Source organism: Pristiophorus japonicus, chromosome 20 (assembly GCF_044704955.1).
Source record: "Pristiophorus japonicus isolate sPriJap1 chromosome 20, sPriJap1.hap1, whole genome shotgun sequence".
In the NCBI taxonomy this organism is placed as follows: Eukaryota; Metazoa; Chordata; class Chondrichthyes; family Pristiophoridae; genus Pristiophorus; species Pristiophorus japonicus.
The window spans coordinates 76932687-77217687 of record NC_091996.1 but is presented as its reverse complement, the minus strand read 5'-3'; the positions used below and the strand labels follow the sequence as shown (position 1 = coordinate 77217687).

The 285001-nt window shown below is 48.0% G+C and overlaps 2 protein-coding genes, 4 long non-coding RNA genes and 1 other non-coding gene across 10 annotated transcripts in view; 6 read left to right on the top strand and 1 right to left on the bottom strand.

Annotated features, from left to right (window-relative positions):
- LOC139232972 (zinc finger protein 180-like) overlaps positions 1-7456 on the top strand; it is a 25865-nt gene extending 18409 nt beyond the window's left edge. The window contains exon 2 of the mRNA XM_070863472.1: positions 5809-7456. Within this exon, the coding sequence (XP_070719573.1) occupies positions 6165-7175 (1011 nt within the window). The 5' untranslated portion in view covers positions 5809-6164 and the 3' untranslated portion in view covers positions 7176-7456. The remainder of the gene's footprint in view (positions 1-5808) is intronic.
- The window catches only part of LOC139232625 (uncharacterized), a 973018-nt gene extending 943559 nt beyond the window's left edge, over positions 1-29459 (top strand). The window contains exon 3 of the long non-coding RNA XR_011588055.1: positions 29216-29459. This is a non-coding gene — a long non-coding RNA (uncharacterized lncRNA). The remainder of the gene's footprint in view (positions 1-29215) is intronic.
- Positions 893-974, top strand: trnas-aga (transfer RNA serine (anticodon AGA)). The gene has a single exon. It is a non-coding gene; the product is annotated as a tRNA-Ser (tRNA).
- A 928-nt stretch (positions 29460-30387) lies between the features above and the next one.
- On the top strand, positions 30388-58729 carry LOC139232971 (zinc finger protein ZFP2-like). Of its 2 annotated transcripts, none has more exons than XM_070863470.1 (2): positions 30388-30683; positions 57263-58729. In XM_070863470.1, the coding sequence occupies exon 2, from the start codon at positions 57598-57600 to the stop codon at positions 58633-58635; it is 1038 nt and encodes a 345-aa protein (XP_070719571.1). In that variant the 5' UTR covers positions 30388-30683; positions 57263-57597; the 3' UTR covers positions 58636-58729. The 2 variants fall into 2 exon arrangements, with proteins under 2 accessions (XP_070719571.1, XP_070719572.1); XM_070863471.1 differs by lacking the exon at positions 30388-30683 and adding an exon at positions 43012-43094.
- Positions 58730-85223: 26494 nt separating this feature from the next.
- Positions 85224-241708, top strand: LOC139232628 (uncharacterized). Of its 2 annotated transcripts, XR_011588059.1 has the most exons (5): positions 85224-85573; positions 100337-100527; positions 120242-120430; positions 159808-159998; positions 240938-241708. It is a non-coding gene; the product is annotated as an uncharacterized lncRNA (long non-coding RNA). The 2 variants fall into 2 exon arrangements; XR_011588060.1 differs by lacking the exons at positions 85224-85573; positions 100337-100527 and adding an exon at positions 115860-115947.
- LOC139232624 (uncharacterized) lies at positions 94020-116106 on the bottom strand. The gene is made up of 3 exons (XR_011588054.1): positions 116023-116106; positions 108736-108924; positions 94020-94519 (listed from the first exon to the last, which is right to left on the bottom strand). It is a non-coding gene; the product is annotated as an uncharacterized lncRNA (long non-coding RNA).
- A 7233-nt stretch (positions 241709-248941) lies between the features above and the next one.
- LOC139232623 (uncharacterized) lies at positions 248942-266703 on the top strand. 2 transcript variants are annotated; one of them, XR_011588052.1, is made up of 3 exons: positions 248942-249061; positions 253479-253667; positions 265872-266703. It is a non-coding gene; the product is annotated as an uncharacterized lncRNA (long non-coding RNA). The 2 variants fall into 2 exon arrangements; XR_011588053.1 differs by having other exon boundaries at positions 248945-249015.
- The last annotated feature ends 18298 nt before the right edge of the window (positions 266704-285001 follow it).

Here is a 285001-nt window from a genome sequence, read left to right as displayed (position 1 = left end):
CTCCTATTTCTTATGTTCCTTTGTTCTTATGTTCTATACTCTCTCATCAGACACTTCCAGGGCAGGGACAGCAAGGGTTAGATACAGCGTAAAGATCCCTGTGCACTGTCCCATCAAACAGGGCAGGTATAGCACGGGTAGATAGAGAAAATCTCCCTCTATACCTTCCCATCAATCACTCCCAGGGCAGGTGCAGCACAGTTTAGAAACAGAGCAATACTTGCTCTGCAATTACCATCAAAAACTCCCAGGGCAAGTACAGCATCATTTAGGTACAGAGTAAAGCTCCCTCTACACTGTCCCATCAGACATTCTAGGGCAGGTACAGAAAGGGTTATAATACAGAGTAAATCTCCCTCTACAATGTCCCATCAAACACTCCAGGGCAGTTACAGCACGGGATAGATACAGAGCAAAGCTCCCTCTACACTGTCGCATCAAACACTCCCAGGGCAGATACAACACAGGGTTAGATACAGAGCAAAGCTTCCTCTACACTGTCCCATCAAACACTCCCAGGCGGGTAAGCATGGGTTTGATGCAAAGAAAATATCCCTCTACACTGTCCCATCAAACACTCCCAGGGCAAGTACAGCATTGCATAGATACAGAATAAAACTCCATCTACACTGCACCGTCAAGCAATCCCAGGGCAGATGCAGCATGGCTTAGATGCAAAGAAAAGCTCCCTCCAACATTGTCCTTTCAAACGCTCCCGTGGCAGGTACAGCACAGGGTTAGTACAGAGTAATGCTCCCTCTACACTGTCCCATCAAACAGGGAAGGTACAGCACCGGTTAGATAGAGAAAAGCTCCCTTTATACCTTCCCATCAATTACTCCATGGGCAGGTGCAGCATAGTTTAGACGCAGAGTAAAACTTGCTCTGCACAGTAGTCGTGGCCGAGTGGTTAAGGCGATGGACTAGAAATCCATTGGTGGTTCCCAGCGCAGGTTTAAATCCTGCCGACTACGGTTCTGAGCATTTCTAATCAGAGTAGAGGGAGCAGGATAGTTAGAATAAATACGTGTCTTGAGCAGTGGTGCAAGAGGGAGGGATTCAAATTCCTGGGACATTGGAACCAGTTCTGGGGGAAGTGGGACCTGTACAAAAGGGAAGGTCTGCACTTAGGCAGGACTGGAACTGATGTCCTGGGGGTAACATTTGCTAATGCAGTTTGGGAGTGTTTAAACTAATATGGCAGGGGGATGGGAACCTATGCAGCAAGACAGGGAGAAGTAGTATGGAGTCAGAAACAGATGGTAGAAAGGTAAAAAGCAATAGTGGGAGGCCGAGTAAACAAAGGCAAGAAACAAATAGGGCCACACTACATCATAATTCTAAAAGGACAAAGGGTGTTAAAAAAAATAAGTCTGAAGGCTTTGTGTCTTAATGCAAGGAGGATCTGTAATAAGGTGGATGAATTAACAGTGCAAATAGATGTTAACAAATATGATGTGATTGGGATTACAGAGATGTGGCTCCAGGATGATCATTGCTGGGAACTCAACATCCAAGGGTATTCAACATTCAGGAAGGATAGAATAAAAGGAAATGAGGTGGGGTAGCATTGCTGGTTAAAGAGAAGATTAATGCAATAGTTAGGAAATACAATAGCTTGGATGATGTGGAATCTATACGGGTAGAGTTGCAGAACACCAAAGGACAAAAAACGTTAGTGGGAGTTGTGTACAGACCTCCAAACAGTAGTAGTGATGTTGGGGTGGGCATCAAACAAGAAATTAGGGGTGCATGCAATAAAGGTGCAGCAGTTATCATGGGTGCCTTTAATATGCATATAGATTGGGCGAACCAAACTGGAAGCAATACGGTGGAGGAGGATTTCCTGGAGTGCATAAGGGATGGTTTTCTCGACCAATATGTCGAGGAACCAACTAGGGGGAAGGCCATCTTAGACTGGGTGTTGTGTAATGAGAGAGGATTAATTAGCAACCTCGTTGTGCGAGGCCCCTTGGGGACCATAATATGGTGGAATTCTACATTAGGATGGAGAATGAAACAGTTAATTCAGAGACCATGGTCCAGAACTTAAAGAAGGGTAACTATGAAGGTATGAGGCGTGAATTGGCTAAGATAGATTGGCGAATGATACTTAAGGGATTGACAGTGGATGGGCAATGGCAGACATTTAGAGACTGCATGGATGAACTACAACACTTGTACATCCCTGTCTGGCGTAAAAATAAAAAAGGAAGGTGGCTCAACCGTGGCTATCAAGGGAAACCAGGGATAGTATTAAAGCCAAGGAAGTGGCATACAAATTGGCCAGAAATAGCAGCGAACCCGGGGACTGGGAGAAATTTAGAACTCAGCAGAGGAGGACAAAGGGTTTGATTAGGGCAGGGAAAATAGAGTACGAGAGGAAGCTTGCAGGGAACATTAAAACGAACTGCAAAAGCTTCTATCGATATGGAAAGAGAAAAAGGTTAGTAAAGACAAACGTAGGTCCCTTGCAGTCAGAATCAGGGGAAGTCATAACGGAGAACAAAGAAATGGCAGACCAATTGAACAAGTACTTTGGTTCGGTATTCACTAAGGAGGACACAAACAACCTTCCGGATATAAAAGGGGTCAGAGGGTCGAGTAAGAAGGAGGAACTGAGGGAAATGCTTATTAGTCGGGAAATTGTGTTGGGGAAATTGATGGGACTGAAGGCTGATAAATCCCCAGGGCCTGATGGACTGCATCTCAGAGTACTTAAGGAGGTGGCCTTGGAAATAGCAGATGCATTGACCGTCATTTTCCAACATTCCATAGACTCTGCATCAGTTCCTATGGAGTGGTAGGTAGCCAATGTAACCCCACTTTTTAAAAAAGGAGGGAGAGAGAAAACGGAATTGTAGACCGGTCAGCCTGACATCGGTAGTGGATAAAATGATGGAATCAATTATTAAGGATGTCATAGCAGCGCATTTGGACAGAGGTGACATGATAGGTCCAAGTCAGCATGGATTTGTAAAAGGGAAATCATGCTTGACAAATCTTCTGGAATTTTTTGAGGATGTTTCCAGTAGAATGGACAAGGGAGAACCAGTTGATGTGGTGTATTTGGACTTTCAGAAGGCTTTTGACAAGGTCCCACACAAGAGATTAATGTGCAAAGTTAAAGCACATGGGATTGGGGGTAGTGTGCTGACGTGGATTGAGAACTGGTTGTCAGACAGGAAGCAAAGAGCAGGAGTAAATGGGTACTTTTCAGAATGGCAGGCAGTGACTAGTGGGGTACCGCAATGTTCTGTGCTGGGGCCCCAGCTGTCTACATTGTACATTAATGATTTAGACGAGGGGATTAAATGTAGTATCTCAAAATTTGCGGATGACACTAAGTTGGGTGGCAGTGTGAGCTGCGAGGAGGATGCTATGAGGCTGCAGAGTGACTTGGATGGGTTAGGTGAGTGGGCAAATGCATGGCAGATGAAGTATAATGTGGATAAATGTGAGGTTATCCACTTTGGTGGTAAAAACAGAGAGACAGACTATTATCTGAATGGTGACAGATTAGGAAAAGGGGAGGTGCAAAGAGACCTATGTGTCATGGTACATCAGTCATTGAAGGTTGGCATGCAGGTACAGCAGGCGGTTAAGAAAGCAAATGGCATGTTGGCCTTCATAGCGAGGTGATTTGAGTACAGAGGCAGGGAGGTGTTACTACAGTTGTACAGGGCCTTGGTGAGGCCACACCTGGAGTATTGTGTACAGTTTTGGTCTCCTAACTTGAGGAAGGACATTCTTACTATTGAGGGAGTGCAGCGAAGGTTCACCAGACTGATTCCTGGGATGGCGGGACTGACATATTAAGAAAGACTGGATTAACTGGGCTTGTGTTCACTGGAGTTCAGAAGAATGAGAGGGGATCTCATAGAAACGTTTAAAATTCTGACGGGTTTGGACAGGTTGGATGCAGGAAGAATGTTCCCAATGTTGGGGAAGTCCAGAACCAGGGGTCACAGTCTAAGGATAAGGGGTAAGCCATTTAGGACCGAGATGAGGAGAAACTTCTTCACCCAGAGAGTGGTGAACCTGTGGAATTCTCTACCACAGAAAGTTGTTGAGGCCAATTCACTAAATATATTCAAAAAGGAGTTAGTTGTAGTCCTTACTACTAGGGCGATCAAGAGGTATGGCGAGAAAGCAGGAATGGGGTACTGACGTTGCATGTTCAGCCATGAACTCATTAAATGGCGGTGCAGGCTAGAAGGGCCGAATGGCCGACTCCTGCACCTATTTTCTATGTTTCTATTACCATCAAACACTCCCAGGACAAATACAGCATGGTTTAGGTCGAGTAAAGCTCCTAGATATGGCGTAAAGGTCCCTCTACCCTGGTCCGTGAAACAGTTCATGGGCAGGTACTACACGGATTACATACAGAGTAAAGCTCCCTCTGCTCTGTCCTATCAAACATTCCCAGGCAGATACAGCAAGAGTTAGATACAAAGTAAAGCTCCATGTACTGTCCATTAAACACTCCCAGGATGGGACAGCTCGGGTTAAATACAAAGCAATGATCCCTCTACATTGTCCTAGCAAGCATTCCCAGGGCAGGTACAGCACGCGTTAGATACCGAGGAAAGTTCCCTCTACACTGTCCCATCGAACACTCCCAGGGCAGGTACAGCAGGGGATAGAAACCGAGCAAAGTCCCCTCTGCACTGTCCCATCAAACACTCTCAGGGCAGGTACAGCACGGGTTAGATACAGAATAAAGCTCCATCCGCACTGTTCCTTCAGGAGATGTTGAGGAAGGGGAACCAGTGAGTGTAGAACTGAACCCAGCCAGAGTCAGCACCTTCAGGGGAGGGGAACCAGTGAGTGATTGTGATTGTGGTATGTTCCTTCCCCCCTTTAGCCCCTTGACTATCCAATGTTGGGATATTTTTAGTGTCCTCTACTGTAAAGACCGATACAAAATATTTGTTCAGAGTTTCTGCCATTTCCATGTTCCCCATCACTGATTCCCCAGTCTCGTCCTCTAAGGGACCAACATTTACTTTAGCCACTCTTTTCCTTTTTATATACCTGTAGAAACGCTTGCTATCCGTTTTTATATTTTGTGCTAGTTTACTTTCATAACCTATCTTCCTTAATAATTTTTTAGTCATTCTTTGGCTTTTAAAAGCTTCCCAATCTTCTATCATCCCACTAGTTTTGGCCACTTTGTATGCCCCTTTTTTTAAGAATATATTTTTCTTGAGAGTTGTGAATTATCTTCTTAAATGTACACCACTGTTCATCAACCGTCCTAAACTTTAATCTATTTTCCCAGTCCACTTTAGCCAGCTCTGCCCTCATAGCTTTGTAGTCTCCTTTATTTAAGCTTAGTACGCTGGTTTGAGATCCAACTTTCTCGCTCTCCATCTGAATTTGAAATTCAGCCATGCCAAGGGGATCCTTTTCTAGGAGATTGTTTATTAATCCTGTCTCATTACACAGCACCAGATCTAAGATAGCCTGCACTACAAAGGAGGAGAGGGCGAGGAATCCAGTGATTGTAGAATTAAACCCAGCTAGAGTCAGCACCATCAGGGGAGGAGAGGGAGAGGAACCAGTGAGTGTATTTCTGAACCCAGCCAGAGTTGGTGATGAAAACTGGGAGTGGAGGAGAAACGGTCTAGAGACGTGCGATGGGTTTGGATTTCAGCACAGCAGGAGGGACATTGTGGGGGACAGGGATTTACAGCTTTGGAAGAACAAGAGAGGAAAGAATGTTCCATGGAAACTAGATGTGTCTATTCTGAATTTCTGTCTTATACTGACAGTGATGAGTTTTGTTATCTCCTTTTACAGCATATTAGAAGGGGAGATTTTCAGACAGGAAACGCAAACCAAACATCGCAGCAAAATCTGATTCAATCGTTTCATCAAGACCTGAATATCATCATCCTTTGAAAGTGGAAGGAGAAATGTTTGTCTGTTCTGTCTGTGGGAAAAGATTTCAAATATCAGTGTGACTGGAAAGGCACTGAGACACACACACCCAAGTGAGTGTTCCAGTGCACTGCCTGTGGAAAGAGCTTTAACCAGTTACACAGCCTGAAAAAATATCGCACCATTCAAACGCGGAGAAACTGTAAACGTGTTGTGTGCGTGGGCGAGGCTTCAACTGATCGTCCAACCTGGAGAGACACAAGGACACCCGCACCATGGAGAAACCGTGGGAATGTGGTGACTGTGGGAAGGGATTCAGATCACCATCTGTGCTGGAAATTCACCGACGCAGTCACACTGGGGAGAGGCCATTCACCTGCCCCGTGTGTGGGAAGGGATTCACTCGGTCATCCAACCTTGTAGTTCACCAGCGAGTTCACACTGGGGAGAGGCCGTTCACTTGCTCAGAGTGTGGGAAGGGGTTCACTGGGTCATACAACCTGCTGATACACCAGCGGGTTCACACTAAGGAGAGGCCGTTCACCTGCTCTGTGTGTGGGAAGGGATTCACTCGGTCATACAACCTGCTGACACACCAGCGAGTTCACACTGGGGAGAGGCCGTTCACTTGCTCCGAGTGTGGTAAGCAATTCACTGGGTCATCCAACCTTGGAACTCACCAGCGAGTTCACACTGGGGAGAGACCGTTCACCTGCCCCATATGTGGAAAGGGATTCACTGGGTCATCCAACCTTGTAACTCACCAGCGAGTTCACGCTGGGGAGAGACCGTTCACCTGCTCGGAGTGTGGGAAGGGATTCACTCAGTTATCCACCCTGTTGACACACCAGCGAGTTCACACTGGGGAGAGGCCGTTCACCTGCTCTGAGTGTGGGAAGAGATTCACTCGGTCATACAACCTGCTGACACACCAGCGAGTTCACACTGGGGAGAGGCCGTTCACCTGCTCTGAGTGTGGGAAGGGATTCACTACGTCTTCCTACCTGCTGAAACACCAGCGAGTTCACACTGGGGAGAGGCCGTTCACCTGCTCTGAGTGTGGGAAGGGATTCACTACGTCTTCCTACCTGCTGACACACCAGCGAGTTCACACTGGGGAGAGGCCATTCACCTGCTCAGAGTGTGGGAAGCGATTCACTTGTTCATCCAACCTGCTGATACACCAGCGAGTTCACACTGGGGAGAGGCCGTTCACCTGCTCAGTGTGTGGGAAGGGATTGACTCAGTCATCCGACCTGCTGAGACATCAGCGAGTTCACAAGTGACTGCAAGGTTTGGAATCTGCTGTTAATCACATCCCGACTGAACTATGTTCATTCTGACAGTTGGGGTTTGTTTCTGCTGATGTTAATAACCCTATAACTGGGCTGGACTTCAATATTCTGGATATATTGCTGATGGTGTTCTCGGGGCTGCAGTGTCCATTTAAGAAACGCTGTGTGTTAACTTTCCCCTTAATTCAGTAACCCGCAACAGAAATTTGGTTTGCAATAAAATTATGAACTTTTACTTTAATCCTAAATTGATCTTTGGTACAAAATCTACAATAGTGTGTGAAAGTTTCCACTGAATAAAATCTCCAATTGGAAAGAGTTTGATGACAATTCTTACTGACTTGCACATTATACACAGTGGCCCCTCCATTATCCACCAGGAAGAAGGGGAATGGGAATTGGTGGGGAATCAGTGTCCCCAAATGTTGCCCCTCCCGTCTGGTGTAACAATCCCCTCAGCACGGGAATGGAGACAAGTCCAGACTAAAACTGTGCGCAGCACTCAGGTGTGGTCTTACCAACGCCCTGTACAGATGTAGCAGGACTTAACTACTTTTATAATCCATCCCCCTTGCAATAAAGGCCAAGTTTTTGCCTTCCTGATGACTTGCTGTACCTGCATGCTAACTTTTTGAGTTTCATGTACAAGAACCCCCTGATCCCTCTGTACTACAGCATTTTGTAATCGTCCCCATTTAAATAATAATTTGCGCTTTTATTTTTCCTACCAAAGGAGATAACCTGACATTTTACCACATTATGGTCCATTTGCCGGATTTTTGCGCATTCACTGAGCCTATCTATATATCCATTTGTAGATTCTTTGCATCCTCCTCACAATTTGCTTTCCCACCTATCTTTGTATCATCAGCAAATTTACACACGGTCCCTTCATCCAAGTCATTAATATAAATTGTAAATAGTTGAGGCCCCAGCACTTATCCCTGCGGCACCCCACTAGTTACAGTTTGCCAACCTGAAAATGACCCATTCATCCCGACTCCCTGATTTCTGTTAGTTAGCCAATCCTTTATCCATGCTGATATTACCCCCAACCCCGTGAGCTCTTAGCTTGTGCAGTAACCTTTTGTGTGGCACCTTATCAAATGCTTTCTGAAAATCGAAATATGCAACATCAACTGGTTCTCCTTTATCCATTCTGCTCGTTACATCCTCAAACAACTCGAGCAAATTTGTCAAACATGACTTCCCTTTCATAAAACCATGCTGACTCTGCTTGACTGCAATATGATTTTCTAAATGTCCTGCTACTACTTCCATAATGATGGACTCCAGTATTTTCCCCAAGGACAGATGGTAGGCTGACTGGTCTATAGTTTCCTGCGTTTTGTCTCCCTCCTTTCTTAAATAGGGGTGTTACATTTGTGGGTTTCCAGTATGCTGGGACTTTTCCAGAATTCATGGAATTTTGGTAGATTACAACCAATGCATCCACTATCTCTGCAGCCACTTCTTTTAAGACGCTGGGATGCATGTCATCAGGTCCAGGGGACTTGTCCACCTTTAGTCCCATTTGTTTGCTTAGTACTTTATCTCTTGTGATAGTGACTGTTTTAAGGCCCCACCCCCCTGCAATAGCTCCTTGATTATCAACTGTTGGGATGTTTTTAGTGTCCTCTGCTGTAAACACTGATACAAAATATTTGTTCAAAATCTCTGCCACTTCCGTGTTTCTCATTATTAATTCTCCAGTCTCATCCTCTAAGGGACCAATGTTTACTTTAGCTACTCGTTTCCTTTTTACATACCTGTAGAAGGTCTTACTGTCTGTTTTTATATTTCTTGCTAGTTTGCTCTCATATGCTACCTTCTCTGTCTTTATCATGTTTTCGTCGTCCTTTGCTGGTTTCTGAAAATTTCGCAATCCTACTGTCCTTCGCAACATTGTATGCCTTTTTATTCAATTTGATACCATCCTTTACTTCCTTAGTTAGCCAGGGATGGTTCATCCTTCTGTTAGCATCTTTATTTCTTTCTTGAATAAATGTTTGCCACTGCGTTTCTACAGTCTTACCCATGAACATATTTTCCCAGTGCACTTGGTGTCAGTGACAAGGGTTGGTTTATATCACATGGGAGGAGATTGGTGTCAGTGACTGGGATTGGTTCAACCTTCTTTGACCTGACCAAGACCTTTGATATTGTCAACCATAAGGGATTATGAAGTATACTCTTCAAATTCGGCTGTCCTCAAAAATTTGTCAGCATTCTCCGCTTGCTTCATGATAACATGCAAGCCGTGATCCTGACCAATGGATCCACCACAGACCCAGTTCATGTACGGACCGGGGAGAAGCAAGGCTGTGTCATTGCACCGATGCTCTTCTCGATCTTCCTTGCTGCAATGCTACATCTCACCGTCAGTAAGCTTCCCGCTGGAGTGGAGATAATCTATAGAACAAACGGAAAACTGTTCAACCTCCATCGCCTTCAGACCAGATCCAAGGTCGTGCCATCCTCTGTCCTCGAATTACAATATGCAGATGATGCTTGCGTCTGCGCTCACTCGGAGGACGAACTCCAAACCGTTCACCGTAGCGTCTGAGAGCATAGGCCTTACACTTCACATCTGTAAAACAAAGCTGCTCTATCAACCTGCCCTTGCTCCCCAGTTATCAAAATCCATGTTGAGGCCTTGGACAACGTGGACCATTTTTCATACCTCGGGAGCCTACCGTCAAAAAGGACAGACATCGATGACGTGGTGCAACAACGCCTTCAGTTCCCAGCGCAGCCTTTGGTCGCCTAAGGAATAGAGTGTGTGAAGACCAGAACATTAAAACCAGCACAAAGCTCATGGTCTACCAAGCAGTAGTGATACCTGCCCTCATACATGCTTCTCAGACATGGACTATGTACAGTAGGCACATCAAAGCACTGGAGAAGTACCATCAACTCTGCCTCTGCAAATCCATTGGTAGGGTAGGCGCACCAACGTTTGTTCTCACGCAGGCCAACATCCTCACCATTGAAGCATTGACCACACTCGATCAGCTGCAATGGACGGGCCACATCGTCCATATGCCCGATACGAGACTCCCCAAGCAAGCGATCTACTTAGAGCTTTGACATGGCAAACGAGCCCCAGGGGGGGCAGAGGAAACGCTTCAAGGCCACCTTCAAGGGCTCCTTGAAGAAGTTCAACATCCCCACCGACACCTGGGAATCCTTGGCACAAGATCGCTCAAAGTGGAAGAGAATAATCCGTGAGGGCGTCGAACACTTCGGGTCTCTTCAATTGGAGCAAGCAGAGACCAAGCGCATCCGGCGGAAGGAGCGCACGATAACCCAAGCACTTCAACAAACCGGCACTTCAACCAACGTACTTTCAACCAGCGTCTGTCCAACCTGCGACAGAGACTGTAGTTCCCGCATTGGACCTTATTTTTGAAGTGGAAACAAGTCATCCTTAATTCCAAGGGACTGCCTATGATGATGATGGTTGGTTTATATCAGACAGAGGGAGATTGGTGTCAGTGACTGTGGGGTGGGTTTATATCAGACAGGAGGGGATTGGTGTCAGTGACTGTGCAGGAGGTGTCTCCAGCTTCAACTACTCAAGTTCCATGTTTCGGAGCTTGAGTGGCGGCTGGAGTCAATATGGTGCATTCGCGAGGCTGAGTGCTACACGGATAGTACCTTTCAGGAGGTGGTCACCCCGCAGCTTAAAAGTGTGCAGGCAGAGGGGAAGTGGGTGACCACCAGACAAAGTAAGAACGCGAGGCAGGTAGTGCACGAGTCCTCCCGTGAGTCCATCTCGCTTTCAAACCGATATTCACTTCTGAGCATCGGTGAGGGTGATGGTGTCTCTGGGGAGTGCAGCCAGAGCCAATTCCAAGGCACCACGGGTGGCTCAGCTGCACAGGGAGGATGGACGTAGAATAAAAGAGCTCTAGTGATAGGGGATTCTATAGTTAGGGGAACTGAGAGGTGTTTCTGTGGCCGCAGACGTGACTCCAGAATGGTATGGTGCCTCCCTAGTGCCAGGGTCAAGGACGTCACAGAGCGTACGCAGAGAATTGTGGGGGGGTCGAGAGGGTAAACAGCTAGAAGTGATGGTCCATATCGGGACCAACGACATAGGTACAAAGAGGGATGAGGTCCTACAGGCAAAATTTAGGGAGATCGGAAGAAAATTAAAGGGTAGGACCTCAAAAGTAGTAATCTCCGGATTATTCCCGGTGCCACGTGCTAATGAGTACAAGAATAGAAGGATAGAGAGGATGAACGCGTGGCTGGAGAGTTGGTGAAGGAGGGAGGGCTTTAAATTTCTGAGGCATTGGGACCGCTTCTGGGGGGGATGGGACCTGTACAAACCGGACGGGTTGCACCTCAACAGCGCCGGGACCAATAACCTCGCAGGAAGTTTTGCTCGTGCTGTTGGGGAGAGTTTAAAATAGTTTGGCAGGGGGTTAGGAACCCGAGAACAAATTCAATAGGGAAGGAAGTAAAGCAGAAATTGGATAGCAATAATTTAGAAAGTGAATCTGTAAGAGTGGAAACAAGGGTTAGTAAGTAGTAATCAAGGAGGTCTTCCTGTGCTAAATGGTATATACTTTAATGCAAGGATTATAGCAAATAACGTGGATGAGCTAAGAGCAGAGGTATATACTTGGGAGTAGGACATTATAGCTATTACACAGACATGGCTGAAAGAGGGGCAGGTTTGGCAGATCAATATTCCTGGTTACAGGATTTTTAGACAAGACAGAGATGGGGGTAAAAAGGGTGTCACGGTATTGAAAGATAGAAAATAGGTGCAGGAGTAGGCCATTCGGCCCTTCGAGCCTGCACCACCATTCAATAAGATCATGGCTGATCATTCCCTCAGTACCCTTTCCTGCTTTCTCTCCATACCCCTTGATCCCTTTAGCCATAAGGGCCATACCTAACTCCCTCTTGAATACATCCAATGAACTGGCATCAACAACTCTCTGCAGCAGGGAATTCCACAGGTTAACAACTCTCTGAGTGAAGAAGTTTCTCCTCATCTCAGTCCTAAGACTGTGTCCCCTGGTTCTGGACTTCCCCAACATCGGGAACATTCTACCCGCATCTAACCTGTCCCGTCCAGTCAGAATCTTATATATTTCTATGAGATCCCCTCTCATTCTTCTAAACGGCAATGTATAAAGGCCCAATTGATCCAGTCTCTCCTCATATGACAGTCCAGCCATCCCGGGAATCAGTCTGGTGAACCTTCGCTGCACTCCCTCAATAACAAGAATGTCCCTCCTCAGATTAGGAGACCAAACTGAACACAATATTCCAGGTGAGGCCTCACCAAGGCCCTGTACAACTGCAGTAATACCTCCCTGCACCTATACTCAAATCCCCTAGCTATGAAGGCCAACATACCATTTGCCTTCTTCACTGCCTGCTGTTGCTGTATGCCAACTTTCAATGACTTATGAACCATGACACCCAGGTCTCGTTGCACCTCCCCTTTTCCTAATCTGCCGCCATTCAGATAATATTCTGCCTTCGTGTTTTTGCCACCAAAGTGGATAACCTCACAGTTATCCACATTATACTGCATCTGCCATGCATTTGCCCACTCACTTAACCTGTCCAAGTCACCCTGCAACCTCTTAGCATCCCCCTCACAGCTCACACCGCCACCCAGTTTAGTGTCATCTGCAAACTTGGAGATATTACACTCAATTCCTTTAATTGATGTATATTGTAAAGAGCTGGGATCCCAGCACTGAGCCCTGCGGCACTCCACTAGTCACTGCCTGTCATTCTGAAAAGGACCTGTTTATCCCGACTCTCTGCTTCCTGTCTGCCAACCAGTTCTCTATCCACGTCAGTATATTACACCCAATACCATGTGCTTTGATTTTGCACACCAATCTCTTGTGTGGGACCTTGTCAAAAGCCTTTTGAAAGTCCAAATACACCACATCCACTGGTTCTCCCTTGTCCACTCTACTCGTCACATCCTCAAAAAATTCCAGAAGATTTGTCAAGCATGATTTTCCTTTCATAAATCCATGCTGACATGGACCGATCCTGTCACTGCTTTCCAAATGCACCGCTATTTCATCCTTAATAATTGATTCCAACATGTTCCCCACTACTGATGTCAGGCTAACCGGTCTATAATTACCCGCTTTCTCTCTCCCTCGCTTTTTAAAAAGTGGTGTGACATTAGCTATCCTCCAGTCCATAGGAACTGATCCAGAGTCGATAAGACTGTTGGAAAATGATCACCAATGTATCCACTATTTCTCGGGCCACTTCCTTAAGTACTCTGGGATGCAGACTATCAGGCCCCAGGGATTTATCGGCCTTCAATCCCATCAATTTCCCTAACACAATTTCCCACCTAATAAGGATATCCTTCAGTTCCTCCTTCTCACTAGACCCTCAGTCACCTAGTACTTCCGGAAGGTTATTTGCGTCTTCCTTCGTGAAGACAGAGCCAAAGTATTTTTGTTCAATTGGTCTGCCATTTCTTTGTTCTCCATCATAAATTCACCTGAATCAGACTGCAAGGGACCTATGTTTGTCTTCACTAATCTTTTTCTCTTCACATATCTATAGAAGCTTTTGCAGTCAGTTTTTATGTTCCCGTCAAGCTTCCTCTCATACTCTATTTCCCCCCTCTTAATTAAACCCTTTGTGCTCCTCTGCTGAATTCAAAATTTCTCCCAGTCCTCAGGTTTCCTGCTTTTTCTGGCCAATTTGTATGCCTCTTCCTTGGATTTAACACTATCCTTAATTTCCCTTGTTAGCCACGGTTGAGCCACCTTCCCCGTTTTATTTTTTACTCCAGACAGGGATGTACGATTGTTGAAGTTCATCCAAATGATCTTTAAATGTTTGCCATTGCCAATCCACATCAATCCTTTAAGTATCATTTGCCAGTCTATTCTAGCCAAGTCACGCCTCAAACCATCGAAGTAATATGGAGTCAGAAACAGATGATAGAAAGGTAAAAAGCAATAGTGGAAGGCCAAGTAAACAAAGGCAAGAAACAAAAAGGCCCACACTACATCATAATTCTAAAAGGAAAAAGGGTGTTAAAAAAACAAGCCTGAAGGCTTTGTGTCTTAATGCAAGGAGGATCCGTAATAACGTGGATGAATTAACTGTGCAAATAGATGTTAACAGATATGATGTGATTGGGATTACAGAGACGTGGCTCCAGGATGATCATTGCTGGGAACTCAACATCCAAGGGTATTCAACATTCAGGAAGGATAGAATAAAAGGAAAAGGAGGTGGGGTAACATTGCTGGTTAAAGAGGAGATTAATGCAATAGTTAGGAAGGACATTAGCTTGGATGATGTGGAATCTATATGGGTAGAGCTACAGAACACCAAAGGGCAAAAAACATTAGTGGGAGTTGTGTACAGACCTCCAAACAGTAGTAGTGATGTTGGGGAGGGCATCAAACAGGAAATTAGGGGTGCATGCAATAAAGGTGCAGCAGTTATCATGGGTGACTTTAATATGCACATAGATTGGGCTAACCAAACTGGAAGCAGTACGGTGGAGCAGGATTTCATGGAGTGCATAAGGGATGGTTTTCTAGACCAATTTGTCAAGGAACCAACTAGGGGGGAGGCCATCTTAGACTGGATCAGTTCCGATGGAGTGGAGGGTAGCCAATGTAACCCCACTTTTTAAAAAAGGAGAGAGAACACAGGGAATTATAGACCGGTCAGCCTGACATCGGTAGTGGGTAAAATGATGGGATCAATTATTAAGGATGTCATAGCAGCGCATTTGGAAAGAGGTGACACGATAGGTCCAAGCCAGCATGGATTTGTGAAAGGGAAATCATGCTTGACAAATCTTCTGTAATTTTTTGAGGATGTTTCCAGTAGAGTGGACAAGGGAGAACCAGTTGATGTGGTGTATTTGGACTTTCAGAAGCTTTCGACAAGGTCCCACACAGGAGATTAATGTGCAAAATTAAAGCACATGGGATTGGGGGTAGTGTGCTGATGTGGATTGAGAACTGGTTGGCAGACAGGAAGCAAAGAGTAGGAGTAAATGGGTACTTTTCAGAATGGCAGGTAGTGACTAGTGGGGTACCGCAGGGTTCTGTGCTGGGGCCCCAGCTGTTTACATTGTACATTAATGATTTAGACGAGGGGATTAAATGTAGTATCTCCAAATTTGCAGATGACACTAAGTTGGGTGGCAGTGTGAGCTACGAGGAGGATGTTATGAGGCTACAGAGTGACTTGGATAGGTTAGGTGAATGGGCAAATTCATAACAGATGAAGTATAATGTGGATAAATGTGAGGTTATCCACTTTGGTGGTAAAAACAGAGAGACAGACTATTATCTGAATGGTGGCAGATTAGGAAAAGCGGAGGTGCAACGAGACCTGGGTGTCATGGTACATCAGTCACTGAAGTTTGGCATGCAGGTACAGCAGGCGGTTAAGAAAGCAAATGGCATGTTGGCCTTCATAGCGAGGGGATTTGAGTACAGGGGCAGGGAGGTGTTACTACAGTTGTACAGGGCCTTGGTGAGGCCACACCTGGATTATTGTGTACAGTTTTGGTCTCCTAACTCAAGGAAAGACATTCTTGCTATTGAGGGAGTTCAGCGAAGGTTTACCAGACTGATTCCCGGGATGGCGGGACTGACATATCAAAAAAGACTGGATCAAGTGGGCTTGTATTCACTGGAGTTCAGAGAATGAGAGGGGATCTCATAGAAACGTTTAAAATTCTGACGGTTTTAGAGAGGTTAGATGCAAGAAGAATGTTCCAATGTTGGGGAAGTCCAGAACCAGGGGACACAGTCTAAGGATAAGGGGTAAGCCATTTAGGACCGAGATGAGGAGAAACTTCTTCACTCAGAGTTGTTAACCTGTGGAATTCCCTACCGCAGAGTTGTTGATGCCAATTCGTTGGATATATTCAAGAGGGAGTTAGATGTACTCCTTATGACTAAAGGGACCAAGGGGTATGGAGAGAAAGCAGGAAAGGGGTACTGAGGTGAATGATCAGCCATGTGGTGGTGCAGGCTCGAAGGGCAGAATGGCCTACTCCTGCACCTATTTTCTATGTTTCTAAACAAGGGACCCAATCCTGAGCCCTGCAGAACCCCACTTGAAACATCCATCAATCATTACCCTTTCCTTCCTACCTCAAAGCCAATTTTGGATCCAACTTGCCACTTTGTCCTGCATTCCATGGGCTTTAACCTTCGTGACCAGTCTACCATGTGGGACCTTATCAAAAGCTTTGCTAAAGTCCATATGCACTACATTTTATGCACTACCCTCATCGATCCTCCTGGTTACCGCCTCAAAAAATTCAATCAGGCTAGTTCAAACACGATCTTCCCTATCCAACCTGTCTAACCTGTCCAGTCCCATCAGAATTTTATATGTTTCTATGAGATCCCCTCTCATCCTTCTAAACTCCAGTGAATAAAGGCCCAGTCTATCCTTATATGTCAGACCAGCCATCCCGGGAATTAGTCTGGTGAACCTTCAATAGTAAGAACGTCCTTCCTCAGATTAGGAGACCAAAACTGAACACAATATTCCAGGTGAGACCTCACCAAGGCCCTGTACAACTGCAGTAAGACCTTCCTGCTCCTATACTCAAAACCCCTAGCTATGAAGGCCAACATACCATTTGCCTTCTTCACCGCCTTTGGTACCTGTATGCCAACTTTCAATGACTGATGAACCATGACACCCAGGTCACGTTGCATCTCCCCTTTTCCTAATCTGCTGCCATTCAGATAATATTCTGCCTTCATATTTTTGCTCCCAAAGTAGATAACCTCACATTTATCCACATTATACTGCATCTGTCATGCATTTGCCCACTCACCTAACCTGTCCAAACCATCCTGCAGCCTCTTAGCATCCACCTCGCAGCTCACAACGCCACCCAGTTTAGTGCCACCTGCAGACTTGGAGATATTACAGTCAATTCCTTCATCTAAATCATTAATGTACGTAGTAAAGAGCTGGGGTCCCAGCACTGACCCCTGCGGCACCCCACTAGTCACTGCCTGCCATTCTGAAAAGGACCCGTTTATCCCGACTCTCTGCTTCCTGTCTGCCAACCAGTTCTCTATCCACGTCAGTACATTACCCCCAATACCATGTGCTTTAATTTTGTACACGAATCTCTTGTGTGGGACCTTGTCAAAAGTCTTTTGAAAGTCCAAATACACCACATCCACTGGTTCTCCCTTGTCCACTCTACTAGTTATATCCTCAAAAAATTCGAGAAGATTTGTCAAGCATGATTTCCCTTTCATAAATCCATGTTGACTTGGACTGATCCTGTCACTGCTTTCCAAATGCACTGTTATTTCATCTTTAATAATTGATTCCAACATTTTCCCCACTACTGATGTCAGGCGAACCGGTCTATAATTACCCATTTTCTCTATCCCTCCTTTTTTTAAAAGTGGTGTTACATTAGCTACCCTCCAGTCCATAGGAACTAATCCAGAGTCGATAAACTGTTGGAAAATGATCACCAATGCATCCATTATTTCTAGGGCCACTTCCTTAAGTACTCTGGGATGCAGACTATCAGACTCCGTGGATTTAACAGCCTTCAATCCCATCAATTTTCCTAACACAATTTGACGCCGAATAAGGATATCCTTCAGTTCCTCCTTCTCACTAGACTCTTGGTCCCCTTGTATTTCCGGAAGGTTATTTGAGTCTTCCTTCGTGAAGACAGAACCAAAATATTTGTTCAACTGGTCTGCCATTTCTTTGTTCCCCATTCTAAATTCACCTGAATCTGACTGCAAGTGACCTACGTTTGTCTTCACTAACCTTTTTCTCTTTACATATCTATAGAAGCTTTTGCAGTCCGTCTTAATGTTCCCTGCACACTTCCTCTCGTACTCTATTTTCCCTGCCCTAATCAAACCCTTTGTCCTCCTCTGCTGAGTTCTAAATTTCTCCCAGTCCCCAGGTTCGCTGCTATTTCTGGCCAATTTGTATGCCACTTCCTTGGCTTTAATACTATCCCTGATTTCCCTTGATAGCCACGGTTGAGTCACCTTCCCTTTTTTATTTTTACGCCAGACAGGGATGTACAATTGTTGAAGTTCATCCATGTGATCTTTAAATTTTGCCATTGCCTATCCACCGTCAACCCTCTAAGTATCATTTGCCAGTCTATTCTAGCCAATTCATGTCTCATACCATCGAAGTTACCTTTCCTTAAGTTCAGGACCCTAGTCTCTGAATTAACTGTGTCACTCTCCATCTTAATAAGGAATTCAACCATATTATGGTCACTCTTCCCCAAGAGGCCTCGCACAACAAGATTGCTAATTAGTCCTTTCTCATTACACATCACCCAGTCTAGGATGGCCAGCCCCCTAGTTGGTTCCTCAAAAGATTGGTCCAGAAAACCATCCCTAATACACTCAAGGAAATCCTCCTCCTGCCATATCTTTATTGCACACATCCCTGATTTCTTGTTTGATGCTGTCCCCAATCTCACTACCACTGTTTGGTGGTCTGTACACAACTCCCACTAGCAGTTCCACCCATACAGATTCCACATCATCCAAGCTAATGTCCTTCCTTACTATTGCGTTAATTTCCTCTTTAACCAGCAACACTACCCCGCCTCCTTTTCCTTTCTGTCTATCCTTGGATGTGAGTTCCCAGTCTCGGTCACCATGGAACCATGTCTCCGTGATGCCAATGATATCATAGTCATTAATTGCCTCCTGTGCAGTTAATTTGTCCACCTTATTATGAATACTCCTCGCATTGAGGCACAGAGCCTTCAGGCTTGTCTTTTTAACACATTTTGTCCTTTTAGAATTTTGCTGCAATGTGACCCTTCTTGATTTTTGCCTTGGGTTTCTCTGCCCTCCACTTTTCCTTTTCTTCTTTCTATCTTTTGATTCTACTTCCATCTGTCTCCCTGCATAGGTTCCCATCCCCCTGCCATATTAGTTTAACCCCTCCCCAACAGCACCAGCAAACACTCCCCCTCGGACATTGGTTCTGGTCCTGCCCAGGTGCAGACCGTCCAGTTTATACTGGTCCCACCTCCCCCAGAACCGGTTCCAATGTCCCAGGAATTTGAATCCCTCCCTTCTGCACCACTCCTCAAGCCACGTATTCATCTGAGCTATCCTGCGATTCCTACTCTGACTAGCACGTGGCACTCGTAGCAATCCTGAGATTACTACCTTTGAGGTCCTACTTTTTAATTTAACGTCGAGCTCCCTAAATTCAGTTTGTAGGACCTCATCCCATTTTTTACCTATATCGTTGGTACCGATATGCACCACGACAACTGGCTGTTCACCCTCCCTTTTCAAAATGTCCTGCACCCGCTCCAAGACATCCTTGACCCTTGCACCAGGGAGGCAACATACCATCCTGGAATCTCGATTGCAGCCACAGCAACGTCTATCTATTCCCCTTACAATTGAATCCCCTATCACTATAGCTCCCCACTCTTTTTCCTGCCCTCCTGTGCAGCAGAGCCACCCATGGTGCCATGAACTTGGCTGCTGCTGCTCTCCCCTGATGAGTCATCCCCCTCAACAGTACCCAAAGCGGTGTATCTGTTTTGCAGTAGAATGACCGCAGGGGACCCCTGCATTACCTTCCTTCCACTGCTCTTTCTGTTGGTCACCTATCCCCTATCTGGCTGTGTACCCTTTATCTGCGGTGTGGCCAACTCACTAAATGTGCTATTCACGTCATTCTCAGCATCGTGGATGCTCCAGATGAGAATGTGTGCAGAAGAATTATGAATGTGGCAGAGGGATGGAGATAGGGAATCATGGGAAAATAGCTAAAGAAGTGTCAAAATGCTGACAACTGCAGAATCAACAGGAAAAAAGGGGTTACTGAGAGTTGAAGTTAAACACGTGTCACGGTAAAGAAAAAGCAATCACGGATAGGAGAATGTAATGGTTTTTACTGATAAGAGGGAAATAGGTTTTACTGATAAGGAAGAAGAATTTAATGAAGCTATAAACAAGCTGACCTCGGGGCCAGCTCTAATTAGGAGACCTCCTCGCCTGCCATTGGACATACTCGAGGGGGAGTAAGAAAGGGAGTGGATAGATCAAGTGCTAATCAAATGTGTTATGTTTTGAAAATGTATAACTACTGTGCTTTTCGCGCTGTAAAGGGGCTTGTCCAGAGGAAGGTAAACAGGCTCTGACAAAGAGTGTTCCTTTGTCTTGACAAGTCCCGGCCGAAGAATCTTCAATAAAGGTTTTTTACAGAAAAGGCAGCAAGGTGTTCGTGTGTCAGCTTTGGAGGCAGTTCAGAGAAGGTTCACTCGGTTGATTCCGGAGATGAAGGGGTTGACTGATCAGGAAAGGTTGAGTATGTTGGGCCTCTACTCATTGGAATTCAGAAGAATTGAGTGGTGATCTTATCGAAACATGTAAAATTACGAGGGGGCTTGACAAGGTGAATGCAGAGAGGATGTTTCCACTGATAAGGGAGACTAGAACGAGGGCATAATCTTAGAATAAGGGGCTGCCCATTTAAAACCGAGATGATGATAAATTTCTTCTCTGGGGGTTGTAAATCTGTGGAATTTGCTGCCTCAGAGAGCTGCGGAAGCTGGGTCATTGAATATATTTAAGACAGAGATAGACAGTTACTTAACTAATAAGGGAATAAGGGGTTATGCGGAGTGGGCAGGGAAGTCCATGATCGGGTCAGCCATGATAGTATTAAATACAGGGCAGGCTCGAGGGGCTATATGGCCTACTCCTCCTCCTATTTCTTATGTTCTTATGTATTGGGTTTCGAACTGAACCCAGCCAGTGTCAGCATCTTGAGGGGAGGAGAACCAGAGAGTCTATATCAGGACCCAGCCCGAGTCAGCACCTACAAGGGAGGGAGGGAGGGGAACCAGTGATTTTAGGACTAAACCCAGACAGAGTCAGCACCATCAGGGGAGGAGGGGGAGGGGAACCAGTGAGTGTGGAACTGAACCCAGCCCGAGTCAGCACCTGCAGGGGAGGGAGGGAGGGGAACCAGTGAGTGTAGAACTGAACCCAGCCAGAGTCAGCACCTTCAGGGGAGGAGGGGGAGGGGAACCAGTGAGTGTAGAATTGAACCCAGCCAGAATTGGACCCAGCCAGAATTGGTGGTGAAAAGTGGGAGTGGAAGAGAAACAGTCTAGAAATGTGCGATGGGTTTGGATTTCAGCACAGCAGGAGGGACAATGTGTGGGACAGGGATTTACAGCTTTGGAAGAACAGAAGAAAAGCATGTTCCACGGAAACTAGATGTGTCTAACCTGAATTTCTGTCTTGTATTTACAGTGATGAGTTTTGTTATCTCCTTTTACAGCGTATTAGAAGGGGAGATTTTCAGACAGGAAACACAAACCAAACATCACGTCAGGATCTGACGGAGTCAATCGTTTCATCAGGACCTGAATATCATCGGCCTTTGAAAGTGGAAGGAGAAATGTTTGTCTGTTTTGTCTGTGGGAAAAGATTTCAAATATCTGTGTGACTGGAAAAGCACCGAGACACACATACCTGAGTGAGTGTTCCAGTGCACTGCCTGTGGAAAGAGCTATAACCAGTTACACAGCCTGAAAAAACATCGCACCATTCACAGCGAGGAGAAACTGTAAACGTGTTGTGTGTGTGGGCGAGGCTTCAACTGATCGTCCAACCTGGAGAGTCACAAGGATACCTGCACCCTGGAGAAACCGTGGTAATGTGGGGACTGTGGGAAAGTATTCAGATCACCGTCTGCGCTGGAAATTCATCGACGCAGTCACACTGGGGAGAGGCCGTTCACCTGCCCGGTGTGTGATAAGGGATTCACTGGGTCATCCCACCTTGTAACTCACCAGCGACTTCACACTGGGGAGAGACCGTTCATCTGCTCTAAGTGTGGGAGGGGGTTCATTCAGTCATCCAACCTGCTGAAACACCAGCGAGTTCACACTGGTGATAGGCCGTTCACCTGCTCTGTGTGTGGGAAGGGATTCACTCAGTTATCCACCCTACTGACACACCAGCGAGTTCACACTGGGAAGAGGCTGTTCACCTGCTCTGCGTATGGGAAGGGATTCACTCAGTCATCCAAGCTGCTGACACACCAGCAAGTTCACAAGTGGCTGCAGGGGTTGGAATCTGTTGTTATTGCTGCTGTTAATCACATCCCGACTGAACCATGTTCATTCTGATAGTTGGGGTTTGTTTCTGCTGATGTTAATAACCCTATAACTGGGCTGGACTTTAATATTCTGGATATATTACTGATTGTGTTCTCAGGGCTGCAGTGTTCATTTAACAAACGCTGTTTGTTATCTTTCCCCTTAATTCACCGACTCTCAACAGAAATTCAGTTTGAAATAAAATTATGAACTTTTACTTTAATCCTAAACTGATCTATGGTACAAAATCTACAACAGTGTCAAAGTTTCCACTGAATAAAATCTCCAAATCGAAAGAGCTTGCTGATAATTTTTACTGACTTGCACATTACACAGAGTGGCCCCTCCATTATCCACCAGAAAGAAGGGGAATGGGAATTGGTGGGGAATCCGTGTCCCCAAATGTTGCCCCTCCGTCTGGTGTAGCAATCCCCTCGGCATGGGAATGGAGACAAGTCCAGACCAAAACTGTGCGCAGTACTCCAAGTGTGGTCTTACTAACGCCCTGTACAGGTGTAGCAGGACTTACCTACTTTTATACTCCATCCCCCTTGCAATAAAGGCCAGCATTCCATTTGCCTTCCTGATTACTTGCTGTACCTGCATGCTAACTTTTTGAGTTTCATGTTCAAGGAGCTCCAGATCCCTCTGTACTACAGCATTTTATAATCGTCCCCTTTTAAATAATAATTTGCTTTTTTATTTTTCGTACCATTGTCGATAACCTGACATTTTCTCACATTATAGTCCATCTGCCAGATTTTTGCCCACTCACTGAGCCTATCCATATCCCTTTGGAGATTCTTTGTGTCCTCCTCACAACTTGCTTTCCCTATCTTTGTATCATCAGAAGATTTGTCTGTGTTACACTCAGTCCCTTCATCCAAGTCATTAATATAAATGGGGCATTGGAACCGGTTCTGGGGGAGGTGGGACCAGTACAAACCGGACGGTCTGCACCTGGGCAGGACTGGAACCGATGTCTTAGGGGGAGTGTTTGCTAGTGCTGTTGGGGAGGAGTTAAACTAATATGGCAGGGGGATGGGAACCAATGCAGGGAGACAGAGGGAAACAAAAAGGAGACAAAAGCAAAAGACAGAAAGGAGATGAGGAAAAGTGGAGGGCAGAGAAACCCAAGGCAAAGAACAAAAAGGGCCACTGTACAGCAAAATTCTAAAAGGACAAAGGGTGTTAAAAAAGCAAGCCTGAAGGCTTTGTGTCTTAATGCAAGGAGTATCCGCAATAAGGTGGATGAATTAACTCTGCAAATAGATGTTAACAAATATGATGTGATTGGGATTACGGAGACGTGGCTCCAGGATGATCAGGGCTGGGAACTCAACATCCAAGGGTATTCAACATTCAGGAAGGATAGAATAAAAGGAAAAGGAGGTGGGGTAGCATTGCTGGTTAAAGAGGAGATTAATGCAATAGTTAGGAAAGACATTAGCTTGGATGATGTGGAATCTATATGGGTAGAGCTGCAGAACACTAAAGGGCAAAAAACGTTAGTGGGAGTTGTGTACAGACCTCCAAACAGTAGTAGTGATGTTGGGGAGGGCATCAAACAGGAAATTAGGAGTGCATGCAATAAAGGTGCAGCAGTTATAATGGGTGACTTTAATATGCACATAGATTGGGCTAGCCAAACTGGAAGCAATACGGTGGAGGAGGATTTCCTGGAGTGCATAAGGGATGGTTTTCTCGACCAATATGTCGAGGAACCAACTAGGGGGGAGGCCATCTTAGACTGGGTGTTGTGTAATGAGAGAGGATTAATTAACAATCTCATTGTGCGAGGCCCCTTGGGGAAGAGTGACCATAATATGGTGGAATTCTACATTAGGATGGAGAATGAAACAGTTAATTCAGAGACCATGGTCCAGAACTTAAAGAAGGGTAACTTTGAAGGTATGAGGCGTGAACTGGCTAAGATAGATTGGCGAATGATACTTAAGGGGTTGACTGTGGATGGGCAATGGCAGACATTTAGAGACCGCATGGATGAATTACAACAATTGTACATTCCTGTCTGCCGTAAAAATAAAAAAGGGAAGGTGGCTCAACCGTGGCTATCTAGGGAAATCAGGGATAGTATTAAAGCCAAGGAAGTGGCATACAAATTGGCCAGAAATAGCAGCGAACCTGGGGACTGGGAGAAATTTAGAACTCAGCAGAGGAGGACAAAGGGTTTGATTAGGGCAGGGAAAATGGAGTACGAGAAGAAGCTTGCAGGGAACATTAAGGCGGATTGCAAAAGTTTCTATAGATATGTAAAGAGAAAAAGATTAGTAAAGACAAACGTAGGTCCCCTGCAGTCAGAATCAGGGGAAGTCATAACGGGGAACAAAGAAATGGCAGACCAATTGAACAATTACTTTGGTTCAGTATTCACTAAGGAGGACACAAACAACTTTGCGGATATAAAAAGGGTCAGAGGGTCTAGTAAGGAGGAGGAACTGAGGGAAATCTTTATTAGTCGGGAAATTGTGTTGGGGAAATTGATGGGATTGAAGGCCGATAAATCCCCAGGGCCTGATGGACTGCATCCCCGAGTACTTAAGGAGGTGGCCTTGGAAATAGCGGATGCATTGACAGTCATTTTCCAACATTCCATTGACTCTGGATCAGTTCCTATCGAGTGGAGGGTAGCCAATGTAACCCCACTTTTTAAAAAAGGAGGGAGAGAGAAAGCAGGGAATTATAGACCGGTCAGCCTGACATCGGTAGTGGGTAAAATGATGGAATCAATTATTAAGGATGTCATAGCAGCGCATTTGGAAAATGGTGACATGATAGGTCCAAGTCAGCATAGATTTGTGAAAGGGAGATCATGCTTGACAAATCTTCTGGAATTTTTTGAGGATGTTTCCAGTAAAGTGGACAAAGGAGAACCAGTTGATGTGGTATATTTGGACTTTCAGAATGCTTTCGACAAGGTCCCACACAAGAGATTAATGTGCAAAGTTAAAGCACATGGGATTGGGGGTAGTGTGCTGACGTGGATTGAGAACTGGTTGTCAGACAGGAAGCAAAGAGTAGGAGTAAATGGGTACTTTTCAGAATGGCAGGCAGTGATTAGTGGGGTACCGCAAGGTTCTGTGCTAGGGCCCCAGCTGTTTACATTGTACATTAATGATTTAGACGAGGGGATTAAATGCAGTATCTCCAAATTTGCGGATGACACTAAGTTGGGTGGCAGTGTGAGCTGCGAGGAGGATGCTATGAGGCTGCAGAGTGACTTGGATAGGTTAGGTGAGTGGGCAAATGCATGGCAGATGAAGTATAATGTGGATAAATGTGAGGTTATCCACTTTGGTGGTAAAAACAGAGAGACAGACTATTATCTGAATGGTGACAGATTAGGAAAAGGGGAGGTGCAACGAGACCTGGGTGTCATGGTACATCAGTCATTGAAGGTTGTCATGCAGGTACAGCAGGCGGTTAAGAAAGCAAATGGCATGTTGGCCTTCATAGCGAGGGGATTTGAGTACAGGGGCAGGGAGGTGTTGCTACAGTTGTACAGGGCCTTGGTGAGGCCACACCTGGATTATTGTGTACAGTTTTGGTCTCCTAACTTGAGGAAGGACATTCTTGCTATTGAGGGAGTGCAGCGAAGATTCACCAGACTGATTCCCGGGATGGTGGGACTGACCTATCAAGAGAGACTGGATCAACTGGGCTTGTATTCACTGGAGTTCAGAAGAGTGAGAGAGGACCTCATAGAAACGTTTAAAATTCTGACGGGTTTGGACAGGTTGGATGCAGGAAGAATGTTCCCAATGTTGGGGAAGTCCAGAACCAGGGGTCACAGTCTTAGGATAAGGGGTAAGCCATTTAGGACCGAGATGAGGAGAAACTTCTTCACCCAGAGAGTGGTGAACCTGTGGAATTCTCTACCACAGAAAGTAGTTGAGGCCAATTCACTAAATATATTCAAAAGGGAGTTAGATGAAGTCCTTACTACTCGGGGGATCAGGGGGTATGGCGTGAAAGCAGGAAGGGGGTACTGAAGTTTCATGTTCAGCCATGAACTCATTGAATGGCGGTGCAGGCTAGAAGGGCTGAATGGCCTGCTCCTGCACCTATTTTCTATGTTTCTATGTTTCTAAATGGTAAATAGTTGAGGCCCCAGCACTGATCCCTGCGGCAACCCACTTGTTGCAGTTTGCCAACCTGAAAATGACCCATTCTGTTAGTTTGCCAATCCTCTATCCATGCTGATATATTACCCCCAACCCGTGAGCTTTTAGCTTGTGCAATAATCTTTTGTGTGGCACCTCATCGAATGTTTTCTGGAAATCCAAATATACAACATCAACTGGTTCTCCTTTATCCACTCTGCTCATTAGATCCTCAAACAATTTCAGCAAATTTGTCAGACATGATTTCCCTTTCATAAAACCAAGCTGCCTGACTGCAATATGATTTTCCAAATGTCCTGCTACTACTTCCATAATGATGAACTCCAGTATTTTCCCAATGACATGGTAGGCTAACTGGTCTATAGTTTCCTGCTCTATGTCTCCCTCCCTACTTGAGTAAGGGTGCTACATTTGCAGTTTTCCAGTCCACTGGGACCTCTCCAGGATTCAGGGAATTTAGGTAGATTACAAGCAATACATCCACTATCTCCGCAGCCACTTCTTTTAATACCCAAGGATGCATGCCATCATGTTCAGGGGACTTGTCCACCTTTAGTCCCATTAGTTTGATTAGTACTTTATCTCCAGTGATAGTGACTGTTTTAAGTCATCCCCTTCCCCCACCTCCTCTGAAATAGCTCCTTGATTATCAACTATTGGGATATGTTTATTGTCCTCTACCGTGAAGACCGATACAAAATATTTGTTCAAAATCTCTGCCATTTCCGTGTTTCCCATTATTAAATCTCCAGTCTCATCCTCTGAGGGACCAATGTTTGCTTTAGCTACTCGTTTCCTTTTTTATGCCGGTAGAAGCTCTTACTGTCTGTTTTTATATTTCTTGCTAGTTTGCTCTCATATGCTATCTTCTCTGTCTTTATCATTTTTTAGTTGTCCTTTGCTGGTTTTTAAACATTTCCCAATCCTCTGACCTTCCACTGTCCTTTGCAACATTATATGCCTTTTTTCCAATTTGATACCATCCTTTACTTCCATGACGATACTTGTTGTACACATGGTTGACCAGACCACGAGAAGCGTGGTTGCTGCACAACGACAGGTTTCATCTGTTTAAACAGAAACAACTACACTGTGTTATTTCCTGAAATAATTCCCGCCGTCCGACCTGAATGAATCCAAGTCACTACCAAATGCTGCAATGTTTGCTCCACTCCACAGGGTTCCATCTGTTTAAAGCCACAACACAAAGGTCCTGTTTCCTCCTGGAGTTTGAGAGAAATCGGCTTTAACAATGGAGCAGAGTTGCAGCCAATGAGGGAGATCCGGGCTCAGCCCCGCCCACTGGGGGGCCGCAAGTCCCACCGCTCGCAAACTCTGATTGGTTGGAGGACCAACCGCCAGCCCCGTCCTCCAGCCCCGCCCCCGCTCTCCCTAATGATCGGGAGCTGCCATCAATCAGCCGGGCAGTGTGAGCTGAGCATGCACGGTGGGTGAGGCAGTGGGTGAGAGATGGGCAGAGGGAGGGAGCAGATTAATAAAGGACGCGCTTATTGTACGGCAAAAATGGCCGCCATGTTCCATCCTTTGCTATGATTGGTCCCCTTGGAGGATAAGCCACACCCTGAAGTTTCACTGGAATGTGTAACTGGAACCGCCCATCCCAAGATCTCACTGACTTTGCAAATTGTTACTCGATCCACTTTCACTTCCTGAAGCAACAGAGGACAGAGCTCCCTAGAAGACAGCAAGTGCCTTACCCCAGTCCCAGTGCTTCCTCCCCTAGCCAAAATGCCTTACTCCAGTCCCAGTGCTTCCTCCCCCAGCCAAAGTGCCTTACCCCAGTCCCAGTGCTTCCTCCCCCAGTCCTGTTTCTCGGCACCACCTGCATGGAATGATTCGGGCCGCGAGGTGTTGGGGCTTGACAGGGGGCGGGGCTTGTCGGTCATAAAAGTGCAGAACAAATAGTTCCATGAGTTAATAAACCCCGGGGGGACACGGCTTCACACAGCCCGAGTACGTGCCAGGCCCGAGAGACAACACCCCGCACCATCCGCTTCACACTCACCTGGGCTCAGCCCCAGGCCCCGAATCACAGCCCGCAGGCCCCGTGTTTGCCCCCGCCCCGGTTCCAGGCCCGGTCAGTGAGCGCCCGGGGGAGTGGGCTCAGCGGCCGCCATAAGAACATAAGAAATAGGAGGAAGAGTAGGCCATACAGACCCTCGAGCCTGCTCCGTCATTTAATACGATCATGGCTGATCCGATCATGGACTCAGGTCCACTTCCCTGCCCGCTCCCAGTAACCTCTTATTCCCTTGCTCAAAAATCTGTCTATCTCGGTCTTAAATTTATTCAAGAAGCCAATGCCTCTGAGGCAGCGAATTCCACAGATTTACAACACTCTGAGAGAAGAAATTCCTCCTCATCTTAGTTTTAAATGGACGGCCCTTTATTCTAAGATTATGCCCTCTAGTTCTGGACTTTAAAAAACAATGCTTGGAATGAATGATTTGGAATCATGTGTTACCTTCCACGACAGATTGCTCGATGGGGAAGAGAAAGAACCTCCTGCAAATACATTGCAGATATCTTTTGTATTGTTTAATCATAAAGACTGGACAGAGGTTTTTATGAAAATAATATTGACGAGCTAAATAGATAGGAGTTGCTGCTCAATTATTCGGGAAGGGAAATGTAATCCATATAACCTAAGTTTGAGCTGTGGAGGGAAGACCTCTCACAGAGCGCTGCTATTTTTCCTTTTGTTTTTTTTCTTGCAGAAGCAAGTGGAAGTGAGGACGCAGGATGAAATATCGCAGCCAGCAAGGTCCAGGTGAACGAGGGAAGGCCAGTGTGCCTAGAATGCTGGGGAAACATCACTGACCTACATTCTTCCCGGTTAAGCAACGCCTCGATTTCAAAATTTTCATTCATTGTTTTCAGATCCCTCCATGGCCTCGCCCCTCCCTATCTCTGTAATCTCCTCCAGCCCAACAACCCCTGAGATATCAGCTGTCCTCTAATTCTGCCTTCTTGAGCATCCCTGATGATAATCGCTCAAAATTCTGTTGCCTCGGCCTCAAGCTCTGAAACTTGCTCCCTGAACCTTTCCGCCTCTCATTCCTCCTTTAAGACGCTCCTTAAAACCTTTGTCTTTGACCAAGCTGTTTGTCACCTGTCCCAATAGCTGATTATGTGACTTGGTGTCAAGTTCTTGTCTTTTAATACTTTGTGAAATTCCTTGGGACGTTTTACACATTAAAGACGTTATATAAATAAATGTTTTTGTTGTTGGTGATTCCCTTGATTTGGTATTACATAGAATATACAGCACAGAAACAGGCCATTCGGCCCAACTGGTCCATGTTGGGGTTTAAACTCCACACGACCCTCCTCCCACCCTGTTACCATATCCTCCTATTCCTCTATAGTGAGGAATTCCACAGTCACTGGTTGCCTTCCAGTGCCCATCCAAAGGGCCAATGTGTGAGGGAATGCAGTGATTGTTGGCAGCCTAGTCAGCCGTGGGGGCATCACAGTCCAAAATACACCCCCTTTGCAGACTTGGCCTTTGCTGTTGGGGTGAGTGGACAGTGATCAGTTGCAGGAGCCCAGGACACTGAGGTTAACTGCAGTCTCCCCAACTGCAGCCCAGGCTGGGATCAGCTGACAACCCCCTCAGTGAGCAGCTGGAATGTGTAACCTCTCCTGGTCTGCACTGGGAAGCAAGGGAGGTCAAGGGTCAGCACAGTGTCATCAACCTTGACCCCCAGCCTCCCTCACTCAGGAGAACCAAGTTGCGTTGACGTCATGACGAGGGCACTTTTCATGGCGTCATCACGTTCCAGCGCGCGTCTCAATCGGACGCCCGCCCACTGTTCCCGCGATCTCGCTCCCCATTGGCCGGAATCTTCTGTCAATCAGGCCGTGGGCCCGGGTCACGTGTCCCTCGAGCGCGCGCCCAACGGTCGGAGGTGGAGCGAAGATTCCGGAGCGGGGAGGAGGAGGAAACGGCGGCGGGGCGCAGGGCAGCCCTGGAACTGGCGGGGAGGCTTTTTAAACACCTCAGGAGTAGGCCTCAGGCCCCGAACAAGAACCTGCGGTTCCGGCGTTTGCCCCGAACGGGGCCTCCGGGGGACAGCTACGGGGCTTTTCCCGGTGACAGGCCCGGGGGCAACGGCCGCCATCTTGGGGCAGGATCTGCTGAGGGGCGATGAGGTCACGGGGCTGCAGGACGCTGATTGGTTGGTGAGTCGGACAGGCTTTGTCCCTCTGTGGGCTGACAAACTGTCAATTGCTGCAATCACAACTTGTATTTATATAGCGCCTTTAACGGAGCAACACGTCACAAGGGTTTCACAGCAGCGTTACAGACACAACACATACATTTAACACCCAGACACAAAAGGAGCAATGAAGGCAGGTGACCAAAAGCTTGTTTAAAGAGGCGGATTTTAAGGAGCGTATTAGAGAGGAAAGAGAGGGAGAGTTTTAGGGAGGGAGTTCCCGAGCTTGGGGCCCAGGCAGCTGAGGGCACGGCCACCGCTGGTGGAGCGATTATAATCAGGGATGGTCGAGAGGGCAGAATTTGAGGAGCCATACGGCCCCTCTAGTCTGCTCCGCCATTTAATATGATCATGGCTGATCTGATCATGGACTCAGCTCCACTTCCCTGCCCGCTCCATTTAACCCTTTATTGCTCAAAAATCTGTCCATCTCTGCCTTAAATATATTCAATGACCCAACCTCCACAGCTCTCTGGGGCAGAGAATTCCACAGATTTACAACCCTCAGAGAAGAAATTTCTCCTCATCTGAGTTTTAAATGGGTGGCCCCTTATTCTAAGACTATGTCACCTAGTTTTACTTTCCCCATGAGTGGAAACATCTCTGTATCCACCTCATCAAGCCCCCTCATTATCTTATGTTTCAATAAGATCACCTCTCATTCTTCTGAACTCCAATGTGTTTAGGCCCAACCTACTCAACCTATCCTCATAAGTCAACCCCCTTATCTTCAGAATCAACCTGGTGAACCTTCTCTGAACAACCACCAATGCAAGTATTTCCTTCCTTAAATACGGAGACCAAAACTGTAGGCAGTACTCCAGGTGTGGCCTCGCCAATACCCCGTACAGTTGTAGCAGGACTTCTCTGCTTTTATACTCCCCCTTGCAATTAAGGCCAACATTCCATTTGCCTTCCTGATTACTTGCTGTACCTGCATACTTATTGTACAGCTGAAAAAGAGTGATTTTTAAACAAGGATGAGAATTTTGAAATCGAGGCGTTGTTTAACCAGGAGCCAGTGTAGGTCAGCGAGCACGGGGGTGATCGTGATTTGATGTGAGTTAGGACACGGATTGCCGAGTTTTGGATGACCTCAAGTTTACGTAGTGTAGAATGTGGGAGGCCAGCCAGGAGTGAGTTGGCGTAGTCAAGTCTAGAGGTTACAAAGGCATGGATGAGGGTTTCAGCAGTAGATGAGCTGAGGCAGGGGCGGAGGCAGGCAATGTTAGAGGTGCAAAAAGGCAGTTGCTGGTGGTGACTGCGGAATGAACCAGGGTATCGCGGAGGGAGCAGTCACTTCGGAATGCTGGGAGGGGAAGATGTGATTGGTGGTGGGATCATGCTGGAGGTGGTGGATATAGAAACATAGAAAATAGGTGCAAGAGTAGTCCATTCGGCCCTTCGAGCCTGCACTGCCATTCAATGAGTTCATAGCTGGACATGCAACTTCAGTACCCCATTCCTGCTTTCTCGCCATAACCCTTGATCCCCCTAGTCGTAAGGACTACATCTAACTCCTTTTAGAATATATTTAGTGAATTGGCCTCAACAACTTTCTGTGGTAGAGAATTCCACAGGTTCACAATTCTCTGGGTGAGGATGTTTCTCCTCATCTCGGTCCAAAATGGCTTACCCCTTATCCTTAGACTGTGACTCCTGATTCTATCCTTCCTGAATGTTGAATACCCTTGGATGTTGAGTTCCCAGCCTTGATCATCATGGAGCCACGTCTCTGTAATCCCAATCACATCATATCTGTTAACATCTATTTGCACAGTTAATTCATCCACCTTATTACGGATCCTCCTTGCATTAAGACACAAAGCCTTCAGGCTTGTTTTTTTAACACCCTTTGTCCTTTTAGAATTATGATGTAGTGTGGCCCTATTTGTTTCTTGCCTTTGTTTACTTGGCCTCCCACTATTGCTTTTTACCTTTCTACCATCTGTTTCTGACTCCATACTACTTCGCCCGGTCTTGCTGCATAGGTTCCCATCCCCCTGCCATATTAGTTTAAACACTCCCGAACTGCATTAGCAAATGTTACCCCCAGGACATCAGTTCCAGTCCTGCCCAAATGCAAACCGTCCCTTTTGTACAGGTCCCACTTCCCCCAGAACTGGTTCCAATGTCCCAGGAATTTGAATCCCTCCCTCTTGCACCACTGCTCAAGCCACGTATTTATTCTAACTATCCTGCTCCCTCTACTCTGATTAGCACGTGGCACTGGTAGCAATCCAGAGATTACTACATTTGAGGTCCTACCTTTTAATTTAATTCCTGGTTAACTGATGGTGCAGGATGATCCATTGAACGAGGAGGCAGGTGGGGTGAAAGGTGAGGACAAGGGGAACCCTATCGTCACTCTGAAAGGGAGGGGAAGGGGTGAGAGCAGAAGTGTGGGACATAGAATGGACACTGTCGAGGGCCATGTTAACCATGGCGGAGGGGAATCCTCGGATGAGGAAAAAGGAAGACATTTCAGAGGCACTAGTGGGGAAGGTGGCATCGTCAGAACAGATCTGACAGAGACGGAGAAACTGGGAGAATGGAATGGAATCCTTACAGGGTGCGGGATGGTCGGAAGTGTAGTCCCCGGTCACTGTGGGAGTCACTGGGCTTATAGTGAATGTTTGTCAATAGTCTATCCTCAGAAATGGAGACACAGAAGTTGAGGAAGGGAAGAGTCAGAGATGGACCATGTGAAGGTGAGGGAAGGGTGGACATTGGATCCAAAGTGAATGATATTTTCTAGTTTAGGGCGGAAGCAGGAGACGGCACCGAGGAAGAACCGGAGCCCCTCAGGCCATCCTGGTGGGGGTTGGAAGTGTAGAGGGTTTGGACATCCATAGTGAAAAGGAGATGGTCGGGGCCAGGAAACTGTTAAAGTGGCGGACGGCATCGGAAGAGTTGCAGATGTAGGTGGGAAGAGACTGGACAAGGGGAGAAAAAATAGCATCAAGATGGGAATAAATAAGTTTTGTGGGGCAAGAACAGGCTGAAATGCCTGTTTGTGGATCTTGGGAAGGAGGGAGAAGCGGGCTGTGCGGGGAGAGGGATCTATGAGATTGGTGGCTGTGGAGGGAAGATCTCCAGAGGAGATGAGGTCAATGATGTTCGGTGATGGGGTCATGGTCTAGGAGGAGGTAGGGTGACTTTAATATGCACATAGATTGGGTCAGCCAAACTGGAAGCAATACGGTGGAGGAGGATTTCCTGGAGTGCATAAGGGATGGTTTTCTAGACCAATATGTCGAGGAACCAACTAGGGGGGAGGCCATCTTAGACTGGGTGTTGTGTAATGAGAGAGGATTAATTAGCAATCTCATTGTGCGAGGCCCCTTGGGGAAGAGTGACCATAATATGGTGGAATTCTGCATTAGGATGGAGAATGAAACAGTTAATTCAGAGACCATGGTCCAGAACTTAAAGAAGGGTAACTTTGAAGGTATGAGGCATGAATTGGCTAAGATAGATTGGCTAATGATACTTAGGGGGTTGACTGTGGATGGGCAATGGCAGACATTTAGAGACCGCATGGATGAATTACAACAATTGTACATTCCTGTCTGGCGTAAAAATAAAAAAGGGAAGGTGGCTCAACCGTGGCTATCAAGAGAAATCAGGGATAGTATTAAAGCCAAGGAAATGGCATACAAATTGGCCAGAAATAGCAGCGAACCTGGGGACTGGGAGAAATTTAGAACTCAGCAGAGGAGGACAAAGGGTTTGATTAGGGCAGGGAAAATGGAGTACGAGAAGAAGCTTGCAGGGAACATTAAGGCGGATTGCAAAAGTTTCTATAGGTATGTAAAGAGAAAAAGGTTAGTAAAGACAAACGTAGGTCCCCTGCAGTCAGAATCAGGGGAAGTCATAACGGGGAACAAAGAAATGGCAGACCAATTGAACAAGTACTTTGGTTCAGTATTCACTAAGGAGGACACAAACAACCTTCCGGATATAAAAGTGGTCAGAGGGTCTAGTAAGGAGGAGGAACTGAGGGAAATCTTTATTAGTCGGGAAATTGTGTTGGGGAAATTGATGGGATTGAAGGCCGATAAATCCCCAGGGCCTGATGGACTGCATCCCAGAGTACTTAAGGAGGTGGCCTTGGAAATAGCGGATGCATTGACAGTCATTTTCCAACATTCCATTGACTCTGGATCAGTTCCTATCGAGTGGAGGGTAGCCAATGTAACCCCACTTTTTAAAAAAGGAGGGAGAGAGAAAGCAGGGAATTATAGACCGGTCAGCCTGACCTCAGTAGTGGGTAAAATGATGGAATCAATTATTAAGGATGTCATAGCAGCGCATTTGGAAAATGGTGACATGATAGGTCCAAGTCAGCATGGATTTGTGAAAGGGAGATCATGCTTGACAAATCTTCTGGAATTTTTTGAGGATGTTTCCAATAAAGTGGACAAAGGAGTACCAGTTGATGTGGTATATTTGGACTTTCAGAAGGCTTTCGACAAGGTCCCACACAGGAGATTAATGTGCAAAGTTAAAGCACATGGGATTGGGGGTAGTGTGCTGACGTGGATTGAGAACTGGTTGTCAGACAGGAAGCAAAGAGTAGGAGTAAATGGGTACTTTTCGGAATGGCAGGCAGTGACTAGTGGGGTACCGCAGGGTTCTGTGCTGGAGCCCCAGTTGTTTACATTGTACATTAATGATTTAGACGAGGGGATTAATTGTAGTATCTCCAAATTTGCGGATGACACTAAGTTGGGTGGCAGTGTGAGCTGCGAGGAGGATGCTATGAGGCTGCAGAGTGACTTGGATGGGTTAGGTGAGTGGGCAAATGCGTGGCAGATGAAGTATAATGTGGATAAATGTGAGGTTATCCACTTTGGTGGTAAAAACAGAGAGACAGACTATTATCTGAATGGTGACAGATTAGGAAAAGGGAAGGTGCAACGAGACCTGGGTGTCATGGTACATCAGTCATTGAAGGTTGTCATGCAGGTACAGCAGGCGGTTAAGAAAGCAAAAGGCATGTTGGCCTTCATAGCGAGGGGATTTGAGTACAGGGGCAGGGAGGTGTTGCTACAGTTGTACAGGGCCTTGGTGAGGCCACACCTGGAGTATTGTGTACAGTTTTGGTCTCCTAACTTGAGGAAGGACATTCTTGCTATTGAGGGAGTGCAGCGAAGATTCACCAGACTGATTCCCGGGATGGTGGGACTGACCTATCAAGAAAGACTGGATCAACTGGGCTTGTATTCACTGGAGTTCAGAAGAGTGAGAGGGGACCTCATAGAAACGTTTAAAATTCTGACGGGTTTGGACAGGTTGGATGCAGGAAGAATGTTCCCAATGTTGGGGAAGTCCAGAACCAGGGGTCACAGTCTAAGGATAAGGAGTAAGCCATTTAGGACCGAGATAAGGAGAAACTTCTTCACCCAGAGAGTGGTGAACCTGTGGAATTCTCTACCACAGAAAGTTGTTGAGGCCAATTCACTAAATATATTCAAAAGGGAGTTAGATGAAGTCCTTACTACTCGGGGGATCAAGGGGTATGGCGTGAAAGCAGGAAGGGGGTACTGAAGTTGAATGTTCAGCCATGAACTCATTGAATGGCGGTGCAGGCTAGAAGGGCTGAATGGCCTGCTCCTGCACCTATTTTCTATGTTTCTATGTATCAGAGAGTTGGCGATCAGCCTCTGCAAGGTAGAAGTAGGTCCGTCAAATAACAACAGCGTCACTCTTGTCAGCAGGTTTAATGACAATGTAGGGGTTGGAGCTGAGTGAGCGGAGTGCTGCAAGTTCAGAGGGAGAGAGGTTGGAGGGAGTGAGGGGAGCAGTGAGATGGCCAATGTCCCGTCGGCAGTTTGCAATGTAAATATAGAGAGGGCAAGAGGCCAGAGGGAGGGGTCCAGGTAGAGTGAGAATTCTGAAAACGGGAGAAAGGGTTAGCTGTGCAAGGGGATGACTCCTGGCCGAAGAAGTGGGCATCGCATCATCATCATCATAGGCAGTCCCTCGAAGCGAGGATGACTTGCTTCCACGCCAAAAAGGGATGAGTTCATAGGTGTTTCAATGAAGGACCTAATATTCCAGATCCTGAACTACATCTTGAAGGGTGGAAGATGCCTGTGATTGGATTTTTTAAAAAACGTGTGGGAGCCGTTGCACACCAGCCACCACACTGGCTTGACAGAGCTAGGTCTTGATCCAGTGGCAAGGGTTACCCAAGACTAATTGGAGACCTGATTTGCTGCACAGACCGAGCGCGCACACATATCGCAGTGTGGGCTGGCCCGTGCTGCCCCTGGGCCCTCAACCTCTTCTGGGCCTCAGATTCATGCCACTCCTGGCCCCCTCTCCTGGCCGAAGAAGTGGGCCTGGAGGCGAAGGCGGAGGAAAAAGAGCTCAGCATCGTGTCGAGCTCGAAATTAATTGAGGTGGGGGCATAAAGGGATGGAGCTCAGGCCTTTGCTGAGGACTGATCGTTCGTGCTCAGAGACGGGAAGGTCAGAGGAGATAGTGAAAACACGGCAGGGGGTGAGATTGGAAGAAGGGATGGGATCAGAGGGAAGTGAAGGGGAAGAAGGTTCCGAAGAGCCGTTGGTGTCCAAGAGTTGTAGAAGAAAGGTGGTTAGATAGACGTGGCAGGGCAGGTGGTTTGCCATTACTGCAGCATATGGGAGTTTGTGGGTGATCCTGAGCGCCCATGTCTGTTGTAAGTGTCTGCAGCTCGAGGAACTTCGGCTCAGAGTTGTTGAGCTCGAGTACGAGGTGCAGACATTGCGGGGCATCAGGGAGGCAGAGAGTTACCCAAATACTTTATTCCAGGAGGCTGTCACACCCCTTAGGTTAAGTAGTACTTTAGAGTTTGTCAATGGTCAGGGACGGGAGGCAGGTATGGGGACACAGGATGTAGTGATGGAGGAGCCTCAGCCCTTGACATTGTCCAACAGGTATGATGTACTTGCTGCCTGTATGCATGAGGAAAAGGACTGCAGGGAGGATGTGCAAACTAACCACAGCACAGTTGTGTTTCCTGCCCGGTGCCAGGGTTAAGGATATATCCTCATGGCTGGGGAAGAACTTGAAATGGGAGGAGGAGGATCCAGTTGTCCAAGTAGAACCAGGAATGAGGGTAACAAGAACATAAGAAAATAGGAGCAGGAGTAGGCCATTTGACCCCTCGAGCCTGCTCCGCTATTTAATAAGACTATGGCTGATCTGATCATGGACTCAGCTCCACTTCCCCGCCCGCTCCCCATAACCCTTTACTCCCTTATTGCTCAAAGATCTGTCTATCTCCGCCTTAAATATATTCAATGACCCAGCCGCCACAGCTCTCTGGGGCAGAGAATTCCACAGATTTACAACCTTCAGAGAAGAAATTCCTCCTCATCTCAGTTTTAAATGGCCGGCTCCTTATTCTGAGACTATACCCCAAAGTTTTAGTTTCCCCAATGAGTTCTGCTGACGGCTTTTGAGGAGCTAGGATCCAAATTAAGAAGCAGAACCTCAAAGGTAATAATCTCTGCATTGTTACCCGAGCCACAAGCAAAGTGATATATGTACAAACATATTAAAGGTTTAAATGTGTGCCTCAAAGAGTGGTGTGGGAGGAAGGGGTTTCAGTTCATGGGACACTAGCACCAGTACTAGGGAAAGAGCCAACTGTTCCATTGGGATGGGCTCCAGTGTCCTGGCCAACCGAATAACTAGGGCAGTAGACAGGGCTTTAAACTAATGAAGGGGCGGGGTGGGAGGTTTCAGGAAAGAGTAAATTTAAAAGCAGCAAGAGAAATGTCAAGTCTCTTGAGCAGAGCAGAGTTTTGGGTAAAAATAAGGCGAGTGGGTCAGGAAGGGACAGAGAAATTAACAAAGGTAATAAGGCTTCAGTGACTGAGGTGACATCAGGGAAGAATAGAAATAAGTTAAATCTAAAGGCACTATATCTGTGCGCAAAGTATTCGCAACTAAATGTTTTTTAAAAATTTGTTCATGGGATGTGGGCGGCGCTGGCAAGGCCGGCATTTATTGCCCATCCCTAATTGCCCTTGAGAAGGTGATGGTGAGCTGCCTTCTTGAACTTAGCTGAAATTAATAGGTTTGATCTAATAGCCATTAAGGAGACGTGGTTGGGAACTAAATATTCCAGAATATTTAACTTTTAGAAGAGATAGACAAACTGGAAAAGGAGGCAGTGTAGCCCTTATAATAAAGGATGGGATAAAGATAAGAGAGAAAAGATCTTAGCTCAGAAAGTCAAGAAATAGGATCAGTTTGTGTGGAGCTAAGAAACAGCAAGGGGCAGAAACATGGGTGGGAATTGTTTATAAGGCCCCCCAAACAGTAATTGTAAAGTAGGGCAGAGTATAAATCATTAATCTACATATAGACTGGGCAAACCAAAGCTGCAGTAATAGTGTGGAGGACGATTTCATGGCATGGGTACAAGATAGTTTTCCAGATCAGTATGTTGAGGAACCAACTGTGGAACAGGCTGCTTTAGATCTAGTATTGTGCAACGAGAAAAGGGTAATTAATAAACTTGTAGTAAAGGAACTTTTAAGGAAGAGTGACCATAATAATGGAGCCAAAAAGAGTAGTAAGCCTGAGGATTGGGAGGGTTTAGAATTCAGCAAAGGAGAAATAAGAAATTGATAAAGAAAGGGAAAATAGAATACGAGAATAAACTAGACATAAAAACAAACTGTAAAAGCTTTTATAGATATGTAAAAAAGAAAAGATTGGAGAAAGTAAATGTGGGTCCCTTACAGGCTGAGACAGGAGAAATTATAATGGGGAGTAAGGAAATGGCAGATAAATTAAACAACTAATTGTGCCTGTCTTCGCAGAAGACTCAAAAATCTCCCAGAAATAGTGAAATATCAGGGGTCTAGTGAGAATGAGGTACTGAAAGAAATTAGCATTAGTAAAAAAATAGTTCTCGAATAATGCATGGGGCTGAGAGCCGATAAGTCCCCTGGACCTGATGGCCTACATCCTGGGGTTTTGAAAGAGGTTGCTTTAGAAATAGTGGATACATTGGTTGTCATCTTCCAAAATTCCATAGATTCTAGAACAGTTCCCGTGCATTGGAGGATAGCTGATGTAACCCCAATATTTGCTTTTTGTGGTATACATCAATGATCTCGACTTGAATATAGGGGATATGATTAAGAATTTTGCAGATGATACCAAAATAGGCTGTGTATTTGATAATGAAGAAGAAAGCTGCAGACTGCAGGAAGATATCGATCAACTGGTCAGGTGGGCAGAACAGTGGCAAATGGAATTTAATCTGGAGAAGTGTGAAGTAATGCATTTGGGGAGGGCTAACAAGGAAAGGGATTACGCATTAAATGGTAGGACACTGGGAAGTGTAGAGGAACAAAGGGATGTGGGAGTGCATGTCCACAGATCCCTGAAGGTAGCAGGCCAGGTAGATAAGGTGGTTAAGAAGGCATACAGAATGCTTGCCTTTATTACCCAAGGCATAGAGTGTAAGAGCAGGGTGGTTATGTTTGAACTGTATAAAACACTGATTAGGCCACAGCTGGAGTACTGCGTGCAGTTATGGTCACCGCATTATAGGAAGGACGTGATTGCACTGGAGAGGGTACAGAGGAGATTTACGAGGATGTTGCTGGTTGTGCAGAATCTTAGCTATGAGAATAGATTGGATCGGCTGGGTTTGTTTTCCTTGGAACAGAAGAGGCTGAGGGGAGACCTCTTTGAGGTGTATAAAATTATGAGGGGCCTAGATATAGTGGATAGGAAGGACCAATCCCCTTAGCAGAGGGGTCAACAACCAAGGCGCATAAATTTAAGGAATTGGTAGAAGGTTTAGAGGGGATTTGAGGGGAAATTTCTTCATGCAGAGGGTTGTGGGGGTCTGGAACTCACTCCCTTAAAGGGTGGTAGAGGCAGAAACCCTCACCATATTTAAAAGTACTTGGATGTGCACTTGAAGTACCATCACCTGCAGGGTTACGGACCTAGAGTGGGAAAGTGGGATTAGGATGGCTTGCCTCTTGTTGGCTGTCACGGACATGATGGGCCGAAATGGCCTCCTTCTGTGCTGTAAACTTCTATGATTCTATTTCAGAAAAGAGGGAGAGAGAAAATGAGGAACTACAGGCCAGTTAGCCTGACATCAGTAGCAGGGGAAATGCTAGAATCTATTATTAAGGACGTGGTAACAGGGCATTTAGACAATAATAAGATTGGGCAGAGTCAACATGGATTTATGAAAGGGAAATCATGTTTGACAAATCTGTTAGTTTTTGAGGTTGTAACTAGCAGAATAGATAAGGGAGAACCAGTGGATTTCTGAAGACATCTGATAAGTGGCCACGCAAGAGGTTATTGAACAAAATTAGGGTTCATGGGATTGGGGGTAAAATACTAGCATGGATTGAGGATTGTTAACGGAGAGAAAACAGAGGGTTGGAATAAACGGGTCATTTTCGGGTTGGCAGGCTGTAACTAGTGAGGTACCCCATGGATTGGTGCTTGGGCCCCAGCTATTCACAATCAATATCAATGATTGGGATGAAGGGACCCAATGTAACACAGGTTGAACCTCTCCAGTCCGGCAACCTCGGAACCTGACCGGTGCCGGACCAGAGAATTTTCTGGACCACGGGAGATTACACAGACCCCAGACTTAAAAATCCCATTGTCAGCAAAGTTTCCGGACAGGTTTCTGCTCATTTCACTGGAATCCAGGTCAGAGTCCAGTTGACACGAGGTGCCATGCAGTTGTTGCCCAGAGCTCTCCGTTAGAAAAAGCAAAAACAAACCACAGAGGCATTACAGTTAAACAAGAATAAAGTGTACTGCTGACCTGGGGCCGGCTGCTCCTCCTCCTCCGCCCCCCCCCGCCCCCAAAACCCCAGGTTGGGCCGGCACCCTGTGTCCTATGTCCCGGGGGGGGGGGGGCACATTGTGTCCTGTGTCCTGAGAGTGGGGGGGCACACTGTGTCCTGTGTCCCGTGGGGGGGGTGTGCAGGGGGCGTGCTGTGTCCCGGGTGGGGGGGCGGGGCACACACTGTGTCCTGTGTCCCGGGAGAAGGGGCACACTGTGCCCTGTGTCCCAGAGGGGTTGGACGCTGTGTCCCGGGTTAGGCTGTTGCCCCCTTCCCGGTCGGATCAGCGTGGAGAGGGAGCCAGGAGTGCGACGGCCAACTGAGGCGCCGAAGCTGGGCCTGAAATGCTGCCCAAGACTCAGCCGCATTCCGCGCATGCGCTGTGCAGTAGCCCACTACGCAGCATTTCGGGCTCAGCTTCGGTCCTTCTCCAACCCGACCGGGGTTGGGAGGGGGAGAGAGGAGGAGCGGCCAGCCGCAGGATACAGTGCACTGACCCGACCTCGGAGCGAGCATCGGAGGTGATGGGGAGAGGAGGAGCAGCCAGCCATGGGATACAGCGCACTGACCCGACCTCGAAGGGAGTACCGGAGACGGTGGGGAGAGGAGCGGCCAGCCCCAGGACACAGCGCACTGACCCTGTCTCGGAGGGAGTACCGGAGACGGTGGGGAGAGGAGGAGCGGCCAGCCCCAGGACACAGCGCAGGTCGCGACCGCTTGCCGGGAATGATGCCGGACCAGGGAGCTGCCGGACTAGAGGTTCAACTTGAATATCCAAGTTTGCCGATGTCACAAAATTAGGTGGGAATATAAGTTGAGGAGGATGCAAAGAGACTTCAAGGGGCTATAGATAGTCTATAAGTGAGTGGGTAAGAACATAAAAAATGGAATATAATGTGAAGAAATGTGAAGTTACCCACTTTGGTAGGAAAAATAGAAAAGCAGAGTATTTTTTTTAAACGGTGAGAGATTGGGAAATGTTGGTGTTCAGAGGGACCTGGCTGTCTTTGTACACAAATCACTGAAAGTTAACAGGCAGGTACAGCAAATGGTATGTTGGCCTTTATTACAAGAGGATTTGAGGCTAAGAGTAAAGACGTCTTACTGCAGTTATATCGGGCCCTGGTGAGACCGCACCTGGAGTATTGTGTACAGTTTTGGTCTCCTTTCCTAAGGAAGGATATACTTGCCATAGTTGGAGTGCAATGAAGGTTCAGCAGACTGCTTCCTGGGATTGGGGGGCAGCGGGGGGTGGTTGCCCTGTGAGGAGAGATTGAGCAGACTGGGCCTATATTGTCTGGAATGTAGCAGAATGACAGGTGACCTCATTGAAACATATAAAATTCTTACAGGACTTGACAGGATGGATGTTTCTCCAGGCTGTGCAGTGTGGAACCAGGTGTCACAGTTTCAGAATAACGAGCCGGCCATTTGGGACTGCCATGAGGAGAAATGTCTTCACTCAGAGGGGGTGAATGTTTGGAATTCTCTACCCCAGAGAGGTGTGGAAGCTCAGTCTGAGTACATTCAAGGTAGAGATGGATAGATTTTTGTATATTCGAGGAATCAAGGGAGATGGGGATAGTGCAGGAAAGTGGAGTTGAGATTAAAGATTAGCCATGATCTCATTGAATGGCAGAGCAGGCTCGAGGGGCGATAAAGCCTACTCCTGCTGCTGTTTCTTATGTTCTTTATTTCTGTAAGACAGGAGGAGACTAACTGATGTCCTATTACCCACTGCTCCAATTTGGGCCTTTTCTCCTTTCTCACTCTAGATTATCTCAGTTTTTATACATTTGGTTACTCTCATGGACAAGTCCCAGCTCCCCATACCTTCCAGAGTGCCTCTCCTAGCGTTGGGATCCAGGGAAGATATTGGGAAAATACCAGTGAGAGAAACGATACTAAAGATAATTCAATGGGAGAAATAATTCGCTATTAGTTTGGTGTAATTTTATTTTTATGAATTTCCAGAAGGCATTAGATAAAGTCCCACATATGAGACTGTTATCGAACAGAATTGAGGGCAAATTATTGACCTGGTTAGGGAATTGGCTAAATGGCAGGAGGCAGAGAGTTGGGATAATGGGCACGTACAGCAAGGGAAAGATACAGAGCAAAGCTCCCTCTACACTGTTCCCTCAAATGTTCCCAGGGCAGGTACAGCATCAGATAGCTACAGAGCAAAGCTTCCTCTACTCTGTTCCCTCAAATGCTCCCAGGGCAGGTACAGCATGGGATAGATACAGAGCAAAGCTCTCTCTACACTCTCCCATCAGACACTTCCAGGGCAGGTGCAGCATGGGATAGATAGAGAATAAAGCTCTCTCTACATAGTTCTACTAAGAGTTCATAGAGTGCATAAGGGACGAGTTCCTTGAGCAGTATGTAACGGACCAGGGGGCAGGCTATCTTAGATCTGGTCCTGTGTAATGAGCCAGGATTAATAAATAATCTCCTAATAAAGGATCCCCTTGGAATGAGTGATTTTCGCACTCCGTGATCCCCATGGAATGAGTGATCCTGGTTGAATTTCAAATTCAGATGGAGGGTGAGAAAGTTGGATCTCAAACCAGTGTACTAAGCTGAAATAAATGGAGACTAAAAGGTATGAGGGCAGAGTTGGCTAATGTGGACTGGGAAAATAGATTAAATTGTAGGACAATTGATGTACATTTAAGGAGATATTTCACAACTCTCAAGAAAAATATATTCCAGTGAGGAGGAAAGGGTGTAAAAGAAAAGATAGCCATCCGTGGCTAACTAAAGAAATAAAGGACGGTATCCAATTAAAAACAAGGGCATGTAAAGTGGCCAAAACTAGTGGGAGGATAGAAGATTGGAAAGCTTTTAAAAGCCAGCAATGAATGACTAAAAAAATGATTAAGAAAGGGAAGATAGACTATGAAAGTAAACTAGCACGAAATATAAAAACAGATAGCAAAAGTTTCTATAGGTATATAAAAAGGAAAAGAGTGGCTAAAATAAATGTTGGTTCCTTAGAGGACAAGACCGGGGAATTAGTAATGGGGAACATGGAGATGGCAGAAATGCTGAACAAATATTTTGTATCAGTCTTTACAGTAGGGGACACTAAAAATTTCCCAACAGTGGATAGTCAAGGGAACTTAACACAATCACTAAGGAGGTGGTACTCAGTAAGATAATGGGACTAAAGGCGGATAAATCCCCTGGACCTGATGGCTTGCATCCTAGGGTCTTAAGAGAAGTAGCGGCAGGAATAGTGAATGCATTGGTTGTAATTTACGAAAATTCGCTGGATTCTGGGGAGGTCCCAGCAAATGTAACGCCCTTATTTTAAAAAAAGGAGCTAGACAAAAAGCAGGAAACTATAGACCAGTTAGCCTAACATCTGTGGTTGGGAAAATGTTGGAGTCCATTATTAAAGAAGCAGTAACAGGACATTTGGAGAAACATAATTCGGTCAGGCAGAGTCAGCATGGATTTATGAAGGGAAAGTCATGTTTGACAAATTTGCTGGAATTCTTTGAGGATAGAATCATAGAAAATAGGTGCAGGATTAGGCCATTCGGCCCTTCGAGCCTGCACCACCATTCAATAAGATCATGGCTGATCATTCCCTCAGTACCCCTTTCCTGCTTTCTCTCCATACCCCTTGATCCCTTTAGCCGTAAGGGCCATATCTAACTCCCTCTTGAATATATCCAATGAACTGGCATCAACAACTCTCTGCGGCAGGAAATTCCACAGGTTAACAACTCTCTGAGTGAAGAAGTTTCTCCTCATCTCAGTCCTAAATGCCTGCCCCTTATCCTAAGACTGTGTCCCCTGGTTCTGGACTTCCCCAACATCGGGAACATTCTTCCTGCATCTAACCTGTCCAGTCCCGTCAGAATCTTATATGTTTCTATGAGATCTCCTCTCATCCTTCTAAACTCCAGAGTATAAAGGCCCAGTTGATCCAGTCTCTCCTCATATGTCAGTCCAGGCATCCCTGGAATCAGTCTGGTGAACCTTCGCTGCACTCCCTCAATAGCAAAAGCGTCCTTCCTCAGATTAGGAGACCAAAACTGAACACAATATTCCAGGTGGGGCCTCACCAAGGCCCTGTACAACTGCAATAAGACCTCCCTGCTCCTATACTCAAATCCCCTTGCTATGAAGGCCAACATTTCATTTGCCGCCTTCACTGCCTGCTGTACCTGCATGCCAACTTTCAAGGACTGATGAACCATGACACCCAGGTCCCGCTGCACCTCCCCTTTTCCTAATCTGTCGCCATTCAGATAATATTCTGCCTTCGTGTTTTTGCCCCCAAAGTGGATAACCTCACATTTATCCACATTATACTGCATCTGCCATGTATTTGCCCATTCGCCTAACCTGTCGAAGTCACCCTGCAGTCTCTTAGCGTCCTCCTCACAGCTCACACCGCCACCCAGTTTAGTGTCATCTGCAAACTTGGGAGATATTACACTCAATTCCATCATCTAAATCATTAATATATATTGTAAAGAGCTGGGGTCCCAGCACTGAGCCCTGCAGCACCCCACTAGTCACTGCCTGCCATTCTGAAAAGGACCCGTTTATTATGACTCACTGCTTCCTGTCTGCCAACCAGTTCTCTATCCACGTCAGTACATTACCCCCAATACCACGTGCTTTGATTTTGAACACCAATCTCTTGTGTGGGTCCTTGTCAAAAGCCTTTGAAAGTCCAAATACACCACATCCACTGGTTCTCCCTTGTCCACTCTACTAATTACATCCTCAAAAAATTCCAGAAGATTTGTTAAGCATGATTTCCCTTTCATAAATCCATGCTAACTTGGACCAATCCTGTCACTGCTTTCCAAATGCACTGCTATTTCATCCTTAATGATTGATTCCAACATTTTCCCCACTACCGATGTCAGGCTAACCGGTCTATAATTACCCGCTTTCTCTATCCCTCCTTTTTTAAAAAGTGGTGTTACATTTGCAACCCTCCAGTCCATAGGAACTGATCCAGAGTTGATAGACTGCTGGAAAATTATCACCAATGTATCCACAATTTTTAAGGCTACTTCCTTAAGTACTCTGGGATGTAGACTCTCAGGCCCTGGGGATTTATTGGCCCTTCAATCCCGCCAATTTCCCTAACACAATTTCCCGCCTAATAAGGATATCCTTCAGTTCCTTCTGCTCACTTGACCTTCGGTCCCCTAGTACATCTGAAAGGTTATTTGTGTCTTCCTTTGTGAAGACAGAACCCAAGTATTTGTTGAACTGGTCTGCCATTTCTTTGTTCCCCATTATAAATTCACCCGAATCCGACTGCAAGGAACCTACATCTTCACTAATCTTTTTCTCTTCACTTATTTATAGAAGCTTTTGCAGTCATTTTTTATGTTTCCGGCAAGCTTCCTCTCATACTCTATTTTCCCCTTCTTAATTAAACCCTTTGTCATCCTCTGCTGAATCCTAAATTTCTCCCAGTCCTCCAGTTTGCTGCTTTTTCTGGCTAATTTGTATGCCTCTTCCTTGGATTTAACACTATCCTTAATTTCCCTTGTTAGCCACGGTTGAGCCACCTTCCCCGTTTTATTTTTACTCCAGACAGGGATGTACAATTGTTTAAGTTCGTCCATATGATCTTTAAAGGTTTGCCACTGCCTATCCACCGTCGACCCTTTAAGTATCATTTGCCAGTCTAATTTAGCCAATTCGCGCCTCATACCGTCAAAGTTACCTTTCCTTAAGTTCAGGACCTTAGTTTCTGAATTAACTTTGTCACTCTCCATCTTAATAAAGAATTCTACCATATTATGGTCGCTCTTCCCCAAGGGGCCTCGCACAACAAGATTGCTAGTAGTCCCTTCTCATTATACATCACCCAGTCTAGGATGGCCAGCTCTCTGGTTGGTTCTTCAACATATTGGTCTAGAGAACCATACCTAATACACTCCAGGAAATCCTCCTCCACCGCATTGCTACCAGTTAGGTAACAAACATGGTGGGTAAAGGGGAACCAGTGGATGTGGTGTATTTGGACTTCCAGAAAGCATTTGACAAGGTGCCACATAAAAGGTTACTGCACAAGATAAAAGTTCACGAGGTTGGGGGGTAACATATGTGTACGGTCGAAGGCGGCCTTATACATGGCCTTCATCGACCTTACAAGGGCCTTTGACACTGTCAACCGCGATGGTCTATGAAGCGTCCTCCTCCGTTTCGGATGTCCCCAAAAGTTTGTCAACATCCTCAGCCTGCTCCATGACGACATGCAGGCCGTGATCCTTACCAACGGATCCATTACACACCCAATCGACGTCTGGACCGGGGTCAAACAGGGCTGCGTCATCGCCCCAACTCTCTCCTCAATCTTCCTCGCTGCCATGCTCTACTTCACAGTCAACAAGCTCCCCGCTGGAGTGGAACTAAACTACAGAACCAGTGGGAAGCTCTTCAGGCCAGGTCCAAGACCACCCCAACCTCTGTCGTCGAGCTACAGTATGCTGAACCCCAGGACATACTCGTCTTATTTACTGAGGCGTACGAAAGCATGGGCCTTACGCTAAACATCCGTAAGACAAAGGTCCTCCACCAGCCGGTCCCCGCCCCACACCTCTGCCCCCCAGTCATCAACATCCACGGTGCAGCCCTGAATAACGTGGACCATTTCCCATACCTCGGGAGCCTCTTATCAACAAAAGTAGACATTGGCAACGAGATTCAACACCACCTCCAGTGCCAGCGCAGCCTTCGGCCGCCAGGGGAAAAGAGTGTTTGAAGACCAGGCCCTCAAATCTGCCACCAAGCTCATGGTCCACAGGGCTGTAGTAATACCCGCCCTCCTGTATGGCTCAGAGACATGGACCATATACAGTATGGAGAAATACCACCAACGATGCCTTCTCAAGATCCTACAAATCCCTTGGGAGGACAGACGCACCAACATTAGTGTCCTCGATGAGGCCAACATCCCCAGCATTGAAGCACTGACCACACTCGACCAGCTCCGCTGGGCAGGCCACATTGTCCGCATGCCAGGCACAAGACTCCCAAAGCAAGTACTCTACTTCGGAACTCCTTCATGGCAAACGATCCAAAGGTGGTCAGAGGAAACGTTACAAGGACACCCTCAAAGCCTCCCTGATAAAGTCCAACATCCCAACCGACACCTGGGAGTTCCTGGCCAAAGACTGCCCTAAGTGGAGGAAGTGCATCCGGGAGGGTGTTAAGCACCTTGAGTCTCATCGCCGAGTGCATGCAGAAAACAAGCGCAGGCAGCAGAAGGAACCTGCGGCAAACCTGTCCCACCCTCCCTTACCCTCAACGACTGTATGTCCCACCTGTGGCAGGGACTGTGGCTCTCATATTGGACTGTTCAGCCACCTAAGGACTCATTCTAAGAGTGGAAGCAAGTCTTCCTCGATTCCGAGGGACTGCCTATGATGATGATTAGCATGGATAGAGAATTGGCTAACTAACAGAAAACTGAGTGTCAGGATAAATGGTTCATTCTTGGTTTGCCAATCAGTAACTAATGGGATGCTGCAGGGATCAGTGCCGGGACCCCAACTATTTACAATCTGTTTTAATGACTTGGGAAAAGGGTCCAAGTGTAACATAGCCAAGTTTGCTGACAATACAAAGATGGGAGGAAAAGCAATGTGCGAGGAGGACACAAAAAACTTGCAAAAGATAAGCTAAGTGAGTGAGCAAAAATTTGGCAGATGGAGTATAATGTTGGAAAGTGTGAGGTCATGCACTTTGGCAGAAAAAAAATCAAAGAGCAAGTTATTATTTAAATTGAGAAAAATTGCAAAGTGCTGCAGTACAGCAGGACCTGGGGGTACTTGTACATAAAACACAAAAGGTTAGTTTGCAGGTACAGCGAGTGATCAGGAAGGCCAATGGAATCTTGGCCTTTATTGCAAAGGAGATGGAGTATAAAAGCAGGAAAGTCTTGCTACAGTTGAATAGGGTATTGGTACAGCCACACCTAGAATACTGCGTACAGTTTTGGTTTCCATATGTAAAAAAGGATATACCGTATATACTCGCGTATCCTGCGATCTCGCGTATCATGCGACCCCTAAATTTTCGTCCCCAAAACATGATTTTACCATATATCTCATGTATCATGCCAGTCACTTTTTTGAGATCGAATACAGACCTTAACATGAAACATCGAGTGGATTCTGCTCTCTCTCCGTGCTCTCTCTCTGTGCTCTCTCCCCGTGCTCTCTCCCCGTGCTCTCTCCCCGTGCTCTCTCCCCGTGCTCTCTCCCCGTGCTCTCTCCCCGTGCTCTCTCCCCGTGCTCTCTCCCCGTGCTCTCTCCCCGTGCTCTCTCCCCGTGCTCTCTCCCCGTGCTCGCTCTCCGTGCTCGCTCTCCGTGCTCGCTCTCCGTGCTCGCTCTCCGTGCTCTCTCTCCGTGCTCTCTCTCCGTGCTCTCTCTCCGTGCTCTCTCTCCGTGCTCTCTCTCCGTGCTCTCTCTCCGTGCTCTCTCTCCGTGCTCTCTCTCCGTGCTCTCTCTCCGTGCTCTCTCTCCGTGCTCTCTCTCCGTGCTCTCTCTCCGTGCTCTCTCTCCGTGCTCTCTCTCCGTGCTCTCTCTCCGTGCTCTCTCTCCGTGCTCTCTCTCCGTGCTCTCTCTCCGTGCTCTCTCTCCGTGCTCTCTCTCCGTGCTCTCTCTCCGTGCTCTCTCTCCGTGCTCTCTCTCCGTGCTCTCTCTCCGTGCTCTCTCTCCGTGCTCTCTCTCCGTGCTCTCTCTCCGTGCTCTCTCTCCGTGCTCTCTCTCCGTGCTCTCTCTCCGTGCTCTCTCTCCGTGCTCTCTCTCCGTGCTCTCTCTCCGTGCTCTCTCTCCGTGCTCTCTCTCCGTGCTCTCTCTCCGTGCTCTCTCTCCGTGCTCTCTCTCCGTGCTCTCTCTCCGTGCTCTCTCTCCGTGCTCTCTCTCCGTGCTCTCTCTCCGTGCTCTCTCTCCGTGCTCTCTCTCCGTGCTCTCTCTCCGTGCTCTCTCTCCGTGCTCTCTCTCCGTGCTCTCTCTCCGTGCTCTCTCTCCGTGCTCTCTCTCCGTGCTCTCTCTCCGTGCTCTCTCTCCGTGCTCTCTCTCCGTGCTCTCTCTCCGTGCTCTCTCTCCGTGCTCTCTCTCCGTGCTCTCTCTCCGTGCTCTCTCTCCGTGCTCTCTCTCCGTGCTCTCTCTCCGTGCTCTCTCTCCGTGCTCTCTCTCCGTGCTCTCTCTCCGTACTCTTCCCCCCCCCCGACCTCCGCGACTCTCTCTCCCCCCCCCGACCTCCGCGACTCTCTCCCCCCCCCCCCGACCTCCGCGACTCTCTCCCCCCCGACCTCCGCGACTCTCTCTCCCCCCCGACCTCCGCGACTCTCTCTCCCCCCCGACCTCCGCGACTCTCTCTCCCCCCCCGACCTCCGCGACTCTCTCTCCCCCCCCGACCTCCGCGACTCTCTCTCCCCCCCCGACCTCCGCGACTCTCTCTCCCCCCCCGACCTCCGCGACTCTCTCTCCCCCCCGACCTCCGCGACTCCCTCTCCCCCCCGACCTCCGCGACTCTCTCTCCCCCCTGACTCTCTCTCCCCCCCCCGACCTCCGCGACTCTCTCTCCCCCCCCGACCTCCGCGACTCTCTCTCCCCCCCCCGACCTCCGCGACTCTCTCTCCCCCCCCCGACCTCCGCGACTCTCTCTCCCCCCCCGACCTCCGCGACTCTCTCTTCCCCCCCCGACCTCCGCGACTCTCTCTCCCCCCTGACTCTCTCTCCCCCCCCCGACCTCCGCGACTCTCTCTCCCCCCCCGACCTCCGCGACTCTCTCTCCCCCCCCCGACCTCCGCGACTCTCTCTCCCCCCCCGACCTCCGCGACTCTCTCTCCCCCCCCCCCCCCGACCTCCGCGACTCTCTCTCCCCCTCCGACCTCCGCGACTCTCTCCCCCCCCCCCCGACCTCCGCGACTCTCTCTCCCCCCCCGACCTCCGCGACTCTCTCCCCCCCCGACCTCCGCGACTCTCTCTCCCCCCCCCGACCTCCGCGACTCTCTCTCCCCCCCCGACCTCCGCGACTCTCTCCCCCCCCGACCTCCGCGACTCTCTCTCCCCCCCCGACCTCCGCGACTCTCTCTCCCCCCCCGACCTCCGCGACTCTCTCCCCCCCCGACCTCCGCGACTCTCTCTCCCCCCCCGACCTCCGCGACTCTCTCTCCCCCCCCGACCTCCGCGACTCTCTCTCCCCCCCCGACCTCCGCGACTCTCTCTCCCCCTCCGACCTCCGCGACTCTCTTCGCCCCCCCCCCCGACCTCCGCGACTCTCTCTCCCCCCCCCCGACCTCCGCGACTCTCTCTCCCCCCCCGACCTCCGCGACTCTCTCTCCCCCCCCGACCTCCGCGACTCTCTCTCCCCCCCGACCTCCGCGACTCTCTCTCCCCCCCCGACCTCCGCGACTCTCTCTCCCCCCCCGACCTCCGCGACTCTCTCTCCCCCTCCGACCTCCGCGACTCTCTTCGCCCCCCCCCCCCGACCTCCGCGACTCTCTCTCCCCCCCCCCGACCTCCGCGACTCTCTCTCCCCCCCCGACCTCCGCGACTCTCTCTCCCCCCCCGACCTCCGCGACTCTCTCTCCCCCCCCCGACCTCCGCGACTCTCTCCCCCCCCCCCCCCCCCCCGACCTCCGCGACTCTCTCCCCCTCCCCCGACCTCCGCGACTCTCTCTCCCCCCCCGACCTCCGCGACTCTCTCTCCCCCCCCGACCTCCGCGACTCTCTCTCCCCCCCCGACCTCCGCGACTCTCTCTCCCCCCCCCCGACCTCCGCGACTCTCTCCCCCCCCGACCTCCGCGACTCTCTCTCCCCCCCCGACCTCCGCGACTCTCTCTCCCCCCCCGACCTCCGCGACTCTCTCTTCCCCCCCCCCCCGACCTCCGCGACTCTCTCTCCCCCCCCGACCTCCCCGACTCCCTCTCCCCCCCGACCTCCGCGACTCCCTCTCCCCCCCGACCTCCGTGACTCTCTCTCCCCCCCCGACCTCCGCGACTCTCTCCCCCCCGACCTCCGCGACTCTCTCCCCCCCGACCTCCGCGACTCTCTCCCCCCCGACCTCCGCGACTCTCTCTCCCCCCCCCGACCTCCGCGACTCTCTCCCCCCCCCGACCTCCGCGACTCTCTCCCCCCCCCCGACCTCCGCGACTCTCTCTCCCCCCCCGACCTCCGCGACTCTCTCCCCCCCGACCTCCGCGACTCTCTCCCCCTCCCCCGACCTCCGCGACTCTCTCCCCCCCCCCGAAATCCGCGACTCTCTCTCCCCCCCCCGACCTCCGCGACTCTCTCCCCCCCCCCCCGACCTCCGCGACTCTCTCTCCCCCCCCGACCTCCGCGACTCTCTCCCCCCCCCGACCTCCGCGACTCTCTCCCCCCCCCCGACCTCCGCGACTCTCTCTCCCCCCCCGACCTCCGCGACTCTCTCTCCCCCCCCCCCGACCTCCGCGACTCTCTCTCCCCCCCCCCGACCTCCGCGACTCTCTCTCTCCCCCCCCGACCTCCGCGACTCTCTCCCCCCCCCGACCTCCGCGACTCTCTCTCTCCCCCCTGACCTCCGCGACTCACTCTCCCCCCCCGACCTCCGCGACTCTCCCTCTCCCCCCCGACCTCCGCGACTCCCTCTCCCCCCCGACCTCCGCGACTCTCTCTCCCCCCCCGACCTCCGCGACTCTCTCTCCCCCCCCGACCTCCGCGACTCCCTCTCCCCCCCGACCTCCGCGACTCTCTCTTCCCCCCCCGACCTCCGCGACTCTCTCTCCCCCCTGACTCTCTCTCCCCCCCCGACCTCCGCGACTCTCTCCCCCCCCCGACCTCCGCGACTCTCTCTCCCCCCCCCGACCTCCGCGACTCTCTCTCCCCCCCCGACCTCCGCGACTCTCTCTCCCCCCCGACCTCCGCGACTCTCTCTCCCCCCCCCGACCTCCGCGACTCACTCTCCCCCCCCGACCTCCGCGACTCTCTCTCCCCCCCCGACCTCCGCGACTCTCTCTCCCCCCCCCCGACCTCCGCGACTCACTCTCCCCCGCGACCTCCACGACTCACTCTCCCCCCCCGACCTCCGCGACTCACTCTCCCCCCCCGACCTCCGCGACTCTCTCTCCCCCCCGACCTCCGCGACTCTCTCTCCCCCCCCGACCTCCGCGACTCTCTCTCTCCCCCCGACCTCCGCGACTCTCTCTCTCCCCCCCGACCTCCGCGACTCTCTCTCCCCCCCCGACCTCCGCGACTCTCTCTCCCCCCCCGACCTCCGCGACTCTCTCTCCCCCCCCCGACCTCCGCGACTCTCTCTCCCCCCCGACCTCCGCGACTCTCTCTCCCCCCCCGACCTCCGCGACTCTCTCTCCCCCCCCGACCTCCGCGACTCTCTCTCCCCCCCCGACCTCCGCGACTCTCTCTCCCCCCCCGACCTCCGCGACTCTCTCTCCCCCCCCGACTCTCTCTCCTCTCTCTCCCCCCCCGACCTCCGCGACTCTCTCCCCCCCCGACTCTCTCTCCTCTCTCTCCCCCCCCGACCTCCGCGACTCTCTCTCCCCCCCCGACCTCCGCGACTCACTCTCCCCCCCCGACCTCCGCGACTCTCTCTCCCCCCCGACCTCCGCGACTCTCTCTCCCCCCCCGACCTCCGCGACTCTCTCTCTCCCCCCGACCTCCGCGACTCTCTCTCTCCCCCCCGACCTCCGCGACTCTCTCTCCCCCCCCGACCTCCGCGACTCTCTCTCTCCCCCCCGACCTCCGCGACTCTCTCTCCCCCCGACCTCCGCGACTCTCTCCCCCCCGACCTCCGCGACTCTCTCTCCCCCCCCCGACCTCCGCGACTCTCTCTCCCCCCCCGACCTCCGCGACTCTCTCTCCCCCCCCGACCTCCGCGACTCTCTCTCCCCCCCCGACCTCCGCGACTCTCTCTCCCCCCCCGACCTCCGCGACTCTCTCTCCCCCCCGACTCTCTCTCCTCTCTCTCCCCCCCCGACCTCCGCGACTCTCTCCCCCCCCGACTCTCTCCCCCCCCGACCTCCGCGACTCTCTCTCCCCCTGAAGAGAAGAATTTCAGCAGGAGTCAAATGGATTTTGTTTTGCATTGGGAGGATGTAGTTAGTGGTGTGCTGCAGGAACTTGGCTTGTTTTCCACATAAACTAATGATTTGGTCATGAGTATCGAGGAACTAATATCAACCAGGGATATTCGATTTACAACCATCATGGAGAGTGAGAGGAGAAACCAAGAGAAATGTCTTTACATAGAGGATTGTTGGAGCATGCCGAGATTCAGCGTGGATACGGTCTGCTTAACAGCCTAACAGCCTAATCTTGGCCAGCACTTCACACCCGCAAATTTTGTATCTCGCGTATCATGCGACCCCCCAAATTTAGGTTACAATTTAGGTCTTCAAAAGTCGCATGATACGCGAGTATATACGGTACTTGCTTTGGAGGCAGTTCACAAAAGGTCCACGAAGTTGATTCCGGATATGAAGTGCTTGACTTATGAGGAAAGGTTGACTCATTGGAATTCAGAAGAATGAGAGGTGATCTTATCGAATGTATAAGATTATGAGGGGGCTTGACAAGGTGGATGCAGAGAGGATGTTTCCACTGATAGGGGCGACTACAACTAGGGGGCATAATCTTAGAATAAGGGGCCACCCATTTAAAACTGAGCTGAGGTGGAATTTCTTCTCTCAGAGGATTGTAAATCTGTGGAATTCGCTGCCTCAAAGAGCAGTGGAAGCTGAGTCATTGAATAAATTTAAGACAGAGGTAGACAGTTTATTAACCGATAAGGGAATAAAGGGTTATGGGGAGCGGGCAGGGAAGCGGACCCGAGTCCATGATCGGATCAGCCATGATCGTGTTGGGTGTCGGAGCAGGCTCGATGGGCTGTATGGCCTGCTCCTGCTCTTCTTTCTTATGTTCGTTTGTGCTTATGTTCTACATTTTCTCATCAGACACTCCCAGGGCAGGTACAGCACAAGTTAGGTGCAGAGTAAAGCTCCTTCTACACTGGCCCATCAAACACTCCCAGAGCAGGTACAGCATGGGTTAGATACAGAGCAAAGCTCCCTCTACACTATTCCATCAAACACTCCCAGGACAGGTACAGCATGGGTTAGGTGCAGAGTAAAGATCCCTGTGCACTGTCCTATCAAACAGGGCAGTACAGCACTGGTTAGAGAGAGAAAATCTCCCTCTATACCTTCCCATCAATCACTCCCAGGGCAGGTGCAATACAGTTCAGATACAGTTAAAAGCTTGCTCTGCAATTACCATCAAAAACTCAAAGGGCAAGTACAGCATCATTTAGATAGAGAGTAAAGCTCCTAGATACAGCATAAAGCTCCCTCTATCCTGGTCTGTCAAACATGCCCACGGCTGGTACAGCACGGGTTAGATACAAAGTAAAGTTCCCTCTACACTGTCCCATCAAACACTCACAGGGCAGGTACAGCACGTTAGGTACAGAGTAATGCTCCCTCTACACTGTCCCATCAAACAGGGAAGGTACAGCACGTGTTAGATAGAGAAAAGCTCCCTTTATACCTTCCCATCAATTACTCCATGGGCAGGTGCAGCACAGTTTAGATGCAAAGTAAAACTTGCTCTGCAATTACCATCAAACACTCCCAGGGCAAATACAGCATGGTTTAGGTACAGAGGAAAGCTCCTAGATATGACGTAAAGGTCCCTCTACCCTGGTCGGTCAACCGTTCCCAGTGCAGGTACAGTATGGGTTAGGAAAAGAGTAAAGCTCCCTCTACATTGTCCCATCAAACATTTCATGGGCAGGTACTACACGGATTACATACAGAGTAAAGCTCCCTCTGCTCTGTCCTATCAAACATTCCCAGGCAGATACAGCAAGAGTTAGATACAAAGTAAAGCTCCATCGACTGTCCTATTAAACACCCCCAGGATGGGACAGCTCGCAGTAAATACAAAGCAAAGATCCCTCTACATTGTCCGAGCAAACACTCCCAGGGCAGATACAGCATGAGTTAGATACAGAGTAAAGCTCCGTCTACATTATCCCATCAAACACTCCCAGGGCAGGTACAGCACAGGGTTAGATACCGAGCAAAGTTCCCTCTGCACTGTCCTATCAAACACTCCCAGGGCAGGTTCAGCACGGAGTTAGATACAGAGTAAAGCTCCCTCTACACTGTCCCATCAAACACTCCCAGGGCAGGTACAGCACGGGGTTAGATACAGAGTAAAGCTCCCTCTACACTGTCCCATCAAACACTCCCAGGGCAGGTACAGCACGGGTTAGATACAGAGTAAATCTCCCTCTACACTGTTCCATCAAACGCTCCCAGGGCAGGTACAGCACGGGGTTACATAGAGAGTTAAGCTCCATCCACACTGCTCCTTCAGAGGAGGAGAGGAAGGGGAACCAGTGAGTGTAGAACTGAACCCAGCCAGAGTCAGCACTTTGAGGGGAGGAGAGGGAGGGGAACCAGTGAGTGTAGAACTGAACCCAGTCAGAATTGGTGGTGAAAACTGGGAGTGGAGGAGAAACAGTCTAGAAATGTGTGATGGGTTTGGATTTCAGCACAGCAGGAGGGACAATGTTTGGGACAGGGATTTACAGCTTTGGAGAACAAGAGAAGAAAGAATGTTCCATGGAAACTCGATGTGTCTCACCTGAATTTCTGTCTTGTACTGACAGTGATGAGTTTTGTTATCTCCTTTTACAGCGTATTGGAAGGGGAGATTTTCAGACAGGAAACACAAACCAAACATCACGTCAAGATCTGACGGAGTCAATCGATTCATCAGGACCTGAATATTATCGGCCTTTGAAAGTGGAAGGGGAAATGTTTGTCTGTTCTGCCTGTGGGAATAGATTTCAAATATCAGTGTGACTGGAAAAGCACCGAGACACACACACCCGAGTGAGTGTTCCAGTGCACTGTCTGTGGAAAGAGCTTTAACTAGTTACACAGGCTGAAAAAATATCGCACCACTCACAGCGCGGAGAAACTGTAAATGTGTTGTGTGTGTGGGCGAGGCTTCAACTGATCGTCCAACCATGGAGAGTCACAAGGACACCCGCACCACGGAGAAACCATGGAAATGTGGTGACTGTGGGAAGGTATTCAGATCACCAGCTGTGCTGGAAATTCATCGACGCAGCCACACTGGGGAGAGGCCGTTCACCTGCCCAGTGTGTGAGAAGGGATTCACTACATCATCCAACCTTGTAGCTCACCGGCGAATTCACACTGGGGACAGGATATTCACCTGCCCCGTCTGTGGGAAGGGATTCACTGGGTCATCCCATCTTGTAGCTCACCGGCGAGTTCACACTGGGGAGAGGCCGTTCACATGCTCTGAGTGTGGGAAGGGATTCACTCGGTCATCCGACCTGCTGACACACCAGCGAGTTCACACTGGCGAGAGGCCGTTCACCTGCTCTGAGTGTGGGAAGGGATTCACTCAGTCAACCCACCTGCTGACACACCAGCGAGTTCACACTGGGGAGAGGCCGTTCACCTGTTCCGAGTGTGGGAAGGGATTCACTGAGTCATCCCACCTACTAACACACCATCGAGTTCACACTGGGGAGAGGCCGTTCACCTGCTCAGATTGTGGGAAGGGATTCACTAATTCAGCACACCTGCTGAAACACCAGCGAGTTCACACCGGGGAGAGACCGTTCACCTGCTCAGAGTGCGGGAAGCGATTCACTCAGTCGTGCAACCTGCAATCACACCAGCGAGTTCACACTGGGGAGAAGCCGTTCACCTGCTCAGAGTGTGGGAAGGGATTCACTCGGTCATCTGACCTGCTGACACACCAGCGAGTTCACACTGGGGAGAGGCTGTTCACCTGCTCAGAGTGTGGGAAGGGATTCACTACGTCATCCAATCTGCTGAAACACCAGCGAGTTCACACTGGGGAGAGGCCGTTCACCTGCTCTGAATGTGGGAAGGGATTCACTCAGTCATCCAGCCTGCTGATACACCAGCGAGGTCACACTGGGGAGAGGCCGTTCACCTGCTCTGAATGTGGGAAGGGATTCACTACGTCATCCAACCTGCTGAGACATCAGCGCGTTCACAAGTGACTGCAGGGGTTGGAATCTGCTGTTCTTGCTGCTGTTAATCACATCCCGACTGAACCATGTTCATTCTGACAGTTGGGGTTTGTTTCTGCTGACTTTAATATTCTGGATATATTGCTGATTGTGTTCCCGGGGCTGCAGTGTCCATTTAAGAAACGTTGTGTTATCTTTCCCCTTAATTCAGCGATTCTTAACAGAAATTTAATTTGCAATAAAATTACGAACTTTTACTTTAATCCTAAATTGATCTTTGGTACAAAATCTACAATAGTGTGTGAAAGTTTCCATTGAATAAAATCTGCAATTAGAAAGAATTTGCTGACAACTCTTACTGACTTGCACATTACACACAGTGGCCCCTCCATTATCCACCAGAAAGAAGGGGAATGGGAATTGGTGGGGAATCAGTGTCCCCAAATGTTGCCCCTCCCGTCTGGTGTAGCAATCCCCTCGGCATGGGAATGGCGACAAGTCCAGACCAAAACTGTACGCAGTACTCCAGGTGTGGTCTTACCAACACCCTGCACAGTTGTAGCAGGACTTCCCTACTTTTATACTCCATCCCCCTTGCAATAAAGACCAACATTCCATTTGCCTTCCTGATTACTTGCTGTACCTCCATGCTAACTTTTTGTGTTTCATGTACAAGGACTTCCTCTGTACTACAGCATTCTGTAATCGTCCCTATTTGCATTTGCCTTTTTCCTACAAAAGTAGATAACCTCACATTTTCTCACATTATAGTCCATCTGCCAGATTTCTGCCCACTCACTGAGCCTATATATATCCCTTTATAGATTCTTTGCATCCTCCTCACAACTTGCTTTCCCACCCATCTTTGTATCATCAGCAAATTTGGCTGTGTTGCATTCGGTCCCTTCATCCAAGTCATTAATATAAATTGTAAATAGTTGAGGCCCCAGCACTGATCCCTGCGGCACCCCACTAGTTACAGTTTGCCAACCGGAAAATGACTCATATATCCCAACTCTCTGTTTGTTTTCCGTTAGTTAGCCAATCCTCTATCCATGCTAATATATTATCTCCAACCCCGTGAGCTCTTGCCTTGTGCAGTAACCTTTTGTGGCACCTTATCGAATGCTTTCTGGAAATCCAAATATACAACATCAAGTGGTTCTCCTTTACGCACTCTGCTAGTTACGTCCTCAAACAACTCCAGCACATTTGTCAAACATGATTTCCCTTTCATAAAACCATGCTGACTTTGCTTGACTGCAATATGATTTTCTAAATGTCCTGCTACTACTTCCTTAATGATGGACTGCAGATGGTAGGCTAACTGGTTTATAGTTTCCTGCTCTCTGTCTTCCTCCTCTCTTAAATAGGAGTGTAACATTTGCGGTTTTCTAGTCCGCTGGGACCTCTTCAGAATTCAGGGAATTTTAGTAGATTACAACCAATGTATCCACTATCTCTGCAGCCACTTCTTTTAACACCCGAGGATGCATGTCATCAGGTCCAGGGAACTTGTCCACCTTTAGTCCCTTTAGTTTGCTTAGTACTTTATCTCTAGTGATAGTGACTGTTTTAAGACACCCCCATCCCCCCCTGGCAATAGCTCCTTGATTATCAACTATTGCGATGTTTTCCGTGTCCTCTACCGTGAAGACCGATTCAAAATCTCTGCCATTTCCGTATTTCCCATTGTTAATTCTTCAGTCTCATCCTCTAAAGAACCATTGTTTATTTTGGCTACTCGTTTCCTTCTTATATACCTGTAGAAGCTCTTACTGTCTGTTATATTTCTTGCTAGTTTGCTCTCAAGTGCTATCTTCTCTCTTTACCATTTTTTTAGTCGTCCTTTGCTGGTTTCAAACAATTTCCCAATCTTCTGGCCTTCCACTGTCCTTCGCAACATTGTATGCCTTTTTATTCAATTTGATACCATCCTTTATTTCCTTAGTTAGCCAGGGATGGTTCATCCTTCTCTTAGCATCTTTATTTCTCACTTGAATAAATCTTTGCTGAGAGTTATGAAATATCTCCTTAAATGTTTGCCACTGTGTTTCTACAGTCTTACCCTTTAACATATTTACCGAGTCCACTTAGCATCACTGACGAGTGTGGGTTTATATCTCTCAGGAGGTGATTGGTGACATGGAATCATAGCAGTTTACAACACGGAAGGCGGCCATTTGACCCATCATGTCTGTGCGGCCGAAAAAGAGCTATCCAGTCTAAACCTATTTTTCAGCTCTTGGTCCGTAGCATAGAAACATAGAAAATAGGTGCAGGAGTTGGCCATTCGGCCCTTTGAGCCTGCACCGCCATTCAATAAGATCATGGCTGATCATTCTTTCAGTACCCCTTTCCTGCTTTCTCTCTATACCCCTTGATCGCCTTAACCATAAGGGCCATATCTAACTCCCTCTTGAATATATCCAATGAACTGGCATCAACAACTCTCTGCGGCAGGGAATTCCACAGGTTAACAACTCTCTGAGTGAAGAAGTTTCTCCTTATCTCAGTCCTAAATGGCCTACCCCTTATCCTAAGACTATGTCCCCTGGTTCTGGACTTCCCCAACATCGAGAACATTCTTCCTGCATCTAACCTGTCCAGTCCCGTCAGGATCTTATATGTTTCGATGAGATCCCCTCTCATCCTTCCAAACGCCAGTGAATAAAGGCCCAGTTGATCCAGTCTCTCCACATATGACAGCCCAGCAATCCCTGGAATCTGTCTAGTGAACCTTCGCTGCACTCCCTCAATAGCAAGAATGTCCTTCCTCAGACTAGGAGACCAAAACTGAACACAATATTCCAGGTGAGGCCTCACGAAGGCCCTGTACAACTGCAGTAAGACCTCCCTGCTCCTATATTCAAATCCCCAAGCTATGAAGGCCAACATACCATTTGTCTTCTTTATCGCCTGCTGTACCTTCGTGCGCACTTTCAGTGACTGATGAACCATGACACCCAGGTCTCGTTGCACCTCCCTTTTTTCTAGTCTGCCGCCATTCAGATAATATTCTGTCTTCATATTTTTGCCCCCAAAATGGATAACCTCACATTTATTCACATTATACTGCATCTGCCATGTATTTGCCCACTCACCTAACCTGTCCAAGTCATCCCGCAGCCTCTTTGCGTCCTCCTCACAGCTCACACCGCCACCCAGTTTAGTGTCATACGCAAATTTGGAGATATTACACTCTATTCCTTCATCCAAATCGTTACTGTATATTGTAAAGAGCTGGGGTCCCACCACTGAGCTCTGCGGCACCCCACTAGTAACTGCCTGCCATTCTGAAAAGGACCCGTTTATCCCGACTCTCTACTTCCTGTCTGCCAACCAGTTCTCTATCCACGTCAGTACATTACCCTCAATATCATGCGCTTTGATTTTGTACACCAATCTCTTGTGCGGGACCTTGTCAAAAGCCTTTTGAAAGTCCAAATACATCACATCCACTGGTTCTCCCTTGTCCACTCTACTAGTTACATCCTCAAAAAATTCCAGAAGATTCGTCAAGCATGATTTCTCTTTCATAAATCCATGCTGATCCTGTCACTGCTTTCCAAATGGGCTGCTATTTCATCCTTAATGATTGATTCCAACATTTTCCCCACTACTGATGTCAGGCTAACCGGTCTATAATTACCCGCTTTCTCGCTCCCTCCTTTTTTAAAAAGTGGCGTTACATTAGTCCCCCTCCAGTCCATAGGAACTGATCCAGAGTCGATAGATTGTTGGAAAATGATCACCAATGCATCCACTATTTCTAGGGCCACTTCCTTAAGTACTCTGGGATGCAGACTATCAGGACCGGGGGATTTATCTGCCTTTAATCCCATCAATTTCCCTAACACAATTTCCCGCCTAATAAGGATGTCTTTCAGTTCCTCATTCTCACTAGACCCACTGTCCCCTAGTACATTTGGAAGGTTATTTGTATCTTCCTTTGTGAAGACAGAACCAAAGTATTGGTTCAATTGGTCTGCCATTTCTTTGTTCCCCATTATAAATTCACCTGAATCCGACTGCAAGGGACTATGTTTGTCTTTACTAATCTTTTTCTCTTCACATATTTATAGAAGCTTTTGCAGTCAGTTTTTAGTTCCCTGCAAGCTTCCCCTCGTACTCTATTTTCCCCTTCTTAATTAAACCCTTAGTCCTCCTCTATTGAATTCTAAATTTCTCCCAGTCCTCAGGTTTTTTGTTTTTTCTAGCCAATTTATATGCCTCTTCCTTGGTTTTAACACTATCCTTAATTTCCCTTGTTAGCCATGGTTGAGCCACCTTCCCAGTTTTATTTTTACTCCAGACAGGGATGTACAATTGCTAAAGTTCATCCATGTGATCTTTAAATGGTTGCCATTGCTTATCCACCATCAACACTTTAAGTATCCTCTGCCAGTCTATTCTAGCCAATTCACACCTCATACCGTCAAAGGTACCTTTCTTTAAGTTCAGGACCCTAGTTTCCAAATTAACTTTGTCACTCTCCATCTGAATAAGGAATTCTACCATATTATGGTCACTTTCCCCCAAAGGGCCTCGCACAACAAGATTGCTCATTAGTCCTTTCTCATTACACATCACCCAGTCTAGGATGGCCAGCTCCCTGGTTGGTTCCTCGACATATTGGTCGAGAAAACCATCCCTAATACACTCCGGGAAATCCTCCTCCATCGCATTGCTACCAGAGCGCTTGCTTTGGGAGGCTTGTGTCTGGCATGTGAACAATGTGGCCTGCCCAGCAGAGCTGATTAAGTCTGGTCAGTGCTTCAATGCTGGCCTGGTCAAGGACGCTAATGTTGGTGAGTCTGTCCTCCCAAGGGATTTGCAGGATCTTACGGAGACATCGTTGGTGGTAGTTCTCCAGTGACCTGAGGTGTCTACTGTATATGGTCCATGTCTCTGAGCCATACAGGAGGGCGGGTATTACTCCAGCCCTGTAGACCATGAGCTTGATGGCAGATTTGAGGGCCTGGTCTTCAAACACTCTTTTCCTCAGGCGGCCGAAGGCTGCACTGGAGGCGGTGTTGAATCTCATCGTCAATATCTGCTCTTGTTGATAAGAGGCTTCTGAGGTATGGGAAATGGTCCATGTTGTCCAGGGCCGCACCGTGGATCTAGATGACTGGGGGGCAGTGCTCTGCAGCGGGGATAAGCTGGTGGAGGACCTTTGTCTTACGGATGTTTAGCGTAAGGCTTATGCTTTCGTACGCCTCAGTGAATACGTTGACTATGATTTGGAATTCAGCTTCTGTATGTGCACAGACGCAGGCGTTGTCCACGTGCTGTAGCTTGATGACCGAGGTTGGGGTGGTCTTGGACCTGGCCTGGAGACGACGAAAGTTGAACAGGTTACTACTGGTTCTGTAGTTTAGTTCCATTCCAGCGGGGAGCTTGTTGAGTGTGAGGTGGAGCATGGCAGCGAGGAAGATGGAGAAGGTTGGGGCGATGACACAGCCCGGTTTGACCCCGGTCTGGACGTGGATTGGCTGTGTAATGAATCTGTTGGTAAGAATCACCCACCACCCCTGTGCTCACTGACCTACATTGGCTCCCGGTTAAGCAACGCCTCGATTTCAGAATTCTCCTCCTTGTTTACAAATTCCTCCACGGCCTCGCCCCTCCCTATCTCTGTGATCTCCTTCAGTCTCACAACCCTCCGCCCTCCCCCTGAGATAGCCTCTAATTCTGGCCTTGACCATTCCTGATTATAATCGCTCCACCAGTGGTGGCCGTGCCTTGAGCTGCCTGGGCCCCAAGCTCGGGAACTCCCTCCCTAAACCTCTCCCTCTCTTTCCTCCTTCAAGACGCTCCTTAAAAGCCGCCTCTTTGACCAACCTTTTGCTCCCCTGCCTTCATTGATCGTTGTGTGTCTCGGGGCCCAATGTATTTGTCCTGGAATAAGAGAAGGGATAACCAGCCGTGGATAACCAAGGAAATAAAGGAGAGTATCAAATTAAAAACTAATGCATATAAGGTGGCCAAGGTTAGTGGGAAACTAGAAGATTGGGAAAATTTTAAACGACAGCAAAGAATGACTAAGAAAGCAATAAAGAAGGGGAAGATAGATTACGAATGTAAACTTGCGCAAAACATAAAAACAGATAGTAAAAGCTTTTACCGATATACAAAATGGAAAAGAGTGACTAAAGTAAATGTTGGTCCCTTAGAAGATGAGAAGGGGGATTTAATAATGGGAAATGTGGAAATGGCTGAGACCTTAAACAATTATTTTGCTTCGGTCTTCACAGTGGAAGACACAAAAACCATGCCAAAAATTGCTGGTCACGGGAATGTGGGAAGGGAGAACCTTGAGACAATCACTATCACTAGGAGGGTAGTGCTGGACAGGCTAATGGGACTCAAGGTAGACAAGTTCCCTGGTCCTGATGAAATACATCCCAGGGTATTAAAAGAGATGGCGGAAGTTATAGCAGATGCATTCGTTATAATCTACCAAAATTCTCTGGACTCTGGGGAGGTGCCATCAGATTGGAAAGCAGCTAATGTAACGCCTCTGTTTAAAAAGGGGGGCAGACAAAAGGCAGGTAATTATCGGCCGGTTAGTTTAACATCTGTAGTGGGGAAAATACTTGAAGCTATCATTAAGGAAGAAATAGCAGGACATCTGGTTAGGAATAGTGCAATCAAGCAGACGCAACATGGATTCATGAAGTGGAAATCATGTGAAACTAATTTACTGAAATTCTTTGAGGATATAATGAGCATGGTGGATAGAGGTGTACCGATGGATGTGGTGTATTTAGATTTCCAAAAGGCATTCGATAAGGTGCCACACAAAAGGTTACTGCAGAAGATAAAGGTACGCAGAGTCAGAGGAAATGTATTAGCATGGATCGAGAATTGGCTGGCTAACAGAAAGCAGAGAGTCTGGATAAATGGGTCCTTTTCGGGTTGGAAATCGGTGGTTAGTGGTGTGCTACAGGGATCGGTGCTGGGACCACAACTGTTTACAATATACATAGATGACCTGGAAGAGGGGACAGAGTGTAGTGTAACAAAATTTGCAGATAACACAAAGATTAGTGGGAAAGCGGGTTGTGTAGAGGACATAGAGAGGCTGCAAAGAGATTTAGATAGGTTGAGCGAATGGGCTAAGGTTTGGCAGATGGAATACAATGTCGGAAAATGTGAGGTCATCCACCTTGGGGAAAAAAAACAGTAAAAGGGAATATTATTTGAATGGGGAAAAATTACAACATGCTGCAGTGCAGAGGGACCTGGGTCTTTTGAGTTTATCTGTGAAAACATAAAACATTAAACGGTGCCACCCGACCTGGGTGACACTCCAGACATTTACAAGGCCCTTTTTTTTTTCCCCCTTTTTTGTGTTTTTTTTTTGTGTTTTTTCTTTTTTTTTTTGTTTTTTTTTTGGGCACTAAAATCACAATTTTTCCCCAGTGCCCCCTATAAAAGGGAAGGGGACACTAAAAGCACCGGCAATTAAAACAAATTAACTTTAAAACGTAAAATCAAATTAAAATTTGGTTGCCGGGCGTGATGATGCACTCCAGTCCCTCCGGTGCCCACCTCTCGCGGAAGGCCGCGAGCGTACCGGTGGACACCGCGTGCTCCATCTCCAAGGACACCCTGGACCGGATGTAAGAGCGGAAGAGAGGCAGGCAGTCAGGTTGAACGACCCCCTCGACCGCCCGCTGCCTGGACCGGCTGATGGCACCCTTGGCCGTGCCCAGGAGCAGTCCTACGAGGAGGCCTTCGGACCTACCCGCTCCCCTCCGCACAGGGTGCCCAAAGATCAGGAGAGTGGGACTGAAGTGCAGCCAGAATTTCAGGAGCAGCCCCTTCAAATAGTGGAACAGGGGCTGCAACCTCGTGCATTCAATAAAAACATGGAACACGGACTCCTCCAGACCGCAGAAATTGCAGGCGGCCTGGGAGTCCGTGAACCGGCTTAAAAATTTATTGCACGGCACTGCTCCGTGCACCACCCTCCAGGCCAAGTCCCCGATGAATAGTGGGAGGACCCCTGCGTAGAGTGCCCTCCATCGGGGACCCCCGCCTCCTCCGGACGGCAAGATGGTACGCCATGGCGTGTCCGGACGGCCGGCGAGGATGGCAAAGTTGAGGGTGTGCAGGAGCAGCCCGTACAGGAAACCCCTCCGCGCGGAACTGAAAGGCACGGAGGGGATTTCCCCGAGGCGGCTCAAGTTGTGAGGCGCCGGCCCCCGAGGGAGGTTCCGGGGTTTGGCGCCGATGAGGAATTCCGTCCGGACGGGGGTCAGTTCGGACGGGATCTCCCCACGTGCTTGAGCCTCCTCGATACACCTAACGGAGTCAGGGCCCAGAGCTGTTTTTAGCGACTCGATGGCATCGGCCGCGCGGCGGACGTTGGCAGAATTTAGGCGCCGCGCCAGCGTGACTGGCGCCATCCAGCCCGCTCCTCCGCCATCGAGCAGGTCCCTGACCCTGGTCACCTCACCAGCCACAGCCCTCTCTTCCGACCGCCACATAAAACCTCGGCCGTGGAGGTACGGATTCCCGAGCAGCGGCTCCTGCAGGACGGCCGCCACTCCAGCCGGTGGAGAGCTGCGCTTGGTGGAGACTTTGTTCCAGACCCTGATGAGTTCCCTGTAAAAGACAGGCAGCTCCCGGAGGGCGGTCCTGGCACCCCCCAAGTTCACAAACAGGAGCTGCGTGTCATAATTGAGGTCGAGCTGCTGGCGGAAGAAATACCTCGCCAGAGCACACCACCTAGGAGGGGGCTCGACGTAAAGGTATCTCTGCAGGGTCTGAAGACGGAAAGTCGCGAGCTGGGCGCTGACGCACACCAACGACTGACCGCCCTCCTCAAGCGGGAGACTCAAGACCGCGACAGAGACCCAGTGCTTCCTGTTGTTCCAGAAGAAGTCCACCAGCTTCTTCTGTATCTTGGCGACAAACGCAGGGGGAGGGGTCAAAGTGACCAGCCGGTACCACAGCATTGCGGCCACCAGCTGGTTTATGACTAGCGCTCGACCCCTGTAGGACAGCTCCTTGTGCATGAATCCCAAAAAGTTAGTTTGCAGGTGCAGCAGGTAATCAGGAAGGCGAATGGAATGTTGGCCTTCATTGTGAGAGGGATGGAGTACAAAAGCAGGCAGATCCTGCTGCAACTGTACAGGGTATTGGTGAGGCCGCACCTGGAGTACTGCGTGCAGTTTTGGTCACCTTACTAAAGGAAGGATATACTAGCTTTGGAAGGGGTACAGAGACGATTCACTCGGCTGATTCCGGAGATGAGGGGGTTACCTTATGATGATAGATTGAGTAGACTGGGTCTTTACTCGTTGGGAGTTCAGAAGGATGAGGGGTGATCTTATAGAAACATTTAAAATAATGAAGGGGACAGACAGGATAGAGGCAGAGAGGTTGTTTCCACTGGTCGGGGAGACTAGAACTAGGGGGCACAGCCTCAAAGTACGGGGGAGCCAATTTAGTTGAGAAGGAATTTCTTCTCCCAGAGGATTGTGAATCTGTGGAATTCTCTGCCCAAGGAAGCAGTTGAGGCTAGCTCATTGAATATATTCAAATCACAGATAGATAGATTTTTATTAAAGTAATTAAGGGTTATGGGGAGCGGGCGGGTAAGTGGAGCTGAGTCCATGGCCAGATCAGCCGTGATCTTGTTGGGTGGCGGAGCAGGCTCGAGGGGCTAGATGGCCTACTCCTGTTCCTAATTCTTATGTTCTTATTAATGTTGGGGAAGTCCAGAACCAGGGGTCACAGTCCAAGGATAAGGGGTAAGCCATTTAGGACCGAGATGAGGAGAAACTTCTTCACCCAGAGAGTGGTGAACCTGTGGAATTCTCTACCACAGCAAGTTGTTGAGGCCAATTCACTAAATATATTGAAAAAGGAGTTAGATGTAGTCCTTACTACTAGGGGGATCAAGGGGTATGGCGAGAAAGCAGGAATGGGGTACTGAAGATGCATGTTCAGCCATGAACTCATTGAATGGTGGTGCAGGCTCGAAGGGCCGAATGGCCTACTCCTGCACCTATTTTCTTCGCTTAAAAGCCGCCTCTTTGAGCGACCTTTTGCTCCCCTGCCTTCATGGATTGTTGTGTGTCTCGGGGCCCAATGTATATGTCCTGGAACACTCTCACACCGCGCGCTGGGAAGCGCCTTCCAGCCTTTTGTGACGTTGTAGAAATACAAGTTGTTGTTGTTGCGGCTCAGCCAATCAGCAGCACAGGTCCTGCCCCTCGAGCTCCCCAATTGGTTGGAGGACCCGCCGCCGGCTCGCTCCTCCAGCCCCGCCCCGCTCGCTCCCCATTGGTCGAAAGCTCCCGTCAATCAGGCCGTGGGCCCGCGTCACGTGTCCCTCGAGCGCGCTCCGCCAATTAATATGATCATGGCTGGTCCGATCATGGACACAGGTCCACTTCACTGCCCGCTCCCCATAACCCCTTATTCCCTTATTGGTTAAGAATCTCTCTATCTCTGTCTTAAATTTATTCAATGACCCAGCTTCCACAGCTCTCTGAGGCAGCGAGTTCCACAGATTTACAACCCTCTGAGAGAAGAAATTCCTCCTAGGCTCAGTTTTAAATGAATGGCCCTTTATTCTAAGATCATGCCCCCTAGTTCTCATCTCCCCTATCAGTGGAAACATCCTCTCAGCATCCACCTTGTCAAACCCCTCATTATCTTATACGTTTCAATAAAATCACCTCTCATTCTTCTGAATTCCAATGAGTACAGGCCCAACCGACTCACCCTTTCCTCATAAGTCAGCCCACTCAAATCAACCTAGTGAACCTTCTCTTAACTGCCTCCAAAGCAAGTATATCCTTTCTTAAATATGGAAACCAAAACTGTACGCAGTATTCTAGGTGTGGCCTCACCAATACCCTGTACAACTGTAGCAAGACTTCCCTGCTTTTATACTCCATCCCTTTTGCAATAAAGGCCAAGATTCCATTGGCCTTCCTGATCACTTGCTGTACCTGCATACTAAGCTTTTGTGTTTCATGCACCAGGACCCCCAGGTCCTGCTGTACTGCAGCACTTTACAATTTTTCTCCATTTAAGTAATAATTTGCTCTTCGATTTTTGCTTACAATTTAGCCCCATGTTCCTAATCTTTGGCCGCCGGGTGTGGGGGGGGAGGGAGATGGCGGGGTGGGGTGCGGTATTGGTAAGTCAGAGGACCTTCTCCTGGACCTGCTCTTGGGCCTGGCTAGAACAGCAATTTGTAGGTCCAGGATGGAAGGGGCCCTGGAGGTCGCTCTGGCTGCCTGCCTCTCTTCCTGCGGTCTGGTCTGTGGTGGCCCTGGAGAGGGAGCAAGCCTTGTCCACCGGTACATCAGAACATAACAGATAGGAGCCAGAGTAGGCCATTTTGCCCTTCAGGCCTGCTCTGCCATTCAACAAGATCATGGCTGATCTTCTACCTGATCTTTCTACAGGAAAAATAAACGATCTCCTTGTAAAAGATCCTCTCGGAATGAGTGATCACAATATGGTTGAATTTGTAATACAGATTGAGGATGAGGAAGTTGTGTCAGAAACGAGCGTACTATGCTTAAACAAAGGGGACTACAGTGGGATGAGGGCAGAGTTGGCTAAAGTAGACTGGAAACAAGGACTAAACGGTGGCACAATTGAGGAACAGTGGAGGATTTTTAAGGAGCTCTTTCATAGTGCGCAACAAAAATATATTCCAGTGAAAAAGAAGGGCGGCAAGAGAATGGATAACCAGTCGTGGATAAACAAGGAATTAAAGTAAGTGTCAAATCAAAGACCCTGTCTCTGTTTATATTACACTAGACCCTGTCTCTGTTTATATTACACTGGGCCCTGTCTCTGTTTATATTACACTGGGCCCTGTCTCTGTTTATATTACACTAGGCCCTGTCTCTCTTTATATTACACTCGGCCCTATCTCTGTTTATATTACACTCGGCCCTGTCTCTGTTTATATTACACGAGACCCTGTCTCTGTTTATATTACACTAGGCCCTGTCTCTGTTTATATTAAACTAGGCCCTGTCTCTCTTTATATTACACTCGGCTCTATCTCTGTTTATATTACACTCGGCCCTGTCTCTGTTTATATTACACTAGACCCTGTCTCTGTTTATATTACACTCGGCCCTGTCTCTCTTTATATTACACTCGGCCCTGTCTCTCTTTATATTACACTAGACCCTGTCTCTGTTTATATTACACTAGGCCCTGTCTCTCTTTATATTACACTAGACCCTGTCTCTCTTTATATTACACTAGGCCCTGTCTCTGTTTATATTACACTAGGCCCTGTCTCTCTTTATATTACACTCGACCCTGTCTCTGTTTATATTACACTAGACCCTGTCTCTGTTTATATTACACTAGGCCCTGTCTCTGTTTATATTACACTAGGCCCTGTCTCTCTTTATATTACACTCGGCCCTATCTCTGTTTATATTACACTCGGCCCTGTCTCTGTTTATATTACACTAGGCCCTGTCTCTGTTTATATTACACCATGCCCTGTCTCTGTTTATATTACACTAGACCCTGTCACTGTTTATATTACACCATGCCCTGTCTCTGTTTATATTACACTCGACGCTGTCTCTGTTTATATTACACTCGGCCCTGTCTCTCTTTATATTACACTCGGCCCTGTCTCTCTTTATATTACACTAGACCCTGTCTCTGTTTATATTACACTAGGCCCTGTCTCTCTTTATATTACACTAGGCCCTGTCTCTCTTTATATTACACTCGGTCCTGTCTCTCTTTATATTACACTCGGCTCTGTCTCTCTTTATATTACACTCGGCCCTATCTCTGTTTATATTACACTCGGCCCTGTCTCTGTTTATATTACACTAGGCCCTGTCTCTGTTTATATTACACTAGGCCCTGTCTCTCTTTATATTACACTCGGCCCTATCTCTGTTTATATTACACTAGGCCCTGTCTCAGTTTATATTACACTAGGCCCTGTCTCTCTTTATATTACACTCGGCCCTATCTCTGTTTATATTATACTCGGCCCTGTCTCTGTTTATATTACACCAGGCCCTGTCTCTGTTTATATTACACCAGGCTCTGTCTCTGTTTATATTACACGAGACCCTGTCTCTCTTTATATTACACTAGGCCCTGTCTCTCTTTATATTACACTCGGCCCTGTCTCTGTTTATATTACACTAGACCCTGTCACTGTTTATATTACACCATGCCCTGTCTCTGTTTATATTACACTAGACCCTGTCTCTGTTTATATTACACTCGGCCCTATCTCTGTTTATATTACACTCGGCCCTGTCTCTCATTATATTACACTCGGCCCTGTCTCTGTTTATATTACACTCGGCCCTATCTCTGTTTATATTACACTCGGCCCTGTCTCTCTTTATATTACACTCGGCCCTGTCTCTGTTTATATTACACTAGACCCTGTCTCTGTTTATATTACACTAGGCCCTGTCTCTGTTTATATTACACTCGGCCCTGTCTCTGTTTATATTACACTAGACCCTGTCTCTGTTTATATTACACTAGGCCCTGTCTCTGTTTATATTACACTAGGCCCTGTCTCTGTTTATATTACACTCGGCCCTGTCTCTGTTTATATTAAACTAGGCCCTGTCTCTGTTTATATTACACTAGATCCTGTCTCTGTTTATATTACACTAGGCCCTGTCTCTGTTTATATTACACTAGACCCTGTCCCTGTTTATATTACACCAGACCCTGTCTCTGTTTATATTACACTCGACCCTGTCTCTGTTTATATTACACTAGACCCAGTCTCTGTTTATATTACACTAGGCCCTGTCTCTGTTTATATTACTCTAGACCCTGTCTCTGTTTATATTACACTCGGCCCTGTGTTTATATTACACTGGGCCCTGTCTCTGTTTATATTACACTGGGCACTGTCTCTGTTTATATTACACTAGGCCCTGTCTCTGTTTATATTACACCGGACCCTGTTCCTGTTTATATTACACTATACCCTGTCCCTGTTTATATTACACTAGGCCCTTTCCCTGTTTATATTACACTAGGCCCTGTCTCTGTTTATATTACACTAGACAGTATCTCTGTTTATAAATAAAGGTATAGAGTAAAAAAGCGTGGATATTATGATGAACTTGTACAAAATACTGGTTCAGCCTCAACTGGAGTATTGTGCCCAATTCTGGGCACCGCACTTTAGGAATGATGTGAAAGCCTTCGAGAAGATGCAGAAAAGATTTACAAGAATGATTCCAGGGATGAGGGACTTCAGTTACGTGGACAGACTGGAGAAGCTGAGATTGCAAGGGGTGATAGAGTATAAAAGCAGAGAAGTCCTGCTAGAGCTGTACAAGGTATTTGTGAGGCCACAGCTGGAGTACTGCGTACAGTTTTGGTCTCCGTATTTACGGAACTGTATACTTTCATTGGAGGCAGTTCAGAGAAGGTTCACTCGGTTGATTCCTGAGTTGAGGGGGATATCTTCTGAAGAAAGGTTGAGTAAGTTGGTCCAATATTCATTTAAGTTCAGAAGAATGAGGGGTGACCTTATCGAAACATACAAGATACTGAGGGGACTCGACAAGGTAGAGGATATTTCCACTCATCGGGGAATTGAGACCAGGGGGGGGCATAGTTTCAGAATAAGGGGTCACCCATTTAAAACTGAGATGAGGAGTTATTCTCTGAGGGTTATAACTCTGTGTAATTCTCTGCCCCAGGTTGCTGTGCAGGCTGGGTCACTGAATATATTTAAGGCAGAGATGGACAGATTTTTGAGCGATAAGAGAGTAAAGAGTTATGGGGAGTGGGCAGGGAAGTGGAGCTGAGTCCATGATCAGATCAGCAGCGGGAGTGGGAGGAGCCAGGCTCAGATAAAAGGGCCTGAGAGTAGGAGGAGCCACAGCAGCGGGAGCGGGAGGAGCCAGGCCCAGATAAAAGTGCCCGAGTGTAGGAGGAGCCAGGCCCAGATAAAAGGGCCTGAGAGTAGGAGGAACCACAGCAGCCGGAATGGGAGGAGCCAGGCCCAGATAAAAGGGCCTGAGTGTAGGAGGAGCCAGGCCCAGATAAAAGGGCCCGAGAGTAGGAGGAACCACAGCAGCGGGAGTGGGAGGAGCCAGGCCCAGATAAAAGGGCCTGAGAGTAGGAGGAGCCACAGCAGCGGGAGCGGGAGGAGCCAGGCCCAGATAAAAGGGCCCGAGAGTAGGAGGAGCCACAGCAGCGGGAATGGGAGGAGCCAGGCCCAGATAAAAGGGCCCGAGAGTAGGAGGAGCCACTGCAGCGGGAATGGGAGGAGCCAGGCCCAGATAAAAGGGCCCGAGAGTAGGAGGAGTCACAGCAGCGGGAATGGGAGGAGCCAGGCCCAGATAAAAGGGCCCGAGAGTAGGAGGAGCCACAGCAGCGGGAATGGGAGGAGCCAGGCCCAGATAAAAGGGCCCGAGAGTAGGAGGAGCCAGCTGGTGCAGGGACAAAAAGTTTAAAAAAAAATCAAAATGGAAGTGTGACGTCACAAGCAAGCGGGTAAGTGATTGGCTGGTGGATTGGTGAGTATTTTTCTTCTTTTTCTTTTCAGTCGGAAACCTTTGGCATTGTTGTCAGTAGGATCAGCCAGTAAATATATGTGATTTTATTCTAAGGAGAGCCAGTTAATTAAATCGGCTGTTTACTGAGTAGCGGCTGTGTGTGTTGTGCTAAGGTTTAGCGTTTAGTTCTACTCAATAGTTGCGAGTGTAACTCGAGGGATGGCAGGCCAGCTCAGTCCCGTGGATTGCACATCCTGTGGCATGTGGGAAATCCTGGATACTTCATACAGCTGGGACGACCACATGTGCAGGAGGTGTCTCCAGCTGCACCAACTCGAGCTCCGTGTTTTGGAGCTTGAGCGGCAGCTGGGGACACTGCGGAGCATCCGCGAGACTGAGAGCTACGTGGATAGCACGTTTCTAGAGGTGGTCACCCCACAGCTTCAGAGTGTGCAGGCAGAGAGCGAGTGGGTGACCGCCAGACAGAAGAGGAGGACTGTGCAGGTAGTGCAGGAGTCCCCAGAGTCCATCTCGCTCTCCAACCGGTATTCTGTTCTGATGGTGGCTCTGGGGAGTGCAGCCAGAGCCAAGTCCATGACATCACGGGTGGCTCAGCTCCACAGGGGAAGAGCAAGAAGAATAGAAGAGCTATAGTGGTAGGGGATTCAATAGTCAGGGGAGCAGACAGGTGTTTCTGCGGCCGCAGACATGACTCCAGGATGGTATGCTGTCTCCCTGGTGTCAGGGTCAAGGATGTCACTGAGCGGCTGCAGGGCATTCTGGGGGGAGAGGGTGAAGAGCCAGAGGTCGTGGTCCACATCAGTACCAATGACATGGGTAGGAAGAAGGATGAGGTCCTGCAGGCAGAGTTTAGGGAGCTAGGAGAGAGATTAAAAAGCAGGACCTCAAAGGTAGTAATCTTCGGATTACTCCCAGTGCCAGGAGCTCGTGAGTACAGAAACAGGAGGATAGAACAGATGAATACGTGGCTGGAGAGATGGTGCAGGCGGGAGGGCTTTAGTTTCCTGAGGCATTGGGACCACTTCTGGGGGAGGTGGGACCTGTACAAGCCGGACGGGTTGCACCTCAACAGAGCAGGGACCAATATCCTCGCGGGGAGCGGGGGGTGTGGGGGGGGGGCGTTGCTAGTGCTGTTGGGGAGGGTTGAAGCTAGCTTGGCAGGGGGATGGGAACCTGAAAATAGATTCAGTAGGGAGGGGAGGAGGGGAGTAAAGCTGGAATTATAAAGCAAAAATAAAGGAAGTGAGTTTGAAGGAGAGATGAAACAAGCAGGAAAAAAGGGTAAAAAAAACGAACTTAAAGGCACATTGTCTAAATGCACGTAGCATTTGTAACAAAATAGATGAGTTGACGGCACAAATAGATACAAATGGGTATGATCTGATAGCCATTACAGAGACGTGGTTGCAAGGTGACCAAGACTGGTAATTAAATATTCAGGGCTACTTGACAATCCGGACGGACAGACAGAAAGAAAAAGGAGGCGGGGTAGCTCTATTGATAAAGGATGGAATCACTGCAATAGTAAGAAACGATATTGGCTCAAATGATGAGGATGTTGAAACAGTTTGGGTGAAGATAAGGAATAATAAAGGGAAAAAGTCACTGGTGGGCGTAGTCTATAGGCCCCCTAACAGAAGCAACTCTGTTGGTCAGAGCATAAACCAGGAAAGAGTGGGGGCTTGTAAAAAGGGAACAGCAGTCATGGGTGATTTTAACCTCCATATTGATTGGACAAATCAAATTGGTCAGGGTAGCCTTGAGGAAGAGTTCATAGAGTGCATAAGGGACGGGTTCCTTGAGCACTATGTAACTGAACGAACCAGCGGGCAGGCTATATTGGATCTGGTCCTGTGTAATGAGACAGGATTAATAAACAATCTACTAGTAAAGGATCCCCTTGGAATGAGTGATCATAGCACGGTTGAATTTCAAATTCAGATGGAGGCCGATAAGTTGGATCTCAAACCAACGTACTAAGCTTAAATAAAGGAGACTACAAAGGTATGAGGGCTGAATTGGCTAAAGTGGACTGAGAAAATAGATTAAAGTGTAGGACGGTTGATGAACAGTGGAGTACATTTACAGAGATATTTCACAACTCTCAAGAAAAATATATTCCAGTGAGGAGGAAAGGGTGTAAAAGAAAAGATAACCATCTGTGGCTAACAACAGAAATAAAGGATGGTATCCAATTAAAAACAAGGGCATACAAAGTGGCCAAAACTAGTGGGAGGACAGAAGATTGGGAAGCTTTTAAAAGCCAGCAAAGAACGACTCAAAAAATTATTAAGAAAGGGAAGATAGACTATGAAAGTAAACTAGCACAAAATATAAAAACAGATAACAAGAGTTTCTATAGGTATATAAAAAGGAAAAAAGTGGCTAAAGTAAATGTTGGTGCCTTAGAGGATGAGACTGGGGAATTAGTAATGGGGAACATGGAGATGGCAGAAACTCTGAACAAATATTTTGTTTCGGTCTTTACGGTAGAGGACACCAACAATATCCCAACATTGGATAGTCAAAGGGCTATAGCGGGGGAGGAACTTACCATAATCGCAATCACGAAGGAGGTGGTACTCAGTAAGATAATGGGACTAAAGGCAGATAAATCCCCTGGACCTGATGGCTTGCATCCTAGGGTCTTAAGAGAAGTAGCAGCAGGGATAGTGGATGCATTGGTTGTAATTTATCAAAATTCCCTGGATTCTGGGGAGGTCCCAGCAGATTGGAAAAGTGTAAATGTAATGCCCCTATTTAAAAAAAGCAGGAAACTATAGACCAGTTAGTCTAACATCTGTGGTTGGGAAAATGTTGGAGTCCATTATTAAAGAAGAAGTAGCAGGACATTTGGAAAAACATAATTCAGTCAGGCAGAGTCAGCATGGATTTATGAAAGGGTAGTCATGTTTGACAAATTTGCTGAAATTCTTTGAGGATGTAATGAACAGGATGTCCAAAGGGAACCAGTGAATGTGGTGTATTTGGACTTCCAGAAGATATTTGGACTTTCAGAAGGCATTTGACAAGGTGCCACATAAAAGGTTACTGCACAAGATAAAAGTTCTTGGGGTTGGGGGTAATATATCAACATGGATAGAGCATTGGCTAACAGAGAGTCAGGATAAATGGTTCATTCTCGGGTTGGCAATCAGTAACTAGTGGGATGCCACAGGAATGAGTGCTGGGACCCCAACTATTTACAATCTATATTAACGACTTGGAAGAAGGGACCGAGTGTAATGTAGCCAAGTTTGCTGACAATACAAAGATGGGACGAAAAGTAATGTGTGAGGAGGACACAAAAATTCTGCAAAGTGACATAGACAGGCTAAGTGAGTGGGCAAAAATTTGGCAGATGGAGTATAATGTTTGAAAGTGTGAGGTTATGCACTTTGGCGAAAGAATCAAAGAGAATGTTATTATTTAAATGGAGAAAAATTGCAAAGTGCTGCAGTACAATGGAACCTGGGGGTACTTGTGCATGAAACACAAAAGGTTGGTATGCAGGTACAGCAAGTGATCAGGAAGGCCAATGGAATCTTGGCCTTTATTGCAAAGGGGATGGAGTATAAAAGCAATGAAGTCTTGCGACTGTTAGACAGGGTATTGGTGAGGCCACACCTAGAATATTGCGTACAGTTTTGGTTTCCATATTTAAGAAAGGATATACTTGCTTTGGATGCAGTTCAGAGAAGGTTCACTCGGTTGATTCCAGAGATGAGGGGATTGACTGATCAGGAAAGATCGAGTAGGTTGGGCCTCTACTCATTGGAATTCAGAAGAACGAGAGGTGATTTTATCGAATCATATAAGATTATGAGGGGGCTTGACAAGGTGAATGCAGAGAGGATGTTTCCACTGATAAGGGAGACTAGAACGAGGGCATAATCTTAGAATAAGGGGCTGCCCATTTAAAACCGAGATGATGATAAATTTCTTCTCTGGGGGTTGTAAATCTGTGGAATTTGCTGCCTCAGAGAGCTGCGGAAGCTGGGTCATTGAATATATTTAAGACAGAGATAGATAGTTACTTAACTAATAAGGGAATAAGGGGTTATGGGGAGCGGGCAGGGAAGTCCATGATCGGGTCAGCCATGATAGTATTAAATACAGAGCAGGCTCGAGGGGCTATATGGCCTACTCCTCCTCCTATTTCTTATGTTCTTATGTAGTGGGTTTTGAACTGAACCCAGCCAGTGTCAGCATCTTGAGGGGAGGAGAGGGAGGGGAACCAGAGAGTCTATATCGGGACCCAGCCCGAGTCAGCACCTACAAGGGAGGGAGGGAGGGGAACCAGTGATTTTAGGACTAAACCCAGACAGAGTCAGCACCATCAGGGGAGGAGGGGGAGGGGAACCAGTGAGTGGAGAACTGAACCCAGCCAGAATTGGTGGTGAAAACTGGGAGTGGAGGAGAAAGTGTCTAGAAATGTGCAATGGGTTTGGATTTCAGCACAGCAGGAGAAACAATGTGTGGGACAGGGATTTACAGCTTTGGAGGAACAAGAGAGGAAAGAATGTTCCATGGAAACTAGATGTGTCTATTCTGAATTTCTGTCTTGTACTGACAGTGATGAGTTTTATCTCATTTTACAGCGTATTAGAAGGGGAGATTTTCAGACAGGAAACACAAACCAAACATCGCGTTAAGATCTGACGGAGACAATCGATTCTTCAGGACTTGAATATCATCGGCCTTTGAAAGTGGAAGGAGAAATGTTTGTCTGTTCTGTCCATGGGAAAAGATTTCAAATATCTGTGTCTGGAAAAGCACCAAGACACACACACCCGAGTGAGTGTTCCAGTGCACTGCCTCTGGAACACTCACTCGGGTGTGTGTGTCTCGGTGCTGGAAATGTGTTGTGTGTGTGGACGAGGCTTCAACTGATCATCCAACCTGGAGAGTCACAAGGATACCCGCATCATGGAGAAACCGTGGAAATGTGGTGACTGTTGGATGGTATTCAGATCACCGTCTAAGCTGGAAATTCATCGATGCAGTCACACTGGGGAGAGGCCGTTCACCTGCCCGGTGTGTGGGAGGGGGTTCATTCAGTCATCCAACCTGCTGAAACACCAGCGAGTTCACACTGGGGATAGGCCATTCACCTGCCCTGAGTGTGGGAAGGGATTCACTCAGTCATCCAACCTGCTGACACACCAGCGAGTTCACAAGTGACTGCAGGGGTTGGAATCTGCTGTTATTGCTGCTGTTAATCACATCCCGACTGAACTATGTTCATTCTGACAGTTGGGGTTTGTTTCTGCTGATGTTAATAACCCTATAACTGGGCTAGACTTTAATATTCTGGATATATTGCTGATTGTGTTCTCGGGGCTGCAGTGTCCATTTAAGAAACAGTGTGTGTTATCTTTCCCCTTAATTCAGGAACTCTCAACAGAAATTCAGTTTCGAATAAAATTATGAACTTTTACTTTAATCCTAAATTGATCTTTGGTACAAAATCTACAATAGTGTGTGAAAGTTTCCACTGAATAAAATCTCCAATTAGAAAGAGCTTGCTGACAATTCTTACTGACTTGCACGTTACACACAGTGGCCCCTCCATTATCCACCAGAAAGAAGGGGAATGGGAATTGGTGGGGAATCCGTGTCCCCAAATGTTGCCCCTCCTGTCTGGTGTCGCAATCCCCTCAGAACGGGAATGGAGATAAGTCCAGACTAAAACTGTGCACAGTACTCCAGGTGTGGTCTTACCAATGCCCTGTACAGTTGTAGCAAGACTTCCCTACTTTTATCCTCCATTGGCGTGCAAAATTAAAGCACATGGTATTGGTGGTAATATACTGACGTGGATAGAGAACTGGTTGGCAGACAGGAAGCAGAGAGTCGGGATAAACGAGTCCTTTTCAGAATGGCAGGCAGTGACTAGTGGAGTGCCGCAGGGCTCGGTGCTGGGACCCCAGCTCTTTACAATATATATTAATGATTTAGATGAAGGAATTGAGTGTAATATCTCCAAGTTTGCAGATGACACTAAACTGGGTGGCGGTGTGAGCTGTGAGGAGGACGCTAAGAGGCTGCAGGATGATTTGGACAGGTTAGGCGAATGGGCAAATACATGGCAGATGCAGTATAATGTGGATAAATGTTAAATTATCCACTTTGCGGGCAAAAACACGAAGGCAGAATATTATCTAAATGGCGGCAGATTAGGAAAAGGGGAGGTGCAGCGGGACCTGGGTGTCATGGTTCATCAGTCCTTGAAAGTTGGCATGCAGGTACAGCAGGCAGTGAAGGAGGCAAATGGTATGTTGGCCTTCATAGCAAGGGGATTTGAGTATAGGAGCAGGGAAGTCTTACTGCAGTTGTACATTGAGGCCTCACCTGGAATATTGTGTTCAGTTTTGGTCTCCTAATCTGAGGAAGGACGTTCTTACTATTGAGGGAGTGCAGCAAAGGTTCACCAGGGATGGCTGGACTGACATATGAGGAGAGACTGGATCAACTGGGCCTTTATACACTGGAGTTTAGAAGGATGAGAGGGGATCTCATAGAAACATATAAGATTCTGACGGGACTGGACAGGTTAGATGCGGGAAGAATGTTCCCGATGTTGGGGAAGTCCAGTATCAGGGGACACAGTCTTAGGATAAGGGGTAGGCCATTTAGGACTGAGATGAGGAGAAACTTCTTCACTCAGAGAGTTGTTAACCTGTAGAATTCCCTGCCGCAGAGAGTTGTTGATGCCAGTTCATTGGATATATTCAAGAGGGAGTTAGATATGGCCCTTACGGCTAAAGGGATCAAGGTGTATGGAGGGAATGCAGGAAAGGGGTACTGAAGGAATGATCATCCATGATCTTATTGAATGGTGGTTCAGGCTCAAAGGGCCGAATGGCCTACTCCTGCACCTATTTTCTATGTTTCTATCCCCCTTACAATAAAGGCCAGCATTCCATTTGCCTTCCTGATTAATTGCTGTCCCTGCATGCTAACTTTTTCACTTTAGTGTACAAGAACCCCCAGATCCATCTGTACTACAGCATATTGTAATTGTCCCCTTTTAAATATTAATTTGCTTTTTTCTTTTTCCGACCGTTGTCGATAACCTGACATTTTACTACATTATCGGCCATCTGCCAGATTTTTGCCCACTCAGAGCCTATCTGTATCCCTTTGTAGATTCTTTACATCCTCCTCACAACTTGCTTTCCCACCTATCTTTGTATCATCAGCAAATTTGGCTGCGTTACACTCGGTCCCTTCATCCAAGTCATTGATATCAATTGTAAATAGTTGAGTCCCCAGCACTGATCCCTGCGGCACCCCACTAGCTGCAAGTTGCCAACCTAAAAATGACCTATTTGTCTGACTGTTTTCTGTTAGTTTGCCAATTCTCTATCCATACTGATATATTACCCACAAACCGTGAGCTTTTAGCTTGTCCAGTAACTTTTTGTGTGGCACCTCATCGAATGTTTTCTGGAAATCCAAATATACAACATCAACTGGTTCTCCTTTATCCACTCTGCTCGTTAGATCCTCAAACAACTCCAGCAAATTTGCCAAACATGATTTCCCTTTCATAAAACCAAGCTGACTCTGCCTGACTGCAGTATGATTTTCTAAATGTCCTGCTCTACTTCCTTAATGATGAACTCCAGTATTTTCCCAATGACATGGTAGGCTAACTGGTCTATAGTTTCCTGCTCTCTGTCTCCCTCCTTACTTGAATAAGGGTGTGACATTTGCAGTTTTCCAGTCCACTGGGACCTCTCCAGAATTGAAGGAATTTTGGTAGATTATAACCAATACATCCACTATCTCCGCAGCCATTTCTTTTAATACCCAAGGATGCATGCCATCATGTCCAGGGGACTTGTCCACCTTTAGTCCCATTAGTTTGATTAGTACTTTATCTCTAGTGATAGTGACTGTTTTAAGTCATCCCCTCCGCCCCCGCCCTCCGAAATAGCTCCTTGATTATCAACTATTGGGATGTTTTTAATGTCCTCTACCGTGAAGACTGATATAAAATATTTGTTCAAATTCTCTGCCATTTCCTTGTTTCCCATTATTAAATCTCCAGTCCCATCCTCTAAGGGACCAATGTTTACTTTAGCTACTCGTTTTGTTTTTATATACCTGTAGAAGTTCTTATTGTCTGTTTTTATATTTCTTGCTAGTTTGCTCTCATCTGCTATCTTCTCTGTCTTTATCATTTTTTAGTCATCCTTTGCTGGTTTCTAAAAAATTCCCAATCCTCTGGCCTTCCACTGTCCTTCGCAACATTATATGCCTTTTTTCCAATTTGATACCATCCTTTACTTCCATGACGATACTTGTTGTACACATGGTTGACCAGACCACGAGAAGCGTGGTTGCTGCACAACGACAGGTTTCATCTGTTTAAACAGAAACAACTACACTGTGTTATTTCCTGAAATAATTCCCGCCGTCCGACCTGAATGAATCCAAGTCACTACCAAATGCTGCAATGTTTACTCCACTCCACAGGGTGACATCTTTTTAAAGCCACAACACAAAGGTCCTGTTTCCTCCTGGAGTTTGAGAGAAATCAGCTTTGACAATGGGCCAGAGTTGCAGCCAATGAGGGAGATCCGGGCTTAGCCCCACCCACTGGGGGGGCCGCAAGCCCCACTCCTCGCAAACTCCGACTGGTTGGAGGACCAACCGCCAGCCCGGCCCTCCAGCCCCGCCCCCTCTCTCCCTATTGGTCAGGAGCTGCCGTCAATCAGCCGGGCAGTGTGAGCTGAGCATGCGCGGTGGGTGAGAGGTAGGCAGAGGGCGAGAGCCGGTTAATAAAGGACACGCTTATTTATACGGCAAAAATGGCCGCCGTGTTCCACCCTTTGTCTATGATTGGTCCCCTTAGAAGATAAGCCACACCCCGAAGTTTCACTGGAACGTGTAACTGGAACCGCACATCTCAAGGTCTCACTGACTTTGCAAATTGTAACTTGATCCACTTTTACTCCCTGAAGCGACAGAGGACAGCAAGGGCCAGCCAAAGTGCCTTACCGCAGTCCCGGTGCATTCCTCCCCCAGTCCTGTTTATCGGCACCACCTGCATGGAATGATTCGGGCCGGAAGGGGGGGGGGGCGGGGGTGCTTGTCACCTGTCGGTCAGAAAAGTGCAGAACAAATAGTTCCATGGTTTAATAAATTCCTGTGGGATGCGGGCTTCACACAGCCCGAGTGCGGCCCCAGGCCTGAGAGACAACAGTCCGCACCATCTGCTTCACCTGGGCTCAGCCCCAGGCCCCAAATCACAGCCCGCAGGCCCCATGTTTGTCCCCCGGTTCCAGGCCCAGTCAGTCAACGCCCGGAGGAGCGGGTTCAACGGCCGCCATCTTGGTCAGGGCGGAGAAGGGGGCTCAGCGGCCACCATAAGAACATAAGAAATAGGAACAGGAGTAGGCCATTTTGCCCCTCGAGCCTGTGCCGCCATTTAATACGATCATGGCTGATCCGATCATGGACTCAGGTCCACTTCCCTGCCCGCTCCCCTAACCCCTTATTCCCTTATCGGTCAAAAATATGTCTATCACTGTCTTAAATTTATTCAATGACCCAACCTCCACAGCTCTCTGAGGCAGCGAATTCCACAGATTTACAACACTCAGAGAAGAAATTCCTCCTCATCTCAGTTTTAAATGGACGGCCCCTTATTCTAAGATTATGCCCCTAGTTCTACACTTTAAAAAACAGTGCTTGGAATGAATGATTTGGAATCATGTGTTACCTTCCACGACAGATTGCTCGAGGGGGAAGATAAAGAACTTGCTGCAAACACATGGCAGATACCTTTTGTATTGTTTAATCACAAAGGCTGGACATAGGTTTTTGTGAAAATAAAATTGACTAGCTAAATAGATAGGAGTTGCAACTCAAGCATTCGGAAAGGGAAATGTAATTCATATAACCTAAGTTTGAGCTGTGGAGGGAAGACCTCTCACAGAGCGCTGCTATTTTTCCTTTTGTGTTTTTTCTTGAAGAAGTGGAAGTGAGGACGCAGGATGAAATATCGCAGCCAGCAAGGTCCAGGTGAACGAGGGAAGGCCAGTGTGCCTAGAATGCTGGGGAAACATCACTGACCTACATTCTTCCCGGTTAAGCAACGCCTCGATTTCAAAATTTTCATTCATTGTTTTCAGATCCCTCCATGGCCTCGCCCCTCCCTATCTCTGTAATCTCCTCCAGCCCCACAACCCCTGAGATATCAGCTCTCCTCTAATTCTGCCTTCTTCAGCAACCCTGATGATAATCGCTCAACCTTCTGTTGCCGAGGCCCCAAGTTCTAAAACTCGCTCCCTAAACCTCTCCGTCTCTCATTCCTCCTTTAAGACGCTCCTTAAAACCTATGTCTTTGGTCACCTGTCCTAATATCTACTTATGTGGCTTGGTGTCAAGTTTTTGTCTTATACTTTGTGAAATTCCTTGGGACGTTTTACACATTAAAGACGTTATATAAATACAAGTTTTTGTTGTTGCTGATTCCCTTGATTTGACCTTTCATGGTATTACATAGAATGTACAGCACAGAAACAGGCCAATCGGCCAAACTGGTCCATGTCTGGGTTTAAACTTCACACGACCCTCCTCCCACCCTATCATCATATCCTCCTATTCGTCTACAGTGAGGAGTTCCACAGTCACTGGTTGCCTTCTAGTGCCCGTCCAAAGGGCCAATGTCTGAGGGTATGCAGTGATTGTTGGCAACCTATTCAACCTTGCGGGTAACACAGTCCAAAAAACGCCCCCTTTGCAGACTTGGCCTTTGCTGTTGGGGTGAGTGGACAGTGATCAGTAGCAGGAGCCCAGGACACTGAGGTTAACTGCAGTCTCCCCAACTGCAGCCCAGGCTGGGATCAGCTGACAGCCCCCTCAGTGAGCAGCTGGAATGTGTAACCTCTCCTGGTCTGCACTGGGGAGCAAGGGAGGTCAAGGGTCAGCACAGTGTCATCAACCTTGACCCCCAGCCTCCCTCACTCAGGAGAACCAAGTTGCGTTGACGTCATGACGTCATGACGTCTGCACTTTTCATGACATCAACACGTTCCAGCCCGCGTCATCCTCGGCCGTCCGCCCACTGTTCCCGCGATCTTGCTCCCCATTGGTCGGAATCTCCTGTCAATCAGGCCGTGGGCCCAGGTCACGTGTCCCTCGAGCGCGCCGCCCAACGGCTGGAGATGGAGAGAAGATTCCGGAGCGGGGAGGAGGAGGAAGCGGCGGCGCGGCGGGGCGGCTTTCTAAACACCTCAGGGGTAGGCCTCAGGCCCCGAACAAGAACCTGCGGTTCCGGCGTTTGCCCCGAGCGGGGCCTCCGGGGGGCAGCTACGGGGCTTTTCCCGGTGACAGGCCCGGGGGCAACGGCCGCCATCTTGGGGCAGGATCTGCTGAGGGGCGATGAGGTCACGGGGCTGCAGGACGCTGATTGGTTGGTGAGTCGGACAGGCTTTGTCCCTCCGCGGGCTGACAAACTGTCAATTGCTGCAATCACAACTTGTATTTATATAGCGCCTTTAACGGAGCAACACGTCCCAAGGGCTTCACAGCAGCGTTACAGACACAACACATACATTTAACACCCAGACACAATAGGAGCAATGAAGGCAGGTGACCAAAAGCTTGTTTAAAGAGGCGGATTTCAAGGAGCGTCTTAAAGGAGGAAAGAGAGGGAGAGGTTTATGGAGGGAGTTCCCGAGCTTGGGGCCCAGGCAGCTCAAGGCACGGCCACCGCTGGTGGAGCGATTATAATCGTAAATCTCCTCTGTACCCTCTCCAGTGCAATCACGTCCTTCCTATAATGCGGTGACCAGAAATGCACGCAGTACTCCAGCTGTGGCCTAACCAGTATTTTATACAGTTCAAGCATAACCCCTGTGCTCTTATACTCTGTGCCTTGGGTAATAAAGGCAAGCATTCCATATGCCTTCTTAACCACCTTATCTACCTGGCCTGCTACCTTCAGGGATCTGTGGACATGCACTCCCACATTCCTTTGTTCCTCTACACTTCTCAGTGTCCTACCATTTATTGTGTAATCCCTTTTCTTGTTAGCCCTCCCCAAATGCATTACCTCACACTTCTCCAGATTAAATTCCATTTGCCACTGTTCTGCCCATCTGACCAGTTGATCGATATCTTCCAGCAGTCTGCAGCTTTCTTCTTCATTATCAAACACACAGCCTATTTTGGTATCATCTGCAAAATTCTTAATCATATCCCCTAAATTCAAGTCTAGATCATTGATGTATACCACAAAAAGCAAATAATGGGGTTTACATCAGCTACCCTCCAATTCACAGGAACTGTTCTAGAATCTATGGAATTTGAGAAGATGACAACCAATGCATCCACTATTTCTAAAGCAGCCTCTTTCAAAACCCTAGGATGTAGGCCATCAGGTCCAGGGGATTTATCGGCTCTCAGTCCCATGCATTATTCTAGTACTATTTTTTTTAACTAATGCTAATTTCTTTCAGTACCTCATTCTCACTAGACCCCTGATATTTCACTATTTAACATAGAAACATAGAAAATAGGTGCAGGAGTAGGCCATTCGGCCCTTCTAGCCTGCACCGCCATTCAATGAGTTCCGGGAGATTTTTGAGTCTTCTGCAAAGACAGGCACAAAGTAGTTGTTTAATTTATCTGCCATTTCCTTACTCCCCATTATAATTTCTCCTGTCTCAGCCTGAGGGACCCACATTTACTTTCTCCAATCTTTTCCTTTTTACATATCTATAAAAGCTTTTACAGTTTGTTTTTATGTCTAGTTTACTCTCAGATTCTATTCTCCCTTTCTTTATCAATTTCTTATTTCTCCTTTGCTGAATTCTAAATCCCTCCCAATCCTCAGGCTTACTACTCTTTTTGACTCCATTATTATGGTCACTCTTCCTTAAAAGTTCCTTTACTACAAGTTTATTAATTACCCTTTTCTCATTGCACAATACTAGATCTAAAGCAGCCTGTTCCCCAGTTGGTTCCTCAACATACTGATCTGGAAAACTATCTTGTACCCATGCCATGAAATCGTCCTCCATATTATTACTGCAGCTTTGGTTTGCCCAGTTTATATGTAGATTAATGATTTATACTCTGCCCTACTTTACAATTACTGTTTGGGGGCGGGGGCTTATAAACAATTCCCACCCATGTTTCTGCCCCTTGCTGTTTCTTAGCTCCACCCAAACTGATCTGATTTCTTGACTTTCTGAGCTAAGATCTTTTCTCTCTTGTCTTTATCCCATCCTTTATTATAAGGGCTACACCTCCTCCTTTTCCATTTTGTCTATCTCTTCTAAGCATTCTGGAATATTTAGTTCCCAACCACGCCTCCTTAATGGCTATTAGATCAAACCGATTAATTTCAGCTAAATTCAAAAAGGCGGCTCACCATCACCTTCTCAAGGGCAATTAGCGATGGGCAATAAATGCCGGCCTTACCAGCGATGCCCACATCCCATGAACAAATTTTTAAAAAACATTTAGTTGCGAATACTTTGCGCACAGATATAGTGCCTTTAGATTTAACTTATTTCTATTCTTCCCTGATGTCACCTCAGTCACTGAAGCCTTATTACCTTTGTTAATTTCTCTGTCCCTTCCTGACCCACTCGGCTTATTTTTACCCAAAACTCTGCTCTGCTCAAGAGACTTGACATTTCTCTTGCTGCTTTTAAATTTACTCTTTCCTGAAACCTCCCACCCCGCCCCTTCATTAGTTTAAAGCCCTGTCTACTGCCCTAGTTATTCGGTTGGCCAGGACACTGGAGCCCATCCCAATGGAACAGTTGGCTCTTTCCCTAGTACTGGTGCCAGTGTCCCATGAACTGAAACCCCTTCCTCCCACACCATTCTTTGAGCCACGCATTTAAACCTTTAATAGGTTTGTACCTATATCACTTTGCTCGTGGCTCGGGTAACAATGCAGAGATTATTACCTCTGAGGTTCTGCTTCTTAATTTGGATCAGAGCTCCTCAAAAGCCGTCAGCAGAACTCATTGGGGAAACTAAAACTAGGGGACATAGTCTCAGAATAAGGAGCTGCCCATTTAAAACTGAGATGAGAAGGAATTTCTTCTCTGAGGGTTGTAAATCTGTGGAATTCTCTGCCCCAGAGAGCTGTGGCGGCTGGGTCATTGAATATATTTAAGGCGGAGATAGACAGATTTTTGAGCAATAAGGGAGTAAAGGGTTCTGGGGAGCGGGCAGGGAAGTGGAGCTGAGTCCATGATCAGATCAGCCATAGTCTTATTAAATGGCGGAGCAGGCTCGAGGGGTCAAATGGCCTACTCCTGCTCCTATTTCTTATGCTCTTGTTACCCTCATTCCTGGTTCTACGTGGACAACTGGATCCTCCTCCTCCTTCCATTTCAAGTTCTTCCCCAGCCATGAGGATGTATCCTTAACCCTGGTACCGGGCAGGAAACACAACTGTGCTGTGGTTAGTTTGCACATCTTCCCTGCAGTCCTTTTCCTCATGCATACAGGCAGCAAGTACATCATACCTGTTGGACAATGTCAAGGGCTGAGGCTCCTCAATCACTACATCCTGGGTCCCCCATACCTGCCTCCCGTCCCTGACCATTAACAAACTCTAAAGTACTACTTAACCTAAGGGGTGTGACAGCCTCCTGGAATAAAGTATTTGGGTAACTCTCTGCCTCCCTGATGCCCCGCAATGTCTGCACCTCGTACTCGAGCTCAACAACTCTGAGCCGAAGTTCCTCGAGCTGCAGACACTTACAACAGACATGGGCGCTCAGGATCACCAACAAACTCCCACATGCTGCAGTAATGGCAAACCACCTGCCCTGCCACGTCTATCTAACCTTCTTTCTTCTACAACTCTTGGACACCAACGGCTCTTCGGAACCTTCTTCCCCTTCATTTCCCTCTGATCCCATCCCTTCTTCCAATCTCACCTCCTGCCGTGTTTTCACTATCTCCTCTGACCTTCCCCTCTCTGACCCCGAACGATCAGTCCTCAGCAAAGGCCTGAGCTCCATCCCCTTATGCCCCCACCTCAATTAATTTCGAGCTCGACACGATGCTGAGCTCTTTTTCCTCCGCCTTTGCCTCCAAGCCCACTTCTTCGGCCAGGAGAGGGGCCCAGGAGTGGCATGAATCTGAGGCCCAGAAGAGGTTGAGGGCCCAGGGGCAGCACGGGCCAGCCCACACTGCGATATGTGTGCGCGCTCGGTCTGTGCAGCAAAGCAGGTCTCCAATTAGTCTTGGGTAACCCTTGCCACTGGATCAAGACCTAGCTCTGTCAAGCCAGTGTGGTGGCTGGTGTGCAATGGCTCCCACACGTTTTTAAAAAAATCCAATCACAGGCATCTTCCACCCTTCAAGATGTAGTTCAGGATCTGGAATATTAGGTCCTTCATTGAAACACCTGTGAACTCATCCCTTTTTGGCGTGGAAGCAAGTCATCCTCGCTTCGAGGGACTGCCTATGATGATGATGATGAGATGCCCACTTCTTCGGCCAGGAGTCTTCCCCTTGCACAGCTAACCCTTTCTCCCGTTTTCAGAATTCTCACTTTACCTGGACCCCTCCCTCTGGCCTCTTGCCCTCTCTATATTTTCATTGCAAACTGCCGACGGGTCATTGGCCATCTCACTGCTCCCCTCACTCCCTCCAACCTCTCTCCCTCTGAACTTGCAGCACTCCGCTCACTCAGCTCCAACCCCTACATTGTCATTAAACCTGCTGACAAGAGTGACGCTGTTGTTATTTGACGGACCTACTTCTACCTTGCAGAGGCTGATCGCCAACTCTCTGACACTCCTTCTACCTCCCCCTGGACCATGACCCCATCACCGAACATCACTGACCTCATCTCCTCTGGAGATCTTCCCTCCACAGCCACCAATCTCATAGATCCCTATCCCCACACAGCCCGCTTCTCCCTCCTTCCCAAGATCCACAAACAGGCATTTCAGCCTGTTCTTGCCCCACAAAACTTATTTATTCCCATCTTGATGCTATTTTTTCTCCCCTTGTCCAGTCTCTTCCCACCTACATCTGCAACTCTTCCGATGTCGTCCGCCACTTTAACAGTTTCCTGGCCCCGACCATCTCCTTTTCACTATGGATGTCCAAACCCTCTACACTTCCAACCCCCACCAGGATGGCCTGAGGGGCTCCGGTTCTTCATTGGTGCCGTCTCCTGCTTCCGCCCTAAACTAGGAAATATCATTCACTTTGTATCCAATGTCCACCCTTCCCTCACCTTCACATGCTCCATCTCTGACTCTTCCCTTTCCTTCCTCGACTTCTGTATCTCAATTTTTGAGGATAGACTATTGACAAACATTCACTATAAACCCACTGACTCCCACAGCTACCGGGGACTACACTTCCTCCCATCCCGCATCCTGAAAGGATTCCATTCCATTCTCCCAGTTTCTCCCTCTCTCGCATCTGTTCTGACAACGCCACCTTCCCCACTAGTGCCTCTGAAATGTCTTCCTTTTTCCTCATCTGAGGATTCCCCTCCGCCATGGTTAACATGGCCCTCGACAGTGTCCGTTCTATGTCCCACACTTCTGCTCTCACCCCTTCCCCTCCCTTTCAGAGTGACGATAGGGTTCCCCTTGTCCTCACCTTTCATCCCACCTGCCTCCTCGTTCAATGGATCATCCTGCACCATCAGTTAACCAGGAATTAAATTAAAAGGTCGGACCTCAAATGTAGTAATCTCTGGATTGCTACCAGTGCCACGTGCTAATCAGAGTAGAGGGAGCAGGATAGTTAGAATAAATACGTGGCTTGAGCAGTGGTGCAAGAGGGAGGGATTCAAATTCCTGGGATATTGGAACCAGTTCTGGGGGAAGTGGGACCTGTACAAAAGGGACGGTTTGCACTTGGGCAGGACTGGAACTGATGTCCTGGGGGTAACATTTGCTAATGCAGTTCGGGAGTGTTTAAACTAATATGGCAAGGGGATGGGATCCTATGCAGCGAGACAGGACGAAGTAATATGGAGTCAGAAACAGATGGTAGAAAGGTAAAAAGCAATAGTGGAAGGCTGAGTAAACAAAGGCAAGAAACAAAAAGGGCCACACTACATCATAATTCTAAAAGGACAAAGGGTGTTAAAAAAACAAGCCTGAAGGCTTTGTGTCTTAATACAAGGAGTAGCCGTAATAAGGTGGATGAATTAACTGTGCAAATAAATGTTAACAGATATGATGTGATTGGGATTACAGAGACGTGGCTCCATGATGATCAGGGCTGGGAAATCAACATCCAAGGGTATTCAACATTCAGGAAGGATGGAATCAGGGGTCACAGTCTAAGGATAAGGGGTAAGCCATTTAGGACCGAGATGAGGAGAAACGTCTTCACCCAGAGAGTGGTGAACCTGTGGAATTCTCTGCCACAGAAAGTTGTTGAGGCCAATTCACTAAATATATTCAAAAATGAGTTAGATGTAGTCCTTACTACTAGGGGGATCAAGGGGTATGCCGAGAAAGCAGGAATGGGGTACTGCTGCACCTATTTTCTATGTTTCTATTTCCACCACCTCCAGCATGATCCCACCACCAATCACATCTTCCCCTCCCAGCATTCCGAAGTGACTGCTCCCTCCGCGATACACTGGTTCATTCCGCAGTCACCACCAGCAACTGCCTTTTTGCACCTCTAACATTGCCTCCCTCCGCCCCTGCCTCAGCTCATCTACTGCTGAAACCCTCATCCATGCCTTTGTAACCTCTAGACTTGACTACGTCAACTCACTCCTGGCTGGCCTCCCACATTCTACACTACGTAAACTTGAGGTCATCCAAAACTCGGCAATCCGTGTCCTAACTCACATCAAATCACGATCACCCCCGTGCTCACTGACCTACACTGGCTCCTGGTTAAACAACGCCTCGATTTCAAAATTCTCATCCTTAAAAATCACTCTTTTTCAGCTGTACAACAAGTATGCAGGTACAGCAAGTAATCAGGAAGGCAAATGGAATGTTGGCCTTTATTGCAAGGGGGATAGAGTATAAAAGCACAGAAGTCCTGCTACAACTGTATGGGGTATTGGCGAGGCCACACCTGGAGTATTGCCTACAGTTTTGGTCTCCGTATTTAAGGAAGGAAAAACTTGCATTGGTGGCTGTTCACCAGGTTGATTCTGGAGATAAGGGGGTTGACTTATGATAGGTTGGGCCTAAACACATTGGAGTTCAGAAGAATGAGAGGTGATCTTATTGAAACATAAGATAATGAGGGGGCTCGATGAGGTGGATACAGAGATGTTTCCACTCATGGGGAAAGTAAAACTAGGTGACATAGTCTTAGAATAAGGGGCTGCCCATTTAAAACTCAGATGAGGAGAAATTTCTTCTCTGAGGGTTGTAAATCTGTGGAATTCTCTGCCCCAGAGAGCTGTGGAGGTTGGGTCATTGAATATATTTAAGGCGGAGATAGACAGATTTTTGAGCAATAAGGGACTAAAGGGTTACTGGGAGCGGGCAGGGAAGTGGAGCTGAGTCCATGATCAGATCAGCCATGATCGTATTAAATGGCGGAGAAGACTCGAGGGGCCGTATGGCTCCTCAAATTCTGCCCTCTCGACCATCCCTGATTATAATCGCTCCACCAGCGGTGGCCGTGCCCTCAGCTGCCTGGGCCCCAAGCTCGGGAACTCCCTCCCTAAAACTCTCCCTCTCTTTCCTCTCTAATACGCTCCTTAAAACCCACCTCTTTAAACAAGCTTTTGGTCACCTGCCTTAATTGCTCCTTTTGTGTCTGGGTGTTAAATGTATGTGTTGTGTCTGTAACGCTGCTGTGAAGCCCTTGGGACGTGTTGCTCCGTTAAAGGCGCTATATAAATACAAGTTGTGATTGCAGCAATTGACAGTTTGTCAGCCCGCGGAGGGACAAAGCCTGTCCGACTCACCAACCAATCAGCGTCCTGCAGCCCCGTGACCTCATCGCCCCTCAGCAGATCCTGCCCCAAGATGGCGGCCGTTGCCCCCGGGCCTGTCACCGGGAAAAAGCCCCGTAGCTGCCCCCCGGAGGCCCCGCTCGGGACAAACGCCGGAGTCGCAGGTTCTTGTTCGGAGCCTGAGGCCTACCCCGGGTGTTTAGAAAGCCTCGCCGCCGGTTCAAGGGCTCCCCTGCGCCCCGCTTCCTCCTCCTCCCGCTCCGGAATCTTTTCTCCACCTCTGGGCGTTGGGCGGCGCGCGCTCGAAAGACACGTGACCCGGGCCCACGGCCTGATCGACAGGAGCTTCCGACCAATGGGGAGCGAGATCACGGGAACAGTGGGCGGGCGTCCGATTGAGACGCGCGCTGGAACGTGTTGACGTCATGAAAAGTGCGGACGATGAAGACATTGCAACTTGGTTCTCCTGAGTGAGGGAGGCTGGGGGTCAAGGTTGATGACACTGTGCTGACCCTTGACCTCCCTTGCTCCCCAGTGCAGACCAGGAGAGGTTACACATTCCAGCTGCTCACTGTGGGGGTTGTCAGCTGATCCCAGCCTGGGCTGCAGTTGGGGAGACTGCAGTTAACCTCAGTGTCCTGGGCTCCTGCTACTGATCACTGTCCACTCACCCCAACAGCAAAGGCCAAGTCTGCAAAGGGGCCGTTTTTTTGGACTGTGATGCCCTCAAGGTTGAATAGGCTGCCAACAATCACTGCATATCCTAATGCATTGGCCCTTTGGACGGGCACTAGAAGGCAACCAGTGACTACGGAACTCCTCACTGTAGAGGAATAGGAGGATATGTTGATAGGGTGGGAGGAGGGGCGTGTGAAGTTTAAACCCAGACATGGGTCAGTTGGGCCGAATGGCCTGTTTCTGTGCTGTACATTCTATGTAATACCATGAAAGGTCAAATCAAGGGAATCAGCAACAACAAAAACTTGTATTTATATAACGCCTTTAATGTGTAAAACGTCCCAAGCAATTTAACAAAGTATTATAAGACAAAAACTTGACACCAAAGCACATAATCAGATATTAGGACAGGTGACCAAAAGTTTGGTCAAAGACATAGGTTTTAAGGAGCCTCTTAAAGGAGGAATGAGAGGCGGAGAGGTTTAGGGAGCGAGTTTTAGAACTTGGGGCCTCGGCAACAGAAGGTTGAGCGATTATCATCAGGGTTGCTGAAGAAGGCAGAATTAGAGGAGAGCAGATATCTCAGGGGTTGTTGGGCTGGAGGAGATTACAGAGATAGGGAGGGACGAGGCCATGGAGGGATCCGAAAACAATGAAGGAAATTTTGAAATCGAGGCGTTGCTTAACCGGGAAGAATGTAGGTCAGTGATGTTTCCCCAGCATTCTAGGCACACTGGCCTTCCCTCGTTCACCTGGACCTTGCTGGCTGCGATATTTCATCCTGCGTCCTCACTTCCAGTTGCTTCTGCAAGAAAAAACACAATGGGAAAAATAGCACCACTCTGTGAGAGGTCTTCCCTCCACAGCTCAAACTTAGGTTATATGAATTACATTTCCCTTTCCGAATGCTTGAGCAGCAACTCCTATCTATTTAGCTAGTCAATATTATTTTCACAAAAACCTATGTCCAGCCTTTGTGATTAAACAATACAAAAGGTATCTGCAATGTGTTTGCAGCCAGTTCTTTATCTTCCCCCTCGAGCAATCTGTCGTGGAAGGTAACATATGACTCCAAATCATTAGTTCCAAGCTTTTTTTTAAAATGTAGAACTAGGGGCATAATCTTAGAAGAAGGGGCCGTCCATTTAAAACTCAGATGAGGAATTTCTTCTCTTGGAGTGTTGTAAATCTGTGGAATTCGCTGCCTCAGAGAGCTGTGGAGGCTGGGTCATTGAATAAATTTAAGACAGTGATAAGACATATTTTTGACCGATAAGGGAATAAGGGGTTAGGGGAGCGGGCAGGGAAGTGGACCTGAGTCCATGATCGGATCAGCCATGATCGTATTAAATGGCGGAGCAGGCTCGAGGGGCTATATGGCCTACTCCTGTTCCTATTTCTTATGTTCTTATGGAGGCTGCTGAGCCTCTTTCTCCGCCCTGACCAAGATGGCGGCCGTTGAGCCCGCTCCTCCGGGCGCTGACTGACCGGGCCTGGAACCGGGGGACAAACATGGGGCCTGTGGGCTGTGATTCGGGGCCTGGGGCTGAGCCCAGCTGTGTGTGAAGCGGATGGTGCAGAGTGTTGTCTCTCAGGCCTGGGCCCGCACTCGGGCTGTGTGAAACCCACATCCCGCTGGGGTTTATTAACCCATGGAATTATTTTTTCTGCACTTTTCTGACTGACAGGTGACAAGCTCCGCCCCCTGTCAAGCCCCGGCCCCGTCAAGCCCCCTCACCCTCCCCCTCCCGGCCCAAATCATTCCATGCAGGTGGTGCCGATAAACAGGACTGGGGGAGGCATGCACTGGGACTGGGGTAAGGCACTTTGGCTGGGGGAGGCATGCACTGGGACTGGGGTAAAGCACTTCGGCTGGGGGAGGAATGTACTGGGACTAGGGTAAGGCACTTTGGCTGGGGGAGGCATGGACTGGGGTAAGGCACTTTGGCTGGCCCTTGCTGTCTTCTGCGGAGCTCTGTCCTCTGAAGTGAAAGTGGATCGAGTTACAATTTGCAAAGTCAGTGAGACCTTGGGATGGGTGGTTCCAGTTACACGTTCCAGTGAAACTTCAGGGTGTGGCTTATCTTCCAAGGGGACCAATCTTAGACAAAGGGTGGAACACGGCGGCCATTTTTGCCGTACAAATAAGCGCGTCCTTTATTAACCTGCTCTCGCCCTCTGCCAAACTCTCACCCACCGCGCATGCTCAGCTCACACTGCCCGGCTGATTGACGGCAGCTCCTAAACAATAGGGAGAGAGGGGGCGCAGCTGGAGGGCCGGGCTGGCGGTTGGTCTTCCAACCAATCGGAGTTTGCGAGGGGTGGGGCGTGGGCGGGGCTGAGTCCAGATCTCCCTCATTGGCTGCAACTCTGCCCCATTGTCAAAGCTGATTTCTCTCAAACTCCAGGAGGAAACAGGACCTTTGTGTTGTGGCTTTAAACAGATGGAACCCTGTGGAGTGGAGCAAACATTGCAGCATTTGGTAGTGACTTGGATTCATTCAGGTCAGATGGCGGGAATTATTTCAGGAAATAACACAGTGTAGTTGTTTCTGTTTAAACAGATGAAACCTGTCGTTGTGCAGCAACCACGCTTCTCGTGGTCTGGTCAACCATGTGTACAACAAGAATCGTCATGGAAGTAAAGGATGGTATCAAATTGGAAAAAAGGCATATAACGTTGCGAAGGACAGTGCAAGGCCAGAGGATTGGGAATTTTTTAGAAACCAGCAAAGGACGACTAAAAAATGCTAAAGACAGGGAAGATAGCAGATGAGAGCAAACGAGCAAGAAATATAAAAACAGACATAAAGAGCTTCTACAGGTATATAAAAAGGAAACGAGCAGCTAAAGTAAACGTTGGTCCCTTAGAGGATGGGACTGGAGAATTAATAATGGGAAACAAGGAAATGGCAGAAAATTTGAACAAATATTTTATATCAGTCTTCACGGTAGAGGACATTAAAAATATCCCAATAGTTGATAATCAAAGAGCTATTTCGGAGGGCGGGGGCGGAGGCGGAGGGGATGACTTAAAACAGTCACTATCACTAGAGATAAAGTACTAATCAAACTAATGGGACTAAAGGTGGACAAGTCCCCTGGACATGATGGCATGCATCCTAGGGTATTAAAAGAAGTGGCTGCGGAGATAGTGGATGTATTGCTTGTAATCTACCTAAATTCCCTGAATCCTGGAGAGGTCCCAGTGGACTGGAAAACTGCAAATGTAGCACCCTTACTCAAGTAAGGAGGGAGACAGAGAGCAGGAAACTATAGACCAGTTAGCCTACCATGTCATTGGGAAAATACTGGAGTTCATCATTAAGGAAGTAGAGCAGGACATTTAGAAAATCATACTGCAGTCAGGCAGAGTCAGCTTGGTTTTATGAAAGGGAAATCATGTTTGGCAAATTTGCTGGAGTTGTTTGAGGATCTAACGAGCAGAGTGGATAAAGGAGAACCAGTTGATGTCGTATATTTGGATTTCCAGAAAACATTCGATGAGGTGCCACACAAAAGGTTACTGGACAAGCTAAAAGCTCACGGGTTGTGGGTAATATATCAGTATGGATAGAGAATTGGCAAACTAACAGAAAACAGTCAGACAAATGGGTAATTTTCAGGTTGGCAAGTTGCAACTAGTGGGGTGCCACAGGGATCCGTGCTGGGGACTCAACTATTTACCATTTATATTAATGACTTGGATGAAGGGACCGAGTGTAACGCAGCCAAATTTGCTGATGATACAAAGATAGGGAAAGTAAGTTGTGAGGAGGACGTAAATAATCTACAAAGGGATATAGATAGGCTCAGTGAGTGGGCAAAAATCTGGCAGAAGGACTATAATGTAGTAGGAAAAATAAAAATGAAAATTATTATTAAAATGGAGACAATTACAAAATGCTGTCGTACAGAGGGATCTGGGGGTTCTTGTACATGAAACTCAAAGTTAGCATGCAGGTACAGCAAGTAATCAGGAAGGCAAATGGAATGCTGGCCTTTATTGTAAGGGGGATAGAAACATAGAAAATAGGTGCAGGAGTAGGCCATTCGGCCCTTTGAGCCTGAACCACCATTCAATAAGATCATGGATGATCATTCCTTCAGTACCCCTTTCCTGCATTCCCTCCATACACCTTGATCCCTTTAGCCGTAAGGGCCATATCTAACTCCCTCTTGAATATATCCAATGAACTGGCATCAACAACTCTCTGCGGCTGGGAATTCCACAGGTTAACAACCCTCTGAGTGAAGAAGTTTCTCCTCATCTCAGTCCTAAATGGCCTATTCCTTATCCTAAGACTGTATCCCCTGGTTCTGGACTTCCCCAACATCGGGAACATTCTTCCCGCATCTAACCTGTCCAGTCCCGTCAGAATCTTATATGTTTCTATGAGATCCCCTCTCATCCTTCTAAACTCCAGTGTATAAAGGCCCAGTTGATCCAGTCTCTCCTCATATGTCAGTCCAGGCATCCCTGGAATCAGGCTGGTGAACCTTCGCTGCACTCCCTCAATAGCAAGAACGTCCTTCCTCAAACTGAACACAATATTCCAGATGGGCCTCAATGTACAACTGCAGTAAGATTTCCCTGCTCCTATACTCAAATCCCCTTGCTATGAAGGCCAACATACCATTTGCCTTCTTCACCGCTTGCTGTACCTGCATGCCAAATTTCAATGACTGATGAACCATGACACCCAGGTCTCGTTGCACCTCCCCTTTTCCTAATCTGCCGCCATTCAGATAATATTCTGCCTTCGTGTTTTTGCCCCCAAAGTGGATAACCTCACATTTATCCACATTATACTGCATCTGCCATGTATTTGCCCATTCGCCTAACCTGTCCAAGTCACCCTGCAGCCTCTTAGCGTCCTCCTCACAGCTCACACCACCACCCAGTTTAATGTCATCTGCAAACTTGGAGATATTACACTCAATTCCATCATCTAAATCATTAATATATATTGTAAAGAGCTGGGGTCCCAGCACTGAGCCCTGCGGCACTCCACTAGTCACTGCCTGCCATTCTGAAAAGGACCCGTTTATCCCGACTCTCTGCTTCCTGTCTGCCAACCAGTTCTCTATCCACGGTCAGTACATTACCCCCAATACCATGTGCTTTGATTTTGCATGCCAATGGAGTATAAAAGTAGGGGAGTCCTACAACTGTACGGGGCATTGGTAAGACCACACCTGGAGTACTGCGCACAGTTTTGGTCTGGACTTGTCTCCATTCCCGTGCCGAGGGGATTGCTACACCAGACGGGAGGGGAACATTTGGGGTCACTGATTCCCACCAATTCCCATTCCCCTTCTTTCTGGTGGATAATGGAGGGGCCACTGTGTGTAATGTGCAAGTCAGTAAGAATTGTCAGCAAGCTCTTTCCAATTGCAGATTTTATTCAGTGGAAACTTGGACACTATTGTAGATTTTGTACCAAAGATCAATTTAGGATTAAAGTAAAAATTCATAATTTTATTCAAAACTGAATTTCTGTTGAGAGTTCCTGAATTAAGGGAAAAGATAACACACAGTGTTTCTTAAATGGACACTGCAGCCCCGAGAACACGATCAGCAATATATCCAGTATATTAAAGTCCAGCCCAGTTATCGGGTTATTAACATCAGCAGAAACAAAAAACAGCTGTCAGAATGAATATTGTTCAGTCGGGATGTGATTAACAGCAGCAATAACAGCAGATTCCAACCCCTGCAGTCACTTGTGAACTTGCTGGTGTGTCAGCAGGTTGGATGACTGAGTGAATCCCTTCCCACACTCAGAGCAAGTGAACGGCCTTTCCCCAGTGTGAACTTGCTGGTGTCTCAGCAGGTTAGATGAATTAGTGAATCCCTTCCCACACTCAGAACAGGTGAACGGCCTCTCCCCAGTGTGAACCTGCTGGTGTCTCAGCAGGTGGGATGACTGAGTGAATCGCTTCCCACACTCAGGGCAGGTGAAAGGCCTCTCTCCGGTGTGAACTTGCTGATGTTTCAGCAGGTTGGATAACTGAGTGAATCCCTTCCCACACTCAGAACAGGTGAATGGCCTCTCCGCAGTGTGAACTCGCTGGTGTCTCAGCAGGGTAGATGACTGAGTGAATCCCTTCCCACACTCAGGGCAGGTGAAAGGCCTCTCTCCGGTGTGAACTCGCTGGTGTTTCAGCAGGTTGGATGACTGAATGAACCCCCTCCCACACTTAGAGCAGGTGAACGGTCTCTCCCCAGTGTGAAGTCGCTGGTGAGTTACAAGGTGGGATGACCCAGTGAATCCCTTCCCACACACGGGGCAGGTGAACGGCCTCTCCCCAGTGTGACTGCGTCGATGAATTTCCAGCGCAGATGGTGATCTGAATACCTTCCCACAGTCACCACATTTCCACGGTTTCTCTGTGGTGCGGGTATCCTTGTGACTCTCCAGATTGGATGATCAGTTGAAGCCTCGCCCACACACACAACACGTGTACGGTTTCTCCCCACTGTGAATGGTGCGATGTTTTTTCAGGCTGTCTAACTGGTTAAAGCTCTTTCCACAGGCAGTGCACTGGAACACTCACTCGGGTGTGTGTGTCTTGGTGCTTTTCCAGTCACACTGATATTTGAAATCTTTTCCCACAGACAGAACAGACAAACATTTCTCCTTCAAACTTTCAAAGGCCGATGATATTCAGGTCCTGAAGAATCGATTGACTCCGTCAGATCTTGACGTGATGTTTGGTTTGTGTTTCCTGTCTGAAAATCTCCCCTTCTAATACGCTGTAAAAGGAGATAACAAAACTCATCACTGTCAGTACAAGACAGAAATTCAGGTTAGACACATCTAGTTTCCGTGGAATATGCTTTTCTCCTGTTCTTCCAAAGCTGTAAATCCCTGTCCCACACATTGTCTCTCCTGCCATATTAGTTTAACTCCTCCCCAACAGCATTAGCAAACACTCCCCCTAGGACATTGGTTCCGGTCCTGCCCAGGTGCAGACCGTCCGCTTTGTACTGGTCCCACCTCCCCCAGAACCAGTTCCAATGCCTCAGGAATTTGAATCCCTCCCTGCTGTGCCACTGCTCAAGCCACATATTCATCTGCGCTATCCTGCGATTCCTACTCTGACTAGCACGTGGCACTGGTAGCAATCCCGAGATTACTACTTTTGAGGTCCTACTTTTTAATTTAGCTCCTAGCTCCTTAAATTCGTTTCGTAGGACCTCATCCCTTTTTTTACCTATGTCGTTGGTACCAATCTGCACCACAACTGGCTGTTTTCCCTCCCATTTTAGAATGTCCTGCACCCGCTCCGAGACATCCTTGACCCTTTCACCAGGGAGGCAACATACCATCTTGTAGTCTCGGTTGCAGACGCAGAAACGCCTATCTATTCCCCTTACAATTGAATCCCCTATCACTATTGCTCTCCCACTCTTTTTCCTCCCCTCCTGTTCAACAGAGTCAGCCACGGTGCCATGAACTTGGCTGCTGCCCTCCCCTGATGAGTCATCCCCCTCAACAGTACTCAAAGCAGTGTATCTGTTTTGCAGGGGGATGACCACAGGGGACCCCTGCACTACCTTCCTTGCACTGCTCTTCCTGCTGGTCTTCCATTCCCTATCTGGCTGTGGGCCCTTCACCTGCGGTAAGACCAACTCGCTACACGTGCTACTCACGTCATTCTCAGCATCGTGGATGCTCCAGAGTGAATCCACCCTCAGCTCCAACTCCGCAACGCGGACCGTCAGGAGCTGGAGGTGGATACACTTCCCGCACACGTAGTCGTCAGGGACACTGGAGTCGTCCCTGAGTTCCCACATGGTACAGGAGGAGCATAACACGCGACCGAGCTGTCCTGTCATGACTTAACTCTTAGATAGGCAACAACAATGTTAAAGTTTACTCACTGTTAGAAGAGAAGAAAGAAAACTACTCACCAATCACCAGCCAATCACTTACCCCCTTGGCTGTGACGTCACCTTTCTGTTTCTTTCTACTTCTTTTTTGCCTTCTCCCTGTAGCTGCACAAGTACGCCTCTCGCTGCCTTTATAGGCCTCCGACCCCGGACTCGCGCCTCACCAACTGCCGCTGCCGCTGGGCCTTTTATAGGCCTCCGACCCCGGATTCGCGCCTCACCAACTGCGAATCTCGGTTTTAAATGGGCAGCCCCTTATTCTAAGATTATGCCCTCTAGTTCTAGTCTCCCCTATCAGTGGAAACATCCTCTCTGCATTCACCTTGTCAAGCCCCCTCGTAATCTTATATGTTTCGATAAGATCACCTCTCATTCTTCTGAATTCCAATGAGTACAGGCCCAACCTACTCGACCTTTCCTGATCAGTCAACCCCCTCATCTCCGGAATCAACCGAGTGAACTTTCTCTGAACTGCCTCCAAAGCAAGTATATCCTTTCTTAAATATGGAAACCAGAACTGTACGCAGTATTCTAGGTGTGGGCTCACCAATACCCTGTCTAACGGTAGCAAGACTTCCCTGCTTTTATACTCCATCCCCTTTGCAATAAAGGCCAAGATTCCATTAGCCTTCCTGATCACTTGCTGTACCTGCACACTAACCTTTTGTGTTTCATGCACCAGGACCCCCAGGTTCCGTTGTACTGCAGCACTTTGCAATTTTTCTCCATTTTAAATAATAACTTTCTCTTTGATTCTTTCACCAAAGTGCACAACCTCACACTTTCCAACATTATACTCCATCTGCCAAATTTTTGCCCACTCACTTAGCCTGTCTGTCACTTTGCAGATTTTTTGTGTCCTCCTCACACATTGCTTTTCCTCCCATCTTTGTATTGTAAGTAAACTTGGCTACGTTACACTCGGTCCCTTCTTCCAAGTCGTTAATGTAGATTGTAAATAGTTGGGGTCCAAGCACTCATTCCTGTGGCATCCCACTAGTTACTGATTGCCAACCCGAGAATGAACCATTTATCCTGACTCTCTGTTTGTTAGCCAATGCTCCATCCATGTTGGTATATTACCCCCAACCCCATGAACTTTTATCTTGTGCAGTAACCTTTTATATGGCACCTTGTCAAATACCTTCTGGAAGTCCAAATACACCACATCCACTGGTTCCCCCTTAGCCACCCTGTTCGTTACATCCTCAAAGAATTTCGGCAAATTTGCCAAACATGACCATCCTTTCATAAATCCATGCTGACTCTGCCTGACTGAATTATGTTTTTCCAAATGTCCTGCTACTGCTTCTTTAATAATGGACTCCAACATTTTCCCAACCACAGATGTTAGACGAACTGGTCTATAGTTTCCTGCTTTTTTTTAAATAGGGGCATTACATTTGCAGTTTTCCAATCTGCTGGGACCTCCCCAGAATCCAGGGAATTTTGGTAAATTACAACCAATGCATCCACTATCCCTGCCGCTACTTCTCTTAAGACCCTAGGATGCAAGCCATCAGGTCCAGGGGATTTATCTGCCTTTAGTCCCATTATCTTACTGAGTATCACCTCCTTAGTGATTGCGATTATGGTAAGTTCCTCCCCCCTATAGCCCTTTGACTATCCAATGTTGGGATATTGTTAGTGTCCTCTACCGTAAAGACTGATACAAAATATTTGTTGAGAGTTTCTGCCATCTCCATGTTCCCCATTACTAATTCCTCGGTCTCGTCCTCTAAGGGACTAACATTTACTTTAGCCACTTTTTTCCTTTTTATATACCTATAGAAACTCTTGCTATCTGTTTTTATATTTTGTGCTAGTTTACTTTCCTAGTCTATCTTCCCTTTCTGAATAATTGTTTTAGTCATTCTTTGCTGGCTTTTAAAAGGCTTCCTAATCTTCTGTCCTCCCACTACTTTGTATGCCCTTGTTTTTAATTGGATACCATCCTTTATTTCTTTTGTTAGCCACAGATGGCTATCTTTCCTTTTACACCCTTTCCTCCTCACTGGAATATATTTTTCTTGAGAGTTGTGAAATATATCCGTAAATGTACTCCACTGTTCATCAACCGTCCTACACTTTAATCTATTTTCTCAGTCCACTTTAGCCAACTCTGTCCTCATACCTTTGTAGTCTCCTTTATTTAAGCTTGAGATCCAACTTTCTCGGCCTCCATCTGAATTTGAAATTCAACCGTGCTATGATCACACATTCCCAGGGGATCCTTTACTCGGAGATTGTTTATTAATCCTGTCTCATTACACAGGACTAGATTTAAGATAGCCAGCCCCCTGGTTGGTTCTGTTATATACTGTTGAAGGAACCCATCCCTTATGCACTCTATGAACTCTTCCTCAAGGCTACCCTGACCAATTTGATTTGTCTAATCAATATGGAGATTAAAATTACCCATGATTATTGCTGTTCCTTTTTTACAAGCCCCCACTATTTCCTGGTTTATGCTCTGACCAACAGAGTTGCTACTGTTAGGGGACCTATAGACTACGCCCACCCGTGACTATTTCCCCTTATTATTCCTTACCTCCACCCAAACTGTTTCAACATCCTTATCATTTGAGCCAATATCGTTTCTTACTATTGCAGTGATTCCATCCTTCATCAATAGAGCTACCCCGCCTCCTTTTCCTTTCTGTCTGTCCCGTCTGGATTGTCAAGTACCCCTGAATATTTAATTCCCAGTCCTGGTCACCTTGCAACCACATCTCTGTAATGGCTATCAGATCATACCCATTTGTCTCAATTTGTGTCGTCAACTCATCTATTTTGCTGCAAATGCTACGTGCATTTAGACAAAGTGCCTTTAAGTTAGTTTTTTTACCCTTTTTTCCGACTTGTTTCCTCTCTCCTTCAAACTCACTTCCTTTATTTTTGCTTTCTAATTCCAGCTTTACTCCCCTCCCTACTGAATCTATTTTCAGGTTCCCATCCCCCTGCCAAGCTAGTTTCAACCCTCCCCAACAGCACTAGCAAACCCTTCCCCCCCCCCTTCCCCCCCTCCCACGAGGATATTGGTTCCGGCTCTGTTGAGGTGCAATCCGTCCGGCTTGTACAGGTCCCACCTCCCCCAGAAGCAGTCAATGCCTCAGGAAACTAAAGCCCTCCTGCCTGCACCATCTCTCCAGCCACGTATCCATCTGTTCTATCCTCCTATTTCTGTACTCACTAGCTCGTGGCACTGGGAGTAATCCGGAGATTACTACCTTTGAGATTCTGCTTTTTAATCTCTCTCCTAGCTCCCTAAACTCTGCCTGCAGGACCTCATCCTTCTTCCTACCCATGTCATTGGTACCGATGTGGACCACAATCTCTGGCTGTTCACCCTCTCCCCCCAGAATGCCCTGCCGCCGCTCAGTGACATCCATCACCCTGGCACCAGGGAGGCAACATACCATCCTGGAGTCATGTCTGCGGCCACAGAAACACCTGTCTGCTCCCCTGACTATTGAATCCCCTACCACTATTGCTCTTCCATTCTTCTTCCTCTCCCTCTGTGCAGCTGAGCCACCCGTGGTGTCATGGATTTGGCTCTGGCTGCACTCCCCAGAGCCACCATCGCCCTCACTGGTACTCAGAACAGAATACCGGTTGGAGAGCGAGATGGACTCTGGGGACTCCTGCACTACCTGCCTAGTCCTCCTCTTCTGTCTGGCGGTCACCCACTCCCTCTCTGCCTGCACACTCTGAAGCTGTGGGGTGACCACCTCTAGAAACATTCTATCCACGTAGCTCTCAGTCTCGCGGATGCTCCGCAGTGTCCCCAGCTGCCGCTCAAGCTCCAAAACACGGAGCTCGAGTTGGTGCAGCCGGAGACACCTCCTGCACATGTGGTCGTCCCAGCTGTATGAAGTATCCAGGATTTCCCATATGCCACAGGATGTGCAATCCACGGGACTGAGCTGGCCTGCCATCCCTCGAGTTACACTCCCAACTATTGAGTAGAACTAAACTCTAAACCTTAGCACAACACATCCAGCCATTACTCAGCAAACAGCTGATTTAATTAACTGGCTCTCCTTAGAATAAAATCACATATATTATTGGCAGATCCTACTGACAACAATGCCAAAGGTTTCCGACTGAAAAGAAAAAGAAAAATACTCACCAATCCACCAGCCAATCACTTACCCGCTTGGCTGTGACGTCACACTTCGATTTTGATTTTTTTTAACTTTTTGTCCCTGCACCAGCTGGCTCCTCCGACTCTCGGGCCCTTTTATCTGGGCCTGGCTCCTCCCGCTCCCGCTGCTGATCTGATCATGGACTCAGCTCCACTTCCCTGCCCGCTCCCCATAACCCTTTATTCCCTTATCGCTCAAAAATCTGTCGATCTCTGCCTTAAATATATTCATTGACCCAGCCTGCACAGCATCCTGGGGCAGAGAATTCCACAGAGTTATAACCCTCTGAGAGAAGAAATTCCTCCTCATCTCAGTTTTAAATGGGTGACCCCTTATTCTGAAACTATGCCCCCTAATTCTAGATTTCCCCATGAGTGGAAACATCCTCTCTGCATCTACCTTGTCGAGCCCCCTCAGTATCGATAAGATCACCTCTCATTCATCTGAACTTCAATGAATATAGGCCCAACCTACTCAACCTTCATAAGATATCCCCTTCAACTCAGGAATTAACCTAGTGAACCTTCTTTGAACTGCCTCCAATGAAAATATATAGTTCCTTAAATACGGAGACTAAAACTGTATGCAGTACTCCAGCTGTGGCCTCACCAATACCTTGTACAGTTCGAGCAGGACTTCTCTGCTTTTATACTCTATCCCCCTTGCAACCCCAGCTTCTCCAGTCTGTTCAGGTAACTGAAGTCTCTCATTCCTGGAATCATTCTCGTAAATCTTTTCTGCATCTTCTCTAAGACCTTCACATCATTCCTAAAGTGTGGTGCCCAGAATTGGGCACAGTACTCCAGTTGAGGCCGGACCAGTGTTTTGTACAAGTTCATCATAATATCCAAGCTTTTGTACTCTATACCTCTATTTATAAACAGAGACAGAGCCTGGTGTAATATAAACAGAGACAGAGCCTGGTGTAATATAAACAGAGACAGAGCCTGGTGTAATATAAACAGAGACAGAGCCTGGTGTAATATAAACAGAGACAGGGTCTGGTGTAATATAAACAGAGACAGGGTCTGGTGTAATATAAACAGAGACAGGGTCTGGTGTAATATAAACAGAGACAGGGTCTGGTGTAATATAAACAGAGACAGGGTCTGGTGTAATATAAACAGAGACAGGGTCTGGTGTAATATAAACAGAGACAGGGTCTGGTGTAATATAAACAGAGACAGGGCCTGGTGTAATATAAACAGAGACAGAGCCTGGTGTAATATAAACAGAGACAGGGTCGAGTGTAATATAAACAGAGACAGGGTCGAGTGTAATATAAACAGAGACAGGGTCGAGTGTAATATAAACAGAGACAGGGTCGAGTGTAATATAAACAGAGACAGGGTCGAGTGTTATATAAACAGAGACAGGGTCGAGTGTAATATGGTGCGAACTGGTTTAAAAGCTCTGCAGATCTGATTCAACACCAGTGAGTTCACACTGACGGGAAACAGTTCAGTTGGTCTCTGTGGGAAGTGGTTCAGTCATTCACCCTCATTGCACACCGACACACGCACACTGGGGAGAGGCCATTTACCTGCTCCATGTGTGGGAAGGGAGTCACTTGCTCATCCACACTGCAGAATAAGGGGTCAGACATTCAGGACTGAGATGAGGAGAAATTTCCTCACTCAGAGGATGGTGAATCTTTGGAAAATCTCGACACCAGAGAGCTGCAGGTGCTCAGCCGTTGAGTAGATTCAAGACAGAAGGTGATCGTTTTTTTGGAAACTAAGGGAATTAAGGGATATGGGGATAGTGCAGGAAGATGGAGTTGAGGTAGAAGATCAGCCATGATCTTGTTGAATGGCAGAGCAGGCCTGAAGGGGCAAAATGGCCGACTCTGGCTCCTATCTGTTATGTTCTTAAGTAGCGGTGGACATGGCCTGCTCCCTCTCCAGGGTCACCCGGACACAGACCAGACCGCAGGAAGAGAGGCAGGCAGCCAGAGTGACCCCCGTGCACTGCCCATCCTGGACCTACAAATTGCTGTTCTAGCCAGGCCCAAGAGCAGGTCCAGGAGACGATCCTCTGATTACCCACACCCTCCACACCAAAGATTAGGAATTGGGGCTAAATTGTAACCAAACATCGAAGAGCAAGTTATTATTTAAATGGAGAAAAATTGCAAAGTACTGCAGTACAGCAGGACCTGGAGGTCCTGGTGCATGAAAGACAAAAGGTTAGTATGCAGGTACAGCAAGTGATCAGGAAGGTCAATGGAATCTTGCCCTTTGTTGCAAAGGGGATGGAGTATAAAATCAGAGAAGTCTTGCTGCAGCTATATAAGGTATTGGTGAGGCCACACCTGGAGTACTGCGTGCAGTTTTGGTTTCCATATTTAAGAAAAGATATACTTGCTTTGGAGGCAGTTCAGAGAAGGTTCACTAGGTTGATTCCAGAGATGAGTGGGTTGACTTATGAGGAAAGGTTGAGTCGGTTGGGCCTCTACTCATTGGAATTCAGAAGAATGAGAGGTGATCTTATTGAAACGTATAAGATTATGAGGGGGCTTGACAAGGTGGATGCAAAGAGGATGTTTCCACTGATAGGGGAGATTAGAACTAAGGGGCATGATCTTAGAATAAAGGGCCATCCATTTAAAACTGAGCTGAGGAGGAATTTCTTCTGAGAGGGTTGTAAATCTGTGGAACTCGCTGCCTCAGAGAGCTGTGGAAGCTGGGTCATTGAATAAATTTAAGTCAGAGATAGACAGTTTCTTAACTGATAAGGGAATAAGGCGTTATGGGGAACGGGCAGGGAAGTGGACCCGAGTCCATGATCGGATCAGCCTTGATCGTATTAAATGGCGGAGCAGGCTCGAGGTGCCTTATGGTCTACTCCTGCTCCTATTTCTTATGTTCTTATGTAAAATATTGATAAATGTTAAACTGTTTTGCTGACAAAAGAAATCTTGATTTGATTTTTAAAAGATAAATTGTTTAACGGGGGTTTACACAGACTCACCTGACAGGCCGACTCAAGATCCACCCCTCAAGCACCGCGATTGGTTGCAGAACACGCTGCTCCCTGGGCCCTCCGGCCTCTGAGCTCTCTTCCTGTTGGTTCCCAGGGCAATCAATCACCACTCGCCAACATTACGCTGCCAGATGAAGTTGAGGGGCTCAGAGGAAAAAATAAAATGAAGCTGTGAATCTGAGTTTAAAAAGTAAAATTAGAGAAGCGTGAGTAAATTTATAAACAAAACTATTTAAAGTCAAATCAAATGAATTGTTGCATTTAATATATTCCTTTTGGGCCAAGTGGGAAACAAGAGATGTGTGGGCTGTGCAGAGTGTCTGTGCCTGGTTACACAGTATGTCCCTGGCTCTCCGCTCCAAGTGCACATGTTTCAGCTCACATCCAACTGACTGGATAAACCTCGCCCGTCTAAACCCCATCACACAAATATCAGCATTTGATGTTTAGTTATGCTAAACCTTTATAAAACACTGGTTAGGCTTCGGCTGACACATTGTGTTCAATTCTGGGCACCACACTTTCAGAAGGATGTCTAAACCTTAGAGAGGGTGCAGAAGAGATTTACTAGAATGGTACCAAAGATGAGGGAGCTCAGTTATGTGGAGATACTGGAGAAGCTGCAGTTAAACTCCTTGGAGCAGAAAAGATATAGAAGAGATTTGATAGAGTGTTTAAATTCATGAACGGTTTTAATAGACTAAATAAGGAGAAACACTTTCCCACAGCAGAATGGTTGGTAACCAGAGGACACATTGTATAAGCAGCGAGTTGTTGCAATCTGGAATGCACTGCCTGATAGGGTGGTGGAAGCAGATTCAATAGTAACTTTCAAACGTGAATTGGATAAATACTAAAGGGACAATATTTGCAGAGTTATGGGGAATGAGCAGGGGAGTGGAACTAACTGGATAGCTCTACCATAGAGGTAACAAGGAGGATCGATGAAGGTAGTGCATTTGATGTAGTGAATATGGATTTTAGCAAGGCTTTTCATAAGGTTCCACATAAGAACATAAGAAAACATAAGAACATAAGAACATAAGAACATAAGAATTAGGAACAGGAGTAGGCCATCTAGCCCCTCGAGCCTGCTCCGCCATTCAACAAGATCATGGCTGATCTGGCCGTGGACTCAGCTCCACTTACCCGCCCGCTCCCCGTAACCCTTAATTTCCTTATTGGTTAAAAATCTATCTATCTGTGACTTGAATACATTCAATGAGCTAGCCTCAACTGCTTCCTTGGGCAAAGAATTCCACAGATTCACAACCCTCTGGGAGAAGAAATTCCTTCTCAACTCGGTTTTAAATTGGCTCCCCCGTATTTTGAGGCTGTGCCCCCTAGTTCTAGTCTCCCCGACCAGTGGAAACAACCTCTCTGCCTCTATCTTGTCTATCCCTTTCATGATTTTAAATGTTTCTATAAGATCACCCCTCATCCTTCTGAACTCCAACGAGTAAAGACCCAGTCTACTCAATAGGAGCAGGAGTAGGCCATACGGCCCCTCGAGCCTGCCCCGCCATTTAATATGATCTTGGCTGATCCGATCATGGACTCAGGTCCACTTCCCTGCCCGCTCCCCATAACCCCTTATTCCCTTATCGCTTCGGGCAGATTATTCAAAAATAAAAGCCCATGGGATCCAAGGCAAAGTGGCAAGTAGGATCCAAAATTGGCTGAGGCAGGAAGCAAAGGGTAATGGTCGATGGGTGTTTTTGTGACTGGAAGGCTGTTTCCAGTGGGGTTCCACAGGGCTCAGTACTAGATCCCTTGCTTTTTATGGCATATATCAATGATTTTGACCTGAATGTAGGGGTATGACTAAGAAGTTTGCAAATGATACAAAAATTGGCCGTGTGGTTGATAATGAAGAAGAAAAGGATAAAGCTGTAGACTGCAGGAAGATATCAATGGAATGGTCAGGTGGGCAGAACAATGACAAATGGAATTCAACCCAGTGTGAGTTAATGCATTTGGGGAGGGCTAACAAGACAAGGGAATACACAATAAATGGTAGGACACTGAGAAGTGTAGAGGAACAGAGCGACCTTGGAGTGCTTGAACACCAATCCCTGAAGGGAGCAGGAGAGGTAGATAAGATGGTTAAGAAAGCATTCGGGATACTTGCCTTTATTAGCCGAGGCATAAAATATAAGAGCAGGGCTGTTCTGCTTGAACTGTATAAAACACTAGTTAGGCCACAGCTAGTTGTGCAGTTGTGGTCACCACATTAGAGATTTACGAGGATGTTACATAGAAACATAGAAAATAGGTGCAGGAGTAGGCCATTTGGCCCTTCTAGCCTGCACCGCCATTCAATGAGTTCATGGCTGAACATGCAACTTCAGTACCCTCTTCCTGCTTTCTCGTCATACCCCTTGATCCCCCTAGTAGTAAGGACTTCATCTAACTCCCTTTTGAATATATTTAGTGAATTGGCCTCAACAACTTTCTGTGGTAGAGAATTCCACAGGTTCACCACTCTCTGGGTGAAGAAGTTTCTCCTCATCTCGGTCCTAAATGGCTTACCCCTTACCCTTAGACTGTGACCCCTGGTTCTGGACTTCCCCAACATTGGGAACATTCTTCCTGCATCTAACCTGGCTAAACCCGTCAGAATTTTAAACGTTTCTATGAGGTCCCCTCTCATTCTTCTGAACTCCAGTGAATACAAGCCCAGTTGATTCAGTCTTTCTTGATAGGTCAGTCCCACCATCCCGGGAATCAGTCTGGTGAACCTTCGCTGCACTCCCTCAATAGCAAGAATGTCCTTCCTCAAGTTAGGAGACCAAAACTGTACACAATACTCCAGGTGTGGCCTCACCAAGGCCCTGTACAACTGTAGCAACACCTCCCTACCCCTGTACTCAAATCCCCTCGCTATGAAGGCCAATATGCCATTTGCTTTCTTAACCGCCTGCTGTACCTGCATGCCAACCTTCAATGACTGATGTACCATGACACCCAGGTCTCGTTGCACCTCCTCTTTTCCTAATCTGTCACCATTCAGATAATAGTCTGTCTTTCTGTTTTTACCACCAAAGTGGATAACCTCACATTTATCCACATTATACTTCATCTGCCATGCATTTGCCCACTCACCTAACCTATCCAAGTCACTCTGCAGCCTCATAGCATCCTCCTCGCAGCTCACACTGCTACCCAACTTCGTGTCATCCCCAAATTTGGAGATACTACATTTAATCCCCTCGTCTAAATCATTAATGTACAGTGTAAACAGCTGGGGCCCCAGCACAGAACCTTGCGGTACCCCACTAGTCACTGCCTGCCATTCTGAAAAGTACCCATTTACTCCTACTCTTTGGTTCCTGTCTGCCAACCAGTTCTCAATCCACGTCAGCACACTACACCCAATCCCATATGCTTTAACTTTGCACATTAATCTCTTGTGTGGGACCTTGTCGAAAGCCTTCTGAAAGTCCACATATACCACATCAACTGGTTCTCCCTTGTCCACTCTACTGGAAACATCCTCAAAAAATTCCAGAAGATTTGTCAAGCATGATTTCCCTTTCAGAAATCCATGCTGGCTTGGACCTATCATGTCACCTCTTTCCATATGCGCTGCTATGACATCCTTAATAATTGATTCCATCATTTTACCCACTACCGATGTCAGGCTGACCGGTCTATAATTCCCTGTTATCTCTCTCCCTCCTTTTTTTAAAAAGTGGGGTTACATTTGCTACCCTCCACTCCATAGGAACTGATCCAGAGTCAATGGAATGTTGGAAAATGACTGTCAATGCATCCGCTATTTCCAAGGCCACCTCCTTAAGTACTCTGGGATGCAGTCCATCAGGCCCTGGGGATTTATCGGCCTTCAATCCCATCAATTTCCCCAACACAATTTCCCGACGAATAAGGATTTCCCTCAGTTCCTCCTCCTTACTAGACCCTCTGACCCCTTTTATATCCGGAAGGTTGTTTGTGTCCTCCTTAGTGAATACTGAACCAAAGTACTTGTTCAATTGGTCTGCCATTTCTTTGTTCCCCGTTATGACTTCCCTTGATTCTGACTCTAGGGGACCGACATTTGTCTTTACTAACCTTTTTCTCTTTACATATCTATAGAAACTTTTGCAATCCGTCTTAATGTTCCCTGCAAGCATCTTCTCGCACTCCATTTTCCCTGCCCTAATCAAACCCTTTGTCCTCCTCTGCTGAGTTCTAAATTTCTCCCAGTCCCCGGGTTCGCTGCTATTTCTGGCCAATTTTTATGCCACTTCCTTGGCTTTAATACTATCCCTGATTTCCCTTGATAGCCACGGTTGAGCCACCTTCCCTTTTTTATTTTTACGCCAGACAGGAATGTACAATTGTTGTAGTTCATCCATGCGGTCTCTAAATGTCTGCCATTGCCCATCCACAGTCAACCCCTTAAGTATCATTCGCCAATCAATCCTAGCTAATTCAAGCCTCATACCTTCAAAGTTACCCTTCTTTAAGTTCTGGACCATGGTCTCTGAATTAACTGTTTCATTCTCCATCCTAATGTAGAATTCCACCATATTATGGTCACTCTTCCCCAAGGGGCCTCGCACAACGAGATTGCTAATTAATCCTCTCTCATTACACAACACCCAGTCTAAGATAGGCTCCCCCCTACTTGGTTCCTCAACATATTGGTCGAGAAAACCATCCCTTATGCACTCTAGGAAATCCTCCTCCACCGTATTACTTCCAGTTTGGCTAGCCCAATCTATGTGCATATTAAAGTCACCCATTATAACTGCTGCACCCCTAATTTCCTGTTTGATGCCCTCCCCAACATCACTACGACTGTTTGGAGGTCTGTACACAACTCCCAGTAACGTTTTTTGCCCTTTGGTGTTCTGCAGCTCTACCCATATAGATTCCACATCATCCAAGCTAATGTCTTTCCTAACTATTGCATTAATCTCCTCTTTAACCAGCAATGCTACCCCACCTCCTTTTCCTTTTATTCTATCCTTCCTGAATGTTGAATACCCCTGGATGTTGAGTTCCCAGCCCTGATCATCCTGGAGCCACGTCTCCGTAATCCCAATCACATCATATTTGTTAACATCTATTTGTACAGTTAATTCATCCACCTTATTACGGATACTCCTTGCATTAAGACACAAAGCCTTCAGGCTTGTTTTTTTAACACCCTTTGTCCTTTTAGAATTTTGCTGTACAGTGGCGCTTTTTGTTCTTTGCCTTGGGTTTCTCTGCCCTCCACTTTTCCTCATCTCCTTTCTGTCTTTTGCTTTTGTCTCCTTTTTGTTTCTCTCTGTCTCGCTGCATTGGTTCCCATCCCCCTGTCATATTAGTTTAACCCCTCTCCAACAGCACTAGCAAATACTCCCCCTGGGACATTGGTTCCAGTCTTGCCCAGGTGCAGACCATCCGGTTTGTACTGGTCCCACCTCCCCCAAAACCGGTTCCAATGCCCCAGGAATTTGAATCCCTCCCTGCTGCACCACTGCTTAAGCCACGTATTCATCTGCGCTATCCTGCGATTCCTACTCTGACTAGCATGTGGCACTGGTAGCAATCCCGAGATTACTACTTTTGAGGTTCTACTTTTTAATTTAGCTCCTAGCTCCTTAAATTCGTTTCGTAGGACCTCGTCCCTTTTTTTTTACCTATGTCGTTGGTACCAATGTGCATCACGGCAACTGGCTGTTCTCCCTCCCTTTTTAGAATGTCCTGCACCCACTCCGAGACATCCTTGACCCTTGCACCAGGGAGGCAACATACCATCCTGGAGTCTCGGTTGCGGCCCCAGAAACGCCTATCTATTCCCCTCACAATTGAATCCCCTATCACTATCGCTCTCCCACTCTTTTTCCTGCTCTCCTGTGGAAAAGAGCCAGCCACGGTGCCATGAACTTGGCTGCTGCTGCCCTCCCCTGATGAGTCATCCCCCTCAACAGCACTCAAAGCAATGTATCTGTTTTGCAGGGGGATGACCACAGGGGACCCCTGCACTACCTTCCTTGCACTACTCTTCCTGCTGGTCTTCCATTCCCTAGCTGGCTGTGGATCCTTCTCCTGCGGTAAGACCAACTCGCTACACGTGCTACTCACATCGTTCTCAGCATCGTGGATGCTCCAGAGTGAATCCACCCTCAGCTCCAATTCCGCAACGCGGTCAGTCAGGAGCTGGAGGCGGATACACTTCCCGCACACGTAGTCGTCAGGGACACCGGAAGTGTCGCTGATTCCCACATGGTACAGGAGGAGCATATCACGTGACCGAGCTCCCCTGCCATGAGTTGTTGCCTGGACTGGAGAATTCTAACTACGAGGAAAGATTGAATAGGCTGGGGTTGTTTTCTTTGGAAAAGAGGTGCTGAGGGGAGACCTGACTGAGGTGTATAAAATTATGAGGGGCCTGGATAGAGTGGATAGCAAGCACCTATTTCTCTTAGCAGAGGGGTCAGCTGTGGCTCAGTGGGTAGCACTCTTGCCTCGGAGCCACTCCAGGGACTTGAGCACAGAAAGTGTAGGCTGACACTGCAGTGCAGAGGGAGTGTTGCACTGTCGGATGAGACGTTAAACCGAGGATCTGTCTGCTCTCTCTCTCTGGTGGCTGTAAAAGATCCCATGGCACTATTTCAATCAAGAGCAGGGGCGTTATCCCCGGTGTCCTGGGCAATATTTATCCCTCAACCACATGGCTGTTTGTGGGAGCTTGTTGTGCGCAGATTGGCTGCTGCGTTTCCCACATTACAACATGACCACGCTCCAACATAACTTCATTCTCTGTAAAGTGCTTTGAGATGTCTGGTGGCGGTGAGAGGCGCTATATAAATGTAAGTCTTATATCAATGTAAGCCAAGAGCTGTACAGTGGGATTAGGCTGGAGAGCTCTGTGCCGGCAAGGATACGATGGGCTAAATGGCCGCCTTCTGTGATGTCACTGTCTGGGATTCTATGATGTCACAGGTCTCACCAGCAGCCGTACTGTCTGATGGGTGATTGACAGCCCAGAGTCCGCGCCTGCGCACCGGGAGCCGCGCTCGGCACAGCGCCCCTCTCTGTCGCCGTCGGTAATAGCTGCGCATGCCCAGAGGACACCGACCTCCCCCTACGCTGGGAGCTGCGCCTGCGCACTCGGATCCTGCGGCGCGGAGTCAAGACTGCGCGGGGCCTTCCGGGGAAAGGCGTTTGTGTCCGTTAAAGAGCCGCGATCGGTGACGTAAAGTGAGTTTTCTCTGCTCCGTTTGGGTAGAGAATCGCGCGGGGGGGGGGAGGGGGAGAATAAAGGGAAATCCAAACCTGAGAGTCCGCACATCCGGGTCCCCGACACCACTTTACACAGTTTGGCGGAGCGCGTTCGAGGGACACGTGACCCGGGCCCACGGCCTGATTGACGGGAGCTTCCGACCAATGGGGAGCGAGAGGGGCGGGGCTGGAGGTGCAAGCCGGCGGCGGTCCTCCAACCAATCGGGGGGGTCGAGGGGCGGGACTTGTGCCGCTGATTGGCTGAGCCGCAACAACAACAACTTGTATTTATACAGCGTCACAAAAGGCCGGAAGGCGCTTCCCAGCGCGCGGTGTGAGAGTGTTCCAGGACAAATACATTGGGCCCCGAGACACAACAATCAATGAAGGCCGGGGAGCGACAGGCCGCTCAAAGAGGCCGCTTTTAAACTGAGAAAATAGGTGCAGGAGTAGGCCATTCGGCCCTTCGAGCCTGCACCACCATTCAATAAGATCATGGCTGATCATTCCCTCAGTACCCCTTTCCTGCTTTCTCTCCATACCCCTTGATCCCTTTAGCCGTAAGGGCCATATCTAACTCCCTCTTGAATATATCCAATGAACTGGATCAACGACTCTCTGTGGTAGGGAATTCCACAGGTTAACAACTCTCTGAAAGAAGTTTCTCCTCTTCTCAGTCCTAAATGGCCTGCCCCTTATCCTTCGACTGTGTCCCCTGGTTCTGGACTTCCCCAACATCAGGAACATTCTTCCTGCATCTAACCTGTCCAGTCCTGTCAAAATTTTATATGTTTTCATGAGATCCCCTCTCATCCTTCTAAACTCTAGTGAATACCATCATTCAATAAGATCACGGTTGATCTGGCCGTGGACTCAGCTCCACTTACCCACCCGCTCCCCATAACCCTTAATTCCCTTATTGGTTAAAAATCTATCTATTTGTGATTTGAATACATTCAAAGAGCTAGCCTCAACTGCTTCCCTGGGCAGAGAATTCCACAGATTCACAACCCTCTGGGAGAAGAAATTCCTTCTCAACTCGGTTTTAAATTGGCTCCCCCGTATTTTGAGGCTGTGCCCCCTAGTTCCAGTCTCCCCGACCAGTGGAAACAACCTCTCTGCCTCTATCTTGTCTATCCCTTTCATGATTTTAAATGTTTCTATAAGATCACCCCTCATTCTTCTGAACTCCAACGAGTAAAGACCCAGTCTACTCAATCTATCATCATAAGGTAACCCCCTCATCTCCGGAATCAGCCTAGTGAATCGTCTCTGTAACCCCCTCCAAAGCTAGTATATCCTTCCTTAAGTAAGGTGACCAAAACTGCACGCAGTACTCCAGGTGCGGCCTCACCAATACCCTGTACAGTTGCAGCAGGACCTCCCTGCTTTTGTGCTCCATCCCTCTCGCAATGAAGGCCAACATTCCATTCGCCTTCCTGATTACCTGCTGCACCTGCAAACTAACTTTTTGGGATTCATTCACAAGGACCCCCAGGACCCTCTGCACCACAGCATGTTGTAATTTATCCCCATTCAAATAATATTCCCTTTTACAGTCCCAGTCGATCCAGTCTCTCCTCATATGTCAGTCCTGCCATCCTGGGAATCAGTCTGGTGAACCTTCGCTGCACTCCCTCAATAGCACGAATGTCCTTCCTCAGATTAGGAGATCAAAACTGAACACAATATTCCAGGTGTGGTCTTACCAAGGCCCTGTACAACTGCAGTAAGACCTTCCTGCTCCTATTCTCAAATCCCCTCGCTATGAAGGCCAGCATGCCATTTGCTTTCTTTACTGCCTGCTGTATCTGCATGCCGACCTTCAATGACTGATGTACCATGACACCCAGGTCTCATTGCACCTCCCCTTTTATTAATCTGTTACTATTAACGAGCGTCTTGAAGGAGGAAAGAGAGGTGGAGAGGTTTAGGGAGGGAGTTCCCGAGCTTGGGGCCCAGGCAACTGAAGGCATGGCCGCTGATTGTGGAGCGATTATAATCAGGGCTACTCAAGAGGCCAGAATTAGAGGCTATCTCAGGGTGGGCGGTGTGAGACTGAAGAAGATCACAGAGATAGGGAGGGACAAGGCCGTGGAGGGATTTGTAAACAAGGATGAGAATTTTGAAATCGAGGCGTTGCTTAACCGGGAGCCAATGTAGGTCAGCGAGCACAGGGGTGGTGGGTGATCCTTACCAACAGATCCATTACAGACACCCTCAAAGCCTCCCTGATAAAGTGCAACATCCCCACTGACACCTGGGAGTCCCTGGCCAAAGACCGCCCTAGGTGGAGGAACTGAATCCGGGAGGGCGCTGAGCATCTCGAGTCTCATTGCTGAGAGCATGCAGAGACCAAGCGCAGGCAGCGGAAGGAGCGTGCGGCAAACCAGTCCCACCCTCCCTTTCCCTCAACGACTATCTGCCCCACCTGTGACAGGGACTGTGGTTCCCGTATTGAACTGTTCATCCACCTAAGGACTCATTTTTAGAGTGGAAGCAAGTCTTCCTCGATTGCAGTGGACTGCCTATGATGATGATTATGATGATCCTTCAGGATCTGTCCTTTCCCAACACTCTCCAGTTGTGACGAACCGTTAACTCTGTTGCTGCCCACAGATGCTGCCTGAGCCGCTGACACTTCCACCATCTTCTGTTTGTGTCGCCAGAGACACTTCCCCTTCAGCACCACGCGCCCTGGATTGTTCGCCGATTGATTGATTGGTGCCGCAGCCCCGCCGCTGATTGGCGCGGAGCAGCGCGCGCTGGGTGGGCTGGTGCCCCGCGCCACCTTGCCATTGGCTGCGGGCTGAGTGTTGCGTGCGGGCGGGTGGTTGGCACTTGTTGGCGGGCTCCGCTCGTGGCCTTTGAGCTCGGTGGCCCGGGTGAGACGGGGCGGAGTTGTGTGCAGGCACGGGACCAGCCTATTGTGGGAGATTGCCCGCGGACGGACGATGTTTCGCAGCCGCCGCGGAGGATGGAGGAGCGGCCCGGGCAGCGCGCCCAGCCTCCCTGCGGACTCACATACTCACGTACACGCGCGGGCGGCGAGATTTGCCCGCCGAGTCGGTGGCGGCTGCAGGGCACCTTCGGGCGTGGACGGGCCTTGGTTACTGTCGGGGGTTGCGGGAGTTCGGCCGCCATCTTTGGGCAGCACGGGTCCATCCGCCGCGGGGAGCAGGGAGCGACAGGGGCGGGGCTTCCTGACATCACAATCCTTTCCATTGTCCCGTTGCAGGGCAGGGAGCATGCGCGGCGGCCATCTTACTGCAGAGAGGCCATCAGGTGCAGGATGGGGACCAGTGACATGAATACATGAGAACATAAGAAATAGGAGATGAGTCGCCATTTGGCCCCTCGAGCCTGCCACCATTCAATAAGATGATGGCTGCAGCATCTGGGGTGGTTCTCCTTGGAGCAGTGAAGGTGCAGGGCAGGTTTAACAGGTGCTCACAATCAGGAAGGCTTTAGATTGAGTCAGGGAACAGAGTGGTTTTGCTCACACAATCAGAGAATGGTTACAGCACGGAAGGCCATTCGGCCCGTCGAGCCCTTGCCGGCTCCCAGCTAGTCCCACTGCCCCGCCCTTTCCCCCAGCCCTGCAAATGTTTTCTTTCAGATACTTATCCAACTCCCTTTTGAAAGCTGTGATTGAGTCTGCCTCCACCACCCTTTCAGGCCGTGCATTCCAGATCCTAACCACTCGCTGCGTAAAATAGATTTTTCTCATGTCGCCTTTGGTTCTTTTGCCAATCACCTTAAATCCGTCTCCTCTGGTTCTCGACCCTTCCACCAGTGGGGACAGTTTCTCTCTAACTACTCTGTCCAGACCCCTCCTGATTTTGAACACCTCTATCAATTCCCTCTCAACCTTCTCTGCTCCAAGGACAACAACCCCAGCTTCTTCAGTCAATCCACGTAACTGAAGTCCCTCATCTCGTGAATCATTCTTGTCAATCTTTTCTGCACCCTCTCTAAGGCCTTCAATTCCTAATGTGCAGTGTCCAGAATTGGACACAATGCTCCAGTTGAGGCCGAACAAGTGTTTTTCAAAGGTTCATCATAACCTCCTTGCTTTTGTACTCTGTGATGCCCAGGATCCTGTAAGTTTTTTAACTGCTTTCTCAACCTGTCCTGCCACCTTCAGCGATTTGTGCCCATATACCCGCAGGTCTCACTGTTCATGCACCCCCTTTAGGATTGTACCCTTTAGTTTATATTGCCCCTCCTCATTCATTTAATCATGCTTCTCGAATTTTATTTCTTAACTCAGGTTCACAGCCTTATTTTATTTCTTCCTCCGAGCCTCTCAACTTCATCTGGCAGCGTAATGTTGGCGAGTGGTGATTGATTGCCCTGGGAACCAATAGGAAGAGAGCTCAGAGGCCGGAGGGCCAGGGGAGCAGCGTGTTCTGCAACCAATCGCAGTGCTTGAGGGGTGGATCCTGAATCGGCCAGTCAGGTGTGAACCCATTAAACAATTTATTTTTTTAAAGTTAAATCGAGATTTCTTTTGTCAACAAAACAGTTTAACATCTGTCAGTATTTTATTTCCATGGAATTCCTATTATGAGTTTCAGTCACTTCAGTGCCAAGTGGTCCAGGTGTTTAAAGATCATTCATTTCCCTCTTTCCATGTCACTGTTAGTTAAAGATACAGTGATTGATTTTCCTCTCATAGAAACATAGAAAATAGGTGCAGGAGTAGGACATTCGACCCTTCGAGCCTGCACCACCATTCAATAAGATCATGGCTGATCATTCCCTCAGTACCCCTTTCCTGCTTTCTCTCAATACCCCTTGATCCCTTTAGCCGTAAGGACCATACCTAACTCCCTTTTGAATATATCCAATGAACTGGCATCAACAACTCTCTGAGGCAGGGAACTCTCTGAGTGAAGAAGTTTCTCCTCATCTCAGTCTTAAATGGCCTACCCCTTATCCTTAGACTGTGTCCCCGGTTCTGGACTTCCCCAACATTGGGAACATTCTTCCTGCATCTAACCTGTCCAATGCCATCAGAATCTTGTATGTTTCTATAAGGTCCCCTCTCATCCTTCTAAACTCCAATGTATAAAGGCCCAGTTGATCCAGTCTCTCCTCATATGTCAGTCTGGCCATCCCGGGCATCAGTCTGGTGAACCTTCGCTGCACTCCCTCAATAGCAAGAATGTCCTACCTCAGATTAGGAGACCAAAATTGAACACAATATTCCAGGTGAGGCCTCACCAAGGCCCTGTACAACTGCATTAAGACCTCCATGCTTCTATACTCAAATCCCCTAGCTATGAAGGCCAACATACCATTTGCCTTCTTCACCGCCTGCTGCACCTGTATGCCAACTTTCAATGACTGATGAACCATGACACCCAGGTCTCGTTGCACCTCCCCTTTTCCTAATCTGCCACCATTCAGATAATATTCTGTCTTTGCGCTTTTGCCCCCAAAATGGATAACCTCACATTTATCCACATTATACTGCATCTGCCATGCATTTGCACACTCACTTAACCAATCTAATTCACCCTGCAGCCTCTTAGCGTCCCCCTCACAGCTCACACCACCATTCAGTTTAGTGTCATCGACAAACTTGGAGATATTACACTCAATTCCTTCATCCAAATCTAAAAGTCCTGAGGGACAGGATAAATCTTCATTTGGAAAGATATGGATTAATCAAGGACAGTCAGCATGGATTTGTTAAGGGAAGGTTGTGTCTGACTAACTTGATTGAATTTTTCGAACAGGTAACAAGGAGGGTCGATGAGGGTAGTGCGTATGATGTAGTGTATATGGATTTTAGCAATGCTTTTGATAAGGTCCCACATGGCAGACTGGTCACGAAAGTAAAAGCCCATGGGATCCAGGGCAAAGTGGCAAGTTGGATCCAAAATTGGCTCAGGCTGGAAGCAAAGGGTAATGGTTGATGGGTGTTTTTGTGACTGGAAGGCTTTATCCAGTGGGGTTCCTCAGGGCACACTGCTGGGTCCCTTGTTTTTTTTGGTATATATCAATGACTTGGACTTGAATGTTGGGGGTATGATTAAGAAGTTTGCAGGTGACACTAAAATAGGCTGTGTGGTTTAGAATTAAGAAGAAAGCTGCAGACTGCAGGAAGATATCAATGTACTGGTCAGGGAGGCAGAATAGTGGCAAATGGAATTCAATCTGGATAAGTGTGAGGTAATGCATTTGGGGAGGTCTAACAAGGCAAGGGAATACACATTAAGTGGTACGATACTGAAAATTGTAGATGAACAGAGGGTCTTGGAGTGCAGGTCCACAGATCCCGGAAAGTGGCAGGCCAGGTAGATAAAGTGGTTAAGGCGGCATATGGAATACTTGCCTTTATTAGTCGAGGCATGGAATACAAGAGCTGGGAGGTTATGCTTGAACTGGTTAGGCCGCAGCTGGAATACTGTGTGCAGTTCTGGTCACCACATTACAGGAAAGATGTGATTGCACTGGAAAGGGTACAGAGGAGATTTACAAGAATGTTGCCTGGACTGGAGAATTTTGGCTATGAGGAAAGATTGGAGATGCTGGATCTGTTTTCTTTGGAACAGAGGAGGCTGAGGGAAGACCTGATTGAAGTGTATAAAATTATGAGGGGCCTGGATAGAGTGGATAGGAAGGGCCTGTTTGCTTTGGCAGAGGGTTCAACGACCAAGGGGCCAACAACCAGGGCACATAGATTTAAAGTAATTGGTTTAGAGGAGATACAAAGGGAAATTTCTTCACCTACAGGATGGTGGGAGTCTGGAACTCACTGCCTGAAGGGTGGTAGAGGCAGAAACAGGCACCACATTTAAAAAATACTTGGATGTGCACTTAAAGTGCCGTCACCTACTGGGCTACGGACCAAGAGCTGGAGAGTGGGATTAGGTTGGATAGCTCTTTGTCGGTCGGCACGGACACGGAGGGCTGAAATGGCCTCCCCTTCCATACTGTAAATTTAGATGATTTTATGATTAATGACCAAGATGAATTGACCAAGTGTAATGTATCCAACTTTGCTGATGATACAAAACTAGGTGGGACAGTAAGCTGTGAGAACACAAGAGTCTGCAAGATATATCGATAGACGATGTGAGTGGGCAGTAAGGTGGCAGATGGAGTATAATGTAGGGAAATGTGAGGTTATTCACTTTGGTAGGAACAATAGAAAAACAGAATATCTTTTAAATGGTGAGAAACTTTTAAATGTTGGTGTTCAGAGAGATTTGGGTGTTCTCGTGCAAGAAACACAGGAAGTGCGCGTGCAGGTACGCAAGCAATAAGGAAGGTAAATGGTATGTTGTCCTTTATTGCAAGGGGTTGGAGTATAAGAGTAAGGAAGTCTTGCTACAATTGTTCAGGGCCTTGATGAGACCACACCTGGAGTACTGGGCACAGTTTTGGTCTCCTTATCTAAGGAAGGAAACACTTGCCTCGGAGACGGTGAACAAAGGTTCACAAGATTGATTCCTGGGATGAGTGGGCTGTTTTATGATGAGAGGATGTGCAGAATGGGCCTGTACTCTCTGGAGTTTATAATAATGAGGTGTGATCTCATTGAAACATACAAGGTTCTAAAGGGGACTGACAGGTTAGATGCTGAGAGGTTGATTCCCCTGACGAGAATGTCTAGAACTTGGGGCACTGTCTCAGGATAAGGGGTAGGCCATTTAAGACAGAGATGAGGAATTTCTTCACTCAGAGGGTTGTGAACCTTTGGAATTCTCTTCCCCAGAGGGCTGTGGATGCTCAGTCTATTCAAGGCTGAGACAGATAGATTTTTTGGACTCTCGGTGAATCAAAGGATATGGAGATCAGACGGGAAAGTGGAGTTGAGGTCGATGATCAGCCATGATCTTATTGAATGGTGGAGCAGGCTCAAGGGACCTTATGGCCTACTCCTGCTCCTAATTCTTATGTTGACATCCAGGGGGCTCTAGATTTATTAGTTCCACCCTTTTTCTTTAAGGTAACATACTTCATCTGAACCCTCATTATCTCCTCCTTGAAAGCCTCCCACTGCTCTGAGACTGATTTAGCTTCAACACAAGAATTAGGAGCAGGAGTATGCTATTCGGCCCCTCGAGCCTGCTCTGCCATTCAATGAGATCATGGCTGATCTTCTACCTCAACTCCACTTTCCTGCACTATTCCCATAAACCTTGATTCCCTTAATATCCAAAAATCTATCGATCTCTGTTTTGAATATTCTCAAAGACAGAGCTTCCACAGTCCTCTGGGGTAGAGAATTCCAAAGATTCACCACCCTCTGAGTGAAGAAGTTTCCCCTCATCTCAGTCCTAAATGGCCAAATCCTTATTCTGAGACTGGGACCCCAGGTACTAGACTCCCCAGCCAGAGGAAACATCCTCCCTGCATCTACACTGTCAAGCCCTGTAAAGAATTTTGTATGTTTCAATGAGATCACCTCTCATTCTTCTAAACTCCACAGAATATAGGCCTAGTCTGCTCAATCCCTCCTCATCGGACAATCCCCCCATCCCAGGAATTCAGTCTGGTGAACCTTCCTTGCCATCCTCAATGACAAGTATATCCTTCCTTAGGTAAGCAGCCAAAACTGTACACAATACTCAGCTGCAGTCTCATCAGGGCCCTATATAATTGCAGTAAGACATCTTTATTACAAAGAGGATTTGAGTAAAAGAGTAAAGACCAACGTACCATTTGCTTTCTTAATTACTTGCTGTGCCTGAATATTAACTTTCAGTGATTCGTGTACAAGGACACCAAGGTCCCTCTGAACACCAACATTTCCCAATCTCTCACCATTTCAAGTAGCTGTTTCCAGTCCACTTTGGCTAAATCACATCTCAGCTTCGTAAAATTGGCTTTTCACTAATTGAGAATTTTTATTCCTGGTCTATCTTTGTCCTTTTCCACAATTATCCTAAATCAAACTGAATTAAAGCACCAAAAAAGCTGTCCCACTGATAGCCCTTCCATCTGCCCAGCTTCAGTCCCTAATACTAAGTCCAGAACTTCCCCCTCTCTTGTTGGGCTTGCTCCGTACTGGCTAAAAAGTTCTCCTGGTCGCTGACCCCTCTGTGAAGGGAAATGGGTCCTTCCTATCCACTCTATCTAGGCCCCTCATAATTTTATACACCTCATTAAGGTCTCCCCTCAGCCTCCTCTGTTCTAAATAAAACAAACTATTAAGAGGGTTGGTGGGCTGGAGGAGGTTACAGAGATAGGGAGGGATGAGGCTTGAGGGATTTGAACAAATGGATGAGAATTTTAAAGGCTGATGCTACCAGCCGTCTCGCCCAGCAGAGAACGTGACTCACTACCAACAGGGGGATGTTACTTTAACTACTACGAATGCATAATGGGTCAATTGTACATCCCTGTCTGGAGTAAAAATAAAACGGGGAAGGTGGCTCAACCGTGGCTAACAAGGGAAATTAACGATAGTGTTAAATCCAAGGAAGAGGCACATAAATTGGCCAGAAAAAGGAACAAACCTGAGGACTGGGAGAAATTTAGAATTCAGCAGAGGAAGACAAAGAGTTTAATTAAGAGGGGGAAAATAAAGTACGAGAAGAAGCTTGCCGGGAACATAAAAACTGACTGCAAAAGTTTCTATAGATATGTTAAGAGAAAAAGATTAGTGAAGACAAACGTAGGTCCCTTGCAGTCGGATTCAGGTGAATTTATAATGGGGAACAAAAAAATAGCAGACCAATTGAACAAATACTTTGGTTCTATCTTCATGAAGGAAGACACAAATAACCTTCCGAAAATACTCGGGGACCAAGGGTCTAGTGAGAACGAGGAACTGAAGGATATCCTTATTATGTTAGGGAAATTGATGGGATTGAAGGCCAATAAATCCCCGGGGCCTGATAGTCTGCATCCCAGAGTACTTCAGGAAGTGGCCCTAGAAATAGTGAATGCATTGGTGATCAATTTCCAACAGTCTATCAACTCTGGATCAGTTCCTATGGACTGGAGGGTAGCTAATGTAACACCACTTTTTAAAAAAGGAGGGCGAGAGAAAGCGGGTAATTATAGACCGGTTAGCCTGACATCAGTGGTGGGAAAAATGTTGGAATCAATTATTAAGGATGAAATAGCAGCGCATTTGGAAAGCAGTGACAGGGTTGGTCCAAGTCAGCATGGATTTATGAAGAGGAAATCATGCTTGACAAATATTCTGGAATTTTTTTGAGAATGTAACTAGTACAGTGGACAAGGGAGAACCAGTGGATGTGGTATATTTGGATTTACAAAAGGCCTTTGACACAGAGATTGGTGTGCAAAATCAAAGCACATGGTATTGGGGGTAATATACTGACGTGGATAGAGAATTGGTTGTCAGACAGGAAGCAGAGAGTCAGGATAAACGGGTCTTTTTCAGAATGGCAGGCAGTGAATAATGGAGTTTCGCAGGGCTCAGTGCTGGGACCCCAGCTATTTACAATAATTCTGAATAATTTTCCCACCACTGAGGTTCCGGAGTGATGTCAGGAAGCACTTCCTCACACAAATGGCGAGAATCTGTTTCTCTTGACTGGAGAGTCTAGAACTAAGGGTTATAGTCTCAGGATACGGGGTCAGCCAGTTAGGACTGAGCTGATGAGAAATTTCTGCACTCAGAGGGTCATCAATCTTTAGAATTCTCTACCCCAGAGGACTGTGGATGCTGAGACATTGAGTATATTCAGGGCTGAGATAGAACGCTGTTTGGACACTAAAGGAATCATGGGATACGGGGATAGTGCGGGAAAGTGGAGCTGAAGTACAAGATCACCCTGGATCTTATTGAATGGTGCAGCAGGCTCGAGGGGCCGTATGACCCACTCCTGCTCCTATTTCTAATGTTCTTAAAGTGTTGTGGAAATCCAGAACTCTGTTCACCATAAAACTGAGGCTGAGGGTCAATTGAAAATTCCAAAACAGTGATTGATAGATTCTTCTTAGGCAAGGGTATTAAGGGCGATGGAACCAAGGCAGGTAGACGGAGTTAAGATACAGATCAGCCACGATCTAATTGAATGGTGGAACTATGTCTCAGTCACACTGGGTGGTGCCTGTAAGAGATTCCGTAACCCCTCACCAACAGTTCTTGACTTCAGGATTTAGAAGAACAAAATACACTCGGCCCCTGGTTTTGGCTCAACCTTAAACTTGTACGTTTATTGAACTTGCGTTATTCCCCAGTACACAACCTCTCTGAGATTTAACCGGAATAACACAGAACCCACAATACAAAACCCTTACACGAGGTTACCTGAAACCTAACATGAAATATCACAGTTTAAAACCCTTCCGCGATCAGACTGAGATTACAAAACTACTCTGCCGATTTCCCCTACAGTCTGACTGAAACTTATAATCACCCACACAGCTGGTTGTTCCGGTGTCGATTGTAGGCCGGGACCAGGTGACCAACCTGCATCCTCCTTCACTGCACTGCCCTCGCTCCGAAGTGGTCCTCTTTTTATGGGGCTTCACAATCACAGCATCAAACATATTTCCTGCTGTTCCCCTGTCGACTCTTCCGATGGTTAATTACCTCTGGATCACCAGTGTATTCCACTCCCTGGCCCAGACAGGGACATGATCAGCTCTCCTGCTGTGTAGTACAATGCAAACTATCCTTGGGAACAGATCTGGCTCCACAGTTGAGGAATGTGTGAATGTCCCACTTCCTTCTTGACGGGGACCAGGGACCATTGAAGGTGTGCATGGCCGGTGTCTGGTGCTATTGCCTGTGTTGATTCGATCGATGGCAGGTATCCTGTATCATTGTCTCTGATGATGTCCTTCTAGTCACTCGATGAGTCATCGTTTCACTGCAATGTTTGAATGAAGCTCTTACTGTATAGCCCACCCTCTGGGTGTTTGTACTGAGGTTTGGTTTTTATTAACCAGTCCCACCATCCATGGGTTTTATATTCCATTCTACAGTCCATTTTACACTGGGGGGGGCGGACAGATCTTACATGCCTTTACCCACTGAGCCATTGGGAGGAGAGTCCAGTGACCCTGCTGGAAAATGCACGTGTGAGGCATCAGGTGAGGACAGTGGAATAGCCTGTTGACACTCACTGTCGAAGTTCATATATGGAGTTTGGGCACATGGGTCACATATGGAGAGAAACTATTGAGTATCGTACTGAACCCAGCCAGAGTCAGCACCTTCAGGGGAGGAGAGAGAGGGGAACCAGTGAGTGTAGAACTGAATCCAGCCAGAGTCAGCACCTTCAGGGGAGGGGAACCAGTGAGTGTAGAACTGCACTGTGTTACTTCCTGAAATAATCCCTGCTGTCTATCCTGAATGAATCCATTTCACTACCAAACGTTGCAATGTTTGTTCCACCCTACAGGTTTCCATCTGTTTAAAGCCACAACAGAAAGGTCCAGTTTCCTCCTGGAGTTTGAGAGAAATCAGCTTCAACAATGAGGCAGAGTTTCAGCCAATGAGGGAGATCTAGGTGCAGCCCCGACCACTGGCTGCCACAAGCCCTGCCCTCTCACACTTTGATTGGTTGGAGGACCAACGCCTGCTCGGTCCTCCAGCCCCGCCCCCGCTCCTCCTATTGGTCCGGAGCTGCCATCAATCACCCGGGCCGGATTAATGCTCAGTCTGAGGGTCCAGAGCTGCATTTGGAAAATAAACATTAATTGAACCTGTCAGTTACAACATTGAATTCATTGAAATTAATAGAAATCACCGGACAAAATATCCTCTGGAGTTTACTAAATGGGGGGGCGAGTCTCCACTGAGGGTTTGTTACGGTTTTAGTCTCCAAATGCAATCCAAACGGCCTGATTTTGGTCAGCTTCTATATTGTACATACTGCAGGTCTGATCACCAATTTTAAAAATAATTTATTAATATTATTTATTGTCCCTCTGGCCCCAATCTCGCTGGGATGACAAAATAAAATTCAGTTCCCCTAATTTGGACTTTCAATTATTGGAAAAAACTCTGAGGGACAGGATAAATCTTCATTCAGGAAGACCCGGATTGATCAGGGACAGTCAGCACGGATTGGTTAATGGAAGGTCGTGTCTGACTAACCTGATTGAATTTTTTGAGGAGGTCGCACGGAGGGTCGATGACGGTGTTGTGTTTGATGTCGCGTCTGTGGATTTTAGCAAGGCTTTTGATAAGGTCCCACATGGCAGACTGGTCATGAAAGTAATAGCCCACGGGATCCAGGGCAAAGTGGCAACTTGGATCCAAAATTGGCTGAGGTAGGAAGCAAAGGTTAAAGGTCAATGGGTGTTTGTGACTGGAAGGCTGTTTCCAGTGGGGTTCCACAGGGCTCAGTACTAGGTCCCTTGCTTTTTCTGGTATACATCAGTGATTTAGACTTGAATGTAGAGGGTATGACTACGAAGTTTTCCGATGATACGAAAATTGGCCGTGTGGTTGATACTGCAGTCTACAGCTTTCTTCTTCATTAACGGATCAACGGACCTGTCAGGTGGGCAGAACAGGGGCAAATGGAATTCAATCCGCAGAAGTGTGAGGTGATGCATCTGGTGAGGGCCAACAAGGAAAGGGAATACACAATAGATGGTAGGACACTGAGAAGTGTAGAGGAACAGAGGGATCTTGGAGTGTACGTCCACAAATCCCTGAAGGTAGCAGGACAGGTAGATAAAGTGGTTAAGAACACATACGGGATACTAGACTTTATTAGCCAAGGCATAGAATACAAGAGCAGGGAGGTTATGCTTGAACTGTATAAAACACTAGTTAGGCCACAGCAAGACTACTTCGTGCAATTCTGGTCACCACATCACAGGAAAGAGAGGGTACAGAAGAGATTTATGAGGATGTTGTCTGGACTGGAGAATTTTAGTTATGAGGAAAGATTGGCTAGGCTGCGGTTGTTTTCTCTGGAACAAATTCCTCTCTGACCCGTCCAGGAGGTCACCCTGGCAGTATTCGATTCCCTGCAGTACTTGCCATCATATCTGCACCAGCCAACACGAGGTTATCCAGTCTAATCCCACTTATCAGCTCTAGGTCCGTAACCCTGCAGATTACGGCACTTCATGTGCCCATCCAAGCACCTTTTAAATGTGGTGAGGGTTTCTGCATCCACCACCCTTCCCGGCAGTGAGTTCCAGGCCCCCACAACCCTCTACATGAAGCCTCTCCTCAAATCCCCTCTGAGCCTTCCACCAATCACCTTAAAACTATGGCCCCTCGTAATTGACCCCTCCACCAAAGAAAATAGGCCCTTGCTATCCACTATATCCAGACCCCTCAATTTTGTCACCTCAATGAGATCTCCTCTCAGCCTCCTCTGTTCCAATTAGAACAAACCCAGCCTATCCAGTCTGTCCTCGTAGCTAAGATTCTCCATTCCAGGCAGCATCCTAGTAAATCTCCTCTGCACCATCTCTAGTACAATCACATCCTTCCTATAATACAGCAACCAGAACTCCAGCTGTGGCCTAACCTGAGTATTATACAATTTAAGTATTACCTCCCTGCTCTTGTATTCTGTGCTTCGGCCAGTAAAGGCAAGCATTCCGTATGCCTTCTTAACCAGCGTATCCACCTGGCCTGCTACTTTCAGGGATCTGTGGACTAGCGCTCCAATATCCCTTTGATCAACTAGCGCTTAATGTGTATACCCTTTTCTTATTAGCCCTTCCAAAGTGCATTACCTCACACTTCTCCGAATTAAATTCCATTTGCCACTGCTCTGCCCATCTGACCAGTAGATTGATATCCTCCTGCAGTCCATGACTTCCCTCTTCATTATCAACCACACAGCCAATTTTAGTGTCACCTGCAAACGTCGTAATCATATTCCGTATATCATCTAGATAGAAACATAGAAACATAGAAAATAGGTGCAGGAGTAGGCCATTCGGCCCTTCTAGCCTGCACCGCCATTCAATGAGTTCATGGCTGAACATTCAACTTCAGTACCCCATTCCTGCTTTCTCGCCATACCCCTTGATCCCCCTAGCAGTAAGGACCTCATCTAACTCCTTTTTGAATATATTTAGTGAATTGGCCTCAACAACTTTCTGTGGTAGAGAATTCCACAGGTTCACCACTCTCTGGGTGAAGAAGTTCCTCCGCATCTCGGTCCTAAATGGCTTACCCCTTATCCTTAGACTGTGACCCCTGGTTCTGGACTTCCCCAAAATTGGGAACATTCTTCCTGCATCTAACCTGTCTAACCCCGTCAGAATTTTATATGTTTCTATGAGGTCCCCTCTCATTCTTCTGAACTCCAGTGAATACAAGCCCAGTTGATCCAGTCTTTCTTGATAGGTCAGTCCCGCCATCCCGGGAATCAGTCTGGTGAACCTTCGCTGCACTCCCTCAATAGCAAGAATGTCCTTCCTCAAGTTAGGAGACCAAAACTGTACACAATACTCCAGGTGTGGCCTCACCAATGCCCTGTACAACTGTAGCAACATCTCCCTGCCCCTGTACTCAAATCCCCTCGCTATGAAGGCCAACATGCCATTTGCTTTCTTAACCGCCTGCCGCACCTGCATGCCAACCTTCAATGACTGATGTACCATGACACCCAGGTCTCTTTGCACCTCCCCTTTTCCTAATCTGTCACCATTCAGATAATAGTCTGTCTCTCTGTTTTTACCACCAAAGTGGATAACCTCACATTTATCCACATTATACTTCATCTGCCATGCATTTGCCCACTCACCTAACCTATCCAAGTCGCTCTGCAGCTTCACAGCATCCTCCTCGCAGCTCACACTGCCACCCAACTTAGTGTCATCCGCAAATTTGGAGATACTACATTTAATCCCCTCATCTAAATCATTAATGTACAGTGTAAACAGCTGGGGCCCCAGCACAGAACCTTGCGGTACCCCACTAGTCACTGCCTGCCATTCTGAAAAGTACCCATTTACTCCTACTCTTTGCTTCCTGTCTGACAACCAGTTCTCAATCCATGTCAGTACACTACCCCCAATCCCATGTGCTCTAATTTTGCACATCAATCTCTTGTGTGGGACCTTGTCGAACGCCTTCTGAAAGTCCAAATATACCACATCAACTGGTTCTCCCTTATCCACTCTACTGGAAACATCCTCAAAAAATTCCAGAAGATTTGTCAAGCATGATTTCCCTTTCACAAATCCATGCTGACTTGGACCTATCATGTCATCTCTTTCCAAATGCACTGCTATGACATCCTTAATAATTGATTCCATCATTTTACCCACTACCGATGTCAGGCTGACCGGTCTATAATTCCCTGTTTTCTCTAACCTTCCTTTTTTAAAAAGTGGGGTTACATTGGCTACCCTCCACTCCATAGGAACTGATCCAGAGTCAATGGAATGTTGGAAAATGACTGTCAACGCATCCACTATTTCCAAGGCCACCTCCTTAAGTACTCTGGGATGCAGTCCATCAGGCCCTGGGGATTTATCGGCCTTCAATCCCATCAATTTCCCCAACACAATTTCCCGGCTAATAAGGATTTCCCTCAGTTCCTCCTCCTTACTAGACCCCCCGACCCCTTTTATAACCGGAAGGTTGTTCGTGTCCTCCTTCGTGAATACCGAACCAAAGTACTTGTTCAATTGGTCCGCCATTTCTTTGTTCCCCGTTATGACTTCCCCTGATTCTGACTGCAGGGGACCTACATTTGTCTTTACTAACCTTTTTCTCTTTACATATCTATAGAAACTTTTGCAATCCGTCTTAATGTTCCCTGCAAGCTTCTTCTCATACTCCATTTTCCCTGCCCTAATCAAACCCTTTGTCCTCCTCTGCTGAGTTCTAAATTTCTCCCAGTCCCCAGGTTCGCTGCTATTTCTGGCCAATTTGTATGCCACTTCCTTGGCTTTAATACTATCCCTGATTTCCCTTGATAGCCACGGTTGAGCCACCTTCCCTTTTTTATTTCTATGCCAGACAGGAATGTACAATTGTTGTAGTTCATCCATGCGGTCTCTAAATGTCTGCCATTGCCCATCCACAGTCAACCCCTTAAGTATCATTCGCCAATCCATCTCAGCCAATTCACGCCTCATACCTTCAAAGTTACCCTTCTTTAAGTTCTGGACCATGGTCTCTGAATTAACTGTTTCATTCTCCATCCTAATATAGAATTCCACCATATTATGGTCACTCTTCCCCAAGGGGCCTCGCACAACGAGATTGCTAATTAATCCTTTCTCATTACATAACACCCAGTCTAAGATGGCCTCCCCCCTAGTTGGTTCCTCGACATATTGGTCTAAAAAACCATCCCTTATGCACTCCAGAAAATCCTCCTCCACCGTATTGCTTCCAGTTTGGTTAGCCCAATCTATGTGCATATTAAAGTCACCCATTATAACTGCTGCACCTTTATTGCACGCACCCCTTATTTCCTGTTTGATGCCCTCCCCAACATCACTACTACTGTTTGGAGGTCTGTACACAACTCCCACTAACGTTTTTTGCCCTTTGGTGTTCTGCAGCTCTACCCATATAGATTCCACATCATCCAAGCTAATGTCCTTCCTAACTATTGCCTTGATCTCCTCCTTAACCAGCAATGCTACCCCACCTCCTTTTCCTTTTATTCTATCCTTCCTGAATGTTGAATACCCCTGGATGTTGAGTTCCCAGCCCTGCTCATCCTGGAGCCACGTCTCCGTAATCCCAATCACATCATATTTGTTAACATCTATTTGCACAGTTAATTCATCCACCTTATTGCGGATACTCCTTGCATTAAGATACAAAGCCTTTAGGCTTGTTTTTTTAACACCCTCTGTCCTTTTAGAATTTTGCTGTACAATGGCCCTTTTTGTTCTTTGCCTTGGGTTTCTCTGCCCTCCACTTTTCCTCATCTCCTTTCTGTCTTTTGTTTTTGCCTCCTTTTTGTTTCCCTCTATCTCCCTGCATTGGTTCCCATCCCCCTGCCATATTAGTTTAACTCCTCCCCAACAGCACTAGATCATTGTTGTATGCCAGAAAAAGCAAGAGACCCAGTCCTAAGCCCTGCGGAACCCCACTGGAAACATCCTTCCAGTCACAAAAACATCCATCAACCATTACCCTTTGTTTCCTATCTCTAAGCCAATTTTGGATCCAACTTGCAACTTTGCTCTGGATCCCAAGGGCTTTAACCTTCGTGACCAGTCTACCATGTGGGACCTTATCAAAAGCTTTGCTAAAGTCCAGATACACTGCATCATATGCACTACCCTCATTGACCCTCCTGATTACCTCCTGAAAAAATTCAATCAGGTTGGTCAAACACGATCTTACCTTAACACATCCATGCTGACTGTCCCTAATTAATCCTTGCCTTTCCAAATGTAGATTTATCCTGTTTTATAGGATTTTTTCCAATAATTTTCCACCACTGAGGTTAGGCTGACAGGTCTGTAATTACTTGGCCTATCCCTTTCTCCCTTCTTAAACAAGGGTACCATATTAGCAATCCTTCAGTCCTCCGGCACCATGCCCAAATTGAAATAGGACTGGAAAATGATGGTCCAAGGATCTGCTATTTCCTCTTTTACTTTGCTCAACAGAGTGGGATGCATTTCATCCGGGCCTGGGGACTTATCTACTTTCAAAACTGCTAAACCCCTTAATACTTCCTCTCTCACTGTTTATTTCATCCAGAATTTCACACTCCTCCTCGATAGCAGTATCTGCATTGCCCCTTTCCTTTGTGAAAACAGATATAAAGTATTCATTAAGCATCATACCAACATCTTCCGCCTCCACACAAAGATTACCCTCATGGTCTCTAATAGGCCCTACCCTTTCTTTAGTTATCCTCTCGCTGTTAATATATTTATAGAACATATTTGGGTTTTCCTTAATTTTGCGAGCCAAGAATTTTTCATGCTCTCTCTTAACATTCCTAATATCTTTTTTAATTTTACCTCTTAACTTTCTATATTCCTCCAAAGATTCTACAGTATTTAACTGTTGGTATATGACATAAGCTTCCTTTTTTTGCTTTATCCTCCCCTGTGAGTCCCTAGACATCCAGGGAACTCTAGAATTGTTATTCCCACCCTTTTTCTTTAAGGGCACATGTTTGGCATGAGCCTTCCGCATCTCCTCCTTGAATGCCTCCCACTGTTCCGACACTGATTTACCCACAAGTAGCTGTCTCCAGTCCACTGTGGGCAAATCACTTCTCAACTTAGCAAAGTTAGCTTTTCCCCAATTTGGGACTTTTATTCCAGGCCTATCCTTGTCCTTATCCATAACCAACTTGAATCTGACTGGATTATGGTCACTGGCACCCAAGTGCTCTCCCACTAATATCCCTTCAACCTGCCCAGCTTCATTCCCCAAAACTAAATCCAAAACTGCCCCCTCTCGTGTTGGGCTTGCTACATACTGACTAAAACAATTCTCTTGAATGCATTTGAAGAATTCGCACCCTCTATACCCTTCACACTATGTTTGTCCCAATCAATATTCAGATAGTTAAAATCCCCTATTACTGCCCTATGGTTTTTGGACTTCACAGCAATTTGCCGACATATTTGCTCCTCTATCTCCCTCCCACTGTTTGGGGGTCTATAATACACGCCCAGCAATGTGATCGCCCCTTTTTTATTTTTCAATTCGACCCATATGGCCTCATTTGATGATCCCTCTAAAATATCATCCCTCCTCACCGCTGTAATAGTTTCTTTAATCAATACCGCGACACCCTTGTTACCCTCCTCTCTGTCTTGTCTAAAAATCCTGTAACCAGGAATATTGATCTGCCAAACCTGCCCCTCTTTCAACCATGTCTCTGTAATGGCTATAATGTCATACTCCCAAGTATCTACCTGTACTCTGAGCTCATCCCCCTTATTCACTATACTCCTTGTATTAAAGTATAGACCATTTAGCACAGGAAGACCTCCTTGATTACTACTTACTAACCCCTGTTTCCTCTGTTTTACAGATTCGCTTTCTAAATTCTTGCTATCCAATTTCTGCTTTACTTCCTTTCCTATTGAATGTGTTCTCAGGTTCCCATCCCCCTGCCAAGCTAGTTTAAACTCTCCCCAACAGCACGAGCAAAGCTCCCCGCGAGGATATTGGTCCCGGTGCTGTTGAGGTGCAACCCGTCCGGTTTGTACAGGTCCCATCTCCCCCAGAAATGGTCCCAATGTCTCAGGAATTTAAAGCCCTCCCTCCAACACCAACTCTCCAGCCACACGTTCATTCTCTCCTTCTATTCTTGTACTCATTAGCACGTGGCACCGGGAGTAATCTGGAGATTACTACCTTTGAGGTCCTACCCTTTAATTTTCTTCCTAGCTCCCTAAATTCTGCCTGTAGGACCTCATCCCTCTTTCTACCTATGGCGATGGTCCCGATATGGACCACGACCTCTAGCTACAGAATGCCCTGTGTCCGCTCAGTGACATCCTTGACCCTGGCACCAGGGAGGCACCATACCATTCTGGAGTCACGTCTGTGGCCGCAGAAACGCCTCTCAGTTTTCCTAACTATAGACTCCCCTATCACTAGAGCTCTTTTATTCTTTGTCCCTCCCCTCTGTGCAGCTGAGCCACCCGTGGTGCCTTGGAATTAGCTCTGGCTGCACTCCCCAGAGGCACCATCACCGATGCTCAGAAGTGAATATCGGTTTGAAAGCGAGATGGACTCACGGGGGGACTCGTGCACTACCTGCCTAGTGTTCTTACTCTGTCTGGTGGTCACCCACTTCCCCTCTGCCGGCACTTTTAAGCTGTGGGGTGACCACCTCCAGAAACGTGCTATCCTTGTAGCTCTCAGCCTCGCGAATGCACCATATTGACTCCAGCCACCGCTCAAGCTCCGAAACATGGAGCTCGAGCAGTTGAATCTCGAGACACCTCCTGCACAGTCACCGATACAAATCTCCTCCTGTCTGATATAAACCCACCCCACAGTCACTGACACCAATCTCCTCCTGTCTGATATAAACCCACCCCACAGTCACTGACACCAATCTCCTCCTGTCTGATATAAACCCACCCCACAGTCACTGACACCAATCCCCTCCTGTCTGATATAAACACCCCACAGTCACTGACACCAATCCCCTCCTGTCTGATATAAACCCACCCCACAGTCACTGACACCAATCCCCTCCTGTCTGATATAAACCCACCCCACAGTCACTGACACCAATCCCCTCCTGTCTGATATAAACCCACCCCAAAGTCACTGACACCAATCCCCTCCTGTCTGATATAAACCCACCCCACAGTCACTGACACCAATCCCCTCCTGTCTGATATAAACCCACCCCACAGTCACTGACACCAATATCCTCCTGTCTGATATAAACTAACCATCATCAGAGGCAGTCCCTCGGAGTCGAGGATGACTTGCTTCCACATTAAAAATGGGGTCTCAGATGTCTGTTAAGTCCAATGCGGGAGCTACAGTCTCTGTCGCAGGTTGGACAGACGCTGGTTGAAAGTACGTTGGTTGAAGTGCCGGTTTGTTGAAGTGCTTGGGTTGTCGTGCGCTCCTTCCGCCGGATGCGCTTGGTCTCTGCTTGGTCCAGGTGAAGAGACTCGAAGTGTTCGACGCCCTCACGGATTATTCTCTTCCACTTTGAGTGATCTTGCGCCAGGGATTCCCAGGTGTCGGTGGGGATGTTGAACTTCTTCAACGAGGCCTTGAGGGTGTCCTTGAAGCGTTTCCTCTACACCCCCGCCCCCCCCTGGGCTCGCTTGCCGTTTTGGGGCTCCGAGCAGAGCGTTCGCTTTGGGAATCTCGTATCGGGCATATGGACGATGTGGCCTGCCCATCGTAGCTGATCGAACGTGGTCAACACTTCAATACTGAGGATGTTGGCCTGTGCGAGAACAGACGTTGGTGCGCCTATCCTGCCAATGGATTTGCAGGATCTTCCGGAGGCAGCATTGATGGTACTTCTCCAGTGCTTTGATGTGCCTACTGTACATAGTCCATGTCTGAGAAGCACGTATGAGGGCAGGCAGGTATCACTACTGCTCGGTAGACCATGAGCTTTGTGCTGGTTTTAAGGTTCTGATCTTCAAACACTCTATTCCTTCGGCGACCAAAGGCTGCGCTGGGAACTGAAGGCGGTGTTGCACTACGTCATCGATATCTGCCCTTGTTTACAGTCGGCTCCCGAGGTATGAAAAATGGTCCACATTGTCCAAGGCCTCATCAAGGATTTTGATAATCGGGGGAGGTGGCGGGGGGGGAGCGGGAGGAGTGCAGTGCTGTGTGGTGGGGGCAGATTGAGAGAGCAAGGCCTATGCTCCTATGCTCTCAGATGCTACGGTGAACGAGTTGACGATGGTTTGGAGTTCGACCTCCGAGTGAGCGCAGACGCAGGCATCAGCTGCATATTGTAATTCGAGGACAGAGGATGGCACGACCTTGGATCTGGTCTGAAGGCGATGGAGGTTGAACAGTTTCCCGTTTGTTCGATAGATTATCTCCACTCCAGCGGGAAGCTTACTGACGGTGAGATGTAACATTGCAGCAAGGAAGATCGAGAAGAGCGTTGGTGCAATGACACAGCCTTGCTTCTCCCTGGTCCGTACATGAACTGGGTCTGTGGTGGATCCATTGGTCAGGATCACGGTTTGCATGTTATCATGAAGCAAGTGGAGGATGCTGACAAATTTTTGAGGACAGCCGAATTTGAAGAGTACACTCCATAATCCCTCGCGGTTAACAGTGTCAAAGGTCTTTGTCAAGTCAAAGAAGGTTGAACCAACCCCACAGTCACTGACACCAATCTCCTCCCATGTGATATAAACCAACCCTTGTCACTGACATCAAGTGCACTGGGAAAATATGTAAAAGGGTAAGACTGTAGAAACGCAAGGCAAACATTTAAGGAGATATTTCATAACTCTCAGCAAAGATTTATTCAAGTGAGAAATAAAGATGCTAAGAGAAGGATGAACCATCCCTGGCTAACTAAGGAAGTAAAGGATGGTATCAAATTGAAAAAGGCATTCAATGTTGCGAAGGACAGTGGAAGGCCAGAGGATTGGGACATTTTCAGAAACCAGCAAAGAACGACTAAAAAATGATAAAGACAGGGAAGATAGTAGATGAGAGCAAACTAGCAAGAAATATAAAAACAGACAGTAAGAGTTTCTACAGGTATATAAGAAGAAACGAGCAGCTAAAGTAAACTTTGGTCCCTTAGAGGATGAGACTGGAGAATTAATAATGGGAAAGATGGAAATGGCAGAGACTTTGAACAAATATTTTATATCGGTCTTTACGGCAGAGGACACTAAACATCCCAACAGTTGATAATCAGGGAGCTATTGACGGGGGGACTTAAAACAGTCACTATCACTAGAGATAAAGTACTAATCAAACTAATGGGACTAAAGGTGGACAAGTCCCCTGGACCTGATGACATGCATCCCAGGGTCTTAAAAGAAGTGGCTGCAGAGATAGTGGATGCATTGGTTGTAATCTACCAAAATTTCCTTAATTCTGGAGAGGTCCCAGCGGACTGGAAGATCGCAAATGTTACACTCCTATTGAAGAAAGGAGGGAGACAGCGAGCAGGAAATTATAGACTAGTTAGCCTACCATCTGTCATTGAGAAAATACTGGAGACCATCATCAAGGAAGTAGTCGCAGGACATTTAGAAAATCGTATTGCAGTTAAGCAGAGTCAGCTTGGTTTTATCTCAGATCGTGACCATCTTTAAAAAAGGGGACAAGTGCGACTGCGGCAATTACAGGGGAATCTCCCTGCTATCAGCCACTGGGAAAGTTGTCGCAAGAGTCCTCCTCAACCGTCTTCTCCCTGTGGACGAGGCGCTCCTCCCGGAGTCACAGTGCGGATTTCGTCCACTACGGACATGATCTTTGCAGCGCGACAGTTGCAGAAAAAATACAGGGAACAGCGCCAGCCCTTATACATGGCCTTTATCGACCTGACAAAGGCCTTTGACACTGTCAACCGTGAGGGTCTATGGAGCGCCCTCCTCCGTTTCAGCTGTCCCCAAAAATTTGTCAATATCCTTCGCCTGCTCCACGACGACATGCAGGCCGTGATCCTTACCAACGGATGCATTACAGCCCGAATCCACGTCTGGACTGGGGTCAAACAGGACTGCATCATCGCTCCAATCCTCTTAATCTTCCTCGCTGCCATGCTCCACCTCACAGTCAACAAGCTCCCCACTGGAGTGGAATTAAACTACAGAACCAGTGGGAAGCTGATTAACAGTAAAAGGGAATATTATTTGAATGGGGAGAAATTACAACATGCTGCGGTGCAGAGGGACCTGGGGGTCCTTGTGCATGAATCCCAAAAAGTTAGTTTGCAGGTGCAGCAGGTAATCAGGAAGGCAAATGGAATGTTGGCCTTCATTGTGAAAGGGATGGAGTACAAAAGCAGGGAGGTCTTGCTGCAACTGTATAAGGTATTGGTAAGGCCGCACCTGGAGTACTGCGTGCAGTTTTGGTCACCTTACTTAAGGAAGGATATACTAGCTTTGGAAGGGGTACAGAGACGATTCACTAGGCTGATTCGAGAAATGAGGGGGTTACCTTATGATGATAGATTGAGTAGACTGGGTCTTTACTCCTTGGAGTTCAGAAGGATGAGGGTGATCTTATAGAAACATTTAAAATCATGAAAGGGATAGACAAGATAGAGGCAGAGAGGTTGTTTCCACTGATCAGGGAGACTAGAACTAGGGGGCACAGCCTCAAAATACGGAGGAGCCAATTTAAAACCGAGTTGAGAAAGAATTTCTTCTCCCAGAGGGTTGTGAATCTGTGGAATTCTCTGCCCAAGGAAGCAGTTGAGGCTGGCTCATTGAATGTTTTCAAGTCAAAGATAGATAGATTTTTAAGCAATAAGGGAATTAAGGGTTACGGGGAGCAGGCGGGTAAGTGGAGCTGAGTCCACGGCCAGATCAGCCATGATCTTATTGAATGGCGGAGCAGGCTCGAGGGGCTAGATGGCCTACTCCTGTTCCTAATTCTTATGTTCTTATGTTCTTAACCTTCGCCGCTTCCAGGCCAGGTCCAAGATCACCCCAACCTCTGTCGTTGAGCTACAGTACGCGGACGACGCCTGCGTCTGCGCACATTCTGAGACTGAACTCCAGGATATAGTCGATGTATTTACTGAGGCATATGAAAGCATGGGCCTTACACTAAACATCCGTAAGACAAAGCTCCTCCACCAGCCTGTCCTCGCCGCACAGCACTGCCCCCCCAGTCATCAAGATCCACGGCGCGGCCCTCGACAACATGGACCATTTCCCATACCTCGGGAGCCTCTTATCAACAAAAGCAGACATGGCTGAGGAGATTCAACACCATCTCCAGTGCGCCAGTGCAGCCTTCAGCCGCCTGAGGAAAAGAGTGTTCGAAGACCAGGCCCTCAAATCTACCACCAAGCTCATGGTCTACAGGGCTATAGTAATACCTGCCCTCCTGTATGGCTGAGGCATGGACCACGTACAGTAGACACCTCAAGTCATTGGAGATATATCACCAACAATGTCTCCGCAAGATTTTACAAATCTCCTGGGAGGACAGACGCACAAACATTAGCGTTCTCATCCAGGCCAACATCCCCAGCATTGAAGCACTGACCACACTCGATCAGCTTCGCTGGGCAGGCCACATAGTTCGCATGCCAGACACGAGACTCCCAAAGCAAGCGATCTACTCAGAACTCCTTCATGGCAAATGAGCCAAAGGCGGGCAGCGGAAACGTTACAAGGACACCCTCAAAGCCTCCCTGAACAAGTGCGACATCCCCACCGACACCTGGGAGTCCCTGGCCAAAGACCGCCCGAAATGGAGAAAGTGCATCTGGGAGGGCACTGAGCACTTCAAGTCTCGACGCCGAGAGTGTGCAGAAATCAAGCGCAGGCAGCGGAAAGAGCGTGCGGGAAACCAGTGCCACCCACCCCTTTCCTCAACGACTATCTGTCCCACCTGTGATGGAGTCTGTGGCTCTCGTATTGGACTGTTCAGCCGCCAAAGAACTCACTTCAGGAGTGGAAGCAAGTCTTTCTCGATTCCGAGGGACTGCCTATGATGATGATGGTGGTTTTATGAAAGGGAAATCATGTTTGACAAATTTGCTCGAGTTGTTTGAGGATGTAACGAGCAGAGTGGCTAAAGGAGATCCAGTTGATGTTGTATATTTCGATTTCCTGAAAGCATTCGATAAGGTGCCACACAAAAGATTACTGCACAAGCTAAAAGTTCACGGGGTTGGGGGTAATATATTAGCGTGGATAGAGGATTGACTAACTAACAGAGAACAGATAGTCGGGATAAATGGGCCATTTTCAGGTTGGCAAACTGTAACTAGTGGAGTGCCGCAGGGATCAGTGCTGGGGCCTCAACTATTTACAATTGATATTAATGACTTGGGTGAAGGAACCGAGTGTAATGTAGCCAAATTTGCTGATGGTACAAAGATAGGTGGGAAAGCAAGTTGTTAGGAGGATGCAAAGCATTTACAAAGGGATATAGATAGGCTCAGTGAGTGGGCAAAAATCTGGCAGATGGACAACAATGTGGTAAAATGTCAGGTTATCCCCTTTGGTAGTTAAAATAAAAAAGCTAATTATTATTAAAATGGGGATGATTTACAAAAAATGCTGTAGGTACAAAGGGATCTGGGGGTTCTTGTACATGAAACTCAAAAAGTTAGCATGCAGGTACAGCAAGTCATCAGGAAGGCAAATGGAATGCTGGCCTTTATTGCAAGGGGGATGGAGTATAAAAGTAGGGAAGTCCTGCTACAATTGTACAGTGTGTTAGTGAGACCACACCTGGAGTGCAGAGTTTTGGTCTGGACTTGTCTCCATTCCCTTGCCGAGAGGATTGCTCCACCAGACGGGAGGGACAACATTTGGGGACACGGATTCCCCACCAATTCCCATTCCCCTTCTTTCTGGTGGATAATGGAGGGGTCACTGTGTGTAATGTGCAAGTCAGTAAGAATTGTCAGCAAGCTTTCTAATTGGAGATTTTATTCAGTGGAAACTTTCACACACTATTGTAGATTTTGTACCAAAGATCAGTTTAGAATTAAAGTGAAAGTTCATAATTTTATTGCAAACTAAATTTCTGCTGAGTGTTCCTGAATTAAGGGGAAGATAACAAACAGCGTTTCTTAAATGGACACTGCAGCCCCAAGAACAGAATCAGCAATATATCCAGAATATTAATGTCTCGCCCAGTTATCAGATTATTAACATCAGCAGAAACAAACCCCAACTGTCAGAATGAACATGGTTCAGTCAGGATGTGATTAACAGCAGCAATAACAGCAGATTCCAACCCCTGCAGTCACTTGTGAACTCGCTGGTGTCTCAGCAGTTGGGATGACTGAGTGAATACCTTCACACACTCTGAGCAAGTGAACGGTCTCTCCCCGGTGTGAACTCGCTGGTGAGTTACAAGGTGGGATGACCAAGTGAATCGCTTCCCACACTCAGGGCAGGTGAACAGTCTCTCCCCGTGTGAACTCGCTAGTGAGTTACAAGGTGGGATGACCGAGTGAATCCCTTCCCACACACGGAGCAGGTGAACGGCCTCTCCCCAGTGTGACTGCATCGATGAATTTCCAGTTCAGACGGTGATCTGAATACCTTCCCTCAGTCCCCACATTTCAATGATTTCTCCATGGTGCGGGTATTCTTGTGACTCTCCAGGTTGGACGATTAGTTGAAGCCTCGCCCACACACAGAACACGTTTACAGTTTCTCCTCGCTGTGAATGGTGTGATGTTTTTTCAGGCTGTGTAACTGGTTAAAGCTCTTTCCACAGACAGTGCACTGGAACATTCACTCGGGAGTGTGCGCCTCGGTACCTTTCCAGTCACACTGATATTTGAAATCTTTTCCCACAGACAGAACAGACAAACATTTCTCCTTCCACATTCAAAGGCCGATGATATTCAGGTCCTGATGAAACGACTGACTCCGTCAGATTTTGACGTGATGTTTGGTTTGTGTTTCCTGTCTGAAAATCTCCCCTTCTAATACGCTGTAAAAGGGGAAAACAAAACTCAAGTATAAGACAGAAATTCAGAATAGACACATCTAGTTTCCATGGAACATTCTTTCTTCTCTCGCTTTTTAATCCCTGTCTCACACATTGTCCCTCCTGCTGTGCTGAAATCCAAATCAACACACATTTCTAAACTGTTTCTCCTCCATTCCCAGTTTTCACCACCAATTCTGGCTGGGTTCAGCTCCGCACTCACTGGTTCCCCTGCCTCTGCTCTCCTGATGGTGCTGACTCTGTCTGAGTTCAGTTCTACACTCACTGGTTCCCCTCCCTCTCCTCCCCTGATGGTGCTGACTCTGGCGGGTGTCATTTCTACACTCACTGGTTCCCCTCCGTCCCTCCCCTCTGTCCCTCCCCTGAAGGTGCTGTCTCTGGCTGGCTTCAGTTCTACACTCACTGGTTCCCCTCTCCTCCCCTGAATGTTTTTTTCTCTCTGTTAAGTTAGTACTTAGTCTTTAAATAAAGGTTAATTAAATCAGCTGATTGCTGAGTAGTTGCTGGGTGTGTTATTCTAAGGTTTAGAGTTTAGTTCTATTTGATAGTTGCAAGTGTAACTAGAGGGTTGGCAGGACAGCTCAGTCCCATGGATTGCACATCCTGGGGCATGTGGGAAATCCTGGATGCTTCGTGCGGTCGGGATGACCAAGTGTGCAGGAGGTCTCTCCAGCTGCACCAACTCGAGCTCCGCGTTTTGGAGCTTGAGCAGCGGCTGGAGTCACTGCGGTGTATCCGTGAGACTGAGAGCAACATGGTTAGCACATTTCTAGAGGCGGTCACCCCGCAGCTTAAGAGTGTGCAGGCAGAAAGGGATTGGGTATCCACCAGACAGAAGAGGAGGACTATGCAGGTAGTGCAGGACTGCCCTGAGCCCATCTCGCTCTCCAACCGGTACTCTGTTCTGAGTACTGGTGAGGGTTGATGGTGGCTCTGGGGGGGAAGAAGAATGGAAGAGCTATAGTGGTAGGGGATACAATAGTCAGGGGAGCAGACAGACGTTTCTGCGGCCGCAGACGTGACTCCAGGATGGTATGTTGCCTCCCTGGTGCCAGGGTCAAGGATGTCACTGAGCGGCTGCAGGGCATTCTCGGGGGAACAGCCAGAGGTCGTGGTCCATATCGGGACCAATGACATAGGTAGGAAGAGGGATGAGGTCCTGCAGGCAGAGTTTAGGGAGCTAGGAGAGAGATTAAAAAGCAGGACCTCAAAGGTAGTAATCTCCAGATTACTCCCGGTGCCATGAGCTGGTGAGTACAGAAACAGGAGGATAGAGCAGATGAATGCGTGGCTGGAGAGATGGTGCAGGCGGGAGGGCTTTAGTTTCCTGAGGCATTGGGACCGCTTCTGGGGGAGGTGGGACCTGTACAAGCCGGACGGGTTGCACCTCAACAGAGCCGGAACCAATATCCTTGTGGGGGGGGTTTGCTAGTGCTGTCGGGGAGAGTTTAAACTAGCTTGGCAGGGGGATGGGAACCTGAAAATAGGTTCAGTTGGGAGGGGATAAAGCTGGAATTAGAAAGCAAAATTAAAGAAAGTGAGTTTGAAGGAGAAAGGAAACAAGCAGGAAAAAAGGGTAAAAAAACAAATTCAAAGGCACTTTGTCTAAATGCACGTAGATGAGTTGACGGCACAAATAAATACAAATGGGTATGATCTGATAGCCATTACAGAGACGTGGTTGCAAGGTGACCAGGACTGGGAATTAAATATTCAGGGGTATTTGACAATCCGGAAGGACAGACAGAAAGGAAAAGGAGGTGGGGTAGCTCTATTGATAAAGGATGGATCACCAATAATGAGAAACTATATTGGCTCATATGATCAGGATGCTGAAATAGTTTGGGTGGAAAAAAGGAATAATAAGGGGAAATAGTCACGGGTGGGCGTAGTCTAACAGTAGCAACTCTGTTGGTCGGAGTATAAACCAGGAAATAGTGGGGGCTTGTAAAAATGGAACAGCAATAATCATGGGTGATTTTGATCTCCATATTGATTGGAAAAATCAAATTGGTCAGGGTAGCCTTGAGGAGGAGTTCATAGAGTGCGTAAGGGATGGGTTCCTTGAGCAGTATGTAATGGAACCAACCAGCGGGCAGGCTATATTTGATCTGGTCCTGTGTAATGAGACAGGATTAATAAACAATTTCCTATAAAGGATCCCCTTGGAATGAGTGATCATAGCACGGATGAATTTCAAATTCAGATGGAGGATGAGAAAGTTGGATCTCAAACCAGCGTACTAAGCTTAAATAAAGGAGACTACAAAGGTATGAGGGCAGAGTTGGCGAAAGTGGACTGGGAAAATAGATTAAAGTGTAGGACGGTTGATGAACAATGGCGTACATTTAAGGAGATATTTCACAACTCTCAAGAAAAATATATTCCAGTGAGGAGAAAAGAGTGTAAAAGAAAAGATAGCCATCCATAACTAACTAAAGAAATAAAGGACGGAATGCAATTAAAAACAAGGGCATACAAAGTGGCCAAAACTAGTGGGAGGACAGAAGATTGGGAAGCTTTTAAAAGCCAACAAAGAATGACTAAAAAAATGATTAAGAAAGAGAAGATAGACTATGAAAGTAAACTAGCACAAAATATAAAAACAGATAGCAAGAGTTTCTACAGGTATGTAAAAAGGAAAAGAGTGGCTAAAGTAAATGTTGGTCCCTTAGAGGATGAGACTGGGGAATTAGTAATGGGGAACATGGAGATGGTAGAAACTCTGAACAAATATTTAGTGTCAGTCTTTCCAGTAGAGGACACAAACAATATCCCAACAGTGGATAATCAAGGGGCTATCGAGGGGGGAGGAACTTAACACAATCACAATCACTAAGGAGGTGGTACTCAGTAAGATAATTGGACTAAAGGCAGATAAATCCCCTGGACCTGATGGCTTGCATCCTAGGATCTTAAGAGAAGTAGCAGCAGGGATAGTGGATGATGCATTGGTTGTAATTTACCAAAATTGCCTAGATTTTGGGGAGCTCCCAGCAGATTGGAAAACTGCAAAGGTAATGCCCCTATTTAAAAAAGGAGGCAGACAAAAAGCAGGAACCTATAGACCAGTTAGCCTAACATCTGTGGTTGGGAAAATGTTGGAGTCCATTATTAAAAAAGCAGTAGCAGGACATTTGGAAAAGCATAATTTGGTCAGGCAGAGTCAGCATGGATTTATGAAGGGGAAGTCATGTTTGACAAATTTGCTGGAATTCTTTGAGGATGTAACGAACTGGGTGGATAAAGGGGAACCAGTGGATGTGGTGTATTTGGACTTCCAGAAAGCATTTGACAAGGTAGTGCCACATAAAAGGTTACCGCACAAGATAAAATATGGGGTTGGGGGTAATATATTAGCATGGATAGAGGATTGACTAACTAACAGAAAACAGAGTCGGGATAAATGTTTCATTCTCAGGTTGGTAATTAGTAACTAGTGGGGTGCCGCAGGGATCAGTGCTGGGACCCCAACTATTTATAATCTATAATTTACAATTTACAATTTGGAAGAAAGGATCGAATGTAATATAGCCATGTTTGTTGACGATACAAAGATGGGAGGAAAAGCAATGTGAGGAGAACACCAAAAATCTGCAAAAGAACATAGGCTAAGTGAGTGGGCAAAAATTTGGGAGGTTGAGTAAAATGTTGGAAAGTGTGAGGTCATGCACTTTGGCAGAAAAAAAATCAAAGAGCAAGTTATTATTTAAATGGAGAAAAATTGCAAAGTGCTGCAGTACAGCGGGATCTGGGGGTACTTGTGCTTGAAACACAAAAGGTTAATTATTCAGGTACAGCTAGTGATCAGGAAAGCCAATGGTATCTTGGCCTTTATTGCAAAGGGGATGGAGTATAAAAGCAGGGAAATCTTGCCACAGTTATACAGGGGATTAGTGAGGCCACACCTGGAATACTGCGTGCAGTTTTGGTTTCCATATTTACAAAAGGATATACTTGCTTTGGAGGCTGTTCAGACAAGGTTTACTGGTTTGATTCCGGAGATGAGGGGGTTGACTTATGAGGAAAGGTTGAGGACGTTGGGCCTCTACTCATTGGAATTCAGAAGAATGAGAGGTGATCTTATCGAAACGTATAAGATTTTAAGGGGGCTTGACAAGGTGGATGCAGAGAGGATGTTTCCACTTATAGGGGAGACTAGAACTAGGGGGCATAATCTTAGAATAAGGGGCCGCCCATTTAAAACTGAGATGAGGAGGAATTATGTCTCTCGGAGCATTGTAAATCTGTGGAATTCGCTGCCTCAGAGAGCTGTGGAAGCTGGGTCATTGAATAAATTTAAGACAGAGATAGACAGTTTCTGAACCAATAAGGGGATATGGGGAGTGGGCAGGGAAGTGGACCTGAGTCCATGATCGGATCAGCCAATAACGTATTAAATGGCAGAGCAGGCTCAAGGGGCCATATGGCCTACTCCTGCTCCTATTTCTTATGTTCTTATGTTCCCCTCTCTCTCCTCCCCTTCAGTGCTGATTCTAGCTGGTTTCAGTTCCACTCACTGGTTCCCCTCTCTCTCCACCCCCCCCCCCCCCCCCTGATGTTAGTGTAGAAGAGAAACCAGCCAGAGTCAGCACATTCAGGGGAGGAGAACCAGTGAGTATAGAAGAGAAACCAGCCAGAGTCAGCACCTTCATGGGAGGAGAACCAGTGAGTGTGGAATTGAACCCAGCCAGAGTCAGCACCTTCAGGGGAGGGAGAGGGAGGGGAACCAGTGATTGTAGAACTAAACACAGCCAGAGTCAGCACCATCAGGGGCGCAGAGGGAGGGGAACCAATGAGTGTGGAACTGAACCCAGCCACAGTCAGCAACTTCAGGCGAGGAGAGGGAGGGGACCCCAGCCAGAGTCAGCACCTTCATGGGAGGGAAATGGAGGGGAACCATTGAGTGTGGAACTGAACCAAGCCAGAGTCAGCACCTTTAGGGGAGGAGGGGGAGTGGAACCAGTGAGTGTAGAACTGAACCCAGCCAGAGTCAGCACATAGAAACACAGAAAATAGGAGCAGGATTAGTCCATTCGGCCCTTCGAGTCTGCACCGCCATTCAATATGATCATGGCTGCTCCTCTATCTCAACACCATAATCCCGCTTTTTCCCCATACTCCTTGATGCCTTTTATTTCTAGAAATCTATCTATCTCCCTCTTAAGTATATTCAGTGACTTGGCCTCCACAGCCTTCTGTTGTAGAGAATTTCACAGGTTCACCACCCTCTGAGTGAAAAGATTTCTCCTCATCTCGGTCCTAAATTTCCTACCCCGTATCCTGAGGATCTGACCCCTTGTTCTAGACTTCCCAGCCCCGGGGAAACATCCTCCCCGCATCCAGTCTATCCAACCCAGTCAGAATTTTATACGTTTCAATGAGATCCCCTCTCATTCTTTTAAACTCTAGTGAATACAGGCCTAGTCGACCCAATCTCTCCTCATACGACAGCCCTGCCCTCCCATGCTCTCCCTCTATGGCAAGTACATCCTTTCTTAGGTAAGGAGACCAAAACTGCAATAATACTCCCCAGGTGCAGTCTCACCAAGGCCCTGTATAACTGTAGTAAGAGATCTTTGCTCCTGTACTCAAATCCTCTTGCAGTGAAGGCCAACATACCATTTGCCTTCCGAACTGCTTGCTACATCTGCATGTTTGCTTTCAATGACTGGTGTACAAGGACACCCAGGTCCCTCTGTACATCGACACTTCCCCAGCCATCACCATTTAAATAATACTTTGTCCTTATGTTTTTCCTCCCAAAGTGGATAATTTATCTATGTTATACTGCATCTGCCATGTGTTTGCCCATTCACTCAACCTATCTAAATTGCCTTGCAGTGTCTTTGCATCCTCCACACAACTCATAATTCCACTTTGTTTTGTGTCGTCAACAAACTTGGAAATATTACATCTGATTCCCTCATCCAAATCATTTATATATATTGTGAATAGCTGGGGCTCAAGCACTGATCCCTGTGGTACCCCACTAATCACTGCCCGCCACCCCGAAAAAGACCCGTTTATTCCTACTCTCTGTTTCCTGTCAGTTAACCAATTTTCAATCCATGCCAATACATTACCCCCAATCCTATGTGCTTTAATTTTGCACACTGACCTCTTATGTGGGACTTCATCAAAGGCCTTCTGAAAATCCAAATACACTACATCCACTGGTTCTCCCTTATCTATTCTATCAGTTACATCCTCAAAGAACTCCAGTAGGTTGCCAAACATGATTTTCCTTTCATAAATCCATGTTGACTTTGTTTAATCCCGTTGATATTATCTAAGTGTGCTGTTATCACATCCATTATAATAGACTCCAGCATTTTTCCGACTACTGATGACAGGCTATCCGGTTTGTAGTTCCCCGTTTTCTCTCTCCCTTTTTTAAATTGTGTGGTTACATTTGCCATCCTCCAATCTGCAGGAACTGTTTCATAATCTATAGAATTTTGTAAGATGATAACCAATGCATCTATTATTTCCATGGCTACCTCTTTTAGTACTCTGGGATGCAGATCATCAGGCCCATGGGATTTATCTGCCTTCAGTCCCATTAGTTTCTCCAGCACTATTTTCTTACTAATAATCATTTCCTTTAATTCCTCTTGCTCACTGGACCCTTGGTTCCCTAGCATTTCTGGGATGTTATTTGTATCCTCTTCCATGAAGACAGAACCAAAGTATTTATTTAATTGTTCTGCCATTTTCTTGTTCCCCATTACAAATTCTCCCATTTCTGTCTGTAAAGGCCCTACATTTTTCTTTACTAATGTTTTTCTTTTTACATTCTTGTAGAAACTTTTGCAGTCGCTTTTTACGTTCCTTGCAAGTTTACTCTCATGCTCTATTTTTCCCCTCTTAATCAATCTCTTGGTCCTTTTTTGCTGAATTCTAAACTGCTCCCAATCCTCAGGCTTGCTACTTCTTCTGGTAACTTTGTATAACTCCTCTTTGGATCTAATACTATCCTTCATTTATTTATTTAGCGATGGTTGGGCCACTTTTCCTTTTGTGTTTTTACGCCAGAAAGGAAAGTATAACTGTTGCAATTCATGCATTCGTTCCTTAAATATTAGCCATTGCCTATTCACCGTCATGCCTTTTAATGAATCTTCCCAATCTATCATAGCCAATTCATTCCTCATACCTTCATAGTTTCCTTTGTTTAGATTTAGGATCCTAGTTTCGGATTGGACGACTTCACTTTCCATCTTAAGAAAGAATTCAATCATGTTATGGTCACTCTTCCCTAAAGGATCCTGCACAACAAGACTGTTAATTAACCCCTTCTCATTACACAATACCCAATCTAGGATAGCCTGTTCCCTGGTAGGCTCCTCAATATACTGATCTAAAAAATCATCTCTCGGAGCATCTTCAGGGGAGGTGAGGGAAAGGAACCAGTGAGTGTAGCAGCCAGAGTCAGCACCTTCAGGCGAGGGGATGGAGGGGAACCAGTGAGTATAGAACTGAACCTAGCCAGAGTCAGCACTTTCAGAGGAGCAGAGGGAGGATAATCAGTGAGTGTGGAATTGAACCCAGCCAGAGTCAGCATCTTAAAGGGAGGAGAGAGATGGAAGGGAGGGGTACCAGTGATTGTAGAACTGATTCCAGCCAGAGTCTACACTTTTTTAGGGGAGGAGAGGGAGGGGAACCAGTGAGTGTAGAACTAAACCCAGATAGAGTCAGTGTCTTCAGGGGTGGAGAGATAGGGCAGCCAGTGAGTGTGGAACTGAACCGAGCCAAAGTCAGCACCTTTAGGAGAGGGGACAGAGGTTAGGGAGCAGAACCAGTGATAGTAGAACAGAACCCAGTCAGAGTCAGCACCATCAGGGTAGGGAGAGGGAAGGGAAAAGGTGAGTGTGGAACTGAACCCAGCCAGAGTCAGCAACTTCAGGGGAGGAGAGAGATGGGAGGGATGGGAACCAGTGATTGTAGAACAGAACCCAGGCAGAGTCAGCACCTTCAGGGGAGGAGATGGAGGGGAACTAGTGAGTGTAGAACTGAACCCAGCCAGAGTCAGCACCTTCAGGGGAGGAGATGGAGGGGAACCAGTGAGTGTAGTACTGAACCGAGCCAGAGTCAGCACCTTCAGGGGAGGAGAGGGAGGGCAACCAGAGAGTCTATATCTGAACCCAGGCAGAGTAAGCAAGACTAGGGAGGAGAGGGAGTGGAACCAATGAGTGTAAAATTGAAGACAGCCAGAGTCAGCACCTTAAGAGGAGGGGCAGATGGGAGGGAGGGAACCAGTGAGTGTAGAACTGAACCCAGCCAGAGTCAGCACCTTCAAGGGAGGAGAGGGAGGGGAACCAGTGAGCGTAGAACGGAAGCCAGCCAGAATTGGTGATGAAAACTGGGAGTGGAGGAGAAGCAGTCTGGAGACATGCGATGGGTTTGGATTTCAGCACAGCAGGAGGGACAATGTGTGGGACAGGGATCTACAGCTTTGGAAGAACAAGAGAGGAAAGAATGTTCCATGGAAACTAGATGTGTCTATTCTGAATTTCTGTCTTGTACTGACAGTGATGAGTTTTGTTATCTCCTTTTACAGTGTATTAGAAGGGGAGATTTTCAGACAGGAAACACAAACCAAACATCACGTCAAGATCTGACGGAGTCGATCGATTCATCAGGACCTGAATATCATCGGCCTTTGAAAGTGGAAGGAGAAATGTTTGTGCTGCCTGTGGGAAAAGATTTCAAATATCAGTGTGACTGGAAAAGCACTGAGACACACACACACCCGAGTGAGTGTTCCAGTGCACTGCCTGTGGAAAGAGCTTTAACCAGTTACACAGCCTGAAAAAACATCGCACCATTCACAGCAGGGAGAAACTGTAAACGTGTTGTGTGTGTGGGCGAGGCTCCAACTGATCGTCCAACCTGGAGAGACACAAGGATACCCGCACCCTGGTGAAACCGTGGAAATGTGGTGATTGTGGAAAGGTATTCAGATCACCGTCTGCGCTGGAAATTCATCGACGCAGTCACACCGGGGAGAGGCCGTTCACCTGCCCTGTGTGTGGGAAGGGATACACTCAGTCATCCCAACTTGAAACTCACAAGCGAGTTCACACTGGGGAGAGACCGTTCACCTGCCCCGAGTGTGGGCAGCGATTCACTCAGTCATCCCACCTGCTGAAACACCAGCGAGTTCACACTGGGGAGAGGCCGTTCACCTGCTCACAGTGTGGGAAGCGATTCGCTCAATTATCCACCCTGCAGTCACACCAGCGAGTTCACACTGGGGAGAAGCCGTTCACCTGCTCTGAGTGTGGGAAGGGATTCACTTGTTCATCCGACCTGCTGAAACACCAGCGAGTTCACACTGGTGAGAGGCCGTTCATCTGCTCACAGTGTGGGAAGGGATTCACTTGTTCATCCAAGCTGCTGAAACACCAGCGAGTTCACACTGGAGAGAGACCATTCACCTGCTCTGAGTGTGGAAAGCGATTCACTGGGTCATCCGACCTGCTGAGACACCAGCGAGTTCACACTGGGGAGAGGCCATTCACCTGCTCTGAGTGTGGGAAGGGATTCACTTGTTCATCCCAGCTGCTGACACACCAGCGAGTTCACACTGGGGAGAGGTCGTTCACCTGCTCTGAGTGTGGGAAGGGATTCACTCAGTCATTCAGCTTGCTGAGACACCAGCGAGTTCACACTGGGGAGAGGCTGTTCACCTGCTCTGAGTGTGGGAAGCGATTCACTTGGTCATCTGACCTGCTGAGACACCAGCGAGTTCACACCGGGGAGAGGCCGTTCACCTGCTCCGAGTGTGGGAAGAGATTCACTCAGTCATCCCACCTGCTGAGACACCAGCGAGTTCACAAGTGACTGCAGGGTTTGGAATCTGCTGTTATTGCTGCTGTTAATCACATCCTGACTGAACCATGTTCATTCTGACAGTTGGGGTTTGTTTCTGCTGATGTTAATAACCCTATAACTGGGCTGATGTTTAATATTCTGGATATATTGCTGATCGTGTTCTCGGGGCTGCAGTGTCCATTTAAGAAACGCTGTATGTTATCTTTCCCCTTAATTCAGCAACTCTCAACAGAAATTTAGTTTTCAAAAAAATTATGAACTTTTACGTTAATCCTAAATTGATCTTTGTTACAAATCTACAATAGTGTGTGAAAGTTGCCACTGAATAAAATCTCCAATTAGAAAGAGCTTGCTGACAATTCTTACTGACTTGCACATTGCACACAGTGACCCCTCCATTATCCACCAGAAAGAAGGGGAATGGGAATTGGTGGGGAATCAGTGTCCCCAAATGTTGCCCCTCCTGTCTGGTGTAGCAAACCCCTCGGCACGGGAATGGAGAAAAGGCAACACCAAAACTGTGCGCAGTACTCCAGGTGTGGTCTTACCAACACCCTGTACAGTTGTAGCAGGACTTACCTACTTTTATACTCCATCCCCCTTGCAATAAAGGCCAGCATTCCATTTGCCTTCCTGATTACTTGCTGTACCTGCATAAGGAGCGGTGTACGGCCCAGGGTGCCGCATGGAGGCCCCGACCCGCGAGAAACCATCAGCGGCAGGTCGGGGCCATAAAAGGAGCGGCGTGCGACCCAGGGAGCAGCGTGGAGGCATTCCACTACAAGGTCCAGCGCGAGCTGGTGCAGGAGGGTGACGGCAGCGAAGAGTGATGTCAGCAAGGTCCAAGTCGGTGATTGGAGCGTGGGCAGATGCAGCAGGAGCGGCGAGAGACTGTGAAGGTATGTGATCGGGCGCAGGGGAGGCGTGAGTTCAGGGCCTGTGACCTGGGGCAGCATGGGCTAGCCCACACTGCGATATGTGTGCACACTGGGTCCATGCAGCAGAGCAGGTCTCCAGTCGTCTTGGGTAATCCTTGCCACTGGACCAAGACCTAGCTCTGTCAAGCCCGTGTGGTGGCTGGTGTGCACACGTTAAAAAAATCCACGCACAGACATCTTCCACCCTCCAGGATGTAGTTCGGGTTCTTTATTCGAAACACCTGTGAACTCGGCCTTTTTTTTGGCGTGGAAGCAAGTCATCCTCGTTTCGAGGGACTGCCATGATGATGATGATGATATTCACATCCCGACTGAACCATGTTCATTCTGACAGTTGGGTTTTGTTTCTGCTGATGTTAATATCCCTATAACTGGGCTGGACTTTAATATTCTGGATATGTTGCTGATGGTGTTCTTGGGGCTGCAATGTCCATTTAAGAAATGCTGTGTGTTATCTTTCCTCTTAATTCAGTAACTTGCAACAGAAATTAGTTTGCAATAAAATTAAGAACTTTTACTTTAATCCTAATTGATTTTTGGTACAAAATCTACAATATTGTGTGAACCTTTCCACTGAATAAAATCTCCAATTAGAAAGTTTGCTGATAATTCTTACTGACTTGCACATTACACACAGTGGCCCCTCCATTAACCACCAGAAAGAAGGGGAATGGGAATTGGTGGGGAATCAGTGTCCCCAAATGTTGCCCCTCCGGTCTGGTGTAGCAATCCCCTCGGCACGGGAATGGAGACAAGTCCAGACTAAAACTGCGTAGTACTCCAGGTGTGGTCTTACCAACACCCTGTACAGTTGTAGCAGGATTTACCTACTTTTATACTCCATCCCCGTTGCAATAAAGGCCAGCATTCAATTTGCCTTCCTGATTACTTGCTGTACCTGTATGCTAACTTTTTGAGTTTCATGTACAAGAACCCCCAGATCCATCTGTACTACAGCATTTTGTAATCGTCCCCATTTAAATAATAATTTACTTTTTTATTTTTCCTACCAAAGGAGATAACCTGACATTTCACCAGATTATAGTCATCTGCCAGATTTTTGCCCACTCACTGAGCCTATCTATATCCCTTTGTAAATTCTTTGCATCCTCTTCACAACTTGCTTTCCCTATCTTTGTATCATCAGCAAATTTGGCTACATTACACTCGGTTCCTTCATCTAAGTCATTAATATCAATTGTAAATAGTTGAGGCCCCAGCACTGATCCCTGTGGCACCCCACTAGTTACAGTTTGACAACCTAAAAATGATCCATTTATCCTGACTCTCTGTTTTCTGTTAGTTTGCCAATCCTTTATCCATGCTGATATATTACCCCCAACCCAGTGAACTCTTAGCTTGTGAAGTAACCTTTTATGTGGCACCATATGGAATGCTTTCTGTTTATCCAAATATACAACATCAGCTGGCTCTCCTTTATCCACTCTGCTTGTTACATCCAAAAACACCTCCAGCAAATGTGTCAAACATGATTTCCCTTTCATAAAACCATGCTGACTCTGCGTGACTGCAATATGATTTTATAAATGTCCTGCTACTACTTCCTTAATGATGGACTCCAGTATTTTCCCAATGACAGATGGCAGGCTAACTGGTCTATAGTTTCCTGCTCTCTATCTCCCTCCTTTCTTAAATCAGGGTGTGACATGTGCGGTTTTCCAATCCGCTGGGACCTCTCCAGAATTTAGGGAATTTTGGAAGATTACAACTGATGCATCCAATATTTCTGCAGCCACTTCTTTTAAGACCCTAGGATGCATGTCATGTCCAGTGGACTTGTTCACCATTAATCCCATTAGTTTGATTAGTACTTTATCTCTAGTATAGTGACTGTTTCCCCCACCCCCACACCCCGCAAAGCTCCTTGATTATCAACGATCGGGATGTTTTTAGTGTCCTCTACTGTAAAGACCGACACAAAATATTTGTTCAAAGTCTCTGCCAATTCTGTTTTTCCCATTATTAATTCTCCAGTCTCATCTTCGAAGGGACCAATGTTTACTTCTGCTACTCATTTCCTTTTTATATACCTGTAGAAGCTCTTACTGTCTGTTTTTATATTTCTTGCTAGTTTGCTCTCAACTGCTATCTTTTCTGTCTTTATCATTTTTTAGTCGTCCTTTGCTGGTTTCTAAAAATTTCCCAATCCTCTGGCCTTCCACTGTCCTTTGCAACATTGTATGCCTTTTTCAATTTGATACCATCCTTTACTTCCTTGGTTAGCCAGGGATGGTTCATCCTTCTCTTCGCATCTTTATTTCTCACTTGAATAAATCTTTGCTGAGAGTTATGAACTATCTCCTTAAATGTTTGCCACTGCGTTTCTACAGTCTTACCATTTAACATATTTTCCCAGTGCACTTGTTGTCAGTGACAAGGGTTGGTTTATATCACATGGGAGGAGCTTGGTGTCAGTGACTGTGGGGTTGGTTCAACCTTCATTGACCTGACAAAGGCCTTTGCTACTGTCAACGGTGAGGGATTATGGAGTGTACTCTACAAATTTGTCTGTCCATATGCCCGACACGAGACTCCCAAAGCAAGCGCTCTGCTCGGAGCTTTGACACAACAGGGACAAAGGGTGGGCGGGGCTTCAGGGTGTTTGTTAATTTGATTGGACCACATGTTTGTGCCCAGGTCAGTGGCCCCTGAAAGGGAGCCTTGTTGTGCTGATTGTTGTCTGGTGACCCTGGGCCAGCCCGGGCTCACCCTATTGGGCCAGCCCGGCAGAGAAAATCAGTAGCTCATTCATTTTATTCTCACTGTGTGCACAACAGGTGCAGAACTGAACCAAACCATGTAAGCTGAAAATGCATCGTCACAGTCACACTGGGGAGAGGCTGTTCACCTGCTCTGAGTGTGGGAAGGGATTCACTCGGTCATCCGACATGCTGAGGCAGCAGAGAGTTCACAAGTGACTGCAGGGTTTGGATTCTACTGTAATTGCTGCTGTTAATTGCATCCTGACTGAATCATGTTCATTCTGTCAGTTGGGGTTTGTTCTGCTGATGTTAATAACCCTATAACTGGGCTGGAGTTTAATATTTTGATATTTTAAATAACAGAGTGTGTCGATATTTGATGTCTCCAAGATAAGAGAAGACTAATTTATGTCCTGTTAACAACTGCTCCAATTTGGGCCTTTTGTCCTTTCTCACTCTAGATTATTTCAGTTCTCATATCTTCGGTTACTCTCAGGGACAAGTCCCAGTTCCCCTTACCTTCCAGAGTCCTTGCCTTAGTATCGAGAGAAGGTGTCGGTAACACGCCCGGGATCACCAAACACAAAACCCAGTCTGTTAATCACTTTCAGATACTGGACTTAACGTGTGCCCCACAGCATCTCTCTCACCTTCGATGTGTGAATGGAGCATCACGCCTGCAAACCTGGTTTCAATTTAAATTTAATCCACTCAGCAAATATATTTTTAACAATACGTACATGTAAACTGATCACATCAAATAATTGGCAAAGATTTAGAGTGACCAAGAAGACTAAGTAAACACATCACGGGCCAATAACCCAGCTCTATATTCACAGGAGAAAGTCTGTTATCTAACTCCTCGAATGTCAGTTGGTGAGATGAGACTGAATCACTTTTCATGCACAACAGCATCCATTCCCACTGACCCCACATTTCCAGTGTTGAGTTAGGTGGGATCACCAGTCTCACAGGCTGAACGATTGGTTGAAGGTGTATCCACACCCACAACATGTGTCCTGTTTCTCCCCGCTGTGATTGGTGTTTTTACAAAGGCTGATGATAAGTTGATCCTGATCAATCCGGGAATCTGGCAAATCTTGACACAATGATCAGTTTGAGTTTCCCAGCTGCAGATCCTCCCCTTCTAATACCCTGCAAATAAATGCTGGTTACAAACGTTGTTACTTTATGTACAAGATAGAAATTCAGAACAGACAATTCTAGATTCTATCGAACATTCTGTCCCCTCCGAAGCTGTAAATTCCTTATTCTAGACACTCTCCCTCCATCCTCACTGTCTAAATTCAACATTCCTTTCAGCGTCTGAGATTTATTATCTCCAGAAAGTGCTGAATCTGTCTGGGTGCAATTCCACAGACATTCGTTAACCCCGAGTGCCTCACAGTCAGTCGACTCAGTGAGTGCCAGCAGGATTTCCACTGTGGTAGGCATCAGAGCCTCAAATCCTGTCCTAAAATGACATCCACACACTTTCCAGTTGAGGCCCCTGGATCGGTATGAAGAGCAGGGGCACTGGCTGATTTTTACTCTTATTTAGCCCAGTGGTACTGAGAACAATTATAACCCCTGAACTGCAGCTTGGCTGAGATCAGCTCACAGCCCAGATCAAGGATCGAACTTGGGACCTTCCCAGTCAGTACTGCAATGTTCTAAAATTTGGGGGGTTGGGGGAGGGTTAGAACAGAATATTTTGAAAACATTTGACTCCACCTTTAACCGCAACCTCTGTCACACTGCACAATTCGGAACTCTTTCCAAATTATACAAGCAAGTTAAATGGATCATCAAAAACAGTGAGACATTTTAGAAAGGCTCAAGTCACTGAAATAGACAGCTTTACAATCACTGCACAGTACAGAAGGGAGCGACTGTTAATGGGAACTCTATTAGTGAAGTTCTCCGATGCCCCAAGATAAACTGGACTGTCCCTTTAACTATAAATATGCAGAGAAAGGGGAGTCCCTGTCCCTTTAAATATCTGCCCCATTCCCCCAGGCAGTGGGAGGAGGAACAGCGCACGGTCTCTTTATATCCTGACCCAGCAAGCACAGCCGGATGGGCTGAAGAACATAAAATGTGGATCACATCAGGTTCAGCAGAACAACTGAAAAGAGCAAACAAAGTATTTGCTTTATATATATTGTATATATAGAGCAGTGTGTGTAAACAAAACACATAATGTATGCTAGTCAATTCCACAGACAAATTATTATATTCACCAATTATAACCAGCATTTTATTTCCATTTTCGTTACAATGTAATTGCAGAATGTTTAATATCATAACCATTTATTGATAATCCATTGTCTTGTGTGCTCTTGTTTAGAAAGTGATGTCACACTGACCATTCCGTTACCAAGGTGACCATGTCTGTCCGCAGTATTCAGTGGGAAAGGAGATTAAATCACACCGAGGATAATGAGCAGCCAGCCACGGGTCTCTGTGCTTTATTATCCAGTGATCACCTCACCATCATACAGAAGCTCATGATATTTACTTCCAGTGTGGATCAATGGTGTAAGTGATGGTAAAAATGAAATTGTTGGGTGAAAGAGGAGTTGAGGTGAGGAGTTGGAGAGTAGGGGTGAAGGAGGTGTATGTAGAGGGAGTTGGAGAGTAGGGGTGAAGGAGGTGTATGTAGAAGGAGTTGGAGAGTAGGGGTGAAGGAGGTGTATGTAGTGGGAGTTGGAGAGCAGGGGTGAAGGAGGTGTATGTAGAGGGAGTTGGAGAGTAGGGATGAAGGAGGTGTATGTAGAAAGGGAGTTGGAGAGTCGGGGTGAAGGAGGTGGATGTAGAGAGGGAGTTGGAGAATGCAGAGAGGGAGTTGGAGAGAAGTGGTGAAGGAGTTGTATGTAGAGGCAGTTGGAGAGTAGGGGTGACGTATGTAGAGAGGGAGTTGGAGAGTAGGCGTGAAGGAGGTGTATGTAGAGGGAGTGACAGAGTAGGGGTGAAGAAGGTGTATGTAGAGAGAGAGTTGGAGAGTAGGTCTGAAGGAGGTGTATGTAGAGGGAGTTGGAGAGTAGGGGTGAAGGAGGTGTATGGAAAGGGAGTTGGAGAGAAGGGGTGAAGGAGGTGTATGCAGAGGGAGTTGGAGAGTAGTGGTGAAGGAGGTGTATGTAGAGGGAGTGACAGAGTAGGGGTGAAGGTGGTGTTTGTAGAGGGAGTTGGAGAGTAGGGGTGAAGGAGGTTTAAGTAGAGAGGGAGTTGGGGAGTAGGGGTGAAGGAAGTGTATGTACAGGGAGTTGGAGAGTCGGGGTGAAGGAGGTGTATGTGGAGGGAGTTGGAGAGCAGGGGTGCAGGAGGTTTATGTTGAGACGGAGATGGAGAGTACGGGTGAAGGTGGTGTATGCAGAGAGGGAGTTGGAGAGTAGGGGTGAAGGAGGTGTATGTTGAGGGAGTTGGAAAGTAGGGGTGAAGGAGGTGTATGTAGAGGGAGCTGGAGAGTAGGGGTGAAGGAGGTTTATGTAGAGGGATTTGGAAAGTAGGGGTGAAGGAGGTGTATGTAGAGGGAGCTGGAGAGTAGGGGTGAAGGAGGTGTATGTCGAGGGAGTTGGAGAGTAGGGGTGAAGGAGGTGTATCTAGAGTGAGTTGGAGAGTAGGAGTGAAGGAGGTTTATGTAGAGAGGGAGTTGGAGAGTAGGGGTGAAGGAGATATATGTAGAGAGGGCGTTGGGGAGTAGGGGTGAAGGAGGTGCATGTAGAGGGAGTTGGACAGTAGGAGTGAAGGAGGTGTATGTCGAGAGGGAATTGGGGAGTAGGGATGAAGATGGTGTATGTAGAGGGAGTTGGCGAGTCGGGGTGAAGGAGATGTCTGTAGAGCGAATTGGAGAGTAGGGGTGAAGGCGGTGTATGTAGAGGGAGTTGGAGAGTAGGCGTGAAGGAGGTGTATGTAGAGGCAGTTGGAGAGTAGGGGTGAACGAGGTGTATGCAGAGAGCGAGTTGGAGAGTAGGGGTGAGGGAGGTGTATGTCGAGGGAGATGGAGAGTAGGGGTGAATGAGGTGTATGTGGAGGGAGTTGGAGAGTAGGTGTGAAGGAGGTGTATGTAGAGAGAGATTTGGAGAGTAGGGGTGAAGGAAGTTTATGTCGAGAGGGAGTTGGGAGTAGGGGTGAAGGAGGTGTATGTTGCGAGGGAGCTGGAGTGTAGGGGTGAAGGAGGTGTGTGTAGACGGAGCTGGAGAGTAGGGCTGAAGGAGGTGTATGTGGCGGGAATTGGAGAGTAGTTGTGAAGGAGGTGTATGTAGAGGGAGTTGGAGAGTAGGTGTGAAGGAGGTGTATGTGGAGTGATTTGGAGAGTAGGGGTGAAGGAGGTGTATGTAGAGGGAGTTGGAGAGTCGGGGTGAAGGAGGTGTATGTCGAGAGGGAGTTGGGGAGTCGGGATGAAGGTGGTGTATGTGGAGGGAGTTGGAGAGTAGGGGTGAAGGAGGTGTATATAGAGAGGGAGTTGGGGTGAAGGAGGTGTATGTAGAGAGGGAGCTGGAGAGTAGGGGTAAAAGCGGTATATGTAGTGGGAGTTGGAGAGTAGGGGTGAAGGAGGTGTATGTAGAGGGAGTTGGAGAGTAGGTGTGAAGGAGGTGTATGTAGGGAGGGCGTTGAGGAGTAGGGGTGAAGGAGGTGTTTGTAGAGGGAGTTGGAGACTCGGGGTGAAGGAGGTGTATGTAGAGAGGGAGTTTGGGAGTAGGGTTGAAGGAGGTGGATGTTGAGATGGAGTTGGAGAGTAGGGGTGAAGGAGGTGTATGTAGAGGGATTTGGAGTATGGTTGAAGGAGGTTTATGTTGAGGGAGTCGGAGAATAGAGGTGAAGGAGGTATATGCAGAGAGTGAGTTGGGGAGTAGGCGTGAAGGAGGTGTATGTAGGGAGGGCGTTGAGGAGTAGGGGTGAAGGAGGTGTTTGTAGAGGGAGTTGGAGACTCGGGGTGAAGGAGGTGTATGTTGACGGAGTTGGAGAGTAAGGGTGAAGGAGGTTTATGTGGAGGGAGTTGGAGAGTAGGGGTGAAGGATGTGTATGTCGAGGGAGTTGGAGAGTCGGGGTGAAGGAGGTGTATGTTGAGGGAGTTGGAGAGTGGGGTGAAGGTGGTGTATGTAGAGGGAGTTGGAGAGTAGGGGTGAAGGTGGTGTATGTAGAGGGAGTTGGAGAGTAGGGGTGAAGGAGGTGTATGTCGAGGGAGTTGGAGAGTCTGGGTGAAGGAGGTGTATGTTGAGGGAGTTGGAGAGTGGGGTGAAGGAGGTGTATGTTGAGAGGGAGTTGGGGAGTAGGGGTGAAGGAGGTGTATGTGGAGTGAGTTGCAGAGTAGGGGGGAAGGTAGTGTATGTAGAAAAGGAGTTGGAGAGTAGGTGTGAAAGAGGTGTATGAAGAGGGAGATTTGGAGAGTAGGTGTGAAGGAGGTGTATGTAGAGGGAGTTGTATGTAGAGGGAGTTGGAGAGTAGGGGTGAAGGAGGTGTATGTCGAGGGAGTTGGAGAGTCGGGGTGAAGGAGGTGTATGTAGAGGGAGTTGGAGAGTGGGTTGAAGGAGGTGTATGTTGAGAGGGAGTAGGGGTGAAGGAGGTGTATGTTGAGGAGTTGCAGAGTAGTGGGGAAGGTAGTGTATGTAGAAAAGGAGTTGGAGAGTAGGTGTGAAAGAGGTGTATGAAGAGGGAGTTGGAGAGTCGGTGTGAAGGAGGTGTATGTAGAGGGAGTTGGAGAGTAGGGGTGAAGGAGGTGTATGTAGAGGGAGTTGGGGACTAGGGGTGAATGTGGTGTATGTAGAGGGAGTTGGAGAGTAGGGGTGAAGGATGTCTATGTAGAGGGAGTTGGGGAGTAGGGGTGAAGGTGGTGTATATAAAGGGAGTTGGTGAGTAGGGGTGAAGGAGGTGTATGTCGAGGGAGATTTGGAGAGTCTGGGTGAAGGAGGTGTATGAAGAGGGAGTTGGAGAGTAGGGATGAAGCAGGTATATGTAGAGAGGGAGTTGGAGAGTAGGCGTGAAGGTGGTGTATGTAGAGGGAGTTGGAGAGTGGGTTGAAGGAGGTGTATGTTGAGAGGGAGTAGGGCTGAAGGAGGTGTATGTGGAGTGAGTTGCAGAGTAGTGGGGAAGGTAGTGTATGTAGAAAAGGAATTGGAGAGTAGGTGTTAGAGGTGTATGTAGAGGGTGTTGGAGAGTAGGTGTGAAGAAGGTGTATGTAGAAGGAGTTGGAGAGTAGGGGTGAAGGTGGTGTATGTAGAGGGAGTTGGGGAGTAGGGGTGAAGGAGGTGTATGTCGAGAGGGAGTTGGAGAGTAGGGGTGAAGCAGGTATATGTAGAGAGGGAGTTGGAGAGTAGGGGTGAAGGTGGTGTATGTAGAGGGAGTTGGAGAGTAGCGGTGAAGGAGGTGTATGTAGAGGGAGTTGGAGAGTAGGGGTTAAGGAGGTGTATGTAGAGAGGGAGTTGGAGAGTAGGGGTGAAGGTGGTGTATGTAGAGGGAGTTGGAGAGTAGATGTGAAGGAGGTGTATGTCGAGAGAGTGAGTTGGAGAGTAAGGGTTAATGAGGTGTATATAGAGGGAGATTTGGAGAGTAGGTGTGAAGGAGGTGTATGTAGAGGGAGTTGGAGAGTAGGGGTGAAGGAGGTGTATCTAGAGGGAGTTGGAGAGTAGGGATGAAGGTGGTGTATGTAAGGGAGTTGGTGTGTAGGGGTGAAGGAGGTGTATGTCGAGGGAGTTGGCGAGTATTGGTGAAGGAGGTGTATGTAGAGATGGAGTAGGGGTGAAGGAGGTTCATGTCGAGAGGGTGTTGGAGAGCAGGAGTGAAGGTGGTGTATTTAGAAGGAGTTGGAGAGTACAGGTGAATGAGGTGTATGTAGAGAGGCAGTTGGAGAGTCGATGTGAAGTAGGTGTATGTAGAGGGAGATGGAGAGTAGGGGTGAAGGAGGTGTATGGAGAGAGGGAGTAGGGGTAAATGAGGTGTATGCAGAGAGGGAGTTGGAGAGTAGCAGTGAAGGAGGTGCATGTGTTGAGGGAGTTGGAGAGCAGGGGTGAAGGTGTATGTAGAGGGATTTGGAGAGTAGGGGTGAAGGAGGTGTACCTCAAAAGGGAGTTGGAGAGTACAGGTGAAGGAGCTGTATGTAGAGGGAGATTTGGAAAGTAGGGGTGAAGGAGGTGTATGAAGAGGGAGTTGGAGAGTAGGGATGAAGCAGGTATATGTAGAGAGGGAGTTGGAGAGTAGGGGTGAAGGAGGTGTATATCGAGAGAGTTGGAGAGTTGGAGAGTAGGCGTGAAGGTGGTGCATGTAGAGGGAGTTGAAGAGTAGGGGTGAAGGAGGTGTATGTAGAGGGAGTTGGAGAGTGGGTTGAAGGAGGTGTATGTTGAGAGGGAGTTGGGGTGAAGGAGGTGTATGTGGAGTGAGTTGCAGAGAAGGGGGGAAGGTAGTGTATGTAGAAAAGGAGTTGGAGAGTAGGTGTGATGGAGGTGTATGTAGAGGGAGTTGGAGAGTAGGTGTGAAGAAGGTGTATGTAGAAGTTGGAGAGTAGGGGTGAAGGTGGTGTATGTAGAGGGAGTTGGGGACTAGGGGTGAAGGTGGTGTATGTAGAGGGAGTTGGAGAGTAGGGGTGAAGGATGTCTATGTCGAGTGAGTTGGGGAGTAGGGGTGAAAGTGGTGTATGTAAAGGGAGTTGGTGCGTAGGGGTGAAGGTGGTGTATGTCGAGAGGGAGTTGGAGAGTAGGGGTTAAGGAGATGTATGTAGAGAGGGAGTTGGAGAGTAGGGGTGAAGGTGGTGTATGTAGAGGGAGTTGGAGAGTAGGGTTGAAGGAGGTGTATGTAGAATGAGTTCAAGAGTAGGGGTGAAGGAGGTGTATGTCGAGAGAGTTGGAGAGTTGGAGAGTAGGCGTGAAGGTGGTGCATGTAGAGGGAGTTGGAGAGTCGGGGTGAAGGAGGTGTATGTAGAGGGAGTTGGAGAGTGGGTTGAAGGAGGTGTATGTTGAGAGGGAGTTGGGGAGTAGGGGTGAAGGAGGTGTATGTGGAGTGAGTTGCAGAGTAGGGGGGAAGGTAGTGTATGTAGAAAAGGAGTTGGAGAGTAGGTGTGATGGAGGTGTATGTAGAGGGAGTTGGAGAGTAGGTGTGAAGAAGGTGTATGTAGAAGGAGTTGGAGAGGAGGGGTGAAGGAGGTGTATGTAGAGGGAGTTGGAGAGTAGGGGTGAAGGCGGTGTTTGTCCGGGAGTTGGAGAGTCGGGGTGAAGGAGGTGTATGTGGAGAGGGCGTTGGGGAGTAGGGGTGAAGGAGGTGTATGTCGAGGGAGTTGGAGAGTCGGGGTGAAGGAGGTGTATGTCGAGAGGGAGTTAGGGAGTCGGGATGAAGGTGGTGTATGTGGAGGGAGTTGGAGAGTAGGGGTGAAGGAGGTGTATATAGAGAGGGAGTTGGGGTGAAGGAGGTGTATGTGGAGAGGGAGCTGGAGAGTAGGGGTAAAAGCGGTATATGTAGAGGGAGTTGGAGAGTAGGGGTGAAGGAGGTGTTTGTAGAGGGAGTTGGGGACTCGGGGTGAAGATGGTGTATGTAGAGGGAGTTGAAGAGTAGGGGTGAAGGAAGTGTATGTAGAGAGCGAGTTGGAGAGCAGGGTTGAAGGAGGTGTATGTAGAGGGAGTTGGTGAGTTGGGGTGAAGTAGGTGTATGTCGAGAGAGTTGGAGAGTAGGGGTGAAGGAGGTGCATGTTGAGGGAGTTGGAGAGTAGGTGTGAAGGTGGTGTCTGTAGAGGAAGTTGGAGAGTCGGGGTTAAGGAGGTGTATGTGGAGGGAGTTGGAGAGTATTGGTGAAGGAGGTATCTGTCGAGGGAGTTGGAGATTAGGGATGAAGGAGGTGTATGTAGAGAGGGAGTTTGGGAGTAGGGTTGAAGGAGGTGGATGTTGAGATGGAGTTGGAGAGTAGGGGTGAAGGAGATGTATGTAGAGGGATTTGGAGTATGGTTGAAGGAGGTCTATGTTGAGGGAGTCGGAGAATAGAGGTGAAGGAGGTATATGCAGAGAGTGAGTTGGGGAGTAGGCGTGAAGGAGGTGTATGTAGGGAGGGCGTTGAGGAGTAGGGGTGAAGGAGGTGTTTGTAGAGGGAGTTGGAGACTCGGGGTGAAGGAGGTTTATGTGGAGGGAGTTGGAGAGTAGGGGTGAAGGTGGTGTATGTAGAGGGAGTTGGAGAGTAGGGTTGAAGGAGGTGTATGTAGAATGAGTTCAAGAGTAGGGGTGAAGGAGGTGTATGTAGAGGGAGTTGGAGAGTGGGTTGAAGGAGGTGTATGTTGAGAGGGAGTAGGGGTGAAGGAGGTGTATGTGGAGTGAGTTGCAGAGTAGGGGGGAAGGTAGTGTATGTAGAAAAGGAGTTGGAGAGTAGGGGTGAAGGAGGTGTATGAAGAGGGAGTTGGAGAGTAGGTGTGAAGGAGGTGTATGTAGAAGGAGTTGGAGAGTAGGGGTGAAGGAGGTGTATGTAGAGGGAGTTGGGGACTAGGGGTGAAGGTGGTGTATGTCGAGAGGGAGTTGGAGAGTAGGGGTGAAGGTGGTGTATGTAGAGGGAGTTGGAGAGTAGGGATGAAGGTGGTGTATGTAAAGGGAGTTGGTGAGTAGGGGTGAAGGAGGTGTATGTCGAGGGAGTTGGCGAGTATTGGTGAAGGAGGTGTATGTAGAGATGGAGTAGGGGTGAAGGAGGATCATGTTGAGAGGGTGTTGGAGAGTAGGGGTGAAGGAGGTGTATGTCGAGGAAGTTGGAGAGTCGGGGTGAAGGAGGTGTATGTAGAGGGAGTTGGAGAGTGGGTTGAAGGAGGTGTATGTTGAGAGGGAGTTGGGGAGTAGGGGTGAAGGAGGTGTATGTGGAGTGAGTTGCAGAGTAGGGGGGAAGGTAGTGTATGTAGAAAAGGAGTTGGAGAGTAGGTGTGATGGAGGTGTATGTAGAGGGAGTTGGAGAGTTGGTGTGAAGAAGGTGTATGTAGAAGGAGTTGGAGAGTAGGGGTGAAGGAGGTGTATGTAGAGGGAGTTGGGGACTAGGGGTGAAGGTGGTGTATGTAGAGGGAGTTGGAGAGTAGGGGTGAAGGAGGTGTATGTAGAGAGGGAGTTGGAGAGTAGGGGTGAACGTGGTGTATGTAGAGGGAGTTGGAGAGTAGGGTTGAAGGAGGTGTATGTAGAATGAGTTCAAGAGTAGGGGTGAAGGAGGTGTATGTCGAGAGAGTTGGAGAGTTGGAGAGTAGGCGTGAAGGTGGTGCATGTAGAGGGAGTTGGAGAGTAGGGGTGAAGGAGGTGTATGTCGAGGGAGTTGGAGAGTCGGGGTGAAGGAGGTGTATGTAGAGGGAGTTGGAGAGTGGGTTGAAGGAGGTGTATGTTGAGAGGGAGTTGGGGAGTAGGGGTGAAGGAGGTGTATGTGGAGTGAGTTGCAGAGTAGGGGGGAAGGTAGTGTATGTAGAAAAGGAGTTGGAGAGTAGGTGTGATGGAGGTGTATGTAGAGGGAGTTGGAGAGTAGGTGTGAAGAAGGTGTATGTAGAAGGAGTTGGAGAGTAGGGGTGAAGGAGGTGTATGTAGAGGGAGTTGGGGACTAGGGGTGAAGGTGGTGTATGTAGAGGGAGTTGGAGAGTAGGGGTGAAGGAGGTGTATGTAGAGAGGGAGTTGGAGAGTAGGGGTGAACGTGGTGTATGTAGAGGGAGTTGGAGAGTAGGGTTGAAGGAGGTGTATGTAGAATGAGTTCAAGAGTAGGGGTGAAGGAGGTGTATGTCGAGAGAGTTGGAGAGTTGGAGAGTAGGCGTGAAGGTGGTGCATGTAGAGGGAGTTGGAGAGTCGGGGTGAAGGAGGTGTATGTCGAGAGAGTTGGAGAGTCGGGGTGAAGGAGGTGTATGTAGAGGGAGTTGGAGAGTGGGTTGAAGGAGGTGTATGTTGAGAGGGAGTTGGGGAGTAGGGGTGAAGGAGGTGTATGTGGAGTGAGTTGCAGAGTAGGGGGGAAGGTAGTGTATGTAGAAAAGGAGTTGGAGAGTAGGTGTAAAAGTGGTGTCTGAAGAGGGAGTTGGAGAGTAGATGTGAAGGAGGTGTATGTAGAGGGAGTTGGAGAGTAGGGATGAAGGTGGTGTATGTAAAGGGAGTTGGTGAGTAGGGGTGAAGGAGGTGTATGTCGAGGGAGAATTGGAGAGTCGGGGTGAAGGAGGTGTATGAAGAGGGAGTTGGAGAGTAGGGGTGAAGCAGGTATATGTAGAGAGGGAGTTGGAGAGTAGGGGTGAAGGTGGTGTATGTAGAGGGAGTTGGAGAGTAGGGGTGAAGGAGGTGTATGTAGAGAGGGAGTTGGCGAGTACAGGTAAAGGAGGTGTATGCAGAGAGTGAGTTGGAGAGTAAGGGTTAATGAGGTGTATGTAGAGGGAGATTTGGAGAGGAGGTGTATGTAGAGGGAGTTGGAGAGTAGGGGTGAAGGAGGTGTATGTCGAGGGAGTTGGAGAGTAGGGGTGAAGGAGGTGTATGTCGAGGGAGTTGGCGAGTATTGGTGAAGGAGGTGTATGTAGAGATGGAGTAGGGGTGATGGAGGTTTATGTAGAGAGGGAGTTGGAGAGCAGGAGTGAAGGTGGTGTATTTAGAAGGAGTTGGAGAGTACAGGTGAATGAGGTGTATGTGGAGAGGCAGTTGGTGAGTCGATGTGAAGTAGGTGTATGTAGAGGGAGTTGGAGAGTCGGGGTGAAGGAGGTGTATGGAGAGAGGGAGTTGGTGAGCAGGGGCGAAGGTGTATGTAGAGGGATTTGGAGAGTAGGGGTGAAGGAGGTGTACCTCGAAAGGGAGGTGGAGAGTACAGGTGAAGGAGCTGTATGTAGAGGGAGTTGGAGAGTAGGGGTGAAGGAGGTGTATGCAGAGAGGGAGTTGGCGAGTACGGGTAAAGGAGGTGTATGTAGAGGGAGATTTGGAAAGTAGGGGTGAAGGAGGTGTATGAAGAGGGAGTTGGAGAGTAGGGGTGAAGGAGGTGTATGCAGAGAGCGAGTTGTAGTGTAGGGGTGAAGGAGGTGTATGTAGAGGGAGTTGGAGATTAGGGGTGAAGGAGGTGTATGTAGAGAGGGAGTTGGGGAGTAGGATTGATGGTGGTGTATGTAGAGGGAGTTGGAGAGTTGAGGTGAAGGAGGTGTATGTCGAGAGAGTTGGAGAGTAGGGGTGAAGGAGGTGTATGTAGAGGGAGTTGGAGAGTCGGGGTGAAGGAGGTGTATGTAGAGGGAGTTGGAGAGTGGGGTGAAGGAGGTGTATGTTGAGAGGGAGTTGGGGAGTCGGGGTGAAGGTGGTGTATGTAAAGGGAGTTGGTGAGTAGGGGTGAAGGAGTGGTATGTCGAGGGAGATTGGAGAGTCGGGGTGAAGGAGGTGTGTGAAGAGGGAGTTGGAGAGTAGGGGTGAAGCAGGTATATGTAGAGAGGGAGTTGGAGAGTAGGGGTGAAGGTGGTGTATGTAGAGGGAGTTGGAGAGTAGGGTTGAAGGAGGTGTATGTAGAATGAGTTCAAGAGTCGGGGTGAAGGAGGTGTAAGTCGAGAGAGTTGGAGAGTAGGCGTGAAGGTGGTGTATGTAGAGAGAGTTGGATAGTAGGGGTGAAGGAGGTGTATGTCGAGGGAGTTGGAGAGTCGGGGTGAAGGAGGTGTGTGTTGAGAGGGAGTTGGGGAGTAGGGGTGAAGGAGGTGTATGTGGAGCGAGTTGCAGAGTAGGGAGGAAGGTAGTGCATGTAGAAAAGGAGTTGGAGAGTTGGTGTTAAAGAGGTGTATGAAGAGGGAGTTGGAGAGTAGGTGTGAAGGAGATGTATGGTAGAGGGAGTTGGAGAGTAGGTGTGAAGAAGGTGTATGTAGAAGGAGTTGGAGAGTAGGGGTGAAGGAGGTGTATGTAGAGGGAGTTGGAGAGTAGGGGTGAAGGATGTCTATGTCGAGGGAGTAGGGGTGAAAGTGGTGTATGTAGAGGCAGTTGGAGAGTCGGGGTGAAGGAGGTGTATGCCGTGGGAGTTGGAGAGTAGGGATGAAGGTGGTGTATGTAAAGGGAATTGGTGAGTAGGGGTGAAGGAGGTGCATGTCGAGGGAGATTTGGAGAGTCGGGGTGAAGGAGGTGTATGAAGAGGGAGTTGGAGAGTAGGGATGAAGGAGGTGTATGTGGAGTGAGTTGCACAGTAGGGAGGAAGGTAGTGCATGTAGAAAAGGAGTTGGAGAGTAGGTGTTATAGAGGTGTATGAAGAGGGAGTTGGAGAGTAGGTGTGAAGGAGGTGTATGTAGAGGGAGTTGGAGAGTAGGGAGGAAGGTAGTGCATGTAGAATAGGAGTTGGAGAGTAGGTGTTAAAGAGGTGTATGAAGAGGGAGTTGGAGAGTAGGTGTGAAGGAGGTGTATGGTAGAGGGAGTTGGAGAGTAGGTGTGAAGGAGGTATATGTAGAGAGGGAGTTGGCGAGCACGGGTAAAGGAGGTGTATGTAGAGGGAGTTGGAGAGTAGGGATGAAGGAGGTGTATGTGGAGTGAGTTGCAGAGTAGGGAGGAAGGTAGTGCATGTAGAAAAGGAGTTGGAGAGTAGGTGTTAAAGAGGTGTATGAAGAGGGAGTTGGAGAGTAGGTGTGAAGGAGGTGTATGTAGAAGGAGTTGGAGAGTAGGGGTGAAGGAGGTGTATGTAGAGGGAGTTGGAGAGTAGGGGTGAAAGTGGTGTATGTAAAGGGAGTTGGTGAGTAGGGGTGAAGGAGGTGTATGTAGAGATGGAGTAGGGGTGAAGGAGGTTTATGTAGAGAGGGAGTTGGAGAGCAGGAGTGAAGGTGGTGTATTTAGAAGGAGTTGGAGAGTACAGGTGAATGAGGTGTATGTAGAGAGGCAGTTGGAGAGTCGATGTGAAGTAGGTGTATGTCGAGGGAGTTTGAGAGTAGGGGTGAAGGAGGTGTATGGAGAGAGGGAGTACGGGTAAAGGAGGTGTATGCAGAGAGGGAGTTGGAGAGTAGCAGTGAAGGAGGTGCATGTGTCGAGGGAGTTGGAGAGCAGGGGTGAAGGTGTATGTAGAGGGATTTGGAGAGTATGGGTGAAGGAGGTGTCCCTCGAAAGGGAGTTGGAGAGTACAGGTGAAGGAGCTGTATGTAGAGGGAGTTGGGGAGTAGATGTGAAGGAGGTGTATGCAGAGAGTGAGTTGGCGAGTACGGGTAAAGGAGGTGTATGCAGAGAGGGAGTTGGAGAGTAAGGGTGAAGGAGGAGGTGTATGTGGAGGGAGTTGGAGGGCAAGGGTGATGGAGGTATATGTAGAGAGGGAGTTGGAGAGTAGGGGTGAAGGAGGTGTATGTAGCGGGAGTTGGAGAGTAGATGTGAAGGAGGTGTATGTAGAGAGGGAGTTGGGGAGTTGGAGTGATGGTGTATGGAGAGGGAGTTGGAGAGTAGGGGTGAAGGAGGTGTATGCAGAGGGAGTTGGAGAGTAGGGGTGAAGGAGGTGTATGTCGAGAGAGTTGGAGAGTAGGGGTGAAGGTGGTGTCTGTAGTGGGAGTTGGAGAGTCGGGGTTAAGGAGGTGTATGTGGAGGGAGTTGGAGAGTAGGGGTGAAGGAGGTGTATGTAGAGGGAGTTGGAGAGTTGGGGTGAAGGAGGTGTATGTCGAGAGAGTTGGAGAGTAGGCGTGAAGGAGGTGCATGTCGAGGGAGTTGGAGAGTAGGGGTGAAGGTGGTGTCTGTAGTGGGAGTTGGAGAGTCGGGGTTAAGGAGGTGTATGTAGAGGGAGTTGGAGAGTAGGGGTGAAGGAGGTGTATGTAGAGGGATTTGGAGTATGGTTGAAGGAGGTCGATGTTGAGGGAGTCGGAGAGTAGAGGTGAAGGAGGTATATGCAGAGAGTGAGTTGGGGAGTAGGCGTGAAGGAGGTGTATGTTGAGGGAGTTGGAGAGTAAGGGTGAAGGAGGTTTATGTGGAGGGAGTTGGAGAGTAGGGGTGAAGGAGGTTTATGTGGAGGGAGTTGGAGAGTAGGGGTGAAGGAGGTGTATGTCGAGCGAGTTGGGGAGTAGGGGTGAAGGAGGTGCATCTCGAGAGGGAGTTTAAGAGTAGGGGTGAAGGAGGTGTATGTCGAGTGAGTTGGAGAGTAGGGTTGCCGGAGGTGTATGTCGAGGGAGTTGGAGAGTAGGCGTGAAGGAGGTGTATGTAGAGTGAGTTGGAGAGTAGGGGTGAAGGTGGTGTATGTCGAGGGAGTTGGAGAGTAGGGGTGAAGGTGGTATATGTAGAGGGAGTTGGAGAGTAGATGTGAAGGAGGTGTATGTAGAGAGGGAGTTGGTGAGTACGGGTAAAGGAGGTGTATGCAGAGAGTGAGTTGGAGAGTAAGGGTTAATGAGGTGTATGTAGAGGGAGTTGGGGACTAGGGGTGAAGGTGGTGTATGTAGAGGGAGTTGGAGAGTAGATGTGAAGGAGGTGTATGTGGAGAGGGAGTTGGTGAGTACGGGTAAAGGAGGTGTATGCAGAGAGTGAGTTGGAGAGTAAGGGTTAATGAGGTGTATGTAGAGGGAGATTTGGAGAGTAGGGGTGAAGGAGGTGTATGAAGAGGGAGTTGGAGAGTAGGTGTGAAGGAGGTGTATGTAGAAGGAGTTGGAGAGTAGGGGTGAAGGAGGTGTATGTTGAGGGAGTTGGAGAGTAAGGGTGAAGGAGGTTTATGTGGAGGGAGTTGGAGAGTAGGGGTGAAGGAGGTTTATGTGGAGGGAGTTGGAGAGTAGGGGTGAAGGAGGTGTATGTCGAGCGAGTTGGGGAGTAGGGGTGAAGGAGGTGCATCTCGAGAGGGAGTTTAAGAGTAGGGGTGAAGGAGGTGTATGTCGAGTGAGTTGGAGAGTAGGGGTGAAGGTGGTGTATGTCGAGGGAGTTGGAGAGTAGGGGTGAAGGAGGAGTATGTAGAGGGAGTTGGAGAGTAGGGGTGAAGGAGGTGTATGCAGAGGGAGTTGGAGAGTAGGGGTGAAGGAGGTGTATGTAGAATGAGTTCAAGAGTAGGGGTGAAGGAGGTGTATGTCGAGGGAGTTGGTGAGTCGGGGTGAAGGAGGTGTATGTAGAGGGAGTTGGAGAGTGGGGTGAAGGAGGTGTATGTTGAGAGGGAGTTGGGCAGTAGGGGTGAAGGAGGTGTATGTCGAGCGAGTTGGGGAGTAGGGGTGAAGGAGGTGCATCTCGAGAGGGAGTTGGAGAGTAGGGGTGAAGGAGGTGTATGTCGAGTGAGTTGGAGAGTAGGGTTGCCGGAGGTGTATGTCGAGGGAGTTGGAGAGTAGGGGTGAAGGAGGAGTATGCAGAGGGAGTTGGAGAGTTGGGGTGAAGGAGGTGTATGTCGAGAAAGTTGGAGAGTAGGGGTGAAGGAGGTGTATGTAGAAGGAGTTGGAGAGTCGGGGTGAAGGAGGTGTATGCAGAGGGAGTTGGAGAGTTGGGGTGAAGGAGGTGTATGTCGAGAGAGTTGGAGAGTAGGCGTGAAGGAGGTGCATGTCGAGGGAGTTGGAGAGTAGTGGTGAAGGTGGTGTCTGTAGAGGGAGTTGGAGACTCGGGGTTAAGGAGGTGTATGTGGAGGGAGTTGGAGAGTATTGGTGAAGGAGGTATCTGTCGAGGGAGTTGGAGAGTAGGGGTGAAGGAGGTGTATGTGGAGAGGGAGTTTGGGAGTAGGGTTGAAGGAGGTGGATGTAGAGATGGAGTTGGAGAGTAGGGGTGAAGGAGGTGTATGTAGAGGGATTTGGAGTATTGTTGAAGGAGGTCTATGTTGAGGGAGTCGGAGAGTAGAGGTGAAGGAGGTATATGCAGAGAGTGAGTTGGGGAGTAGGCGTGAATGAGGTGTATGTAGGGAGGGAGTTGAGGAGTAGGGGTGAAGGAGGTGTTTGTAGAGGGAGTTGGAGACTAGGGGTGAAGGAGGTGTATGTTGAGGGAGTTGGAGAGTGAGGGTGAAAGAGGTTTATGTGGAGGGAGTTGGAGAGTAGGGGTGAAGGAGGTGTATGTAGAGCGAGTTGGGGAGTAGGGGTGAAGGAGGTGCATCTCGAGAGGGACTTGGAGAGTAGAGGTGAAGGAGGTGTATGTCGAGTGAGTTGGAGAGTAGGGTTGCCGGAGGTGTATGTCGAGGGAGTTGGAGAGTAGGTGTGAAGGAGGTGTATGTAGAGTGAGTTGGAGAGTAGGGGTGAAGGTGGTGTATATAGAGGGAGTTGGAGAGTAGGGGTGAAGGAGGTGTATGTCGAGGGAGTTGGAGAGTCGGGGTGAAAGAGGTGTATGTTGAGAGGGAGTTGGGGAGTAGGGGTGAAGGAGGTGTATGTGGAGTGAGTTGCAGAGTAGGGGTGAAGGTAGTGTATGCAGAGAAGGAGTTGGAGAGTCGGTGTGAAGGAGGTGTATGTATAGGGAGTTGGAGAGTAGGTGTGAAGGAGGTGTATGTAGAGGGAGTTGGAGAGTAGGTGTGAAGGAGGTGTATGAAGAAGGAGTTGGAGAGTAGGGGTGAAGGAGGTGTATGTAGAGGGAATTGGGGACTAGGGGTGAAGTTGTTGTATGTCGAGGGAGTTGGAGAGTAGGGGTGAAGGATGTCTATGTCGAGGGAGTTGGAGAGTAGGGGTGAAAGTGGTGTATGTAGAGGGAGTTGGAGAGTCGGGGTGAAGGAGGTGTATGTCGAGGGAGTTGGAGAGTATTGGTGAAAGAGGTGTATGTAGAGATGGAGTAGGGGTGAAGGAGGTTTATGTAGAGAGGCAGTTGGAGAGTCAATGTGAAGTAGGTATATGTAGAGGGAGTTGGAGAGTACGGGTGAAGGACGTGTATGGAGAGAGGGAGTAGGGGTAAAGGAGGTGTATGCAGAGAGGGAGTTGGAGAGTAGGGGTGAAGGAGGTATATGCAGAGAGCGAGTTGTAGTGTAGGGTTGAAGGAGGTGTATGTAGAGGGAGTTGGAGATTAGGGTTGAAGGAGGTGTATGTAGAGAGGGAGTTGGGGAGTGGGAGTGATGGTGGTGTATGTAGAGGGCGTTGGAGAGTAGGGGTGAAGGAGGTGTATGCAGAGGGAGTTGGAGAGTTGGGGTGAAGGAGGTGTATGTCGAGAGAGTTGGGGAGTAGGGGTGAAGGAGGTGTATGTAGAGGGAGTTGGAGAGTAGGGGTTAAGGAGGTGTATGTAGAGAGGGAGTTGGAGAGTAGGTGTGAAGGAGGTGTATGTAGAAGGAGTTGGAGAGTAGGGGTGAAGGAGGTGTATGTAGAGAGGGAGCTGGCGAGTACGGGTAAAGGAGGTGGATGCAGAGAGTGAGTTGGAGAGTAAGGGTGAAGGAGGTGTATGTAGAGGGAGATTTGGAGAGTAGGGGTGAAGGAGGTGTATGAAGAGGGAGTTGGAGAGTAGGTGTGAAGGAGGTGTATGTAGAAGGAGTTGGAGAGTAGGGGTGAAGGAGGTGTATGTAGAGGGAGTTGGGGACTCGGGGTGAAGGTGGTGTATGTAGAGGGAGTTGGGGAGTAGGGGTGAAGGATGTCTATGGAGAGGGAGTTGGAGTGTAGGGATGAAGGTGGTGTATGTAAAGGGAGTTGGTGAGTTGGGGTGAAGGAGGTGTATGTCGAGAGTGTTGGAGAGTAGGGGTGAAGGAGGTGCATGTTGAGGGAGTTGGAGAGTAGGTGTGAAGGTGGTGTCTGTAGAGGGAGTTTGGGATTCGGGTTGAAGGAGGTGGATGTCGAGATGGAGTTGGAGAGTAGGGGTGAAGGAGGTGTATGTCGAGGGATTTGGAGTATGGTTGAAGGAGGTCTATGTTGAGGGAGTCGTAGAGTAGAGGTGAAGGAGGTATATGCAGAGAGTGAGTTGGGGAGTAGGCGTGAAGGAGGTGTATGTAGGGAGGGAGTTGAGGAGTAGGGGTGAAGGAGGTGTTTGTAGAGGGAGTTGGAGACTCTGGGTGAAGGAGGTGTATGTTGAGGGAGTTGGAGTGTAAGGGTGAAGGAGGTTTATGTGGAGGGAGTTGGAGAGTAGGGGTGAAGGAGGTGTATGTCGAGTGAGTTGGAGAGTAGGGTTGAAGGATGTGCATGTAGAATGAGTTCAAGAGTAGGGGTGAAGGAGGTGTATGTCGAGGGAGTTGGAGAGTCGGGTGAAGGAGGTGTATGTAGAGGGAGTTGGAGAGTGGGGTGAAGGAGGTGTATGAAGAGGGAGTTGGAGAGTAGGTGTGAAGGAGGTGTATGTAGAGGGAGTTGGAGAGTAGGTGTGAAGAAGGTGTATGTAGAAGGAGTTGGAGAGTAGGGGTGAAGGAGGTGTATGTAGAGGGAGTTGGGGACTAGGGGTGAAGGTGGTGTATGTAGAGGGAGTTGGAGAGTAGGTGTGAAGAAGGTGTATGTAGAAGGAGTTGGAGAGTAGGGGTGAAGGAGGTGTATGTAGAGGGAGTTGGGGACTCGGGGTGAAGGTGGTGTATGTAGAGGGAGTTGGAGAGTGGGGTGAAGGAGGTGTATGAAGAGTGAGTTGGAGAGTAGGTGTGAAGGAGGTGTATGTAGAGGGAGTTGGAGAGTAGGTGTGAAGAAGGTGTATGTAGAAGGAGTTGGAGAGTAGGGGTGAAGGAGGTGTATGTAGAGGGAGTTGGGGACTAGGGGTGAAGGTGGTGTATGTAGAGGGAGTTGGTGAGTACGGGTAAAGGAGGTGTATGCAGAGAGTGAGTTGGAGAGTAAGGGTTAATGAGGTGTATGTAGAGGGAGATTTGGAGAGTAGGGGTGAAGGAGGTGTATGAAGAGGGAGTTGGAGTGTAGGTGTGAAGGAGGTGTATGTAGAAGGAGTTGGAGAGTAGGGATGAAGGTGGTGTATGTGAAGGGAGTTGGTGAGTAAGAGTGAAGGAGGTGTATGTCGAGGGAGTTGGTGAGTAGGGGTGAAGGAGGTGTATGTAGAGATGGAGTAGGGGTGAAGGAGGTTTATGTCGAGAGGGAGTTGGAGAGCAGGAGTGAAGGTGGTGTATTTAGAAGGAGTTGGAGAGTACAGGTGAATGAGGTGTATGTAGGGAGGCAGTTGGAGAGTCGATGTGAAGTAGGTGTATGTAGCGGGAGTTGGAGAGTAGGGGTGAAGGAGGTGTATGGAGAGAGGGAATAGGGGTAAAGGAGGTGTATGCAGAGAGGGAGTTGGAGAGTAGCAGTGAAGGAGGTGCATGTGTCGAGGGAGTTGGAGAGCAGGGGTGAAGGTGTATGTAGAGGGATTTGGAGAGTCGGGGTGAAGGAGGTGTACCTCGAAAGGGAGTTGGAGAGTACAGGTGAAGGAGCTGTATGTAGAGGGAGTTGGAGAGTAGATGTGAAGGAGGTGTATGTAGAGAGGGAGTTGGGGAGTAGGAGTGATGGTGGTGTATGTAGAGGGAGTTGGAGAGTAGGGGTGAAGGAGGTGTATGCAGAGAGTGAGTTAGAGAGTAAGGGTGAAGGAGGTGTATGTAGAGGGAGATTTGGAGAGTCGGGGTGAAGGAGGTGTATGTAGAGGGAGTTGGAGACTCGGGGTGAAGGAGGTGTATGTTGAGGGAGTTGGGGAGTAGGGGTGAAGGAGGTGCATGTTGACGGAGTTGGAGAGTAGGCGTGAAGGTGGTGTCTGTAGAGGGAGTTTGGGAGTAGGGTTGAAGGAGGTGGATGTCGAGATGGAGTTGGAGAGTAGGGGTGAAGGAGGTGTATGTAGAGGGATTTGGAGTATGGTTGAAGGAGGTCTTTGTTGAGGGAGTCGGAGAGTAGAGGTGAAAGAGGTATATGCAGAGAGTGAGTTGTGGAGTAGGCGTGAAGGAGGTGTATGTAGGGAGGGAGTTGAGGAGTAGGGGTGAAGGAGGTGTTTGTAGAGGGAGTTGGAGACTCTGGGTGAAGGAGGTGTATGTTGAGGGAGTTGGAGTGTAAGGGTGAAGGAGGTTTATGTGGAGGGAGTTGGAGAGTAGGCGTGAAGGTGGCGTATGTAGAATGAGTTCAAGAGTAGGGATGAAGGTGGTGTATGTAGAATGAGTTGGAGAGTAGCGGTGAAGGAGGTGTATGTCGAGAGAGTTGGAGAGTTGGCGTGAAGGTGGTGTATGTCGAGGGAGATTTGGAGAGTAGGGGTGAAGGAGGTGTATGTGGAGGGAGTTGGCGAGTATTGGTGAAGGAGGAGGTGTATGTAGAGGGAGTTGGAGGGCAAGGGTGAAGGAGGTATATGTAGAGAGGGAGTTGTGGAGTAGGAGTGATGGTGGTGTATGTAGAGGGAGTTGGAGAGTAGGGGTGAAAGGAGGTGTATGCAGAGGGAGTTGGAGTGAAGGAGGTGTATGTCGAGGGAGTTGGAGAGTTGGGGTTAAGGAGGTGTATGTAGAGAGGGAGTTGGAGAGTAGATGTGAAGGAGGTGTATGTAGAGAGGGAGTTGGCGAGTACGGGTAAAGGAGGTGTATGCAGAGAGTGAGTTAGAGAGTAAGGGTGAAGGAGGTGTATGTAGAGGGAGATTTGGAGAGTAGGGGTGAAGGAGGTGTATGTAGAGGGAGTTGGAGACTCGGGGTGAAGGTGGTGTATGTAGAGGGAGTTGGGGAGTAGGGGTGAAGGAGGTGCATGTTGAGGGAGTTGGAGAGTAGGCGTGAAGGTGGTGTCTGTCGAGGGAGTTTGGGAGTAGGGTTGAAGGAGGTGGATGTCGAGATGGAGTTGGAGAGTAGGGGTGAAGGAGGTGTTTGTAGAGGGAGTTGGAGACTCGGGGTGAAGGAGGTGTATGTTGAGGGAGTTGGAGTGTAAGGGTGAAGGAGGTTCATGTGGAGGGAGTTGGAGAGTAGGCGTGAAGGTGGTGTATGTAGAATGAGTTCAAGAGTAGGGGTGAAGGTGGTGTATGTATAATGAGTTGGAGAGTAGCGGTGAAGGAGGTGTATGTCGAGAGAGTTGGAGAGTAGGCGTGAAGGTGGTGTATGTAGAGGGAGTTGGGGAGTAGGGGTGAAGGAGGTGTATGTAGAGAGGGAGTTGGAGAGTCGGGGTGAAGGAGGTGTATGTGGAGGGAGTTGGCGAGTATTGGTGAAGGACGTTTATGTGGAGGGAGTTGGAGAGTAGGGGTGAAGGAGGTGTATGTAGAGTGAGTTGGAGGGGTGAAGGAGGTGTATGCAGAGTGAGTTGGAGAGTTGGGGTGAAGGATGTGTATGTCGAGAGAGTTGGAGAGTAGGGGTGAAGGAGGTATCTGTCGAGGGAGTTGGAGAGTCGGGGTGAAGGAGGTGTATGTCGAGGGATTTGGATTATTGTTGAAGGAGGTCTATGTTGAGGGAGTTGGAGAGTAGAGGTGAAGGAGGTATATGCAGAGAGTGAGTTGGGGAGTAGGCGTGAAGGAGGTGTATGTAGGGAGGGAGTTGAGGAGTCGGGGTGAAGGAGGTGTTTGTCGAGGGAGTTGGAGACTCGGGGTGAAGGAGGTGTATGTAGAGCGAGTTGGGGAGTAGGGGTGAAGGAGGTGCATCTCGAGATGGAGTTGGAGAGTAGGGGTGAAGGAGGTGTATGTCGAGTGAGTTGGAGAGTAGGGTTGCCGGAGGTGTATGTCGAGGGAGTTGGAGAGTAGGCGTGAAGGAGGTGTATGTAGAGGGAGTTGGAGAGTAGGGGTGAAGGTGGTGTATGTAGAGGGAGTTGCAGAGTAGGGGTGAAGGTAGTGTATGTAGAGAAGGATTTGGAGAGTAGGTGTGAAGGAGGTGTCTGTAGAGGGAATTGGAGAGTAGGTGTGAAGGAGGTGTCTGTAGAAGGAGTTGGAGAGTAGGGGTGAAGGAGGTGTATGTCGAGAGAGTTGGCGAGTATTGGTGAAGGAGGTGTATGTAGAGAGGGAGTTGGAGAGCAGGAGTGAATGTGGTGTATTTAGAAGGAGTTGGAGAGTACAGGTGAATGAGGTGTATGTAGAGAGGCAGTTGGAGAGTAGCAGTGAAGGAGGTATATGGAGAGAGGGAGTAGGGGTAAAGGAGGTGTATGCAGAGAGGGAGTTGGACAGTAGCAGTGAAGGAGGTGCATGTGTAGAGGGAGTTGGAAAGTAGGGGTGAAGGTGTATGTGGAGGGATTTGGAGAGTAGGGGTGAAGGAGGTGTACCTCGAAAGGGAGTTGGAGAGTACAGGTGAAGGAGCTGTATGTAGAGGGAGTTGGAGAGTAGATGTGAAGGAGGTGTATGTAGAGAGGGAGTTGGCGAGTACGGGTAAAGGAGGTGTATGAAGAGGGAGTTGGGGAGTAGGGGTGAAGGAGGTGTATGTAGAGAGGGAGTTGGAGAGTCGGGGTGAAGGAGGTGTATGTAGAGGGAGTTGGAGAGTAGGTGTGAAGAAGGTGTATGTAGAAGGAGTTGGAGAGTAGGGGTGAAGGAGGTGTATGTAGAGGGAGTTGGGGACTAGGGGTGAAGGTGGTGTATGTAGAGGGAGTTGGAGAGTAGATGTGAAGGAGGTGTATGTAGAGAGGGAGTTGGTGAGTACGGGTAAAGGAGGTGTATGCAGAGAGTGAGTTGGAGAGTAAGGGTTAATGAGGTGTATGTAGAGGGAGTTGGGGACTAGGGGTGAAGGTGGTGTATGTAGAGGGAGTTGGAGAGTAGATGTGAAGGAGGTGTATGTGGAGAGGGAGTTGGTGAGTACGGGTAAAGGAGGTGTATGCAGAGAGTGAGTTGGAGAGTAAGGGTTAATGAGGTGTATGTAGAGGGAGATTTGGAGAGTAGGGGTGAAGGAGGTGTATGAAGAGGGAGTTGGAGAGTAGGTGTGAAGGAGGTGTATGTAGAAGGAGTTGGAGAGTAGGGGTGAAGGAGGTGTATGTTGAGGGAGTTGGAGAGTAAGGGTGAAGGAGGTTTATGTGGAGGGAGTTGGAGAGTAGGGGTGAAGGAGGTTTATGTGGAGGGAGTTGGAGAGTAGGGGTGAAGGAGGTGTATGTCGAGCGAGTTGGGGAGTAGGGGTGAAGGAGGTGCATCTCGAGAGGGAGTTTAAGAGTAGGGGTGAAGGAGGTGTATGTCGAGTGAGTTGGAGAGTAGGGGTGAAGGTGGTGTATGTCGAGGGAGTTGGAGAGTAGGGGTGAAGGAGGAGTATGTAGAGGGAGTTGGAGAGTAGGGGTGAAGGAGGTGTATGCAGAGGGAGTTGGAGAGTAGGGGTGAAGGAGGTGTATGTAGAATGAGTTCAAGAGTAGGGGTGAAGGAGGTGTATGTCGAGGGAGTTGGTGAGTCGGGGTGAAGGAGGTGTATGTAGAGGGAGTTGGAGAGTGGGGTGAAGGAGGTGTATGTTGAGAGGGAGTTGGGCAGTAGGGGTGAAGGAGGTGTATGTCGAGCGAGTTGGGGAGTAGGGGTGAAGGAGGTGCATCTCGAGAGGGAGTTGGAGAGTAGGGGTGAAGGAGGTGTATGTCGAGTGAGTTGGAGAGTAGGGTTGCCGGAGGTGTATGTCGAGGGAGTTGGAGAGTAGGGGTGAAGGAGGAGTATGCAGAGGGAGTTGGAGAGTTGGGGTGAAGGAGGTGTATGTCGAGAAAGTTGGAGAGTAGGGGTGAAGGAGGTGTATGTAGAAGGAGTTGGAGAGTCGGGGTGAAGGAGGTGTATGCAGAGGGAGTTGGAGAGTTGGGGTGAAGGAGGTGTATGTCGAGAGAGTTGGAGAGTAGGCGTGAAGGAGGTGCATGTCGAGGGAGTTGGAGAGTAGTGGTGAAGGTGGTGTCTGTAGAGGGAGTTGGAGACTCGGGGTTAAGGAGGTGTATGTGGAGGGAGTTGGAGAGTATTGGTGAAGGAGGTATCTGTCGAGGGAGTTGGAGAGTAGGGGTGAAGGAGGTGTATGTGGAGAGGGAGTTTGGGAGTAGGGTTGAAGGAGGTGGATGTAGAGATGGAGTTGGAGAGTAGGGGTGAAGGAGGTGTATGTAGAGGGATTTGGAGTATTGTTGAAGGAGGTCTATGTTGAGGGAGTCGGAGAGTAGAGGTGAAGGAGGTATATGCAGAGAGTGAGTTGGGGAGTAGGCGTGAATGAGGTGTATGTAGGGAGGGAGTTGAGGAGTAGGGGTAAATGAGGTGTTTGTAGAGGGAGTTGGAGACTAGGGGTGAAGGAGGTGTATGTTGAGGGAGTTGGAGAGTGAGGGTGAAAGAGGTTTATGTGGAGGGAGTTGGAGAGTAGGGGTGAAGGAGGTGTATGTAGAGCGAGTTGGGGAGTAGGGGTGAAGAAGGTGCATCTCGAGAGGGACTTGGAGAGTAGAGGTGAAGGAGGTGTATGTCGAGTGAGTTGGAGAGTAGGGTTGCCGGAGGTGTATGTCGAGGGAGTTGGAGAGTAGGTGTGAAGGAGGTGTATGTAGAGTGAGTTGGAGAGTAGGGGTGAAGGTGGTGTATATAGAGGGAGTTGGAGAGTAGGGGTGAAGGAGGTGTATGTCGAGGGAGTTGGAGAGTCGGGGTGAAAGAGGTGTATGTTGAGAGGGAGTTGGGGAGTAGGGGTGAAGGAGGTGTATGTGGAGTGAGTTGCAGAGTAGGGGTGAAGGTAGTGTATGCAGAGAAGGAGTTGGAGAGTCGGTGTGAAGGAGGTGTATGTATAGGGAGTTGGAGAGTAGGTGTGAAGGAGGTGTATGTAGAGGGAGTTGGAGAGTAGGTGTGAAGGAGGTGTATGAAGAAGGAGTTGGAGAGTAGGGGTGAAGGAGGTGTATGTAGAGGGAATTGGGGACTCGGGGTGAAGTTGTTGTATGTCGAGGGAGTTGGAGAGTAGGGGTGAAGGATGTCTATGTCGAGGGAGTTGGAGAGTAGGGGTGAAAGTGGTGTATGTAGAGGGAGTTGGAGAGTCGGGGTGAAGGAGGTGTATGTCGAGGGAGTTGGAGAGTATTGGTGAAAGAGGTGTATGTAGAGATGGAGTAGGGGTGAAGGAGGTTTATGTAGAGAGGCAGTTGGAGAGTCAATGTGAAGTAGGTGTATGTAGAGGGAGTTGGAGAGTACGGGTGAAGGACGTGTATGGAGAGAGGGAGTAGGGGTAAAGGAGGTGTATGCAGAGAGGGAGTTGGAGAGTAGGGGTGAAGGAGGTATATGCAGAGAGCGAGTTGTAGTGTAGGGTTGAAGGAGGTGTATGTAGAGGGAGTTGGAGATTAGGGTTGAAGGAGGTGTATGTAGAGAGGGAGTTGGGGAGTGGGAGTGATGGTGGTGTATGTAGAGGGCGTTGGAGAGTAGGGGTGAAGGAGGTGTATGCAGAGGGAGTTGGAGAGTTGGGGTGAAGGAGGTGTATGTCGAGAGAGTTGGGGAGTAGGGGTGAAGGAGGTGTATGTAGAGGGAGTTGGAGAGTAGGGGTTAAGGAGGTGTATGTAGAGAGGGAGTTGGAGAGTAGGTGTGAAGGAGGTGTATGTAGAAGGAGTTGGAGAGTAGGGGTGAAGGAGGTGTATGTAGAGAGGGAGCTGGCGAGTACGGGTAAAGGAGGTGGATGCAGAGAGTGAGTTGGAGAGTAAGGGTGAAGGAGGTGTATGTAGAGGGAGATTTGGAGAGTAGGGGTGAAGGAGGTGTATGAAGAGGGAGTTGGAGAGTAGGTGTGAAGGAGGTGTATGTAGAAGGAGTTGGAGAGTAGGGGTGAAGGAGGTGTATGTAGAGGGAGTTGGGGACTCGGGGTGAAGGTGGTGTATGTAGAGGGAGTTGGGGAGTAGGGGTGAAGGATGTCTATGGAGAGGGAGTTGGAGTGTAGGGATGAAGGTGGTGTATGTAAAGGGAGTTGGTGAGTTGGGGTGAAGGAGGTGTATGTCGAGAGTGTTGGAGAGTAGGGGTGAAGGAGGTGCATGTTGAGGGAGTTGGAGAGTAGGTGTGAAGGTGGTGTCTGTAGAGGGAGTTTGGGATTCGGGTTGAAGGAGGTGGATGTCGAGATGGAGTTGGAGAGTAGGGGTGAAGGAGGTGTATGTCGAGGGATTTGGAGTATGGTTGAAGGAGGTCTATGTTGAGGGAGTCGTAGAGTAGAGGTGAAGGAGGTATATGCAGAGAGTGAGTTGGGGAGTAGGCGTGAAGGAGGTGTTTGTAGGGAGGGAGTTGAGGAGTAGGGGTGAAGGAGGTGTTTGTAGAGGGAGTTGGAGACTCTGGGTGAAGGAGGTGTATGTTGAGGGAGTTGGAGTGTAAGGGTGAAGGAGGTTTATGTGGAGGGAGTTGGAGAGTAGGGGTGAAGGAGGTGTATGTCGAGTGAGTTGGAGAGTAGGGTTGAAGGATGTGCATGTAGAATGAGTTCAAGAGTAGGGGTGAAGGAGGTGTATGTCGAGGGAGTTGGAGAGTCGGGGTGAAGGAGGTGTATGTAGAGGGAGTTGGAGAGTGGGGTGAAGGAGGTGTATGAAGAGGGAGTTGGAGAGTAGGTGTGAAGGAGGTGTATGTAGAGGGAGTTGGAGAGTAGGTGTGAAGAAGGTGTATGTAGAAGGAGTTGGAGAGTAGGGGTGAAGGAGGTGTATGTAGAGGGAGTTGGGGACTAGGGGTGAAGGTGGTGTATGTAGAGGGAGTTGGAGAGTAGGTGTGAAGAAGGTGTATGTAGAAGGAGTTGGAGAGTAGGGGTGAAGGAGGTGTATGTAGAGGGAGTTGGGGACTCGGGGTGAAGGTGGTGTATGTAGAGGGAGTTGGAGAGTGGGGTGAAGGAGGTGTATGAAGAGGGAGTTGGAGAGTAGGTGTGAAGGAGGTGTATGTAGAGGGAGTTGGAGAGTAGGTGTGAAGAAGGTGTATGTAGAAGGAGTTGGAGAGTAGGGGTGAAGGAGGTGTATGTAGAGGGAGTTGGGGACTAGGGGTGAAGGTGGTGTATGTAGAGGGAGTTGGAGAGTAGATGTGAAGGAGGTGTATGTAGAGAGGGAGTTGGTGAGTACGGGTAAAGGAGGTGTATGCAGAGAGTGAGTTGGAGAGTAAGGGTTAATGAGGTGTATGTAGAGGGAGATTTGGAGAGTAGGGGTGAAGGAGGTGTATGAAGAGGGAGTTGGAGAGTAGGTGTGAAGGAGGTGTATGTAGAAGGAGTTGGAGAGTAGGGATGAAGGTGGTGTATGTGAAGGGAGTTGGTGAGTAAGAGTGAAGGAGGTGTATGTCGAGGGAGTTGGTGAGTAGGGGTGAAGGAGGTGTATGTAGAGATGGAGTAGGGGTGAAGGAGGTTTATGTCGAGAGGGAGTTGGAGAGCAGGAGTGAAGGTGGTGTATTTAGAAGGAGTTGGAGAGTACAGGTGAATGAGGTGTATGTAGGGAGGCAGTTGGAGAGTCGATGTGAAGTAGGTGTATGTAGCGGGAGTTGGAGAGTAGGGGTGAAGGAGGTGTATGGAGAGAGGGAATAGGGGTAAAGGAGGTGTATGCAGAGAGGGAGTTGGAGAGTAGCAGTGAAGGAGGTGCATGTGTCGAGGGAGTTGGAGAGCAGGGGTGAAGGTGTATGTAGAGGGATTTGGAGAGTCGGGGTGAAGGAGGTGTACCTCGAAAGGGAGTTGGAGAGTACAGGTGAAGGAGCTGTATGTAGAGGGAGTTGGAGAGTAGATGTGAAGGAGGTGTATGTAGAGAGGGAGTTGGGGAGTAGGAGTGATGGTGGTGTATGTAGAGGGAGTTGGAGAGTAGGGGTGAAGGACGTGTATGCAGAGAGTGAGTTAGAGAGTAAGGGTGAAGGAGGTGTATGTAGAGGGAGATTTGGAGAGTCGGGGTGAAGGAGGTGTATGTAGAGGGAGTTGGAGACTCGGGGTGAAGGAGGTGTATGTTGAGGGAGTTGGGGAGTAGGGGTGAAGGAGGTGCATGTTGACGGAGTTGGAGAGTAGGCGTGAAGGTGGTGTCTGTAGAGGGAGTTTGGGAGTAGGGTTGAAGGAGGTGGATGTCGAGATGGAGTTGGAGAGTAGGGGTGAAGGAGGTGTATGTAGAGGGATTTGGAGTATGGTTGAAGGAGGTCTTTGTTGAGGGAGTCGGAGAGTAGAGGTGAAAGAGGTATATGCAGAGAGTGAGTTGTGGAGTAGGCGTGAAGGAGGTGTATGTAGGGAGGGAGTTGAGGAGTAGGGGTGAAGGAGGTGTTTGTAGAGGGAGTTGGAGACTCTGGGTGAAGGAGGTGTATGTTGAGGGAGTTGGAGTGTAAGGGTGAAGGAGGTTTATGTGGAGGGAGTTGGAGAGTAGGCGTGAAGGTGGCGTATGTAGAATGAGTTCAAGAGTAGGGATGAAGGTGGTGTATGTAGAATGAGTTGGAGAGTAGCGGTGAAGGAGGTGTATGTCGAGAGAGTTGGAGAGTTGGCGTGAAGGTGGTGTATGTCGAGGGAGATTTGGAGAGTAGGGGTGAAGGAGGTGTATGTGGAGGGAGTTGGCGAGTATTGGTGAAGGAGGAGGTGTATGTAGAGGGAGTTGGAGGGCAAGGGTGAAGGAGGTATATGTAGAGAGGGAGTTGTGGAGTAGGAGTGATGGTGGTGTATGTAGAGGGAGTTGGAGAGTAGGGGTGAAAGGAGGTGTATGCAGAGGGAGTTGGAGTGAAGGAGGTGTATGTCGAGGGAGTTGGAGAGTTGGGGTTAAGGAGGTGTATGTAGAGAGGGAGTTGGAGAGTAGATGTGAAGGAGGTGTATGTAGAGAGGGAGTTGGCGAGTACGGGTAAAGGAGGTGTATGCAGAGAGTGAGTTAGAGAGTAAGGGTGAAGGAGGTGTATGTAGAGGGAGATTTGGAGAGTAGGGGTGAAGGAGGTGTATGTAGAGGGAGTTGGAGACTCGGGGTGAAGGTGGTGTATGTAGAGGGAGTTGGGGAGTAGGGGTGAAGGAGGTGCATGTTGAGGGAGTTGGAGAGTAGGCGTGAAGGTGGTGTCTGTCGAGGGAGTTTGGGAGTAGGGTTGAAGGAGGTGGATGTCGAGATGGAGTTGGAGAGTAGGGGTGAAGGAGGTGTTTGTAGAGGGAGTTGGAGACTCGGGGTGAAGGAGGTGTATGTTGAGGGAGTTGGAGTGTAAGGGTGAAGGAGGTTCATGTGGAGGGAGTTGGAGAGTAGGCGTGAAGGTGGTGTATGTAGAATGAGTTCAAGAGTAGGGGTGAAGGTGGTGTATGTATAATGAGTTGGAGAGTAGCGGTGAAGGAGGTGTATGTCGAGAGAGTTGGAGAGTAGGCGTGAAGGTGGTGTATGTAGAGGGAGTTGGAGAGTAGGTGTGAAGGAGGTGTATGTAGAGGGAGTTGGAGAGTAGGTGTGAAGGAGGTGTATGTAGAGGGAGTTGGAGAGTAGGGGTGAAGGAGGTGTATGTAGAGGGAGTTGGAGAGTAGGGGTGAAGGAGGTGTATGCAGAGAGGGAGTTGGAGAGTACGGGTAAAGGAAGTGTATGCAGAGAGGGAGTTGGAGAGTAGGGGTGAAGGAGGTATATGTAAAGAGGGAGTTGGAGAGTCGGGGTGAAGGAGGTGGATGTAGAGCGTGCTGGAGTGTAGGAGTGAAGGAGGTGTATGTAGAGAGGGAGTTGGGGAGTAGGGGTGAAGGAGGTGTATGTAGAGAGGGAGTTGGAGAGTCGGGGTGAAGGAGGTGTATGTGGATGGAGTTGGCGAGTATTGGTGAAGGACGTTTATGTGGAGGGAGTTGGAGAGTAGGGGTGAAGGAGGTGTATGTAGAGTGAGTTGGAGGGGTGAAGGAGGTGTATGCAGAGTGAGTTGGAGAGTTGGGGTGAAGGATGTGTATGTCGAGAGAGTTGGAGAGTAGGGGTGAAGGAGGTATCTGTCGAGGGAGTTGGAGACTCGGGGTGAAGGAGGTGTATGTTGAGGGAGTTGGAGAGTAGGGGTGAAGGAGGTGTATGTAGAGCGAGTTGGGGAGTAGGGGTGAAGGAGGTGCATCTCGAGAGGGAGTTGGAGAGTAGGGGTGAAGGAGGTGTATGTCGAGTGAGTTGGAGAGTAGGGTTGCCGGAGGTGTATGTCGAGGGAGTTGGAGAGTAGGCGTGAAGGAGGTGTATGTAGAGGGAGTTGGAGAGTAGGGGTGAAGGTGGTGTATGTAGAGGGAGTTGCAGAGTAGGGGTGAAGGTAGTGTATGTAGAGAAGGATTTGGAGAGTAGGTGTGAAGGAGGTGTCTGTAGAGGGAATTGGAGAGTAGGTGTGAAGGAGGTGTCTGTAGAAGGAGTTGGAGAGTAGGGGTGAAGGAGGTGTATGTCGAGAGAGTTGGCGAGTATTGGTGAAGGAGGTGTATGTAGAGAGGGAGTTGGAGAGCAGGAGTGAATGTGGTGTATTTAGAAGGAGTTGGAGAGTACTAGTGAATGAGGTGTATGTAGAGAGGCAGTTGGAGAGTAGCAGTGAAGGAGGTATATGGAGAGAGGGAGTAGGGGTAAAGGAGGTGTATGCAGAGAGGGAGTTGGACAGTAGCAGTGAAGGAGGTGCATGTGTAGAGGGAGTTGGAAAGTAGGGGTGAAGGTGTATGTGGAGGGATTTGGAGAGTAGGGGTGAAGGAGGTGTACCTCGAAAGGGAGTTGGAGAGTACAGGTGAAGGAGCTGTATGTAGAGGGAGTTGGAGAGTAGATGTGAAGGAGGTGTATGTAGAGAGGGAGTTGGCGAGTACGGGTAAAGGAGGTGTATGAAGAGGGAGTTGGGGAGTAGGGGTGAAGGAGGTGTATGTAGAGAGGGAGTTGGAGAGTCGGGGTGAAGGAGGTATATATAGAGAGGGAGTTGGGGAGTAGGGGTGAAGGAGGTGTATGTAGAGAGGGAGTTGGAGAGTCGGGGTGAAGGAGGTATATGTAGAGAGGGAGTTGGAGAGTCGGGGTGAAGGAGGTGTATGTGGAGGGAGTTGGCGCGTATTGGTGAAGGAGGAGGTGTATGTGGAGTTAGTTGGAGGGCAAGGGTCAAGGAGGTATATGTAGAGAGAGAGTTGGAGAGTAGATGTGAAGGAGGTGTATGTAGAGGGAGTAGGAGGGGTGAAGGAGGTGTATGTGGAGGGAGTTGGAGAGTAGGGGTGAAGGAGGTGTATGCAGAGAGCGAGTTGTAGTGTAGGGGTGAAGGAGGTGTATGTCGAGGGAGTTGGAGAGTAGGGGTGAAGGAGGTTCATGTAGAGAGGGAGTTGGATAGTAGGGGTGAAGCAGGTGTATGTAGCGAGGAAGTTGGAGAGAAGGAGTGAAGGAGCTGTCTGTCGAGGTAGTTGGAGAGTAGGGTTGAAGGAGCTGTCTGTAGAGGGAGTTGGAGAGCAGATGTGAATGAGGTGTATGTAGAGGGAGTTGGAGAGTAGGGGTGAAGGAGGTGTATGTAGAGAGAGAGTGAGAGAGTACGGATGAACGAGGTGTATGTAGAGGGAGTTGGAGAGTCGGGGTGAAGGAGGTTTATGTGGAGGGAGTTGGAGAGTAAGGTTGAAGGAGGTGTATGTAGAGGGAGTTGGAGAGTCGGGGTGAAGGAGGTGTATGTAGCGGGAGTTGGAGAGCAGGGATGAAGGTGGTGTATGTAAAGGGAGTTGGTGAGTCGGGGTGAAGGAGGTGTATGTCGAGGGAGATTTGGAGAGTCGGGGTGAAGGAGGTGTATGAAGAGGAAGTTGGAGAGTAGGGGTGAAGCAGGTATATGTAGAGAGGGAGTTGGTGAGTAGGGGTTAAGGAGGTGTATGTAGAGAGGGAGTTGGAGAGTAGGGATGAAGGAGGTGTATGTAGAGGGAGTTGGGGACTAGGGGTGAAGGTGGTGTATGTAGAGGGAGTTGGAGAGTAGGGGTGAAGGATGTCTATGTAGAGGGAGTTGGAGAGTAGGGGTGAAAGTGGTGTATGTCGAGGGAGTTGGAGAGTCGGGGTGAAGGAGGTGTATGTAGAGGGAGTTGGAGAGTAGGGATGAAGGTGGTGTATGTGAAGGGAGTTGGTGAGTAGGGGTGAAGGAGGTGTATGTAGAGATGGAGTAGGGGTGAAGAAGGTTTATGTAGAGAGGGAGTTGGAAAGCAGGAGTGAAGCTGGTGTATTTAGAAGGAGTTGGAGAGTACAGGTGAATGAGGTGTATGTAGAGAGGCAGTTGGAGAGTCGATGTGAAGTAGGTGTATGTAGAGGGAGTTGGAGAGTAGGGGTGAAGGAGGTGTATGGAGAGAGGGAGTAGGGGTAAAGGAGGTGTATGCAGAGAGGGAGTTGGAGAGTAGCAGTGAAGGAGGTGCATGTGTCGAGGGAGTTGGAGAGCAGGGGTGAAGGTGTATGTAGAGGAATTTGGAGAGTCGGGGTGAAGGAGGTGTACCTCGAAAGGGAGTTGGAGAGTACAGGTGAAGGAGCTGTATGTAGAGGGAGTTGGAGAGTAGGGGTGAAGGAGGTATATGTCGAGAGGGAGTTGGAGAGTAGGGGTGAAGGAGGTGTCTGTAGAGGGAGTTGGAGAGTCGGGGTTAAAGAGGTGTATGTGGAGGGAGTTGGAGAGTATTGGTGAAGGAGGTATCTGTCGAGGGAGTTGGAGAGTAGGAGTGAAGGAGGTGTATGTAGAGAGAGAGTTGGAGAGTAGGGGTGAAGGAGGTGTATGAAGAGGGAGTTGGAGAGTAGTGGTGAAGGAGTTATATGTAGAGAGGGAGTTGGAGAGTAGGGGTGAAGGTGGTGTATGTAGAGAGGGAGTTGTAGAGTTGGGGTGAAGGAGTTAGATGTAGAGCTTGTTGGAGTGTAGGAGTGAAGGAGGTGTATGTTGAGAGGGAGTTGTAGAGTTGGGGTGAAGGAGGTGGATGTAGAGCGTGTTGGAGTGTAGGAGTGAAGGAGGTGTATGTAGAGAGGGAGTTGGGGAGTAGGGGTGAAGGAGGAGGTGTAAGTGGAGGGAGTTGGAGGGCAAGGGTGAAGGAGGTATATGTAGAGAGGCACTTTGAGATTCGGGGTGACGGAGGTGTATGTCGCGGGAGTTGGAGAGTAGATGTGAAGGAGGTGTATGTAGAGGGAGTTGGAGGGGTGAAGGAGGTGTATCTGGAGGGAGTTGGAGTGTAGGGATGAAGGAGGTTCATGTAGAGAGGGAGTTGGATAGTAGGGGTGAAGGAGGTGTATGTAGCGAGGAATTTGGACAGAAGTTGTGAAGGAGCTGTCTGTAGAGGTAGTTGGAGAGTAGGGTTGAAGGAGCTGTCTGTCGAGGGAGTTGGAGAGTAGATGTGAATGAGGTGTATGTAGAGGGATTTGGAGAGTAGGGGTTAAGGAGGTGTCTGCAGAGAGAGTTGGAGAGTAGGGGTGAAGGAGGTGTCGGTAGAGGGAGTTGGAGAGTAGGGGTGAAGGAAGTGTATGTACAGGGAGTTGGAAAGTGGGGGTGAAGGAGGTGCATGTAGAGGGAGTTGGAGAGTAGGGGTGAAGGAGGTGTTTGTAGAGGGAGTTGGAGAGTAGGGGTGAAGGAGGTGTTTGTAGAGGGAGTTGGAGAGTTGGGGTGAAGGAAGTGTATGTACAGGGAGTTGGAAAGTGGGGGTGAAGGAGGTGCATGTAGAGGGAGTTGGAGAGTAGGGGTGAAGGAGGTGTTTGTAGAGGGAGTTGGAGAGTAAGGGTGAAGGAGGTGTTTGTAGAGGGAGTTGGAGAGTTGGGGTGAAGGAGGTGAATGTCGAGAGGGATTTGGGGAGTAGGGGTGAAGGAGGTTTATGTAGAGAGGGAGTTGGAGAGTCGGGGTGAAGGAAGGTTATGTCGAGAGGGAGTTGGGGTGAAGAAGGTGTATGCAGAGGGAGTTGGACAGTAGGGGTGAAGGAGGTATACGTAGAGAGGGATTTGGAGTATGGTTGAAGGAGGTCTATGTTGAGGGAGTCGGAGAGTAGAGGTGAAGGAGGTATATGCAGAGAGTGAGTTGGGGAATAGGCGTGAAGGAGGTGTATGTAGGGAGGGAGTTGAGGAGTAGGGGTGAAGGAGGTGTATGTTGAGGGAGTTGGAGAGTAAGGGTGAAGGAGGTTTATGTGGAGGGAGTTGGAGAGCAGGGGTGAAGGAGGTGTATATAGAGCGAGTAGGGGTGAAGGAGGTGCATCTCGAGAGGGAGTTGGAGAGTAGGGGTGAAGGAGGTGTATGTCGAGTGAGTTGTAGAGTAGGGTTGCCGGAGGTGTATGTCGAGGGAGTTGGAGAGTAGGCGTGAAAGAAGTGTATGTAGAGGGAGTTGGAGAGTAGGGGTGAAGGTGGTGTATGTAGAGGGAGTTGGAGAGTAGGGGTGAAGGAGGTGTTTGTAGAGGGATTTGGAGTATGGTTGAAGGAGGTCTATGTTGAGGGAGTCGGAGAGTAGAGGTGAAGGTGGTGTATGTGGAGGGAGTTGGAGAGTAGGGGTGAAGGAGGAGTATGAAGAGGGAGTTGGAGAGTAGGGGTGAAGGAGGTGTATGTAGAGGGAGTTGGAGAGTAGGGGTGAAGGAGGTGTATGTAGAGGGATTTGGAGTATGGTTGAAGGAGGTCTATGTTGAGGGAGTTGGAGAATAGAGGTGAAGGTGGTGTATGTGGAGCTAGTTGGAGAGTAGGGGTGAAGGAGGAGTATGAAGAGGGAGTTGGAGAGTAGGGGTGAAGGAGGTGTATGTAGGGGGAGTTGGAGAGTAGGGGTGAAGGAGGTGTATGTAGAGGGATTTGGAGTATGGTTGAAGGAGGTCTATGTTGAGGGAGTTGGAGAGTAGGGGTGAAGGAGGTGTATGTAGAGGGAGTTGGAGAGTAGGGGTGAAGGAGGTGTATGTAGAGGGATTTGGAGTATGGTTGAAGGAGGTCTATGTTGAGGGAGTTGGAGAGTAGGGGTGAAGGAGGTGTATGTAGAATGAGTTCAAGAGTAGGGGTGAAGGAGGTGTATGTCGAGGGAGTTGGAGAGTCGGGGTGAAGGAGGTGTATGTAGAGAAGGAGTTGGAGAGTAGGTGTGAAAGTGGTGTATGTAGAGGGAGTTGGAGAGTTGGGGTGAAGGAGGTGTATGTCGAGAGGGATTTGGGGAATAGGGGTGAAGGAGGTGTATGTAGAGAGAGAGTGAGAGAGTAGGGATGAACGAGGTGTATGTAGAGGGAGTTGGAGAGTTGGGGTGAAGGAAGTGTATGTACAGGGAGTTGGAAAGTGGGGGTGAAGGAGGTGCATGTAGAGGGAGTTGGAGAGTAGGGGTGAAGGAGGTGTTTGTAGAGGGAGTTGGAGAGTAGGGGTGAAGGAGGTGTTTGTAGAGGGAGTTGGAGAGTTGGGGTGAAGGAGGTGAATGTCGAGAGGGATTTGGGAAGTAGGGGTGAAGGAGGTTTATGTAGAGAGGGATTTGGAGTATGGTTGAAGGAGGTCTATGTTGAGGGAGTCGGAGAGTAGAGGTGAAGGAGGTATATGCAGAGAGTGAGTTGGGGAATAGGCGTGAAGGAGGTGTATGTAGGGAGGGAGTTGAGGAGTAGGGGTGAAGGAGGTGTATGTTGAGGGAGTTGGAGAGTAAGGGTGAAGGAGGTTTATGTGGAGGGAGTTGGAGAGCAGGGGTGAAGGAGGTGTATATAGAGCGAGTTGGGGAGTAGGGGTGAAGGAGGTGCATCTCGAGAGGGAGTTGGAGAGTAGGGGTGAAGGAGGTGTATGTCGAGTGAGTTGTAGAGTAGGGTTGCCGGAGGTGTATGTCGAGGGAGTTGGAGAGTAGGGGTGAAGGAGGAGTATGAAGAGGGAGTTGGAGAGTAGGGGTGAAGGAGGTGTATGTAGAGGGAGTTGGAGAGTAGGGGTGAAGGAGGTGTATGTAGAGGGATTTGGAGTATGGTTGAAGGAGGTCTATGTTGAGGGAGTTGGAGAGTAGGGGTGAAGGAGGTGTATGTAGAGGGAGTTGGAGAGTAGGGGTGAAGGAGGTGTATGTAGAGGGATGTGGAGTATGGTTGAAGGAGGTCTATGTTGAGGGAGTCGGAGAGTAGAGGTGAAGGTGGTGTATGTGGAGGGAGTTGGAGAGTAGGGGTGAAGGAGGAGTATGAAGAGGGAGTTGGAGAGTAGGGGTGAAGGAGGTGTATGTAGAGGGAGTTGGAGAGTAGGGGTGAAGGAGGTGTATGTAGAGGGATTTGGAGTATGGTTGAAGGAGGTGTATGTTGAGGGAGTTGGAGAGTCGGGGTGAAGGAGGTGTATGTAGAGAAGGATTTGGAGAGTAGGGGTGAAGGAGGTGTATGTGGAGTGAGTTGCAGAGTCGGGGTGAAGGTAGTGTATGTCGAGAAGGAGTTGGAGAGTAGGTGTGAAGGAGGTGTATGTCGAGGGAGTTGGAGAGTAGGGGTGAAGGAGGTGTATGTAGAGAGAGTTGGGGACTAGGGGTGAAGGTGGTGTATGTAGAGAGAGTTGGAGAGTAGGGGTGAAGGATGTCTATGTAGAGGGAGTTGGAGAGTAGGTGTGAAAGTGGTGTATGTAGAGGGAGTTGGAGAGTTGGGGTGAAGGAGGTGTATGTCGAGAGGGATTTGGGGAATAGGGGTGAAGGAGGTGTATGTAGAGAGAGAGTGAGAGAGTAGGGATGAACGAGGTGTATGTAGAGGGAGTTGGAGAGTAGGGGTGAAGGAGGTGTATGTAGAGGGAGTTGGAGAGTTATGGTGAAGGAGGAGTATGCAGGGAGCGAGTTGGAGAGTAGGTGTGAAGGAGGTGTATGTAGAGAGAGAGTGAGAGAGTAGAGATGAACGAGGTGTATGTCAAGGGAGTTGGGGAGTAGGTGTGAAGGAGGTGTATGTAGAGGGAGTTGGAGAGTAGGGTTGAAGGAGGTGTATGTAGAATGAGTTCAAGAGTAGGGGTGAAGGAGGTGTATGTCGAGGGAGTTGGAGAGTCGGGGTGAAGGAGGTGTGTGTTGAGAGGGAGTTGGGGAGTAGGGGTGAGTTGCAGAGTAGGGAGGAAGGTAGTGCATGTAGAAAAGGAGTTGGAGAGTAGGTGTTAAAGAGGTGTATGAAGAGGGAGTTGGAGAGTAGGTGTGAAGGAGGTGTATGGTAGAGGGAGTTGGAGAGTCGGTGTGAAGAAGGTGTATGTAGAAGGAGTTGGAGAGTAGGGGTGAAGGAGGTGTATGTAGAGGGAGTTGGAGAGTAGGGGTGAAGGATGTCTATGTCGAGGGAGTTGGGGAGTAGGGGTGAAAGTGGTGTATGTAAAGGGAGTTGGTGAGTAGGGGTGAAGGAGGTGTATGTCGAGGGAGTTGACGGGTATTGGTGAAGGAGGTGTATGTAGAGATGGAGTAGGGGTGAAGGAGGTTTATGTAGAGAGGGAGTTGGAGAGCAGGAGTGAAGGTGGTGTATTTAGAAGGAGTTGGAGAGTACAGGTGAATGAGGTGTATGTAGAGAGGCAGTTGGAGAGTCGATGTGAAGTAGGTGTATGTAGAGGGAGTTGGAGAGTAGGGGAGAAGGAGGTGTATGGAGAGAGGGAGTAGGGGTAAAGGAGGTGTATGCAGAGAGGGAGTTGGAGAGCAGCAATGAAGGAGGTGCATGTGTCGAGGGAGTTGGAGAGCAGGGGTGAAGGTGTATGTAGAGGGATTTGGAGAGTAGGGGTGAAGGAGGTGTCCCTCGAAAGGGAGTTGGAGAGTACAGGTGAAGGAGCTGCATGTAGAGGGAGTTGGGGAGTAGATGTGAAGGAGGTGTATGCAGAGAGCGAGTTGGCGAGTACGGGTAAAGGAGGTGTATGCAGAGAGGGAGTTGGAGAGTAAGGGTGAAGGAGGAGGTGTATGTGGAGGGAGTTGGAGGGCAAGGGTGAAGGAGGTATATGTAGAGAGGGAGTTGGAGAGTAGGGGTGAAGGAGGTGTATGTAGCGGGAGTTGGAGAGTAGATGTGAAGGAGGTGTATGTAGAGGGAGTTGGAGGGGTGAAGGAGGTGTATGTGGAGGGAGTTGGAGAGTAGGGGTGAAGGACGTGTATGCAGAGAGTGAGTTGTAGTGTAGGGGTGAAGGAGGTGTATGTAGAGGGAGTTGGAGAGTAGGGGTGAAGGAGGTGTTTGTAGAGGGAGTTGGAGAGTAGGGGTGAAGGAGGTGTTTGTAGAGGGAGTTGGAGAGTTGGGGTGAAGGAAGTGTATGTACAGGGAGTTGGAAAGTGGGGGTGAAGGAGGTGCATGTAGAGGGAGTTGGAGAGTAGGGGTGAAGGAGGTGTTTGTAGAGGGAGTTGGAGAGAAGGGGTGAAGGAGGTGTTTGTAGAGGGAGTTGGAGAGTTGGGGTGAAGGAGGTGAATGTCGAGAGGGATTTGGGAAGTAGGGGTGAAGGAGGTTTATGTAGAGAGGGATTTGGAGTATGGTTGAAGGAGGTCTATGTTGAGGGAGTCGGAGAGTAGAGGTGAAGGAGGTATATGCAGAGAGTGAGTTGGGGAATAGGCGTGAAGGAGGTGTATGTAGGGAGGGAGTTGAGGAGTAGGGGTGAAGGAGGTGTATGTTGAGGGAGTTGGAGAGTAAGGGTGAAGGAGGTTTATGTGGAGGGAGTTGGAGAGCAGGGGTGAAGGAGGTGTATATAGAGCGAGTTGGGGAGTAGGGGTGAAGGAGGTGCATCTCGAGAGGGAGTTGGAGAGTAGGGGTGAAGGAGGTGTATGTCGAGTGAGTTGTAGAGTAGGGTTGCCGGAGGTGTATGTCGAGGGAGTTGGAGAGTAGGGGTGAAGGAGGAGTATGAAGAGGGAGTTGGAGAGTAGGGGTGAAGGAGGTGTATGTAGAGGGAGTTGGAGAGTAGGGGTGAAGGAGGTGTATGTAGAGGGATTTGGAGTATGGTTGAAGGAGGTCTATGTTGAGGGAGTTGGAGAGTAGGGGTGAAGGAGGTGTGTGTAGAGGGAGTTGGAGAGTAGGGGTGAAGGAGGTGTATGTAGAGGGATGTGGAGTATGGTTGAAGGAGGTCTATGTTGAGGGAGTCGGAGAGTAGAGGTGAAGGTGGTGTATGTGGAGGGAGTTGGAGAGTAGGGGTGAAGGAGGTGTATGTAGAGGGATTTGGAGTATGGTTGAAGGAGGTGTATGTTGAGGGAGTTGGAGAGTCGGGGTGAAGGAGGTGTATGTAGAGAAGGATTTGGAGAGTAGGGGTGAAGGAGGTGTATGTGGAGTGAGTTGCAGAGTCGGGGTGAAGGTAGTGTATGTCGAGAAGGAGTTGGAGAGTAGGTGTGAAGGAGGTGTATGTCGAGGGAGTTGGAGAGTAGGGGTGAAGGAGGTGTATGTAGAGAGAGTTGGGCACTAGGGGTGAAGGTGGTGTATGTACAGAGAGTTGGAGAGTAGGGGTGAAGGATGTCTATGTAGAGGGAGTTGGAGAGTAGGTGTGAAAGTGGTGTATGTAGAGGGAGTTGGAGAGTTGGGGTAAGGAGGTGTATGTCGAGAGGGATTTGGGGAATAGGGGTGAAGGAGGTGTATGTAGAGAGAGAGTGAGAGAGTAGGGATGAACGAGGTGTATGTAGAGGGAGTTGGAGAGTAGGGGTGAAGGAGGTGTATGTAGAGGGAGTTGGAGAGTAGTGGTGAAGGAGGAGTATGTAGAGAGAGAGTGAGAGAGTAGAGATGAACGAGGTGTATGTCGAGGGAGTTGGGGAGTAGGTGTGAAGGAGGTGTATGTAGAGGGAGTTGGAGAGTAGGGTTGAAGGAGGTGTATGTAGAATGAGTTCAAGAGTAGGGGTGAAGGAGGTGTATGTCGAGGGAGTTGGAGAGTCGGGGTGAAGGAGGTGTGTGTTGAGAGGGAGTTGGGGAGTAGGGGTGAGTTGCAGAGTAGGGAGGAAGGTAGTGCATGTAGAAAAGGAGTTGGAGAGTAGGTGTTAAAGAGGTGTATGAAGAGGGAGTTGGAGAGTAGGTGTGAAGGAGGTGTATGGTAGAGGGAGTTGGAGAGTCGGTGTGAAGAAGGTGTATGTAGAAGGAGTTGGAGAGTAGGGGTGAAGGAGGTGTATGTAGAGGGAGTTGGAGAGTAGGGGTGAAGGATGTCTATGTCGAGGGAGTTGGGGAGTAGGGGTGAAAGTGGTGTATGTAAAGGGAGTTGGTGAGTAGGGGTGAAGGAGGTGTATGTCGAGGGAGTTGACGAGTATTGGTGAAGGAGGTGTATGTAGAGATGGAGTAGGGGTGAAGGAGGTTTATGTAGAGAGGCAGTTGGAGAGTCGATGTGAAGTAGGTGTATGTAGAGGGAGTTGGAGAGTAGGGGAGAAGGAGGTGTATGGAGAGAGGGAGTAGGGGTAAAGGAGGTGTATGCAGAGAGGGAGTTGGAGAGCAGCAATGAAGGAGGTGCATGTGTCGAGGGAGTTGGAGAGCAGGGGTGAAGGTGTATGTAGAGGGATTTGGAGAGTAGGGGTGAAGGAGGTGTCCCTCGAAAGGGAGTTGGAGAGTACAGGTGAAGGAGCTGCATGTAGAGGGAGTTGGGGAGTAGATGTGAAGGAGGTGTATGTAGAGGGAGTTGGAGGGGTGAAGGAGGTGTATGTGGAGGGAGTTGGAGAGTAGGGGTGAAGGAGGTGTATGCAGAGAGTGAGTTGTAGTGTAGGGGTGAAGGAGGTGTATGTAGAGGGAGTTGGCGATTAGGGGTGAAGGAGTTGTATGTAGAGAGGGAGTTGGGGAGTAGGGGTGAAGGAGGTGTATGCAGAGGGGGTTGGAGAGTTGGGGTGAAGGAGGTGTATGCAGAGGGGGTTGGAGAGTTGGGGTGAAGGAGGTGTATGTCGAGAGAGTTGGAGAGTAGGGGTGAAGGAGGTGTATGTAGAAGGAGTTGGAGAGTCGGGGTGAAGGAGGTGTATGCAGAGGGAGTTGGAGAGTTGGGGTGAAGGAGGTGTATGTCGAGGGAGTTGGAGAGTAGGGGTGAAGGAGGTGTATGTAGAGAGGGAGTTTGGGAGTAGGGTTGAAGGAGGTGGATGTAGAGATGGAGTTGGAGAGTAGGGGTGAAGGAGGTGTATGTCGAGGGATTTGGAGTATGGTTGAAGGAAGTCTATGTTGAGGGAGTCGGAGAGTAGAGGTGAAGGAGGTATATGCAGAGAGTGAGTTGGGGAGTAGGCGTGAATGAGGTGTATGTAGGGAGGGAGTTGAGGAGTAGGGGTGAAGGAGGTGTTTGTAGAGAGAGTTGGAGACTAGGGGTGAAGGAGGTGTATGTTGAGGGAGTTGGAGAGTGAGGGTGAAAGAGGTTTATGTGGAGGGAGTTGGAGAGTAGGGGTGAAGGAGGTGTATGTAGAGCGAGTTGGGGAGTAGGCGTGAAGGAGGTGCATCTCGAGAGGGAGTTGGAGAGTAGGCGTGAAGGAGGTGTATGTCGAGTGAGTTGGAGAGTAGGGTTGCCGGAGGTGTATGTCGAGGGAGTTGGAGAGTAGGCGTGAAGGAGGTGTATGTAGAGTGAGTTGGAGAGTAGGGGTGAAGGTGGTGTATGTAGAGGGAGTTGGAGAGTAGGGGTGAAGGAGGAGTATGTAGAGGAGTTGGAGAGTAGGGGTGAAGGAGGTGTATGTAGAATGAGTTCAAGAGTAGGGGTGAAGGAGGTGTATGTCGAGGGAGTTGGAGAGTTGGGGTGAAGGAGGTGTATGTAGAGGGAGTTGGAGAGTGGGGTGAAGGAGGTGTATGTTGAGAGGGAGTAGGGGTGAAGGAGGTGTATGTGGAGTGAGTTGCAGAGTAGGGGTGAAGGTAGTGTATGCAGAGAAGGAGTTGGAGAGTCGGTGTGAAGGAGGTGTATGTATAGGGAGTTGGAGAGTAGGTGTGAAGGAGGTGTATGTAGAGGGAGTTGGAGAGTAGGTGTGAAGGAGGTGTATGAAGAAGGAGTTGGAGAGTAGGGGTGAAGGAGGTGTATGTAGAGGGAATTGGGGACTAGGGGTGAAGGTGTTGTATGTCGAGGGAGTTGGAGAGTAGGGGTGAAGGATGTCTATGTCGAGGGAGTTGGAGAGTTGGGGTGAAAGTGGTGTATGTAGAGGGAGTTGGAGAGTCGGGGTGAAGGAGGTGTATGTAGCGGGAGTTGGAGAGTAGGGATGAAGGTGGTGTATGTCGAGGGAGTTGGCGAGTATTGGTGAAGGAGGTTTATGTAGAGAGGGAGTTGGAGAGCAGGAGTGAATGAGGTGTATGTAGAGAGGCAGTTGGAGAGTCAATGTGAAGTAGGTGTATGTAGAGGGAGTTGGAGAGTACGGGTGAAGGAGGTGTATGGAGAGAGGGAGTAGGGGTTAAGGAGGTGTATGCAGAGAGGGAGTTGGAGAGTAGGGGTGAAGGAGGTATATGCAGAGAGCGAGTTGTAGTGTAGGGTTGAAGGAGGTGTATGTAGAGGGAGTTGGAGATTAGGGTTGAAGGAGGTGTATGTAGAGAGGGAGTTGGGGAGTAGGAGTGATGGTGGTGTATGTAGAGGGAGTTGGAGAGTAGGCGTGAAGGAGGTGTATGCAGAGGGAGTTGGAGAGTTGGGGTGAAGGAGGTGTATGTCGAGAGAGTTGGGGAGTAGGGGTGAAGGAGGTGTATGTAGAGGGAGTTGGAGAGTAGGGGTTAAGGAGGTGGATGCAGAGAGTGAGTTGGAGAGTAAGGGTGAAGGAGGTGTATGTAGAGGGAGATTTGGAGAGTAGGGGTGAAGGAGGTGTATGAAGAGGGAGTTGGAGAGTAGGGGTGAAGGAGGTGTATGTAGAAGGAGTTGGAGAGTAGGGGTGAAGGAGGTGTATGTAGAGGGAGTTGGGGACTCGGGGTGAAGGTGGTGTATGTAGAGGGAGTTGGGGAGTAGGGGTGAAGGATGTCTATGGAGAGGGAGTTGGAGAGTAGGGATGAAGGTGGTGTATGTAAAGGGAGTTGGTGAGTTGGGGTGAAGGAGGTGTATGTCGAGAGTGTTGGAGAGTAGGGGTGAAGGAGGTGCATGTTGAGGGAGTTGGAGAGTAGGTGTGAAGGTGGTGTCTGTAGAGGGAGTTTGGGATTCGGGTTGAAGGAGGTGGATGTCGAGATGGAGTTGGAGAGTAGGGGTGAAGGAGGTGTATGTCGAGGGATTTGGAGTATGGTTGAAGGAGGTCTATGTTGAGGGAGTCGTAGAGTAGAGGTGAAGGAGGTATATGCAGAGAGTGAGTTGGGGAGTAGGCGTGAAGGAGGTGTTTGTAGGGAGGGAGTTGAGGAGTAGGGGTGAAGGAGGTGTTTGTAGAGGGAGTTGGAGACTCTGGGTGAAGGAGGTGTATGTTGAGGGAGTTGGAGTGTAAGGGTGAAGGAGGTTTATGTGGAGGGAGTTGGAGAGTAGGGGTGAAGGAGGTGTATGTCGAGTGAGTTGGAGAGTAGGGTTGAAGGATGTGCATGTAGAATGAGTTCAAGAGTAGGGGTGAAGGAGGTGTATGTCGAGGGAGTTGGAGAGTCGGGGTGAAGGAGGTGTATGTAGAGGGAGTTGGAGAGTGGGGTGAAGGAGGTGTATGAAGAGGGAGTTGGAGAGTAGGTGTGAAGGAGGTGTATGTAGAGGGAGTTGGAGAGTAGGTGTGAAGAAGTTGTATGTAGAAGGAGTTGGAGAGTAGGGGTGAAGGAGGTGTATGTAGAGGGAGTTGGGGACTAGGGGTGAAGGTGGTGTATGTAGAGGGAGTTGGAGAGTAGGTGTGAAGAAGGTGTATGTAGAAGGAGTTGGAGAGTAGGGGTGAAGGAGGTGTATGTAGAGGGAGTTGGGGACTCGGGGTGAAGGTGGTGTATGTAGAGGGAGTTGGAGAGTGGGGTGAAGGAGGTGTATGAAGAGGGAGTTGGAGAGTAGGTGTGAAGGAGGTGTATGTAGAGGGAGTTGGAGAGTAGGTGTGAAGAAGGTGTATGTAGAAGGAGTTGGAGAGTAGGGGTGAAGGAGGTGTATGTAGAGGGAGTTGGGGACTAGGGGTGAAGGTGGTGTATGTAGAGGGAGTTGGAGAGTAGATGTGAAGGAGGTGTATGTAGAGAGGGAGTTGGTGAGTACGGGTAAAGGAGGTGTATGCAGAGAGTGAGTTGGAGAGTAAGGGTTAATGAGGTGTATGTAGAGGGAGATTTGGAGAGTAGGGGTGAAGGAGGTGTATGAAGAGGGAGTTGGAGAGTAGGTGTGAAGGAGGTGTATGTAGAAGGAGTTGGAGAGTAGGGATGAAGGTGGTGTATGTGAAGGGAGTTGGTGAGTAAGAGTGAAGGAGGTGTATGTCGAGGGAGTTGGTGAGTAGGGGTGAAGGAGGTGTATGTAGAGATGGAGTAGGGGTGAAGGAGGTTTATGTCGAGAGGGAGTTGGAGAGCAGGAGTGAAGGTGGTGTATTTAGAAGGAGTTGGAGAGTACAGGTGAATGAGGTGTATGTAGGGAGGCAGTTGGAGAGTCGATGTGAAGTAGGTGTATGTAGCGGGAGTTGGAGAGTAGGGGTGAAGGAGGTGTATGGAGAGAGGGAATAGGGGTAAAGGAGGTGTATGCAGAGAGGGAGTTGGAGAGTAGCAGTGAAGGAGGTGCATGTGTCGAGGGAGTTGGAGAGCAGGGGTGAAGGTGTATGTAGAGGGATTTGGAGAGTCGGGGTGAAGGAGGTGTACCTCGAAAGGGAGTTGGAGAGTACAGGTGAAGGAGCTGTATGTAGAGGGAGTTGGAGAGTAGATGTGAAGGAGGTGTATGTAGAGAGGGAGTTGGGGAGTAGGAGTGATGGTGGTGTATGTAGAGGGAGTTGGAGAGTAGGGGTGAAGGACGTGTATGCAGAGAGTGAGTTAGAGAGTAAGGGTGAAGGAGGTGTATGTAGAGGGAGATTTGGAGAGTCGGGGTGAAGGAGGTGTATGTAGAGGGAGTTGGAGACTCGGGGTGAAGGAGGTGTATGTTGAGGGAGTTGGGGAGTAGGGGTGAAGGAGGTGCATGTTGACGGAGTTGGAGAGTAGGCGTGAAGGTGGTGTCTGTAGAGGGAGTTTGGGAGTAGGGTTGAAGGAGGTGGATGTCGAGATGGAGTTGGAGAGTAGGGGTGAAGGAGGTGTATGTAGAGGGATTTGGAGTATGGTTGAAGGAGGTCTTTGTTGAGGGAGTCGGAGAGTAGAGGTGAAAGAGGTATATGCAGAGAGTGAGTTGTGGAGTAGGCGTGAAGGAGGTGTATGTAGGGAGGGAGTTGAGGAGTAGGGGTGAAGGAGGTGTTTGTAGAGGGAGTTGGAGACTCTGGGTGAAGGAGGTGTATGTTGAGGGAGTTGGAGTGTAAGGGTGAAGGAGGTTTATGTGGAGGGAGTTGGAGAGTAGGCGTGAAGGTGGCGTATGTAGAATGAGTTCAAGAGTAGGGATGAAGGTGGTGTATGTAGAATGAGTTGGAGAGTAGCGGTGAAGGAGGTGTATGTCGAGAGAGTTGGAGAGTTGGCGTGAAGGTGGTGTATGTCGAGGGAGATTTGGAGAGTAGGGGTGAAGGAGGTGTATGTGGAGGGAGTTGGCGAGTATTGGTGAAGGAGGAGGTGTATGTAGAGGGAGTTGGAGGGCAAGGGTGAAGGAGGTATATGTAGAGAGGGAGTTGTGGAGTAGGAGTGATGGTGGTGTATGTAGAGGGAGTTGGAGAGTAGGGGTGAAAGGAGGTGTATGCAGAGGGAGTTGGAGTGAAGGAGGTGTATGTCGAGGGAGTTGGAGAGTTGGGGTTAAGGAGGTGTATGTAGAGAGGGAGTTGGAGAGTAGATGTGAAGGAGGTGTATGTAGAGAGGGAGTTGGCGAGTACGGGTAAAGGAGGTGTATGCAGAGAGTGAGTTAGAGAGTAAGGGTGAAGGAGGTGTATGTAGAGGGAGATTTGGAGAGTAGGGGTGAAGGAGGTGTATGTAGAGGGAGTTGGAGACTCGGGGTGAAGGTGGTGTATGTAGAGGGAGTTGGGGAGTAGGGGTGAAGGAGGTGCATGTTGAGGGAGTTGGAGAGTAGGCGTGAAGGTGGTGTCTGTCGAGGGAGTTTGGGAGTAGGGTTGAAGGAGGTGGATGTCGAGATGGAGTTGGAGAGTAGGGGTGAAGGAGGTGTTTGTAGAGGGAGTTGGAGACTCGGGGTGAAGGAGGTGTATGTTGAGGGAGTTGGAGTGTAAGGGTGAAGGAGGTTCATGTGGAGGGAGTTGGAGAGTAGGCGTGAAGGTGGTGTATGTAGAATGAGTTCAAGAGTAGGGGTGAAGGTGGTGTATGTATAATGAGTTGGAGAGTAGCGGTGAAGGAGGTGTATGTCGAGAGAGTTGGAGAGTAGGCGTGAAGGTGGTGTATGTAGAGGGAGTTGGAGAGTAGGTGTGAAGGAGGTGTATGTAGAGGGAGTTGGAGAGTAGGTGTGAAGGAGGTGTATGTAGAGGGAGTTGGAGAGTAGGGGTGAAGGAGGTGTATGTAGAGGGAGTTGGAGAGTAGGGGTGAAGGAGGTGTATGCAGAGAGGGAGTTGGAGAGTACGGGTAAAGGAAGTGTATGCAGAGAGGGAGTTGGAGAGTAGGGGTGAAGGAGGTATATGTAAAGAGGGAGTTGGAGAGTCGGGGTGAAGGAGGTGGATGTAGAGCGTGCTGGAGTGTAGGAGTGAAGGAGGTGTATGTAGAGAGGGAGTTGGGGAGTAGGGGTGAAGGAGGTGTATGTAGAGAGGGAGTTGGAGAGTCGGGGTGAAGGAGGTGTATGTGGATGGAGTTGGCGAGTATTGGTGAAGGACGTTTATGTGGAGGGAGTTGGAGAGTAGGGGTGAAGGAGGTGTATGTAGAGTGAGTTGGAGGGGTGAAGGAGGTGTATGCAGAGTGAGTTGGAGAGTTGGGGTGAAGGATGTGTATGTCGAGAGAGTTGGAGAGTAGGGGTGAAGGAGGTATCTGTCGAGGGAGTTGGAGACTCGGGGTGAAGGAGGTGTATGTTGAGGGAGTTGGAGAGTAGGGGTGAAGGAGGTGTATGTAGAGCGAGTTGGGGAGTAGGGGTGAAGGAGGTGCATCTCGAGAGGGAGTTGGAGAGTAGGGGTGAAGGAGGTGTATGTCGAGTGAGTTGGAGAGTAGGGTTGCCGGAGGTGTATGTCGAGGGAGTTGGAGAGTAGGCGTGAAGGAGGTGTATGTAGAGGGAGTTGGAGAGTAGGGGTGAAGGTGGTGTATGTAGAGGGAGTTGCAGAGTAGGGGTGAAGGTAGTGTATGTAGAGAAGGATTTGGAGAGTAGGTGTGAAGGAGGTGTCTGTAGAGGGAATTGGAGAGTAGGTGTGAAGGAGGTGTCTGTAGAAGGAGTTGGAGAGTAGGGGTGAAGGAGGTGTATGTCGAGAGAGTTGGCGAGTATTGGTGAAGGAGGTGTATGTAGAGAGGGAGTTGGAGAGCAGGAGTGAATGTGGTGTATTTAGAAGGAGTTGGAGAGTACTAGTGAATGAGGTGTATGTAGAGAGGCAGTTGGAGAGTAGCAGTGAAGGAGGTATATGGAGAGAGGGAGTAGGGGTAAAGGAGGTGTATGCAGAGAGGGAGTTGGACAGTAGCAGTGAAGGAGGTGCATGTGTAGAGGGAGTTGGAAAGTAGGGGTGAAGGTGTATGTGGAGGGATTTGGAGAGTAGGGGTGAAGGAGGTGTACCTCGAAAGGGAGTTGGAGAGTACAGGTGAAGGAGCTGTATGTAGAGGGAGTTGGAGAGTAGATGTGAAGGAGGTGTATGTAGAGAGGGAGTTGGCGAGTACGGGTAAAGGAGGTGTATGAAGAGGGAGTTGGGGAGTAGGGGTGAAGGAGGTGTATGTAGAGAGGGAGTTGGAGAGTCGGGGTGAAGGAGGTATATATAGAGAGGGAGTTGGGGAGTAGGGGTGAAGGAGGTGTATGTAGAGAGGGAGTTGGAGAGTCGGGGTGAAGGAGGTATATGTAGAGAGGGAGTTGGAGAGTCGGGGTGAAGGAGGTCTATGTGGAGGGAGTTGGCGCGTATTGGTGAAGGAGGAGGTGTATGTGGAGTTAGTTGGAGGGCAAGGGTCAAGGAGGTATATGTAGAGAGAGAGTTGGAGAGTAGATGTGAAGGAGGTGTATGTAGAGGGAGTAGGAGGGGTGAAGGAGGTGTATGTGGAGGGAGTTGGAGAGTAGGGGTGAAGGAGGTGTATGCAGAGAGCGAGTTGTAGTGTAGGGGTGAAGGAGGTGTATGTCGAGGGAGTTGGAGAGTAGGGGTGAAGGAGGTTCATGTAGAGAGGGAGTTGGATAGTAGGGGTGAAGCAGGTGTATGTAGCGAGGAAGTTGGAGAGAAGGAGTGAAGGAGCTGTCTGTCGAGGTAGTTGGAGAGTAGGGTTGAAGGAGCTGTCTGTAGAGGGAGTTGGAGAGCAGATGTGAATGAGGTGTATGTAGAGGGAGTTGGAGAGTAGGGGTGAAGGAGGTGTATGTAGAGAGAGAGTGAGAGAGTACGGATGAACGAGGTGTATGTAGAGGGAGTTGGAGAGTCGGGGTGAAGGAGGTTTATGTGGAGGGAGTTGGAGAGTAAGGTTGAAGGAGGTGTATGTAGAGGGAGTTGGAGAGTCGGGGTGAAGGAGGTGTATGTAGCGGGAGTTGGAGAGCAGGGATGAAGGTGGTGTATGTAAAGGGAGTTGGTGAGTCGGGGTGAAGGAGGTGTATGTCGAGGGAGATTTGGAGAGTCGGGGTGAAGGAGGTGTATGAAGAGGAAGTTGGAGAGTAGGGGTGAAGCAGGTATATGTAGAGAGGGAGTTGGTGAGTAGGGGTTAAGGAGGTGTATGTAGAGAGGGAGTTGGAGAGTAGGGATGAAGGAGGTGTATGTAGAGGGAGTTGGGGACTAGGGGTGAAGGTGGTGTATGTAGAGGGAGTTGGAGAGTAGGGGTGAAGGATGTCTATGTAGAGGGAGTTGGAGAGTAGGGGTGAAAGTGGTGTATGTCGAGGGAGTTGGAGAGTCGGGGTGAAGGAGGTGTATGTAGAGGGAGTTGGAGAGTAGGGATGAAGGTGGTGTATGTGAAGGGAGTTGGTGAGTAGGGGTGAAGGAGGTGTATGTAGAGATGGAGTAGGGGTGAAGAAGGTTTATGTAGAGAGGGAGTTGGAAAGCAGGAGTGAAGCTGGTGTATTTAGAAGGAGTTGGAGAGTACAGGTGAATGAGGTGTATGTAGAGAGGCAGTTGGAGAGTCGATGTGAAGTAGGTGTATGTAGAGGGAGTTGGAGAGTAGGGGTGAAGGAGGTGTATGGAGAGAGGGAGTAGGGGTAAAGGAGGTGTATGCAGAGAGGGAGTTGGAGAGTAGCAGTGAAGGAGGTGCATGTGTCGAGGGAGTTGGAGAGCAGGGGTGAAGGTGTATGTAGAGGAATTTGGAGAGTCGGGGTGAAGGAGGTGTACCTCGAAAGGGAGTTGGAGAGTACAGGTGAAGGAGCTGTATGTAGAGGGAGTTGGAGAGTAGGGGTGAAGGAGGTATATGTCGAGAGGGAGTTGGAGAGTAGGGGTGAAGGAGGTGTCTGTAGAGGGAGTTGGAGAGTCGGGGTTAAAGAGGTGTATGTGGAGGGAGTTGGAGAGTATTGGTGAAGGAGGTATCTGTCGAGGGAGTTGGAGAGTAGGAGTGAAGGAGGTGTATGTAGAGAGAGAGTTGGAGAGTAGGGGTGAAGGAGGTGTATGAAGAGGGAGTTGGAGAGTAGTGGTGAAGGAGTTATATGTAGAGAGGGAGTTGGAGAGTAGGGGTGAAGGTGGTGTATGTAGAGAGGGAGTTGTAGAGTTGGGGTGAAGGAGTTAGATGTAGAGCTTGTTGGAGTGTAGGAGTGAAGGAGGTGTATGTTGAGAGGGAGTTGTAGAGTTGGGGTGAAGGAGGTGGATGTAGAGCGTGTTGGAGTGTAGGAGTGAAGGAGGTGTATGTAGAGAGGGAGTTGGGGAGTAGGGGTGAAGGAGGAGGTGTAAGTGGAGGGAGTTGGAGGGCAAGGGTGAAGGAGGTATATGTAGAGAGGCACTTTGAGATTCGGGGTGACGGAGGTGTATGTCGCGGGAGTTGGAGAGTAGATGTGAAGGAGGTGTATGTAGAGGGAGTTGGAGGGGTGAAGGAGGTGTATCTGGAGGGAGTTGGAGTGTAGGGATGAAGGAGGTTCATGTAGAGAGGGAGTTGGATAGTAGGGGTGAAGGAGGTGTATGTAGCGAGGAATTTGGACAGAAGTTGTGAAGGAGCTGTCTGTAGAGGTAGTTGGAGAGTAGGGTTGAAGGAGCTGTCTGTCGAGGGAGTTGGAGAGTAGATGTGAATGAGGTGTATGTAGAGGGATTTGGAGAGTAGGGGTTAAGGAGGTGTCTGCAGAGAGAGTTGGAGAGTAGGGGTGAAGGAGGTGTCGGTAGAGGGAGTTGGAGAGTAGGGGTGAAGGAAGTGTATGTACAGGGAGTTGGAAAGTGGGGGTGAAGGAGGTGCATGTAGAGGGAGTTGGAGAGTAGGGGTGAAGGAGGTGTTTGTAGAGGGAGTTGGAGAGTAGGGGTGAAGGAGGTGTTTGTAGAGGGAGTTGGAGAGTTGGGGTGAAGGAAGTGTATGTACAGGGAGTTGGAAAGTGGGGGTGAAGGAGGTGCATGTAGAGGGAGTTGGAGAGTAGGGGTGAAGGAGGTGTTTGTAGAGGGAGTTGGAGAGTAAGGGTGAAGGAGGTGTTTGTAGAGGGAGTTGGAGAGTTGGGGTGAAGGAGGTGAATGTCGAGAGGGATTTGGGGAGTAGGGGTGAAGGAGGTTTATGTAGAGAGGGAGTTGGAGAGTCGGGGTGAAGGAAGGTTATGTCGAGAGGGAGTTGGGGTGAAGAAGGTGTATGCAGAGGGAGTTGGACAGTAGGGGTGAAGGAGGTATACGTAGAGAGGGATTTGGAGTATGGTTGAAGGAGGTCTATGTTGAGGGAGTCGGAGAGTAGAGGTGAAGGAGGTATATGCAGAGAGTGAGTTGGGGAATAGGCGTGAAGGAGGTGTATGTAGGGAGGGAGTTGAGGAGTAGGGGTGAAGGAGGTGTATGTTGAGGGAGTTGGAGAGTAAGGGTGAAGGAGGTTTATGTGGAGGGAGTTGGAGAGCAGGGGTGAAGGAGGTGTATATAGAGCGAGTAGGGGTGAAGGAGGTGCATCTCGAGAGGGAGTTGGAGAGTAGGGGTGAAGGAGGTGTATGTCGAGTGAGTTGTAGAGTAGGGTTGCCGGAGGTGTATGTCGAGGGAGTTGGAGAGTAGGCGTGAAAGAAGTGTATGTAGAGGGAGTTGGAGAGTAGGGGTGAAGGTGGTGTATGTAGAGGGAGTTGGAGAGTAGGGGTGAAGGAGGTGTTTGTAGAGGGATTTGGAGTATGGTTGAAGGAGGTCTATGTTGAGGGAGTCGGAGAGTAGAGGTGAAGGTGGTGTATGTGGAGGGAGTTGGAGAGTAGGGGTGAAGGAGGAGTATGAAGAGGGAGTTGGAGAGTAGGGGTGAAGGAGGTGTATGTAGAGGGAGTTGGAGAGTAGGGGTGAAGGAGGTGTATGTAGAGGGATTTGGAGTATGGTTGAAGGAGGTCTATGTTGAGGGAGTTGGAGAATAGAGGTGAAGGTGGTGTATGTGGAGCTAGTTGGAGAGTAGGGGTGAAGGAGGAGTATGAAGAGGGAGTTGGAGAGTAGGGGTGAAGGAGGTGTATGTAGGGGGAGTTGGAGAGTAGGGGTGAAGGAGGTGTATGTAGAGGGATTTGGAGTATGGTTGAAGGAGGTCTATGTTGAGGGAGTTGGAGAGTAGGGGTGAAGGAGGTGTATGTAGAGGGAGTTGGAGAGTAGGGGTGAAGGAGGTGTATGTAGAGGGATTTGGAGTATGGTTGAAGGAGGTCTATGTTGAGGGAGTTGGAGAGTAGGGGTGAAGGAGGTGTATGTAGAATGAGTTCAAGAGTAGGGGTGAAGGAGGTGTATGTCGAGGGAGTTGGAGAGTCGGGGTGAAGGAGGTGTATGTAGAGAAGGAGTTGGAGAGTAGGTGTGAAAGTGGTGTATGTAGAGGGAGTTGGAGAGTTGGGGTGAAGGAGGTGTATGTCGAGAGGGATTTGGGGAATAGGGGTGAAGGAGGTGTATGTAGAGAGAGAGTGAGAGAGTAGGGATGAACGAGGTGTATGTAGAGGGAGTTGGAGAGTTGGGGTGAAGGAAGTGTATGTACAGGGAGTTGGAAAGTGGGGGTGAAGGAGGTGCATGTAGAGGGAGTTGGAGAGTAGGGGTGAAGGAGGTGTTTGTAGAGGGAGTTGGAGAGTAGGGGTGAAGGAGGTGTTTGTAGAGGGAGTTGGAGAGTTGGGGTGAAGGAGGTGAATGTCGAGAGGGATTTGGGAAGTAGGGGTGAAGGAGGTTTATGTAGAGAGGGATTTGGAGTATGGTTGAAGGAGGTCTATGTTGAGGGAGTCGGAGAGTAGAGGTGAAGGAGGTATATGCAGAGAGTGAGTTGGGGAATAGGCGTGAAGGAGGTGTATGTAGGGAGGGAGTTGAGGAGTAGGGGTGAAGGAGGTGTATGTTGAGGGAGTTGGAGAGTAAGGGTGAAGGAGGTTTATGTGGAGGGAGTTGGAGAGCAGGGGTGAAGGAGGTGTATATAGAGCGAGTTGGGGAGTAGGGGTGAAGGAGGTGCATCTCGAGAGGGAGTTGGAGAGTAGGGGTGAAGGAGGTGTATGTCGAGTGAGTTGTAGAGTAGGGTTGCCGGAGGTGTATGTCGAGGGAGTTGGAGAGTAGGGGTGAAGGAGGAGTATGAAGAGGGAGTTGGAGAGTAGGGGTGAAGGAGGTGTATGTAGAGGGAGTTGGAGAGTAGGGGTGAAGGAGGTGTATGTAGAGGGATTTGGAGTATGGTTGAAGGAGGTCTATGTTGAGGGAGTTGGAGAGTAGGGGTGAAGGAGGTGTATGTAGAGGGAGTTGGAGAGTAGGGGTGAAGGAGGTGTATGTAGAGGGATGTGGAGTATGGTTGAAGGAGGTCTATGTTGAGGGAGTCGGAGAGTAGAGGTGAAGGTGGTGTATGTGGAGGGAGTTGGAGAGTAGGGGTGAAGGAGGAGTATGAAGAGGGAGTTGGAGAGTAGGGGTGAAGGAGGTGTATGTAGAGGGAGTTGGAGAGTAGGGGTGAAGGAGGTGTATGTAGAGGGATTTGGAGTATGGTTGAAGGAGGTGTATGTTGAGGGAGTTGGAGAGTCGGGGTGAAGGAGGTGTATGTAGAGAAGGATTTGGAGAGTAGGGGTGAAGGAGGTGTATGTGGAGTGAGTTGCAGAGTCGGGGTGAAGGTAGTGTATGTCGAGAAGGAGTTGGAGAGTAGGTGTGAAGGAGGTGTATGTCGAGGGAGTTGGAGAGTAGGGGTGAAGGAGGTGTATGTAGAGAGAGTTGGGGACTAGGGGTGAAGGTGGTGTATGTAGAGAGAGTTGGAGAGTAGGGGTGAAGGATGTCTATGTAGAGGGAGTTGGAGAGTAGGTGTGAAAGTGGTGTATGTAGAGGGAGTTGGAGAGTTGGGGTGAAGGAGGTGTATGTCGAGAGGGATTTGGGGAATAGGGGTGAAGGAGGTGTATGTAGAGAGAGAGTGAGAGAGTAGGGATGAACGAGGTGTATGTAGAGGGAGTTGGAGAGTAGGGGTGAAGGAGGTGTATGTAGAGGGAGTTGGAGAGTTATGGTGAAGGAGGAGTATGCAGGGAGCGAGTTGGAGAGTAGGTGTGAAGGAGGTGTATGTAGAGAGAGAGTGAGAGAGTAGAGATGAACGAGGTGTATGTCAAGGGAGTTGGGGAGTAGGTGTGAAGGAGGTGTATGTAGAGGGAGTTGGAGAGTAGGGTTGAAGGAGGTGTATGTAGAATGAGTTCAAGAGTAGGGGTGAAGGAGGTGTATGTCGAGGGAGTTGGAGAGTCGGGGTGAAGGAGGTGTGTGTTGAGAGGGAGTTGGGGAGTAGGGGTGAGTTGCAGAGTAGGGAGGAAGGTAGTGCATGTAGAAAAGGAGTTGGAGAGTAGGTGTTAAAGAGGTGTATGAAGAGGGAGTTGGAGAGTAGGTGTGAAGGAGGTGTATGGTAGAGGGAGTTGGAGAGTCGGTGTGAAGAAGGTGTATGTAGAAGGAGTTGGAGAGTAGGGGTGAAGGAGGTGTATGTAGAGGGAGTTGGAGAGTAGGGGTGAAGGATGTCTATGTCGAGGGAGTTGGGGAGTAGGGGTGAAAGTGGTGTATGTAAAGGGAGTTGGTGAGTAGGGGTGAAGGAGGTGTATGTCGAGGGAGTTGACGGGTATTGGTGAAGGAGGTGTATGTAGAGATGGAGTAGGGGTGAAGGAGGTTTATGTAGAGAGGGAGTTGGAGAGCAGGAGTGAAGGTGGTGTATTTAGAAGGAGTTGGAGAGTACAGGTGAATGAGGTGTATGTAGAGAGGCAGTTGGAGAGTCGATGTGAAGTAGGTGTATGTAGAGGGAGTTGGAGAGTAGGGGAGAAGGAGGTGTATGGAGAGAGGGAGTAGGGGTAAAGGAGGTGTATGCAGAGAGGGAGTTGGAGAGCAGCAATGAAGGAGGTGCATGTGTCGAGGGAGTTGGAGAGCAGGGGTGAAGGTGTATGTAGAGGGATTTGGAGAGTAGGGGTGAAGGAGGTGTCCCTCGAAAGGGAGTTGGAGAGTACAGGTGAAGGAGCTGCATGTAGAGGGAGTTGGGGAGTAGATGTGAAGGAGGTGTATGCAGAGAGCGAGTTGGCGAGTACGGGTAAAGGAGGTGTATGCAGAGAGGGAGTTGGAGAGTAAGGGTGAAGGAGGAGGTGTATGTGGAGGGAGTTGGAGGGCAAGGGTGAAGGAGGTATATGTAGAGAGGGAGTTGGAGAGTAGGGGTGAAGGAGGTGTATGTAGCGGGAGTTGGAGAGTAGATGTGAAGGAGGTGTATGTAGAGGGAGTTGGAGGGGTGAAGGAGGTGTATGTGGAGGGAGTTGGAGAGTAGGGGTGAAGGACGTGTATGCAGAGAGTGAGTTGTAGTGTAGGGGTGAAGGAGGTGTATGTAGAGGGAGTTGGAGAGTAGGGGTGAAGGAGGTGTTTGTAGAGGGAGTTGGAGAGTAGGGGTGAAGGAGGTGTTTGTAGAGGGAGTTGGAGAGTTGGGGTGAAGGAAGTGTATGTACAGGGAGTTGGAAAGTGGGGGTGAAGGAGGTGCATGTAGAGGGAGTTGGAGAGTAGGGGTGAAGGAGGTGTTTGTAGAGGGAGTTGGAGAGAAGGGGTGAAGGAGGTGTTTGTAGAGGGAGTTGGAGAGTTGGGGTGAAGGAGGTGAATGTCGAGAGGGATTTGGGAAGTAGGGGTGAAGGAGGTTTATGTAGAGAGGGATTTGGAGTATGGTTGAAGGAGGTCTATGTTGAGGGAGTCGGAGAGTAGAGGTGAAGGAGGTATATGCAGAGAGTGAGTTGGGGAATAGGCGTGAAGGAGGTGTATGTAGGGAGGGAGTTGAGGAGTAGGGGTGAAGGAGGTGTATGTTGAGGGAGTTGGAGAGTAAGGGTGAAGGAGGTTTATGTGGAGGGAGTTGGAGAGCAGGGGTGAAGGAGGTGTATATAGAGCGAGTTGGGGAGTAGGGGTGAAGGAGGTGCATCTCGAGAGGGAGTTGGAGAGTAGGGGTGAAGGAGGTGTATGTCGAGTGAGTTGTAGAGTAGGGTTGCCGGAGGTGTATGTCGAGGGAGTTGGAGAGTAGGGGTGAAGGAGGAGTATGAAGAGGGAGTTGGAGAGTAGGGGTGAAGGAGGTGTATGTAGAGGGAGTTGGAGAGTAGGGGTGAAGGAGGTGTATGTAGAGGGATTTGGAGTATGGTTGAAGGAGGTCTATGTTGAGGGAGTTGGAGAGTAGGGGTGAAGGAGGTGTGTGTAGAGGGAGTTGGAGAGTAGGGGTGAAGGAGGTGTATGTAGAGGGATGTGGAGTATGGTTGAAGGAGGTCTATGTTGAGGGAGTCGGAGAGTAGAGGTGAAGGTGGTGTATGTGGAGGGAGTTGGAGAGTAGGGGTGAAGGAGGTGTATGTAGAGGGATTTGGAGTATGGTTGAAGGAGGTGTATGTTGAGGGAGTTGGAGAGTCGGGGTGAAGGAGGTGTATGTAGAGAAGGATTTGGAGAGTAGGGGTGAAGGAGGTGTATGTGGAGTGAGTTGCAGAGTCGGGGTGAAGGTAGTGTATGTCGAGAAGGAGTTGGAGAGTAGGTGTGAAGGAGGTGTATGTCGAGGGAGTTGGAGAGTAGGGGTGAAGGAGGTGTATGTAGAGAGAGTTGGGCACTAGGGGTGAAGGTGGTGTATGTACAGAGAGTTGGAGAGTAGGGGTGAAGGATGTCTATGTAGAGGGAGTTGGAGAGTAGGTGTGAAAGTGGTGTATGTAGAGGGAGTTGGAGAGTTGGGGTAAGGAGGTGTATGTCGAGAGGGATTTGGGGAATAGGGGTGAAGGAGGTGTATGTAGAGAGAGAGTGAGAGAGTAGGGATGAACGAGGTGTATGTAGAGGGAGTTGGAGAGTAGGGGTGAAGGAGGTGTATGTAGAGGGAGTTGGAGAGTAGTGGTGAAGGAGGAGTATGTAGAGAGAGAGTGAGAGAGTAGAGATGAACGAGGTGTATGTCGAGGGAGTTGGGGAGTAGGTGTGAAGGAGGTGTATGTAGAGGGAGTTGGAGAGTAGGGTTGAAGGAGGTGTATGTAGAATGAGTTCAAGAGTAGGGGTGAAGGAGGTGTATGTCGAGGGAGTTGGAGAGTCGGGGTGAAGGAGGTGTGTGTTGAGAGGGAGTTGGGGAGTAGGGGTGAGTTGCAGAGTAGGGAGGAAGGTAGTGCATGTAGAAAAGGAGTTGGAGAGTAGGTGTTAAAGAGGTGTATGAAGAGGGAGTTGGAGAGTAGGTGTGAAGGAGGTGTATGGTAGAGGGAGTTGGAGAGTCGGTGTGAAGAAGGTGTATGTAGAAGGAGTTGGAGAGTAGGGGTGAAGGAGGTGTATGTAGAGGGAGATTTGGAGAGTAGGGGTGAAGGAGGTGTATGAAGAGGGAGTTGGAGAGTAGGTGTGAAGGAGGTGTCTGTAGAAGGAGTTGGAGAGTAGGGGTGAAGGAGGTGTATGTAAAGGGAATTGGGGACTCGGGGTGAAAGTGGTGTATGTAGAGGGAGTTGGAGAGTAGGTGTTAAAGAGGTGTATGAAGAGGGAGTTGGAGAGTAGGTGTGAAGGAGGTGTATGGTAGAGGGAGTTGGAGAGTCGGTGTGAAGAAGGTGTATGTAGAAGGAGTTGGAGAGTAGGGGTGAAGGAGGTGTATGTAGAGGGAGTTGGAGAGTAGGGGTGAAGGATGTCTATGTCGAGGGAGTTGGGGAGTAGGGGTGAAAGTGGTGTATGTAAAGGGAGTTGGTGAGTAGGGGTGAAGGAGGTGTATGTCGAGGGAGTTGACGAGTATTGGTGAAGGAGGTGTATGTAGAGATGGAGTAGGGGTGAAGGAGGTTTATGTAGAGAGGCAGTTGGAGAGTCGATGTGAAGTAGGTGTATGTAGAGGGAGTTGGAGAGTAGGGGAGAAGGAGGTGTATGGAGAGAGGGAGTAGGGGTAAAGGAGGTGTATGCAGAGAGGGAGTTGGAGAGCAGCAATGAAGGAGGTGCATGTGTCGAGGGAGTTGGAGAGCAGGGGTGAAGGTGTATGTAGAGGGATTTGGAGAGTAGGGGTGAAGGAGGTGTCCCTCGAAAGGGAGTTGGAGAGTACAGGTGAAGGAGCTGCATGTAGAGGGAGTTGGGGAGTAGATGTGAAGGAGGTGTATGCAGAGAGCGAGTTGGCGAGTACGGGTAAAGGAGGTGTATGCAGAGAGGGAGTTGGAGAGTAAGGGTGAAGGAGGAGGTGTATGTGGAGGGAGTTGGAGGGCAAGGGTGAAGGAGGTATATGTAGAGAGGGAGTTGGAGAGTAGGGGTGAAGGAGGTGCATGTAGCGGGAGTTGGAGAGTAGATGTGAAGGAGGTGTATGTAGAGGGAGTTGGAGGGGTGAAGGAGGTGTATGTGGAGGGAGTTGGAGAGTAGGGGTGAAGGAGGTGTATGCAGAGAGTGAGTTGTAGTGTAGGGGTGAAGGAGGTGTATGTAGAGGGAGTTGGCGATTAGGGGTGAAGGAGTTGTATGTAGAGAGGGAGTTGGGGAGTAGGGGTGAAGGAGGTGTATGCAGAGGGGGTTGGAGAGTTGGGGTGAAGGAGGTGTATGCAGAGGGGGTTGGAGAGTTGGGGTGAAGGAGGTGTATGTCGAGAGAGTTGGAGAGTAGGGGTGAAGGAGGTGTATGTAGAAGGAGTTGGAGAGTCGGGGTGAAGGAGGTGTATGCAGAGGGAGTTGGAGAGTTGGGGTGAAGGAGGTGTATGTCGAGGGAGTTGGAGAGTAGGGGTGAAGGAGGTGTATGTAGAGAGGGAGTTTGGGAGTAGGGTTGAAGGAGGTGGATGTAGAGATGGAGTTGGAGAGTAGGGGTGAAGGAGGTGTATGTCGAGGGATTTGGAGTATGGTTGAAGGAAGTCTATGTTGAGGGAGTCGGAGAGTAGAGGTGAAGGAGGTATATGCAGAGAGTGAGTTGGGGAGTAGGCGTGAATGAGGTGTATGTAGGGAGGGAGTTGAGGAGTAGGGGTGAAGGAGGTGTTTGTAGAGAGAGTTGGAGACTAGGGGTGAAGGAGGTGTATGTTGAGGGAGTTGGAGAGTGAGGGTGAAAGAGGTTTATGTGGAGGGAGTTGGAGAGTAGGGGTGAAGGAGGTGTATGTAGAGCGAGTTGGGGAGTAGGCGTGAAGGAGGTGCATCTCGAGAGGGAGTTGGAGAGTAGGCGTGAAGGAGGTGTATGTCGAGTGAGTTGGAGAGTAGGGTTGCCGGAGGTGTATGTCGAGGGAGTTGGAGAGTAGGCGTGAAGGAGGTGTATGTAGAGTGAGTTGGAGAGTAGGGGTGAAGGTGGTGTATGTAGAGGGAGTTGGAGAGTAGGGGTGAAGGAGGAGTATGTAGAGGAGTTGGAGAGTAGGGGTGAAGGAGGTGTATGTAGAATGAGTTCAAGAGTAGGGGTGAAGGAGGTGTATGTCGAGGGAGTTGGAGAGTTGGGGTGAAGGAGGTGTATGTAGAGGGAGTTGGAGAGTGGGGTGAAGGAGGTGTATGTTGAGAGGGAGTAGGGGTGAAGGAGGTGTATGTGGAGTGAGTTGCAGAGTAGGGGTGAAGGTAGTGTATGCAGAGAAGGAGTTGGAGAGTCGGTGTGAAGGAGGTGTATGTATAGGGAGTTGGAGAGTAGGTGTGAAGGAGGTGTATGTAGAGGGAGTTGGAGAGTAGGTGTGAAGGAGGTGTATGAAGAAGGAGTTGGAGAGTAGGGGTGAAGGAGGTGTATGTAGAGGGAATTGGGGACTAGGGGTGAAGGTGTTGTATGTCGAGGGAGTTGGAGAGTAGGGGTGAAGGATGTCTATGTCGAGGGAGTTGGAGAGTTGGGGTGAAAGTGGTGTATGTAGAGGGAGTTGGAGAGTCGGGGTGAAGGAGGTGTATGTAGCGGGAGTTGGAGAGTAGGGATGAAGGTGGTGTATGTCGAGGGAGTTGGCGAGTATTGGTGAAGGAGGTTTATGTAGAGAGGGAGTTGGAGAGCAGGAGTGAATGAGGTGTATGTAGAGAGGCAGTTGGAGAGTCAATGTGAAGTAGGTGTATGTAGAGGGAGTTGGAGAGTACGGGTGAAGGAGGTGTATGGAGAGAGGGAGTAGGGGTTAAGGAGGTGTATGCAGAGAGGGAGTTGGAGAGTAGGGGTGAAGGAGGTATATGCAGAGAGCGAGTTGTAGTGTAGGGTTGAAGGAGGTGTATGTAGAGGGAGTTGGAGATTAGGGTTGAAGGAGGTGTATGTAGAGAGGGAGTTGGGGAGTAGGAGTGATGGTGGTGTATGTAGAGGGAGTTGGAGAGTAGGCGTGAAGGAGGTGTATGCAGAGGGAGTTGGAGAGTTGGGGTGAAGGAGGTGTATGTCGAGAGAGTTGGGGAGTAGGGGTGAAGGAGGTGTATGTAGAGGGAGTTGGAGAGTAGGGGTTAAGGAGGTGGATGCAGAGAGTGAGTTGGAGAGTAAGGGTGAAGGAGGTGTATGTAGAGGGAGATTTGGAGAGTAGGGGTGAAGGAGGTGTATGAAGAGGGAGTTGGAGAGTAGGGGTGAAGGAGGTGTATGTAGAAGGAGTTGGAGAGTAGGGGTGAAGGAGGTGTATGTAGAGGGAGTTGGGGACTCGGGGTGAAGGTGGTGTATGTAGAGGGAGTTGGGGAGTAGGGGTGAAGGATGTCTATGGAGAGGGAGTTGGAGAGTAGGGATGAAGGTGGTGTATGTAAAGGGAGTTGGTGAGTTGGGGTGAAGGAGGTGTATGTCGAGAGTGTTGGAGAGTAGGGGTGAAGGAGGTGCATGTTGAGGGAGTTGGAGAGTAGGTGTGAAGGTGGTGTCTGTAGAGGGAGTTTGGGAGTCGGGTTGAAGGAGGTGGATGTCGAGATGGAGTTGGAGAGTAGGGGTGAAGGAGGTGTATGTCGAGGGATTTGGAGTATGGTTGAAGGAGGTCTATGTTGAGGGAGTCGGAGAATAGAGGTGAAGGAGGTATATGCAGAGAGTGAGTTGGGGAGTAGGCGTGAAGGAGGTTTATGTGGAGGGAGTTGGAGAGTACGGGTGAAGGAGGTGTATGTAGAGAGTTGGAGAGTCGGCATGAAGGTGGTGTATGTAGAGGGAGTTGGAGAGTCGGGGTGAAGGAGGAGTATGTAGAGGGAGTTGGAGAGCAGGGTTGAAGGAGGTGCATGTAGAATGAGTTCAAGAGTACGGGTGAAGGAGGTGTATGTAGAGAGTTGGAGAGTCGGCATGAAGGTGGTGTATGTAGAGGGAGTTGGAGAGTCGGGGTGAAGGAGGTGTAAGTAGAGGGAGTTGGAGAGTGGGGTGAAGGAGGTGTATGTTGAGAGGGTGTAGGGGTGAAGGAGGTGTATGTGGAGTGAGTTGCAGAGTAGGGGGGAAGGTAGTGTATGTAGAAAAGGAGTTGGAGAGTAGGTGTTAAAGAGGTGTATGAAGAGGGAGTTGGAGAGTAGGTGTGAAGGAGGTGTATGTAGAGGGAGTTGGAGAGTAGGTGTGAAGAAGGTGTATGTAGAAGGAGTTGGAGAGTAGGGGTGAAGGAGGTGTATGTCGAGAGAGTTGGGGAGTAGGGGTGAAAGTGGTGTATGTAGAGGGAGTTGGAGAGTCGGGGTGAAGGAGGTGTATGTAGCGGGAGTTGGAGAGTAGGGATGAAGGTGGTGTATGTAAAGGGAGTTGGTGAGTAGGGGTGAAGGAGGTGTATGTCGAGAGAGATTTGGAGAGTCGGGGTGAAGGAGGTGTATGAAGAGGGAGTTGGAGAGTCAGGGTGAAGGAGGTGTATGTAGAGAGGGAGTTGGTGAGTACGGGTAAAGGAGGTGTATGCAGAGAGTGAGTTGGAGAGTAAGGGTTAATGAGGTGTATGTAGAGGGAGATTTGGAGAGTAGGGGTGAAGGAGGTGTATGAAGAGGGAGTTGGAGAGTAGGTGTGAAGGAGGTGTCTGTAGAAGGAGTTGGAGAGTAGGGGTGAAGGAGGTGTATGTAAAGGGAATTGGGGACTCGGGGTGAAAGTGGTGTATGTAGAGGGAGTTGGAGAGTAGGTGTTAAAGAGGTGTATGAAGAGGGAGTTGGAGAGTAGGTGTGAAGGAGGTGTATGGTAGAGGGAGTTGGAGAGTCGGTGTGAAGAAGGTGTATGTAGAAGGAGTTGGAGAGTAGGGGTGAAGGAGGTGTATGTAGAGGGAGTTGGAGAGTAGGGGTGAAGGATGTCTATGTCGAGGGAGTTGGGGAGTAGGGGTGAAAGTGGTGTATGTAAAGGGAGTTGGTGAGTAGGGGTGAAGGAGGTGTATGTCGAGGGAGTTGACGAGTATTGGTGAAGGAGGTGTATGTAGAGATGGAGTAGGGGTGAAGGAGGTTTATGTAGAGAGGCAGTTGGAGAGTCGATGTGAAGTAGGTGTATGTAGAGGGAGTTGGAGAGTAGGGGAGAAGGAGGTGTATGGAGAGAGGGAGTAGGGGTAAAGGAGGTGTATGCAGAGAGGGAGTTGGAGAGCAGCAATGAAGGAGGTGCATGTGTCGAGGGAGTTGGAGAGCAGGGGTGAAGGTGTATGTAGAGGGATTTGGAGAGTAGGGGTGAAGGAGGTGTCCCTCGAAAGGGAGTTGGAGAGTACAGGTGAAGGAGCTGCATGTAGAGGGAGTTGGGGAGTAGATGTGAAGGAGGTGTATGCAGAGAGCGAGTTGGCGAGTACGGGTAAAGGAGGTGTATGCAGAGAGGGAGTTGGAGAGTAAGGGTGAAGGAGGAGGTGTATGTGGAGGGAGTTGGAGGGCAAGGGTGAAGGAGGTATATGTAGAGAGGGAGTTGGAGAGTAGGGGTGAAGGAGGTGCATGTAGCGGGAGTTGGAGAGTAGATGTGAAGGAGGTGTATGTAGAGGGAGTTGGAGGGGTGAAGGAGGTGTATGTGGAGGGAGTTGGAGAGTAGGGGTGAAGGAGGTGTATGCAGAGAGTGAGTTGTAGTGTAGGGGTGAAGGAGGTGTATGTAGAGGGAGTTGGCGATTAGGGGTGAAGGAGTTGTATGTAGAGAGGGAGTTGGGGAGTAGGGGTGAAGGAGGTGTATGCAGAGGGGGTTGGAGAGTTGGGGTGAAGGAGGTGTATGAAGAGGGGGTTGGAGAGTTGGGGTGAAGGAGGTGTATGTCGAGAGAGTTGGAGAGTAGGGGTGAAGGAGGTGTATGTAGAAGGAGTTGGAGAGTCGGGGTGAAGGAGGTGTATGCAGAGGGAGTTGGAGAGTTGGGGTGAAGGAGGTGTATGTCGAGGGAGTTGGAGAGTAGGGGTGAAGGAGGTGTATGTAGAGAGGGAGTTTGGGAGTAGGGTTGAAGGAGGTGGATGTAGAGATGGAGTTGGAGAGTAGGGGTGAAGGAGGTGTATGTCGAGGGATTTGGAGTATGGTTGAAGGAAGTCTATGTTGAGGGAGTCGGAGAGTAGAGGTGAAGGAGGTATATGCAGAGAGTGAGTTGGGGAGTAGGCGTGAATGAGGTGTATGTAGGGAGGGAGTTGAGGAGTAGGGGTGAAGGAGGTGTTTGTAGAGAGAGTTGGAGACTAGGGGTGAAGGAGGTGTATGTTGAGGGAGTTGGAGAGTGAGGGTGAAAGAGGTTTATGTGGAGGGAGTTGGAGAGTAGGGGTGAAGGAGGTGTATGTAGAGCGAGTTGGGGAGTAGGCGTGAAGGAGGTGCATCTCGAGAGGGAGTTGGAGAGTAGGCGTGAAGGAGGTGTATGTCGAGTGAGTTGGAGAGTAGGGTTGCCGGAGGTGTATGTCGAGGGAGTTGGAGAGTAGGCGTGAAGGAGGTGTATGTAGAGTGAGTTGGAGAGTAGGGGTGAAGGTGGTGTATGTAGAGGGAGTTGGAGAGTAGGGGTGAAGGAGGAGTATGTAGAGGAGTTGGAGAGTAGGGGTGAAGGAGGTGTATGTAGAATGAGTTCAAGAGTAGGGGTGAAGGAGGTGTATGTCGAGGGAGTTGGAGAGTTGGGGTGAAGGAGGTGTATGTAGAGGGAGTTGGAGAGTGGGGTGAAGGAGGTGTATGTTGAGAGGGAGTAGGGGTGAAGGAGGTGTATGTGGAGTGAGTTGCAGAGTAGGGGTGAAGGTAGTGTATGCAGAGAAGGAGTTGGAGAGTCGGTGTGAAGGAGGTGTATGTATAGGGAGTTGGAGAGTAGGTGTGAAGGAGGTGTATGTAGAGGGAGTTGGAGAGTAGGTGTGAAGGAGGTGTATGAAGAAGGAGTTGGAGAGTAGGGGTGAAGGAGGTGTATGTAGAGGGAATTGGGGACTAGGGGTGAAGGTGTTGTATGTCGAGGGAGTTGGAGAGTAGGGGTGAAGGATGTCTATGTCGAGGGAGTTGGAGAGTTGGGGTGAAAGTGGTGTATGTAGAGGGAGTTGGAGAGTCGGGGTGAAGGAGGTGTATGTAGCGGGAGTTGGAGAGTAGGGATGAAGGTGGTGTATGTCGAGGGAGTTGGCGAGTATTGGTGAAGGAGGTTTATGTAGAGAGGGAGTTGGAGAGCAGGAGTGAATGAGGTGTATGTAGAGAGGCAGTTGGAGAGTCAATGTGAAGTAGGTGTATGTAGAGGGAGTTGGAGAGTACGGGTGAAGGAGGTGTATGGAGAGAGGGAGTAGGGGTTAAGGAGGTGTATGCAGAGAGGGAGTTGGAGAGTAGGGGTGAAGGAGGTATATGCAGAGAGCGAGTTGTAGTGTAGGGTTGAAGGAGGTGTATGTAGAGGGAGTTGGAGATTAGGGTTGAAGGAGGTGTATGTAGAGAGGGAGTTGGGGAGTAGGAGTGATGGTGGTGTATGTAGAGGGAGTTGGAGAGTAGGCGTGAAGGAGGTGTATGCAGAGGGAGTTGGAGAGTTGGGGTGAAGGAGGTGTATGTCGAGAGAGTTGGGGAGTAGGGGTGAAGGAGGTGTATGTAGAGGGAGTTGGAGAGTAGGGGTTAAGGAGGTGGATGCAGAGAGTGAGTTGGAGAGTAAGGGTGAAGGAGGTGTATGTAGAGGGAGATTTGGAGAGTAGGGGTGAAGGAGGTGTATGAAGAGGGAGTTGGAGAGTAGGGGTGAAGGAGGTGTATGTAGAAGGAGTTGGAGAGTAGGGGTGAAGGAGGTGTATGTAGAGGGAGTTGGGGACTCGGGGTGAAGGTGGTGTATGTAGAGGGAGTTGGGGAGTAGGGGTGAAGGATGTCTATGGAGAGGGAGTTGGAGAGTAGGGATGAAGGTGGTGTATGTAAAGGGAGTTGGTGAGTTGGGGTGAAGGAGGTGTATGTCGAGAGTGTTGGAGAGTAGGGGTGAAGGAGGTGCATGTTGAGGGAGTTGGAGAGTAGGTGTGAAGGTGGTGTCTGTAGAGGGAGTTTGGGAGTCGGGTTGAAGGAGGTGGATGTCGAGATGGAGTTGGAGAGTAGGGGTGAAGGAGGTGTATGTCGAGGGATTTGGAGTATGGTTGAAGGAGGTCTATGTTGAGGGAGTCGGAGAATAGAGGTGAAGGAGGTATATGCAGAGAGTGAGTTGGGGAGTAGGCGTGAAGGAGGTTTATGTGGAGGGAGTTGGAGAGTACGGGTGAAGGAGGTGTATGTAGAGAGTTGGAGAGTCGGCATGAAGGTGGTGTATGTAGAGGGAGTTGGAGAGTCGGGGTGAAGGAGGAGTATGTAGAGGGAGTTGGAGAGCAGGGTTGAAGGAGGTGCATGTAGAATGAGTTCAAGAGTACGGGTGAAGGAGGTGTATGTAGAGAGTTGGAGAGTCGGCATGAAGGTGGTGTATGTAGAGGGAGTTGGAGAGTCGGGGTGAAGGAGGTGTAAGTAGAGGGAGTTGGAGAGTGGGGTGAAGGAGGTGTATGTTGAGAGGGTGTAGGGGTGAAGGAGGTGTATGTGGAGTGAGTTGCAGAGTAGGGGGGAAGGTAGTGTATGTAGAAAAGGAGTTGGAGAGTAGGTGTTAAAGAGGTGTATGAAGAGGGAGTTGGAGAGTAGGTGTGAAGGAGGTGTATGTAGAGGGAGTTGGAGAGTAGGTGTGAAGAAGGTGTATGTAGAAGGAGTTGGAGAGTAGGGGTGAAGGAGGTGTATGTCGAGAGAGTTGGGGAGTAGGGGTGAAAGTGGTGTATGTAGAGGGAGTTGGAGAGTCGGGGTGAAGGAGGTGTATGTAGCGGGAGTTGGAGAGTAGGGATGAAGGTGGTGTATGTAAAGGGAGTTGGTGAGTAGGGGTGAAGGAGGTGTATGTCGAGAGAGATTTGGAGAGTCGGGGTGAAGGAGGTGTATGAAGAGGGAGTTGGAGAGTCAGGGTGAAGGAGGTGTATGTAGAGAGGGAGTTGGTAAGTACGGGTAAAGGAGGTGTATGCAGAGAGTGAGTTGGAGAGTAAGGGTTAATGAGGTGTATGTAGAGGGAGATTTGGAGAGTAGGGGTGAAGGAGGTGTATGAAGAGGGAGTTGGAGAGTAGGTGTGAAGGAGGTGTCTGTAGAAGGAGTTGGAGAGTAGGGGTGAAGGAGGTGTATGTAAAGGGAATTGGGGACTCGGGGTGAAAGTGGTGTATGTAGAGGGAGTTGGAGAGTCGGGGTGAAGGAGGTGTATGTGAAGGGAGTTGGTGAGTAAGAGTGAAGGAGGTGTATGTCGAGGGAGTTGGTGAGTGGGGGTGAAGGAGGTGTATGTAGAGATGGAGTAGGGGTGAAGGAGGTTTATGTAGAGAGGGAGTTGGAAAGCAGGAGTGAAGCTGGTGTATTTAGAAGGAGTTGGAGAGTACAGGTGAATGAGGTGTATGTAGAGAGGCAGTTGGAGAGTCGATGTGAAGTAGGTGTATGTAGCGGGAGTTGGAGAGTAGGGGTGAAGGAGGTGTATGGAGAAAGGGAATAGGGGTAAAGGAGGTGTATGCAGAGAGGGAGTTGGAGAGTAGCAGTGAAGGAGGTGCATGTGTCGAGGGAGTTGGAGAACAGGGGTGAAGGTGTATGTAGAGGGATTTGGAGAGTAGGGGTGAAGGAGGTGTACCTCGAAAGGGAGTTGGAGAGTACAGGTGAAGGAGCTGTATGTAGAGGGAGTTGGAGAGTAGATGTGAAGGAGGTGTATGTAGAGAAGGAGTTTGGGAGTACGGGTAAAGGAGGTGTATGCAGAGAGGGAGTTGGAGAGTAAGGGTGAAGGAGGTGTATGTAGAGGGAGATTTGGAGAGTAGGGGTGAAGGAGGTGTATGTGGAGGGAGTTGGCGAGTATTGGTGAAGGAGGAGGTGTATGTAGAGGGAGTTGGAGGGCAAGGGTGAAGGAGGTATATGTAGAGAGGGAGTTGGAGAGTAGGGATGAAGGAGGTGTATGTAGCGGGAGTTGGAGATTAGGGGTGAAGGAGGTGTATGTAGAGAGGAAGTTGGGGAGTAGGAGTGATGGTGTATGTGGAGGGAGTTGGAGAGTAGGGGTGAAGGAGGTGTATGTAGAGGGAGTTGGAGAGTAGGTGTGAAGAAGGTGTATGTAGAAGGAGTTGGAGAGTAGGGGTGAAGGAGGTGTATGTCGAGGGAGGTGGAGAGTTGGGGTTAAGGAGGTGTATGTCGAGAGGGAGTTGGAGAGTAGATGTGAAGGAGGTGTATGTAGAGAGGGAGTTGGCGAGTACGGGTAAAGGAGGTGTATGCAGAGAGTGAGTTAGAGAGTAAGGGTGAAGGAGGTGTATGTAGAGGGAGATTTGGAGAGTAGGGGTGAAGGAGGTGTATGTAGAGGGAGTTGGAGACTCTGGGTGAAGGTGGTGTATGTCGAGGGAGTTGGGGTGAAGGAGGTGCAGGTTGAGGGATTTGGAGTATGGTTGAAGGAGGTCTATGTTGAGGGAGTCGGAGAGTAGAGGTGAAGGAGGTATATGCAGAGAGTGAGTTGGGGAGTAGGCGTGAAGGAGGTGTATGTAGGGAGGGAGTTGAGGAGTAGGGGTGAAGGAGGTGTTTGTAGAGGGAGTTGGAGACTCGGGGTGAAGGAGGTGTATGTTGAGTGAGTTGGAGTGTAAGGGTGAAGGAGGTTTATGTGGAGGGAGTTGGAGAGTCGGCGTGAAGGTGGTGTATGTAGAATGAGTTCAAGAGTAGGGGTGAAGGTGGTGTATGTAGAATGAGTTGGAGAGTAGCGGTGAAGGAGGTGTATGTTGAGGGAGTTGGAGAGTAGGGGTGAAGGAGGAGTATGTAGAGGGAGTTGGAGAGTAGGGGTGAAGGAGGTGTATGTAGAATGAGTTCAAGAGTAGGGGTGAAGGAGGTGTATGTGGAGTGAGTTGCAGAGTAGGGGTGAAGGTCGTGTATGTCGAGAAGGAGTTGGAGAGTAGGTGTGAAGGAGGTGTATGTAGAGGGAGTTGGGGACTAGGGGTGAAGGAGGTGTATGTCGTGGGAGTTGGAGAGTAGGGATGAAGATGGTGTATGTAAAGGGAGTTGGTGAGTAGGGGTGAAGGAGGTGTATGTCGAGAGAGTTGGCGAGTATTGGTGAAGGAGGTGTATGTAGAGATGGAGTAGGAGTGAAGGAGGTTTATGTAGAGAGGGAGTTGGAGAGCAGGAGTGAAGGTGGTGTATTTAGAAGGAGTTGGAGAGTACAGGTGAATGAGGTGTATGTAGAGAGGCAGTTGGAGAGTCAATGTGAAGTAGGTGTATGTAGAGGGATTTGGAGAGTAGGGGTTAAGGAGGTGTCTGCAGAGGGAGTTGGAGTGTAAGGGTGAAGGAGTATATGAATAGGGAGCTGGAGAGTATGGGTGTAGGAGGTGCATGTAGAGAGGGAGTTGGAGAGTCGGGGTGACGGAGGTGTATGCAGAGAGCGAGTTGGAGAGTAGGGTTGAAGGAGGTGTTTGTAGAGGGAGTTGGAGAGTTGGGGTGAAGGAGGTGTATGTCGAGAGGGATTTGGGGAGTAGAGGTGAAGGAGGTGTATGTAGAGGGAGTTGGAGAGTAGTGGTGAAGGAGGAGTATGCAGAGAGCGAGTTGGAGAGTCGCGGTGAAGGAGGTGTATATAGAGAGAGAGTGAGAGAGTAGGGATGAACGAGGTGTATGTAGAGGGAGTTGGAGAGTAGGGATGAACGAGGTGTATGTAGAGGGAGTTGGAGAGTAGGGGTGAAGGAGGTTTATGTAGAGAGCGAGTTGGAGAGTCGGGGTGAAGGAAGTTTATGTAGAGAGGGCGTTGGGGAGTAGGGGTGAAGGTGGTGTATGCAGAGGGAGTTGGACAGTAGGGGTGAAGGAGGTGTATGCAGAGGGAGGTGGAGAGTTGGGGTGAAGGAGGTGTATGTCGAGAGAGTTGGAGAGTAGGGGTGAAGGAGGTGTATGTAGAAGGAGTTGGAGAGTCGGGTTGAAGTAGGTGTATGCAGAGGGAGTTGGAGAGTTGGGGTGAAGGAGCTGTATGTCGAGAGAGTTGGAGAGTAGGGGTGAAGGAGGTGCATGTTGAGGGAGTTGGAGAGTAGGGGTGAAGGTGGTGTCTTTGGAGGGCGTTGGAGATTCGGGGTTAAGGAGGTGTATGTGGAGGGAGTTGGAGAGTATTGGTGAAGGAGGTATCTGTCGAGGGAGTTGGAGAGTAGAGGTGAAGGAGGTATATGCAGAGAGTGAGTTGGGGAGTAGGCGTGAAGGAGGTGTATGTAGGGAGGGAGTTGAGGAGTAGGAGTGAAGGAGGTGTTTTAGAGGGAGTTTTAGACTAGGGGTGAAGGAGGTGTATGTTGAGGGAGTTGGAGAGTAGGGGTGAAGGAGGTGTATGTAGAGCGAGTTGGGGAGTAGGGGTGAAGGAGGTACATCTCGAGAGGAAATTGGAGAGTAGGGGTGAAGGAGGTGTATGTCGAGTGAGTTGGACAGTAGGGTTGCCGGAGGTGTATGTCGAGGGAGTTGGAGAGTAGGGATGAAGGTGGTGTATGAAAAGGGAGTTGGTGAGTAGGGGTGAAGGAGGTGTATGTAGAGGGAGTTGGAGAGTAGGGGTTAAGGAGGTGTATGCAGAGAGGGAGTTGGGAAGTCGGGGTGATGGAGGTTTATGTAGAGAGGGAGTTGGAGAGTCGGGGTGAAGGAGGGAGTTGGCGAGTATTGGTGAAGGAGGAGGTGTCTGTCGAGGGAGTTGGAGAGTAGGGGTGAAGGAGGTGTATGTTGAGGGAGTTGGAGAGTAGGGGTGAAGGAGGAGTATGTAGAGGGAGTTGGAGAGTAGGGGTGAAGGAGGTGTATGTAGAATGAGTTCAAGAGTAGGGGTGAAGGAGGTGTATGTGGAGTGAGTTGTAGAGTAGGGGTGAAGGTAGTGTATGTAGAGGGAGTTGGAGAGTAGGGGTGAAGGATGTCTATGTAGAGGGAGTTGGAGAGTAGAGGTGAAGGAGGTGTATGTCGAGAGAGTTGGCGAGTATTGGTGAAGGAGGTGTATGTAGAGATGGAGTAGGAGTGAAGGAGGTTTATGTCGAGAGGGAGTTGGAGAGCAGGAGTGAAGGTGGTGTATTTAGAAGGAGTTGGAGAGTACAGGTGAATCAGGTGTATGTAGAGAGGCAGTTGGAGAGTCAATGTGAAGTAGGTGTATGTAGAGGGATTTGGAGAGTAGGGGTTAAGGAGGTGTCTGCAGAGGGAGTTGGAGTGTAAGGGTGAAGGAGTATATGAATAGGGAGCTGGAGAGTATGGGTGTAGGAGGTGCATGTAGAGAGGGAGTTGGAGAGCAGTGGTGAAGGTGGTGTATGTACAGGGAGTTGGAGAGTAGGGTTGAAGGAGGTGTTTGTAGAGGGAGTTGGAGAGTAGGGTTGCCGGAGGTGTATGTAGAGGGAGTTGGAGAGTAGGGGTCAAGGAGGTTTATGTAGAGAGCGAGTTGGAGAGTCGGGGTGAAGGAAGTTTATGTAGAGAGGGTGTTGGAGAGTTAGGGTGAAGGAGGTGTATGTAGAGGGAATTGGAGAGTAGGGGTGAAGGTGGTGTATGTCGAGGGAGTTGAACAGTAGGGTGATGGAGGTGTATGTAGAGAGGGCGTTGGGGAGTAGGGGTGAAGAAGGTGTATGCAGAGGGAGTTGGAGAGTAGGGGTGAAGGAGGTGTTTGTACAGGGAGTTGGGGAGTAGGGGTGAAGGAGGTGTATGTAGAAGGAGTTGGAGAGTCGGGGTGAAGTAGGTGTATGCAGAGGGAGTTGGAGAGTTGGGGTGAAGGAGGTGCATGTTGAGGGAGTTGGAGAGTAGGGGTGAAGGTGGTGTCTGTAGAGGGAGTTGGAGATTCGGGGTTAAGGAGGTGTATGTGGAGGGAGTTGGAGAGTATTGGTGAAGGAGGTGTATGTAGAGAGGGAGTTTGGGAGTAGGGTTGAAGGAGGTGGATGTCGAGATGGAGTTGGAGAGTAGGGGTGAAGGAGGTGTATGTAGAGGGATTTGGAGTATGGTTGAAGGAGGTCTATGTTGAGGGAGTCGGAGAGTAGAGGTGAAGGAGGTATATGCAGAGAGTGAGTTGGGGAGTAGGCGTGAAGGAGGTGTCTGTAGGGAGGGAGTTGAGGAGTAGGGGTGAAGGAGGTGTTTTAGAGGGAGTTTTAGACTAGGGATGAAGGAGGTGTATGTTGAGGGAGTTGGAGAGTAAGGGTGAAGGAGGTTTATGTGGAGGGAGTTGGAGAGTAGGGGTGAAGGAGGTGTATGTAGAGCGAGTTGGGGAGTTAGGGTGAAGGAGGTGTATGTAGAGGGAATTGGAGAGTAGGGGTGAAGGTGGTGTATGTCGAGGGAGTTGAACAGTAGGGGTGAAGGAGGTGTATGTAGAGAGGGCGTTGGGGAGTAGGGGTGAAGAAGGTGTATGCAGAGGGAGTTGGACAGTAGGGGTGAAGGAGATGTATGTCGAGAGGGAGTTGGGGAGTAGGAGTGATGGTGGTGTATGTTGAGGGATTTGGAGAGTAGGGATGAACGAGGTGTATGTAGAGGGAGTTGGAGAGTAGGGGTGAAGGAGGTTTATGTAGAGAGCGAGTTGGAGAGTCGGGGTGAAGGAAGTTTATGTAGAAGGAGTTGGAGAGTTGGGGTGAAGGAGGTGCATGTTGAGGGAGTTGGAGAGTAGGGGTGAAGGTGGTGTATGTGGAGGGAGTTGGAGATTATTGGTGAAGGAGGAATCTGTCGAGGGAGTTGGAGAGTAGGGTTGCCGGAAGTGTATGTCGAGGAAGTTGGAGAGTAGGCGTGAAGGAGGTGTATGTAGAGGGAGTTGGAGAGTAGAGGTGAAGGTGGTGTATGTCGAGGGAGTTGGAGAGTAGGGGTGAAGGAGGTGTATGTAGAGAGAGTTGGAGAGTAGGGGTGAAGGAGGTGTATGTAGAATGAGTTGGAGAGTCGGGGTGAAGGTGGTAATGTAGAGGGAGTTGGAGAGTAGCGGTGAAGGAGGTGTATGTAGAGGGAGTTGGAGAGTAGGGGTTAAGGAGGTGTATGCAGAGAGGGAGTTGGGAAGTCGGGGTGATGGAGGTTTCTGTAGAGAGGGAGTTGGAGAGTCGAGGTGAAGGAGGTGTATGTGGAGGGAGTTGGCGAGTATTGGTGAAGGAGGAGGTGTCTGTCGAGGGAGTTCGAGAGTTGGGGTGAAGGAGGTATCTGTAGAAAGGGCGTTGGAAAGTAGGGGTGAAGGTGGTGTAATTAGAGGGAGTTGGAGAGTAAGGGTGAAGGAGGCATATATAAAAGGGAGTTGGTGAGTAGGGGTGAAGGAGGTGTCTGTGAGGGAGTTGGAGAGTAGGGGTGAAGGAAGTGTATGTAGAGAGGGAGTAGGGGTGAAGGAGGTGTATGTCGGGAGAGAGTTGGAGAGTAGGGGTGAAGGAGTTGTATGTGGAGGGAGTTGGAGAGTAGGGGTGAAGGAGTATATGTAGAGGGAGTTGGAGAGTAGGGGTGAAGGAGATGTCTGTAGAGGGAGTTGGAGTGTAGGGGTGAAGGTGGCGTATGTAGGAGTTGGAGAGTAGGGGTGAAGGAGGTTCATGTCGAGAGGGAGTTGGAGATAGGGGTGAAGGAGGTGTATGTCAAGGGAGTTGGAGAGTAGACGTGAATGAGGTGTATGTAGAGGGAGTTGGAGAGTTGGGGTGAAGGTGGTGTATGTAGAAGGAGTTGGAGAGTAGGGGTGAAGGAGGTGTATGTAGGGAGGGAGTTGGAGATAGGGGTGAAGGAGGTGTATGTCAAGGGAGTTGGAGAGTAGACGTGAATGAGGTGTATGTAGAGGGAGTTGGAGAGTAGGGGTGAAGGTGGTGTATGTAGAAGGAGTTGGAGAGTAGGGGTGAAGGAGCTGTATGTCGAGGGATTTGGAGAGTAGCAGTGAAGGAGGTGCATGTAGAGAGTGAGTTGGGGAGTAGTGGTGAAGGAGGTGTATGTAGAGGGAGATGGAGAGTAGGGGTGAAGGAGGTGTATGCAGAGGGATTTCGAGCGTAGGGGTGAAGGAGGTGCATGTTGAGGGAGTTGGAGAGCAGGGGTGAAGGTGGTGTATGTAGAGAGGGAGTTGGGCTGAAGGAGGTGTATGTAGAGGGAGTTGGAGAGTAGTGGTGAAGGAGGTGTATGCAGAGAGCGATTTGCAGAGTACGGGTGAAGGAGGTGTATGTCGAGAGGGAGTGAGCGAGTAGGGGTGAACGAGCTGTATGTAGAGGGAGATGGAGAGTAGGGATGAAGGAAGTTTATGTAGAGAGGGAGTTGGAGAGTAAGGGTGAAGGAGGTGTATATAGAGGGAATTGGAGAGTAGGGGTGAAGGCGGTGTATGTCGAGGGAGTTGAACAGTAGGGTGAAGGAGGTGTATGTAGAGGGATTTGGAGTACTGTTGAAGGAGGTCTATGTTGAGGGAGTCGGAGAGTATAGGTGAAGGAGGTATATGTAGAGAGTGAGTTGGGGAGTAGGCGTGAAAGAGGTGTATGTAGGGAGGAGTTGAGGAGTAGGGGTGAAGGTGGTGTATGTAGAGGGAGTTGGAGACTAGGGGTGAAGGAGGTGTATGTTGAGTGAGTTGGAGAGTAAGGGTGAAGGAGGTTTATGTGGAGGGAGTTGGAGAGTAGGTGTGAATGAGGTGTATGTAGAGCGAGTTGGGGAGTAGGGGTGAAGGAGGTGCATCTCGAGAGGGAGTTGGAGAGTAGGGGTGAAGGAGGTGTATGTCGAGGGAGTTGGAGAGTAGGTGTGAAGGAGGTGTATGTAGAGGGAGTTGGAGAGTAGGGGTGAAGGAGGAGCATGTCGAGGGAGTTGGAGAGTAGGGGTGAAGGAGGTTTATATCGAGAGGGAGTGAGAGAGTAGGAGTGAAGGAGGTTTATATCGAGAGGGAGTGAGAGAGTAGGGGTGAAGGAGGTGTATGTCGAGGGAGTTGGAGAGGCGGGGTGAAGGAGGTGTATGTTGAAGGAGTTGGAGAGTGGGGTGAAGGAGGTGTATGTTGAGAGAGAGTGGGGAGTAGGGGTGAAGGAGGTGTATGTGGAGTGAGTTGCAGAGTAGGGGTGAAGGTAGTGTATGTAGAGGGAGTTGGAGAGTAGGTGTGAAGGAGGTGTATGTAGAGGGAGTTGGAGAGTAGGTGTGAAGGAGGTGTATGTAGAAGGAGTTGGAGAGTAGGGGTGAAGGAGGTGTATGTAGAGGGAGTTGGGGACTAGGGGTGAAGGTGGTGTATGTAGAGGGAGTTGGAAAGTATGGGTGGAGGATTTCTATGGCGAGGGAGTTGGAGAATAGGGGTGAAAGTGGTGTATGTAGAGGGAGTTGGAGAGTCGGGGTGAAGGTGGTGTATGTGGAGGGAGTTGGAGAGTAGCGGTTCAGGAGGTGTATGCAGAGGGAATTGGCGAGTCGGGGTTCAGGAGGTGTATGCAGAGAGGGAGTTGGGAAGTTGGGGTGAAGGAGGTATATGTCGCGGGAGTTTGAGAGTAGGGGTGAAGGAGGTGTAAGTAGAGGTAGTTGGCGAGTAAGGGTGAAGGAGACATATATAAAAGGGAGTTGGTGAGTAGGGGTGAAGGAGGTGTCAGTGAGGGACTTGGAGAGTAGGGGTGAAGGAGGTGTATGTAGAGTGAGTTGGAGAGTAGGGGAGAAGGAGGTGTATGTAGAGGGAGTTGGGGAGTCGGGGTGAAGGTGGTTTATGTGGAGGGAGTTGGAGAGTAGGGGTGAAGGAGGTGTATGTAGAGGGAGTTGAAGAATAGGAGTGAAGGATGTGTATGTAGAGAGGGAGTGAGAGAGTAGGGGTGAAGGAGGTGTACGTAGAGAGGGATTTGGGGAGTAGGGGTGAAGGAGATGTATGCAGCGCGAGTTGGAGAGTAAGCTGAAGGAGGGATATGTAGAGTGAGTTGGAGAGTAGGGGTGAAGGAGTTTTATGTAGAAAGGGAGTTGGAGAGTAGGAGTGAAGGAGGTGTATGTTGAGGCAGTTGGAGAGTAGGGGTGAAGGAGGTGTATGTAGAGGGAGTTGGAGAGTAGGGTTGAAGGAGGTGTATGTAGAGAGGGATTTGGGGAGTCGGGGTGAAGGAGGTGTATGTAGAGGGAGTCGGAGAGTAGGGGTGAAGGATGTGTATGTAGAGAGAGTTGGAGAGTAGGGGTGAAGGAGGTGTATGTCGAGAGAGTTGGGGAGTAGGGGTGAAGGAGGTGTATCTCGAGAGTGAGTTGGAGAGTAGGGGTGAAGGAGGCCTCTGTCGAAAGGGGGTTGGGGAAGTCGGGGTGAAGGTGGTGTATGTAGAGAGGGAGTTGGAGAGTAGGGGTGAAGGAGGTCTATGTAGAGAGGAGTTGAAGAGTAGGAGTGAAGGAGGTGTATGTAGAGAGGGAGTTGGAGAGTAGGGGTGAAGTTGGTGTATGCAGAGAGCGAGTTGGAGAGTAGGGGTAAAGGAGGTGTATGTAGAGGGAGTTGGAGAGTAGGGGTAAAGGAGGTGTATGTAGAGGGAGTTGGAGAGTAGGGGTGAAGGAGGTGCATGTCGAGGGAGTTGGAGAGTAGGGGTGAAGGAGATGTATCTCGAGAGGGAGTTGGAGTGTAGGGTAAAGGAGGTGTCTAGCGGGAGTTGGAGAGTAGGGGTGAAGGAGGTGTATGTAGAGAGGGAGTTGGGGAGTATGGGTGAAGGAGGTGTATGTAGAGAGGGAGAGGGGAGTAGGCGTGAAGAAGGTGTCTGTAGAGAGGGAGTTGGAGAGTAGGGGTGAAGGAGTTGTCTGTAGCGAGGGAGTGAGAGAGTCGGGGTGAAGGTGTTTGTCGAGGGAGTTGGAGAGTAGTGGTCAAGGAGGTGTATGTAGAGGGAGTGAGAGAGTCGGGGTGAAGGTGTTTGTCGAGGGAGTTGGAGAGTATGGGTCAAGGTGGTTTATGTAGAGGGAGTTGGAGAGTAGGAGTGAAGAGGTGTATGTGGCGAGGGAGTTGGAGAGTAGGTGTGAAGGTGGTGTTTGTAGACGGAGTTGGAGAGTAGTGGTGAAGGAGGTGTATGTCGAGAGGGAGTTGGGGTGTCGGGGTGAAGGTGGTTTATGTAAAGGGAGTTGGAGAGTCGGGGCGAAGGAGGTGTTTCTAGCGAGGCAGTGAGAGAGTAGGGGTAAAGGAGGTGTATGCAGGAGGGAGTTGGAGTGTAGGGGTGAAGCCGATGTATGTAGAGGGAGTTGGAGAGTAGGGGTGAAGGAGGTGTATGTCGAGAGGGAGTTGGAGAGTAGGTGTGAAGGAGGTGTATGAGAGGGGGATTTACTGCCCATTAATCACCTCTGTTGTGCTGTGATGGGGTTTATTTTTCTTTAAAATGTTTTGAATTGTGTTTCACTGAATTTCGATGCGGAGCTGCAGTTACTTGCGGGCACTGAGCTGATTCTGGTGAATTAATGTGGATAGTGTTAATTGTGAATAGGTTTGATTGGGATCATTCTGTGCTGAACATGTTGCTGGGCTGTGGGTTTGCCCTCAGTCCCAGTGATGAGGTGCTTTTGACAACAAATCCAGTGACCACTTACATTGTGACATCAAACCCAGGGACCACTTATATTGTGACACGAAATCCAGGGACTACTCGTGTTGTGACACCAAACCCAGGGACCACTTACACTGAGGCATCAAATCCAAGAACCACTTGCACTGTGACTCCAAATCCAGGAATCACTTAAACTGATACTGCAAAATGAAATAGTATATATGGCAGAGAATTGGGCCATTTGGACCAACAAGTCCATGCCGGTGTTTATGCTCCACTTGGGAATTAGAGAGCCTTAGTGTGGGGAATGGTCGTGGTGGTGATGATGAAAGGTGGGTAATGGATGAAGATATGATGGTGGATTCACATGGTGACTGGTGGGGCCTGGTGACAGGTTATTGTCAGAAGACCTTTTCAGAAAGGCTGATAATTGGCTGTAACCAGTGCAACAAATGTATCCATCTATTCTTGTTGCAAAATCCCAAAATCTAATGTCCCTAATTAAATGTCATGTGATAAATGTAGATATGTGGAAAAAAGGCAGAAGATGTGGGTATGGTTGTTAATGAATACTTTGCATCTGTTTTCACAAAAGAGAGGGTCAATGGAGACACTACTATCAAGGAGGAGAAGTGTGACATATTCGATGAAATAAACATAGTGAGGGAGGAAGTATAAAGGGGTTTGGCAGCTTTGAAAGTGGATAAGTCCCCAGATACAGATGAAATGTATCCTAGGCTGTTAAGCGAAGCAAAAGAGGAAATAGCTGAGGCTTTGACAATCATTTTCCAATCCTCTCTGGCTTCTGGTGTGGTGCCAGAGGACTGGAGGACTGCTAATGTGGTACCTTTGTTTAAGAAGGGAGAAAGGGACAGACCGAGTAATTACAGGCTTGTCAGCCTAACATCAGTGGAAAATTATTGGAAAAACTCCTGAAGGACAGGATAAATCTTCACTTAGAAAGACACTGATTAATCAAGGACAGTCAGCACAGATTTGTTAAGGGAAGATCATGTCTGATTAATTTGATTGAATTTTGCGAGGAGGTAACCAGGAGGGCCGATAAAGGCAAAGCATATGATGCAGTGTATATGGATTTTAGCAACGCTTTTGATAAGATCCTGCATGGCAGACTGATCACAAAAGTAAATGCCCATGGGATCCAGGGCAAAGTGGTAAATTGGATCCAAAATTAGCTCAGAGGCAGGAAGCAAAGGGTAATGGTTAATGGGTGCTTTTGCGATTGGAAGGATGTGTCCAGTGGGGTTCTGCAGGGCTCAATACTAGATCCCTTGCTTTTTGTGATACACATCAATGATCTAGACTTGAATATAGGAGGTATGATTAAGAAGTTTAGAGATGATACTAAAATCTACAAGAAATCTACGGACTGCAGGAAGATATTAATCAATTTATCAGGTGGGCAGAACAATGGCAAATGCAATTTAATCCAGAGACATGTGAGGTAATGCGTTTGGGGAGGGCTAACAATGAAAGGAATACACATTAAATTATAGGACACTGAAGTGTAGAGGAACAAAGGGACCTTGGAGTGCATGTCCACAGATCCCTGAAAGTAGCAGGCCAGGTAGATAAGGTGGTTAAGAGGGCATATGGAAAGCTTGCGTATATTAGCCAAGGCATAGAATACAAGAGCAAGGAATCTTGAACTGTATAAACACTGGTTAGGCCACCGCTGGAGTATTGTATGCAGTTCTGTTCACCACATTACAGGAAGGTCATGATTGCACTGGAGAGGGTACAGAGGAAATTTATGCGGATGTTGCCCAGAATGGAGAATCTAAGCTATGAGGACAGATTAGATAGGCTAGATTTTTTTTCATTGGAACAGAGGAGGCTGAAGGGAGACTTCATTGAGGTGTATAAAATTATGAGGGGCTTGGATATAATGGATAGAAAGGACTTATTTCCATTAGCAGAGGGGTCAACAACCAGGGAGCATAAATTTAAAGTAATTAGTAGAAGGTTTAGAGGGGATTTGAGGGGAAATTTCTTCATGTAGAGGGTCATGGGGGGTTGGAACTCACTGCCTGAAAGGGTGGTAGAGGCAGAAGCCCTTGCCACATTTAAAAACTACCTGGATGTGCACCTGAACTGCCATAACCTGCAGGGTTACGGACTAGAGCTGGAAAGTGGGATTAGGCTGGATAGACTTTTGTTGACCAGCATGGACATGTTGGGCTGAAATGGCCTCCTTCCGTGCTGTACACGTCCATGATTCTAAGGAAGGAAACGAGGCTTGCAGGAAACAAGGTTCCTTGAATGAACAGTTTGTGAGGTTGTTTTGTGACTCGTCTGCATGAGGTTAAAATAATGAAATGGAAAAGTGACACTTATATTGTTAATACTGCTTTCTAAGTTAATTATGATCTCCTCAGCCTAATATCCTATTGACTATCACAGCCACCAACCCCAATCCTAACAAATAACCACTAACTCCTAAACCTGCACCCAAATCCCAGCCCCTAACCAAGGATTGTTGACAGCTATCAGTGGAGGAGCTAAAGACCTGATAATGGAAGTATTTAAACAATTATCTCGATGCAAGAAATATTGCAAGGTATGTTAGTAACAAGTAATTATATCAACAAAACTTTCAAAAACAGCAAAAGCAATTACAAAGATCAGAACATTTCGAAGGCTATTGCATGCAGTAACCGCACTCAAAAAGCGTTAAATAATATACAAAATAACGGATTTACAGTCTCACACAAGATTGTTATTCCAAGGTTTGGTTGAAATGAACGTCAGATGAGTGCAATGTAAGACACTCCGATTCAGTCTATGACACCCACAAAAGCCATATACTCAAACGGAACAACCTTGGGATTTGATATGGTAAAAAATGAACTGGGTGAGGAGTGAAATAATCGAGAGTAAGAAAAGGCCCAAAATGGAACAGTTGGTAAGGAAGCATTAATTAGTCTCTTATTTTGGAGAAATCAAATATTCGACAGTGTTTGAAACAAGCAGATTTGTTCAATATTTATAGAAACATAGAAAATAGGTGCAGGAGTAGGCCATTCGGCCCTTCTAGCCTGCACCGCCATTCAATGAGTTCATGGCTGAACATGCAACTTCAGTACCCCATTCCTGCTTTCTCGCCATACCCCTTGATCCTCCTAGTAGTAAGGACTTCATCTAACTCCTTTTTGAATATATTTAGTGAATTGGCCTCAACAACTTTCTGTGGTAGAGAATTCCACAGGTTCACCACTCTCTGGGTGAAGAAGTTCCTCCTCATCTCGGTCCTAAATGGCTTACCCCTTATCCTTAGACTGTGTCCCCTGGTTCTGGACTTCCCCAACATTGGGAACATTCTTCCTGCATCGAACCTGTCTAACCCCGTCAGAATTTTAAACGTTTCTATGAGATCCCTCTCATTCTTCTGAACTCCAGTGAATACAAGCCCAGTTGATCCAGTCTTTCTTGATAGGTCAGTCCCGCCATCCCGGGAATCAGTCTGGTGAACCTTTGCTGCACTCCCTCAATAGCAAGAATGTCCTTCCTCAGGTTAGGAGACCAAAACTGTACACAATACTCCAGGTGTGGCCTCACCAATGCCCTGTACAACTGTAGCAACATCTCCCTGCCCCTGTACTCAAATCCCCTCGCTATGAAGGCCAACATGCCATTTGCTTTCTTAACCACCTGCTGCACCTGCATGCCAACCTTCAATGGTTGATGTACCATGACACCCAAGTCTCTTTGCACCTCCCCTTTTCCTAATCTGTCACCATTCAGATAATAGTCTGTCTCTCTGTTTTTACCACCAAAGTGGATAACCTCACATTTATCCACATTATACTTCATCTGCCATGCATTTGCCCACTCACCCAACCTATCCAAGTCGCTCTGCAGCCTCATAACATCCTCCTCGCAGCTCACACTGCCACCCAACTTAGTGTCATCCGCAAATTTGGAGATACTACATTTAATCCCCTCATCTAAATCATTAATGTACAGTGTAAACAGCTGGGGCCCCAGCACAGAACCTTGCGGTACCCCACTAGTCACTGCCTGCCATTCTGAAAAGTCCCCATTTACTCCTACTCTTTGCTTCCTGTCTGACAACCAGTTCTCAATCCATGTCAGCACACTACCCCCAATCCCATGTGCTTTAACTTTGCACATTAATCTCTTGTGTGGGACCTTGTCGAACGCCTTCTGAAAATCCAAATATACCACATCAACTGGTTCTCCCTTGTCCACTCTACTGGAAACATCAAAAAATTCCAGAAGATTTGTCAAGCATGATTTCCCTTTCACAAATCCATGCTGACTTGGACCTATCATGTCACCTCTTTCCAAATGCGCTGCTATGACATCCTTAATAATTAATTCCATCATTTTACCCACTACTGAGGTCAGGCTGACCGGTCTATAATTCCCTGTTATCTCTCTCCCTCCTTTTTTAAAAAAAAAGTGGGGTTACATTGGCTACCCTCCAATCGATAGGAACTGATCCAGAGTCAATGGAATGTTGGAAAATGACTGTCAATGCATCCACTATTTCCAAGGCCACCTCCTTAAGTACTCTGGGATACAGTCCATCAGGCCCTGGGGATTTATCGGCCTTCAATCCCATCAATTTCCCCAACACAATTTCCCGACGAATAAGGATTTCCTTCAGTTCCTCCTCCTTACTAGACCCTCCGACCCCTTTTATATCCGGACGGTTGTTTGTGTCCTCCTTAGTGAATACCGAACCAAAGTACTTGTTCAATTGGTCCGCCATTTCTTTGTTCCCAGTTATGACTTCCCCCGATTCTGACTGCAGGGGACCTACGTTTGTCTTCACTAACCTTTTTCTCTTTACATATCTATAGAAACTTTTGCAATCCGTCTTAATGTTCCCTGCAAGCTTCTTCTCGTACTCCATTTTTCCTGCCCTAATCAAACCCTTTGTCCTCCTCTGCTGAGTTCTAAATTTCTCCCAGTCTCCGGGTTCACTGCTATTTCTGGCCAATTTGTATGCCACTTCCTTGGCTTTAATACTATCCTGATTTCCCTTGATAGCCACGGTTGAGCCACCTTCCCTTTTTTATTTTTACGCCAGACAGGAATGTACAATTGTTGTAGTTCATCCATGCGGTCTCTAAATGCCTGCCATTGCCCATCCACAGTCAACCCCTTAAGTATCATTCGCCAATCTATCCTAGCCAGTTCACGCCTCATACCTTCAAAGTTAGCCTTCTTTAAGTTCTGGACCATGGTCTCTGAATTAACTGTTTCATTCTCCGTCCGAATGCAGAATTCCACCATATTATGGTCACTCTCCCCCAAGGGGCCTCGCACAACGAGATTGATAATTAATCCTCTCTCATTACACAACACCCAGTCTAAGATGGCCTCCCCCCTAGTTGGTTCCTCGACATATTGGTCTAAAAAACCATCCCTTATGCACTCCAGGAAATCCTCCTCCACCGTATTGCTTCCAGATGGGTTAGCCCAATCTATGTGCATATTAAAGTCACCCATTATAACTGCTGCACCCTTATTGCATGAACCCCTAATTTCCTGTTTGATGCCCTCCCCAACATCACTACTACTGTTTGGAGGTCTGTACACAACTCCCACTAACGTTTTTTGTCCTTTGGTGTTCTGCAGCTCTACCCATATAGATTCCACATCATCCAAGCTAATGTCTTTCCTAACTATTGCATTAATCTCCTCTTTAACCAGCAATGCTACCCCACCTCCTTTTCCTTTTATTCTATCCTTCCTGAATGTTGAATACCCCTGGATGTTGAGTTCCCAGCCCTGATCATCCTGGAGCCACGTCTCCGTAATCCCAATCACATCATATTTGTTAACATCTATTTGCAGAGTTAATTAATCCACCTTATTGCGGATACTCCTTGCATTAAGACACAAAGCCTTCCGGCTTGTTTTTTAACACCCTTTGTCCTTTTAGAATTTTGCTGTACAGTGGCCCTTTTTGTTCTTTGCCTTGGGTTTCTCTGCCCTCCACTTTTCCTCATCTCCTTTCTGTCTTTTGCATTTGCCTCCCTTTTGTCTCCCTCTGTCTCCCTGCATTGGTTCCCATCCCTCTGCCATATTAGTTTAACTCCTCCCCAACAGCACTAGCAAACACTCCCCCTGGGACATTGGTTCCGGTCCTGCCCAGGTGCAGACCGTCCGGTTTGTACTGGTCCCACCTCCCCCAGAACCGGTTCCAATGCCCCAGGAATTTGAATTCCTCCCTGGCTGCACCACTGCTCAAGCCACGTATTCATCTGCGCTATCCTGCGATTCCTACTCTGACTAGCACATGGCACTGGTAGCAATCCCGAGATTACTACTTTTGAGGTCCTACTTTTTAAATTTAGCTAGCTCCTTAAATTCGTTTCATAGGACCTCATCCCTTTTTTTACCTATGTCGTTGGTACTAATGTGCACGACGACAACTGGCTGATCTCCGTCGCTTTTTAGAATGTCCTGCACCCGCTCCGAGACATCCTTGACCCTTGCACCAGGGAGGCAACATACCATCCTGGAGTCTTGGTTGTGGCCGCAGAAACGCCTATCTATTCCACTTACAATTGAATCCCCTATCACTATCGCTCTCCCACTCTTTTTCTTGCTCTCCTGTGCAGCAGAGCCAGCCACGGTGCCATGAACTTGGCTGCTGCTGCCCTCCCCTGATGAGTCATCCCCCTCAACAGTACCCAAAGCAGTGTATCTGTTTTGCAGGGGGATGACCACAGGGGACCCCTGCACTACCTTCCTTGCACTGCTCTTCTTGTTGGTCTTCCATTCCCTATCTGGCTGTGGACCCTTTCCCTGCGGTACGACCAACTCGCTACACGTGCTACTCACGTCATTCTCAGCATCGTGGATGCTCCAGAGTGAATCCACCCTCAGCTCCAACTCTGCGACGCGGTCCGTCAGGAGCTCGAGGTGGATACACTTCCTGCACACGTAGTCGTCAGGGACACTGGAGTCGTCCCTGAGTTCCCACATGGTACAAGAGGAGCATAACACCCGACCGAGCTCTCCTGCCATGACTTAACCCCTAGATAGGCAACAACAATGTTAAAGTTTACTCACTGTTATCGAAGAGAAAAAAGAAAAACTACTCACCAATCACTTACCCCCTTGGCTGTGACGTCACCTTTTGATTTCTTTCTACTTTTTTGCCTTCTCTCCCCGCTGCAGCTGCACAGGTACACCTCTCGCTGCCACTGAGCCTTTATAGACCTCCCGACTCCAGGAACTCCCGCCTCTCGCTGCCGCTGAGCCTTTATAGGCCTCACCAACGCCAGGAACTCCCGCCTCTCGCTGCCGCTGAGCCTTTATATGCCTCACCAACAGGAACTCCCGCCTCTCGGACTGAGGCCGCCTCTCGCTGCCGCCGAGCCTTTCTAGGCCTCACCAACGCCAGGAACTCCCGCCTCTCGGACTGCCGCCGCCTCTCACTGCCGCTGAGCCTTTATATGCCTCACCAACAGGAACTCCCGCCTCTCGCTGCTGCCGAGCCTTTATAGGCCTCACCAACGCCAGGAACTCCCGCCTCTTGGACTGCCGCCGAGCCTTTCTAGGCCTCACCAACGCCAGGAACTCCCGCCTCTCGGACTGCCGGCGCCTCTCACTGCCGCTGAGCCTTTATCGGCCTCACCAACGCCAAGAACTCCTGCCTCTCAGACTGCCGCCGCCTCGCGCTGCCGCTGAGCCTTTATAGGCCTCACCATGCCAGGAGCTCCCGCCTCTCGGACTGCTGCCGCTGAGCCTTTATAGGCCTCACCAACGCCAGGAACTACCGCCTCTCGGACTGCCAGAACATTAATTTCCAGCTCAGGTCCATAGGGGTTATTAAGAGCATCAGAAACAAAGTTTAATTGCCTTAATAAACATGGTTCAGTGCCCAATGCAATCACAGTAAATCCTCTTCTATTCATTAAGGTGGGCGTTCAATGGAAAGGTTTTCCCCCAGCATTCCCAGCGGGCGAGAATGTGCCGCACCCAGACTACAAGAGCGCAGGCGCAGATCCTGGCTGGGTTTGGAGTCTGCGCGATGAGTGTAATAGCAGAGGCGACACGTTTCACATAGAATCCACAGAAGCAGCTATTTGAGCGGGGTGAAGAGGAGTAACGGACCAGCAGGGAGCCCGGGCGGTTTTCTAAACCACGCCGCAAGCCCGGAATATCGGCGGTCGCAGCTTCGGGGCTTTCTTCAAGTTGTATCAGAAACGAGGGTACTATGCTTAAACAAAGGGGACTACAGTGGGATGAGGGCAGAGTTGGCTAAAGTAGACTGGAAACAAGGACTAAACGGTGGCACAATTGAGGAACAGTGGAGGACTTTTAAGGAGCTCTTTCATAGTGCGCAAAAAATATATATTCCAGTGAAAAAGAAGGGCGGTAAGAGAAGGGATAACCAGCCGTGGATAACCAAGGAAATAAAGGAGAGTATCAAATTAAAAACCAATGCGTATAAGGTGGCCAAGGTTAGTGGGAAACTAGAAGATTGGGAAAATTTTAAACGACTGCAAAGAATGACTAAGAAAGCAATAAAGAAAGGAAAGATAGATTACGAAAGTAAACTGGCGCAAAACATAAAAACAGATAGTAAAAGCTTTTACCGATATATAAAACGGAAGAGAGTGACTAAAGTAAATGTTGGTCCCTTAGAAGATGAGAAGGGAGATTTAATAATGGGAAATGTGGAAATGGCTGAGACCTTAAACAATTATTTTGCTTCCGTCTTCACAGTGGAAGACACAAAAACAATGCCAAAATTTGCAGGCCACAGGAATGTGGGAAGGGAGGACCTTGAAACAATCACTATCACTAGGGGGGTAGTGCTGGACAGGCTAATGGGACTGAAGGTAGACAAGTCCCCTGGTCCTGATGAAATACATCCCAGGGTATTAAAAGAGATGGCTGAAGTTATAGCAGATGCATTCGTTATAATCTACCAAAATTCTATGGACTCTGGGGAGGTACCAGCGGATTGGAGAACAGCTAATGTAACGCCTCTGTTTAAAAAAGGGGGCAGGCAAAAGGAAGGTAACTATAGGCTGGTTAGTTTAACATCTGTAGTGGGGAAAATGCTTGAAACTATCATTAAGGAAGAAATAGCGGGACATCTGGATAGGAATAGTGCAATCAAGCAGACGCAGCATGGATTCATGAAAGGGAAATCATGTTTAACTAATTTACTGGAATTCTTTGAGGATATAATGAGCATGGTGGATAGAGGTGTACCGATGGATGTGGTGTATTTAGATTTCCAAAAGGCATTCGATAAGGTGCCACACAAAAGGTTACTACAGAAGATAAAGGTACGCGGAGTCAGAGGAAATGTATTAGCATGGATAGAGAATTGGCTGGCGAACAGAAAGCAGAGAGTCGGGATAAATGGGTCCTTTTCCGTTTGGAAATCAGTGGTTAGTGGTGTGCCACAGGGATCAGTGCTGGGACCACAACTGTTTACAATATACATAGATGACCTTGAAGAGGGGACAGAGTGTAGTGCAACAAAATTTGCAGATGACACTAAGATTAGTGGGAAAGCGGGTTGTGTAGAGGACTCAGAGAGACTGCAAGGAGATTTGGATAGGTTAAGCGAATGGGCTAAGGTTTGGCAGATGGAATACAATGTCGGAAGGTGTGAGGTCATCCACCTTGGGGAAAAAAAACAGTAAAAGGGAATATTATTTGAATGGGGAGAAATTACAACATGTTGTGGTGCAAAGGGACCTGGGGGTCCTTGTGCATGAAACTCTTTTTGGAGTTCATCTGCAAAACAAAAAACATTAAACCGTGCCACCCGACCTGGGTGACACACCAGACATTTACAAGGCCCTTTTTTCCTTTTTTTTTTTGTGTTTTTCATTTTTTATGGGGTTTTTTTTTTGGGCGCTAAAATCACATTTTTCCAGTGCCCCCTATAAAAGGAGAGGGGGACACTAAAAGCACCGGCAATTAAAACAAATTAAACTTTAAAACGTAAAATCAAATTAAAATTTGGTTGCCGGGCGTGATGATGCACTCCAGTCCCTCCGGTGCCCACCTCTCGTCCTTGTGCATGAAACTCTTTTAGAGTTTATCTGTAAAACATAAAACATTAAACCGTGCCACCCGCCCTGGATGACACAGCAGACATTTACAAGGCCCCTTTTTTTTCTTTTTTCTTTTCTTTTTTTTTTGGGGCGCTAAAATCAACTTTTTTCCGGTGCCCCCTATAAAAGGGAAGGGGACACTAAAAGCACCGGCAATTAAAACAAATTAAACTTTAAAACGTAAAATCAAATTAAAATTTGGTTGCCGGGCGTGATGATGCACTCCAGTCCCTCTGGTGCCCACCTCTCGTCCTTGTGCATGAAACTCTTTTGAGTTTACCTGAAAATAAACATAAACATTAAACCGTGCCACCCGCCCTGGGTGACACAGCAGACATTTTCAAGGCCCCTTTTTTTTTTTTCCTTTTTTTTTTTTTTGGGGCGCTAAAATCAAATTTTTTCCAGTGCCCCCTATAAAAGGGGAGGGGGACACTAAAAGCACCGGCAATTAAAACAAATTAAACTTTAAAACGTAAAATCAAATTAAAATTTGGTTGCCGGGTGTGATGATGCACTCCAGTCCCTCCGATGCCCACCTCTCGTCCTTGTGCATGAAACTCTTTTTGGAGTTCACCTGCAAAACATAAAACATTAAACGGTGCCACCCGACCTGGGTGACACTCCAGACATTTACAAGGCCCTTTTTTTTTTTCCCCCCTTTTTTTTGTTTTTTTTTGTGTTTTCCTTTTTTTGGTTTTTTTTTGGGCACTAAAATCACAATTTTCCCCAGTGCCCCCTATAAAAGGGAAGGGGGACACTAAAAGCACCGGCAATTAAAACAAATTAAACTTAAAAACGTAAAATCAAATTAAAATTTGGTTGCCGGGCGTGATGATGCACTCCAGTCCCTCTGGTGCCCACCTCTCGTCCTTGTGCATGAAACTCTTTTGAGTTAACCTGCAAAAACATAAAACATTAAAACCATGCCACCCGACCTGGGTGACACAGCAGACATTTTCAAGGCCCCTTTTTTTTTTGGTTTTTGGTTTTTTTTTGGGGCGCTAAAATCAAATTTTTCCAGTGCCCCCTATAAAAGGGAAGGGGGACACTAAAAGCACCGGCAATTAAAACAAATTAAACTTAAAAACGTAAAATCAAATTAAAATTTGGTTGCCGGGCGTGATGATGCACTCCAGTCCCTCTGGTGCCCACCTCTCGTCCTTGTGCATGAAACTCTTTTGAGTTTAATTATTTTTTTTGGTTTTTTTTTTGGGGCGCTAAAATCAAATTTTCCCAGTGCCCCCTATAAAAGGGGAGGGGGACACTAAAAGCACCGGCAATGAAAACAAATTAAACTTTAAAACGTAAAATCAAATTAAAATTTGGTTGCCGGGCGTGATGATGCACTCCAGTCCCTCCGATGCCCACCTCTTGTCCTTGTGCATGAAACTCTTTTTGGAGTTCACCTGCAAAACATAAAACATTAAACGGTGCCACCCGACCTGGGTGACACTCCAGACATTTACAAGGCCCTTTTTTTTTTCCCCCCTTTTTTTTGTTTTTTTTTTGTGTTTTCCTTTTTTTGGTTTTTTTTTGGGCACTAAAATCACAATTTTCCCCAGTGCCCCCTATAAAAGGGAAGGGGGACACTAAAAGCACCGGCAATGAAAACAAATTAAACTTTAAAACGTAAAATCAAATTAAAATTTGGTTGCCGGGCGTGATGATGCACTCCAGTCCCTCTGGTGCCCACCTCTCGTCCTTGTGCATGAAACTCTTTTGAGTTTACCTGCAAAACATAAAACATTAAAACCATGCCACCCGACCTGGGTGACACAGCAGACATTTTCAAGGCCCCCTTTTTTTTTTTCCAAATTATTTTTTGGGGTTTTTTTTTGGGGCGCTAAAATCAAATTTTCCCAGTGCCCCCTATAAAAGGGGAGGGGGACACTAAAAGCACCGGCAATTAAAACAAATTAAACTTTAAGACGTAAAATCAAATTAAAATTTGGTTGCCGGGCGTGATGATGCACTCCAGTCCCTCTGGTGCCCACCTCTCGTCCTTGTGCATGAAACTCTTTTGAGTTAACCTGCAAAAACATAAAACATTAAAACCATGCCACCCGACCTGGGTGACACAGCAGACATTTTCAAGGCTCCTTTTTTTTTTTGGTTTTTGGTTTTTTTTTGGGGCGCTAAAATCAAATTTTTCCAGTGCCCCCTATAAAAGGGAAGGGGGACACTAAAAGCACCGGCAATTAAAACAAATTAAACTTAAAAACGTAAAATCAAATTAAAATTTGGTTGCCGGGCGTGATGATGCACTCCAGTCCCTCTGGTGCCCACCTCTCGGCCTTGTGCATGAATCCCAAAAGGTTAGTTTGCAGGTGCAGCAGGTAATCAGGAAGGCGAATGGAATGTTGGCCTTCATTGTGAAAGGGATGGAGTACAAAAGCAGAGAGGTGTTGCTGCAACTGTATAAGGTATTGGTAAGGCCGCACCTGGAGTACTGCGTGCAGTTTTGGTCACCTTACTTAAGGAAGGATATACTAGCTTTGGAAGGGGTATAGAGACGATTCACTAGGCTGATTCCAGAAATGAGGGGGTTATCTTATGATGATAGATTGAGTCGACTGGGTCTTTACTCCTTGGAGTTCAGAAGGATGAGGGGTGATCTTATAGAAACATTTAAAATCATGAAAGGGATAGACAAGATAGAGGCAGAGAGGTTGTTTCCATTGGTGGGGGAGACTAGAACTAGGGGGCACAGCCTCAAAATACGGAGGAGCCAATTTAAAACCGAGTTGAGAAAAAATTTCTTCTCCCAGAGGGTTGTGAATCTGTGGAATTCTCTGCCCGAGGAAGCAGTTGAGGCTAGCTCATTGAATGTTTTCAAGTCAAAGATAGATAGATTTTTAACCAATAAGGGAATTAAGGGTTACGGGGAGAGGGCGGGTAAGTGGAGCTGAGTCCATGACCAGATCAGCCATGATCTTATTGAATGGCGGAGCAGGCTCGAGGGGCTAGATGGCCTACTCCTGTTCCTAATTCTTATGTTCTTATGTTCTTCCGGCCACAGGCCCAGTGTAACGGCAGCCATCTTTGTGCAGGAAGGCAGGTTCAGCGCGCCGCCATCTTGATTCGGTGAGGAGGAAAACGCATGCACGGCCATCTTGGTGCAGGAACAAAGTGAGTGTGCAACTGAACCCAGCCAGAGCCAGCACCTTCAGGGTAGGAGAGGGAGGGGAACCAGTTAGTGTAGAACTGAACCCTGCCAGAATTGGTGGTGAAAACTCTCCATATGCCCGAAATGAAACTCGCAAAACAAGTGCTCCACTCGGAGCTTCGACACGGCAGGGACAAAGGGTGGGCGGGGCTTCAGGGTGTCTGTCAGTTTGATTGGACCACATGTTTGTGACCCCTGAAAGGGAGCCATGTTGTGCTGACCCCATTGGGCCAGCCCGGGCTCACCCCATTGGGCCAGCACAAAAGACCCAGTATCCAGCAGAGTAAATCAGCAGCTCATTGATTTTATTCTCACTCTGTGCACAGCGGGTGCAGAACTGAACCAAACCTTATAAGCTGGAAATGCATCATCGTAGTCACACTGGGAAAAGGCTGTTCACCTGCTCTGAGTGCGGGAAAGGATTCACTCAGTCATCCAACCTGCTGAGATTCCAGCGAGTTCACAAGTAACTGCAGGGGTTGTATTCTAATGTTATTGCTGCTCTTAATCACATCCTGACTGAATCGTGTTAGTTCTGTTAGTTGGGGTTTGTTCTGCTGAAAATAACTGGGCTGGAGTTTAATATTTTGATATTTGAAATAAAAGTGTGTCGATATTTGATGTCTCCAAGATAAGAAGAGACTAATTGATGTCCTGTTACTGACTACTCCATTTTGGGTCTTTTCTCCTTTCTAACTCTGGAATATTTCAGTTCTCATACCTTCGGTTACTCGCAGGGACAAGTCCCAATTTCCCTTCCCTTCCAGAGTGCCTCTCCTAGCCTTGATATCGAGGGAAGGTGTCGGTAACATGCCTGGGATCACTAAACACAAAACCCAGTCTGTTAATCATTCAGATACTGGACTTAGCATGTGTCCCACAGCATCTCTCTCACCTTCGATGTGTGAATGGAGCATCACGCATTTATAATGTTGAGTCAGGTGGGATCACGAGTCTCACAGGCTGAACGATTGGTTGAAGGTGCATCCACACACACGTGTCCTGTTTCTCCCGCTGTAATTGGTGTTTTTACAAAGGCCGATGATAAGGTGATCCTGATCAATACGCGGAATCTGTCAAATCTTGTCGTGATGTTTGGATTGAGTTTCCCTGCAGATCCTCCCCTTCTAATACCCTGCAAATAAATAGTGGTTACAAACATTGTTACTTTAAGGACAGGATAGAAATTTAGAACAGACAATTCTTGATTCGATAGAACATTCTGTCCCCTCCTGTCCCCCGTAAGCTGTCAATTCCTTATTCTAGACACTCTCCTTCCATCCTCACTGTCAAAAATCAACAATTGTTTCATCGTCTGAGATCATCCCAAGCTCGGGGGAACACCGGAGGAGCAGTTTGTTGTTCAGGGATTGGCAATAAATGCTGGCCTTGCCAGCAACACCCATAGCCCAAGAACAAATTAAAATAAATTTGTATATTTAAAATAGATGTAAAGCCTCTACAGAAATACTTGTTCCTGAAACACTTTTCCATTGTGCGGACAGAGTCTGTTTAACAACCTAATCTCCCCCAGAGCCCGCTTCCAAGGACAGCCCCACATGGGCAACTGTTGGTCCCCCCCCCCCAGCGCCCACCCCGGGACAGAGCGGCCATTGCCGGGGGCCTGTCACCGGGAGAAAGCCCCGCAGCTGCCCCCGCCCGGGGAAAGGCCGGAGCCGCAGGTTGTTGTTCGGGGCCTGAGGCCCACAGCGGGTGTGTGTGAAGCGGATAATACGGAGTGTTGTCTCGCGGGCGGGGCCTGGGCCTGGGCCTGGGCCTGGATCCGCACTCGGGGTGTGTGTGAAGCCCGCGTCCCCCCGGGGTGTATTAACCCGCTGCCTCAGACACAGCTCACACTGCCCGGGTGATTGACGGCAGCTCTGCGCCCCCACCCCCACCCCCACCCCCACCGTGGGCGGCGGCTGAGCCCGGATCTCCCGCACTGAGCATGCGCGGGAGGCGGCGATGACAGTTGGTGGAGCCCGGATGATGTGGGACACGAGACGGTGGGTTGTCGGCGCGGGGCAGGAATTGGAGCCGCGAGTGGGGCTGGTGAGCTTCATAAACCCCTGGTGTAGGGCCCAGGGCCCAATAACAGGCCAGAGGCTGAGCCCGGGTTTGTCCCGCCCGCCCGCGGGGTCAGGGCCTCAGGCTCCCAGGGACACCCACACTCAATGTATTCTGGAAGGAAGAAAAATGGGAGGCTTTCTAAACCAAATGGTCCAATTTAAAGGTGACCACAAATCTGTGAGGGGCAGGGTCAGCTGATCAATCTGTTACAGTATTAATAGCAGTATAGATACAACAACAAGCTCATTATGGTCAACCTTTATCAGTCACTAGTTACACCTCAGATATTGAGGGTTGGGCTCAGAACTGGGTTTCACACTTTGAAAAGTTCATCAATAATAACTTTCAAAATGATCAATGCTTCAAAGGGGAAATGTTCCAGTGCTTTGGGGTAGGTGCAGGGAATGGCTCTTCCAGTGAGTCGGACAGGATTGATGAACGATTGGTCTCCTTCTATGTTGAATGATTCTCTGAAATGCTGACAGTCTGGGAGCATCTGTCTCAGAAAGTGAAATGGCGAGTGGTCAGGGAGAGCCCATCACCAAAACAGGGAGATATTACAGATATATAGGGAGGGTCAGAGTGTATAAAGAGGTGACGAGAGCAAAGACACCCAGACAGAGTCAGCACCTTCAGGGGAGGAGAAGGAGGGGAACCAGTGAGTGTAGAACTGAACCCAGACAGAGTCAGCGCTTTCAGGGGAGGAGCGGGAGGGGAACCAGTGAGTGTACAACGGAACCCAACCACAGTCAGTGCTTTCAGGGAAGGGAAAAAATTGGAAGCAGAGGAAAAATAGTTGGAGATGGTGCAATGGGTTTGGATCTCTGCACAGGGAGGAGGGAGAGTGTGTGGGATGGGGATTGATAGCTTTGGAGAACAAGAGACTCAGACCAAACACTGTCAAGATCTGACAGTTACTCAATTCATCAGGACCTGAATATACACTGTCTCATCAAACACTTTCGGATGAGAGTTTAAACCTAGGTCCCATCTGCTCTCTCAGGTGGATGTAAAATTTCCCTTGGCACTATTTCAAAGAAGAGCAGGGGGTTACCCCCGGTGTCCTGGCCAATTTTCCACATAGCAGACTGGTCACGAAAGTAAAAGCCCATGAGATGCAGGGCAAAGTGGCAAGTTGGATCCAAAATTGGCTCAGAGGCAGGAATCAAAGTGAAATGTTTGATGGGTGTTTTTGTGACTGGAAGGCTGTATTTTTGACTGGAAGGCTGTATCCAATAAGGTTCCACACGGCACAGTGCTGGATCCCTTGCTTTTTCTGGAACATATAAATGACTTGGACTTGAATGTTGGGGGTATGATTAAGAAGTTGCATATGACACTAAAATAGGCTGTGTGAATAATGAATAAGAAAGCTGCGGACTGCAAGAAGATATCAATGTACTGGTCAGGTGGGCAGAACAGTGGCAAATGGAATTCAATCCGGATAAGTGTGAGGTGGTGCATTTGGGGAGGTCTAACAAGGCAAGGGAATACACATTAAATGGTATGACACTGAAAAGTGTAGAGGAACAAAGGGACATTAGAGTGCAGGTTCACAGATCCGTGAAGGTTGCAGGCCAGGTAGATAAGGTGGTTAAGAAGGCATATGGAATACTTGACCGTTATTAGTCAATGCATGGAATACAAGAGCAAGGAGGTTATGCTTGAACTGCATAAAACACTGGTCATGATGCAGCTGGAATACTGTGTGCAGTTCTGGCCACCACATTACAAGAAAGATGTGATTGCACTAGAAAGGGTGCAGAGGAGATTTACAAGAATATTACAAGAGTTTTGGCTATAAGGAAAGATTGGAGTTGCTGGATCTGTTTTCTTTGGGACAAAGGAGGCTGAGGGGAGACCTGATTGAGGTGTATAAAATTATGAGGGGCGTGGATAGGAAGGACCTGTTTCCCTTGGTGGAGTGGTCAACAATCAGGGGACATAGATTTAAAGTAATTGGTTGAAGGTTTAAAGGAGATATGAGGGCAAACTTCTTCATCCAGAGAGTGGTAGGGGTCCGTAATTCACTGCCTGAAAGGCTGGTAGAGGCAGCAAGCCTCATCACATTTAAAAAATACTTGGATGTGCACTTGAAGTGCCGTAACCTACAGGGCTACAAACCAAGAGCTGGAAAGTGGGGTTAGGCTGGATAGCTCTTTGTCGGCCGGCATGGATATGATGCCCTGCTGTAAATTTCTATGAGTCTCTCAAACACTCCCAGGGCAGGTACAGCACCGGTCAGATACAATTTTAAAACTCCCTCTACATTGTCCCATGAAACACTCCCAGGGCAGGTACAGCACGGGTTATATACAGAGTAAAACTCTCTCTACATTGTCCCATCAAACACTCCCAGGGCAGGTGCAGCACTGATGCTGAGTGAAGCTCCCTTGAAGCCCCAACCCTCGGGGCCCCCGGATTGGTTTGAGGACCATCCGCGCTCTCGGTCCTCCGGGCGCCACCCACTCGCTCCCATCGGTTTGAAGCTCCCGTCAATCAGGCGGTGTGTGGATCACATGGCTGCGGGTATGGTCGTGCTCTGAGCATGAGTGGACCGAGCATGCGCTTTGTGGTCGTGTGCTGAGCATGCGCGGGACGGTGTGATCGTGTGCTGAGCATGCGCGGTGTGGTCATGCCAACATATTGCTTTTCTCTCCACAGATGCTGCCTGACCTGCTGAGATTTCTAGCATTCTGTTTTTATTTCAGATTCCAGCATCTGCAGTATTTTGTTTTTGTCTTGTATTAATATAGCGCATTTAATGTAGTAACACGTTTCAAGGTGCTTCACAGGAGTGATATATTATGAGACAAGAAATGTGACACTGAGCCACATATGGAGAAATTAGGGCAGGTGACCAAAAGCTTTGTCAAAGAGGTAGGTTTTAAGTAGTGTCTTCAAGGAGGAAAGAGAGGTAAAGAGGTTTAGGCATGGAGTTCCAGAGCTTGGGGCCTCGGCAACAGAAGACACGGCCAATAGTTGAGTGATTATAATCAGGGATGCTCAAGAGGGCAGAATTGGAGGAGCACATACATCTCTGGGGGTTGTGGGGCTGGAGGAAATAACAGAGATCGGGAGGAGCGAGGCCATGGAGGGATTTGTAAACAAGGATGAGAATTTTGAAATCGAAGCGGGCAGGGAAGTGGACCTGACTCCATGATTGGATCAGCCATGATTGTATTAAATGGCGGAGCAGGCTCAAGGGGCCATATGGCCTACTCCTCCTATTTCTTATGTTCTTAACTGGGAGCCAATGTCGGTCAGCGAGCACAGGGGTGACGGGTGAGCGAGACTTGCTGCGAGTTAGGACACGGGCAGCCGAGTTTTGGATCAGTTCAAGATTACATTGGGTAGAATGTGGGAGGCCAGCCAGGAGTGTGTTGGAATAGTCATGTCTAGAGGTGACTGAGGAATGGATGAGGGTTTCAGCAGAGGGTGAGCTGAGGCAGGGGCGGAGACGGCCGATGTTACGGAGGTGGAAATAGTTGGTCTTGGTTATGCTGGGGATATGTGGTCACAGCTTTCTGGGTAAGATCATCTGCCATTTTCATAGAATGAAACAGCGCAGAAAGAGGCCATTTGGCCCATCGTGTCTGTGCTGGCTCTATGGTAGAGCTATCCAGTTAGTTCCACTCCCCTGCTCTTTCCCCATAGCTCTGCAAATATTGTCCCTTTAGTATTTATCCAATGCACTTTTGAAAGTTACTATTGAATCTGCTTCCACCACCCGATCAGGCAGTGCATTCCAGATTACAACAACTCGCTGCTTATACAATGTTTCCTCATGTCGCCTCTGCTTCTTTTGCCAATCACCTGAACTCTGTGTCCTCTGGTTACCGACCCTTCTGCCACTGGAAAGTGTTTCTCCTTATTTAGTCTATTAAAACTGTTCATGATTTCGAACACTCTATCAAATCTCCTTTTAACCTTTTCTGCTCCAAGGAGAATAACTGCAGCTTCTCCAGTATCTCCACATAACTGAAGTCCCTCATCCTTCGTACCATTCTAGTAAATCTCTTCTGCACCCTCTCTAAGGTGTAGACATCCTTCTGAAAGTGTGGTGCCCAGAATTGAACACAATGTGTCAGCTGAGGCCTAACCAGTGTTTTATAAAGGTTTAGCATAACTTACATCAAATGCTGATATTTGTGTGATGGGGTTTAGACGGGTGAGGTTTATGCAGTCAGTTGGATGTGAGCTGAAACATGTGCACTTGGAGCGGAGAGCCAGGGACACACTGTGTAACCGGGCACAGACACTCTGCACAGCCCCACATCACTTGTTTCCCACTTGGCCCAAAAGGAATATATTAAATGCAACAATTCATTTGATTTGACTTTAAATAGTTTAGTTTATAAATTTAATGATGTTTCTCTAATTTTATTTCTTAACTCAGATTCACGGCCTCATTTTATTTCTTCCTCTGAGCCCCTCAACTTCATCTGTCAGCGTAATGTTAGCGAGTGGTGATTGATTGCCCTGGGAACCAACAGGAAGAGAGCTCAGAGGCCGGAGGGCCCAGGGAGCAGCGTGTTCTGTAACCAATCGCGGTGCTTGAGGGGTGGATCCTGAGTCGGCCTGTCAGGTGAGTCAGTGTTAACCCCCGTTAAACTGTTCATCTTTTAAAAGTTAAATTGAGATTTCTTTTGCCAACCAAACAGTTTAACATTTGTCAGCATTTTGTTTCCCTGGAGTTCCTATTATGAGTTTCAGACACTTCAGTGCCAAGTGGACCAGATATTTAAAGGTCATTCATTTCCCTCTTTCCATGTCGCTGTTAGTTAAAGGTACTGAGATTGATTTCCCTTCATTATGCATCTTTAGTAGTTAAACAAAAATCCTTCCTGTTAGTAGTGAGTCACATTCTGCACTGGGGGAGACGGCTGGTGGCTTCAGTCTTTATAAGAACATATAAGAACATATAAAAAGATAATAAATTTGAGCTCATTAAAATGCAAATTAGTAAATTTATTAGTTAGACGGTAGTTAATAACTGGTTGAATTAGTAAGACGGTAGATAATAACTGGTTAACAGATATCATCATCATCATCCTTCAGACACCACATCACTGGTAAAGCTCCCTCTACATTGTCCTATCAAACACTCCCAGGGCAAATACAGGGGGATAGATACAGAGTAAAGCTCCCTCTTCACTGTCCCATCAAACACTCCCAGGGCAGGTACAGCATGCGGTTAGATACAGAGTAAAGCTCTCTGCACACTGTCCCATCAAAAAACCCAGGGCAAGTACAGCATTGATAGAGAGTAAAGCTCCTTATAAACTGTCCCATCAAACACTACCAGCGCAGGGACAGCATGGGGTTAGATACAGAGTAAAGCTCCCTCTACACTGTCCCATCAAACACTTCTAGCGCAGGTACAGGGGGTTAGATACAAAATAAACAAGCAGCGGGACATCGGATGCCTGAAAGAAGAGTACGAAATCGGCAGGAGCAGCAGAAAAAACAGCGGCGATCGGGGCCCAGACAGCACCAACTGGGAAGATAAGAAGTAAAATAAAATCAGAATCAAAGTGTAATGCCGTGGGAAAGCAGCGAAACGATTGGTTGGTCAGTTTTTCTCTTTTCCGGGATATTGGTTTAAATTAAGGGCTGGGTTTTAAAACAAAACTTAAAAACATAATTCAGTAAATACATTAGTGATGGCAGGGCAGATGATGGGTTACTGCTGCTGCATGTGGGAGCTGTTTGACCCCATTGAGGTCCACAGCGACCACATCTGCAGCAAGTGTCTGCAGCTCGAGGGACTTCGGCTCCGTGTTGATGAGCTGGATTCTGAGCTGCAGATACTGTGACACGTCAGGGAGGGGAAGAGTTACCCAGACGCTGTGTTCCAGGAGGCATTCACACCTCTTAGATTAATTCATTCAAATTCCGTGGTCAGGGAAAGGTGGGTGTGACTATGAGTGAGGAAGGTATGGAGATTCAGGATATAGTGATGGAGGAACCTCAGCCCTTGCTCTTGTCCAACAGGTTCGAGGCTCTTACTCCCTGTGTCGACGTGAACAGAGACTTCAGGGAGGATGAGCAAACTGACCACAGCACCGTGTACAGGAGGCCATTCAAGTGGGCGGAGTAAAACAAAATGCTATAGTGGTAGAGGACAGTATCATTCGGGGGATAGATACTGTTCTCTGCAGCAGAGAGCATGAGTCCCGAAGGCTGTGTTGCCTGCCCAGTGCCAGGGTTAAGGATCTCTCCTATGGGCTGGAGAAGAAATTGGAGAGGGAGGAGGAGGATCCAGTTGACGTAGGTGGCAATGGTATAGGTAGGACAAATAAAGATGTTCTGCTGAGGGAGTATGAGCATAAGAACGTAAGAAATAGGAACAGGAGTAGGCCATAAGCCCCTCGAGCCTGCACCGCCATTCAATAAGATCATGGTTGACCTGATCATGGACTCCACTTCCCCGCCTGCTCCCCTTAAGCCCTTATCATTTAAGAAACTGTCTATTTCTGCCTCAAACTTATACAATGTCCCAGCTTCCACAGGTCTCTGAGGCAGCGAATTCCACAGATGTACAACCCTCTGAGAGAAGTAATTTCTCCTCATCTCTGTTTTAAATGGGCGGCCCCTTATTCTAAGATCATGCCCTCTAGCTCTAGTCTCCCCTATCAGTGGAAACGTCCTCTATGAATCCACCTTGTCAAGCCGCCTCATAATCTTATACGTTTCGATAAGAGCACCTCTCATTCTTCCAATGAGTAAAGGCCCAAACTACTCAACGTTTCCTCATAAGTCAAACCCGTCATCCCCGGAATCAACCGAGTGAACCTTCTCTGAACTGCCTCCAAAACAAGTGTATCCTTTCGTAAATATGCAAACGAAAACTGTACGCAGTATTCCAGGTGTGGCCTCTTTATACTCCATCCTCTTTGCAATAAAGGCCAAGATACCATTGGCCTTCCTGATCACTTCCTGTACCTGCAAACTATCTGTTTGTGTTTCATGTACAAGTACCCCCAGGTCCCGCTATACTGCGGCACTTTGCAATCTTTCTCCATTTAAATAATAACTTGCTCTTTGATTTTTTTTCTGCCAAAGTGCATGAGCTCACACTTTCCAACATTATACTCCATCTGCCAAATTTTCTTCACGGTAGAAGAAACTAAAAACATCACAATGGTGGATGATGAAGGGGCTAAATGGAGGGAGGAACTTAACACAATCACTATCACTAAAGAAGTAGTACTTGGTAAAATGATGGGACTAAAGGTAGACAGGTCCCCTGTACCTGATGCTTGCATCCTAGGGTCCTAAAAGAAGAGGATGCAGAGATAGTGGATGGATTGCTTGTAATTTACCAAAATTCCCTGGATTCTGGGAGGTCCCAGCGGATTGGAAAGCCGAAAATGTAATACACCTATTTAAAAAAGGAGGCAGACAGGAAGCAGGAAACTTTAGACCAGTTCGCCGAACATCTATTGTTGGGAAAATTCTGGAGACCATTATTAAGGAAGCAGTAGCTGGACATTTGGAAAAGCATGATTCAATCAAGCAGAGTCAGGATGGTTTTATGAAAGGGAAGTCATGTTTGGCAAACTTGCTGGAGTTTTCTGAGGGTGCAACAAGCAGAGTGGATAAAGGGGAACTAGTAGATGTGGTGTAACTGGACTTCCAGAAGGCATTTGACAAGGTGCTACATAAAAGGTTACTGCACAAGATAAAAGTTCACGGGGTTGGAGCTAATATATTAGCATGGATAGAGGATTGGTTACCCAACAGAAAACAGAGAGTCGTGATAAGTGGGTCACTTTCCGGTTGGCAAACCGTAACTAGTGGAGTGCTGCATGGATTGGTTCTGGGGCCTCAACTATTTACAATCTATATTAATGATTTGGATGAAGGGACCGAGTGTAATGTAGTCAAGTTTGCTGATGATACAAAGATGGATGGGAAAGCAAATTGTGAGGAGGACACAAAAGATCGACATTGGGATATAGACAGGCCAAGTGAGTGGGCAAAAAATTTGCAGATGGATTACAAAGTGAGAAAATGTGAGGTTATCCACTTTGGCAGAAAAAATACAAAAGCAAATTATAATTTAAGTGGAGAAAAATTGCAAAAAATGCTGCAGTACGGAGGGAGCAGGAGGTCCTTGTGCATGAAACACAAAAAATTAGTATGCATGTACAGCAAGTGATCAGGAAGGCAAATTGATTATTGGCCTTTATTGCAAGGGGAATAGAGTATAAAAGCAGAGAAGTCCTGCTACAACTGTACAGGGTATTGGTGAGGCCAAGCCTAAAGTACTGCGTATAGTTTGATCTCCGTATTTAAAGAAGGATATACTTGCATTGGAGGCTGTTCAGAGAAGGTTCACTAGGTTAATTCTGGAGATGAGGGGGTTGATTTATGAAAATAGGTTGAGTAGGTTGGGCCTATAAACATTGGAGTTCAGAAGAATGAGTGGTGATTTATTGAAACTTATAAAATAATGAGGGGGCTCGACAAGGTGAATGCAGAGAGGATATTTCCACTCGTGGAAATTAAAACTAGGGGACATTGTCTCAGAATAAGGGGCCCTGAGATGAGGAGGAATTTCTTCTCTCAGAAGGTTGAAATTGTATGGAATTCTCTGCTACAGAGAGGTGTGGAGGCTGGGTCATTGAATATATTTAAGGCGGAGATAGACATATTTTTAAGTGATAAGGGAATAAATGGTTATGGGGAGCGGATAGGTACTGGAGCTAAGTCCATGGTCAGTTCAGCCCTGATATTAAATGGTGGAGCAAGCTCGAGGGACCAGGTGGCCTACACCGGCTCCTATTTCTTATGTTCTAATGTTCTTATATACTCAGCAAATTATTGGGAAGCTGAACCAGAGAGTAAGAGTTGGGTCTCATTAACAAGATGAGCTCGGAGATGGCATTACTGGAAATAGTGGAACATGGGGTGTAGAGGTGAATATAGTCACTTTTGAATTAGAAACAGAGAATAGGGGAGGTAAGGGTAACACGATGAGTGTTTAATTAGAAACAAAGGACAGGGAAATTAAGGGGAACACTAACTTTTTAATTAGAATATGAGAAACGAGGAAGAAAGGGGCATACTGTAACTTTTTAAATGAGAAATAGCGGAAAGGAGAATTTACGGGAACACAATGACTGTTTCATTAGAATCAGAGGACAGGGAAGGTAAGGGGAGCAAATTGAGTGTTTAAATAGAAATAGAGAGTGGGGGCAGTAGGGGGAACACAGTGACTGTTTAATTTGAGGCAGAGATCAGGGGCGATAAGGGGAACACAGTGACTGTTTAAATAGAAATAGAGAATGGGGAAAGTTGGTGGACCGCAGTAAATGTTTAAGTAGAAACAATGAGGGGAATGCTGCAGCTGGTTTATTAGCAATAGGGACATGGTTTGGCAGATAAACCATTTATTTAGAAATAGAGGGCATGGGAAGATTTTAACTGTTTAATAATAAATAGAGGAAACGGGACGGTCAGGGTTACACATTAACTCATTCATTAGAAATAGAGAAAGTCAAGGCAACACGTCAACTGTTTAATTAGAAAAAGGGGCGATGAATGTATGGCATGGATGTGACACGGTAATCTAATGGTAAACTTTGATTTCTGTTTTACCTTTACATATTGGATGATATGGTCAATTGCACCTCGGCTTCTCATGATAGCAGCTGTGTGCTGATGCATCGCTGCCTGACGGAATTAAAATCTCTGCCTGTTGCCAGTTAGCTTAAATATTATTGCACGTTCAATGAAAATGTACCTATAGCAAAAAACTGCCCGCGACGCACTAGCACTTTCCCCACAAGCTGGATACCAGCTGTACTGGCAGAGCCTGGGATAAACGGGGGCCTGTAACCTTGTGGAGTTTGGCTTTTGGAGAATCTCAGGATCAAGTGGGACGTTAAAGTGCGATGGGTAAAGTGTCCACTTAATCACAATTAATAAATGAACCCCATTGACATTTAAATTACTAAGGCTATTGTTAGACCGAGGTTTTAAATAAGGTTCTTCAACATTGAAGTGAGGTGGTATAGCTGTGTTGAGCACGCAGTACATGCAATCGTGCTTAAACACACACTTAAAATGTGCACATGACATCCACATTTGATGATGGTTGATTGATGACTGAAATGTGTCACCGTTCTGAGCTGAGTATCTTAGGCTTTTAAAATGTCTAATACTCATTACAAACAGCTATTTTCTTTAAATTGCTCTCACTTCTCTACCACACAATTCTGTATTTACATAATTATATAATCGTTAAAATTCAACGCAATATAAAGAGAATTGATTTACATATCTGTTACCAATCAAAATAGTTTTCTTGTTAAACAAGCTGTTTTTCCCCATTGGCCTAACAAGTATTATACGTAACATAAGAATTAGGAGCAGAAGTAGGCCATAAGGCCCCTCGAGCCTGCTCCGCCATTCAAAAAGATCATGGCTGATCTGATCATGGACTCAGCTCCACTTGCCTGCCCACTCCCCATAACCCCTTATCGTTTGCGAAACTGTCTATTTCTATATTCAATATATTTAATGGTCCAGCTTCCACAGCTCTCTGAGGCAGCGAATTCCACAGATTCACAGCCGTCTGAGAGAAGAAATGTCTCCTCATCTCAGTTCTAAATGGGCGGCACCTTATTCTAAGACTATTCCCTCTCGTTCTAGTCTCCCCCACGAGTGGAAGCATTCTCTCTGCATCCACCTTGTCAAGTCCCCTCATAATCTTATACGTTTCGATAAGATCACCTCTCATTCTTCTGAATTCCAATGAGTAGAGGCCCAACCTACTCAACCTTTCCTCATAAGTCAACCCCCTCATCCCCGGGATCAACCTATTGAATCTTCTCTGAACTGCCTCCACAGCAAGTATATCCTTTCATAAATATGGAAACCAAAACTGCACGCAGGTGTGACCTCACCAATACCCTGTACAGCTGTAACAAGACTTCCCTGCTTTTATACTCCATCCCCTTTGCAATAAAGGCCAATATACGATTGGCCTTCCTGATCAATTGCTGTACCTGCATACTATCCTTTTATGTTTCATGCACAAGTACCCCCAGGTCCCGCTGTACTGCAGCACTTTGCAATCTTTCTCCATTTAAATAATAACTTGCTCTTTTTTTTTCTCCCAATGTTCATGACCTCACACTTTACAACATTATACTCCATCTGCCAAATTGTTGCCCACTCACTTAGCCTGTCTATGTCCTTTTGCAGCTTTTTAATGTCCTCCTCACACATTACTTTTCCTCCCATCTTTGTATCGTCAGCAAACTTGGCTAAGTTACTTTCAGCTCCTTCTTCAATTCACCAATATAGATTGTAAATAGTTGGGGCCCCAGCACTGATCCCTGCAGCACCCCACTCGTTACTGATTGCCAACCAGAGAATGAACCATTTATCCCGACTCTCTGTTTTCTGCTCATTAGCCAATCCTCTATCCATGCCAATATATTACCCCCAACCCCATGATTTTTTATCTTGAGCAATAACATTTTATGTGGCACCTTGTCAAATGCCTTCTGAAAGTCCAAATACACCACATCTTTTATCCACCCTGTTCCTTATATCCTCAAAGAATTCCAGCAAATTTGTCAAACATGACTTCCCCTTCATAAATCCATGCTGACTCTGCCTGACCAAATTTTGCTTTTTCAAATATGTTGTTACTGCTTCTTTAATAATGGACTCCAACATTTTCTCAACCACAGATGTTAAGCTAACTGGTGTATAGCTTCCTTCTTTTTGACTGCCTCCTTTTTTGAATAGGGGCGTTACATTTGCAGTTTTTCAATCTGCTGGGAGCTCCCCAGAATCCTGGGAATTTTGGTAAATTACAACCAATGCATCCACAATCCCTGCCACTACTTCTCTTAAGACCCGAGGATGCAAGCCATCAGATCCAGGGGATTTATCTGCCTTTATTTCCATTATCTTACTGAGTACCACCTCCTTAGAGATTGTGATTGTGTTAAGTTCCTCCCCCACTCCCCCTGCCGTATAGCTGCTTGACTATCCAATGTTGGAATATTGTCAGTGTCCTCTACCGTAAAAACTGATACAAAATACTTGTTTAGAGTTTCTGCCATCTCCAAGTTCCCCATTACTAATTCCCTGGTCTTGTCCTCTAAATGACCAACATTTACTTTAGCCACTCTTTTTCTTTATATATACCTTTAGAAACTCTTGCTACCTGTTTTACATGTTGTGCTAGTTTACTTTCATAGTGTATCTTCACTTTATTAATCATTTTTTAGTCATTATTTTCTGGCTTTTAAAAGCTTCCCAATCTTCTGTCCTCCCACTAGTTCTGCACAAACAGCAATGTGCCGATAATTGCGGTATCGTCGGGTCCATGCAAAGTGTGCACAGACCCGGAGAGGCCTCGCAAAAGCCGGATGTCGGTGCGCGATGAGCATGCGCCAAAAACCGGCTTTTTCGATCTGTCAAAATTTCTCTAGACAGATGGAACGCATCCCGGGAGAACGATGTCTGTGCGGCAGGGATTGGGCTATTTGGCCAACTCATGCCCAGCGAATCTCCTTCAAACTTTTACGTCTGGTAAAAGCAGGTGCACAGCTTACTTTTACCAGCGTAACACTTTTAAAACATAGATAACCTAATTTAATCATTCATTTTTATGTTAAAAAAACCCTATCCATCAAGGTAAGTTTATTTTACCCCTATTAAAACACGTTAAAAAATTAAAAAAAACATTTAATTAAATTTAATTTCAATTAATGTTAAGTATGTGATTTGTTTTTAAAACATTTTTGTGCTGTGTTTCTTATTTTAGGGGTTATTCTCATTGATGGTAATGGGAACTCGTACAAAGGGAGTTCCCATGTTTATCAATAAAAATACCAGATAGTGATTGGTGGTCCAGGCCCACGTCATTGCAACACAGACGTGTGTACGTGAAAGTCATATCTACGTACACAGTGAATGCAGGCCACAGACCGGAATCCTATCTTTCTCCAGGTAGCTTTGTAGATTTGTTTCGGGTTGGATGTGTTCGTCTGAAGGAAGCCTCGGACCGCAATTTTCCCCCAATATAGTAAGATCAGGCAGCACCAAACATCTCATACAAGCCAAAGCTGCCCTTTTGGGCGACCTATCAATGGATTCGGGGTCTGGGTGTGTTTGACTTGAATCTGCCCTTGAATGTCCTGATTTTTTTTTTGGTGATCAAGCTATAAAATACTTGCTTCTCACTGTTCAGGACAAGCAAGGAAACAACCATCTCCAAAAGTACGGTCTCAATTAACATAGAAACATAGAAAATAGGTGCAGGAGTAGGCCATTCGGCCCTTCTAGCCTGCACCGCCATTCAATGAGTTCATGGCTGAACATGCAACTTCAGTACCCTCTTCCTGCTTTCTCGCCATACCCCTTGATCCCCCGAGTAGTAAGGACTTCATCTAACTCCCTTTTGAATATATTTAGTGAATTGGCCTCAACAACTTTCTGTGGTAGAGAATTCCATAGGTTCACCACTCTCTGGGTGAAGAAGTTTCTCCTCATCTCAGTCCTAAATGGCTTACCCCTTATCCTTAGACTGTGACCCCTGGTTCTGGACTTCCCCAACATTGGGAACATTCTTCCTGCATCTAACCTGTCGAAACCCGTCAGAATTTTAAACGTTTCTATGAAGTTTCCTCTCATTCTTCTGAACTCCAGTGAATACAAGCCCAGTTGATCCAGTCTTTCTTGATAGGTCAGTCCCACCATCCCGGGAATCAGTCTGGTGAACCTTCGTTGCATTCCCTCAATAGCAAGAATGTCCTTCCTCAAGTTAGGAGACCAAAACTGTACACAATACTCCAGGTGTGGCCTCACCAAGGCCCTGTACAACTGTAGCAACACCTCCCTGCCCCGTACTCAAGTCCCCTCGCTATAACAATTTTAGCTACACTTTTCTAACTTTGAATAGATTGTGCGTTGATACCAGGCTGATATCATTTGTCCAGTAGTACGCAGGTGATTTACTTTAAGAAAGAATGGGACAGGGCAGGCACAAGCAGGCTGCTTCCATTAGTTGTGGAATCTATAAATCAATGCCATAGATTAAAGAATAAATGTAAGCAATTGATAACTGTTTGTAGGAGAACCTTCTTCACAGGGAGAGTTGTGACATAGTGGCAGGAATAATAAACAATCTCCTAGTAAAAGATCCTCTCGGAATGAGTGATCACAATATGGTTGAATTTGTAATACAGATTGAGTGTGAGGAAGTAGCGTCTCAAACGAGCGTACTATGCTTAAACAAAGGGGACTACAGTGGGATGAGGGTAGAGTTAGCTAAAGTAGATTGGGAACACAGACTAAACGGTGGCACAATTGAGGAACAGTGGAGGACTTTTAAGGAGCTTTTTCATAGTGCTCAACAAAAATATATTCCAGTGAAAAAGGGCTGTAAGAGAAGGGATGACCAGCCGTGGATAACCAAGGAAATAAAGGAAAGTATCAAATTGAAAACCAATGCGTATAAGGTGGCCAAGGTTAGTGGGAGACTAGAAGATTGGGAAAATTTTAAACGACAGCAAAGAATGACTAAGAAAGCAATACAGAAAGGAAAGATAGATTACGAAAGTAAACTTGCGCAAAACATAAAAACAGATAGTAAAAGCTTTTACCGATATATAAAATGGAAAAGAGTGACTAAAGTAAATGTTGGTCCCTTAGAAGATGAGAAGGGGGATTTAGTAATTGGAAATGTGGAAATGGCTGAGACCTTAAACAATTATTTTGCTTCGGTCTTCACAGTGGAAGACACAAAAACCATGCCAAAAATTGCTGGTCACGGGAATGTGGGAAGTGAGGACCTTGAGACAATCACTATCAGTACGGAGGTAGTGCTGGACAGGCTAATGGGCCTCAAGGTAGACAAGTCCCCTGGTCCTGATGAAATGCATCCCAGGGTATTAAAAGAGATGGCAGAAGTTATAGCAGATGCATTCGTTATAATCTACCAACATTCTCTGGACTTTGGGGAGGTACCAGCAGCTAATGTAACGCCTCTGTTTAAAAATGGGGGCAGACAAAGGCAGGTAACTATAGGCCGGTTAGTTTAACATCTGTAGTGGGGAAAATGCTTGAAGCTATCATTTAGGAAGAAATAGCGGGACATCCAGATAGGAATAGTGCAATCAAGCAGACGCAACATGGATACATGAAGGGGAAATCATGTTTAACGAATTTACTGGAATTCTTTGAGGATATAACGAGCATGGTGGATAGAGGTGTACCGATGGATGTGGTGTATTTAGATTTCCAAAAGGCATTCGATAAGGTGCCACACAAAAGGTTACTGCAGAAGATAAAGGTACGCGGAGTCAGAGGAAATGTATTAGCAGAGATCGAGAATTGGCTGGCTAACAGAAAGCAGAGAGTCGGGATAAATGGGTCCTTTTCGGGTTGGAAATCAGTGGTTAGTGGTGTGCCACAGGGATTGGTGCTGGGACCACAACTGTTTACAATATACATAGATGACCTGGAAGAGGGGACAGAGTGTAGTGCAACAAAATTTGCAGATGACACAAAGATTAGTGGGAAAGCGGGTTGTGTAGAGGTCACAGAGAGGCTGCAAAGAGATTTGGATAGGTTAAGCGAATGGGCTAAGGTTTAGCAGATGGAATACAATGTCGGAAAATGTGAGGTCATCCACCTTGGGGAAAAAAAAAACAGTAAAAGGGAATATTATTTGAATGGGGAGAACTTACAACATGCTGCGGTGCAGAGGGACCTGGGGGTCCTTGTGCATGAATCCCCAAAAGTTAGTTTGCAGGTGCAGCAGGTAATCAGGAAGGCGAATGGAATGTTGGCCTTCATTGCGAGAGGGATGGAGTACAAAAGCAGGCAGGTCCTCCTGCAACTGTACAGGGTATTGGTGAGGCTGCACCTGGAGTACTGCGTGCAGGTTTGGTCACCTTACTTAAGGAAGGATATACTAGCTTTGGAGTGGGTACAGAGACGATTCACTAGGTTGATTCTGGAGATGAGGGGGTTACCTTATAATGATAGATTGAGTAGACTGGGTCTTTACTCGTTGGAGTTCAGAAGGATGAGGGGTGATCTTATAGAAACATTAAAAATAATGAAAGGGATAGACAAGATAGAGGCAAAGAGGTTGTTTCCACTGGTTGGGGAGATTAGAACTAGGGGCACAGCCTCAAAATACGGGGGAGCCAATTTAAAACCGAGTTGAGAAGGAATTTCCTCTCCCAGAGGGTTGTGAATCTGTGGAATTCTCTGCCCAAGGAAGCAGTTGAGGCTAGCTCATTGAATATATTCAAATCACAGATAGATAGATTTTTAACCAATAAGGGAATTAAGGGTTATGGGGAGCGGGCGGGTAAGTGGAGCTGAGTCCACAGCCAGATCAGCCATGATCTTTTGAATGGCGGAGCAGGCTCGAGGGGCTAGACGGCCTACTCCTGTTCCTAATTCTTATGTTCTTATATATGAGTAGTGACTCTCCACATTTGAACCAAGACACTCTGCACTGTCTGGCTTTTCATTGCTGCAGTCTGATGCAACCGAGCCCATTCATTCCCCTCACCTTCCCTGCACGTGAATGGAGTCAATTGTCAGGGATCAACTACGGGAGTCAATCGTTGACCTAGGGCCCAGTCAGGAAAGTTGCAGCGTTCAGTGCAGCCTGGCTGAGAGTGGATAAAACAGCAGAGCTTGTGAACAAAGGTTTGTACCATTATGTACTTCAGTCCGACACCTTTCAGTGCACTTACCAACCTTTCATTGTAATTATCGATTCTTTTTCTGTCTTCAGGTGAACAGGCCGATCTGATCTTTGCCTTCTTTGACCCGATGGGCAGGCCCTGTGTAAACGAACCCGGAATGTGGTAGAAAAACTGAATGAAAAACACGGCGATAAACTGAAGTTCTACCTGAGCAAAGCTGATGAAGCTGTAATGAGAGTGACAGACAGATACAGACAGACTTCGTTTTGTTGCAGCTGGGAGTCTACTTCGTGAATGGATTTCCAAATTCGATGATGTGATCATGGTGCTCACTGAAAATTGCAACCAATTAATAAAAAGCAGATGCGATCTGGAATATATACATACAATGAGACTATGTATAAACAGCACGTTTATTCTATCCTGCCACACATAAATTAAGGTGTTCACTTTGAATGAGAGAATTATACTTTTAAAAAGTCCCACCAAATCATTAATTGTGTAGAGGCGATTGGTTCCCCATTTTAAAGTCATACACAGTGTCCTTATTTGGATATAATTCATTAATTTGATATTGTTACTTATAATTAAGTAGCAAGTCTTACTGCAATTTGGAAATTGATTGTTTGAAGCTTCTTGGACTTTCTCTGCTGGAAAAACTCAGGAGCGGGAAGACATGAAGCTGAGATGTTACAGCACCACCAGTGGTGGGGCATGATTACAGGTGGTTGTAGGGTTTCCAATATTAACTTAGACATAGGAATTGATAAGAGAAAAAAGATTTATACGGGAAATATGACAACTGAAATTAGGTTTCGTAGACCGGTAATGCATCAGGCCATAGATAATAAAAAGATTAACACTTGCCAATAACTGCCTGTTGCAATAACTGACAACGTGAGTTGAATCTAGCGTTGGAATGGTTTGTATGGTAATCGAGCAAGCTTACAAATCCTAATATACATAGTGTAATGTTTTGAGAGGCTTTTCAACCCATGGGGCTAACTGTGCATCAACTTGATTGTGCACCGGAACGAGATTGATTGTAACAGCAGCATCGGTGAAGTGACATGAATAACACGTATAGTAACAGAGCTCTGGGATCAGATGAAAAGAAACACTTGCATTTATATAGCGCCTTTCACGACCGCCGGACGTTTCAAAGTGCTTTACAGCCAATTATATACTTTTGGAGTGAATTCACTGTTGCGATGTGGATGAGAACAGCACTGTGGGATGTCCCGTCTTTTGGACCAGAAGTTAAACTGAATCCTTGTCTGCCTGCTCACGTGAACGTAAGAAATCCGCTGGCACTATTTGAAGAAGGTAGTGATGTTGGCGAATATAATACAGCTTTACTGGTCATTTATCTCAGTGCTGTTTTCAGGATGTTGCCGTGCGCAAATTTGCCGCCGCGTTTGCCTGACAATCACGGTGACGGCACTTCTGCATTTGATGGATTGTGAAGTGCTTTGGGACAGTCTGAGGATTTAAAAGCTCTAAACCAATAGGATTTATTTACTTCTGATGGGATGTTGTTTGCTCAAGATTTGTGCTCAGATTTACAGTGGAATATGTCTGTGTTCTTCCTCAGAGAATGATGATGCAGATAGTGCAAGGCCTGTGCAAAAGACCGGGGCTCAACAAATGTGGCTTTGGTAGCCGACCATCTATATCCCAGGTAGCGCCATGGTTTCCTCAATATTAATCAGAAATATACCGAAACAATCCTCTATTGAGGCTGCACGTTTGATTTCCAATGTGCATGTTGGATAAGGAACTGGTATCAACCGCGCAGGCAAATGGCATTCATCAATGGGGTAGATCCACCTGAAGGCAGGTCACAATTTCAGTCCTGCAGTGCACTGTGTTGGGTGACAGCTGTTAACCAACTCCATAAGTAAGTTGGCTGAGACTATGGAATGTTAACACGCTCCCATACCACAAAATTGTGCTTTGAAGTTGGGACTTGAAATAATTTTCCATTTAGTTGTTTTAGACTTATGGGTGGTTCTGGATAAGTAGCTTTTATTGTTCCTCCCAAGTTGCCTTGAGATGATGGCGGGCATTTTCTCAGAATCACTGAAGCCCTTGTGACGCTGGTGCTCTCAGGTGGCGTCAGGGGCGGAATTTCACGAAATTGACCCAATCCGGTAAAGCAGCGGCGATATATGTCCCTGTGAGGGTGAAGTGTAGCATGGAGGGCGATTTGGACGTGTTGCTGCTCCTAGTACTTTGCGGCTCTTGTTTTTTTTTTAGAGTCGAGTTCGCAGATGAGTGAAAAGTTTTGTCGAAGTAACTTCAGAGAGTTGCTGAAGTTTATCCTGTAGACCGTGCATACAGCAGCCGCATTGTGTTGGTAGTGGAGCGGTTAGTATTGGGTTGAATTAAGGCCGATTTAGGGAATGGGTCCCAGCGTCGCAGATATTCTTCAATTTGGATAAGTGTAGGGTGATGCATTGCCGTATGGGAAACTCCAAGATTGTGCTCACAAGGTAACGGTACCTGTTAAAGGCGGATATGCAGGGAGGAAACGTGGTGTCACAATCAATAAATCATTGATGATCCACAAGCAGTGTTACAAGGTAAACCGAGATTTATGTTGTATTACTACAATAGTACAATATAAACTAAGAACACTATAACGAGCTTTGACATGGTTTTGATTGGAATATTGCAGCCTATTTTGGAAGGCACAGACGGTGAGAGATATCGAGGCCCTTTAGAAGGTATGATGGAGAGCGATCAAAGCGATACTCATTCTTGGACCCCTTTGTTTTGGGGATAGCCTCCATAAATTGAGCTGAATTTCGTAAGAGAAATTCTGGTTCGGTGGCGATATCATTGAAGGCTTTAAAACGATGAAGATATTAAATTCTGCTCAGCTGTATGAGTTATTCGGCCCCTGGGAGGACTACGGGCAGTGAGCATAAAACACATCGACAAAGTGTTAAGTTAGACTTTCGGACTAAGTGTCCTGAAATTTTGGACAGATTACAGAGACATGCAGTGAATACAGATTCACCACAGTTCAATTGGAGCATCAAGGGTTGCTCAGTTAGCAGTACAGTTGTGTGACTGGTAAAATTATCTCCATTGAGTTAGTGTAGGAATCAATGCCACGAATTCTCAGCTAAATACAGCATCAGGTAGTGAAGGTCACAGAAGGATCAGTTAATTATCGATGTGGGTAATAGAATGCATAATATATTCTTCAGAATCAGGTACCTCTCATTTATTAGCTGGTAGTTCCTCTCTCTGTTCGTGTCTTTTGGACTAGTAGCCAACACGTTGCGTGAATCAGATCCAAGAGATGTGCACGACAATAGAAAAGACGATAAACCGGACAGTTCAGAACTCGCTGAACCAGCTGGAGAAGGACTTGGAGCTGACCATCCGCACAACCAGATTCCAGCTCGAGGAGAACAGGTGAGGCTTTAGTGTGTGTTGTGTTCAGGACAGGTGCGGTAAGACTGGGGAAACACGGATGGGAATAAACAACATTGTCCGAAGTGGTAACAGAAAAAGTATTATAATTGAAGAGGATATCAGGAAAGGAGATTGGGCTCTATGTTCCTTTCTGCATTACTCCAATTCTTTCCTCTTGTGTATCCCCGATTTTAATCGCTCCACCATTGGTGCCGAGGGCCTAAGCTCTGGAATGCCCTCTCTAAGCCTTGTCACCTCGCTACAGCTCGTTCCTCATTTAAGATGCTCCTTAAAATCGAAATCTTTGACCGAGCTATTGGTCACCTACCCTCATATCTTCTTATGTGTCTCGGTGTGAAATTTTGGTTGTTAAGGCTACAGTGAAGTTCCTTGGGATGTTTCACAACTTTAAAGGCGCTATATAAATATAAGCTATTGCTATTATTATATCAGGAATATTTAGATAGGAAAATTAGACTTATTTTCTTCAGCAATTTTCATACGTTTATGTGATCTCATCGAAACGTTCAGGTTAATGGGGTAGTTGACAAAGATTATTGTAAACTATCAAGGGACACGAGGCAGAATCGTGGAATTAGGAGCAAGAACAGAAATCAGATGACCCATTTTATCCAAAGTGAACTAAGATCCTTGAATCCATGGAAGAGTATTGAAGCGGGAAGCACACAGAAACTGGAGTCAGAATGGATGCACAAGGCATTCAAAACAAAGTTGAAAGAAAACAAAATAAGAAGCTATAATAGTTATGAAGAAATACGACATAGCTGTAACGGGAACATTTCTTAGATTTGGACAGGCTTGCCAAATTATTGGCACTGAAATTGCAGTCTCTGTGTCAGAATACTCTGAGTAAGCCATCATAATCCATTTGAAAGGTTCAGCAACGTTTGAATTTCGGCATGCACTTATGAATTGTTTGAAAAATGTGTATTGCTGGTGCAGATTTGGGCTATTTGCCCAACAACTGCCAAGCAATTGGCCATGCAACTCTTATATCTGGTAAAATCAGGCGTAGGGCTTGCTTTTATCAGCGTGAGGGTGTGTATAATGCTTAAATAAACCATTTATAAATCCAGAATTATACATATATACATTAAATAATTTTATGCAAATATTGGCCTGAGTTAAGATTTTAAAATTATTGATCAAAAAGTTAATTTTTTATTGAGGTTGGGGCAGTGACGGAAGTTATGTCTAATATTGCAATTCAGTACGTTTATAATTGTTAAAATTCTGTAAATTGTTTTATAATTTGGGGATGCCATGCATAGCATCTGGGGATGCCCTTTGCAAGTTACTGCAATGGAATCCTCCTTTGCCATTGGAGGATCGGGCCCATATGATCCCAGGGTTACTTCCGAAATGCCTGCGTCCCAACGGCCTTTACGCTGCCATCCGCCTGGAGGCCCGAGACTGCAACTCTTTGCAGCCTGGATGTCAGGAAGTATTTTGGGAATTGTTTTGTGGATCGGAGGCGGATGGCAATTTATAGTCCAATATTCCAGGTTTCGTACCTGCCTCTACCAAAATGCTGCTGAAACCCTCATTCATGCTAATGTTACTTCTAGAGTGAACTCGGCTATTCCAATGCTCTCCTGGCCGGCATATGTACTTTCACGCTCTATAATCTTGAGTTAATCGCATACTCTGTTGCCCCTATCCGAAATTGCACTAATTCGCGTTCACCCATCACCCCTGTGAGCACTTACCGACATTTTACGCTTATCCAGCAAAATTTCGACCTCAAAATTCTCATCCGCCTGTTACAATCACCCCGTAGCCTCGCTAATCCTTATCTGCAACTTTTTGCAGCCCCACATCCCTCCGAAACCTCTGCATCCCTCCAATTCTGCCCTCTTGTGCATGCTCCACTTCCTTCATCCCACCATTGGCAGCGGTGCCTACAGCCCCAAACTCTGGAAATCTCTCCCCAAACCTCTCCTCTTCTTCGCATCTCTCTTCCAATACAAACCTGAAAACCTACCTCTTTGATCAAGCTTTTGATCACTCCTCCCAATGTCTCCTTCTTTGGCTCGGTGTGAATTTGTATCTGATTACCCTGCTGGGAAGTGCCTTTGGACGTTTGGCTTTGTATAAAATCACGTTGTTGCTGTTTTCATGAGAGAAAGGGACAGTAAAAGGTGCTGGAGTAGCAGCATTAATGAAGGATTCAGTTACAGCGCCAGAAAATCGTGATATCACAAACCATGCAATGAGACAGGATTCACAAGGACAGCTTTACGGACTTGGAGAGGCCATGGTACAATTTTCGATGTACATAACAGAACACCAGAATTATGTGATAGAGAGGAGATCCGCAGCCAGTTCAAAGAGATAATATAAGAAGAAAAGCTTACTCATATTGGGAGAATTTATCAATCAAACAATAGACAGAAATAACGTGCGTGATCAAAGTGAAGAACACGTTTTAGACTAGATCGGGCACTGCAAGTAGAATCAGAATGTTTCATAGAAAATAGGTGCAGGAGTAGGCCATTCGGTCCTTCGAGCCTGCACCATCATTCAATAAGATCATGGCTGACCATTCTCTCAGTACCCCTTTCCTGCTTTCTCTCCATACCCCTTGATCCCTTTAGCCATAAGGGCCATATCTAACTCCCTCTTGAATATATCTAATGAACTGGCATCAATAACTCTCTGTGGCAGAGAATTCCACAGGGTAACAACTCTCTGAGTGAAGAAGTTTCTCCTCACCTCAGTCCTAAATGGCCTACCACTTATCCTAAGACTGTGTCCCCTGGTTCTGGACCTCCCCAAAATTGGGAACATTCTTCCTGTATCTAATCTGTCCAGTCCCGTCAGAATTTTATATGTTTCTGTGAGATCCCCTCTCATCCTTCTAAACTCCAGTGAATAAAGGCCCAGTCGATCCAGTCTCTCCTCATAGGTCAGTTCTGCCATCCCGGGAATCAGTCTGGTGAACCTTCACTGCACTCCCTCAATAGCAAGAACGTCCTTCCTCAGATTAGGAGACCAAAACTGAACAATGTTCCAGGTGAGGCCTCACCAAGGCCCTGTACAACTGCAGTAAGACCTCCTTGCTCCTATAATCAATACCCCTAGCTATAAAGGCCAACATACCATCTGCCTTCTTCACCATCTCCTGTACCTGCATGCCAACTTTCAATGACTGATGTACCATGACACCCAGGTCTCGTTGCACCTCCCCTTTTTCTAATCTGCTACCATTCAGATAATATTCTGCCTTCGTGTTTTTGCCACCAAAGTGGATAACCTCACATTTATCCACATTATACTGCATCTGCCATGCATTTGCCTACTCACCTAACCTGTCCACGTCATCGTGCAGCCTCTTAGCGTCCTCTTCACAGCGCACATCGCCACCCAGTTTAGTGTCATCTTCAAACCTGAAGATATTACTCTCAATGCATTCATCCAATCATTAATGTATATTGTAAATAGCTGGGGTCCCTGCACTGAGCCCTATGGCACCCCACTAGTCACTGCCTGACATTCTGAAAAGGACCGTTTATCCCGACTCTCTGCTACCTGTCTGCCAACCAGTTCTCTATCCATGTCAATATATTACCCCCAATACCATGTGCTTTAATTTTGCACAGCAATCTCTTTTGTGGAACCTTGTCAAAAGCCTTTTGAAATTCCAAAGACACCACATCCACTGGTTCTCCCTTGTCCACTCTACTAGTTACATCCTCAAAAAATTCCAGAACATTTATCAAGCATGATTTCCCTTTCATAAATCCATGCTGACTTGGACAGATCCTATCACTGCTTTCCAAATGCGCTGTTATTTCATCTTTAATAATTGATTCCAACATTTTCCCCACTACTGATGTTAAGCTAACCGGACTATAATTACCCGTTTTCTCTCTCCCTTCTTTCTTAAAACGTGGTGTTACATTATCTACACTCCAGTTCATAGGAACTGATCCAGAGTCGATATACTACTGAAAAATGATCACCAATGCATCCACTATTTCTAAAGCCACTTCCTTAAGTACTCTGGGATGCAGACTATCAGGCCCTGGGGAATTATTGGCCTTCAATTCCATCAATTACCCGAACACAATTTCCCACCTAATAAGGATATCCTTCAGTTCCTCCTTCTCACTAGACCCTCAGTCCCCTAGTACTTCCGGAAGGTTATTTGTGTCTTCCTTCGTGAAGACAGAACCAAAGTATTTGTTCAACTGGTCTGCCATTTCTTTGTTCCCCATTATAAATTCACCTGAATCTGACTGCAAGGGACCTACGTTTGTCTTCACTAATCTTTTTCTCTTCACATATCTATAGAAGCTTTTGCAGTCAGTTTTTATGTTCCCAGCAAGCTTCCTCTCATACTCTATTTTCCCCCTCCTAATTAAACCCTTTGTCTTCCTCTGCTGAATTCTAAATTTCTCCCAGTCCTCAGGTTTGCAGCTTTTTCTGGCCAATTTATATGCCTCTTCCTTGGATTTAACAGTATCCTTAATTTCCCTTGTTTGCCATGGTTGAGCCACGTTCCCCATTTTATTTTTACTCCAGACAGGGATGTACAATTGTTAAAGTTCATCCATGTGATCTTTAAATGTTTGCCATTGCCTAGCCATCGTCAACCCTTTAAATATCATTTGCCAGTCTATTCTAGTCAATTCGAAGTTACCTTTTCTTAAGTTCAGGACCCTAGTCTCTGAATTAATTGCGTCACTCTCCATCTTAATAAGATTTCTACCATATTGTGGTCACTCTTCCCCAAGGGACCTCGCACAACAAGATTGCTAATTAGTCCTTTCTCATTACACATCACCCAGTCTAGGATGGCCAGCCTGCTAGTTGGTTCCTCGAAATATTGGTCCAGAAAACCATCCCTAATGCACTCCAAGAAATCCTCCTCCACCATATTGCTACCAGTTTAGTTAGCCCAATCTATATGTAGATTAAAATCGCCCATGATAACTGCTGCACCTTTTTTTGCATGCGTCCCTAATTTCTTGTTTGATGCTGTCCCCAAACTTACTACTATTGTTTGGTGGTCTGTAAACAACTCCCACTAGCGTTTTCTTCCATTTGGTATTCCGCAGTTCCATCCATACAGATTTCACGTCATCAAAGCTAATGTCCTTCCTTACTATTGCGTTAATTTCCTCTTTAACCATCAATGCTACCTCATCTCCTTTTCCTTTCCAACTCTCCTTCCTGAATGTTGAATACCCCTGGATGTTGAGTTCCCAGCCTTGGTCACCCTGGAACCATGTCTCCGTGATGCCAATTATATCATATTCATTCATTTCTGCCTGTGCAGTTAATTCATCCACCTTATTGCCAATACTCCTCGCATTGAGGCACAGAGCCTTCAGACTTGTCTTTTTAACATACTTTCCCCTTTTAGAATTTTGCTGCCATGTGGCCGCTTTTGATTTTTGCCTTGGGTTTCTCTGCCCTCCACTTTTACTTTTCTTCTTTCTGTCTTTTGCTTCTGCCCCCATTCTACTTCCCTCTATCTCTCTGCATAGATTCCCACCCCCCTGCCATATTAGTTTAACCCCTCCCCAACAGTACTAGCAAACACTCCCCCTAGGCCTTTGGTTCCGGTCCTGCCCAGGTGCAGACCATCCAGTTTGTACTGGTCCCACCTCCCCTAGAATCCGTTCCAATGTCCCAGGAATGTGAATCCCTCCCTTCTGCACCACTTCTCAAGCCAGGTATTCATCTGAGCTATCCTGCGATTCCTACTCTGACTAGCACGTGGCACTGGTAGCAATCCTGAGATTACTATCTTTGAGGTTCTACTTTTTAATTTAACTCCAAGCTCCCTAAATTCAGCTTGTAGGACCTCATCTCGTTTTTTACCTATATCGCTTGTACCTATATGCACCACGATAACTGGCTGTTCACCCTCCCCCTTCAAAATGTCCTACAACTGCTCTGAGACATCCGTGACCGTTGCACCAGGGAGACACCCTGAAGTCTATCTATTCCCCTATCACTTTCGCTCTCCCACTCCTTTTTCTGTCCTCCTGTGCTGCAGAGCCACACACGGTGCCATGGACTTGGCTGCTGCTGCCCTGCCCTGATGACTCATCCCCCCCAACAGTACGCAAAACAGTGTATCTGTTTTGGAGGAGGCTGACCGCAGGGGACCTCTTCACTACCTTCCTTCCATTGCTCTTCCTGTTGGTCTTCCATTCCCTATCTGTCTGTGTAACCCTTAACTGCGGTAAGACCAACTCACTAAACATGCTATTCATGGCATGCCCAGCATCGCGGATGCTCCAGAGTGAATCCACCCGCAGCTCCAGTGCTACAATGCAGTCTGTCAGGAGCTGCAGCATGACAGACTTCCCACACATTTAGTCGTCAGGTATGCTGGAAGCGTCCCTGACTTCCCACATAGCGCAGGAGGAGCATGACAGGTGTCTGAGCTCTCCTGCCATGACTTCACCCTTAGATTAACTTAATTTGGCAAAAACAATGATACATATCACCTACCCTTAGGGAAAAGAAAAAGAAAAACTACTCACCAACCACCAACCAATCACTTATCCCTTTGGCTGTGACTTCACTTTTGGATTTCTTTCTACTTCTTTGTTTACCTTCTGCCCCAGCTACAGCTGCACCAGCTGGCCTCTCTGACTGCTGCCTCTCCAATGACATTGGGCCTTTTATAGGCCTCCTCGATCTCCCTGGACTCCCGCCTCTCCGACTGCCGCCTCTTCAACGAGGTCGGGCCTTTTATAGGCCTCCTCGGCCTCCTCGATCTCCCCAGACTCCCACCTCAATTTAACAAGGAAAGAAGCATTGCTTGGTTTATTCAGGGAATTTGACTGTGGTAAATAACTGCATTGAGATTAGGAGAAAAACCTAGAAACAGTGACCACCACATATTGGAAGAAAGGGGCGCATCAGAATGGTAGCCATTTTACCTTTGGGCAACAGTGTAAAATGGATTATGTTGGTGCGACAGCTCGCGATACACCTCACGAGATTTTCCTTTCCATTGAACTTAAGCAGGAGAGATGTAAAACCAGCTGTCGATTCGTTAGTTCCTGTATAACTCTATCACATGACGTGAGAATAAGAACATAAGAAATAGGAGCAGGAGTAGGCCATATATCCAATCGAAGCTGCTCCACCATTTTATACAATCTTGGCTGATCCGATCATGGACTCAGGTCCACTTCCCTGCCCGCTCCCCATAACCCCGTATTCCCTTATCGGTTAAGAAACTGTCTATCTCTGTCTTAAATTTATTCAATGTCCCAGCTTCCACGGCTCTTTGAGGCAGCGAGTTCCTCAGATTTAAAACCATCTGAGAAAATACATTTCTCCTCATCTCAGTTTTAAATGGGTGGCCCCTTATTCTAAGATCATGTTCCCGAGTTCTAGTCTCCCCCATCAATGGAAACATCCTCTCTGCATCCACCTTGTCAATCCCCTTCATAATCCTACATGTTTCGATAAGATCACCTCTCAATCTTCTGAATTCCAATGAGTACAGGCCCAACCTACTCAACCTTTCCTCATAGGTCAATCCCCTCATCTCCGGAATTAACCTAGTGAACCTTCTCTGAACTGCCTACAAAGCAAGAATATCCATTCGTAAATATGAAAACCAAAATTGCACGCAGTATTCCAGTTGTGGCCTCGCCAATACCTTATATAGCTGTAGTAAGACTTCCCTGCTTTTATACTCGATCCACTTTGCAATAAAGCCCAAGATTCCATTGGCCTTCCTGATCACTTGCTGTACCTGCATAGTAACCTTTAGTGTTTCATGCACAAGTACCCCCAGTTCCATTCTACTGCAGCACTTTGCAATCTTGCTCCATTTAAATAGTAACTTGCTCTTTGATTTTATTCGGCCAAAGTGCATGACCTCACACTTTCCAACATTATACTCCATCTGCCAAATGTTTGCCCACTCACTTAGCCTGTCTATGTCCTTTTGCAGGTTTTTTGTGTCCTCGCACATTGCTTTTCCTCCCATCTTTGTATCGTCAGCAAACTTGGCTACATTACACTTGGTCCCTTCTTCCAAGTCGTTAATATAGATTGTAAATAATTTGGGTCCCAGCACTGATTCCTGCAGCACCCCACTAGTTACTGATTGCCAACCCAAGAATGAACCATTTATCCCGACTCTCTGTTTTCTGTTACTCCCAGTGGCAAGGAAAATAGAACGGGGCCGATAATGTATGTCATGCATTGAACACCATCAATGAACACCACGCCTAAAGTTAAAATTACGGACATGGAAGCTATTTAAGGTGAATGTTTGGTACTGAGAACAGAACTCATGTATTAAGAAATGCTGTAGTTTTGGATCACTGTTGTTGATTTCTGGTGTCATGCGGTGCTAAGTTTTCACTATTTCAGTGATTTGGTGGACTTTTGGAAGCTGTTTTCCACCAGTTACTTAAGATAGTGATGCTTGCTTTCATTTCAGTGAACAGGCACCTAAGAACAGGAGAGCCTGGATCAAGCGTATGTTCTTCAGATCCTTGACATACCTGGCACCACTCTCACTGCTGACAAGTTTCACCATTTTCAACACACCAAGAGAAAGCCTCACCGACGTAATGGGAGAGAACTTGACCCACATGTCGCATATCTGGGTGGTATGGCTCGCTTTTATTATCCTGAGTCTAACCAATGAATATCTGGCAATGTTCGGCGTCTATATGTTTGCTTGGACTGCGCAAATGGAGAACTGTTCAAGATCCTGATCTGCACCTGCCCCGTGAGTGTTTGAGGAGAAAATGCAGAGGGAGATTTACTGAATACCGAAACCGTGTTGTACCAAACCTAGGAGTGTTTGATGGAACAGTACACAAACGGTTTACTCTGTATCTAACCCGTGCTGTACATACATTGGGAGTTTTGATGGGATAGTGTAGCGAAAGCTGAAATCTGTATCTAACCTGTGCGTTACCTACCGTGAGAGTGCTTAATGGGACAGTATAGATGGATCTTTACTCTGTATCTGACGCATCTTTTATCTAACCCATACTGTACTTAACATTTTGATAGTTGGTGTGAGTGATTGATTGGGAATTGTGGAGGCCGTTTCACTCTATATCTGACGCACGCTGTACCCACCCTGGGAATGTTTGATGGTACAATGTAGAATGGGCCTTTCTCTTCAGTTAACCCGTGGTGTACTTGCCCTGGGAGTGTTTGATGGTAGAGTGTAGATGGAGCTTAACTCTGTATCTGACGCATGCTTTATCTATGCGGATTTTATCAACTATGGGACACAACAGACATGATCTTTGCAGCACGCCAGTTGCAGGAAAAATGCAGGGAGCAGCGCCAGCCCTTATATATGGCCTTTTTCGATCTTACAAAGGCCTTTGACACTGTCAATCGTGAGGGACTATGGAACGTCCTCCTCCGTTTCGGAAGCCCCCAAATGTTTGTCAACATCCTTCACCTGCTTCACGATGACATGCAGGCCGTGATCCTTACCAACAGATCCACGTCCAGACCGGGGTCAAACAGGGTTGCATCATCGCTCCAACCCTCTTCTCAATCTTCCTCGCTGCCATGCTCCACCTCTCAATCAACAAGCTCCCTGCTGGAGTGGAATTAGTCGACAGAACCAGTGGGAAGCTATTTAACCTATGCCGCCTCCAGGGCAGGTCCAACATCACCCCAACCTCCGTCATTGAGCTGCAGTGTGTAGACGATGCCTGCGTCTGTGCATATTCAGAGGCTGAACTCCAGGATATAGTCAATGTATTCACTGAGGCAGATGAAAGCATGGGCCTTACGCGTAACATCCATAAAACAAAGAGTCTTCACTAGCCTGCCATCGCCACACAGCACTATCCTCCAATCATCAAGATCCAAGGCGCGGCCCTGGACAACATGGATCATTTCCCGTACCTCGGGAGCCTCTTATCAACAAAGGCAGACATTGATGCAGAGATTCAGCATCGCCTCCAGGGCGCCAGCATAGCCTTCGGCCGCCTGTGGAAAAGAGTGTTTGAAGACTAGGCCCTCAAATCTACCACGAAACTCCTGGTCTACAGGGCTGTAGTAATACCCGCTCTCCTGTCTGGGTCTGAGGCATGGACGATGTACAGAAGGCACCTCAAGTCACTGGAGATATATCACCAACGATATCTCCGCAAGATCCTGCAAATCCCCTGGGAGGACAGGCACACCAACATCAGTGTCCTCGTCCAGGCTAACATCCCCTTGTATTGAAGCACTGACCACACTCGAATAGCTCCGCTGGGCAGGCCACATAGTACGAGATTCCTTAAGCAAATGCATTATGTGGAGTTCCTTCATGGTAAACGAGCCAAAGGAGGACAGTGGAAACATTATAAGGACACCCTCAAAGTCTCCCTGGTAAAGTGCAACATCACCACGGACATCTGGGAGACCCTGGCCGCAGACCGCCCGAGGTGGAGAAAGTCCATCCGGGAGGGCGTTGAAGTCTTTGAGTCTCGATGCAAGGAGCATGAAGAGGTCAAGCGCAGGCAGCGGAAGGAGCATGCGGCAAACCAGCCCGACCGACCCCTTCCCTCGACAACTGTCTGTCCCACCTGTAACAGGGTCTGTGGCTCCCGTATTGGACTGTTCAGCCATCAAAGAACTCACTTTGGGAGTGGAAGCAAGTCTTCCTCGATTCCGAGGGACTGCCTATGAGGATGATGATGTTTGTATCAAGTGGGATGCCGTGGTGCCCGCTCTACTGGTCGTCCTGTCTGTATGGGTGGGGTTTGTCCCACCAATCTGACGGAGCAGGGTCCGTGCTTTCCTGACAGACTGAGTGAAGTTAATCTTCTTCGCAAGGCTCCTCCAGCTTTCACATCTCGCCGAGTTCACAGATTCCAGCATTGTGCTGACTGTGGCTGGGTTCTTGTTTAGCAAATACTCCTGGTAGTGAGCATCGCTTTCTTCAATCCAACAAGGAATATATGTCTGTGCTCTTGTTCAGTGAATACTCCTGGTAGTGGGCCTCACTTTCGTCCGTCAACAAGGAATATATGACTTCCTGAACCCCCGAGGTATACTGCGTTTTGCAACAGCTTTAATAATTCCTATTAATCAGCTGAAGGCATTGGTGGTTGGCAGAATCAACTGGCCTTTGGAAGGTTTTCCAGTCTGCTTTTTTGATGTTCCAATGTGGTTTCGGTGTTGATGTAATGACAGAAATTCCGATCCCGATATTGATGATCGAGGGCTTGTGTTCACTGTTGGGGAAGTTATCAAGAACGGTTCTGGAGGCCGTGATTGCATTTCCTTTGTTGTCTTTAGAGAGCAAAATTGGTCTGGGTTATAATCTGCAGAGACGTTCGATGTCCTTTGCGATGACATTAGTTGTGCTCTCCGAGCTAAGATCATGTAACAGGGTGGGACACGAGAACCCCTGTAAAAGGGGTGTCAGATTATAACCTAGACAAATGGAACTTATCTCGATCTTTGGCATCAAAATGGAGGAATTTATTCTCTAGTGAAGCCCACAATTACTTCTCCATTATAATTGGCGTTTTCATAGCCCCAAGTTGTGGGGTGGTATTAAAGTCTACAAGATCAATGGATGGGTGTTGATTAGGAGGGAGCGGTGGGTGAGACCACTGTACAAATGGTGGTTTATAGACAACAGAGATTGTTAGCTCTCCTATGCCCATTGCTGTAGTGAAAATTCCAGCAATACTGCTATGCTCAAGTTCAGTGCAGCCTTCGATGTCTCGTTTAACATAGCATGTCAGGCCATATGTGGGATAGTTATTGAATGGGATTTGGTTACAAACTGTGATCCGTCCTCTTGTGTCAAAGTGATGGGTGTGTTCAATGTGTGTTTCTTCAAGCATAGAACATCAACGCTGTGTTCCTTGAGTAACCTTTGGAGGTATTCGCATTTTGAACGGGAGAGGCCTTCGATATTGAGTTGGCATGTTCAGATGGCTATACTTACATGCAGTTTTCTCTGGAGAGGATTGTTCGATTTGCTTGGTTTGCTACGGTCACCCGGAGGTGAATTTAACAAAAAGGTCGATGTCCTTTGATACGACATTAGTTGTGATCTCCGAGCTATGATCACGTAACAGGGTGGGCCATGCGATCCCCTGTAAAAGGAAGGGGTGTCAGAGGCACATTGTAGGGGTCATCAGGGCTATCAATGGCTGGGGCCAGATGAACAAATGTTAGAGGGGAATCGTGGTAAATAATAGTTAAAGCTGTGTCTACACTGTCCCATCAAACACTTCCAGGGCAGGTGCAGCACGGGTTAGATACAGAGTAAAGCTCCCTCTACACTGTCCAATCACAAACTCCCAGGGCAGGTATAGCATGGGTTAGATACAGAGTAAAGCTCCCTCTACACTATCCCATCAAACACTCCCGGGGCAGGTGCAGCATGGGGTTAGATACAGAGTAAAGCTCCCTCTACACTATCCCATCACACACTCTCCGGGCAGGAACAGCAAGGTCGAGACACAGAGGAAAGCTCACTCTGAACTGTGATATCTAGAACAGCATGGATCAGATATAGACTGAAGACTGCTCGAAACTATTCTATCAAACACTCGGGGACAGGTACAGCATGTCTTAGACACAGTAAAACTCACAGCACTGTCCCATGAAAAGCACACAGGTCAGGTAGACAGGGGTTAGATACTGTGGAAACCTCATGGTATAGTCGTTCATTAAGCACAGTGCACTCAGATACAGCATGTGGCCCGTGAAGCGCCCAACTCCTCTGACAGTACACACACAGCATGGTATGAATACAGGGCAGTAATGGTCCATATCAGTACAACTCCGCTGACACTACACACGGCGTGGTTGAATACAGGGCAGTAATGGTCCATATCAGCACCAACAACATAGGTAGGAAAAGGGATGAGATTCTCGAGGCAGATTTTAGGGAGCTCGGAAAAAGATTAAAAAGCAAGACATTAAAGATAGTAATCTCCCTGTGTAGTGTTGATGTCCCTGTGGGGTGCAGTATCTGACCCTGAGTTGCCCCAGGGAGGGGGCAGTGTGTGATGTCCCTGTGGGGTGCAGTATGTTCAGTGTCTGACCCTGACCTGCCCCAGGGAGGGGGCAGTGTGTGATGTCCCTGTGGGGTGCAATGTCTGACCCTGAGTTGCCCCAGGGAGGGGGCAGTGTGTGATGTCCCTGTGGGGTGCAGTATGTTCAGTGTCTGACCCTGACCTGCCCCAGGGAGGGGGCAGTGTGTGATGTCCCTGTGGGGTGCAATGTCTGACCCTGAGTTGCCCCAGGGAGGGGGCAGTGTGTGATGTCCCTGTGGGGTGCAGTATGTTCAGTGTCTGACCCTGACCTGCCCCAGGGAGGGGGCAGTGTGTGATGTCCCTGTGGGGTGCAATGTCTGATCTGAGTTGCCACAGGGAGAGGGCAGTGTGTGATGTCCCTGTGGGGTGCAGTATGTTCAGTGTCTGACCTGGATCTGCCCCAGGGAGGGGGCAGTGTGTGTTGTCCCTGTGGGGTGCAGTATGTTCAGTGTCTGACCCGGATCTGCCCTCATTCCTCCTGCTCCAGGGGGCAGTCACGCTCCAACAGTCTGAATTAATTGGAGGGACAGCGTCATCTACTGGACACCGGCGGTATTTCAAGGCACATCATGTCTGGCTCCATCCCAGAGAAATCCAAAACCAACCTGCAGATTCAATTCATTTTATTGTCAATTGCTTAACAAACTTTAACTCCATTTGTTGCAGCTTTCAGTATTTGAAAACCCTTCTGATATTTTGTATCAATATTAAATGTAGAAGATACTAAAGACATCCCAATAATAGATAATCAAGGGGCTATAGGGAAGGGGGAACTTAAAACTATCACTGACACTAAAGAAAAATTAAGCGGTAAAATAATGGGACTAAAGGTGGACAAATCCCCTGGACCAAAGGTGGAGAAGTTCCCCTGGAACTGATGGCCTGCATACTAGAGTCATAAAAGAAGTGGCTGCAGAGATAGTGGATGCATTGGTTGAAATCTGCCAAAACTCCCTGGATTGTGGAGGAGTCCCAGCAGTTTGGAAAACCACAAATTTAACACCGCTATTTAAAAAATGAGGGAGACAAAAAACAGGAAACTATAGACGAGTTAGCCTAACATCTGTTTTTGGGGAAAAGCTGGAGTCCATTGTTAAGGAAACAGTAGCAAGGCATTTGCAAAAGCATAATACAGACAAGCAGTCAGCATGGTTTTAGGAAAGAGAAATCATGTTTGACAAATTTGCTGGAGTTCTTTGAGGATGTAATGAGCAGGGTGGCTAAGGGGGAACCAGTTGAGGTGGTGTATTTGGATTGCCAGAAGGCTTTTAATAAGGTGCCATATAAAAGGTTACTGCTCAAGATTAAAGTTCACGGGTTTGGAGTTAATATATTAGCATGGATAGAGGGTGGGCTAACTAACAGAAGACAGATAAATGGATCATTTTCCGGTTGGCAAACGGTGACCAGTGGGGTGTCGCAGGGATCGGCCTCAACTATTTACAACTATATTAATGACTTGGATGAAGGGACAGAGTGTAATGTAACCAAGTTTGCTGATGATACAAAGATGATAGGAAAGCAAATTGGAGGAGGACACAAAGAATCTGCAAATAGATGTAGATAGGCTAAGTGAGTGGGTTAATATTTGGCAGATTGAGTATAATGTGGGAAAGTGTGAGGTTATCCACATTGGCAGGAAAAATAAAAGTACAATTTATTATTTAAATGGAGAGGTATTACAAAATGCTGCGGTACAGAGGGACCAGGTTGTCCTTGTGTGTGCAACACAAAAAGTTAGCATGCAGTTACAGCAAGTAATTATGAAGCCAATAGAAATGTTGGCCATTATTGCAAGGGGGATGTGGAGTATAAAAGCAGAGAAGTCCTGCTACAACTGTACAGGGTATTGGTGAGACCACACCTGGAGTACTAGGTACAGTTTATCTCCTTATTTCAGGAGGGATATGCTTGCATTGGAGACAGTTCAGAGAAACTTCACTAGTTTGATTCCTGAGATGAAGGGGTTGACTTATGGGGATTGGTTGAGCAGGTTGGTCCTATACTCATTGGAGTTTAGAAGAATGAGAGGTGATCATACTGAAACATATAATAGTGAGGGGACTCGACAAGGTGGATGCAGAGAGCATGTTTCCACTTGTACAGAATCTAGAACTAGGGGGCATAGTTTAAGAATATGGGATTTAGAACTGAGATGAGGAGAAATTTCTACTCTCAGAGGAGTAAATCATTGGAATTCTCCGCCCAGAGAGCTGTGGAGGCTGGGTCACTGAGTATATTTAAGGTGGGGATAGACAGATTTTTGAACGATAATGGAGTGAAGGGTTATGGGGAGTGGGCAGCGAAGTGATTTTATTAAATGGCATAGCAGGTTCGAGTGGCTAATGGCCTACTCCTGCTCCTATTTCTTATGTTTTCTAAAGAGTGAATTAGAGATGCAATCACAATCAGCGTTATTTTTAATCTGAGCATTTTCCTGTTGATTAATTTGTCAAATATCCAGAATATTAAACTCCAGCCCAGTTACAGGGGGAATCAATATCAGCAGAAAGAAAGCCCAACTGTCAGAATGGACATGATTCAGTCTGGGACAACAGCAGAAACCAACCCCTGCAGTCACTTGTGAACTCGCTGGTCCTCAGCAGGGTGGATGACTGAGTGAATCCCTTCCCACACTGAGAGCAGGTGAATGGTCACTCCCCAGTGTGAACTCGCTGGTGCCTCAGCAGGTGGGATGAGGTAGTGAATCCCTTCCCACACTCAGAGCAGGTGAATGGCTTCTCCCCACTGTGAAC

What these genes read in the sequence shown, in the direction of transcription:
- LOC139232971 (XM_070863470.1), top strand. Translation starts at nt 57,598, where the DNA reads ATGGAGAGTCACAAGGACACCCGCACCACGGAGAAACCATGGAAATGT.